Below are 288,358 nucleotides of genomic sequence, written 5' to 3'. Positions count from 1 at the left end.
TTAAAATGTGATACCATTGCGTTTAAGAATGTTGTGTGTTTTTCTTCTAATATCTAAAATCAAGTATAACTTTTCCATGTTGGAGAAAGAATTCACCTCGGAATACAGATTTCCGTATGTATTGAAGCATTTTAGTTTCTTTAATTTGTGTCATTTTTTATAGTATAGCCTTGTTTTTGGTTGAGGTTGTGGAGATTAAATAATTAGCCAATTCAAGTAAGTTCTTATTTCAACATTAATTTTTTTTTAAAATTTTATGCACATAGTGTGAAATAATTGAAAGATTATAAAACTCAAATTCAGATTTAGGTTCAAGTTCTGCCTCTTAATAATTGTACCTTTGGCAAAGATTTAAATATTCTGGGCTTCTTTTCCTCATGTCTTTATAATAGTAATGCTTGCTTTGCCTGACTCACATATTTGCTATGAAAATCAAATCAGATAGCATATAAGAAAGGAGCATTTAAGTACTAAAGTGAAAATTGGTCTAACCAAATATTGCTATATGCCTCCATCATAAGTGAGGTTCAAGTGGTAGTGATCACCTTCAGCTAGCACAGCAGGGAAGCAAGACTAAATGCAAAGGAAAAGCCCTGATTGAAGAATGCTCTACTTGTTTTTGAAAAAAGGTGACTAGACTCCATGAACAGTAAGTTGTGCTATATGAGCAATAAAAAAAAAAAAGCACAACAAGTAAACACATATAAAACTGAGTATAAATTTAAAATGTTAGAGCTAGAAAGCTTCTGGGATTTTCTAGCCAAGGCCTCTTATTTTATAGATGAGGAAACCGGATAGGGTTATCCAGTAAGTTTTATAGTAGCAAACTAAGATGCATTTCTCAGGGTGGTTAAGGAGATTCAGGTTTTGAAATTAATTATATAAGGCATAAAATCACAATTTTATCACTGACTTAGAATGTAACTTCAGGCATAACTTCTCTAAGCCTGTTTATCTGTAAACTAGAGGCCCAGTGCACTAAATTTGTGCGGGGGGGGGGGGGGCGGGGAGAGGTGGGATTCCTCAGCCCAGCCTGCACCCTCTTGCAGTCCAGGACCCCTCGGGGGATGTCCGCCTGCCGGAGGGTGGGGGGGATCGGGCCTAAGCTGGTAGTCAAACATCCCTCTCGCAGTCCAGGACCCCTCCTTACCGCCTTCCTGCAGCAAAGGCGGGAGAGGTCCCCGCCACCGTATTGAAAAGAGAAGACTATTCTTAAACAGTTTTTTAAAAAGTTTAAAAGTAAAAATGTCACCTGTTTATTGTCTAAATTGTCATGATTTAATAAAGAACTAAAATGGTTTAAGTGCTTAAGAATTATGACTGATGGTGCTTATGGGATATGAAAATCATCTCCCAGAACTCTTTCTTTTTTCTTTTGTTACTCCTTACCGGGGAGTAACATAGATTTTCAGAGAGTGGAAGGGACGGGGAGAGACAGAGAGAGAAAAACATGGATGTGAGAAAGACACATCAATTGGTTGGATCAGGGCTGGGGATTGAGCCTGCAACCAGGTTTTTGCCCTTGACCGGAATAGAATCCAGGACCCTTCAGTTCATGGGCCGACGTTCTATCCACTGAGCCAAATTGGGTAGGGAGTCCTAGAACTTTTCTTGAATAAAATGACAGACTTTCGTTTCATTCAACCCATTAAGTGTGTGTAACCCCCTTGTACCCCTATTGTTAAGTATCACTGTCTATTTGAGTCTGTGCTGTATATGTTTAACAGAGCTAGGACTGCCTCATTCATCTGTATTGCCTGGTACTTGTGGTACCTTAAACATGATAGGCACATTGTGTTACTTTTTTTAAACCAAGGTTTTGTGAGGAAAAGTTGTATACAGAATTATATACTATCAATGAAGTTATGGCATTTCAAAAGTTATAGATTTTAACATTTTAAATTTCAGATTTCCTTTTTTTCTGGGGAGCCGTATTTTTGGTAACAACAACTTTAGTTGCCATTCTGAAAAAAGAAAACAAAGAGGTGTCAGTAGGAAAAGAAGAAACCCAAGGTATCACAGATACTTACAAGCTGCTTTTTGCAATTATAAAAATGCCAGCAGTTCTGACATTTTGCCTTCTGATTCTAACTGCAAAGGTAAGAGGTTTATAAAGCTAATTTACCATTCTGCTATAATTAACAATATGGTAAAATACTTCTGTTGCCTTTTCATATCATAGGTCCTTTTCCACTACTATTAGAATTTAACAATAAAAAGCAATTTTCAGTTTATTAAATGTGTTTTAAAAGGTGTGATGATATCAAATATAATTTCAAAGTAAGCTAAATGTTTGGGATTTTGAAAAGAATTATACCAATTTGAAGTAAGTCTAATAAAAGTGAAATCTTATTTAATGAATGATATTAATGCTTGGTATACAAGTGACTGCCTTGAAAAAAATAATAACTATTATAATGAGTATACATTTAACGTCAGAGACAGTACAATTATTTACTTAAGATGTGATTTACAATGATATAGAAATATATGACTATTACAAGTTTATTTAAACCATAAAAGAAATGGGGATTTTGGTGATGTTGATTTTATTCTTTATGTTTTCTGTATTAAGATGTCCTAATCTTATAGCTCTAAAACATTTTAAAGACATATGCTAGAAGAAAGATGAGTATACTTTGTTAAAATGAGCTATTGCTATTGTTGGAATTAATACTCCTCTAAAAATCTAAAATCAGTTATAGGAATTTCATATTAATATTTAAACTTATCTACATAAACACTTTACAACTATCTTTGACAACTCTGAGGTAAAAATTGTAGCTTCAATGTTTTGAAGTAGTGTTTCCTCCTCTCTAATGATAAGGTGGGTTAAATTTTAAGGAAACCTAGAAGGAGGCTTAAACTTTAGGAACTTAAGGTTCAAGTGTAGGAAATGCTAAAAGGTTCAAGGAAGACTATATTAACTAATTACATAACGTAGAAATCACCTTTGGTAACATTTTTGGTATATTTCCCCCTGTGTGTGTATACATATACTTTATATACAGAAATATAACTTTTATAATCAATTTGATATTAATGCTATATATATTTATACATAAACACTTTAAAAGTATAATAGGATCATACTGTATATAAATTTTTATCATATTTTTGTCTTATGATTCCATAATCATCAGGATTTTGTCTTAAATTTGTAGTATCAGAAATTAGTTTCCCCTTCTCTTGAGTTTTATATAGATGAAATATCCATGTGCCTGTATCATTAAATCATATTTGAAAACTTTTTAGTAACTATATAATTGTCACATTGTATAAATTTACCATAATTTATTCAGTCATTTTTCTGTTGCATATTTAATTTGCTTAGAGTTTTTAATTATAAAAATGTTATAGTGAATACTTTTTGCATAAGTATTTCTTTGATGTTGTTTCCTAACAATAGATTCTTCAATGGGCAATTAGTGGGTCAGTGAATATAATTGCTAAATTACTTTTTAAAAGATTGTAATAGTTTTTACTGTCCCCAGTAATGTGTAAAGAGGTGCTTCCGTTACAGAGTCTAGAATCCCATGTTCTCCTTTTAAAGTAAATCTCACCAAAAGTGACATCTCTCTTAAGTTTTAGTATCAGAAATTAATTTTCCCTTCTCTTGAGTTCTATATAGATGAAATATCCAGTATGTGTTCTTATGTCTAGCTCTTGTATTGTTTTACTCAACATTATACAGTGTTCCAAAACACACTTTAACAGCTGATGGCACAATTGATGTTTCTTTCTTTTCAGATATAAGCCATTGGAATTAATAATAGTATTCAAAATATTTATAGTTTTGGGGACACCCTGTATTTGTATAATTTATCTGTATTGTTATTTTAGCAGTAGTTTGTTCATCTCATTGCTTATAGCATTCCATTGTATGAATTTGCCACAATTTATTTTATCAACAAATATTTAGGTTATTTCTACTTTTGGACTATTATGAATAGTGTTTCTACGAATATTTTTTATATTACTTTTGTGAACCTAGGTGAACCTTTAGATGGGTAAATACCTAAGTGTAGAATTGTTGGGTCATAAATATTCACGTTAGTATATACTGCCAAACAAGTTTCCAAAGAGGTTGTTGTTTCAATTCTCCTCCCATCAGCAGTATTTGAGTTCCAGTTCCTTCACAGCCTTGAGAACAGATTGTCTTTTCAATTTTAGCCTTTTTGGTGGGTATGTAGAGGCATCTCATTATGGTTATAATTTTCATTTCCCTGGTGACTAAAGAAGTTGAGCATTTTTTATATGGTTATGGCTATATGAATATTCAGAGTTGCCTTTTTCTTTAAATTTGTAGAATTTTGATTTTTTATATATCCTAGATTTGAGGTTTTTGTTAGTTGTGTCTATAACAAATATCTATACCAGTTTTAAGACAGAGTAAATGTTGAAGTGAGTTTGTATATCTGATTTTTACAAACAAAGAGAATGGGTGAAATTATTTTCTAGACTGAAGTGAAATATCTTTGACCTTTAATGTTTTCATGGTGAAATTTGCTTTTTGGCTCCATTCCAGTAAGTTAAAGTATATTTCTTTAAACAATTATTTTATTTGATAGAGTTTCATACATATTAAAATTTTACTGTTTAATTTAAAGAATTCCCATATATCCTATCCAAGTTCTCTAATTATTAACATTTAGTTCCCCTTTATTTTGTAAATTTGCATTCTATTACCTATTTCTTTTGAAATGTTTGAGAGCAATTTGTACATACCATGACCCTTTATCCATAAATACCATAAGTATATATTTCCTAAGAATGGCAAAGCCACAACTTAATAAAATAATCAGGGTTTTGTTTTTTTATCCTTAGCCGAGGATATGTTTCCATTGATTTGTAGAGAGAGGATGGAAGAGAGAGAGACAGACAGACAGACAGACAGACAGAGAAACATCAATGTGAGAGAGAAACATAGATCAGTTGCCTCCCCTACCCACCCTGTTACAGGATGGAACCTGTAATCTAGGTATGTGCCCTGACTGGGAATCCAAACTGCCAACCTTTTGTTGTATGGGACAGTGCTCCAATCAACTGAGACACCCAGGATATTTTAAATTGATAGAATATTAATACCTAATCGTAGTCCATATCTAAATTTCTCCCCTTGTCCCAATAATAGCCTTTATAACATATTTTTTTCTTGTTAGGAATCCAATCCAGGACCATACATTACATTTAGTTGACATGAGCCTTTCTTTGACCTTTATGACCTAGACATTTTTAAAGAATATTGGCCTTTCGTTTATGTTTGTCTGATGTTTATTTCTAGGCTCAGTTATACAAATATGTCAGAAATATCACAGAAGTAAGAGTTACACCAGAAGGCATTTCATGTTCCTTTATTCCAATAACTGTTGTTAACTTTGATTACTTTGTTAACCCATTATAATGTTACTTTCCTTTTGTAATTATAAAGTAATATATGGGGAAATACTTTGAGATTATCTAAATATCTTAATTCACCTCAACCTTTACTTACTACTCTTACCATCCTTTTTGTTGTTGTTTTTAAGAATTAATCTAACTATACTTTTTTCTTCTCCCTCATTTTATTCAACTTCTCAGATATAATGTTTTCTCAGAATTACTTTTGAAATGTGAGGAGACCTGAAATTTTTATTATGGTCAGTCAGAAATAATAAAAAATGTGTATATGTGGCAGTGATTCTCCATTTTAACCAGATTTACTTGGAGTCAATTAATGACTTTTTAAAAAAACAAACAAATCAGTAAGTTTGGATTTGGACACTTTATTATAAGAGATTGAACTTTTGAAGTGGAAATTTTGTTGTAATTAGAGCCAGCTACAGTTCCTAAGAGTGCTGAATTTTGAGTTGTTTTCACTGAATATTGTCAGTAGACCATAGGGCAAAGTGCACCTTCTCTAACTTGATTGTTGTACCAGATATAATAACATACTTGTAACTGTCATGGGTTAATCGTGAAATTGAGTTTATTGAGAACTTACATATGCTTGGAAGAAAATACTTCCTAAGTCACAAATTAAAATATTTTTCTGTTTTTATATTGCAGATTGGTTTTTCAGCAGCAGATGCGGTAACAGGACTGAAATTGGTAGAAGAGGGAGTACCTAAAGAACATTTAGCCTTATTGGCAGTTCCAATGGTTCCTTTACAGATAATATTGCCTCTGATTATCAGCAAATACACTTCAGGTCCCCGGCCACTAGATGTATTTTACAAAGCCATGCCCTACAGGTAAAAAAGTAGAATCTTTTTAAATAAGAAAGGTTAAATGAGGAACATTCATTAGTGTCACTAATATCTGTGTGTAGAGTTTATATGGAAAAGGCTTGAAAAGCATCTTTAACTTTAACCCTTTGCACTCGCTTGCTTTTTTCTCGATTCCTGCTACCGATGCTGAACGTGTCGAGTCACACTCAACATCCGAGTGCAAAAGGTTAATATCATTGCCGAAACCGGTTTGGCTCAGTGGATAGAGTGTCGGCCTGCGGACTCAAGGGTCCCAGGTTCGATTCCGGCAAGGGCATGTACCTTGGTTGCGGGCATATCCCCAGTAGGGGGTGTGCAAGAGGCAGCTGATCGATGTCGATGTTTCTAACTCTATCCCTCTCTCTTCCTCTCTGTAAAAAATCAATAAAATATATTTTTTTAAAAAAAGGTTAATATCATTTATATACACTTTTCTCTTTTTTAGCCTAATAGATTTTAGATTCAAGCTTTTTTCCTGTGGTAGACACACAGATTTCTGTTTTAGTTGTTTTTTAACCTAAAATGGAAGTCAGCTCCATTTTTTTCCCCCCTATAGATTATTGCTTGGATTAGAGTTTGCTCTGCTGGTTTGGTGGACTCCTAAAGTAGAACATCAAGGGGGATTCCCGATATATTATTATATCATACTGCTGCTGAGTTATGCGTTACACCAGGTAAGCTTGTTGTAGTTTTCTGAGGAAGTAAACTGTTCTTGGTAAAATAAAGAAGACATATTTCTACAGTGGCTTTAAAATAATGATAATAAATTTTAAGATTTAAGCACAGATCTGACAATGAAATTATTTGACAGTGTACTTTAACCCTTACTACTTTTGATTTAATGAGTTCTCTTCATGGAAAGAGAGTTTCTTCTTTATTCACTTCATTTTTTTGTTCATTTGACAAATATTTTTTACATTTCAGAATTTATTTCAAACTAGTAATTCTATCCTTGCTAAGTATTTCTCAGTCCATCCCTAGACTTGGGTTCTTTCTTTCTTCTAGTCCAAATATTTGTTTCTTTCTGAAAGTATTAAAAAATAAGGATAGCTACTAGGTTAAAGGTTACAGGTTTTTGGTTTAGAATCGTTTTGAAAGTTATAACTTACTCTTTGTGATTTTGGAAGCTGTGTGTCAATCTGCTTTTTCTTTCTTTATTAAATATATTTGTAATCCCTAAAAATAGTGATACCCACTTTGCTATAGCCTCACCTAAGCTACTGTTGCACAATGGGGTTTTGTTTGGGGGCAAGTGATTCAAGTAAATGGCAGATGCCCAGCAGTATCCTTGGGACTCAACTGTAGTTATCGCTAATGTGTATTTTAGAGTTGCTTTGGATTTTTCAATGAAACCTAGCTTAAACATTTGAAAGTTATAGTTACATCTTGAAAGTTATAATTATCAACTCCTCACTTTGTTTTTAACTGAAACTAAAAATATGGCTACCAAATAATCTCAGTAATTTTTTTTGCATGCAATTGTCTCATTTAAAAGATCTCCATAGTGGATCATGTCTGACTATGTAAATCATCGAGGCCAGGATGTCAAATGTAATTTTCTTTTGTTTTGCACATACTTAGTTAAATAAAAGTTAAAAGAAGTGCGTTAGCTTAGCAAATGCTTTACTACCTGTCTAAGTAAAAGAAAACTATGATGTAGTAGTCCAAAAATCATTCGTTTGGCTTTAGATTTCATTAGAGACTTTTGTAAAGTGTAGTCACTGAAACCCAGACAATTAGATGCTTGGTGGGAGAAAAGGTATAAGGCCAAGTAAATTTGAGAAATGACACATGACACAACCCCTCTTAATGTAGCATCTTAATCATTCCTTCAACAAATATTAAGAGGACACTGATTCCATGATAGAAAACATCCTAAGTACTAAAGTTTAAGTGAATAAACCATGCCGAAATCCCTACCCTAAGGAGTTTATATCCTAAAGGCTTTCAAAGGGCCTACAGTGAAAGGGACCTGTTTAATTTTATGTAACTTAGTGTTTCTCAGTCTTACTTGATATTGTAACATCCCATGGGACAATAATCACAGGAATGCTGTTTGGAAGCATGGTTTATTTCCATATTCCTAAATGGAGAGTTAATTCTTGCCTCTTAAGCACTTTTGCCTTTAAGATTTATTTTCTTCAATTTGTCACATACATTTTGAAATGCTTTTTTCTATGTATATAGACAAAAATTATATTTGAGTGCTTACATGTATAATACATATATACATAAAATAAATATACACACATATATGATACTAGAGGCCCAGTGCATGAAATTCCTGCACGGGTAGGGTCTCTAGGTCTGGTCGGCAATCAGGGCTGATTGGGGCCTTCGGGCTGCCAGCCGGGGCCTTCCTTTGTTCCACACCGCCCCCTGGTGGTCAGCACACATCATAGCGAGCAATTGAACTCCCGGTGTCCTGGTCAAACTCCCGAGGGGACACTTTGCATATTAGCCTTTTATATATAGATATTTAGGTACAGTACAAATATGGGGTTTTGCATATTGCTTCAAGGCCACCTCATCTGTCATTTTCTCATTTGATCCTTCCTTGACTACTTACAGGAAATTAAGCTCTCATTTATCTAGACCCCAGTAGTACAATTTGTATACTTATGTTTAGAATACTTACTGCATTTCATCATATTTATTTATTCCCTATTTTCCCAGCCTAGAATAAATTCTTGAATGGCACAGAGAGACTGTCTTAGTCATCTTTATATTGTTATGATCTGGCCTAGAGCCTAGTCAATAAGAAATGTTCAATAAATGTTTTTTGACTTGAGTTTAATAAGGGTCATGAAAATTAATTTTAAGGTTTATAATTTTGATTTTCTTAATTCAGACTATAGTTTATAAAGCCTAATTGTATTAAAGATGTTTTACATTTTCCTTGTAGGTTACATTGTACAGTATGTATGTTTCCATAATGGCTTTTAATGCAAAGGTTAGTGATCCACTTATTGGAGGAACATATATGACCCTTTTAAACACCGTGTCCAATCTGGGAGGAAACTGGCCTTCTACAGTAGCCCTTTGGCTAGTGGATCCCCTCACTGTGAAAGAGTGTGTAGGAGCATCAAACCAGAGTTGTCGAACACCTGATACTATTGAGGTATGTTGTAATTTTAAATAACATTAAACTAATATTAAGGTATTAATTACCTCGTTTTGCCTCTAGAAGTACTATATCTATTTTAAAATCATGTCTGCCCATAGTTTCTCATACAGAAATCTACGTCTTTCCCATCATAACTAAGGGTTTAAATGCAACTGAAATCAATAAGAGTAGTTTACTTGAGGATGCTTCTAAGCAAGGGAGGAGCAGTCACTCTTCCCACCTGAGGATCGCTGTCATACACAATAGGTACTTAATAAATGCATTATTAATAGTTAAGTTTTTTAATGATAGCAAAAGGGAAATTTCATTGGCTATTCATTTAACAATTGTAGGTAAAACCAAGTGGTTAGTAGTTTGTTGATTATTTCAAAGTAACCATTAGCTGACTTTTGGAGTATTGTTTATAGCACGAGCTGAAAATTGCTCTACCCTTGTCAGTAGCATTAGAGAGATTAAGATATATTAACATGTAACAAAAATAAATTATGATCAATCTTTTAAATTACAAAGTAGAAACATGTAAGTTTGTAAATACTTCCATTTTGAAATTATGGAATATTTATTATAGTTTTATTTTTACAGCTTTGCAAAAAACTCGGTGGCTCATGTGTTACAGCGCTGGATGGCTATTATGTGGAGTCCATTATTTGTGTGCTTATTGGATTTGGGTGGTGGTTCTGTTTTGGTCCAAAATTTAAAAAGTTACAGGATGAAGGACTGTCTTCATGGAAGTGCAAAAGGAACAATTAATGCATTTATTACTGGACATTCTAAGAAAGGTAACTATAGTTTAGTTTTAATTCAGAGAGCTATGATAATCAGTGAACAAGAGTATAAAATGTTATTTTAAACAAGGAAATTATTGCTATAAAATGCCAAATGGTTAAAAAATAGAGACCTCTCTGCATACATGATTATATTTTTCCTTGACTTGTTAGTGTATTTACAGTTCACTTAAGGTCAGGAAATTGGTTCTAAAACAACTTTTTAGGCCTTGTTTGATTTATATCTTTTTAATTTACTGACCAAAGTGTTTTTTAGGCAGTAAAGCAGTAGCCATGAGTGGTAACCACACAGTCAAGTATTGTTATCAGTTCCTATCCTCAAGCTGTATTTAAAATTTTGGTAAAATATATTCAATGGAAAAAGAGTGTGATAATCAGATACTAATTATAATAGTCCTGACCTGTTGAAAGTTAAACCTCATTTTGAATTGCAAGTTGTTAAATTCTATGTGGAATTTCCTGAAAAGAGAATTTAGACTGCTGACTGAAATGCCATTTTAGTTGTTATTTTTCTGACCACAACCACATTGTACTAATGAATCTGTGTTTAAAAAACTATTTGAAATGTAGTTCCTGCTTTTGTAGGTATTAAAGATTTATAAGAAGATTACTCAAACTATTTTTTTATAAAATGAAAGCTATGATATTTAATTTATTGATTCCCCTGTCCATGCTTTTTTGGAATTTTTATTCCTTGTAACTTTTACCCTAAAGTTTGCATGTTTTTGTCATAAGAGCTACATGGCACACAGAAATCTCGTGAGGGGATCAAATTTAGTGTTGAATACATGTTTGTGGCAAAGTTTTGAAAATAAAAATTAAATGTTTTTTCTTCAAGTAGTTCTTTTGTTTGCTTTTTACCAGAAAAAAAAAAAGAACAGTAAAGTTTTCAGATTAAGTAAAATTTAAGTGAAAAAAAAATGTTTTAAGCAGTGAGACAGAGATATTTTGTGCCTTTGACAAATTAAATCATGTGGTGGAAGAATGTTTCTTAATTAAGCACTTTACTGGTGAGAAAAGATCTCACAATTACTTTCTACCAAATCAGGTACTGTATTTCCACTTATTAAAGCACAGTCTTCTGTTTGTAAACTATAGCTGCCAGTAGAGAATTGCTATTCCAGGAGAATTAAGCTTTTTAGTACTTTAGAAATTTCTAACATATTATGTACATTCAGTAATAAGGTTCTTTGCATATTTTATGTTGTGTATTACTCTGACTTTTTAAAGATTATATAAATCCTTCAAAATTGAAGTTAGAGAAAAAAAGAGATTATAAGTAGAGTCTTAGTAATATTATTTTTTGTTGTTGGAAAATATACACTAACTCCTGGTTTTTTTTTAACTTTATAACATAGGTTGAATTTTAGAGTGGGGTTTTTATAAGTAATGGAGGATAAACTGGGTGGGAGAAAATGGCATTTGGCATCCGAAGAAAGATAGATGAAGGCAGCGGCCTCTAAACGTGTGCATGGCCATTGGGAAGCCAGTGTTGGGCATTGATGACAGATCCTGCAGAATCACCTAGAAAGTCATCCTACAGACAAGGAGACTACACCAAACAATAGACTCCAGTACTGTGTCACATGTGAATTTTCATGTATTATAATCAAAATGTTTACTTGAATAAATAAAAAGTCCACTTAACTACCATATGTGAAATGTATTTTGATTTTTAGTTTTGGAGTAGGGAGCTCACATGGCCAGAATTACCTTTTATTTATTTCTTATTCATGTTATTACAAATTATACATACTTTCCAACATATTTTCAAGTACAAATATTTAATGACTGAAGTTTTAAAATATTTTTTAAGCCTTTAACTATGAGGTGGAAGCCAGTAATTGCATTTGCTCTAGAAATTAACAATTATTTTAAATGAGAGGCCCAGTGCACGAATTCATGCATGGGTGGGGTCCCTTGGCCTGGCCAGTGATCGGGGATCGGGTTGGCTAGCCAGAGGGAGGGACCGCGGGAGATTGGCCAGCCATGGGAGGTTGGCTGTGGGTGCGCTCTGACCACCAGGGGCCAGCTCCTGCATTGAGCATCTGCCACTGGTGGTCATTGCGTCGTCATAGCGCCAGATCGTAATGGTCACTTAGGCTTTTATATATACTAGGGGCCTGGTGTCCCACTAGGGGGGGTGTCTCTCAGCCCAGCCTCCACCCTCTTCAATCTGAGACCCCTCAGGGGATGTCCGACTGCCGGTTTAGGTCCGATCCTGGGATCGGACCTAAGCCGGCAGTCAGACATCCCTCTCACAATCCAGGACTGCTGGCTCCCAACCGCTTGCCTGCCTGCCTGCCTGCCTGCCTGTTTCTAACCGCTTCTGCCTGCCAGCCTGATCACCCCCTAAACACTCCTCTGCCGGCCTGATCCATGCCTAACTGCTCCCCTGCCAGTCCAATTGCCCCCAGCTGCTTTCCTCTGCTGGCCTGATAACCCCCAACTGCCCTCCCCTGCTGGCCCGGTCGCCCCAACTGCCCTCCCCTACCAGCCCGGTTGCCCCCAACTGCCCTCCCCTGCTGGCCATCTTGTGGTGGCCATCTTTAACCACATGGGGGTGGCCATCTTGTGCAAGGGTGTGAGGGTCAATTTGCATATTACCTCTTTATTATATAGGATAGACTAGAGGCCAGGTGCACAAAATGTGTGTATGGGAAGGGGGGTCCCTCAGCCTGGCCTGTACCTTCTTGCAATCCGGGACCACTGGCTCCTAACCGCTGGCTCCACTGGCCTGCCTGCTTGCCTGCCTGATCACCCCTGCCGGCCTGCCTAATCACCCCTAACCACTCTGCCTGCCTGCCTAATCACTCCTAATCCCTCTGCCTGCCTGCCTGATCGCCCCTAACCACTGCCTGTGTGATGACCCCTAATCATTCCCTTGCCTGCCTGGTCACCCCTAACTGCCTCTGCCTTGGACCCCGCCACCGCGGCTTATTCTGGAAGGACGTCCGGAATGATGTCTGGAAGGTCATGGCTGTCTGGTCTAGGTAGCATATCATGCTTTTATTAGTATAGATTGTAGTCATTTGGTTATTTGGATACATGCTTGTAGTGCATCCAGAATGACTTATTAATAGCTATGTTTAACTATATGGCAATCATGTCAAACTCAAAAGCTAACACAGGCCAAATAAAACAGGTTTAAGTTTATGTGGGCCATAAAAAAACCAAAAGCTTCAATTTTCATAGAAACAGGTTTATTTCGATAGAGACATGCTGAATAAAATGGGCTGAAATAAATGAGTAATCATTAACATAAAATAATAGAACATTTTTTAAAAATATATTTTATTGATATTTTACAGAGAGGAAGGGGGAAGGATAGAGAGTTAGAAACATCGATGACAGAGAAACATTGATCAGCTGCCTCCTGCACACTCCCTACTGGGGATGTGCCCACAACCAAGGTACATGCCCTTGACCAGAATCAAACCTGGGTCCCTTGAGTCCACAGGCCGATGCTTTATCCACTGAGCCAAACCAGTTAGGGCTAATGGAACATTTTAATAAAAATTAATATTTTTTCTTGAACATTAACTTACCAGGCACTGAGTAACTACACAAATTAATAAGCATAATGCAAGTAAACCTATTTTTCTTGTTCTCCAAAAGCGAAATATTTCCTGTTGCACACACCAAACAGTCAGTACAAGACTAATGACATGGCCCTAACCGGTTTGGCTCAGTGGATAGAGCGTTGGCCTGTGGACTGAAGGGTCCCAGGTTCAATTCTGGTCAAGGGCATGTACCTTGGTTGCGGGCACATCCCCAGTAGGGGGTGTGCAGGAGGCAGCTGATTGATGTTTCTCTCCCATCAGTGTTTCTAATTCTCTATCCCTCTCCCTTCCTCTCTGTAAAAAATCAATAAAATACATTTTAAAAAAAGACTAATGACATGGCAATCAGCTGCTAAAATATTCCCCTGCTAGTATTAGTGGAGAGAAATCGTGTGCCTGCGCGTAAGGCATGTAAGGGAAATGAATGCAACACAATTATAGTAATCAGTCACTAGCAAACATTGTAGTTCATTATATTGTAAAAATTAAGTTACAAAATTTTTATTAAAACGTTTCTTACACACCATTATATTGGCTGGGCCGCAAAAATATTTGTTGTGGGCTGCATGCAGCCCCTAGGCTGCGAGTTTGACATGCTTGCTATATAGCATACATTGATAACTGATGGTGTTTTAACAAATAATCTACCTAAATATGAGGGTCTGTTTATTGTAAATCAAGAGTACTAGAGCCCTGACCAGTTTGGCTCGGTGGATAGAGCGTCAGCCTGCAGACTCGAGGGTCCCAGGTTCAATTCTGGTCAAGGGCATGTACCTTGGTTGTGGGCACATCCCCAGTAGAGGGTGTGCAGGAGGCAGCTGATTGATGTTTCTCTCTCTTCCTCTCCCTCTCTGTAAAAAATCAATAAAATATATATATATATATTTAAAAAGTACTAGAAAGTACTGCCTATTTTTGTTTTTTATTATTTTGCTGATTAATTTTGATAAATTCTTGCTTTAAGGATGAACATTAACTCCTCTGGTTCATGTATATATTTACTGGCTAATATCGGTTATGAACATGTCTCTTTATAGAAATATCTCCATTTACACATTTGTTGCAGCCTGTATACATCTAATAAGAGTTTGAAAAGTTCTTGTAAGCCAAGACTAAAACTAAAAACTCCTTCCTTTGTAAATATCTTAACTTTGCTTGACCAATCATAAAAAATTTGTTCAACACCTAAAATAAACTTTGCTTTTTTTAAAAAAAAATATATTAAACCTTTGAAATCTAAACCTTCAATCTAAACCTATTATTTTATTTCATTCCTTTATTACTAGGACTTTCAGCTAAACAGATATCATTGGAGACTTGGAACCCCTGAATTCTTGTAAAACTGGATGTAATTTTTTGTTTCTCTGGAAGGAGCTCTTGTTAAAATCTTAAATGGACTGTGATCCAAAAAAGTGTGAAGTCCTAACCTTACTGTATGTGGACTGTACGATGAATTGTAAACATAAATTTGAAATAATAGTTGTAAAGCTAATGTTTAAAGCATCCTGAAAACAATTTTAAAAGAAAAAATCTACAATGAAAACTGGAAAATTTCTTTGTTTGTGCTACTGAACTTGAACCTTGAAGGGATTAAGGGCAGATAAGATAGTACTGCTGGAAGAGGGACATAAAGGTGAATTTTATCCCACAAAAGATATATCTTAGCTATTTAATCCTTTTATTCTTATGAAAACATCTATTTTGCCTTAACAGAACCCCCCCCCCCCAAATACATTTGATATTAAATGGTGGAGATCAATATTTAATATAATACAAGACCAGATTTGTTTTTGTATTTGGGGGGATCATATTTTTTCATGTATTTGAGAGGATTAAATCTATGTAACACCAAACCTGCTAAAAATAAAGAACCAACTTGTTGGGAACATTCCATGCATATTTCCACAGTGTATTTTACCTTAGTATTAGAGAAAGTAAAAAATAAAGTAAATAAATGTTATAACTAGGTTACATTTAATAGCCATTTAAGTTACAGAAGGGAAGGTGATACAGTGCATTGTAACTACTGACACTTATATATATTTTTATTGATTTCAGAGAGGAAGGGAGAGGAGGGAAAGATAGAAACATCAATGATGACAGTCATTGATCATCTGCTTCCTGTACGCCCTACACGGGATTGAGCCCACAACCCAGGCATGTGCCCTGACCAGGAATCAAACTGTGACCTCCTGGTTCATAAGTCGACGCTCATGAGCCATGCTGGCCGAGTGAGACTTTTTTTTTCTTTTTAAACCAGTGTCTTTGGTAGATAGCAAGGCATAATTATTTGATTCTCTGTTAAAAGGTTTAAAATACCTATTATACACCATGTTCTTTTCCACTTAGGCTTAAACCCTGCCTGATTTGGCATGTGCCATACTGTTAATGCAATCATTATTTAGTTTGAGGTTTAGAGCCTTCCCATTTCCTTACCTGTTAAGAACTTTTATTAGATTCTTCATTTTACCTCTCTAAATTTTTAGCAAGGAAGAATTGGCATGAAGAGCTAATATTCCTTCCTGGGATTCTATTTTGGTAGAGGCAAGTTCTGTATCAGGGCAGAATAATTAATGTACAGGACTCATGCCCTCCCCTTAAGTGAATAGAAACTTCATTAACTGTTGGATTATAAAGATTGATTTTAAGGAGTGTGTTTTGTTTTAACTTTAGGGAGTGGGGCAGAGTGGACATTTTGTAGGAGAAAAGTTCTTTGTTAGCAAAATGAAAATTCTGTGATTAATCATAGTTCATCTTTAAAACAAATTTGCCAAGTATATAATTAAATATATATTAAAATGTCAGCAGTATTAATTTGCATAGTTTATATGAAGTCTTGAAGTACTGAGAAAAAGGTTGCTACTTTTCAATTGTTTTTTTTGTCAATATAGACATAACTTCTTATAAGCATTTTGTGTGAAGAATGTTTAAATAGCACTACAGAAATGAATAAGGTATTGGCATAATTCTTAGAGAATTATCATAAGTCTCTAAAATTGAGTACCCTAGCCATTACAGTTAATCAGTCACTATTGTAAAATATAAATATTAAAGCCTATTCATTTCATCAAAACGAAAAGTAAACTGTTCATGTTAAGTTTACTAAATGCTAAGATTTTAATGATAACCTCAGGAGGCAAGTATTTCAGAGTCTTACTATTCAGCTTTCTAAATTGGGCTTATTACATGATAGAGTGAATGGCAGAGCAATGGACTACAAATAGGACAATCCTGTAAGAATATTTAATTCTGAACTTGATAGAAAGATTACAAGCTATTTTACAGGCATATATCTATACATTTTCTTTCTTTTTTAAAAAATATATTGATATTTTACAGAGAGGAAGGGAGAGGGATAGAGAGTTAGAAACATCGATGAGAGAAACATCGATCAGCTGCCTCCTGCACACTTCCTACTGGGTATGCCCACAACCAAGGTACATGCCCTTGACCGGAATCGAACTCGGAACCCTTGAGTCTGCAGGCCCACACTCTATCCACTGAGCCAAACCGGTTAGGGCTCTATACATTTTCTTAATATGTTGGTGAGTCTCTTATAGTCTTGGATTCTTACTTTGATTCAACAAATTTATCTTTTTTTGCAATAAAAATTTCTTGGCATCTTTCTCCTTTGAAGGTTCATGATTTACTCAGCAAAGAAAGGACTGTGGAAGAAAGGAGGTAAAGAGTTACTTTTTGTAGGAGAATACTCTGGAGAGGCGGTTTCCTTTTACATGCTTACCCCATCCCCTTCTGAGGGCAAATGTCATGCTTAGAGTCCCAGGCTTAGCAAAGCAATTCTAGCTTTATGGTTAAGCTGACATGGCCATTTTTGAGCGCTTAACCTTGTCATACTGACTCCAGCTGATTATCTCTGACTGAAGCATAGCCAATTTATAGAACAGCTATTAGTTCATTAGTTGTCTTGGCATAAAAACCTTGCTTGATATGAATGATAATGCCTAGACCAATCATAGTTTTATAGGAAGTCATACAAACAGTGTGAGATAAAAGTGTGTGTTAGTAGTGAAAGGAGAATAAAAAATACACAGTGTGGCCGACATTGAATTGTTGGAGATAGGTTAATATTTGCAACAATAGGTTAATAATATTTGTAGGGATCAATGAACTTCTGAGGAAGGGGCAATGTTGGTGCCTAAACTCAATAGAGTTGTATTGGATCCTGAATGTAGCCCAAACTATATTCTAGACATGAGACCTAGCTATGTTGCAATTCCTGATCATTGCCAGATAACTAGCTTGAGGTCCCAGGGTTCCTTGTTCCTATAAGTATCATTATACTATCCAAAAGTCTTCCTCCACCTACTTAAAAAAATAAAAAATAAAGGTATAATTTACATAAAGCTCACAAATCAGTTAGAATGGTATACAAAAACTGCTCCAAAATAGTTCTGTTCCCTCTACCCTCCTTTGTTCTATTGTCATACAAATTATATCTTTATATATTATAAGCCCATCAGCACGGTTTTGTAAATATTGTTTTATCTAGTCTTTGAAATCATACAGGAGAAGCAAAGATTTATAAACAAAAATACATTTATGCGGCATTTCACACTTCATGTGAATTCTAATTACTAGTTCCCTAAAGGCTGTAGGACTGAATTTGTTTGGAAGGGAGAGGAAGGGAAGAAGAGGAGGACAAAACAGCAGAGCAGGAAGGATAGGTAGAGATTTTGCCGTATAGAGAACTGAAGAGGATATCTCTCATTCAGCTAATCTATATATATAAAAGCCTAAGTGACCATTAAGACCAGACGACTAGACAACTGGACGACTGGCTGGTAGCTATGATGCACACTGACCACCAGGGGGCAGACAATGCAGGAGCTGCCCCCTGGTGGTCAGTGCACTCCCACAGCCAACCTCCTGTGGCCTGCCAACCTCCTTCGATCCCTCCCCCTGGCTGGCCAACCTCCCATGGTCCCACCCACCCACCCCCACTGGCCTGCCCTGATTGGCTTCAATCGCTGGCCAGGCTGAGGGGACTCCACCCGTGCACAAGTTCGTGCAGTGGGCCTCTAGTATTTAATAAGATTCTCCTATGTATCAGGAACTGTCCTTCACACTGGCTACTTGGGCATAGACACAGACATAGTTAAGAGACACAGTCCTGACCTACAGACTAGTGGAGAAGGAAAGGAATAAAAATAAAGCCTGTCAGTCAGTCTATAAAATTACAAATTTGCCCTAACCTGTTTGGCTCAGTGAATAGAGCGTCAGCCTGGGGACTGAAGAGTCCCAGGTTAGATTCCAGTCAAGGGCATGTACCTTGGTTGTGGGCACATGCCCATTAGGGGGTGTGCAGTAGGCAGATGATTAATGTTTCTCTCTCATCAATGTTTCTAACTCTCTATCCCTCTCCCTTCCTCTCTGTAAAAAAAAAAAAAAAAAATCAATAAAATATATATTTTTTTAAATTACAAATTTAATTTTATGTTGTATATGGTAAGGACCTACTTGAGAGGAAAAAGCCCTCTTTGTGAATATGATACTTAAACTGAGAGGATAAGGAGCCTGGCTCGAGGGTGGTGGTGGGGTAGAGAGCCAAAGGGAGGAGGGATCAGGGCATTCTAGGCAGAGGGAACAGTTAAGTGCAAAGGCTTTAAGGCAGGGATGAACTTGGCATGTGTGAAGAGCAGAGAGAAGCTCAGTGTGCTTGAGGCCTAATGAATGAAGGAGGGAGTAGGAAAGAAGAGTTTAGCTAGTCAGAACCTACATGAGCCTACGGAGTTTTGACATTACTTGAAGTATCATGCAAAGCCATTAAAGCAGAGATAACACACAGAAAGTCAATAGCCTCTCCCTTAACACATATTTTATGCCCAGCACAGTGTTTTGCCAACATTTCATTTCAAACAGGGTGATTTCATATAAAAGTCTAGATTTGCAGCTTATCATGAAATAAAAAGCTGAAGATCTCTCCATACTAGACTCCCAACTGTTTGGTGAGGCTGGATGTAATCCAATGTTGGGGTTTTGCCAGACAAGTGCAAAGAAGGCGGGGGGATTGGAGTTGAAGCTATTTTCAAGGGAATGATTATAACGCTAAAGCACAGAGTCAAAGCCGGGTAAGATGGGAACTGAAGACTAGAGGGGGCAGATGAACAGGACACGGTTCAGCGGCTTGGTCATCTTAAGGAGCTCAAGGAATTGTTGCCATAAGTGGAGACATGAACTGCTTCAATTTCCTTCCTTCGTGGCAGTGCGGAACCCACACTGCAGCTGCGTGAATTGAAATCACAAAGTGACCAGCTTCCCTGGAGCGTAAGGGAGAATCCTTCAGCCCCCACCCCTGCCCCATAGGGAGCACTCAGGCTTGGGAAAAACACTGCAAAGTGCTGGGATGTCTCATAACGGGTGTGAGGGCCCCCCACAGCGACGGAGGGAGGGAATAGCCCGTCCTCCTCCCAGGCGTGGGTGAAGGGAACCCCCGCTATCAGCCCGCGCGCGGCGCCCCCGACAGCCAGGGGATCGCGGATCCCCACCTGCCGTCCGTGGGAGCGGCGCCCCCTGCCGCCCGGCGGGAGGAGCGCGACACCCCCAGCCACCCGCCCGTGCGAGCGACACCCCCAGCCACCCGCCCGTGGGAGCGGCGCCCCCAGCCACCCGCCCGTGCGAGCGACACCCCCAGCCGCCCGCCCGTGGGAGCGGCGCCCCCAGCCACCCGCCCGTGCGAGCGACACCCCCAGCCGCCCGCCCGTGGGAGCGGCGCCCCCTGCCGCCCGCCCGTGGGAGCGGCGCCCCCTGCCGCCCGCCCGTGGGAGCGGCGCCCCCAGCCACCCGCCCGTGCGAGCGACACCCCCAGCCGCCCGCCCGTGGGAGCGGCGCCCCCTGCCGCCCGCCCGTGGGAGCGGCGCCCCCTGCCGCCCGCCCGTGGGAGCGCGGCGCGGCGCGGGCTCGGGGAGACCGGGAACAACATGGCGGGGCGGCCCGAGGCCCGGGCTTCGCCAGCGGCCGACCGAGAAGGAGCGGTGCCCAATGTGGTGGCGCGGATGTCGCAGTGGGCGGACGACCACCTGCGCCTCGTCCGGGTACCGCAGCCCCGCCGGCCGGGGAGGCCGGCGCTGGGCCGGGTGGTGGGGCGCGGAGGGCGGGCCGCGGGTCCCTCGATGCCCTTGCGGAGGGCCGAGCACGCGGGCCCTGGGGAGGTGGTTTTGTTTTGTTTATTTCTCAGTGGAGTGAGAGGCCGCTGCAGTTCCTGCCTGGGAGGGAGAGCCCGGGGGACAGGCTGGGGAGGGCTGTGGCTAAGCGGGTACAGGTGCGGGGTGCAGTGTTTGGGTGTGGGGTCCAAAGAGAGCAATCGAGGGGGCTGCCCCCTGCTGGGCGCGGCAGGCGTTGCTGGGAGGGAGGAGTTGGGGTAAATGTTAGGAAAATCCAGAGACCTTCTGGGCTCGTGAACTTGAAGATGCCTGTTGGACTTGGAAAGGAGAGATGTGGGACTGGAACATGGTCATTAGACTTCTAGCTCCAGCTGAGGTTCTAGGCACCTGGGTGAGGCATCTCGTGTTGCAGGGATCAGGTCTGGACCTAAAGCTCGGAATGAGCTCTGTACCCCCGAAGGAGTATTTAAAGCCTGGGTGGCATCTTGAAGCGAGTCAGAGACACTGCTGAAGAAGTCCTAGTCTCCATCGAGGACACCCTAACATTTAGAAATTGGGGAGTTGAAAAGAAGGGTGTCAGCAAAGATTGGCAAAGGAACAGCGAAGGGGGAGGGGGAAGCCAGGTGTCCTAGGAGGCAGGTGAAGAGAATGTTTTCAGAAGGAATGATGAACTGGGTTGAATTCTGCTGAGAAGGTGGGTAGGATCAATGCCGTAAACCAGGCGTCCTCAAACTACGGCCCGCGGGCCACATGCGGGTGTTTTTGCCGTTTTGTTTTTTTACTTCAAAATAAGATATGTGCAGTGTGCATAGGAATTGGTTCATAGTTTTTTTTTTTTTTTTTTAAACTATAGTCCGGCCCTCCAATGGTCTGAGGGTCAGTGAACTGGCCCCCTGTTTAAAAAGTTTGAGGACCCCTGCCTTAAACCTATGTTCTCTGTGGCCAAGCAGCACAAAGGGCTAGGACCATGTCTCGTTTCACACAAGGGGTGCAGCTCCAGTCCTTAACCCTTTGCACTCGCTTGCTTTTTTCTCGATTCCTTTATTCTGATGCTAACTGTGTCGAGTCACACTCGACATCCAAGTGCAAAAGGTTAAAGTGCCGCGTGCCTCGTAGTAAGTGCTGGACGAACAGACGCGTTCATGAGAGGTGGATATGTAGGTGTGAATTGATCAGGCCTCCACTCTGCCAGGTAAGCAGGAGGAGATGCCTGGGCTTTTTCAAAGGGAAAAATGATCGTTAGCAGGATTGGGAGTGGAAGCAGTGTTTAAGTTAGTACAGGGATATATCATTCCAAGGAACCCATCTCAGAAGGTAACCTTGAGTATGCTTTCAACGTCATTTCTTATATACCCACTTGTATGTATTGAAGAAAATCCTGTGAGAGTCTCGCTTCTGTGTAGGGAGCTGCAGGGTTCTTACTTTTTAATTAAACACCCGTTTCAGCTTATAGAAAACACTATAAAAACATCGCTAAGTTTTTCTCAACTACTTGCCCACATGTATTTCCCCAAGGTGCGGTATTTTAAGGTTTCGGTGGTCAAGTTTTCTACCCAAATACTTAAATCCCCACTGTAGACTCAGGGTTGCGTGAGTTACTGTTGGCATTACACAAAGAAGTTTTAAACTGATTCTTGCTTTCAAGGAACTCATGGGTAAAGTAATACAATAATAGAGAACAATACATTATTATGTGAACAATTAACTGTGCATGCCAGATTAGTTGGGAGAAAAAGGAGATTAATAGGTGGGCAGTTAAAGTTTTTTTGGAATAGGTAGGCCTTTAGTTGAAGCATGTACCTTATTTGGACAGGAGGACTGTCCTTTTCCCCCCTTTCTAATTAGTACTTTCACTGTTGTGAGAATTAATCATTGAATCTCTTTCTGAAGAACATCAGCACCATAATGGCCATAGCTGGAATATCGTTACTTCTAAGAAGTGTTCGGCTGGTAAGTTAAACAATGAGCAAGACATTATGAGAAGCAATAGACAGTTACTTTTTTCTCACTTCAGTTTTTATCTCAAGCAGTGTAGCATTTTGTTATTCATATTAGAAACTTCAAATAGTATTTTAGGACAATGAACAATTAAGATCTTGTTTAACAGTAACATATCCACAGTATTTTTTATGGCAAGTAATTGCACAGCCTGTATTTCCATAATCACTTTCTTCATGGTTAAAAAGGAATCTGAAAAGGATTTAGTTTGCTAGAATGGTATAATCACTAAATTTGCATTTCCGACATTGTGGGATATCTCAAAACTGGTTTCTATAGCAGTTTTAGATTTAGATCATAGTTAAATTATGTCCCTCTGAACTGAAAAATTTAAGCTTCCTCTAATTTGCAACAGTCTTTAAGAGCAGTTGTGCAATGAATAAAGCAACATGCCCAGTATAAAAAATGATTTATGCTTTCAGTTAGCATATTTTTTTGCACTTTCAATACTGTTTATAATAAACACTGTGTGGAAATTCATTTGATATTTCAAGACTTACAAGTGTTTTTTTTTTAATAACTATACTTGCTATAGGATGTAATTTTAATGTCATGTTGCAATTGGGCATGGATTTATTGTTTCTGTATATATTTATTTCCTACATTTATTATTTATATATTGTTTTATATTATCATTGACTACATAGCATTACTATACTACATCTTTTCCAAGTGTTGCCTTTCCCCCCTAATTCCATGTCAGCACTTTTATCTTAAGTGCCTTGAACTTACTATCAATTCTTTTTAGAGAGAGAGAAAGAGAAAAAAAAAACATCAGTGTGAGGGAGAAACATTGATCAGTTGCCTCCCGTTTGTGCCCTGACCTGGGATCAAACAACCTAGGTATATGCTCTGACAGAGAATCAAACATGCAACCTTTCAGAGTAGAAGACAATGTTCTAACCGAGTCCAAGCCAATTGTTTTGTAGAATGTCCCACTGTCTGGGTGTGTGTGTTTCCTCATTAGATTTAGTGTGAACAAGAAGGTGGTGTATACTTCTTATTATATTGCATCAAGAAGCTCATTAATGCCTGTTTGTCCTATAATATTATGACACATAATTTAATTAATAATCCCTTAGTATTTCAGACTCAGTCCATATTAAAATTTCTTTGTCTCAGTAATGTCTTTTTTAAGTAGATGATTTATTCAAATCAGGATTCAGATGGTCCAGAAATTGTGCTTGTTTGTTACGTCTCATTTATTTTATAACAATTCACCATCCCTATTTTTCCCATCAAGCCATTGATTTGTTAGAAGACTCATTTGTCCCATTGAGTGTTCCACAAGCTGAATTTGTCTGCTACAATATTTTTCTTATGTGTAACCTTTTTTGGTAATGTTTAATTCAACTTTACTCTCTTAGAAAGTTGGGTACTAATTTATCCTACATATGTGAAGCTCTTAGTTAGCCATGATTATGAATGAAGCTCATCCCTGTGTCCCTATAGTATTGTTAATGTGGAAGATATAGGTATAAAATATTGACTAACTCTAGGGCTTTAGGTATTTAATTAAATTTCTAATGTTGACCTTTTTATGGTAATTTTTCTCCTATGAGATAAAAAATAAGTTTAAAAAAAGTCTTGTTGATTAAAAGTCCTATTTTAATTTGACTCAGCTTGGTTTAGGTTTTCCCAGCAGTACCTGTATGAGTAGATTGCATATCTGTGGAATAGGATAGTGACTATTTAACCAGACTTGTGTGGTGCAAGGTACAGATATATACTCATTATACTCACTTCTTTTTGATGAATTGTGTTACATCTTGAGGATGTAAGCTTTTAGAAGGTAGGAATCTGTTCAAATGTGCACTGTATAGTAGCTTGAAATAGTAAAATGGTGACAAAGATTTTTAAAGAATGTCTCTATAAACACTTTTGATTAAATCATATTAAATATTAATATAAAATTAAGAACCAAATAAAAATTTTTCAATGGCTGTCTTCTTGTTAAGTGTTTAAGTAATAATTTAACACAATTTTAAAGTGAAAATAATAACAAAATGTTGTATTTTTCTCCTTGTAAATCATCAGACATCAAAATTTACAAGTTCTTCAGACATTCCACTAGAATTTATAAGAAAGAATGTTAAACTACGTGGACGATTACGCCGAATAACTGAGAATGGTTTAGAAATTGAACATATTCCTATTACTTTACCTATTATATCTTCATGGAGAAGTAAGTAAGGTGCAAATATAATAAGACTAACTATTGTAGTGTTCCTTTATTAGAAGTTATTTATCAAATAGCAAAAAAAAATTGATTTTAATTTTTAATAACTAAACTGTTGGCCTTAACATACAAGAAACTGTTTAATTTAGCTCCAGATTTCCTTTCTTCCTTCCCTCCTTTTTATCAACTACTCATTATTTTATTCAGGCATTCAAGCATACATTCCACAAATATTAAGCACCTATTGTGTTCTAGGCCCTGTACTAGCTGTATAGTGCTGAGTGAAACAAGACCACTCTACCCCTTGGAGCTTACAGTCTAGGAGGAAAATGGACAACAAACAAATGAAAATTGTTCTTAGAGCTATAAGAGAAGGAGCTGGGTGCTAGGAAGTGGATTATTGGGGGCCATGTAAAGGAGGAACCTATACCTATAAAATGGTCATTGAGGAGTTGCTATTTAATCAGAGACCTGAAGAACGAGAGAATGTGTGTGGGAATGAGCTTGGCTTTTGTTAAGCCATATGAAGACTCAAGTGGCTAGGGCACAGGGAAGAAGGGGACAAGGGGCACTAAGGAGATTGGAGAGCTGGGCAGGGGCTGGTTCTTTCCGGCTGAAATTCCCACATCCTGTTGTGGAGACTGAAGTAGGTTTTTGAAATTATTCCATCTGTTATATATTTGTCTTGTTTTAAAAGAAAATTTGAGTACAGAAATAAATAGACTTACATCTAGAGAATCTGGGAATTTATAAATACACACTAGAGGCCTGGTGCACGAAATTCGTGCATGGGGGTGTGTGTCCCTCAGCCCAGCCTGCACCCTCTCCAATCTGGGTTCCTTGAGGGATGTCCGACTACCCGTTTAGGCCCGATCCTAAACGGGCAGTCGTACATCCCTCTCACAATCCAGGACTGCTGGCTCCCAACTGCTCGCCTGCCTGCCTTCCTGATTGCCCCTAACCGCTTCTGCCTGCCAGCCTGATCACCCCCTAACCACTCCCCTGCCAGCCTGATTGATGCCTAACTGCTCCCCTGCCAGCCTGTTTGCCCCTAACTGCCCTCCCCTGCAGGCCTGGTCACCCCTAACTGCTCTCCCCTGCAGGCCTGGGTCCCCCCCAACTGCCCTTCCCTGCAGGCCCGGTCACCCCCAACTTCCCTCCTCTGCCGGCCTAGTCACCCCTAAGTGCCCTCCCCTGGAGGCTTGATCACCCTCAACTGCCCTCCCTTGCAGGTCTGGTCCTTCCCAACTGCCTTCCCCTACTGGCCTGATCGCCCCCAACTGCCCTCCCTTGCAGGCCTGGTCCCTCCCAACTGCCCTCCCCCGCTGGCCAACTTGTGGCAGCCATCTTGTGTCCACCTGGGGCCAGCCATCTTTGACCGCATGGGGGCAGCCATCTTGTATGTTGGAGTGATGGTCAATTTGCATATTACTCTTTGATTAGATAGGATAGAGGCCTGGTGTACGGGTGGGGGCCAGCTGGTTTGCCCTGAAGGGTATCCCAGATCAGGGTGGGGGTCCCCTTGGGGCATGGAGCAGCCTGGGCTGTGGTGGTTTGCAGGCCAGCCACGCCCCCCAGTAACCCAAGTGGAGGCCCTGGTATCTGGGATTTATTTATCTTCTACAATTGAAACTTTGTAGCCTTGAGTGGAGGCCTAGGCCGGCCAGGGTGTGTGGAAAGCTTGGCTTCCTCTATTACTGGGGAAATGCAAGCCTCCTGCTCGCTCCATGGCCACAGCCATCTTGGTGTAGTGGAGTGATGGTTAATTTGCATATTACTCTTTTATTAGATAGGATAATACACTCAATTGGTTTTGCGGGGCGTGGAGGGGGAGTAAATGATTTTGAAATTTGCATTCACAACACGGTATTAAAGCTACACTCTTCTCTACCTAACCTTTTTAGAAGAGCCCTGTGGTGTTTTGCTGGTTAAGCTGGCTGGAGTAGAACTCACTACATCTGGGAAGGTGTGGTTACAAAAAGAACTAAAACCTTCCCAACTACTGTGGTTCCAGCTTCTTGGAAAGGAGAATTCAGTACTCTTTTGCTACCTTTTAGTGAATAAGGTAAGTAGTGTGAAGAAATAGTAAGCAATATTTTGTTCTTTTTATTTACACATTAATATGCCATTAATTAGAACATTGGCTATATAATGGGACTGAATATTTTTGTCTTTTAAAACTGCTACTCTTAGTGATTATGTTTAGAGAATCAGGTGTTTCATATGTAAGTTCTGTTATAAAATTTTAGTTATATATGTTTATTATAAAAAATAGAAAATTAAGATAAAGGAAAAATTTAAAATTATTGACTCTAAACATTGCTAATGTAAGGAGAAGCTTTTTTGAGTAGTTTTTCTTATTTTTAAAGTCCCTTATTGTATAATAAACAAGAGTAATTTGAAGAAACAATAACCTTACATTAAAGTGATTAGAACCCCCGCTGATGTGGCTCAGTGGTTGGGTGTTGACCCAGGAACCAGGAAGTCACAGTTCAATTCCAGGTCAGGACACATGCCCGGATTTTGGGCTTGATCCCCATTGGGGGCTTGCAGGAGGCAGCTGATGGATGGTTCTTCCTCATCATTGATTTTATAGCTCTCTCTCCCTCTCACTTCCTCTCTCTGAAATAAATAAAAATGTATTTTTAATAAGTGATTAGAATGGTAACTATTTGAATTCTTTAGTTTTTGAATTATTTCTAGAAAGTCTAATGGAATCCATTATTTTTTGCATGTCCAGATCATATTCATTTCTATCAAAATAAGAATTATCCAGAGCATCTTGCATTTAAAAGTAAATTGATGATACAAAATTATATAAGAGATGCCAAAGGCATTTCAAAAATATTATCTTCTCTTTTTAATTGAGGATTATATTTTATTTATCTTCAAAATCACCCTATAGAGTCACTGTTTTTATTCCCATTCACAGATGGTGATACCATTGTAATAACCTGGCTATTATTTAACAGAAAAGGAGGGAAGGAAAGGCTAAGTAACATAGGCATGCCATTTACACAGCTTTGCCAAAAAGTTGCATTTAACACTCCCAAGTCTGTCCCCTGCTGAACCATGGGGGAAGGGACAGTTGAGAAACATGTCCAGTAAAGTTCTGAGTGACATGGGAAGGTGCTTTCCCGCCAATCACATCTGGGAACAGGTAATTGGCCAGAATAGGCGTGGCCCCTACAAGGGCTCGCAACCTGAATATGTAAACTTCCAAACACAGGAAGTTCCTTACTTCTCTCTTTTCTTCTCTGGCCCGTTCAGGGCTCTTCCGTGGCAGGGATGTGCACCCTGCGCCCCTGTGGTTCACAGCCACGTGGCACTCCACAAGGAATTAATGGACTTGAGTGAACTTGGATGCTAAACGACACGGGGCTACACCAGGGAATGGAAACTCTAGACACTGGCCTTGCTTCTGGCTTTGCTGGAATCCCAGCTACACCTTTCCCAGGACTGGCTTAAGGGGCAGGGGGCCTTACAACGGGAGAAATGCAACTTGATGCAAATAAAGCCTCTTCCACATCCCATCCCCCCAGGGGGGCTTCTGAAAATGCTTATTTCAGCCGTATCCCAAGAACCTCATTCCCTCTTGTGTCTGGGAAATCTGGCCCATTAATTCTTCCTGCAACAATGGGAGTCAGGGTAACCGACCTGTATTCAAACCCAGCTCTTTCTGGCTCCTGAGCCCACACTTCACCTTGTGTATTTTACCTTATATTGCTTCCTAGCAGGTGACCAAACTGTGCTATATGTATATCGTGGTAATTTACACATCAGTTGAATTTTACTAATGTGTGAGGTTGAATTTTAATTATTCTGATTTTGGCTTACAGGAATGAGCTCTTAAAATTTAAATGATTGAGAAAAATATGGTAAACGTTTAAAAACTGTACTTATTAACTCCTATACCAAAAGTTACTGTATTTATTTTGTGGGATTTTTTGTTGTTGTTGTTAATCCTCACCTGAGGATATTTTTTCTATTGATTTTTAGAGAGTGTAGAAGGGAGAAGGAGAGATAGAGAGAGAGAGAGAGAAACATTGATGTGAGGGAGACACATCAATTGGTTGCCTCCCGTGTGCACTCTAACTGATCCAGCCTGCAATTAAGATACATGCCCTTGACCGCAATTGAACCTGCTTCTCTTCAGTCCAAGGGCCAATGCTCTGTGCACTGAGCCAAACCGGCTAGGGCAAACATTACTGTATTTAAAGGAGCAAAAGGTTACTTTTTCTTTAGATATTCCTAGAAAACCTCTCCTACTTTAAACTTGGAGTTTTCACATTTTTAGAATTTAACTGTAAATTACTTGTCTAACGAAGCTATGAAATTATTAATAATTTGTTAAAATCCCACAAGGACTATAGAAATAGCTAATCAGGATCTCCTTTACTTAGTGGAGTGTGGGGAGAGGAAATCCCATTTATCCAGTTTCACTAGGAAGTGAGGGATTCCATGAATGAAATTTTCTGAAGGATGAAGATTCCAGGCCTATTTTTATGTCAATTATTTTGTGGAAAGTCTTTAAAAATTTCATTTACATGCTAGCGCCTTCCAAAACGCTGGAATTCTGAACCTAATTTGATATTTTCATGATGATTCAGTTCATTTTGCATTTGCTTACTTTTTTAGTTTCTTTTACTGTGACCTTCTGTCATTTTGCCTATCTTGTATGATCCATTCCTCTACGAAACAACAAACAAAAAACCTGCTTTTTATACATTTTACTGCTTCTAAGCCTCTTTGGGTTAGAACAGCAAGGCTGTAGAGAGTGATATGTTATAAAACAGGCAATTGACTTTGAGCAGGTGTCTCTTCTAGTAATTAAATTCTTGGATAATAAATTAGCTGTTTTAAGCCCTTGGGGACCCTTTTGCTTTTTGGCTTTTCTCTGGAGAACTAAAGTTGCTGAATGACTCAATTTAAAATAAATAGATGGTATGGGCATACTAGCAATTTTCTTAAATAATTGGTTTGTGTTATTTTTCATTCCAGGGTAGATTTTTTAATGTGAATCTAAATGAAGATATTTTGAGAAGAGGCCTTGGCAAAACTGTTCTTGTTAAAGGACTAGATCATGATTCTAAAATGTATTGGAAAATTCACAGACGCTTACTTAAAGCTGAATTAACAGCCTTAAAAAAGGGAGAAGGAATATGGAAGGAAGAATATGAAAAAAAATCTTATTTGGAAAAATTCAAAGGCTCCTGGGGAGAATATTGGAAAAAAGATAGTTATTTTAAAAAAATTGGATCAGATTTCAACCTGAAAAAAGAAAGTTATTATGACAAATTTAGAAGTACTTATGAAGCATGGAAAGACAACTCCTTAATACTGAAATTCAGAGAACTTATGAGTCGAATACACTTTCGTAGAAAAGGGTGAAATATTCCAAGAGGTCAAGAGGTGACCTACTCTGAAGAGTAAAATATGTAACTATATGGACATATTTCATTGAGTTGAAATGGGAATTTCCCAAAATGATCAAAGTTGTATTTTCATGGTATTTAAATATTTAAGAGATGATTGTTATAAAGGTGACATCAGAATAATTTAAACAAAATGTGATTAATGTAATATGCTTTTAGGAAAAATGAAACACTCTATAAAAATGTACCAGGTCGGGGGATATATACATGTGCTGGTATTTGAAGAGAGAGTTTAATTATATGGGTCATTGTGTTCTTTTTAGTTATTTTGGGCAGCCATATTTAAGTTTTTTTTAAAAGAGTATTTCTTCCAGTTTTTCAACTTTGATTATTTATAATAAAGGAGCTGTTTATAACTCATGTCTGAGGCTACTCTTCTCTCTCATCCGCTTACTGTTTTTAATTTGGGGCAGTGCTGCTAGAGAAGTTCATTCCATTCCTAGTAAAAAAGAATGGCAAATTTCTAACTCTTTTTAGATGGGAGGACAAAATCTTGAGGATAATTATGAAGAAGAATCGTGAGGATAAAAAACAATATGCTTAGGATGGCAGCAGAAAATAGAAAGACTAGAAATGCCTTATGACATTGTTGAACTCCTAAAGAAGCCAACCCTTGAAAGATCTTACCTCCCAACTTCTCATTATGTGAAATAATAAATTTGTTTATTTTAATGCCAGTTTGTTGGTTTGAGGATTTGGCACATACCTGCTGCTAAAATCATCCTGACAGTACAAAGCTTCTTTTACAAAGCCAACAATAATCCCCAACATCCACAATGTCTACAGACCTCTTTCTTAATGATGTGTAATACTGACAAAAGTCAGAAGCATCCTCTGGTCCAAATAGTTGACTCCTTGAGAAGCAATAATACAGGGTGAGAAGTTTGCTGCTGCTGCCTGGTTAAAATATAACAAAATGGATTTCCCACCATTAATTTTTAAGTGAGGTCACACATTTTTCAAAGATTTTCTTCGTGTGTGTGATTTGATTTCATCACCTTTGGGGTAGAGTAAGATGTTATGTTACTGATTCAGGGTTCAGGTGCCTGATGGTTCAAAAGGCCAGTATTCAAAAGGTCAGTTTGGAGTAAAGAAAGGTTTATTAAATCGAGAAGGTGCCAGCTTGAGAAGCTGGGGCCTTGAAGCCTCTGCAAATCCACTTTCCAAGAGCCCAGAATTCAGGCTTCTTTTATGTGACAGGAGGGAGAATGAGCCAACCAAGAGGGAGGCCACCTAGGCCCCAACTGGGATCAAAGAAAGAGCATGAAATCTCTAAATCTTTTTGTTCCTGGTCTCTTTGATCCCTGCTAATCTGAGTCTGATCTTGAGGCTCCTGCAAATCTTTGCCAAAAGCTCAAGCCTCAAGCAGAATTCCCTTAATAATTATCATATCTATAATTATATGCAGGAACCATTCTCCTGAAGGCCATGGGAAAAGCGCAGGCTAGAATTAAGAGAGTCAGAGAGAGAGCACAAGCATTTCAGTCTGTTAGGGTTATATACTAGTTTTTATTATCTGGGTCTGAAGCCTCAATTGCTCTCGCTTTTGTTTTAAGGGGATGTTTTTATTTATGGAGAAGTTAACAGAGTACATTTAGACGAGCTTTGTGGCAAGCTCTTGAGCCGTTTGTATTTCCAGTTTGCTTCCAAGTGATGTCAGATCTCATCCTAGTTACCGCTGGAATTAGTTCTGATGTCCTTTACCAGCTCAGCCAGTGTACAATTGTCTTTCCAGTTAAAGACCTGAGGCGGTGCAGGTCTTTCTAGATGATACGGTCTAACCTTTTCCTTGATGTAGTAAGGAACTGATTTTATGGACAAAGTGGGCAAGAAGAAAAATAGGTCAATGGGACTCCTATCATGTGCAGTCACCATTTGCTGAATATTCTTGTTCTCCACTTAAACAGTGGCGGGATTAATATCTACTTGAAGGTTTTAAGTATTCCATTGGCCAGTAGCTTTTATCTGGGCCAACAACCTCTGCTTTTCTGTTTTTTGTCTCTTGGTGTCTATTGTAGATAAGCTTGTTTGATGGCTCAAGGGCAAGGTGAACTAGATACTTGCAGAGAGGCTAGATCTTTGTCACTGGAGATGTTTATGACAGGGCCATTTGAAAAAGTGGAAACTTTTCTTTTAGGCTGAATTTCTGACTAAAGCCCCAGTTCTTTGCCTTCCTCCAACAGAGGATTTACTATTTCTTGGTCTCCCTCCTGACTTCAAAACAGAATCCATGACCACCTTTCCCCCTTGGCCTTCTTTCCTTTGGCATTTGAGTATCTAGGCCCCTTTACTTTTTAAATATTTTTTATGAAATGAATTTAGTTCTTATTGTTTTTCTAAAGGATTGGATTTTTATGACCCTTATCAATCTGTTTTCTTCTAGATCCACATTTCCTTTTTCAGGTTTTATTTGTTTTTCATTTCCTAACCAGACTTCTTACACATGAGATGTTGACAGCAGCGACAGCTTTATCATAACTAATGATGAATAAAACTTAGGAGGAGAGTAAAAACTATGCCCATACACATGATCTAGCACTGTTATGATTGGGCAGCTGAAAGCATATTCTAGCAACCAGGGGAAAACAGACAACCAGGGTCTCCTTACACTTTGCCTTCTATTTGTTGTATTGATGTTTCTGTAGGTTCCATCCATGAAACAGGTGTGCAAACGCTGGCTTTTCTCTGGCACGTGTGGTAGTTATTGTTCCAAGAGGGCTTTCTGGTGGTTCCCTATCATAGTCCTCTCTCTTGGGAGAGAGTCTTACCGCTTTCTCTCCCCACCTACTTAACTCCCAGGGGAATCTAGTCTAGAGCCTTTTACTTCTGGATCCCTACCATCTGGGATGGCAAGGACACATGCATTTGCTTGTGGAAGGCGACTGGACCGTAATCACTCCACTCGCCGGTGTATATGTTGGGAGGAGGGATATATTAGCAATCGGCTTCAGTCCTGCCACTTCCCATGGAGTTAGTTCAACTTACAGGAAGTTCATGTATTTTTATAGTACTAAGTGGGAATATAGGCTCTCTATTCCTCTCTCTTGCTTCCCTCTTTTTGTCATGCTTCTTTCTCCTTGTCTCAGGAAAGTGAGGTGCTGGCAGGTCTAGTAGCATAAATGTCAAGAGATAATCACTATTTCCCAGCTTATTGAAAACAGGATATACGGTGCCCTCAGTCTTGTAGAAAGGGAGTGAAGTGCTAATGTCAAATCCTCCTCCCCCATGTGAAGGGGAGAGAGAAGGGATGGTTGCTGCCTCACAAACTCTTAGCTATCCAGGACCTCTTATGTCTCTTGGTTGTGAAACCTTCTAAATCAGCTTACCTTTCCCACCAGTTGGGGAATCTGCTGCCCGAAATGCCATCTTTAAAAAACTTGACTCAAAATATTAGAGTCATTGATCACAACAGTTAGGCTATCTCTCGCATATCCCTGCTCTCTGTGGTTACTCCGAGTGTGGTAAAGATGTGAGGTGGCCCTAGCCAGTTTGGCTCAGTGGATAGAGCGTCAGCCTGTGGACCAAAGGGTCCGGGTTCAATTCCAGTCAATGTGTTTCTCTCACATCGATGTTTCTTTCCGTCTTTCCCTATCTCATCCACTCTCCCTAAAAATCAATGGGAAAATATCCTCTGGCAAGGATTAACAACAAAAAAAAATTTTAAGATGTGAGGTGGTTAGTGCAGTGACCAGTACTTCAAACCAACCTGGTACACTTGCAAAATCTGGTTTAGGAGAATTAACTGCATCTGCAGCAGGCAGATAATGCTTGGCCCAGAGTTTTAGCCTCTTCTGGATTTCTCCAGCATCATCTGGTTCCTCATCAAGGCGAATTTGCATCTTTGACATATGAGTTTCTCCTGGGGTAACGTTACTCCGTGTGCTGTCAGCAGGCATTTTGTTGTCGGAGTCTGACCCAAATCCAGTGGTTGTTTATGGCATTGCTTTGAAGACAGTGGCTTTTCATAAAAGGACAACATGGTTCAAGAAGCCAAGAAACAGCAGCATTTCAGAAGTTCAAGGCACCAACGGAATCGCTCTTGCGTAAGCCACCATTCAAAGGAACGACAGATACACCGAGGAGCAGCAGCCGCTGCGGGGGTAGCTGGAATGGAGATGGGGTCCCTGCTCTTCTTTGTGGTGTGGGGAGGAGAAGTTTCCCTCAACCTTTCTAGGGTTCCTGGCTGGGTCTGAAAATTAAAAACTGACAAAGACAGATTAACAACAGAGAAACACACACATTTATTTAATGGGTTTTATGTGACATGAGAGGTTCATAAGGAAATGACCCAAAGAAACAGACCTGAGTATTTTGTGCTAGGTTTGATGGACAGCACAAGGTCACGGAGGACTATGGTAGGTAAGGAGTAGGAGGTAATTGCGGTAACCTAGGGAAAACTTAGCAAGACCTGTTTGTTAGGATTCCTCTTGGCGTCCTTTGCCATTGGAGATAAGGACGCTCCTTTCCTCCCAGGCACCTCTTACATGAGGGTTTTATGACCTGTTTTTGGGAAGAAGGACCGTGAAGGAGGAGGTCAAGTGACTTTTCTGCTCTGGCCATTTTCTCAGACTCCTTCAGCTTAAACTATTAACTATGTCAAGATGCCATATTTCGGGGTGGTGTGTCCTGAATCCCCATTAGTGGTTTGGAACTTTTCTAATGCTGTTTCCAAAGCAGCTATTTCAATGAAGGCAAATCACAGGGAGAAAATGATGCACATTAACAAAAAGGCGGAAGAAAAGAAAGAAGCCAAGATTAAAACTTAAAATGTTAATGAAAGGTTACAGTGGGTGGTGCCTGGGCAAAGCTAAATAGCCATCTCAGACAGTGATGAAAGAAAATGGAAATTATTTAAGGAAGGGGGCATGGGAGATGGGGATATCCAAAGGGAAGGGCTACACAGATAAAATGGGGCTTTGGAGACAGGTTCAGGGGGTGAGCCTGAGATGAACTATCGCTGCCCATTGCTCCCCTGGTTGAAAGTCTCATGGGGTCCCTTGGAGGTGAGGGGATACGTGCCTATGGGGTAGGAGAGAAGGAAGGGAATGGCATGGGTGTGCTCCTTGCAGGGAGAGCACACATTGGTTCCTTTGTCCTGAGTGTATTTACCTCTTTTTTTGCAGGTGGAAATCTTAGGGGACATCTCAGGGGAGGGTCTTAATAGACTATTCATCAGCTTTCCAGGTGTGCTTTTTCAGGGTCATGGTCTCCACTGATTGGTCGGTGTCATTAGTCAATCCAGCTGGTCTTGAGGCAGCCGTTGTGCCACTGGTCTGGTTTTGCTGCTTTTCTGGGCCTGGAGCTGAAATACAACGGAGGCCTAGATATTATCTCTAGGGAGGAAACCACCTGACCTGAGATGTGAAAGATCTGGTGTCCTAACCACATGACCACAGATATGCTAAAGGTTACCCTGGGGGTGAGGTTCTTGTTTTCTCAGTTTTGCTCCTTGCTTGGCATCTGGAGCTTTCTGCCCTGATGAATTTCTGTACCTAGCCCATCATCCTTGCTCTGAGGGTCTAACAGGAATGCAAATAGCAAAAAACTTTCTAAGGAATCAACTATACTTCTATTTCAAGATGGCCACTGAGCTTACTAGTATTCACCTAACTTCCATTCAAAATATCAAAATATCACATCAAAATATTAAACAAATATTAAAATACCCCAAAAAAGGTGTCAATGATGGAAAACAGGGAATGATGCCTTTCATTAGCTAGATATTTGGAGGTTTTGCAACCTATCATAAAATTGAATTAGATTGAGGGTTCAGTATTCTTTGAAGGAAGGTAGAGTTCATATAGGAAGTAAGTTCATGAGCTAGTTTGGGATCTTTGAGTGATAAGAATTCCTTCCGGTCATGCCCAGAGGTAGTTCCTCATGATCTGGAAGCCTAAGGCCAAATGTCGATGCACCCAATATATAATATGGAGGGAAACTAGGATGTCAGTAGTTCATAGCATATGTCTTACCCTGCTGGGCGGGGATAATGATGACTCCCAGTCCTGTGTGTGTGAATTTCTTGGTCAGTCAGTCTGGGTGCCCCTGCTCTGCTCTCTGACAATGAACTATCCTCATCTGAGCTATCCTCCATAGCCTCTTCAAAAGTAATCCTTGGGGGAAGATCTACCTTTAAGGGCTGGACAACTTTAGAAGCTCCTTTCTGTTGATATGGGTTCTTGGCCAAAGTGTTGAGCAATCACAGACCTTCCCCACCTCCCTCCCCCCCCCCCCCCCCGAGATTTAATCCTGTATGGCTTTGAGACCTATCAATTTCAATATCCTGGGGAAAAGGTGTGCAGTTGGGGTCCTGCTGACCACACTTGTTTGTGTTCTGATCTTTATACTCAGAATGTTTTGCTTCTTTTACATTTTTAAAGGACATATCTGAGCAGTGTTTTTCAACTGTAGGCCATGAACTATAAGTGAGATGTGGAATCAATTTAAAGGGTTGCCACCCAGCATTTAAAAAAGAAAAAAGAACAGATTAAAATATATCAGGGTGCATTGCACATAGAAACGATAGGCATTGTTTTGTTAATTTTTTGTTATAAATATATTTTAATGTATGCACTGTAAAAACATATGAGTCACTGGAAAGTCACTATAGAAGAACTCATTGTCTAGCACAGTCTTTTGAAGAAACCCAAAGAATAGATTTCTATAACTAAAGTGAGGACAACAAGTAATTCAGACAGTAATGGGGTTTTTTAAAAATGGAGGTATTAGGATAATTGTTTCTATTGTCTGTTTTACTTATCAAAACACAGCTTGTAGGTAATTTAGTAATGAAATTGAATAATAGCGCCCTCTTCTGTTCTTCCACAACACTGTGCACATACCTAGTTTAGCACTTGTCACAATTATTCATATGCCTGTCTTCCTTATTCTCCAAGGTATACCATACCTTGTTAAATTTTGGATCATTTCTGCTTCCTTCACAGCATTTAGCCCAGTTTCTTGCTCACTGGAAATTATATTTGCCTGTACATCTTAAGATCCTGACCTACACCATGAAGATTAATTGTCTTTAATGTTTTGAAAGAACATTTTTTAAAATTGTCAAACTTTAAAAATGATATTTATTTTGGGCAAATCAAGCCCCTAAAACATATTTAGTTTAAATACACACACAAAAAAAGTAACAAAAACTAACAGCTTTTTAAATGCAGTTTTCCCTTTTACTATGTTTGTGTGGAAAAACCTAACCATTTGTTTCCTGTTTTTTTTTTTTTTTTTGTTGTTGTTTTGTTTTTAAAAACACAGATGTTGGTAATAGAGAGTGCATACCCCATTAAGATTCCAAATAGTAAGGAAACAGAAGGATTTTCCTTGTGATCTAACCCCCATCAGCTTTCAAAGCTTTAGGATTTACATTCTGTCTTATTAGTTTCTTTCTTTTTTAAAAAATACATTTTTATTTATTTCAGAGAGGAAAGGAGAAGGAGAGAGACATAGGAACATCAGTGATGAGAGAGAATCATTGATCTGCTGCCTCCTGCATGCCCCCTGGACCAGAACTGAACCTGGGACCCTTCAGTCTGCAGGAGAGGATCTATCCACTAAGCCAAACTGGCTAGGGCTCTTTCTTCTTTTTGTTTCTGCAATATAACTTACTCATTTCTCCAAACTTTTGTTCAATGTCTACAAAAAAGATTGTTGTATTAGATAACTGGTCTGCAATTAGATTATGAAGATACTTTTTAAAAATTATATGGGATTCTGCAGGATTTTTTAAAATTGGTATTTCTTTTAGAGAGAGGAAGGGAGGGAAAGAGAGAGAGAGGGAAACATAAAGTGAGAGAGAAACATTGATCAGTTGCCTCCTGCACATACCCTGACCTCGGACTGATCCGGAATTGAGCCCACCACCTTCTGGTGTCCTGGATGACACTCCAACCAACGGAGCCACACCCGGTGAGGGCAGGAATTTTTAATGGTAGTATAGGAAGGGGAACCTAGTTTATAGCATAATGGAAATATGTCATTTCAGAGTTTCAATACTACTTCCTAAGCCGAAGTATGGACTTCAGTTATTTGTTGGTCCTGCCCAGCAGGCTGTGACCATCCTGAAAGCTGTAGATACTGGCTCTGTGGGAGGTCTTTCTCGAAAGGAACCTCACAGAGCTGAGTTGTGAAGCTCTAAGGAAGAAGTCAAAGGGGCTCTGTCCTGGGGCACTATTGTTTCCCCTAAAATACTTCATCCCCAACCCTCCAAGCCCCCAGCGGGAAAAACAATGAAGCAAGTTGGAGAAAAATAGAAAGAGGGAAAATTTCACTTTAATTAGCATATTTTCTGCCTTTTAAAAGGTATTCGTTCTATGCTGGAAACTGAAAATCTCTTGAGAAGCATAACGGGTGTAAGAAAACCGTAGTTGAATTGAAGAACTTAAACCTAGGTGGGCACAGTGCTGCTATTTTATCTCTGTCTAGCATTCACAGGATGAATTATTTTGCCAAAGTTTTAAAGTAGCGTTTAGAATTCTGATACCTAGCCCAAACTCATTCCTCATCCTGACAATTTAATCTATATTTTTTCCTTATTTGTAAGGTGAAAAAGTACATTTGCTGGTAACATTTGGCATTGCCATCTAAAAGGAGAAATTATGTAGGCTTGTTATAGAAAAAAGTATGAATAGCACCGTTAAAAATGAATCATGTAAAAATGTTATTGTATATTGGTATAGCCTTAAATTTTTTTCCTCCATAGGCAAAATACATTTCAGTGTGTAGAGTTTTTTTAACCTGTAAATCCTTTAAATAGATTGACAATAACTAAAAATAATTGACATTTGTAGAAGCTCAGTTTGCACTAGGCATTTTGTGAAGAGCTTCACATGTATTGGTCCTATTCAGTTCAGTTATTCTAGAGGCATGCATTTCTTCCATAACCAAGACCATAGCACTGCAACACTGTATGCATTTAAGTATTGCAGTGAATTCTCCACATTCCTGAATATATAAAAGATTGCCAAAATATTCATAATTTTTGAAACTTGTGACTAATACATAGTGCTTCATTATGATTCTACTTTTGTGTGCATATGAAAATTTCTGTGAAAAACAGAAAACACAAAACAAAACAACAAGGGCCCACCCCCAACTGCCACCCCCCAGTCCTTCCTGATGGACTCAGGAAGTTTCTCTTCTTCTTAAAGAAAAAGAAATCTCTGTCATATACATATGAATCTGTGCAAAGGTGTTTATGTCTTTCTCAGGTGGCCGATTCAGGAGGGGGTACTGTAGGGAACACCTGCTCTTTTTATCTGCCAGAATCCCTGCCTACCCTCCCATGGGGAACACATCCTTCCTGTGTCATCTACTAGGAGTTCTGGTGGGGCTGCTACTCATTATTACCCCACCTCCCTGACTCTAGGGCAGTGATGGGCAACCTTTTGAGCTTGGTGTGTCAAACTTCGCCAAAAAACTGAGCATAACTCGGGTAGTGTGTCACTTTGAGGAAAAAAATAACTCCAAGACTCTAGTCGCAAATGTTTCATCCTCGGCATGCGGCCACGTGTCATCAGAAATGGCTACGCGTGTCAGTGCTGACACGCGTGTCATAGGTTCGCCATCACTGCTCTAGGGGTAGGGGTGCAATCAGGGACTGGCCACACATACACTCTACTTGGGCTGACCATATTAATGGACCTATGGCTGGACACATGACCTGAACCAGGCCAGTAGAATCCTTCCTACAACCTTGTTTATAGACGGTAAAAGCAAGAAGGTGTCTCTTTCCTATGGGATCACTAGCTGAGAGCTGTCCCTGGTAATGTCTTCCCCACCCCCATCAATCAGCCTATAGAGGAAGCACACGTGTAAGAGGAGAGAATAAGATCAAAACATTGAGAAAAGCAGTGAGAGAAAGAATGGAAGCAAAAGTAAGAGTGAATGCAAGAGATGAATGATTCTGAATTCCTGGATCCAGTCATTCCTGAAGCCCTTATCCTTTCCCCTATCTTAAGGCGAGAGTGAGTAAATTGGCTTTCCCCCTCAAGCTAGTCTGAAATGGGGTTTTCTTATTTGTATCCAAAAGTCTTGAACAATCTGGGGAGTAAGGCTTTAAAGACAGCTACTGCTTTGTTCTTCAGTACTATCTATACTCCGGCTAAGACTTTAGATAATCTAGAGCAGTGCCTGGTACATGGCAAGTACTTAACAAAAATGTGTTGAAAGAGGGATGGCTCCTCCTTGATAATCGTTAAACTCTGATTATTCTCTTGACTGAAATAGGGATAATATTCATCTCCTTCACTCATGGATATGACTTAAAGATTACTGCTGGTTAAATTTGAGTATCTTAAATATGGCTATTTTTTTTTTTTGGCAACTGAAAGCACCCTTTTTTGTACAGCTAGAAAAATAGAAAAATCTGCTTCCAACACAGATTCCCAGTAGAGTTTTCTAACAAACCCCTTATGATATGCAGCACAGCGAGCCCAACCACAGGGTACATCCATCATCTTACCGTGTATCAGGCAGCTTTTACAGGGTTTTCTGTGATCCTGGTGTCAGCGCACACTCTGTGTCAAGGCAGAGGTGATAGGTAGAAATCTGGCAGCTCTTTAGCAAGGAGGCCAGGCAGGGCTGTGCCAGTATAATTAATGAGAGTCTTCGCTCTGGAAGCGAGAGGAGGGTGGGGGTGGGGAAGGATGTCTTTCACCACCCGTCAATGGGATGTAAGAAAAATCGGTGCTTTCACAGCCCCTTTACTGCCGGGAGGAGGTGAAGTCAAAGGACCGCGGTCAGGGGCTCTATGTAACTCGCTGCACGGATGTAGGTCCCCCGAATGGGAAAGCGAGGAGGCTTCAACTCCAGACTTTCCAGCAGGGCTGGTGCCAACCTTGAGCTACTAGTAGGAGCCCTTTACACTTGGAAAATCCTTACTAAAAGATTATGACTTACATGACCATTCAAAAAAGGTACTTTATTGCCATATAGGACATATAGCTCAAAGATGTGGTAACCTAAATTCCATTTTCTCCAATTCTTCCCATAACGAGAGAAGTAAAGGGGTATTGTGTGTTTTCTTTTTCTATTGACTTTTTGGTAACCATGGAAGGGCTTGGACAGAGGCTGTTTACTAACCACTGTCTAATCCCTTTGTTATTATTTCCTCTGATTGTCACAGCAGGGAAGCATAGTTCTGTCCTGCTTCCAAAAACTTATCAATGTAACAACATTTTCTTTAGTTTTAGTTAAATTTTCTCTGGTTAATGGTATGAAAAGAAGACTCAGAGGGAAAAGGTACATTAAAAGGTTGATGGAGAGGTGGGACGGGAGCGGACTGGAAGAGATTAATGGGGAAAATAGGAGGACCTATGTTATACCTTCAACAAGAAAGATTTTTAAAAAAAGGTTTATGGACATATACACAAAGGTGTATGTCCTAAACACGGAGGACCAAGCTTTAGTATGACTCACACTCTTTACGCTAACAACACCAACTTCAGATTGGTCGCTTTTGGGGGAGGAAGAGAGGGAGATGTGGTTTTAGCAGTAGTTGTGATATTTTATTTAAAAAAAGAGGTAGGGGAAGCAAGAGTATTACATGGATGTTTGCCTTTTTTTTTTATAGGTTTAAATATTGCATAATTAAACAATCTTAAAGTTCACACAATTATGGGCATTAACACTGTCAAAATACAGAATGCATTTCAAACAAATGCTCTTGCTATGAACTTTACTGTATGTCTTGAGTTTATTTCAACACATGCATCTGTGGTTGGTTTTTCAGATATGAGAAAGACACCTAGTTGTGTGAAGGGTTGTCTTGGTATCTTTCTGTCTTTCCTTTTTTGCCTTCCTGTTTACCATGGAGACTGTAAGCAAAACAAATCTCAAAAAACAAAACCAATAAACAAAAAACAAAGCAAGCCCTGACTGGTTTGGCTCAGTGGATAGAGCGTGGGCCTGCGGACTGAAGGGTCCCAGGTTTGATTTCGGCCAAGGGCACATACCTGGGTTGCGGGTTCCATCCCCAGTGTGGGGCATGCAGGAGGCAGCCAATCAATGATTCTCTCTCATCATTGATGTTTCTATCTCTCCCTCTCCCTTTCACTCTGAAATCAATAAAAAATATATTAAAAAGAAAAACAAACAAACAAAAAACAAAGCAAAAAACAATTTTGGGGAAGAAAGATTATCTGTTTAATTTCTGATAAATTGGGAATTTGTGTGGGTATTTTTTTTTTTAAAGTAAATTTGGGGAGGTTTCTTTCTATGGAGCCCAAAGACCCTTTATGTCTTTTTCCAAACTGATTTCTTCCTAGTACCCTACCCGTGCAGGAAGAAATTCAAGGGACTATTCTGATGGTTTTTCCTTTTTTCTGAGAATCCAGGATTGCTTTCAGGATAAAGTTTCTTCTTGCCCATGGTGCTTTGCTGTGACATTGTAATTGCCTCTGTTGAATTGAATAATACAAATGGGTTGTTTCTATGGTATCGGCTAAGTGGGATGAAAAGGTGAAACCCTAGATCTTTCGCTAAGAGGTCACGGTGCTACCCCCCAGCCCCCCCACTAAGTGTCCGTCAAAGTGGACGGGCAGCCAGGCCCGGCTCTTCGGGCTTTGGCACTCATTTGTAACTTCCTGAGCAAATTCACGCATGAAAACAGAAAATGACTTTAGTTTATGTTGTCACAAAGTCCAGAAAACCCCTGCCAACCCCAACGCGGCCAGCTTTTCTAGGACCTTCTTATTGGTGGAGAATTTTAAACTGAAGGTGAGTGCGGAGCCGCGTCTCCAAGTCCCTCCCAGGCAGGCTTTGAACTAACAATAGGGCAGGTTGAATGAAGGCTGATAAATGCAAATCCTGGAACGCCGACGCCGGATCACCCCGCGGGCCGCCCCGGCCAGCGGCTGTCAGCCGCGCGAACCTGCTCACATGCCACGCCGGTGCGCTCAGTGGATTCCAACGTCGCAGCACCCTTTGAGTGCCTACTGTATGCACGCTTCCCTCCGCCCGGGCCACGCTCTAACTCACCGCAGACTTGGCCGTTCGAGTCCGCAGCCTCTAAACTGATCTGGTCGAATCACTGTCCCGTTAACGCTGAAGGGAAGCATCCGGAAGCCGAGGGGGCAGGGGCAAATAAAATGTACCCTGTGCTCTCTTCCTCAGTCTCCGCTGCACTTCACTCAAGGCGGATCTCCTTGGTTGTAACGCCATAAAAGATGCTATTTATTATTTTTATTTTTTAGAATGGTAGAAAACAGGAGCGGCGATAAGACAGGCGGTTCGGAATTTTCTCTAAGATGTGGTCCCGACCTTGGTTTACTTTGGTGCCAACTGCCCTTTCCAGTCCCCGCACCCTCCCCTCCAATGTCCTTTCGCCACAACTCCTTTCCCCTCCCACCACCGAACACATCCCTAAACTGAATGTCAAGGGGGGTGTCCTGGATTTGGGAACCTTTGAAACTTTAGAGGAAAAGACGTCATTCCCAGTACTTCTGGCTCTTGCCTGCCGGGGAACCCCGCAAGGGGGTGCAGGCCCAGGGGTCAAGGTCCTGCCCTCGGCCCCTACACCCAGCAGGTTGGAGCCCTGGGAGGCGGCGGGAGCTCCAGTCCACTCCCCCGAGCTCCAGTTCCTGATTTTCCGCGGGAGCTGCGGGGCGGGGGGAGGGGGCTGCCGAGGGAGCGTGAGGATTTGAATGAGAAAGCAGGTTGTGTGGCCCCGCGCCCCGCTCTTCCCAGCCCGTCTGGTTGGGGGAGGAGGGGTTTGCTGACTGGAGCGGAAGAAGTGCCCTTTTGGGGGGGCTTTTCCAGACCCTTGACAGGGTTTTGCAGTTGGAGTCACAGGAGTAGGTAACTCATCACCCCAGCACTTTGGAGGTGGCTCCTGTGCCGAGGACCCCGAAGAACCTTTCCTCGGCCGAACACTCAAAGTTGAGCAGGTCAGTGCTTTGGGGGGGATAACGAGAAAGAAAAAGGGGGCACTGGTCCGCCAGCCCAGGTGTGCAAGTGAGCAGGTGGCCGAGCTCCTCTCTGCAGTCCGGGCCGGGACACGCTCTGTAGGACCGTGTGCGTGTTGTGCGTGGGGACCCCGCAAAGCCTCTGTGCGGAGACCTGGACCACGGCTGGTCTTGGGGTCCCATCCTTCAGAAGGACGTGGGTGTGTGAGCGCACGCCAAGAACTTAATTCTCGGGTCTCTTGTGGTGGTGGGTGGGGTGTCGTCGGGTGGAAGGTAAAGCATACTGGCTGGATGCTTCATCCCTCTCCCCCCCCCCCCCCCCGCCACCCCACGCGGGGTCCCGGGGACCGCGGAGAGGGCAGGTTCCCAGCAAGGGGAGTGCGGTGCCCTTTGCACGGAGGGAGCCTCACGGTCCTTCCTGAGCTCGGTGACCTCTCGCAGGACCCTGCCGGAGCAGCCCGGGTGCTCTCCGCGCGGGGAGGATTTACTCCGTTGCCTTTTCCCTGGAATCAACTCGGGGCACCCGAGCGGCTCGGGACCGCGGAGGAAGGTCGGACCGCGCGGCGGCCGCGCTCTGCGCCTGCGCGGGGTTCCCATGGCGACGGGGCCGCGAGTCCGAGACGCCACCCCGCGCGCCCCGAAGTCCCGTTCCCCGTGGAGCGTCTGTGCCCCGCCCCCGGCCCCCTCCCCTCAGGACTTTTTCTTTGTTGCTTGTAACGTGGGGTCAGTTTATAAGGCCTTAGGAATTCAGCATTAGGGCTATAACCAACTCAATTGAAAAATAAGACGCCCCCATACCCTCCCGCGTGCCGACGTTACCGCCGTGATCATAGACGGAAGAAAAGGGTGAGAAATGGCTAACTAGGGGCAGTCATTGAGATTTTTCCTCCCCTCCTTCTACTAGCCCAGGAAGGTGGAGACGAATACCATATCGTTACTTCCTGGTGAGGCATGTCCAAAGATACCAGGTGCTTGTCTGACGGGGGCCGCCCTGAGCCTCCGGTCCGCGCGGCGGAGAGCGGGGCGTGTGCCCCCGCGGCACCTGTGCCTCCCCCTGGCCCGTCGGTGAGAACGAGCTGCGCTCCTGCACGGACCGAAGAAAACGCCGGGGAAAACAGACAAAGACTGTCTCAGGAGAGGGGGTTGTTTTCCCAGTTGCTCTGGCGTTTTGGCCATTTCTGAGGTTCATCTTATAAAGGACCTGCAGGGAATGTTTCAGAAAGCCTTGGGCACGCCAGTCAGATGTCTCAAGACGTCTGTGAAGAGAGTCGTTTTTCTTTTCTTAAACTTGTGAGTCTTGACAGCTCCATCCCCCTTTTTAAAAAAACTCCCCTTTGTTTACACACAGGCTGGCATTTGGCAAGGGTACACACATCCTCAGGAGTGTGCAGAAGGAGCTGTAGCTTCTCAGTGCTCCTTTTTTTTCTCAGGTTGCCACAGTATTTGGCAGGATGATGGATATACCTAGGGGCTTATATTAAATAAACATTGGTTAGACTGAATGTAAAACCGAGTTCTCTTCCTTGGGTAAAGTGTGGCGTAGAAATACCTCAGATGAAGTAATATCGCTGTGTCCTGTTTTTTTTAAGTCATTTGCCTTCGAGGCTATTCATGGAGGAAGTTTTCAGACAATATCCTTCCACCATCAGCAAATGAAGTCAATATTACTTTTCAGATGATTAGCAAATAACATGTTATCTTTCCCATCCCGTTTATTATAAATGCCTGTACATTGTGCACTCTGTCCAGATCAAATGCTTAAAAATGTTTCATTAAGTTTCCCCCCTTTTCTCACAGTTAAAAAAAAGAAAAAAGAAAATCTCCTCATTTTCAGGTTCAGATACTGTGTGACCCTATTTGGTGGCTTGTAACGGGCTCCAATTCCCTAATTCTCAGTGACATGTGTTTCTGCTGGCTCCAGGAGGTACACTGCCGTTTAGCAGATCATGGATAATGAGATTGGGAGTGCTTGGGGGGGGAGGCTGGGCCGAGGCGGTGGGAATGAGACAAAGGGAGTGAAGGCTGATGGGTAGAGCCAGGATTTATAGCTGCACGGGATTCTTCATAAAAGCAGCTAAAGGTCCTGCTTCTGTTTGATACATCTTCCCACATCATCACCAGCAGTTACATTTATTGTCAGAATCCGTTTTCTAAAGAAGTATAAGGATGGAATTATAAAAATAGAATATGATAAAGGTGCTTCATGTGAAGGTGCCAAAATATGCTGTGAAAACTCTTAATTAAATGTTTTCTACTTATTCATTTCGTCAACACATGTTTATTGAAACCTAATTGCACATAAGGCAAGATAAACAAATCTGGGTTCCTGCCCTCAGTGAACTAAGTGAGAGCTGTGGATTCTGAAATAATCCTAATGCTTTTCAGGTTTTTCAGGGTAAAGGTGCTTCCTATGTATGGTTCTCTTAAGGAGAACAGTTAATTTAGTGCTGAGCAATCAGATGTCTAGATTCAGAAACAAGTGCTTAAACTTTGGTTAGAAAAAACAAAAAGCTGAACATTGTTTTTTGAGCATTTTAGATAAGAGTCTATATTTGTGGTAAAAAGTATTGTGGGCACCTATCTGCTTACAGTTTTGTAGTACAGACTCGGCCCTAAAACCTAGTCTTGGCAAGTGCAGCTCTTGAGTTGGAGAGGAACAGAGAAACCCTGTAATTCTCGGGTTTCTTAGATGAAGATAAGGTGAGTGATTCAGTAGTCCTTTGTTCTGGCCCCCTGTTTCATGGCATAATAAACCTCCTGCAGCTCCCTTCTAAGAATAGTGTTGGCCTGCATGCTTGAAGGATCATGACTATTATTTCTCTGAGCAAAAAAATAAGGCAAACAAAAAACCCCCACAATAATGGTGGCGGGGGTGAGGGGAGATAAAATTATGATAGATGGATAAAAGGAATACATTAGGGCACTGAAACATTTTAATTTTTGAGCTGGAGTAATTTCTAGGCATTTTTAGTGCGTTTAGACTATAAAAATCCATCCTAGCCATGACAAACCTGGCTTAACATTGACCAAAGTTGATAAACGTTTTCCTCTTATCATTCGTAGGACATGGAAGGGTAGGGAGACTACACCACCTCCTGAGTCAACAAAGATCAGCTCAGAGAAGCTTGCTGAAGAGCATCCCCATTTGGTTATTGCTCTTTGTCTAGGAAAATCAGACTCTGCTGTGATTGTGGACCAAGTGGTGCAGAACTCATTAGTTTCAACAATGCCTCCTCTGCCTGGGAAGCATGCTCCCTCTTCTCCCTCACAGGGGCTCATTCTAGGCTGGCTCTGCTCACAAGGAAAATCATTTAGACACAGTTCAGTGGACACTCACTCACATCTCTTTGACACCCGTGACCATTTTTGTTTAAGGAGAAATCCAGTACTGCTGTGGGAGGGTGTGCCAAATTAGAAGTGCATTTTAAGAACCCTGTGAAGAAGTTTACACAGCTTTAGGTTGTTATCATCCAGGTCGCAGTCTTCTGTGCTTCAAAGTAGGAGGGCAGGATGGATGCAGAAGGGACAACTGAGAAAACTTTTATAGCGAAATGAAAACCATTCTCACCAATGCTGCATTTTGGATGTACTAAACTACATAACCTGTGCCTCTTTATTGTCATAAAATTACAGAAAAAGATACCAAGGTAGATACCATGTTTGTTGTATAAATCAGGAAACCCCAGTCCAAAGTTGCTAAATGATTTTCTCACAAAGTCACACAGCCAATAAATGGCAGAACTGGGATGAAAATGCCAAGGTTTTGATTTGTAATAATCTCAGGAAGTCTGGGGTGGGCAGATAGGAAATCCTTGCTCTACAGTTGGTATTTGCAACTATATGAAATTGCTGTGGTTGTAGATATAAAATGGTCAAATATCAGCAATGTTATATGATTTAATCTAGTTTCATTGGGTGGAATTGGCAGTGGACACCTTTTGATTATACGTTTTGTTATAAGCATGTATGTATCATGAGAATGTATATGGTGCATGTGCATAAATACAAAAAGTCTTTTTCAGTAGCTATCTTGGCCTGAGGGATCCTGGCATGATTAGATTTAATACAGGGGGTAACAGTTTTTCTGGTAATGTATTGTCCAGTAAATATCGTAGACAAGGGGTTCTGGAAGAAAAGAAGGAAATGAGTATTAATGCATTCCAACCCTGTGCCTGGGCATTTACTTTATGTCATTTAAAAACTCATAATAATCAAGAGATGCAGAAATTATTATCCCATATTACTGATGAGGCTCAGAGAGGTTAGTTTCTTGCCCAAGATCTGAGTGAGTACGGATGGAATAGACTGGGAATTTGAACCCAGGTCTGCCTGCCTCTATGCTGTATCACATCACATTGCCACTCAGAAAAGCAAGACTATATTTGTGGAAAATATTGGGTGATTTTCTTTTCCAATTTACCATTCCATCCAAAATACAGACAGGTCGAAGTGTTTCTGACCAGCTTTCTGGTGAGCTGCGTTTCCTATTTGGAGGTTAGGAGGTTATAAACTCAGGCCCGGCTCCAGAAAAACATTCAAGACTTTGTTTATAAACTATGTTGGCTATTTGTTTAGAAGTGAGTGGTGTTTAGGTTCTCCTCTGCGGATGCTTTTCCACATCAAAGTAGCCCACCCTTCACTTCTAAATTGTCAAATTGTGGTGGGTCTAGGAGAACCCCTCATGGTTTTAATGTGTTTCCTGGCATCCCAAGACTTAAATATTGGTTTTCTCGTCTATAAACTTTGCTCACTTATTTTTCTTGGGATAGTATTGAGAGACTTAGTGCTGGATAGAAGCAGATGGTGTCTTCCTGTAATGTGTTTCAAATTGGAGATCAGAATCACCCTGGACAGTTGATGAAAATTTCTAAACTTATTGCCAGAAGCTGGAGTTTTGGAGACCTTAAAACTGCTCCGCTGGGGTGTTGGGAAATGGAAACTGGACTGAGATTTGCAGTATTTTCGAGCCGGTTTACCCAGGAAGAAACTGAGGCCCGGGAATGTCCACACTCACACAGCTGAGTTGGGACTTGAACCTTGACATTGCCGGTAGATGCCTGGCCTCGTGTTCTTGGTAGCACCCCACAACTTAAAAGCACACGGAACTCCACTTTGCAATTCAGCCAGGAATTCAGATACAGCACAGAACCCCGGAAGGCTCTCTGGGTTTCCCTCTTCATGGGTTTGTTTTCTGTAGCTTATCCCACCAGCAGCCTCTTTTCTCCGTGGCTGGTTCTGAATTTTAGCAAAGGACTTACAAAGCTGTCCGGCCATTCAGGTGCCCAAGCTTTACCTGCCATTCAGGTGCCTACGCTTTACCTGTTAAATTGCCCCTGGAAGGCAGAAGGATCTAGTTTAATGCCAGCATACGTGAGTTACTGATTAACTCATCTAAGGCAATCATGGTTTCTCTTTCATCTGCCTTCACTTCCTTGTTGCTAGTCACAAGAGCCAAACATTTGAATTCAGCTTCCCGCTTCCCTCTTCTCTCCCTCGTCAGTTTCATTGAAGGGGCCTCTGGACTTCAGAATAGGTCTCCATGGAGTCCTAATGGAACCCCTGCACAACCACCCCTGGTGGGAACTTGGAAGGGGTCAGAATTCTGGACCAGAAGCGAAGTGAGTTGACTTGCTGTGCCATCATATGAAATTTAGTTCTCTAGACCTCCTATTTCTTTTTGACAGACAACTCTTTCTTAACTTTGAGTGATGTGGGAGCTATTGAAAATAAATTGATTTTTTAGATAGAGATTTCTTTATAGAAGAGAGTAAGGTGCTCATCTAAGAAGTTAGGATTATGTAAAGACCCTTTTGATTTTCATTTTAACTTAAAGACTATTGATTCCATACTACCACTGTGTAAAAGAGAAAAGGCAGGGTTGAGGGGAAAAAAAAGGGAGGGTTTCTTTATACATATAAAATATCTCTGGAAGGACACACAAGAAACTAATAACGTTGGTTGCTGGGAGACAGGTATCTATTCGTTGTATATGCTATTCATTTATATGGTTTGTTGCTTTTGAATTTTGAAATTTCAACTTAATAAATAAAAGTAAAATTAAAAAAAAATACTTGGGTTTCAATAATAAATAAGGAACCACCTCCTGGCTCCTAAGTAGTAGAAATAGGAGACTGGGAAGCAATTTTAAAGAAAAGGAAAGCAATTATCTTTTTTATTTATGTCTCTAAGTCTCACCCAAGTTCACATTCAGAATTTTTTTTTTTCATGTTTAGTAACTTTTAAAAGCAGTGTTCTTTAAGCTTTTCTGGGTTTTGATAACAGGGCTGTGAAGGGCTTTTTTTTTTTTTCCCCATAGTTTTCTTTCCTCTCATAAAGCATCAGTTATTGGCTGCAGCCAGACTTAGTGGGCCAATGGGAATCAGACTTGTCCCACTCCTGAGCTACTAACCCTATCTTATGCTGGTAGTGTGTTTGTTTATAAAAGAATGAGGCTAGTCCTAACCTGTTTGGCTCAGTGGATAGAGTGTCAGCCTGTGGACTGAAGGGTCCCAGGTTCGATTCTGGTCAAGGGCATATACCTTGGTTGCGGGCACATCCCCAGTGGGGGGTGTGCAGGAGGCCGCTGATAAATGTTTCTCTCTCATCGATGTTTCTAACTCTCTATCCCTCTCCCTTCCTCTCTGTAAAAAATCAATAAAATATATATATATTTTAAAAAAGAATGAGGCTAGAAATTTCTTCTCCCCCTGTGCAGCCCTCCACCCTTCAGAGAAATCCCTGTAATGTGATTATTCTTTTATTTTCCTGAGCAGTGTTCTGAATGTGAATATCTTCTCAAATTGAAAAAGAAAAAAAAAATGAAACTTGTATACAAATGTTTTATTCTGAACCATAGCTTTTCTTGTTTTAAATAGGTTGTGAATTGAAAGTATTTTTCTGTTTACTGGGTACATGATTAAAATACGGTCTTAGAAAAGAGTAAACACAAACTGTGTACCAACTTCTTTTTCACTTGTCAAAAGAGAAAAGTGAAGTCTGTTATTTAATGTCCAAGTTTCAGTCAAAAGCAAAAACTCAAGTCAGGGCCAGTTCTCAGTACAGTCTTGAAAATTTCTTATCTAAAATTGGGTGAAATAAATAAAAAAGCATCTGTTTTCCTCCCAGAATTGTTCTTACTGCTGTTACTTTTTATTTGTTAGAAAAGAATAACTGAATAACTGCTTAAATGGGCTTTTAGTGAATATTCTCTCTCACACTTCTGTTTTTCAGCCAGTCAGTTCTTTCTCTATTAGACCAACAGTGTTATTCCTTATGTATTTTTTAAAAAAGATATTATATATGTATGCTTTTTTTCCTCCTTTTAAAAATCAAATGGTAGTACATCATCCACATGATTCTGTATTTTTTCTTATAATAATGTATCTTGTATATGATTTCATATCAGCATCGAGCTCCTTAATTTTTTTTTTAAAACTTTTTAAAGAAAGTAGTTTTAGGTTCGCAGCAAAATCGAGGGAAGGTGCAGAGATTTCCCATGTATCCCACCACGCATGCATTGCCTCTCCATTATCAACATCCTCCTCCAGAGTTAAAATTTTTTACAATTGATGAACCTACCTTGACACATAATCACCCATTGTCCACAGTTTATGCTAGGTTTCACTATTGGTATTGTACACTCTATGGGACTGGGCAAATGTATAATGAAATGTACCCATCATTATGGGATTGTACAGAGTTTTTCCAGTGCCTTAAAAGTTCCGTGCTCTGCCTATTCATCCCTCTCCACCCTTCAACCCCGGGCAACTACTGATCTTTTCTAAGTCTCCATAGTTTTGCCTTTTCCAGAATGTCATACAGTTGGAATCACACAGTATATCACTTTTTCAGATTGGCTTTTTGCACTTACTAATATGCATTTAAGATTCCTCCATGTCTTTTCATGGCTTGATAGCTCATTTCTTTCTTTTTTCTTTATAATTTGCTTAACCTTTCTCTGATTGTTAGATACTTAGATTTATATATATATATATTTTAATCTTTATTGCTGAGATTCTTACAGATGTCCCCTTTTTTCCCCCCATTGACCCCCTCCACCCGGTTCCCACCCCAGGCTTCTGCCACCCTATTGTCTGTGTCCATAGGTAATGCATATACGCATATAAGATCTTTGTTTAATCTCTTCCTGCCCCCCTCTTCACCCCCTCTTCCCTCTGAGAATTGTCAGTTTGTTCCATTTCCATGCCTCTGATTCTATTTTATTCACCAGCTTATTTTGTTCAGTAGATTTCTTATTCATTTATTTTGATTTTTAGATCCAATTGTTGATAGGTATGCATTTGTTGCCATTTTGTTGTTTATATTTTTGATCTTTTCCTTTTTCTTCTTCTTCCTCTTCTTAAAGAATACCCTTCAACATTTCATATAATACTGGTTTGGTGGTGATGAACTCCGTTAGCTTTTTCTTATCTGTGAAGCTCTTTATCTGACCTTCAATTCTAAATGATAGCTTTGCTGGGTAGAGTAATCTTGGTTGTAGGTCCTTGCTATTCATCACTTTGAATATTTCTTGCCACTCCCTTCTGGCCTGTATAGTTTCTGTTGAGAAATCAGCTGACAGTCCTATGGGCATTCCCTTTTAGGTAACTAACTGCTTTTCTCTCTCTGCTTTTAAAAGATTCTCTCTTTGTCTTTAGCCCTTGGCATTTTAATTATGATGTGTCTTGGTGTGGTCCTCTTTGGGTTCCTCTTCTTTGGGACTCTCTGTGCTTCCTGGACTTGTGAATCTATTTCTTTCACCAGGTAGGGGAAGTTTTCTGTCATTATTTCTTCAAATAGGTTTCCAATATCTTGCTCTCTCTCTTCTTCTGGCACCCTGAATGTTGGTACGCCTGAAGTTGTCCCAGAGGCTCCTTACACTCTCTTCATACTTTAGGCTTCTTTCTTTCTTTCTTTTTTGCTCTTCTGGTTGTGTGTTTTTTACTTCTTCATATTTCAAATTGTTGATTTGATTCTCAGAATCCTCACTCTACTGCTACTGTTGAATCCCTGTATATTATTCTTTATTTCAGTCAGTGTTTGCTTAATTTCTGACTGGTCTTTTTCCATTTATTTGGAGGTTTCTAGAAGATTCTTGAGTAACCTTATAACCATGGTTTTATATCCAATAGTTTGCTTACTTCCATTTCTTTCATTTGTGACATGTTTCTTTGTCTCCATATTTTGGCTGCTTCCCAGTGTTTGTTTCTATGAATTGGTTACAGCTGCTATGTCTTGTTGAGTTGGTAGAGTGGCCTTGTGTAGTAGGTGTTCTGTAGGGCCCAGTGTCTCAGCCTCCCCAGTCACCTGAGCTGGGAGGTCTAGGTTCACCCCTTTGTGGGCTGTGAGCACAGTCTTGTTGTAGTTGAGACTTGATTGCTGTTGGTGTCACTGGGAGGAATTGACCTCCAGGCCAATTGGCTGTGAGGACCAGCTTCAACTACAGTGGGAGAGCTGCTGTGCAGGAGACATCCTTCTGGAGCAGGACTTGCTTCAGTGGGGCTTTGGTGCTCACCGAGTCTGCCCCTTGAATGTGTCACTTATGGATGTGTAGAGTTGTAATCTGGTATGGTCTGACACTGACCCCTGGGCACACTGGCTCTTGGGTCTCCAGGGAGGTGCAAAGTCAGCCACTGCCTGGGGCCACCCAGTGGGAGCTACAGAGAGATCTGCAGGTTCCTCCTCTTTGTATCGGGTTCGGAAGTGCCCAGATGAGGCCCAGCTATGAAGCAAGGCAGGCTGGTGCTGGTTCCAGTCTTGGGCCTTTTTATTGATAGGTTTGGGGCTCCCTGACCCAGCTGCAGATTGTTTGAGACCTTTTAACCTGAGTAAGGGCAGGCCATTCATATACTTCAGGGGGTTGTAAATTGGATGAGGCTGGGTCTTAGGGAATCACCAGGGCAGAGCAAACAGAAACGGCTGCCATTCAGCCCTGCAATGGCAGGTCCCAGCATAGGAACAATGATCCCTACGAGCACCTCCATCTGGGAGAAAGCCACCCCGAGTTCCTGTCCCGATGCCAGACAATCCAGTTCCTCCTTGTATGTGTCTGTGTCCCCCAGAGCCTCACCTTGATGGAGTTCAGAGGAAGCAGGACCTTGTAAGTTCAGTTTGTGGTGCTGGCCTTTTAAGAGGAACAGCTGGGTCTTCAGCAGCCTCTGTGTCACTGGGCCCCAATCCACACTGGTTTTTACAGCCCGTAGTTCTTACTGCCCGTAGGGACTTCTTTTCCCAGCTCTGGGACCCTGAGCTGGGGGTCTGGTGTGGGGCTGGGACCCCTTGCTCCTCTGGGGGCCTCCACAGAGATGGTCTCCCTCCCGATTAAAAAAGCAGCCCACGTGCGTGTCGGACTAGCCCATTCCGTGCCTCTGCACCTCCTACCAGTCTCAGTGTGCTTTCTTCTTTACTTCTCTAGTTGTAGGACTTCCATTCAGACAGCTTTCTGGTGGTTCTGGATGATGGTTGTTCTGTATTTTAGGTGTAAATTTGATGTGGTTATGGGAGGCAGCAGGCACAGGCATTTACCTGTGTCGCCATCTTCCAATCAGATGTCAGCTTATTTCTTTTTAACATTGAATAATATTCTACTGTGTGGATGTACCACAGTTTGTTTACCCATTCACCTACTGAAGAACACTGTGATTGCTTCCAAGTTTTAGCAGTTACGAATACAGCTGCTATATATATCCATGAGTAGGTTTTTGGATGGACATGTTTTCAACTCCTCTGGTAAATATCAAGGAGCACAGCTGCTGGATTGTAAGGTAAGAATCTGTTTAGTTTTGTAAGAAACTGCCAAACTGCCAAATTGTCTTCTGAAGTGTTTCCATTTTACATTTCCACCAGCAATGAATGAGAGTTCACATTTTGTATTGTCAGTATTCTGAATTTTGGCCATTCTAAGAGATGTGTAGTGGTATCTCATTTTAATTTGCATTTTCTGATGACATATGATGTGAAGTACCTTAGTTCCTTTTTAAAAATATTCTCTTCTTATTCATTAAAAAATTATATATATATGTGTGTATATATATATATATATATATATTTTAATTTTTTTTTTTTTGAGAGAGAGAGAGAGAGAGAGAGAGAGAGAGAAAGAGAAAGAGAGAGAGAGAGAGAGAGAGAGAGAGAGAGAGAGAGAGAGAAATCGTGCCCTGATTGGGGATCAAACCTGCAACCTTGGTGTATCAGGATGATGCTTTAAGCAACTGAGCTACCCAACCAGGGCCATCTTAGTTGCTCAGTGTATATTTTGAATAACAGTCCTTTATTATATATTTTTTGCAAATATTTTCTCCCAGTCTGCAGTTTGTTCTCTCATTCTCTTGACATTGTCTTTCACAGAGTGGAAGTTAAAAAAAAATTTTTTTTCAGCAGAACAAAACAAATGTTCACAGCCCCTGCTTTATTTTCATTTCGTCTCACGTGCTTTAAAAAAACACACACACTTGCAAAATACCCAAACATCAGGAATTAGAGGGAGTAAAACAAGGGGCTTACAGGCTTGAAAGAATATCCTTGTCTTCAGAACAAAACAAAAGCAATCAAATATTTAAATTTTCTGTGTTCAAAACACAAAGCTATTTTGATTTTAATGGAATATAAAGTGTTTGGTGTGTTTTTTTTTTAAAGGAACCCTTTAGGGACAAAACAAGCTTCTTGTATTGCCTGAGGCAGGGCCTGGCTTCTGTTTCTTGAAGGCAAAATATAGATGCCACTATTCACTGGCCTTGATGTTCACCCTGGGCCACTCTGAGGACAATGGGCAGGGGCTACAGAGCATCTAAGATGTAGTCAATCTTGGTGACCAGCTCCTGTCACTTTCCTGACATGACCTTCTGGTTCTCCATGTAGATGTCTTTCTTGAGCTCGCCAACCACCAGCTGCTCAGCTTCCACCAACTGCAGCACCAGCTCCTTGACTTGTGCACCCAGCTTCTCCTTGCTCACGTGGCCGCACAGGGTGGAGCCTTCTGTATTCAGCCTGGACTGCAGCAGTGCAGTCTCACTGGCCAAGGCCTGGTGTTTCACCTCAGGCTCTTCTTGCCACTGTGAGGGTTGGGCACATCCTGCTTGTACCTATTGATGGTCTCATCAAACTGACGGTAGAGACTTACTTATTCTCTTGTTGACCAGGGTAGAGACCTGCTCTGTGATGCAGGCCATGACATATTTAAAATTTTTATGAAATCCAGTTTATCGATTCTTTCTTTCATGGATAGTGCCTTTGGTGTTGTATCTGGAAAGTCATCACCAATCATGCATGTCAAACTCAGTGGCCGAGTTTGACATGCTTGCTCCAGGTCATCGAGGTTTATGTTAATCTCTAGGAGTTTTATAGTTTTGCATTGTACATTAGGATCTTCATTCACTTGAAGTTTTTGTGAAGGGTATAAGGTCTGCTTCTAGATTCATCTTTCTGCATGTGGATGTCCAGTTGTTCCAGCGTCATTTGTCGAAAATATTGTTTTTGCTCCATGATATTGCCTTTGTTCCTTGGTCAGAGATTAGTTGATTTCTATTTATGTGGGTCTATTTTTGGGCTCTCTATTCTGTTCTATTGATCTATTTGTTTACTCTTTCTCGAATAACACACTCTCTTGATTACTGTAGTTTTAGAGTAAGTCTTGAAGTTGGGTAGTATTAGTCTTCCAACTTTGTTCTCCTTCAATATTGTGTTGGCTATTTGCAGAACACAAAAGATAATGAGAAGATCTTCACCAAGGTCAGAGAGAAGAGGCAGCTTATCTTCAAAGACATGACAGATCATCCTGGCAGTGCAACAGTAGAAACCAGAAGGCAGTAGAATATTATTTTTCATGCACTCACAAAAATTAAGTGTCAGTTCAGTGTTCTATTTTAAAAAATCTTTTAAAAACAAGGACAAAATAAAGACTTTTCAGACTTACAAAAACCTGGAGAGTTTGTTCTAGCAGATACTCACCAGAAGGATAGGCAGTTGACTCATGAATAATATGGGTTTGAACTATGCAGGCCCACTTACACCTGGATTTTTTCAGTAAGTGCAGTCAGTCCATCCTAACCTTGGATTTTGCATCTGAGGATTCAACCAGCTCTGGATGAAAAGTAGTATTTTTGCATTCCCAGTCATGGTTTTGAGCTGCAGTTTGTTGAATCCATGGATGCAAAGTTATAAGTGGATTTTCGACTACATGGGGGTCGGCATCTCTGATTCCCACCTTGCTCAAGAGTCAACTGTTCTTCAGGAAGAAGAAAATTATTCCCAGGTAGAAGGTCTCAGAAACAGGAAGTAATGAAGTGCAAAGAAAGGGAATATTAGTGAGTTAAAGTACATATTGACTATATAAAATAATAATGATGATGTTTTCAGTGGGAACTACATAAAATAAGTGACATAATTGGAGAAGCAGAAGGAGTTAGTTAATATCTTCTAAAGTTCTTGCATAGTTTAGGAGGAAGTTAGCGATATTGATTAAATTTAGACTTTTATAAGTGAAGCGTGCATGTTAAAATTTCTAAGGCAGTCACTAAACTTATTAAAAGAATGAATACCTTTCTAGCTAATGGGGAAAATTTGAAATGAGAAAAATAGTAAATCTTAAAGTCAAGGAAGCTGAGAAAAGAAGTATAAAATAGGTAAGATAGATAGCAAGAACAAAATAAGATGTAGAAACAAATCCATATGTATCAGTAATTATAATAAATCTAAAGATATCATACATTGTTAGAGTGTATGAAAAATGAAAATATAGATGTATGCTATTTAGAAAAAAACATGTCTAACTATAAGGATATAGAAAGGTTAAAAGTAAAATAATAGCTAGAGATAAATAGGTGATTAAAAAACAAAAGAAAACTGGCAATATTGACATTAGACAAAATAGACTTTAAATGCCCCCCAAAATGTTTTTAGAGACAATGAGGGTCATATTGGTTAGAAAGTTGCAACTGAGAAATATAAAAAACTTGTATGCATCTAATAACGTGGCCTCAATGTATAGTACACAAAAACTGACAGCACTACAATGAGAGGCGTATAGAACCCCAGTGAGATTGTAATATACTTCCTCCGTTCTTGATAAAGTGGGAAAAAGATCAGTTACCACATACAAGATTTGAACACCATGATCAATAAGTTTGAGCTGATAGACATGTGAAGAGCACTACGTCTCAAACTGCATTATTTTCAAACACACATAAAAATTTATAAAAAGTGACCTCAAACTATGTCATCAGGCAAGTCTTAACAATGACCAAATGATTGGTATGGTGCAGACTAGATCTGTGGCCACAATGTATTAAGCCAGAAAGTGACAACGAAAAGAAAACATACTAGGACCTTGGGGTTTAGTGGTATCTCTTGTGAACTTTAAAAAAAATGAACAAAGTACCCTTTTATTTCTTTCCCTTTGTGTACATAGCTGGGAGGGGGCTAGTGATGGAATTAGGCTGTTTGCAGAGCCTTTTAACAACCAGTTTGTCAGTGCTTAGAAACCTGTGGGAAGTGGGGGAGGGGACTTGTGAGGGTGGAAAGAGGCAAGACACTTCTGGGCCTGGGCCAGAGGAAGAGGAGCCTTGGCCCCTCCCACCCCTCCCTGCACTGTGTAATTCTCTTAATTTGCCTTAAAATTAGTGGAGAAACGAGAGGAGGGGCAGCTCTCTTTGAAATCTTACCTTCTTAACTGGATTCACAGATGCTCCTTGATTTACCATGGTGCTCTGTCCAGACGTACCCATTGTTAAGTTGAAAATATTTCAAGTCGAAAATGCATTTAATATACCTAACCTACTGAGCATCACAGCTTAGCCTAGCCTACCTTAAACATGCTCAAAACACTAACAGTTGGGGAAAGTCATCTAAAATAATGCCTATTTTAGAGCAAAATGCTGAATAAAGTAATTTCTTGAACACGGTACTGAAAGTGAAAAGCAGAATGGTTGTGTGGGCATCATTTTCATACTACTGTGAAATTGGAAAATCATAAATCAAACCATCATAAGTTGGGAACTGTCTGTAGTTTGAATTCTCAACGTTAGGGGAACCTGAATACTGAAATTCCCAAACGTATTGTGTCAGAGGCTATGAGGTTCAGGACTTAATTTTGGGACCTTTTCCCCTATGCCTTCCTGTTTCTAAGCACTTAATGTTTTACATATATTACTGTCAAAGCTTATTAATTATGTCTTTTGTCTCTCAGCAAGGCTTAAAGGGAAGGAAATCAGCACTTCTTCATATAAGTTAAGTGCTGTATTACTAATGGGAATTAACTCTGTGGTTTCTCAGGACTATTTTAATTCATAATTAAAGATGAATGGATTGGGATATTAGGAGGGGTTGCCCATAATACTTACTAATACAATGTGAAATATTAAGGTTGGAAGCTCTGAGAGACCATATCATTCACCACTACCTTTTTTGGTTACATAGATGAGGCAGCCGAAGCACAGGGAGTGAAGGGATTTACGTGACACAGTTTAGTTAGAGGGAGGACTGGTTTCTTGACTTCCAGTGGGGCGTTTTCCCATGGACCCTGGTACCTTACTACATCCCATGAGCTAGTTGTTCTTTTTTCCAACAGGGTGAATTTATGCATTATGTTTATGTATGGCTATAGCCTTCTTCCCTGTTGTGAGCAATTTGGAGAACACATGAGCCCTTGAGACAACTTTCATAGTGTTGTTTGGCTAGAAAACTTGGCCTTGGAATTTTTGAACTTGGTACAAATAGCTTACTGAAACTTCATTGCAAAGAAACCTTCCACTATTTAATACTAAAAATACAACCAACCAACCAACCAACCAACCAACCAACCAACACTTTGCTCTGATTCCCTCCAATCCGTATACTTCAACAGCTCCTGGCTGGAGGAACAAGTGGAGTGGGATTGAATGGTGGAGGTGGGAAGAATTAGTCTTATCTGTCATGAATGGCGAAACTAGGCTCTTTCCATAGGGAAGCAGACTGCGGGGGGAACACTGTAGGACAGAGAATAGCCCTGGACTGGGGACAGTGGGTTTGCAACCTACTGTTTCCTATTAGCCTCTTTGAACTCATGCTTAATAATACATTGGTCACAGCGTTATTATAAGGGTCATTAAAAAATATAAGATGTAAATATTGTATAAACCACAAATAGTATTATTAAAAAAGAACGTAAAGGGGTGGGGTAGTTGATTTAATGGAAGGCAGGGGCCAGAGGAGAATGAACTGTGGTAGTGGTACTCCCAGTAGATAAAGAGGTGCACATAGTAGTCAGCATGTAGAAGATTAATCCCTCTACTTAAAAAATATGTATACGCACACGCATATATACCCGTCCCCCAAGTTCTCTTTTAAAGGTTTTCCTATTTTTATCCCCTTTGTGTTAGAATTCTGATTCCCATATAGTTTGTCTTTTATGAAGCCATTTAAGTGACTCGAACAGATTTGTAGTCTTTCATGAAAGACAGTTACAGCAGTGATGCGGATTTGTCTCAGGTGTAAGACCAGCTAAGGGAATTCTGAAGATGAAGATAAGATTTCAGGTTTTATTCTGCTTAAATGCCTTCAGAGGGTGTCAGGGAATCCTTTGCTACCAGAACAAAACTTGAATGTAGCAGATCCCTAGGGAAAGCCCAAGTAAATACAGAGCCATATTTTGCAACTGTCAGAGGACCGGTTAGAACAACTTGCCCAAGGTCTGCCAGTGAACCAGTTGTTCGATTGAAACCGGAATAGAGAGCTCATGACTGCCAGGTGGGTTCTCTTTGCGCTTGGCTGTGCTGACACATTTCATCAGGCGGGACTCTCTGGTTGCAAGTGACAGAAAACCCAGCTCAATGGCGTTTAAACAAAACTAACCAAAAGAAAAAAGGAAAACGTATTGGTTTGTTTAACTAAAGGGTGCAGTGACAGCTCCAGCTTCAGTGTGACTTCAATGGTATCAACAGGACTTAGTCTCTCCATTCCTCTGGGTTGGGTCCAGTTTGCCCAGATTTTCCCTTGTAATGACAAGATGGCTGCCTGGAATCTAGGTTTTGTGACTTCACAACTATATAGCCTCACAATTTCAAGTCCAACAAACAGACAAGGAAGTTCCTACAACAGCTGAAACAGAAATCCGTATCTGACTCTCAGTGGTCTGAAACGGGCCATGTGCACCTCCCAGGTAATGGCCTGGACCATGGCAGTTCTCTGATTTGTCAGGGCCAAGCCACGTGCCCACCTGAGTCGGGATGAAGCTGACACCACCTAAATCTCATGGACAGTACATGGAAGAAAGCAACCAGTAGATGGCTGCCACCATGAGCTTATTCTTAAGGGGCTCTAGTTAAATGGGTGTTGGTGTGAAGGATTTATTTTTCCTTTGTAGAGTTTTAAAAGCATTGACACATGTTTTTTTTACTCAAAATACGTCCTGCTTTTCTTAGCTAACGGTGTCATCCTAGAATTTAATGTTTTCTTAATTGTTGGTGTCTCCTGCTACAGTGTTCTGACTGTCACAGAGTTTGACATTGGCAATTTTAATCATGTACCCGGTACAGGTAAATATGGCAAAAATTAGAAATGTAGAATGATTCTAGAAGTTACTAGTCAATTATAAAATGAGGTTAGGTGCATTTTAACTTAAAGTTAATTTTTCTTAGCTGATGCATGCTTACAAGGCTCCTTTTGTTTCTTGCTGCCTTAGAGTTTTTGGAGTGTGCAATCTTTGAGCAGAGCTGATTACAGTTTCTTTTTCAAGTTACATTTATTCTGTGGAAGTTATTTATTGATATGACTAGAGTGTCAACATACTAGTAAGTTGTAAGTGAAAAAAGTAGACCATAAAATAGTAGAATCTGATACCATACACCTCTTAGGAGGGGTAGTAAGCATTTGTGAGCCCCAAAGGAAAGTTTAAAAAAATCCGTTTTTAAACCTCTTTGCTTTTGCCTGGATAGTGATCAAATAATTTCAATTCAAGGTGCATTGGAAGTACATTTCTAATGCAGTTTAAATTGTTATTTTTTGAAGAATTAGTTAAATTCCCACACAGAAGAGTTTCTTCAAGGAGTAGAGGTAATGTACATGAAGAGTGGTATTCAGCTTTGGCTGTACTTTGGAATCATCAGTGGAGTTTTAAAATCTGCCAGTGCCTGAATCCCACGCCCTGAAGTTCTGATGTAATTGGTCTGGAGTATGGCCTGAGAGTAAGGGTTCGAAGGCTACCCAGAGTGAGTGATTCTAATGTGTAGTCAAAGTTGAGACCCACTGACGTGAAGCCTTACCACAGTGCCTGACACATAGTAGGTTCTCAAAATGGTGGATAGGATTATGATAGTTGAGTGCATAAGAGAGTTTTAGGTAAATCTGAGGGAGAGATTCCTGGGGGCATTTCAGGAAGGCAGTGACATTTTACCCAGCCCTTAAGAAAAGGGCAGTGATTGCAGTGTGAACAAAAAGATCTGGAAGTTGGAAAGCCTAGTCCATGAATCAGTGCTCAACTATCTCAATATAATAGGCATCTCTGTGGATTTGTGTCTCTGTCCTCAAAGAGTTGAAAGTCTTACCCTTATTGGATATATCTGATGGTGTTACCTATATTCATGATCTATTATTCTAAATCTTAGTGTCTTCAAACAACAATTATTTATTATCTTTCACTGTTTTTGTGCATCAGAAATACAGATGGGGCTACAGTGGGGATGGCTTGTCTCTGCTCTTCTGTCTGGGGCCTCATCTGGAAGTCTTGAAAGCTGGATTTAGAATCCTTTGCAGGTTTATTCACTCACATGTCTATGGTTGATGTTGATTGTTGGCTGAGGGCCTAGCTGGGCTGTCAGCTGGAACAATCCTACCTAGGCTTTCTTTCAACTTGGTGGCTAGGTTCCCAGGGCAAGCATCCTGAGAGAGACAGGGAGCCAGTCAGAAGCTGTATCCTTTTTATGACCTAGTCCTGAAAGACTCAATAGCATCAATTCCAACTGATTTTGTTAGAAATGAACCACTGAGTCCAGCCCATAGGCCAAGGAAGGCAAATTAGATTCTTCTAGAGTTGAAGGGGAGAAATGTACAAGACTTTGTAGGACATATTTAAAAACCACCACATTACAGAGCACTTTGGTTCCTCCTAGCCTGTCATGGCTAGAACCTTGGGTTTGCAATCTATCTAATAATAGAGTAGTATGCAAATCATCACTCCGCTACACTTACAAGCCACGCCCACCAACCACGCCCCAGCCACGCCCACCATTCAATCTGAATGAGTATGCAGTTAAACTGAAAACATGGCTGCAGCCTCGCCCCCCAGCCTCTCCAGGTCTCTGGGAGTTGGAGAAGTCAGGCGCCAGCGCCTGAGGCTGGCTGCAGCCACAGAGACCAAGAAGCCGCCTGCCCCATGATCCCAAGCTGCAGCCAGCCTCAGAAGCCTCAGGTCTGCCTGCCCAACGTCCTGGGGAGACGGAGAAACTGGGCTCCAGCGCCTGAGGCTGGCGGCAGCCACAGAGACCAAGAAGCTGCCCGTCCCATGATCCCAGGCCTCAGCCAGCCTCAGAAGCCTCAGGTCCGCCTGCCCAACGTCCTGGGGAGACGGAGAAACTGGGCTCCAGCGCCTGAGGCTGGCTGCAGCCACGGAGACCAAGCAGCCACCTGCCCCGTGATCCCAGGCCTCAGCCAGCCTCAGAAGCCTTAGGTCCGCCTGCCTCACATCCACCTGCCCCACGTCCTGGGAAGACGGAGAAACCGGGCCCTGCGCCTGAGGCTGGCTGCAGCCACAGAGACCAAGAAGCCGCCTGCCCCATGATCCCAGGCTGCAGCCAGCCTCAGAAGCCTCAGGTCCGCCTGCCCAACGTCCTGGGGAGACGGAGAAACTGGGCTCCAGCGCCTGAGGCTGGCGGCAGCCACAGAGACCAAGAAGCTGCCCGTCCCATGATCCCAGGCTGCAGCCAGCCTCAGAAGCCTCAGGTCCGCCTGCCCAACGTCCTGGGGAGACGGAGAAACTGGGCTCCAGCGCCTGAGGCTGGCTGCGATCTGGGAGATGAAGAAGCCGCCTGCCCCGTGATCCCAAGCCGCAGCCAGCTGGAGAAGCCGCCCTCCCCACGTCCTGGGGGAGACAAGAAACCGGGTGCCAGTACCTGAGGGTGGATGCGATCTGGGAGATGAAGAAGCCACTTGCCCTATGATCCCAGGCTACAGCCAGCTGGAGAAGCTGCCCACCCCATGTCCACCCGCCCCACGTCCTGGGAGAGATGGAGAAACCGGGCACCAGTACCTGAGGCTGGCTGCAGCCCGGGATATGGAGAAGCCGCCCACCCTGCGGTCCTGGGCACCAGTACCTGTGGCTGGCTGCAGCCCGGGAGATGGAGAAGCCGCCCACCCTGCGGTCCTGGGCACCAGTACCTGTGGCTGGCTGTGGCCTGGGAGACAGAGAAGCCACCCACCCTGCGGTCCTGGGCACCAGCACCTGCGGCTGGCTGTGGCCTGGGAGACAGAGAAGCCGCTCACCCTGTGGTCCAGGTGCCAGCACCTGCAGCTGGCTACAGCATCGTAGATGGAGAATCCGCCCACCCTGCAGTCCCAGGCACCAGCACCTGTGGCTGGCTGTGGCCTGGGAGACAAAGAAGCCGCCTACCCTGCAGTCCTGGGCGCCAGCACTTGCAGCTGCAGCACAGGCGAAGCCCCCTGTCCACCATCCCCTAAGGCTGCAGCCAGCCTGGGCGCCTATGGCTGACCAGAGGGAGAGAAGCCCAGATCCTGGGTGCCTGTGGTCAGCTGGAGGAGGGAATCCTGGGTACCAGGTGTGGGGCGAGGCAGAGGTAGTTAGGGGCAATCAAGCCAGCAGGGGAGCAGTTAGGGACAATCAGGCTGGTAGGCAGAAGCAGTTAGGGGCAATCAGGCAGGCAGGTGAGCGGTTAGGAGCCAGCAGTTCTGAATTGTGAGAGGGATGTCCAACTGCTGGTTATCCCATGAGGGGTCCCAGATTGGAGAGGGTGCAGGCCAGGCTGAGGGACACACTCCCTGCTGCCCCCCCCCCCCCCGTGCACGAATTTCGTGCACCGGGCCTCTAGTCTGAAATAAGATTCCAAGTTCCATTGCTAACTTTTCCTAGTAGCATGGGTGAATCACTTACTCTTACATAATCCTTCTTCTCTTCTTCTTTCATCCAGTTAAAAGGAAGCCTAATGGGAGTCAGGTATGTGCATGTGTTTTGATAACCTTATACAAATGCACAATATCCTTTCATCTTCCAATAACCTTCTTCCTTGGACTGAGAATGAAAAGAGAGTGCAAAATATAGACTGGCATGTGAAATCATAAGATCAAGTTAGTAGGAAAAAATGATCATGGATATAGACAGGGTCCTCTTTAATTCCATGTAACTTAAAATATTTTCAATGTAAATCATAAAGACACTCTCTGTAGGAAACAGTTACTTCTGATATTATGGAAAATTATTTCCAATTCTTGGAAAAAGTTCTTATTAAAAATATAGCCCTGGCTGGTGTGGCTTAGTTGGTTGGAGCTTTGCCCCATGCACCAAAAGCTTGCAGGTTCAATTCCCAATCAGGGCACATGCTTAGGTTGTGGGTTTGATCCCAGGTTGGGTACATACAGGAGGCAGCTGATTGATGTTTCGCTCTCACATCAATGTTTCTCTCTCTCTCTCTCTCTCTCTCCCTCCTTCTCTTTCTGTCTTTCTGGAATCAATGAACATATCCTCATGTGAGGATTACATATATACATGTATGTATGTATGTATGTATGTATACATACTAGAGGCCTGATGCATGAAATTCGTGCAAGAGTAGGCCTTCCTTCCCCCGGCTGCTGGCACCGGCTTCCCTCTGGTACCCGGGACCCAGGCTTCCCTCCAGCCGCCGGCTTCGTCCAGAAGGACGTCTGGTCCAATTAGCATATTACGCTTTTATTATTATAGATATGCATAGAAAAGGAATTGGAATGATATACACACACACTAAACAAAAGTGGTCATTCCAGGATAAGGACATTAAATGAGGGCAGAGGGGACTTTCAATTAAAAAGAATTTAGGCATTACTTGTATTCCTAAAATTCTTTTTTAAAGAAGAGATCTCTGTAGTATGCAGTATTGGGTGGAGAGAGGAGAGGGCAGGTGAGGGAGGTTGTCTTCATAATCTGCCGTTTTCTGTCATGTTTTGCAGTAGGATCCGTAGGAGATTTTTATCTTGGAGTGCTGGGGCTCATTCTCAGCCTGAGGGTGTAGGAGGCAGACAGACTTAGCCAGGAGGGGAGGAGGCTAGAAGAACCTGGAGCCAGAGAAAAGGTAGGATAGGTTGGAGTCAGTGAGATCAGATCACTGTTGGGGAGGGTTAAGAATGAGCCTTAGGGAGCCAGGGATAAAGCTCTGGTCAAAGCGTTAGGGACTTGCACCAGTTGTCCCGTGAATGAATAGACAAAGCTCTGATCATTTATTTACTTTTTTTCACCAAGGGGCTGACTTCATCCTGGAGTACCTTGACAAAACTGTAGATTGTTTTAATAGGACAGATGACAAATTGTTTCCCACCTGTGGGCTTTCCTTCATGCCAGCCTTGCTTGGGTTTATTCTGTGACCAGAAAAAAGAGTTGGAATTCTGAAAAGTTGCTTTAGCCAAATCCTGGGAACAAAGGGGGCCTTGTTCAGGGTTATGCACATCAGCGTGTGGAGGAGTTTAAGTCATCAGTTCGGATCTGCGCTTTTCAAGTCCTTGCTCCAGTTAGCATTGTGTTTCTCTGTCTGCGGAGGGGCAAGCCCTGCGGAGGAGTAGGCAGCGCTTCTTGGTCACTCCCCTTGAGGCCTGTGCCCGATTCTAGTTGCACCAGTGAGTTCAGCCTGAGCAGAGCCAGGCCCTCCTGGTCCTACAGGGACACCTGTGAAGAATCCAAAAGAGGGTGGCAGACACTGCTACTGCGTTTGGCTTCCCCAGGGCTACCCGGATGCTGCTATAATTTCTAAGATCTCCATGGGTCACGTAGTCCCCCAGAGGAAGGGACACAAAATTCAGCAACTGGGAGTGACAGTCAAACTTCCGTGAGTCACCTCCCCTCCTGCCACTGCAACGTCCTGAAAAGTTACCAGCATCGGCAGGTTAGGGTCCTGGCCGAATATGGCCGAGGCCTGGAGCACATGAACCCGTCCTGAAACTTGTTCCCGGTTAGTTTGTTTTCCCTGTAGACAGCAGCTATATGGTAAACGACATTCTACACCCCCGGGAGGACTCTGGGACATTTCGCAGGGCCTGGAGGGTTCCAGCTCCGTGTGAGGAGAAGTTGTATGCACGATGTGTTGCCCCCTAATGCCAGGTAACTGTTATGTTGCCAGTGTGAGCGTGTGGCTGTCATTTTCTTCATTTCTGTCTCATTCTCTTTCCCTTGACAGGGCAATCTGGTTTTGATGCTGTGCCAGAACTCCTCCGACGATGAGTTACTGGAACTCGGAGAGAAGGAACTGTGTGCAGTACCGCAGGCACTTTCTGGTGGACAACAGCGTGTTTCACGGTGAGCTGCCTCGGGTGTTTGTGTGGGTGGCTTTTTACTGTGTCTCTGACAGCACTTTTCTAACAGCCTCTGGGCGCAAGGGTGGCATAATTGTTGGGTTGAACCAAGAGCTTGAGTGAACTTGTTTATGGATAATTACCAAGGAGCCCCATTGGACCCCTTCCCCGCAGTTGTAAGCCGTGTGCCCCACCTCAGCAACCACATGTGCTACCACTCTCTGCCTTACAGGTTCGTTTATGTCAGTGCCTTTTCTTTCTTACTTTTTTTTTCTTCTTTTAAATATATTTTTATTTAGTTCAGAGAAGGAGGGAGAGGGAGAGAGAAATAGAAACATCAATGATGAGAGACAATCATGATTGGCTGCCTCCTGCACGCCCCCTACTGGGGATCGAGCCCGCAACCCGGGCATGTGCCCTTGACTGGAATCGAACCTGGGACCCTTCAGTCCACAGGCCAACACTCTACCCACTGAGCCAGACGAGCTAGGGCTGTCAGTGCCTTTTCTCTTCTGCTACATGGTCAGTTCCAGAAATACCCCTTCCAGATGTTTGAAACGTGTGGATCATCAATCAGGGCTTATTACCAGCACGGTGTGTGCCTTCGATCGGGCCACATGTAAAACCAGAACAGAGCAGTTCACAGCATTTAACCAGCGCTATTGGGGTGTATTACCACAGCCATAAATCACAGAGGAATCGGGATTAGTCATTTGCCTGGCGCACAAAGACCGATTGCCTTTACCCTGCTGACTTGTTTACATTGTAGTGTACAGTCAGGGATAAGCTCTGTCAATCCTGCTATCAGGATACCCTGGAGTGAAATTTATTTAAGAGGCAAGGATTTATGTGTTTTCCAGAGTTTTTGGCATAATCTCCACAAAAGCCGGTGGAATTGTAGCAGAAAAAGAGATTTCACAGGCAGTGGAGTACTTTGACAGAATCCTATAATCTCAGCTGCCTTCAGCTTTCTAAGTTTGGTTTTTCTTCCCCAATTTGGTGACAGACAGTGTTTTTATTACTTTAAAATGTTTAACATAACAAACTTTATTAAAGCACTTAAGAGTTTACAAGATGTTTTTCCACATTCCTTGTACCACCTCACTATAGGACTTTCCTAGGTAAGGAGATGATTTTATTTTATAGGTCAAGAAAGGGGAGCCGAGATGAGATGACCAGCCCACGTTGAGCTAATTATTAGCAAGGGCAGAACTGAACTGTCGGCCCCCACCTTTCCAGGCCGGCCCTTGGCCTCTTGGCCTTGCAGGGGTGAAGGCAGGGCCCTTAGCACAGGAGACATGGGAATCGTGACTTAACCTGGGGTGCTGAGTCCTGTTTTGTTTTTCTGTGACCCTCAAGGAAGGGTCTTGTTCATTGCTTCATCACTTACATACAGTGCTTGCTGTGTGGTGTTTTCTCTCAGAACTTTAAAAAAAAAACTTTATTGTTGAAAGTATTACATATGTCCCCTTTTTTTCTCCCATTGACCCCTTCTAGCCCGCCCCTACCCCCTGCCCCAGGCCTCCACCACTCTATTGTCTGTGTCCATGGGTTATGCATACATGCATACAAGTTCTTTAGTTGATCTCCCCTTCCCCCCTCGCCTTTCCTCTGAGATTCAACAGTCTGTTCCCATGCTTCTGTGTCTCTGGATCTATTTTGTTCAACAATTTATTTTGTTCATTAGATTCCCCATATGAGTGAGATCATGTGATACTCGTCTTTCTCCGACTGACTTGTTTCGCTTAGCATAATACTCTCCAGGTTAGAACTTTGTATTAAAAGCATTGTAAATATGGTAATAGAAGAAACACACGTGTTAGAAAAACTAGCTTTATATTGTGCCAGTTTTGAAGAAGTTCAGATTTTCATGCCTTCATACATTATTTTAGGACGCCTTTGTCCAGAGATCTCAAGTTTATAACGATTTAAAAACCATTTCCTATGTATGCTTACAGTTGTATAACCACTGAGTGTATTACTGTATTGCAGATACTTATGCTGAGGGCTTGATGATCATTGTTGTACTGAATTCTTTCAATATCTTTGCAATAATTATTACTCATCCCATTTTGTGGATGGGGAAAACAGAGGCTTGGGAGAGGTTATGAGGTGGTTTTCTAAAATTCAAACTGTGTTCTGCCTAACTTCAAAACCTTACTATTGTCTTCCTGGCTGTCATCTCCATTTCAGTAGAGAAATTCGTACCCTGAGAGGTTTAAGTTCTATTCAACTGTATTTTCTCCTCTATTAACTAGCCCTATGTGATCTTGAGCAGGTTTTATAATCCTTCAGGATCTTATTTCCCTCCTCTGTTAAATGTATATGCCGGTCTTGATGAGTTTTTGAGGTTCTTTTGAGTTCTAATATCTGAGATCCCATTGAAGTATTTCTGAGAATAAGAATTACTATATTTTGTGAGCTACATTTTCACTAAACATGACATACACAAGAGGGCAGTAGAATGCTTAAAATATGAACAGATTACTTTTTACATTCAAGAATTATGCCTTTTGAAAGGTTGCAGAGATTTTACATCTGCTCAAGATTAAAATGATTAAAGCCAATTAGAATTATAATTCTATTCATTTATAGTGAAGCAGTGCTTTAAGTATTTCTGGTAGCATAAAATATCATTTTGGATTTTTATGCCTAAGGCTATGTAATTCAGCAAAGAATGATGCCTCTGCTCTTCTTTACCTCTGCAGAAAATTAATGTTTTTAAGATAGAAACTTATTTAACTTAATGGAGTTTTGTCAGGATTCTTGGTATATTTTAAGCCCAGGGAGCTCTAGTGATAATATCTTTGAAGAGGATTTCAGAACATTTCTGAGAGAAGAAAGGGACAGGACATGGTTAGTCAGAAATGTCAGATTTCTTTTAGAGGGGCTTCGGGAACATAGGATGGGCATTTGGAAGCTTTTTGTGGATTAACTTGGCTTCTCCTTGTCTCCCAATAATTGTTTTAACATTTAAATCAATCAAAACAAAAAGAAAATTGTCCATTATAAACAGAAAACAACCATTTCCTCTGCAAGATAATTGACCTGTAGAATATACAGACTTGGATGTGCAAATTGTGCCGGTCAGACTCCTTTTACACAGATTTAAGTGGAATTCCCAGCAGAAAAAGACTACATTAAAGTGAGGGTTATGTGGGCTAAAATGGTCAATACAAGTAACAATAAGAATGTGACATAGGTATAGTGTTTCACAGTTCATGAAGCATATTTATAGTCTGTTTTTATGATTACAGAGGAGGTATGGTTTTCACTGGAAAAAATTTAGAAAATTACCCACAATCCAAAGAGAAACCCTGTTACTAGTCTTTTTCTGTCAGTCTTTTATCTATTTCATCTTCGCAATAATCCAGATATAGAAATGGACTATTTGGAAAATCTGGGAAATGGTGGATGCTAGTCAACAGAAATGAGCTGGTTGACTTAACTTAATTCTGTGTCCAGTAATGAGAGGTATCTTGTTAAGAGTTATGAAAAGTTGTTTTAGTATTTCCCACTAGTTTGTCCCTTGCTCGGATTTTTAGGGAATCTACTGAATTTAAGGGGATTATGTACTTGTCAAAGAAGCCATTTGCTGGAGTTTGTCTCTACTTGCTTTTATTCTCCTGATATGTTTGAAACAGAAAAAACTTGGGCAAAGGATGATTTGTGTAGTCTGAACCTTTAATGGCTTATACATTCATCAAAGTATTCTTATTTAAAAATTACCTGTATCCTCAGCTGTTTCTCTTGGTTGAAGTAAATTGCAGCATTTTTTGAACCTGGGACACAGGTTCTTCCCACCTCCTCCCCCCATTGATCTTTAGAGAGAGAGAGAGAGAGAGAGAGAATGGGAGGGAGGGGAAGAGAGAGAGAGAGAGAGAGAGAGAGAGAGAGAGAGAGAGAGAGAGAGAAGAGAAACATTGATGTGAGAGAGACACATTGAGTGGCTGCCTCCCGAATGTGCTCTGTCCGGGGCCAAGGATCAAACCTGTAACCAAGGTACATGTCCTTGACTGGGAATCGAACCTTTGACCCTTCTGTCTATGTGCTCATGCTCTAACCACTGAGAAAACAGACCAGGGTGGAACAGGTTCTTTAATCAACAATCACTGTATTTTTAATTAATATATACAATTTCTTATGCACATAAGCTTTTCAAACATTTGAATATATATATATATATATATATATATATATATATATATATATATATATATATTTCAGAGAGTAAGAGAGAGGGAGAGAGAGATAGAAACATCAATGATGAGAGATAATCATTGATCAACTGCCGTGGGATCGAGCCTGCAACCCGGGCATGTGCCCTTGACCAGAATCGAACCCAGAACCCTTCAGTCCGCAGGCTGACACTCTATACACTGAGCCAAACTGGCTAGGGCTGAATTTCTTAATAGAATATACTTCGAGGTGACTTAATTTTTGTTTTCATGCGTTGCTAGTTACTATTGTGATATTGGGAAAAATTATTAATTGCTTTCCTATAAGTTGTTGTGGTATCATCCCAACTTAATATATTGAAATTTATTTCTGTTGCTATCATTTTGTTATAAGTGTTAAATAAAAATGTAACCGAGTAAGTATCAAAGATCTAATTGGCTTTATTGACTAATTCATGTGTTGAGCAGCATCCCATCTAGCAAGTAGAAAGGAGCCCTGGAGGACTATACAAAGGGAAAGTTTTTTAAAGAAAGAGAGGGGGTGGGACAAGGAACTCATAAATGCAAAAATGATTGTTTTGGGGAAGGTCACCTATCTTTGGGGAACAAGAAAGTTTGTTAGGAGGATTACCTCATTGATGTTGACCAGGAAATTCCAGACAGGCTGAGTAAGATGACATTTCTGAGGGAAGTTGTAACTGTAGTTATGTTAGCTATTAAGTCTTGTTTGCTGACATGGGGCTTAGCACAAGTGACTCCATTTTGGGCTTGTTGTTTCTTAACATGTGAATATTTCTGAATAACCATCATAAATCTAGACTAGGAATATTTTGAATCGAATTATGAGTGTCTCTTACTATCTGGGGATAAGATTAAGGATCGTTCTCTTATTAAATATTTATGTAGTATGTCTTTTCAAAAAGTTCCTCATATCACCCTGGCCAGTTTGGCTTAGTGGTTAGAGTGTTGGCCCACAGACTCAAGGGTCTCAGTTTTGAGACCCAGTCAAGGGCACATTCTTTGGTTTCATGTTCAAGCCCTGGCCCTGGTTGGGGCATTCAGGAGATAACCAGTCAATATGTCTCTCACATCTATGTTTCTCTCTCCCTCTTTCTTTCTCTCCATCCTCCCTACTTTCCAGTCTCTCTCTAAAGATCAATGGGAAAAATATCTTTGGGTGAGGATTAAAAAAAAAAAAAAGCCTCATATGTATTTTTACTTTGCCTTACAACAACCTTCTGATGAAACCAATTACTTTGGTTTAAGTAAATAAATTTCTTTTTAATCCAGCATCCCTTCATGGCCAGAGGCCTAGTCAGTGAAGTGAGGGCAGAAACCAGATTGCTAGTTTGTAAAGGAAAGTAGGCTGGAATGGGATCCTGGAACTAGTTTTGTTTCCAGTTTTGCTATTAACTTGTGTAGCCTTTGTCACCTAGGACACCCTCAGTTTGCCTGTCTCTCTAAAAATGAGGGTTTGGCCAGATTGCAAAGTTCTCTTCTAGCAGCACCATGGGTGGGTGTGTGGTGAATGGGAGTGTCCTATAGGCCAGGATGTGGGAAGAAACGGCTGTCAAGATGGTGATGAAGAGGAGGTAAGGCTTCCTTTTAACTGTAAACTTTGTAGTTAGCTCTGCACTTACAAAAAGCTACTTTTAAAAAAAATTCTAGGTTGTCAATGTCTCTGTTTTTTTTTAATGTTTTTTATTGATTTCAGAGAAGAGGGGAGAGGGAGAGAGAGATAGAAACATCAGTGGTAACAGAGAATCATTGATTGGCTGCCTCCTGCATGTTCCCCACTGGGGATCCAGCCTACAACCCTGGCATGTACCCTTGACTAGATTCGAACCTGGGACCCTTCAGTCCTCAGGCTGACGCTCTACTGTATATCAACTGAGCCAAACTGGCTAGGGCTACATTTTTTTTTTAAAGAAGCGGGGCGTGTGTGTGTGTGTGTGTGTGTGTGTGTGTGTGTGTGTGTGTGTGTGTGATGGTTATGAGTTCCTCCTGACCATGAAGAGACCAGTAGCTAGGACTGACAAGTAATCTTTCTGGACAAGTGTCATTGTATTATTTATTTATTTTTTTTTTAAAGAAAAAGAGCCTGACTGGTGTGAATCAGTGGTTAAGCGTCGACCAATGAATCAGGAGGTCATGGTTCGATTCCCGGTCAGGGTACATACCCTGGTTGTGGGCTCAATCCCCAGTAGGGGTTGTGCAGGAGGCAGCTGATCAATGATTCTCACTCATAATTGATATTTCTATCCCTCTTTCCCTCTCCCTTCGTCTCTGAAGTCAATAAAAATATATTTTAAAAAATTAAGAAAATAAAATAAAAAAAGAAAAAGAATAGAGAATTTCCCCTTCACTGGAATTCCATCCTCACTGGACAAAGAAGAATGCCAGATCCTGCCTGGTAAATATGAAGGAGAGTGGAATTATGTCGAAGTGAATTATGGTTCTCATTAGCCACTTTATTCGCAAATTGTGACTTCTGAAGCCTGCCTGCTTTAGGGGTTTGGGAGTATTACTAGATTTTATATGGGAGTGCCACTCCTGCACTGAGCCAAAGCCTAGCTTTTCCAACCAATGACACACTCTTCCAGAAAATATCAGCACACGTTAATTCCTATGAACGCGGTGATAATTAAGATTTTGTGAGCATCAAGATCAGAAGTATTATCTCTTAGAGAGGAACATTGCATGGAAAAATTTCAGGGACAAATTGAGAAAAAGAATTAAAGTAAAAAGAAGAAAGGATTTAAAGGAGGACATATACTTGAGTCATTGAAATTTGATAGATTATAATAGAATGAATTCTGGAAAGAGCCTTACCCAGTAGATTTCTCTTTAGCCCCACCTTCCAATGATGGCCACAGGCAGAACGCTTTGAAAGCATGTAGATTTCCAGGTCTGTGATGTTCAGGGACATCTTGCAAGTGTGAAGGTTTAGCAGACTCAGTGAAGGTTTAGCAAGGCCTGACCCAGGAGTGGCACCTTGCAGGGGCTGCCCTCTAGTTGGGTTGCTTTGGGTGAGTTTTCCCTTTGGGACTAAGTTTCCATGTCAGTAAAATGCTGCACCTTAAGGACAAATGACCTCTAAACTCCCAAGTGCTAAAATTTCAAGAAATGCTGTCTCTCTTATCTTTCCTCATCACCCCACTGTTAAATAGAGACTAATAGAAGAATCTGCTGCGAATTAATTGACCCATTTGATTTGCACACTTTTCCTCTTCCCTTGTCTGAGATAAATCAGAGCCAACCTTTTAGGCCTTACAAAAGTGGGCACTTAGGTTTGGATAAAACACAAAGGAAATAACCTGTTTGTATGCCAATGGTGGTGAGGGGATCAAGGCTCCCTCTGGTTCCATCTTCTGAAGATGTTTCGTTTCACTTGGCTCTTCAGGGAGGACCCACCACTCCCTCTCTGCAGCCCCATTCACTGCCCATTTCTGATTCCCTCTGGCGGAGGCATGGCTTCCCTTGCCCCGAGGACACTTTGGTACCTGTCTGGCCCCTGCACTTGGTCTTACTCCATGTTTCTTCCCATGGAGTTGTGCAGACTGCTGCGGGCGGTGAAGGATGGGATGGCGTATGAAGTTGTCTTCTTTCTCGTCCCACATCTATCAACTGCAGTCTCTTCTCACACTGTTATGAGGGCTGCTCCTATACACATTCGCCGTAAGAAGTCTCTGAATCATTCTTTTGTAGCTGCCCCCATGCTTGTCTCTGGGGTGATGTCATCTCTGCCAATCCAGGCACCTCATTGTACACATAATAGGGCTCAGGTAATGGGATTTTGAGTGGATGGAATTCCAGCCCCTTAACCCTGTAGAGCCATTCCAGGCTGGTCCTTGTCCATTAACATTTTGGCTTGGGCGACTTCATTTCCCTAAATGTACTGGTGCTGGTGTTCTTGGTTGGGCTTGCTTCTTGAAAGATTGTGTAGCTGGATTGATCAGAACCAGGCAGCAAACTAGACGTATAAAAACCCATGTTGAGGTGTCTCGGCCTTTCCCCATGGGGAATCTAATATGATGGGGAGATTTTGCTGGGTATGTCATGCTTTCTATGTAGAGGTCATTCAGACTCTGAAATGCTGTATAGGAAAGTGGCAAGTTGAAGATCTGGATACCTGGGAAGCCCAGGTGTGTGAGAAGTAACAATGCTCTATCTTTGAAGCTTTGGCTTTAGTTGTCTGAAACAAGCCTTATTGCGTCAAGGGAGATTCGTGGCTGGCCTTTGCCATTGACTGTCACATTCTTTCTCTTAAACTTGGGGCCATTGGGAGTCCAGCCAACCAGAAAGGTCCTTAATGATTTTAATCCTTTAGGCTTGAAAACACCAATTTTCTAATTACTAAATTAGAAGGAAGAAACATGTCTAATAAACAGTCAACTTTTTTTTTCAGATTTGCAGACTTTTAAGTGGTTACTTATGGGAATTATTTCTCATTAAACCTGTTACAAATTTAGACCATTGTTCTTTAAGCTTCATTTCCATAATTACAATTAATTTTCCTCTGCTCTCTCATTTTCCCAAAGTCTTTTCCTACTCTATGGCTAAATTATGCACAGAGATTGATGGGCGGATAAAATGTCTTTCCACAAGCAGATTTAGGGTTCTTCCAGGACAACATAATTATTTAATTTAGTTTCCAAAGGTCCAGATTTCTTTCTTGGACAACAGTAATAATTGTTATTGATTCCATTTGTAATAAAAAACTCCACAAACTCCTGTCTCCCATCTATCATAACAAAGATCGAAAATTCTAGTTTATCCCTTTATGCTGTGTAAATGAAAATTCATCCCGATAGACCTGTAATAGTTTATATTTTTTTAGGGCTCATTCCTTTCAACAAGTATGTTGGGGGTTATTACAAGTGCCACCTGTTGGTTTCAAAGGGATATCTAGATTTTTAATTTAAAGCCCATAGCCTAGCGTGTGTTTTACCCATGTGCACAGATTCAACTCCCAACTAATATGCTGATAACTCTCAACAGTGGGTCTCTGGCTTAGACCAACCCTCTGTGCTCCATCCCCAGATTTCCATCTCTTACTTGATGGCTCCACTGATGCCTTCCAGCTCTTCAGGTTCAACATACTGGAGCAGAACTCCTACTTCCCCACTGGTACCCGCTGCCTCTCCAGCCCTATCTCACCCTTTCCCTCCCTCTTTGCACCCCAGCTACACCAGCCTTTATGTTCCTTGCCCACAAAACTTACCCCTTCTTCACTTAGCCAGCTTTTAGTTCATTCTTCAGATCTGAGTGAAGGTCCCTTCCCAGACCATGTCAAGCCCTGTCTTATGCTCTCCTATCTCCGTGCATTGCTGCTTTATTGCACTATCACAATTAATTTTGTGATAACGATGTAATTTTTGTCCCCCACTTCCTACCTTCTAAGTTCCAGGAGACAAAGACTATACTGACTTCTATCTACTGTCCATAGTAGAGTGCATTGCATACACTCAATAAGATATTTCTGAGTGACTTTACTCAGTTTATTTAGTAGGGGAGATGAGAACAACTTCCTGTTTATTATTTTGGCACTCTGTTAAGTTTGGCCTTTAATGTTTGTGCTGTGGAATGCCTCATTTCTCTGGCTGCAAACCCTTTTCTTTCATTCACTCATGCTTTTGCCTTGAACAAAGGAATACCCATAAACCACTCCTTTCTGACATTGAGAAGGAAAGGCCACTTCTGCTGAGAATCCTAGTGTGCTTTAGAAAAGCTTATTACAAAGGTATAATGCCTTGATATGGAAAAGGACAAACCCATTCCTTTAAAAGATTTTTTTAGAATTTTTGAGTTCATTTAATGCTTTCCAGAATTTCCATTGGTTATTTCTATGTGTTTATTTTTATTCAACTCTGAAAATGGAGGTTTTGCTCATTAAAATGACACTGTTAGTAAAAGCTGTTAATTGCAGTATTTTGCATGCTATTAAAATTCTCTGCTGCTTGTGTCTGAAAAATCTCATCACAGAAGTTTTGTCTATGGGTTAATTTTTACCCCAGAGAGCATAAAATAGACCTGCAAAAACAAAAGCACCAGTTTTCTCTGAAGAGAGGAGGCCTGGGGGTACATGAGGAGAATAATTAAACAGCACACAGCTTCTTTAAAAGTTAAGAACATGCACTTTTATTTCAGATTTACAAACAAGAAAATGGTCAGCATACAGGCCTTTCATCTTAGAATCTCAAGCAATGTGAGAGTACAAAGCTCACTTCCAGGTAGAAAAGTTACTCTGAGAAATAACACCTACCTGGTAGGATAAATGTGGACTCTGTGAAGACATTTTTAATTCAGCTTTCTTTTCCCATATTTGTCATTTCGTTGGAATACATGACTGACACATAACAGTGTTCTCAGAATTTCCTGTATTTAAATGTAGAAGATGGTGACTTTGCCCAATTAAAAGGAAGACCAGTGAATACATTTATTATTTAGTGTTTTATTTTTACTCCTTGCCAACTTGAAATCGAACGTTAATGCATAGCCGCAAATAACCAACCATTCTTTGAAATTACACCAGTGTCAGAGTTTCAAAGTATTGTGCTTTTCAGCTAGCAGAAGCTTATCTCCAGGTGTGGAGACTTGTAATTAACTCTTAAGCCAGTGGTTGCCAGCCTTGGCTGCACACTGGAATCAATATGCATATTTTTGTGTGGGGCCCAGCCCAGAGGTTTAGCCCTGATTTCATTGGTCTGAGGTGCATCCAGGGCCTGGGGGGATTTTTAGAAGTCCTCCAGTGATTCTGGTGGGTTGAAAATCCCAGACTTAAGGTGACAAAAGCATATTTTCTCAATTGAACTACAGAATTTATGAATTGGATAATGGTTATATCCTATGAGTATAGCCCATTTTATGCTAACCCTGTAGGTATGGGAAGACTGGGCATCTAGGAAGAAGGATATGGATACAAATAGTGTGTTAGAATATAGAATAAACAGGATATGGAGAAGGGCCATTTATGCTTGGGATTTTATGGATGGTGGTTTTCCTTGAGAAAATTTTTTCACTTTATTTTTTTCTGATGATAGCAACACAGGCTCACTGGAGAAAAGTTAGTACAGAAAAGACTAAAGAAACCAAAAAAAATCTATAATTTCAGCATGTGTTTTAAGACTACACTTAAAATGATTAAAAATGAAAGACTAGTGATTCTCAACTCTTGTTATACATTAGAATCTGCTGCAGTGTTTAGAAAATATGGATGGTTGGGTTCTTCCCAAGTCCAGTTAAATCACTCTGGAGGGTGGGCCCCAACTGTCTTTCCTTCCTTCCTTCCTTCCTTCCTTCCTTCCTTCCTTCCTTCCTTCCTTCCTTCCTTCCTTCCTTCCTTCCTTATCTCTACATCTTTACCTATATAATTTCATATCTTTATCCCAAGTGATTTTGATGCAGTGGGAAGTGTGAGACTCATTGGACTACAGTGGCTAATTGACTAAAATATTGATCTGATCAGAACTAAATTAGGAACTAAATTAGGTTATTAGTTTACTGATTTACCACAGTATGTATTTGGTAGTTTGTGCAAAACTGGTACATGAAAATCATGATTTTATGCAGAGGAGTGTTTACCTTCATGTAGTTATTTTTTTCTTTTCTAACATATTTATTTCATATTCCTTTTAATATCATTCTTTTATAGTGCTCTTAAAATGTGATTTGTCTTAACTTTACAGCCAATATATCTGTTACATGATATAAAGGTAGTAGTATATCTTTGAGCATTAACTGACTCCACAATGTTATCTATGGCCGCCTGCTGGGTAAACATAAATACTTTGGGAAGGTCTGTAACTACAGGCAACAAAGAATGTAACCTAACCCTAACTAATCGTGCTTTGTTTTGATTAATCCATATTGAGGACAACACAGTTCACAGCCGGATAATTTAAAGAATTGATACAGAAATAAATATGAAACACAGGAAATGGAAGGACAGTACTTGGAGTACATCAGATGTAACCTTGAGTATCATTAAATTGTTTGTTTATCCACCTTGGAAAATTAAGGGGTACCTAGAGACTTAAGAGACGCATAAACATTTTGTGGAAGGAAAGCTTTGTCAGCCCGTAGACATCTGTCTCCCTTCATCAACTCTACGTGTGAGAAAAATGATGCTCAGGGTCCCTGTGCTATTCCTAGAAGTTTCAGAGTTGTAAAGGAGAAGTCTTGACCTTTCAGGTCACTCTTGTTTTGCACGATACCTCCTTCTTTGCACATAGGTCCATGTGGGTGACACAAAGGAATTGGTCATACTTTTAAATCTAGGGTTTTCCCACTATTGTGAAACAATGATGTGCTACACAAACTTGTATCTTTTAAAGCAACTGAGGGAGTGGGTTTTAAGGTTTTAAAAGAGCTTCAATACGCTTTAAAGGTCATTAGAGGAGGCTATGGTGATACCATGATGAGTTAGTTGCCCTCAGGCTGAGAAGGCGGTGCTCAGAGAACTGGGCATGGGAGCAGAAAGTTGGTATCTGCTGAGGGCTTAGTCAGAAATGCAGACTCACAGCCCCGCCCAGGACTAACAGAATTGGAATCTGCATTTTAACAAGATTCCCAGGAGAGCTCTATACACTGTAAAGTGTGAGAGACCCACTGGGCTTGGGTGTGAGTCCTCTGAGTGAGGGACTAGTCCTTATTCTCCAGGGAACAGGCAGGTGGAAAAGGATGGGGTGTGGGGAAGAGAAGAACTCTTTTCCACCAACCAAAGCGTTTAGAGGGTGGAAACGTGTGTGAGGTGTACAGCTAATGACAAAGACCCCAAATGGTATCCCAATGTGCTGATTCCCAAATAAGAGACACAAGGGCTACAAATGCCCAGGTAGTTTTCTTTGTAAGAATCGGCTTAAAAATTTGAACCTCCTATGTCTGAAACATAGGAAGATATAGTTAAGGATATAAGCAACTCCCTGGTCTGCAAATGATGCTTGTCAGATTGGAACTAGAGAGGACTTGAGAAGCCATCTGAATGAGGGATTTGTATCAGTGAGGGGGAGGGGGAGGGGGGAGGGGGAGGGGAAGGGGGAGGGAGAGAGGGAGAGAGAGAAAGGTATCAATCAGTTGCCTCTCACCCCAACTGGGGCTGGAACCCACAACCTAGGTATGTGCCCTGACTGGAATCGAACCTGTGACCTTCCAGTGCACAGGACAACACCCCAACCAACTGAGCCACACTGGCCAGGGTGAGGATGGTTGCTTTTCAAGGAAAAATACTTTTAGTTTAATTATTTCAACTTGCAGCCTGTATTTGAGACCATTTTCATAGATGTATGCCTATTTTAGCTCCTGAGAACCCATCAGGGAAATAATATTCTCATATACCTCTTATTTTGTTCTCTAATTATATATTTTGATCCTCTATCCCTTGCCATTTCTCCTAAATTATAAAAATCAGTGCAGAGGTTTAATATCTGGTATATGTAAGTACCATGTTTTTGATACTACTGACATAAAAATTTTTCTTGGCTAGATAACAAGTTCAGTATAAATCATAGTACTAGATTATTTCTAGATTGGATTAATTTTTTATAAAGTGATAAAATGTTATTGGTTTCCTATTTTATCATCTTTAGTATTCATGAAAGATCAGTTCTTTCCTCTTTTCTCCAAGGTCTTTAACAAAATTAGCCTTTGTAACCATTTTTGTGCTAGTTGACTATGAATGAGGAGAACTAATGGAGCAGAAAATTAAAATGCTTTTGATGTTTTAAATTTTAATACTAATCATTAATCTACACTTCAAAGTTATTTCTCATTGATACATTTATTGCTTTAAAAAGAGTTCCTATCATTTATAGTATTTTTTTTCTAGGTATAGAGCTTTGTTAGAGCTTTAAAATACCTATTTGTATGACTAGTCAAGAAATAAGAATTTTGGCTGTGAAAACCAACTTGATTATTGACAGAAGGCTCAGTTATATATGCTCTCAAGCATTTCACTGTTCATGGGGATGGATTCTTTTTTAAGTTAAAAAACATTGGGCATCTCATATAGTTTTTCACCTTCAAGAGAATATGCCTTTGCTATGAGGATGTTAGAGGGTGGTTATGCTGTAATACTCATGCTTATCTTTGAAGCGAAAAGCTTCAGAGGTTTTTGTGTAGAATTTTCATGGCTGGAAAAGACCTTGAGAAATTATTTAATGCAGTCAGTTTGTAGATCCCTTCTAGAATGAAAGCTCTGGAGAACAGGAGACATGCCTGGCATGTGGGAGATGCCCAGTAAGTTTGTGGTGAGTTAATTAGCAACCTCCCACATTGTATCACTCAGGATCCTGAGGCTTAGGAAGGTTAAGTGATGGGCCTAAGGCAGGTCTAACTAAATTATTAGTAAGTGGTGAGAACCACGGCCCTGGGCAGTGGGGTGCAGTGCAGGGTGTGGTACTTACCACTCCACATGTGCCCCTGTGCCCACGATTCCTTGGTTTTATTCTAACAGAGACAGCTCCCTGATTCCCAAGCACTGGCATAACTATCAATCATTTGTCTGTGTTCCAGATTCTTATTCCCCAGTCCAGTTTGAACACAGGATATTGCTGCCTTTTCTCCTGCTTGCTTTAAATATTTGTTGATCTGGGTTCTGTACTGGAGTTCCAGAGTTAACAAAGTAGAAATAGCTTCTCTCTGTATAGAGTTTACAACCTTGTCTCTCTTTGCCGTTACCTCTTCCTCCTTCTGTGCTCAGATGGGACCTTTATGTTATGTTAGCTTTTTCTTTAAAGAAATAATTTTATCTTCACAGAAAAGTTGCAAGAATCTATAATAATAAAAGTGCAATATGCTAATTAGACTGGACGTCCTTCCAGACAACCTTACGGACAAAGTTGGGGCTGCGAGGGAAGCCCAGGTCCCGGGTGCCAGTGCTGGCAGCCGGGGGAAGGAAGGTCTACTCTTGCATGAATTTCATGCATCAGGCCTCTAGTATGAATATAACAAAGAACCTCCATATAGCCTTTACTCAGATTTGTTTACTGTTGGCTTTTACCCTATATGATTATTATTATCATTATCATTACACACACACACACATACACACACGCACACAGTTACTTTCCTGGAATAATTTGAAAATAAGTTGCATACCTCATGGTCCTTTGCCCATAAATACCTCAGTGTATTTCCCAAGAATAAGGATATTCCCTTATAGAACTATAGCACAGTTATCAACCTAAGGAAACAATATTGATGGAACCCTTTATTATTTTTTAAAGGTTTTTTGTTTTTAAAGGATTTTTTTTCCCAACTAATATCTATAGGGAAACAGACCTGGGAGAAAGAAACCGATGGAGAAAATGTTACGGCTTCATAAAACCTATCAAGTTTTAGGGTTAGGGGCAGCTTCATGGGTGTGTCTGTATGGGGCTTATAAGCATCCTGTGCTTGGTGTAATGCTCTGCTGTTGCTATCTTGAAATTCTTTATTTTTTGAAAACAAGCCCTATATTTTCATTTTTCACTGGACCTGGAGATTATGTAGCTGGCCTAGGTCCTGGGCTAGTAGCTTTCTAGTCTGTAGGTGGGGAAATTAACTTGACTTGGGATGCCAAGCTCTCTGGTAGAACCAAGATTTAAATTTTCATTACACAGTTGATGTCTGTCATGTTGCTTTTAATTACTCCATGCCCTCAATTCTCAGCCACTGTACTTGTCTCTGGATTTGTAATTGAACCGGCCTTTCTCTTTTCCTCCTAAGGAACTCTACCTTCTTTTGGTACCACAGGCTCTCTCTCTCTCATCCTAAATTCCTAGGGTAAAGTGTTAACTAGAATGCCATTTGAAAAACTTTAATGAATTGCTAATTCCCATCACAAGGGAAATGCCCAGGAGTAGTTTCCGGCTTAATCTTCTCCCTGGTTATACAGAAAAGGCTGCCTGTGGTCATTCCCTCATTGACCGGTACCATGGCTCACAGGCCCAGCAACTGGTTTTCTTCGTGCTCCCATCTCTTGCAGTCTTCCTGGGAAGTGGAAAACTGTCCGCAATCTGAGTTTCTGTGTTGGGCGGGTCTTCCTGCTTTCAGACCTTCTTGGTGCTCACTACTGTCCTGATGTATTCCTGAGGGTACATCGGTGAACAAGACATTCACCCTTCCTGCTCCCCAGTTTACATTATGGTCCTCCTTGTTGCTATGTCCCATCTACCTGTTGAGGGGCCTTTTAGGCAGAACAAAAAATTTGGCACATCACGATTGTTGTCGAGGATAATAATATAAGGAGAAAGGTTAAAGTAGTGAAGTTATTTGACTTGTAGAAGAGACACTATAAAAGTTTTAATGTGTGTAAAAACATGCACTATTGAAGTTGTGGAGAACAGCCACTTTCTGTTTCATTAAGAAAGTGACAAAGGAGTCTATTTTATTTTATTTTATTTCTGTAGGGTATTTGGGTTAGGAATTTAGACTGTTGTGAGAGTACTGTGTGCTGTGACATATTGAAACTTGACACCAGAGTTGTCGGTACAATCTCTTTCCTTGGTTTTCTTCTAGAAAGAGGGGTGATGTGTCTCTGTCTAGGCCCTTTGAGGTCATCATTTCCCGGAAGGTCATGTTTTGTTACAAAAATGTCTCTCCCAGACATTTCAGGGTTAGATTTTCAGAGGAGCACATCTCCTTTCCTGTCCTTCCGGGGGTTTATGGCCACTCAGCTCTCCCAGAGATACACCAGTCAGCCATGCCAAGGCAACAGCCCCGATGTTGGCAGAGGCTGGGGTCCCCTCTCGCTGCTGAAGGAGATTTGCAGTTTGGATCCTCCTTGGCCAGGCCCTGGCTTGGGCTGGCCTGGCCTGTAAGAGACTGTCTCTTTGATCTGAGCTTTGGTGGCTATTGACTTTGGATTCAGGGGATCAGAGTTGTTCTCAACTCTTTTTATACTCAGAAGAGCTTTGTTTAGCGGGGAGGTTGTTTAATAATTTAGAATCTCTTCTCCCCTTTCCCTAACTCCTCCTTCCTTAGGGTTAACTTTGTGTTTGCATTATGGGGTCAATCTGTGTGAGTCGTGTTCTGGGGTTCAGTGTTGCCAGATAAGGGGTTTGGGTTATGATATCCACATGTGCCTCCCATTTGAGCGCTCACATTGCGACCCCTGGGTGGATATCATCTGCCTTCTATTTGACCCAGAGATGTCAGATTTAGGCATGGGGAAATGTCCTCTCTTAACATATCTACTCCAGCTGCTCAGTTCAGAGGAAAGGGGAAGTCTCTGTTCAAGGGTACACATGCCTTCTGAGTGCTGTGGGGAGGGGACTTGAAAATGTCACTACTGGAGTTTTGAGAATGTAATTAAAGCTTCAGCTCTCAGAGTAGATGTTTGTTTTTATATGTGTCACTGTCAACAACCATTAGAGACTCCCCTGTGCCTACCTGTCTCTGGTTAATTCTCTCTGTTAATGTTATAATTAACACTGATCAGAACTGATGCTAGAGATGCAGTCAGACGCTGATTTATGAACCTGGGTACCTTTATTTATAGCTGGCCGTGAGTTCACAAAACCCAACTGTCAGTTGAATTTCACATTTAACTGAGTCTCTACCAAAAGCAGTTGAAATGCTCTTCATATGTGTTCGCTGGCTGCAAGCTCCGAGGTCTCTGACAGGGTCTGTGAATAAAATCTTGCCTGAGAGGTCTCGGTGGCTTGTGGGTAGCTCAAGCTGAAATCAGGCTCCCAAGGACTTTCCTTTGATTCATATTGACATCTTCATCAACTGACAGTGATGGGCCCGTAAATTTTCATGCTAACCTATAAAGTCTCAAGTGACGTGACTGATAAATAGTCAAGTCTTTCCAAGAAATAATGAGAAATTTTATTTTTAAAGCCAAGATCTCAAAGGGGAGATGAATAAATGATCAAGGAGGCCCCATTTCAAAAAGGCAGTTGGGCTTAAGGGGACTCCTCTCTGTCCTATGGAACATAGCACAATTAAATGTGGTTAATATTCAGCTTGTTTTTGGATTCAGATGCATAAAAATGTGTGGCAATTGCTGTCCACTGATGCATGTCAGATTTTTATTGTAGGGGAGCTCCAAACTGATTTATTTGACAACAGTGTGTGACCGATAGGACACGTTCTGTATCATTACGATGTATAGTTAGGTCTCTCCCATAAAGAAAAAAGCGTTATGGTCAGCCAGCTGGGCACCACCAAGAGGCTCTTTCACTGCAAAGCCACTGCTGCTCTTCACTTGCTTTGCACTACCTGCTGTCCATCTTGTGAGGAAAGCTGAATCTGCTTCAAAAATTGTATGGATAAATAAGGATCATGGCTTTATAGACTATTTTTCTTCCTCAGCATTTCTGTGTGTCTATGCCAGAGGCACCCACAGCTTCTACAATTGTGTGGGAATAGTTTCTAATTGGAAAAAAATGAGGAATTTTAAAGGTAGGCCTGAGATCTCACAGATAGTTCCCATGACCTGAAGCATGGCGCCCATGGGAAGGGCCTGGACCGGGAGTGGGCTTGGTTTTGCTCCTGGTTCTAGCACAGCTGTGTGATCTTGGACAATGTGTCCAACTTTAGTCTGTTTTCTTCGCTTTAAAATATGGGTCCTATTATGTTTTCCTGCAGAATTATTGTGAAGATTAGAGAAGGTAATGTTTGATAAATGGTAGCTTTTATAACAATTGTCTCATGAAGTGAGGTGGCTCCCATGTTTGTGTCAATAGGTTTTCTGATTGGATTTGGGAGTCTCAGAGGGCAGATAAGTGCCATACTTTTGCCCTGAGTTTGTCTTGGTTCAGAATTATGCAACTGGTGAGGTTGAGGTATAGGGAGGCAGTACAGTAGAACCTCTTCAGTGTGATACTTTATTAAATTAAGTTATATCAAACCAGTGATTGGAGTGGCCATTCACTTAACTTCTAGCTATTGAATACTTACTTGTCCTGGCACTGGAGTTGGCCTATCTGAGCTCATTCACCCTTTAGATATATCCTATGAGGTGAGTACTACACTCCCCAGATGCAAATAGTTAGGCTTAGAGAGCTCTTCTCAGTTGGGTAGTCAGGTTTAACAAATAAAAATGCAGAAAATATTGCCTGGGACATATTCATGCTAAAATGTTATTTGTTGTTTATCTGAGGCTCAGATTTAACTGGGCATCCTCTTTTATCTGACCACCCTACCCATAACTCCCCAAGATCATGCAGTGAGTAGAGGAGAAAGCTAGGACTTAGAACTTTGCTTCACTGGACTCTGAAGCCCATCCTTTGACTTTTTCACTTTATGACATTTCTTTAAGACAACAGACGTTAGAACTCAGATGTGAAAAATGAGGAAAACTATGTCAGATTGGGTTTCAATTCCTTTACTCTTAAATTCAGGAGCTGAACTCAGATACATTTTTTCTCTGCCTTTCACCTGAATAGTGAAAGGTATTTCCATATTAGGTCTAATGGTTAAAAATGGAGACAGCTAAGATAGTTACTATATGCCCAGCACTGGGTTAGAATTAATCTGGAAAAAGCCCAACCTTTTCAAATGAGGGTTTCAGGTAAGAAAAAGATTTTAAAGCCATGTGGTTCTTGAGGTGACCTGTTAGTGGACGCACCACTGCTCCCCAAAGCTGATTAACCTAGACTTGACATTGTACATGACCTTCAGTTGGGAGAGCACTGAGGAGTAATCAGGGTTATGTGCTATTCATCCAGTACCCCTGCAGACTTTAGAATAGGTGTTTAAGTTTTCTGATTCTTTCCCATGGGCTGCATAGGTTATTCGCTGATGCTGAAGAATTGCATGTATAGTAAGGGATAGATATTTCTAGGCTCTCAAAAATCCATGAGTGTTCGTTGGTGGTCAAATGCATATGCATGGGTCATGCCTGCTCTTTAAAAGCTCACCCACTTTCCCCCACAGAGCCTCAGAGTGTTCACCTTGGGAGCATGAGTTGGCCCTCAAAGTGCCCCAGAGTCACTAAAGATAATCCTGAGGCACTGCTCATTGCTGTGGTGTTAGGCTCCATATCTGACCTATCTGCCGGCCTTTCCAGGGTGGAGCCTGGAGTGCTCTGAGGGCGAGAGGATTAGAGGGATGAAGAACTTGTTGGGAGAAGATTCCCTGTGGAGGAGGAGCAGTTGACTCCCTTCTCCTCTCCTGACCTCCCTTGTATTGGTATTACAAGATTGCTCTTTGGGAGGAAAAGGGAAAGGAGGTGTTCCAAGCCTTCCTTGGGAGAACTTTGACCTCCATCTCCTTTTTTTTTTAAAAAAAAAAGAGAGGAAGAGAGAGGGATAGAGAGTTAGAAACATCGATGAGAGAGAAACATCGATCAGCTGACTCCTGCACACCTCCTACTGGGGATGTGCCCGAAACCAAGGTACATGCCCTTGACCGGAAATGAACCTGGGACCTTTCAGTCCACAGGCCAATGCTCTATCCACTGAACCAAACTGGTTAGGGCTATCTCTCTCTCTCTCTTTTTTTTTTTTTTTTTGATTGAGTGGGAAATCAGCCCAAAGATGCCCTTTGCTTTTTGGGTAGCTTTGGTTCTGGGAAGCCAAAGGAAGTAGGAATCCATCATTTGGCACTTTCATGTTATGGAAACAATTTTGTGTTATAAGATTACCTGGGAGCATCAATCATTTGAATTATTTAACAGGAGTGGGTATTTCTGAGATCTCAAGTTTTAGGATGCCACGCTGTGTTCAAAGTCCTGGTTAGTTCAGATTAAACAATGAAGTCCACTACTTTTCCAGAATTTCAAGACTAATAACAATAGTAAAATAATAATATAAAATAATTGTGATTCTAAGCATTTTGTGCATTGAGTGGATACTTTCAATATCACTTTAGGGTGGGAGCTATTATGCCTATTGTACAAATAAGGAAACCAAAGAGCAAAGAATGTAAGTAACTTGCCTAAGGTTACACAGATGAGTGTGACTGGCCTATAAGAGACTGTCTCTTTGATCTGAGCTTTGGTGGCTATTAACTTTGGATTCAGGGGATCAGAGTTCTTCTCAACTCTTTTTATACTCAGAAGAGCTTTGTTTAGTGGGGAGGTTGTTTAATAATTTAGAATCTCTTCTCCTCTTTCCCTAACTCCTCCTTCCTTAGGGTTAACTTTGTGTTTGCATTATGGGGTCAATCTGTGTGAGTCGTGTTCTGGGGTTCAGTGCTGCCAGATAAGGGGTTTGGGTTATGATATCCACATGTGCCTCCCATTTGAGCGCTCACATTGCGACCCCTGGGTGGATATCATCTGCCTTCTATTTGACCCAGAGATGTCAGATTTAGGCATGGGGAAATGTCCTCTCTTAACATATCTACTCCAGCTGCTCAGTTCAGAGGAAAGGGGGAGTCTCTGTTCACACTTGCAAGATGTCCTCTTACTACATTTGAAACCTCTTGTCCAACAGATGGTTGGTGGCAGAGGCAGGATTTGAACCCAGGCAGATGAGCTCCAAAACTCTTAACTGCTATTTTGAGTAGTTGTGTCTATATCAATGTCGGATATATCTTGCAAAAAGAATATTCTAATTATGCGTACTTGCATACACATACACACACCTTTGAAATTCAAATTTCTCAAGAATATTTAAGAAATTGGAAAAGAGGTGAATGGGAATCGAGGTAGAATATGATACCTCCGAAGAGTGGGGTGGGGTAGTCTTGAAGGCAATGGAGTAAGGGGGTTGACACTGGCATGTCCAGAATGGGAGGTGCCGGGAGCCTCAGGGGCACAGCTGAAGCTGGGGAGAAGAAAAGAGCAAGTGAGCTTAATATTACAAAGAGAATTCTGGGAGTAAGGGAGTTAATTCTCAGATGCAAAGACTTGGTTACAACTCTTAATGCAAGACTACAGTAAATTTGCTTGTGAAATATCTGTCTGTCTACCTACTTCGATAAAGAAATTGATTAAAACATGCAAATAATTCTTATATATTCTTCAGGGAAAATTGTATTCTAATAATATGCTGGTTCATTCACTAAAAACTGGTTTTTTTAGAGCCATTCATGCTACTGCCTTTGCTCACAGGCACGTGATTTATTTTTACCTGAGAAGGAACTCTCACTGTCCAAGTGTTTTGAAACTGTCACCTCATTCATGCTAAGTTGGAAACATTCCAGTCTTTCTGTGACCATTGTGTGTGGAGTAAGAATAAAAATCAAGGGAGAGATTTTTCAAAAACAGGGCAATATTAATCAATAAATATGTGTTTAACCCTACCAGCACCAAAGTAGTGTGCAGTGTAGAGGACCACACGTGCCTCATTTTTAATGGATTGCTTTAGCCTCCAATGCAGTGATGCTTGCTTCTGAGAGTGTGTGTGTCTGTGTGTGTGCTTCTGTGTGTCTCTGTGCGTGTGTGTGCATGTTCTTTTCTGCATTCAGCCTGCGTCACTACCACGGCAATCAGTGTTTTCTCAATGCCCTCTGTAGGTGAGGAGGCTTTCTTTGATGGTTAAAGTCCTACACTTCCCAGACATTAAATGTGCATAATGCTCGTGGGCTTTAAGCGCTGCACTAAGCACGCACGTCTCATACCCAAAGTAGCCACAGCGCCTGCATTCCCACAATAGCGGCAGCCCTGAGCAGATGCTTCCACTGTTCTTATCTGGCTGTGCTTTTCACTTTGGGACAAAGTTCTATACCCACATCTCCTGGATTTCTTTTCTCCACACAATAAAGCCTGCATGGGGAAGATCTCATCATGCTATGCAGGGCAGCGTGAGCCAAGTTCTTGGGACTGCTAAGGATTTCTTTGCCTTTTTTTTTTCTTCCCTTGTCCTTTTTTGGAGATGTGTATCAGGAAAAGGCTTTGCCTTTAGAGAGAAATTTTACTGCTCTTGCCAATAATGTGTAACAATATTAAACTTAATGGCAGACCTCGAAGTGTATAAAAACTTAAGTCCAGAAAAAGGTAAGAGTCATACTACTAATTTTATGGTAAGTATAATAGTCCTAATAAGAGATGGTATACATTTCTTATTTTGTTTCATGTTTAGTTAAATTAAAGCTTTATCTGACTCTTGACAGCATATTTGAGATGAAAAGGTAACAAAGTATTTTTTATTAGGCAAAAGAGCTTGTTTTCTTGCAAATGTGTACTTTTATAATGGTAGAATTTGCATGCTGATAAATTGGAAGTGCATTATTGTAATACAGTGGTCAGTGACAAAACCTTCTGCATTCTTAGGTTGAAGCACAGATGTGTTTAAGATTTTGTCTAATGCTTACAAACTGTAGGTTTTAATTTAAACATTGTCAGGTCTTATTTTCAATTTGAATAATGATGAATTAAGCTGTATTTTCACTTTTTCTGATAACCTGGACAGAATGATTTCCAATTATATCAAAGATAGCCATGTTTCATAATTACAATTATTTTATAATGATACATAATATGTTTACAATTAGCTTTCTAAAACGAAATGGCCTAAGTATTTGGCATAGATAAAATGGAGGCAGAATCCATGTATCATGTTCTTAGAGCCTATCTGTTAGCTCCAGTAGCGTGAGGGGAACATTGTAAAGTTAGGAGAGCAGAAATTTAAAATACATGGAGACTGTTCTTGAATGATCAGAAATGTTTCTGCCTGGTCAGACAGAATAAATGGAATGTCAAGAAATGTCTTCTAAACTTATCTTCAAACTGAAATTGGTCTGGCATTTCAGATTATTCATGTGCATCTACTCAAATGGAACTTTATCATGCCGGTGCTGGATCGGAGAGCCTGCCTTGAGATTGTTGCTAGTTGTGGTATCACCTTCAATGTGTCGTGTTCACAGTTGCAGCATCGATGCTTGCTTCTTATTCAAAAGAGAAATGGGACCCTGGTTGAGAGATCTGGAGTATAACTGAGTTTTCTAAGCCTTGGAAGGAACTTTTATACAAAAACAGGGTAGAATTTGGTTTACTCGGCATGCAGTTAGAGGATTTTCCATTTAGAGTTTTGACTTTTAATGTGTTTAGAAACTCTTGTGAGTAGGAGTTGAATGTAGGAGTAAATTGAATTGCACAGAATACTATCAGGATTGTCTTGTTTTATACATCATGGAAGTAATGACAAGAATGACCTCTATTACTTTCACCACATAATCTTTAAGATGAAATTAAAGTGAAAATTAAGCTTTAATTCTTAAACATTATGGAAATTGGAATGAGTTTTTCTAGTTGTATAAGCTTTTAAAGTTGACAAATGTAAGGTGTCTGACTAGAGATTTTTAAAAATGAGTATATATTTCACATTTTACTTTATAGATGTTCAATTATTTATTTTAATGGTTTGTTTTGCAGAGTGAAAAATGTCCTTTATTGACTGTACATCTTGGTATTAAATCAGCTTAGTAGGTTCAAGACTATTTTAAAATAATTTCTTTTGAATTCCAGATCAGTTTCAAGTGGAACATCTTAAAATATACCGATCAACTTCAGAGTATATAAAATTAATGGAGTCTGAATTCTCATGAAACCTGAATTGTCTTATTAATAGTAATATTAGTGGAAATGGTTTCAATGGATGGGGATACAAAGTTGAAAAATGTTCACGGAGAGCCAGGAAGACCAGAGGGAAGAAACCTCAATTTAGATGGCACCTCCTTAGTTTTAAAACTGTATACTAAGTGCAAAACTCAGGTCTGCTCCTACATTTTGTATTTATGCATATACTTAGGAAATTATTATTATTAGCTTCCCAGTTAGAATTCATCTTAGTGATTCTTAAAGCAATCAATACTGAATGTGTAAGGGACTTGAACTGCAACATAAAAACAGATGTCAGATCAAGCTTTAGGCATCTAAGGCAAGTGTTTTTATAATCTTGTTATGTCTGCCAACCCCAATTTCCTTTTTAGTAACAAGATATAATACTACTCTCTTGCTTTCTTCACAAGGTTTTTGTAAGAATTACTGGTATAATGTCTCTGAAAGCATTTGGAATATGGAAAAGGGCCACAGAAATGTAAACTGATATAATCATAGAAATAAGAATAATGCACATCTCATCTACTTTAATTGAAAAGAAATTATATTTGTTTTAGAGTGCAAATAAAAACACACACACTTTGACCTAGAACTTTGGTAGCATCTGCTACTAATTTTCCCCTTGACTCTGTGTAACCTACATGCTGGCAGTGTGCGTGCTGTGTGTGGATGCTTTATAGAGTCTGATATCAGTGTATGAGTGAGTCCTAGATTTCTAGAGCAGGGAGAAACCACAGCAATCTCATTCTTTTTTTTTTAAGGAGAAGAAACATAGACTGCACAATTTTCTCCAAGACATGAAGCAGATCTGTGGCCAAAATCAAGTTTGATCATGATGGCTGGACCTATTCTTTTCAATCACAAAGATTTTTGCTCTTAGGAGATGCTAAACATTAGGATACTTTTGATTTCCCTCATTATGTCATTTGAATTCTTTGTACAAGACCATTTTTAGGGAGGGGGAAATTGAGTTTCTTATGGAATTTTTAACTGCTAATAATTGGCACAATCACGGATATATTGAATGCTTTATATACATGCTTTATGCTCATTGAGGATATAAAGGATAAATAAATGTATTAACCTCCTTTTTAGTAACTCATAGGATAGTGCAAAGACATGCTTGTATCACTGTAATTACGGTAGCACTGGGATAGAGGAGCATTCCAGTGGTACCTTGAGCATGGAGAAGTCAGCAAAGGACTTCTGGAGGTGACATTTGAACTGACACTTGAAGAATACAAATAATTATATCAGGTAGATAAGCAAAGATCATAGATGAAGAAGCAGGCAAGGGCCAGGTGTTATAATAAAGACCTCATATCCAGGTTAATATATTTGAACTTTTTACATATATATATATATATATATATATATATATATATATATATATATATATATATATAAATAACAAAGCAGCAGAACATTTTAAGTTGGGGAGAGACTAATCTGATTTGATTTTCAGAAAGATCTCTCTTCAGGAAGATCTCTCTTCTAAAGATCAATCAATAGTTTAGAAGCTGAGGGGAGGGATGAGGCTGGAGCAAGGGAGACCAGAAGGCTGTGGCAGTAAATGGGTGAGAATACAATGATTTCAACTCAAGGTTCTTAGCTTAGATAGATCTTTCCTGAGAAAACATTGTACTCGCAAGTTCACACTGGTAGCCTTTGCCCTGATCAAAGCTGCCCTAGAATTCACACTGCTTCTTCCTCTGCACATGCCTTTTTTTCCAGTTACTGTCTTGTTGTTGGGATAATTCAGCTATAAATTAGAAATTGCCTGATATGAAACTTAACATTTCTGCTCTTACTACATTTGAAACCTCTTGTGCATTAGATAGGAATGTGCCAGTTATGAGTATTTCTCCTCTTTTTTTTTTTCAGAGATAAAAAAATATATTTACCTAAGAAGCTCAGAGAACTCCAACTCAACCTGTTTTAGGTTACAGGACATTGCTTTGAATGTTGTCATGTTGCTTGCATCACCAGTCCAAATATCACGTTAGAGTAGGGAGGTCAGTGGCCATGTCTTGGTATTTAACTTTGTTAAAAATGGCGATTTTCTTATTTAATGAAAATGATACTTATGATACTGTGTACTTTATTCTGTTCCACAGATCTATTAGTCTAATTCTGAACTATCTGTTAGGGCAAGTTCTCCATCATTGTTCTTATTAAAAAAAATTGTTTTAGCTCTGTTCTATTCCAGATAATTTAAAAAAAATATATATTTTTATTGATTTTAGAGAAAAAGGGAGAGAGAGAGAGTGAAAGAAACATCAGTGATGAGAGAGAATCACTGATCAGCTGCCTCCTGCATATCCCCCACTGGGGATCAAGCCCGCAATGTGCACTTGACCGGAATGGAACCTGGGACCCTTCAGTCCGCAGGCCGATGCTCAATCCACTGAGGCAAACCAGCCAAGGGCCCAGATAAATTTTATAAACAGTCTGTTTAGTCTCCAAAACAATCTTTTAGGATTTTTTATATTGGAATTGCATTGCATTTATGGAATAACTGAGCAGAACCACCACTCTAAGACGTTGACTCCTCCCTTTCAGGAACATGGTAGGACCCACCATATTTTAGGTTTTCTTTTATGTTAGTAAAGATTTTGGGTTTTCTTCATGTAGGTTTATTCTTGTGGTTTTAGTTGGTATTGTGATTTTTTTCAGTTACATTTTCTTATTTTTAAAAACAGTTGAAAATTTCAATCTAATATAAAACATTTTCACTAGTAAAAAAACTAGTACAGAAAGTATGATTCCCTCTCTTAGTCCTCTTCATCTCTTTCTTAAATAAACTACTATTAACTATTTTACTTTACTTTTTGTTGGGTTTTAGTGTTACTTTCATATTTCTGAATGATGTACTTATATTATTATCTATTGATTTTTCTATTTTGATATTATCTCCAGTGATAGATGAAGAATTAGTTCACCTATTCCATCACCCCCAAATGTCTTTCAGTTACTCTATTGATTACCTTTAAACTTTAACAATTCACTTACACTTTTGTTTTCTGCTCTGCCAAATAGAAATATAGTGACCATAGCACTCCTTTTACCAATCCTTTCTCTCACTAGCCCTCCGAACTTCTATCACATATAATGATCTTTCCATTCTTTTTCTGTACTTATAATTACTCCTTCCATGTTTCAATCATAGGTTGATTTAAAAAATTATTAATAAGAAAAGTTTACATACTATAACTACATAATATTACATTGTTGTGAATATGTAAATTCTCATAAGAGCAAAATCATCACCTAAGTTCATTCTAGTTAAGGATACTGCTTCAGAAAAAGATGTCCGAGGAAAAGGACAGATTTTGGAGATCTCTACCAGATAATCGCATCAAACTCATTAGAAAAAATGAGTGCCTAATAATATTTTTTATTTATTGATTAAGGTGTTACATATGTGTCCTTACCCCCCCATGAATGCCCTCACCCCCCTGGTGCTAATAATAATTTTGACAGTTATAGTTTTCATCCTAACTCAACAAGGCACATATAGTTGCTACCTCCATTTTAGGATGAGGATTCTGAGGTGCAGGGAGAGGAAAATAATTTGTTCCAGGTCTTACTGTAATTGGGTGAGCTGAGGTGCTGTTGGCCAAATTTGGAACCTGGACTTGCAATCATGCTTCTTTCTTCTTGATATTATTTTCATAGGAAGGAAACAATCGATTGCTTTCTCTGTAAAAATTCTCTACCTTCTCTATAAAGACAACTCAGTTTAACTTCTCCTGCATTCTGCATCTGCCTTTCCATAGCCCACAGGTTGGCCTGTTTTTCCCTTGAGTAAATAGACCTGTAAATGACTGCTTCCTGAGTGAGAGACAGAAAGAAGAGTGGTGTGGTGTAAGGAAGCAGTTGGGTGAGAATGGTTATGGTGGGTCCACATCGCACAAGGTTTTTGATATCCCCCTGAGAAGTTTGGGTTGGATCTAATGAAGAAAGGGAGAAATGGTAAGATTTGTAGTGGATGGATGATGTAAAATTGCTGTTTTAGGGGAAAAAAGAGTGGTATTTTAGGAAAAAACATGGTATTATAGAAAAGGAGTACTGTGAAGAATTGATTCAAACAGCCAAAGATTAAGTGTCCTGCAATCTACTTGAGAAATTAGTTCAGGCATATAAGGCCATGAACCCTTGTCACTGAGTTTTTGACAAATGATCCTGTACTATCTCTAATTACTTGTCAACAAAACAGAAGCTACCATGAGTGAGCTAGAGTTACTTCACCTATCTCTTTGAAGAAAGGTGAATGATTGTTTCTATTGATCTGTTTAAAAAATTAGTCATGGTTGTAGATGTGTATAACATAAGGTTTTTGTCTAATCCAGTGACCTGTTGCTTCTTGTTTTCTTTAAAAATGGTATCAGTATGTCTGTGTTTCTAGGGAGGATGAGAAAAGATAAAACTTGAGAGAATATGCAAACAGGAATCTGAGGCAACCCCTGCCCAATGTAGATACAAAATCAGGAGAAGAGAAGATGAAATAAAAGCTATAAAGGATAATTTTTTAAATTTCTTTTATAATTTCTCTTTGCACATCCACCCCTCATGTCTAAGTGTATTCATTATCATTTGCCCTTTTCTTTTTCTTTGTTTCATTTTGAATGTCCAAAGTTATATCTGATGATTTAAAAAAAAATAAATCAAGCACTATTGATTTATATTAGGTACTAAATGAAATTTCTCCTGGCCTTTCCCACCCCTCATATAGTACCATGGTTGATATTTTGGCTTGTAGATTTGCATTCTTCCAGTAGTGTACGTATGTGTATGTATATGTGTGTGCACACTTATACAGAGAGGAGTCACATTAGTAATGAAGATCACATAGGGCATTACATTTTTATATGATCAACAAGAAGAATGAAAAATTTTAATTGTGTGGGCCATTCCATAACCCCACCTTCCTATTTCTACTTGTTGAATCCCAGAATGAACGTGAGATAGGACTTCAGCTATTATTTATTTGGCTATTATCATTAAGTTACTAACCTAGACTTAGTAACTAAAATGTCCTCATACAGTGAGCATTCTCTTGATACTGAGATTAGAAGGTTAATTTCAATTATTTTATACTTTCCTTATTCTCATTTTTTATTTTTTTACATTTGCTCATTCTTTTTCCTCAGGTTCTCATTGATGAAAAATGAAAAGTCCAGGAAATTAACTAGGAACATGAGTGAAGGCAGGCATGGGGGCATAATGAATAGGAATATATAAATTTTGATGGTGGAGGGGGAGAGGAAGAGAGATCATGTCTCGAGTTTCTCATCTACCACTTACTTTTCATTTTATTTAAAGAATTTGGCTGGCCAGTCCTCTTCATATTTGATCATGGTACCTGGTCATTCTGAACTTCATTCCATATTCTCTCACTACTTTTTCCTGTCTCAAATTTATACTCCTTTTTCCTAAAGGAGTGGCGAATGGAAGCAATATACAGCATATACACGAGGGCAAATGAAAAATAGAACAAACGAAGAATGCTGTTCTTCTCCTCTTACCCTGGTGTTTCTTACTTTCCCCACTCTGGGGCACTCATTCTTCTGTTGGTTGTGATCTTTCTTCCACAAAGTCTTCCTTTTTGTGTTTAAACTTCTTTGCCCTAGTTTTCTCATTTCATTGGTTTCTTTTCATTGAAATAAAATTTAGGTTATTTTTTTTTTATTTATAAAATCAGATACAAGATAAGAATCAATGGTTGGTATTACTCTGGCTCTGACATGTAGTAGCTGGATGATCTTGGAGCAGATGCCCACCCTTTGTGTTGGGCTAGGGAATTTTTCTAAGATGCTTTCCTTGGCTTTTCTTATTCTAAGCTCAGACATGTCAATAAGAACAAAAACAACACCACACAAATATTGGCAGGCCTGGTAGAAGCCCTGAGGATGGGGAGAGTAAGAAGCTGATGAAACTGTCAGCTGTTAGTGCAAACGGTGTGATCAGGCCCTGGCTAACATTGTAAACCAAGCATATCAAATTCAAAGGCTAACATGGGCCAAATAAACAAGGTTTAACTTTATGTGGGCCTCAAAAACCCCCCAAAAGCTTAAATTTTAATAGAAACGTGGGTTTATTTCGATAAAGACATGCTGAATACAAAGGGCTGAAATATTAGTAAATGAGTAATCGTTAACATAAAATAATAGAACATTTTAATAAAAATTAATATTTTTTCTTGAATATTAACTTACCAGACACATAATAACTGCACAAAGTAATAAGCGTAACACAAATAAACCCATTTTTCTTCTCCAAAAGGGAAATATTTCCTGTTGCTCACACCAAACAAGTCAGTCCGAGACTAATGATGTGGTAATCGGCTGTTAAAATATTCTTTGCTAGTATTAGTGGACAGAAATGGTGTGCTTGTGTGTAAGGTGCGTAAGGGAAACGAATGCAACACGATTATAGTAATCAGTCATTAGCAAACATTGTAGTTCGTTATTAATAACTAGAGGCCCGGTGCATGGATTCATGCACTGGTGGGGGTGTGTGACCTGCGGGGATTGCCTGCTGCAGGAGCTCCGCTCATCCTGGTCAGCCAAGTGGCGCTCCCACTGTGGGAGCACACTGACCACCAGGGGGCAGCACCTGCATTGAGTGTCTGCTCTCTGGTGGTCAGTGCGTGTCATAGCGACTGGTTGACCGGTTGTTCTGGTGGTTCTGCCATTCAGTCACTGGGCTTTTATATATTACTAGAGGCCCAGTGCACAAAATTTGTGCACTCGGGGGGGGTCCCTCGGCCCAGCCTGCACCCTCTCGTAGTCCAGGAGCCCTCGGGGGATGTCCGACTGATGGCTTAGGCCCGCTCCCTGTGGAGAGCGGGCCTAAACCATCAGTCAGACATCCTTAGTGCTGCTGTGGAGGTGGGAGAGGCTCCCGCCACTATGGCTGCTCTTGCCAGCCATGAGCCAGGCTTCTGGATGAGCGGTGCTCCCCCTGTGGGAGTGCACTGACCACCAGGGGGCCGCTCCTGCATTGAGTATCTGCCCCCTGGTGGTCAGTGCGCATCATAGCGACCAGTCATTCTGCCATTCGGTCGATTTGCATATTAGCCTTTTATTATATAGGATAGATTATGTACAATAGGATATTGTAAAAATTAAGTTATGAAATTTTTATTAAAACGTTTCTTACATACCATTATATTGGCTAGGCCACAAAAATATTTGTTGTGGGCCACATGCTGTCTGCGGGCCCCGAGTTTGACATGCTTGTTGTAAAATAAACACTGGGTGTATATGGCACTTATTTGAAGAGAGGCTACAGTTTTGGTCACTGCATGTGGTAACAAATATTAAGAGAATGGAAAATGGGTTCCTTTGGGGACAATTCAAAATTAAGGGGCTGGCCATATTGTTTCTTGGTTGAACCATCCAGCTTTATAATTCTGTGGTGTTTGGTATTATCTGTCTTTTACTTCTTTTTAAATTTCTTCATTTTACTAATGTGTGTTTTTTTCCATACCACTGTTTTATTGTGCGACTACTTTATTCTATACTCATTTATTCTTGTCTTCTGGGCACAATTCTAAGTTTACATTCCTTTCTTTAATTTCTCATTTACTCAATACAGTTTATTTCCTTGTTCTTTTATTCATGTTTCTGGGAACTTTCTCATTCTCACATGCAATCTGTTCTCTCTTAAAAAAAAATTATTGATTTCAGAGAGAAAGGGAGAGGGAGGGAGAGTTGGAAACATCAATGATGAGAGAGAATCACCACTGAGGATCGAGCCCACAACCTGGGCATGTGCCCTGACTGGGAGTGACCTTCTGGTTGATAGGTCGATGCTCAACTACTGAGCCACACTGGCTGGGCCTGTTCTCTTTTTTAAAATATTATCATTTCTTTTGTACCCCAAAATGAGAGAAGAGGAACACTGGTGGCAGGGAGACCCAGAAGTTCTAATCCAGGATCTCTCCAGCGCTTTGGTACCATGGTGGGTGAATATAGGATGTGGAAAAAAAAACTAGGAGCAAAAGACAAACAAAGTTTCTAATAGCAGCTTAGGTTTTTCAGTAATCACTTAGGCCAATTTCACTGGTACTCATTTTCCTCATTAAAAAACACAGATTCTATGCATTTCGAAAAGTTGTGAGAATTAAATGAGATGATAGTGTAACGAGTCTTACTGAGTGCTCGGTACATAGGCCTTCAATAAGTTGTACATCTTTCCCCTAATAATACATGCTTGCTCATTTTAGGACCTTCCACACGCACCTTGTCTGTGTTCCATTCCTTCCTTTCTCTTACGGTTGACAACCTATGGCAGTGCTCTATTTGTGTGTTTTTTCTCACCCTCGTCATGTACCTATCATTTTACCTAGCTCCTATATAACCAAACCAAAAATAAGTTAAGCATATGATAAAGGTGGGAAAAGAAAAAACGAAGGATGCAATAAGTTAAACCCTCAGCTGGCTTTAATTAACAAAAACAGCTTATTTAGTCTTATATAAATGCAAAAACAGCTTACCCACTCAATTTTGATAATCACAGCTCTCCCACAATATCCAGTTTTCCCTGAGAAGAATTAATATTTGATCATTTGCTCTGACTTCTTTCATGCTAAGTCTTTCAAATCCCTAAGTCCCTCTGCATCTAGTCATTTAGACCGATTGAGTAAAGGAAGCACACAGACCAAACAGAGAGGATGTTTTTAAAACTTCCAAGGAAGAGGACTAAAAATTATTGAGTTTTCAAAAATTAAAAGAGCTACAGGGTGTTTTTCTTACCTGATTGCCAAAGGATTAAAAAAATATCTAGTGTCAGCAGAGGTGTGGGAAAATGGGCACTTTTTGCATGGTTAGTGGGGATCTGAATTCGTGTTTCTGAAGGGCAGTTTGACAATGGACAAAACCCTTTAGCTCAGCAGCTTTACTTCCAGAAACTAGTAAAGGTACTTGCACAAAGATATAGCAATAGGAATGTTGATTGCAGTATTTTTTTTTTGTAAAAAGCAATATATGGGAAACTACCTAAATGTACCTTAAATAACTTTTAAAAAATCACCCCTCACTATGGAATGACTTAAAGTTCTTTAAGTTGCTTGAGCCTCAGTTTTCTCACTTATAAAATGAGGTAACAGACCTACCCACTACAACGGTTTGGTGTGCAGATTAAATTTTGAGTCAGCGGACATGAAATAGCTTCTTTGTTTCTAAAATGTTGTGCAAATACAAGGAGAAACTTTCATTAACACAGATCTTACTGTTTTGCATTTTAAAAAAATATGTACTTGACTCATGGATTAGACCGTGAATTGGCAATCTCTGTTGGCCCCAAACCTGGCCAGCTGCCTGTTTTTGGAAATACAGCTTTAGTGACACACTCATACTCAATAGTTCACCTACTTTTCTAAGGTCGTTTTTGCGCTACACTCGAAGTGGAGTGATTGTCATAGAGGCTTTATGGCCCCTAAAGCGAAAACATTTACTATCTGGCTCTTTACAGAAGACGTTTGCTGACCTTTGGATGAGACTGAATGTCTGAGGTCTTATTCATTTGCTATTTTAGGTCAGTGTCTGGGACATAGCAGATGCTCAGAGAATCTTGACTAAGGGGCTGAAATCTTTCTTGGAGGCCCGTAGTTCAGAAATTATGCAGTGGGAAAGCAATTTCAGTAGGAAAGGTGCCTCTGCACCCTAGGCTCCTTTGTGCTCTTTGAGTAGCCAAATAGCCAAGATTATCAGGGACCCTGAGTTCAGTCCCAGCAGAATCCCCCTTTCTGTGCTGCCTTTGCCAGGTTTCTCTCTGAACATAAGCAAATGCCCCTTCTCATCATTATAATTGGTATAGTCATCACACTGTTTATGACACATCACTGTTCAATCTATTATGGTTGGCAACTATGAAGGGAGTGATAATTGCAGAGAGTAAAGGAGAGAGTAAAGGACAGTTGACTGAAGCATGCTTTGATATTACAAGTGCAACCGTCTCATTAATGTTAGTTTCTGCTTGTTATGTAGCCTGACTTTGCTACTTTGAAGACCTACCAGCCTGAACAAGGGTGGTGCAATCTTGCTAGTAAGTCTTTTCCTCTAATGATTGGCAAGTTAAGAGATTATAATCAGCCGGTACAAATTCAGTATTGAGCTCGTAGAGATATTAAGATAGATGATGGAGGGGAAGTTCGTGGAGCGACATTTATTGATCGCCTAGTAGCTGTTACACTAGTTGCCAAGCATGGTAAGTAAGATAAATAAGCCAGAGTCCTTCCTTGAGGCACACACAGCTTAGTGGGAGAAGATACAAAAAGGCATGGGAAGATCCCTTCTTATGCATGAGAGACAGGGAGAAGTTTGCTAAGAGATATTATTTTTATAGACGCTAATATCTGGAGCAGCAGTCTCTTCAAATGAAATAATCAGAAGTTTGAACACTTGGACTGGCTTATGGAAAGCGGGGAGAGGGGCCCTAGAGGAAAGGAGGGAAAAAAGAGCAAAAGATTTCAGCAGTTAATTAATGATAGAACTGGGTCAAGATTGACTTCTTTGTGCATATTCTGAGTTACTCAAATCTAACCAAAGGCACTTGTCTAACTCAATTAAATCACATATTACAAAGGAGCTATGTTTAGCACATATTTTTGTAGCTTTCTCTTTTTTGTTTTTGTTTTGAGCAGTTAGATTTTAAAAGGGTGCAAAACCACAAGGTATGCCCATAGAATTTGTAGAATTTAGCCATTGAAAATAGCAGGTTGTGTTGCTGTAAAAAAAAATTGTAGAACCAGGAACAGAATCTCGTTCCACTTGGCATCGCTAGAAGCTACAACAATGTCCTACATGGAGTTGGTCCTCAACTATTGTTTATTGATAAATTATTGGGAGTTTTGCAATTGAAACTAAAGATTTAATATCCCTTTTAATTATTGCAAAAAAAGAGAGAAAGAAATACATAAACATAGGAAGCAAATATCAATGAATGATTCAGAGTTCTCATGGGGACTGGGGCTATTTGCTTGCAATGCATTCACTGTTCTCTCTGGCTTCTTATTTTGCTAGTCTCAAGCTTATGACAAAGAAAATGATTGATTTAAGATTATGGGCTTAGTTCCTCTAATTCTAGTGAATTAGAAGCTTGTCCAAACAGTACCTTCAAGGTCTTTTACTGAACTGTACAGCTAGAATATGGATGGGTCAATTGTTGGCCTTTCTCTGTAGATTCTGCTGATTCACTAAGGGGACAAAACTTCTCTATTCTTCCATATGCCAATTCTCCATGTGGCATTATGTTTGAAATCTGCAGGCAGGTAGGGATTTGAGCTATATGGGATGTTCTGCAGAGCATATTAGACCTTTGCTATTTGGTAAATTTCATATCAAATTCAATTACCTATGAAGTTACCCTAAGGGAGCCACTCACCCTAAGGTACATAGGAAAAGGAAAATTGTCAATCTATTTTTCAACAAGAGACTTTTATTTTTTTAAAGAGAAGCATGTTGATTTTCTTTCAGTGATATAAAACCCAAATGCACAAAAGATGCGGCAGAACTCAAGAGACTGATATGGATAAGTGGGTGGAAGAATTATTTTAGACACCTTCCCCCCTACCCCCCCTCCGCAGTCTTTGAAACTATTTAGCTAAAGTTCAGGTGCACCTGTAGCTAAATAATTCTAATATTAGGATATTAGGTTGGAATATATGTTTCTCAGGCACAGAAACAGTGCTGTTTTCCCCTGTATAGTGCTGAGCACACGGTGGGATTCCAAGGACCTTTAACTATAGAACAGTCCTTGTTGTGTAACACCTACTGTCGCTGGCTGCAAATAGCCTTGGAGTTTGAGATGTGCTGCTGCCATCTCAATTTCAAATGCCTTGAGTTTCTGTAGCATTCTTAAGAATTTTAGATCCTTAGAACTTATTCATCTTATAACTGGAAGTTTGTCCCCTTTGCCCAACATCACCTCATTTCCTCACCCTCTAGCCCCTGGCAACAACTTTTCATTCTCTGTTTCTATGAGTTAGGCTTTTTCAGATTCCACATACAAGGGATACCATATAGTATTTGTCTTTGCCTGTCTGACTTACTTTGCTTAGCATGATGCTAAGTTTCTTTCATGATGTGGTAAATAGGATTTTTTTTTCATGGCTAAATAATACCCTGTGGGGGGTTTGTGTGTATATCACATCACATAGATTGTTTCCATGTCTTCACTACTGTGAATAAACATGGGAGTGCAGGTAGCTCTTAGAGACTGTTTTCATTTCTTTTGGATATATTCCCAGATATAGAATTGTTGGATCATATGGTAGTTCTATTTTTAGAGGAACATCCACACTGTTTTCCTTAGCAGTTGTACCAATTTACATTCCTGCCAGCAGTGCACAAGGGTTCCTTTTTCCATATCCTTGCCAACACTTGTCTCTTGACTTTTTGATGATAGCCATTTGAACAGGTATGAAGTGATATCTCATTGTGATTTTAAAAAATATTTATCTTTATGGTTGAAAGTATTACAGATGTCTCCTTTATTTTATTTTATTTTTTTCCCATTGACCCCTCCACCCCGCACCCACCCCTCCCAGGCCTTCACAACTGTATTGTCTATGTCCACAGGCTATGTATATATGCATATAAATTCCCCAATTAATCACTGCCCACCCATCTCCCCCAATACCCGCCATCCCTCTGAAATTCGTCAATCTGTCCCATGCTTCTATGTCTCTGGATCTATTTTGTTCATCAGTTTATTTTGTTCATTAGATTCCACATATGATTTGAGATCATGTGATACTTATCTTTCTCTGACTGCCTTATTTTGCTTAGCATAATACTCTCCAGATCCATCCATGCTGTTGCAAATGGTAAGAGTTCTTTTTTTTATATAGCTGTGTAGTATTCCATTGTGTAAATGTACTACAGCTTTTTTATCCACTCATCTGCTGATGGGCACCTGGGCTGTTTCCAAATTTTAGCTATTGTAAATTATGCTGCTATGAACATAGGGGTGCATATATTCTTTCTGATTGGTGTTTCTGGTTTCTTAGGATGTATTCCTAGTTGTGATTTTGACTTGCATTTTCCTTATGATTAGAGATTTTGAGCAAATTTCATGTACTTGTTGGTCATTTGTATATCTTAGTGGAAAAATGTCTATTCAGTTCCTCTCCTCATTTTTTTACAGAGAGGAAGGGAGAGGGATAGAGAGCTAGAAACATCGGTGAGAGAGAAACATCGACCAGCTGCCTCCTGCACACCCCCTAACGGGGGATGTGCCCGCAACCAATGTACATGCCCTTGACCGGAATCGAACCTGGGACCTTTCAGTCCGCAGACCGACGCTCTATCCACTGAGCCAAACCAGTTTCGGCATCCTTTCCTCATTTTTTAAACAGATTGTTTGTATTTGCTATTGAGTTATATGTGTTCTTTATATGTTTTTGATATTAAATGTATGATTTTCAAACATTATCCCATTCTATAGGTTGCTTTTTCATTTTGTTGATTGTTTCTCTTGTTCTCTTGCTGTGCAGAAGCTTTTAGTTTGATGTAGTCCCACTTTTTTTCTTTTGTTACTTGTGTTTTTGGTTTCATATCCAAAAAATTATTACCAAGACCCATGTCAAGGAACTTCCCCACCTCCCATCCCCCCTATGTTTTATTCTAGGAGTTTTATGGATTCAGTTCTTATGTGTAAGTCTATTTTGAGTTAATTTTATGAATGGTGTAAGATATAGACTCAATTTTATTTTTCTTCATATTGTTATCCAGTTTTCCCAATACAATTGATCGAAGAGACTATCATTTACTCATTGAGTATTTACACCTCCCTTGTTAAATATTATGTTTATTTATTTCTAGGCTCTTGATTCTGTTCCATTGGTCTATGTATCTATATTTATGCCAATACCATACTGTTTTGATTACTATAGTTTTGTAATATAATTTGAAATAAGAAAGTATGATGCCTCCAGCTTTGTTCTTGTTGCTTAGGATTGCTTTGGCTAATTGTGATCTTTTGCGGTTCCATACAAATTTTAGGTTTGTTTTTCTATTTCTACAAAAATATCATTGGGATTTTGATAGGGGTTGCATTGAATATATAAATGGCTTTAGGTAGTGTGGTCATTTTAATAATATTAACCTTTCCCATCCATGAAATTGAGATGTCTTTCCATTTGTTTTTGTTTTCAATTTATTTCATCAATGTCTTATACTTTTTAGTGTACAGATCTTTCACCTCTTTGGTTAAATTTACTCCTAAGTATTTTTTTTTTATGCTATTGTGAATGAGATTTTAAAAAAATTTCATTTTCAAAATTTTGTTAGTTTGTAGAAGTATAATTGATTTCTGTATATTGATTTTGTATCCTGAAACTTTAATGAATTCATTGATTTTTTTATTTCTAATAGTTTTTTGGTGGAAATATAAATATTTTCAAATGCTCTATATAAATATTACATCATCTTCAAATTCCTTTGTGATTTAGATGCTTTCTATTTTAAATAAGAAATGGCAATGAAGTCTATAGTAGGCCCTTTTAGTATCTCTCAAAATAATCATATGATTTTTCTTCTTATATTTGTTAAAATGGTGAATTACATTATGGATTGCCTACAAATGAAATTTCCCTTGCATTCCTGGAAAAATCCCACTTGTTGAAGCATTATTATATTTTTTACATGTTATTCATTTTATATCTGATTTTTATATCTATATTTATAAGTGAAGTTGTTTTGTAGCTCTCTTTGTACAATCTTTATGAAGTCAAGTTTAGGTATTAGTATTATATCTGCTTGATAAAATGCATTTGGTAGTTTATGCTTTCTTTTCTATATTCTGGAACAGTTTAAGTAGCATAAGGGTGATCAATTCTTTGAAGGTTTGTTAGAATTCCTCCCTTAAAACCACATGGAGCTGGTGCTTCCTTATGGGGTTGTGTTTTTTTTTTTGTTTGTTTTGTTTTTAAACATATTTTTATTGATTTCAGAGAGAAAGGAAGAGGGAGAGAGAGATAAAAACATTAATGATGAGCGAGAATCATTGATTGGCTGTCTCCTGCACGTCCCCCATTGGGGATAGAGTCTGCAATCCAGGCATGTGCCCTCGACTGGAATTGAACCCAGGACCCTTCAGTTCACAGGCCAACACTCTATCCACCGAGCCAAACCAGCTAGGGTGCAAAGGGTTAAGTCACTGTCACTAGGAATGATGGCAGGAGTAGTAGTGAGCTTGGTGCAGAAATGGTCAACGAATGAGAGAGTTCCTGAGGGTGTGGTACACAACTCAGTGAGGCCAGGTAGCAGGTGCTGGAGCACAAGCAAATAAGCTAAAGCCCTTAATGATCTTCCTGCATATACTAAGCACTCTACAAATGGTAGATTATATCTAGTATTAAATGTTTGGTGAATAAATGATCTTGAAAATGTAATGCTATGTTCAAAGCAGGCTCAAAAAATTTGAATGTATTCAATAGGGTCTCAAACATAAAACAAAACAGAACTCTTTCCCTTTACTCACCTGAGGAGAATTCTGGCCTCCTGTAACCGAATGTGGCTTTGTCCTACTGACTCCATGGGACTCTGGTGGATAATAGTCTTTGCCTGGCCATCTACGCCATGCTGGCTTCTTTGCAAGCATTAGATACATGATGTGGTGCCAATGGAGATTATTAGCAAGCTATAAATTAATCAGATCTAAGGAGTATGATGTAGAGATTTTTAGTGTGAATATTATACTATTTGAGGGATCTAGCAACATGAGTGATGAAAATTAACTGGCTCCTCATTGCCAAAACTCTCCTGGAATGCTTGGAGAAATGAGAGGTAGGGATAGATGTAAAGCCAAGTAAATGCATCACAGCCATTGGCGATTCAGCTCAAAGCAGGCTGCGTGGGACGACAAGACTTTGCTCTGTCCTCCTGCTCGTTTAGAATAATTTGATCATTATGTTCGCTGTGAAAGTCAAATTAATAAGCTTGTTCTGCATGGTTACCTGCATGAGTCCAAAGGCGGTGAGGCATAACTTACATATTTGTAGAGGTTCCTGGAGGGAGGAAAGCTGAGGAAGTTAGGACTTGAAAGTGGAAGCTGATAGAGATTCAGCTTTCCTTTTAGTTTATCTGAGGTGAGAATTGGTCATTTCTGAGAACGGATTTCGAATTTGCCCTTTAATGAAGGTAATTGGAACAGCAAATCTGCCTATTAATAAAAGTGGAAGAAGAAAGTTGAGATTTCATATACTAATGTTTCATGTGAGATCAGCTGGAAAGTAATTTCATATTAAAACATAAAGCAGTCCACAAGTAAAGTGAGTAAGAGTGGAGTATGCTTACGCAACATTTTATTTTACTTTTTGCTGAAGGATATTATGCTCCCAGGTTTTCTAAATACTAAAATATTCTTACTAATTAAAAAAAATTATAATATATGCTTGTCATTGGAATATCCTATATAATACAGGAATATCCTATATAATAAAGAGGTAATATGCAAATTGACCATCACTCCAACACACAAGATGGCCACCCCCATGTGGACACAGATGGCTGCCACAAGATGGCCGGCTGGGTTGGGCAGTTGTGGGCGATCAGGCCAGCAGGGGAGGGCAGTTGGGAGGGACCAGGCCTGTAAGGGAGGACAGTTGGGGGTGATCAGGCCAGCAGGGGAGGGCAGTTAGGAGTGACCAGGCCGGCAGAGGAGGGCTGTTGGGGGCGAGCAGGCCTACAGGGGAGGACAGTGTGGGGGGGACCCAGGCCTGCAGGGGAGGGCAGTTGGGGGTGACCAGGCTGGCAAGGGAGGGCAGTTAAGGGTGACTGGGCCAGCAGGGGAGGGCAGTTGGGGGCAACTAGGCCTGCAGGGGAGGACAGTTAGGGGCGGCCAGGCCGGCAGGGGAGGGCAGTTAGGGGCAATCGGGCCAGGACGGGAGGCAGTTAGGGGTGATCAGGCTGGCACGCAGAGGCAGTGAGGGGCAATCAGGCCAGTGGGGGGTGGGCAGTTAGGGGCGACCAGGCAGGCAGGCAGGTGAGCGATTAGGAGCCAGTGGTCCAGGATTGTGAGAGGGATGTCTGACTGCCGGTTTAGGCCCTATCCCCGGGATCGGGCCTAAACCGGCAGTCAGACATACCCCAAGGGGTCCCAGATTGGAGAAAGTGCAGGCTGGGCTGAGGTGGACCCCCCCCCCCCCCCGCCCGCCCCATGCACGGATTTCGTGCACTGCGCCTCTAGTTCATTTATATATGCCTTGTATCCTTGTGCAGCCTCTAAGCTCCAAGAATTGAAATTGAAGGCTTGAAGAATAGGAACATTTTGATAGGTGGTGCTAAATTTCCCCAATCTGTGAGAATGCATGTTTACCCATTACAGTTCTCCCAATTCTGATATGTGGGTCTCTCCCTATCCCCCCAATGCCAAGCAGTTCTCCGATACCAACTGGATGTCCTATAATGCAACTCAATTCAGACACTAGCTACCTGGAGATAGCATCAGATTCCACAGGTTAAGGTCTCAGTCCCCCAAGAATGCTCCCAGGTTAAGATGCCAATTGCAAATCCCAATCGACTTTAAGTCGGAGGTTTCCATGATCCCTTCGTTGGGTTTGATTAATTTGCTAGAGTGGCTCCCAGAACTCAGGAAAACATTTACTTACTAGATTACCTGTTTATTATAAAAGATTTTAACTCAGGAATAGCCAGATGGAAGAGACGCATAGGGCATGATATGGGGAAAAGAGTGAGGAGCTTCTATGTTCTCTCTGAGTGCACCAGTCTCCCCAAATCTCCCAGTGTTCACCAATCGAGACGCTCTCAACCCAGAAGACCTGTGGGTTTTTATGGAGGTTTCATTACTTAGGCATGGTTGATTAAATCACAGCCATTGGCGATTCAGCTCAATTTCCAGCCCCTCTCCCTTCCATGGAGGTCAAGGGAGCTCTACTGGCAACCAGCCCCCACGCTTAGTTTACCCAGGGGCTGTCAAGAAGTCACCTTATTAATATTACAAAAGACACCTTGATCATACTCAACACTTAGTAAATTCCAAGGATTTTAGGAGCTATGTGCCAAGGAGGAAGACCAAATATAGATTTCTTATTATAAATCACAGTATCAGACTCCACTGTAGCCAGCAATGGGTTATTATTGGTTTAATCTGCATTTCTTGAATTGTTAGCATTGTTGAGCATCTTTTCATGTATCCTGATAATATCCTCTTCTATAACTATTTTTCTTTTTTTGATATATATTTTTATTGTTGATAGTATTACAGATATCTCCCATTTCCTTATCCTCTCTATCTCCCTCCTGCCACCCCCCCCCCCCGCCATGTAACCATTTTTCTTATTGACTTGTAATAGCACATCGAATATGAGGCATATACAATGTTTGCCACATATATTGCAAATATCTTCAACCATTTCCTTTTAATTTCTGACTTTGTTCATAGTGTGCTTTGCCTTTCCTTCTTTAGTTTAAGATAAATGTTCCAGTTTGGTGACGTAGGCTCATTCCAGGCTCCCAAATAACATGTGGCTTGAGTGGTTATCTCCCCTGGCAGGCTCTCCAGGATAATGGGAGCCCACTGAGTGCTTGTTTGTGGCACTATTAGATTATTCTGTCACATAGGGCAATGTGTTTTATAGCAAGAGCATGGATTTGCATTCAGAATTCTTGATTTGGGTTTTGTTTTTCTGCTGTACACTTAATTGTGTGATCTTTGGTGAGTTCCACTTTTGAAACAAGAATTATATCTGTCATGTCTCATGGAACTGTTATGATAGTCACATAACGTAATGGAAGTGAAATGGTACAAGCTATAAAGGGCTCTGTATGTATTTTTATTATTTATATGACAGGGTGTTTTTTGTTGTTGTTGTTATTTGTTTTTTTTCTGACTAGTTTGAGGAAGACCACAGGAAATTGCAAAAGTATCACATTTTCTTCTCCCATGCCTCCGTATGTCTTTTGTCACAGACTACCTGAGTCTGATTAATTCTACTTCATTCACTTTGGAATTGTTCTCTTTCCTGCTATTCCCACTGCAGTCATCCTACTCTGAATCAGAGCTGGAAATATGAAATGGAGAAAACAGGTTGGGTAGAGAAGTGAGACCTCTGTTCTCCCATCCCCCATAGCAGGGATTCTCTGTACTGTAGTATAGGGTGTGTACTGTGCTGCTTGTGGGCTACACAACCAGCACACCATATGTGGGGGCTCTGCCTGAGGGGTATGTGCTTGTCAGATGATCTCTGGGCCTCCTTGTAGGGAGGACAAAGTCTACTGAGTGGCCTGGTTTTTCTGTTGACCAGGATATTTGGGAGCCCAAACAGAATTACCTAGGGCAATGGAGGAGAGGCTCTTTTGCCCCACATTCGTCATTTTCAGACACGTCTCTAAATCAGTGTTGAACAAATATGTGAAGACTTCTAGTTGAAGAGGACCCCAAGTTATTAGCCCACGTATGTCAGTTCTGCTCTTGTCTAAGTCACTTAGTGTACTTGGTAGACAGCCCCAGTCTTGTCCTCCTAAAGTATCATCCGAACCACAGCCAGACTGACCTTTACAAAAGGCCAAGTTCATCACTTCACCTCCCTGTTTAGTAAAAGCCTATGACAGATTTCTATTGCTCTAAGGATGAAAACCAAGATCTTTGGCCTGGCCTGAGAGGTCCTGTGAGGTTGGCCCTGCTTCCTCTCCCACCATACTGCCCCAGTGCTCCTGCACGTGTCCTTGCAATGGACTGCTCCCCTTGCCTTCTCCCTGGCTGACTGCTGATTTCATCTCAGCCTGAGCTCAGATGAAAAGCCACCTCCTCAGAGAAGCCTTCCCTGATAGCTCAAGCTTTGGCAGGTCCTATGTCATTTGTTTTCTCTCTATATACCTCTCTTTCTGTAGCACTTCTGACAAATATTATGAAATACTTTTTGTAATTTGTTGTTAATTGTGGATCACTCCTGCTTACTGAGCATAGGCATTCTGTCTGTCATTCTCATTACTGTGTCCTTAGTCCCTAGAAATACACTTTGTTATACTGCAGACACTCGCTATATAAAAGATAGAACAGATGACTATATAAATAACTGCAGCACTTTGGGTAATTTATATGTGACCAGGCCTTTCTCCTGGCTGGAAGCTGGCCATTAGCCAGGGAAACGGGGACTTTGTCCAGGAGGAGCCTCCTTTGCAGGGAGGACAGGTAGACCAGAGGCCTATGCAAACGTACCTGGGCTACAAGTGGTCCCACTCACCCTAAAGTTGCTTTTTTATGACTTCTTTTTCCTTTGCAGACCACCAGCATCTTATGGTGCTGGTTCTTCTGCCTGTTCTTGTTCGTTTTTAATCTGATTTGATGAATGTAAGACTGTTGAACCTGAGCATCAGGAAATCTCCGGTACCACCACCTTTGTCCCTTGGGATTGGGGAAGAATTTAAATTCCCGAGCTATCTTGCTACTTACTCCCAGGGCCGGAGTATTTTAAGATGACAACATTGTTGATTAAATTATGCTTTTTATCTCATTTGACCCAAGAGTCAAATTTTTAACTCTTCAGAGCTTTCAATTCTCCTTTTACTGACTTCCGGTAAACACAGCAGGATGAAAGCACAAATTGCTCCTTCTCAGAACCCTGCTAAAATCCCTATACTACATATGATGGGGACAGCGATACCAAGGAAAGAAAGGAGAACTGGTCAAGTACACAGGATTTAAAAATCTAGCTTTGCCGTAGGATCAGAAATTCTTAGTAGCGGATTAGATATTCCATAGGTGCTTAACACTTGTTCAGTATAAAAATAATTAGTGTTTATTCTGTTTTAGGATGGATGATTCTCCTTTTAATATTTTAAAATTTATTTCTTTTTTAGAAAGATTTTAGAAGTTCTCATTAATTTTTAGAGTGAGGGGATGAGATAGATTTAAGTGTTTGCTAATTATCACTTAAACCCTTTTCCATATCCAAGACCATCTGGATATTTGGACTCCGCATTTTTTCCTAGAGTTCTATGTACATCTTTCCCCACCCCTCTCTGATCTTCTAAATTGTCTGCTTTGTTGATCTACAAAGAAAACACAAATTGTTAATTGTGTCTTTTGATTTATCTTAAAGATTCTGTAAGTTTGGGGGAAAGGTTTAGGATATGTGCCTTGGCTTGCTGGTACCATCCCCAGGAACATTATTTAAAAAATTTCTTTATTGATTAAGGTGTTACATATGTGTCCTTATTCCCCCATTACCCCCCCATACCCCTACTCATGCCCTCACCCCCCTGTTGTCTGTGTCCATTGGTTAGGCCCATATGCATGCATACAAGTCCTTTGGTTGATCTCTCCCCTTTACCCCCACCCTCCCCTACCTTCCCTCCGAGGTTTGATGGTCTGATTGTTGTTTCTATGTCTCTGGAACTGTTTTTGTTCATCAGTTTATGTTTTTCATTCTATTCCACAAATGAGTGAGATCATGTGATACTTATCTTTCTCTGACTGGCTTATTTCACTTAGGAACATTCTTATTAAAGTACTTTTGAATGAAGCAGTCAAACATCTTTCATCCTGGAACTGTGAAAGTGTATGTAGGGAGTTATTTGCATTGTTAGGAACACAAATGCTTGTTGTTATGCTGGATGGGAGAGCACATTCATTTTCCTTATTGACTCTGAGGTGAAGAATACATGCATTTTTTATTAGCTAAGCTTTTACATTCTCAGCCTGCTGACTAGGAAGAGCAAATGGAGCTGGCCCTGCATGATACTGCATTTGTATAAAATTGCTTCACTCTCTGGGAGGGAAGTTGGAAATCAAGAATGAAGGTGACGGTGAATTTTGCGCAGCTGTGAACAGGTTGACTCTATACTGTCAGATTTTGTTCCGGGGATGAATTCTGCTCGTTACATATGAGTCACTGAGGCCAGCCTACATCCAAGAGGTGGGAGAACTGGACTTGATCTTTCAATGACAGGAGTGTCCAAGAATTTGTGGATGTACTAGTATTTTAAACCCCAACAGCTATATATTGTAATGTCTTCTGTACTCCATTGCTTCATTGAGCTGTTTCATGAAAAGGCAGCCCAGCAAAATCATGTCAAAGACATTATCAGAAGCACAGTGTGTTCATGGGTTTGCAGTTTCAGAATTAGTGGATTGTCAAGGGCGTGAGCTTGGGGCAGGAAGCTGGTTAGGAGCGCTGCTCCAGGAGGGACTTGGGGTAGGCTCCCTACTTGTACCTGTGTTTTCCAAATTGTGGTGATTTTACCGTCTAGGTCAGTTGAAGGAGCGTCAGGTTAAAATGGGAACTATTCTTAGAAGGCCAGTTTTACTAAGGATTTTAGGGGACTCTTACTAGGAAGTTGAGATACCATTTCACTTTTTAAAGATAAAGGTCTTCAAAGGATTTAAGCATGGGAGTTAAGAGGTTAGAGTTGCACATTAAGAAGGTTACTATTGCTGTCAGTGTTGAAAAGAGGAGAGGGTGAGGTAGGATCATGACACTAGTTAGCCTCCAAAATGTCATATACTAAAAGGTTATGGTGTGACAGCCAAGTTTAGAGATGAAGGATTGAGCAGTAAGGGGACAGGGGAGATACCCAAGAGGGAGAAGCTAGGGTGTGGTGTAGGAGAATGGAGAAGAGAGCAGTGACAAGGTGTCTGGCTTGGGTGATGCCACCTATTCCTGAGACTAAACTAGGAGGGAGGGATAATGTGTAGGCAGCTATATTAACCATTTCTTTTTATTTTCTGTATTCTGATGCTTTCATATCTGGGGCCTTACCCTGGGGGACTACCCCTCCCAGGGTTAGCTAATCCTAGAGATGATAAACAACTCACCCGTGAGCACACCTTTCATATAAAAAACTAACCAATCCAGCCCAACCTGCGTGGCTCAGTGGTTGAGCGTTGACCCAGGAACCAAGAGGTCCCCAGTTGGATTCCTGGTCAGGGCATATGCCCAGGTTGCAGGCTTGATCCCCAGTATGGGGTGTGCAGGAGGCAGCTGATCAATGATTCGCTCTCATCATTGAAGTTTCTATCTCCCTTTCCCTCTCCCTTCTTCTCTGAAATCAATTAAAAAAATATAAAAAACTAATCAATCCAGATTCCTCATGCTCAGCTGCCTCCTTTATCATTCTCTCATATGCGGGTCACTATTCACCTTCCCTAATCACCCAATGCCCAGGTACCAAACAACTAGGGACAGCCCCTAAGCACCAGAGCCACTGACATTATTTAAACTAGCCAATCCTAAGCATGCTTTCCATGCCTGGCCTGATCCTTCCTGCCAAAACCATAATAAAGGCTCTTGCTCACCTCCTATTCCCACCCCTACTGGATCCCTCTGCTTCCTGACCCACCCTGGTGCTTCCCTGTGTGGCCACTCGCAAGACACGGGGCTTCCTGTTTCTAGAGACTGAGGGTATACCAAACCTCTCCTTCCTGTTAGCTATATCCATGTCTGTGTCCCTTACTATACATACTGGGATTTTAAAACAAATCCAAGGTACCTTTAAAACCATGGGGCCAATGGAGGGTGTGGTTTTACATTTGCTGGGTTTGAAGTGTCTGGGGTACACCTGGATGGCGATGTCTAGGAGCAATCAGACACGAGGACCTTGAGCTTTAGGAAAGAGGTCTCAATATTTCCTCCCCATTTTGTCCCGAGGGTTTCTGTGGGAAATAGGTGAGATCATGTAGGAGAAGGGGCTTGAAAATTATGAAATGTTGTGTCAATAAACAGCATTCTAATTTTATCACTTTCCTTTAGAGTCTAGGGCTAATACTGTCAAAATAGCAGTACCTCGTTGAAAATAAGTGAAAAAGGAATTTTGCCTGAAAAAGGAAGTTTGCCAATCTTTATTCAGACAGGAACGTGTACAGGAGTTCACCTGGCTTAGTGTTACTGCCACCACACTGGCTTGGGTTTGATTTTAAAAAGAGCAGCTATCCTAGTGACAGAAAAGGGGAATATTAAGAAGTGAATATTTTTCTTTGTTTTGATCTAGTAATTGGAGATGTAAAATAAGAACAGTCTAAACATGATTCAGCAAAAAAAAAAAAAAAATAAATCAAGATTTGAATCTGATTTCTTAGGAATTCCTTTCCTTCAAAAGTTGTTTCTTTTATTGTATACTTTTTGGAATTAATAGTGTTTACACCTGTTAAATGCACATTAAGTGTGTTTCAAATTGGGGGTTAAAGAGCTCTCTGCCCCAGAGATCACAGAGATGGATTAGGGCTGTGACTCTGGGGAGTAGGGCTGTGTAACCCCCCCTGTCATGCCCCTTATCTTTCTGTAGCTTTTTTCTTTGTCCCCTTCTGGGTTCCAGGGTGCTATGCCGTTCTACTAACATCATTGATTCTTCATTCCAGTGACTCTGGTTTTTCTTTGGAATTTAAAGCAAGAAGCTTATATTCCAGCAATGGAAACCAATTCAGGATGTCACCTCAGGTCAATTTTCTTTTCTGGGCCCAATAACAATCAGGGACTAGGCAGGCTCTTGGATGTACAGCATGCGGTGGTCCTATGGGACTAGCCAACAAAGAGAGAAGAAAAGAAAAACTACTAACCTAAATACACCTTAGTTCCTGACTGCCACTTACTTATTCCTTTATTCTTCAGTCATACATTTATTGGTTCACTTATTCAACAAATACATACTGAGCATGTCCTCCATGCCTAGTTCTGTTGTATATATTGGGGAAATACAGTGATGAGCAAAACCAGACATGGTCTCCTTTTGTGGTGCTTACATGCTACCAGCAGCATGTTGCCAGGTCAGATCAAATGATAATGCAGAATATAACTAATGGAATAATTTTGAGCAGTTCAATATTAACACGTTAAGCGCCCAGTCCGTCACCCGTGACTAACACTATACTTTCCGTCCAGAAGACAAAACAGGCTGGGCGTTTAACATGTTAATTTAACTAGAGGCCCAGTACATGAATTCGTGCATGGGTGGGGTCTGGTCGGCCCGGCCCCAATCGGGGCAGATCAGGGCCGGGTCTGTTGGGAAGAGGAGATGGTGGGAGGTTGGCCGGCCCTCATTTGGCTGGTGGAGTGGCCGCGGGCTGATTGGGGGGGGCTTGATGGGGGGAGGGGCTGCAGGAGGTTGGCCAGTTGGCCCCGCCCCCTATTGGGATATGGGGGGGACGACCAGGGGCGGGGCCGGCCAGTAGGAGAGGCTGAGGGCTGATCAGGGTAGTGGGGGCCCATTGGGGGTGGAGTTGGCCTGAGGAAGGGGCTGCAGGAGGTTGGCAGGCTGGCCCTGCCCCGTATTGAGGTGGGGGTGGGGATCAGGGGCGGGGCTGGCTGGGGAGAGGGGCTGGCTGGGGGGAGGGACCACGGGAGGTTGGCCAGCCAGCCCCACCCCCAGATTGGGCCGGTTCGCTGGCCGCAGTGGGTGTCATAGCAACTGGTCTGGTTGTTACAGCATTCAGGTTGCTGGCTTTTCATATATATAGATGGTCGCTACACTACAATACCTGGAGTATTAATAGAAACAGGCACACATTTTATTATCTATTGCTGATAACAAATTATCTGCAAATGAACAACCTTTACTACCTTTCACAGTTTCTCTGAGTCAGGAATTCAGAAATGTCTTGGCTGGGTGGTTCTGGCTTAGGATGTCTCATGGGAATGCAGTCGGGTATTAGCTGAGATTATAGTCATCTGAAGGTTTGACAGGTTGGAGGATCCACTTTCAAGGTGGCTCACTCGTGATTCTGAAGTTATTGCTGGTGGAGACCTCAGTTCCTCTTCATGGCATCTCCACGGGGCTGGTTGAGTCTCCTATGATACCGTGACTGGCTAACCCCAGAGTGGAATAATTTGAAATGATATGGTCACTTATGCCATTCTCCAGACTGCTTGCTTCAATGTGGGACAAGACTAAACAAAGACATGAATATCAAGAGTCAAGGCTGTCTGGCTATTTGGCAGGGTGGGCTCTCTTGGAGGTTGGCTCCCACTATTATGGTGCAAGTTCAGGTAAATATAACATGAAATCTAAAAATCAGTATCTTAAACAAGATAAGACTTTATTTTTCTACATATAAAAATCCTAAGGGTAGGTGTGGCAACTCTGTGCCCTTCTAGGTTTCAGGTTTATTTGGTCTTTCTGCTCTACCGTTATTCATTAGGACTTTTGTAAATATTAAGCTGTTTGAGATGAGGGAGAAGTTTGGGGGCTAAGGGAAAGAGCTAGGTTTCCTATGCAAGGAAGCCTTGTGATGATAAGATGGCTGCTGTGGTTCCAGCCATCAAATCTACAGTCAAGTAGCAGGAAGGATCGAGAATGAAAGGCAACTGCTAACTGAATCAGCCCCCCTTTAAAAATACCTTTCACAAAAATGCACTCATGAAGTTGCACTTGGATCACACTGGCCAGAGTTTAGTCACATGACCACCTATATGTGCAAAGGAGGCTGGGAAATATTTTTAGCTAGGCACATGGCCACAGTGCTTGTATAAGCAATGAACAGTGCCTGCCAGAGGTTTTTTTTTTTGTTTTTTTTTTAAAACAACAACAACATCATGCTGTTTTGATTCTGGTTTAGACTGTTGTGGATTCCTAAACCTACCTTGCTTTCAATAACAAACAGAACATGCAACTGTGTGTATCCAATCACATGGGCCATTATTTTTAGGAAAACAAATAACAAAATTAAGCCAAATCTATGTTTCTCTGGATAATACTTAAAAATATTATCCAGGGAAATATAGGCTCCAATGTTTGAGAATTTGTTTTCCATATATGCCCATGGAAATTTAAATACTTCAGGTAAAGTTCCTATATGAGCAGCTATCTATGTGAATTTTCTGCCATTTGTCCAACCCAGTGCCTGACATCATTCAAAATGGACAGAGAATAGGTGTGCATTCTGTTCTGTATTTTGTGATTGGACTAGCTAATCATCATAGCTTTTTTTTTTTTTTTTTTTTTTTTTTTTTGCTTGTTTGCCTAAAGCCTTATCTCTCAGAACCAGAAAATAGGGATGTTTGGTCTTAGTTCTACATTGAGTTCTAATTGCTGCTTATTTAAAAATCCCAATCATAAGCTTAATGTCTGGGAGAGATGAGGGAAAAGGCAAAATTCTCTACTAGTTAGCGTGGAAGACAGGCAGCTATTTAGAATAAAGTGTTAGATTAATCACAAGGGCTTTTATTTTAGGTCAGCGATTCTTAACCTATATCTCCATAAAACAACTAAGATCAGTTAGTTACAATTTGGTTAACGGCAGCTAAGGAAGGACATCCCGCGGGGAAAAAATTGTAACAGTTTTCACTTGAACGCAGACCCTTGGCAACAGAGCACTTGTTCTGAAAGGAGCAACAGTATTAATGGGCACAGTCCAAATTGCTGAATATACTTGGGTGACTTCTTTGTTGACATTCTAGCCAGTTGTCGGCGGTGTCATTGTCCCTGGTGTGTGTGACGGAGCTAAGTGTGTGAGTCCTTCTTGAGGAGCCTGGGCTGTGTTCCACGGAGAACTCTGTGACCTGCGGGTGCTCTGCGCCCTAATGCACTGATAGTCCCCCCGCCTGTGCGGGGGTTCCTGTGACCCTTAACTGGGAAATGCATTTCACCTCTGGGTGCCACAGGACTGTTCCACTGAATGTCATTTTAAAACGGAAGTCTTGAGGATGCCATTTATTTGTAGATCTGTCTTTTTAAAATGAGAAACGACTGCAAAATGGAGTCCCTTAGATTTTCTTTTCGATGAAAGTGCTGGTGGAGGCAGCGTGGAAGAGCCTGCAGTGTACCCTGAGTAAATTTTTTTTTCTTTCTTTTCTTTCTGCTTTCATTGTGCCAAAGAATGTAGTGATTTCTAGAAAATCCAAAGTCACATCTGGGCCTTGGGAAGTAGTTCAGCGTGGATGCTGGAGTCGTATTCCACCACTTCTTGGTTCAGTGACCTTGGGCGAAGCTACTTAGCTTATTTATGCCTCTGCTGTAATATAGGGATGATAATAGTACTGCTCACAGGGTTATTAAGCGACTCCAAGCATGCCAAGCACCGTGAATACTAGTGTGAGGACATATTACGTGCTCGATAAATTTTAGCTGTTCTTTTTATTATCGTATTAATGGTTTTGCTCTTCTTGTTGGGCAAGTTGCCCTTGACCTATTTTCTAGTATGCCACCCTTCAGCAGCTGGTGAGTTTTTGAATTAACGGTTTTATTAAGATTTTTGGCTGATCTAAACAGAATTAACTTCTGGCGTAATGTTTCATAACTTTCCTGCCACAAAAGTTTTTTGTTTTTTGTTTTGGGGGGGTGGTGTTTAGTATGAATTTTCAATTGCAGGATTCAGGTACTCTAAAGTAGCTTTGATGAAAATCCCCTCCCACAATTTTGACCAGAAAATGGATCAAGCATAGTTAGGGGATTTGGGGGCTTATTATACAGGTAGACATACAAGGCAGTATAATGTTTATGACCATTTAAGTCTAGGAAAAGATATATAAAGGCAGATTATAGGAAACACTGAGTTGAATTCTCAAGATTAGAAAAATTAATTTAAATTTTAAATTACAGTTTAGATTCAATATTATTTATATTACTTGTACAGCATAGTGGTTGGACAATCAAATACTTTAAAAATTGTCCCCTTGGTATTTCCAGTACCCAACTGGCACTATACATAGTTATTACAACATTATTGACTACCCTATGCTGTACTTTACATCCTCATGACTATTTTGTAATCACCAATTTGTACTTGTCAATCCCTTCACCTATTTCACTCAGTCCCCCAACCTCCCTTCCGTCTGGCAACTGTCACTCTGTTCTTTATGAATCTGTTTCTGTTTTGTTTTGTTTGTTTGTATTGTTCTTTAGATTCCACTTATCAGTGAAATCATATGGTTGTCTTTATCTGACTGACTTATTTCACTTAGCATAATACCTTCTAGGTCTATATTCTCAAGATTTTTAAGTTAAGGAAATAATAAATGTCAGGGTCAATGAAATAATCTAAAAGGCATTTATTTTTGTGGTTTATTTTTAGATTGAAAATCAGTTTGAAAAATGTATTTCAGTAGCTGCACCTGTTGTAGAGACAGAATAGTTATACAAAGCTAAGTTCATTCTAAATGCACAGCCACTATGGTCTGCATTTCAAAATCTAACTTGCATTCTACTTCTCTCCTGAGTCAGTTTAATATTCAGTTATATTTAGAGGAAGCACAGAGAGTCCCAAATCTTAAGGGATTTAGAAAGATTTTGTGAAATTAGCAAAAGTATCTGCTACCAAGAGTTACCTTACGAATTCATTTGTTGACATTTTCTTTGAGAGGGTTAGGAAAGAGTTACAACAGTCAGGAAGGAATGTTAAAGACAGTGCTAGAAGAGCAGTGGAGTGATATTCTCCCTAGGCGATCCTGAAATACTGCTCTGTTAAATAATGGGAGCTCCCTGGTGACTTAATCTCCAGTCCTAATGATTTAATTACATAATCATGGAGATTTTAGACCAACAGTCTAATAATTTATTGTGCTGGGGTGCCAAAGAATGAGTCTTCATGTACTGTTTAGAAATCTTACATAAAACATGCCCTTTGGAAGACAAAGAGCCCATCTGTTTAAATTATGCCAGCAGGCAGCAGCGCACATAAGCAACAGATACTGCCCTGGGACATGGGCTGTTGAATTACCACAAAAGCCTCCTCATTGCGCTCTTGCTCTATTCCAACTCATTCTCTACTCTGAGCCAGGGTGGTGTTTGTAAAGATGATTTCTGATCATGGGTCACTCTCTGCTTAAAACCCTTCAGTGGCTCCCAGAGCCCTCAAAGGAAGTCAAACTGTATTGCACCCTTTCTCCTCAGTCCTTATTTTTATCCCACTCCACCATTTTATTCCCCACATAACTTGGATATTGTCATGTCAAGGAACCAAGGATGGCCAGGCTTCACAAGAGCCTGGAGCTAGGAGCATAGGCTCTTTGGTGCCTACCCGTGATCTCCATGGCTCTCCCAGCCATCTGCCCTCTCTTTGTCTGCACACTGCCTTTCTCTGCCTTGCTGTGCTCAGAAAGGACCACTTCACAGCTCCCTGGTTTAGCTCACTTGCTTGCAAGTGATCATCAGAGATGGAGACTAGTTCCTCAGGCTCCGTTACAAGTTCCTGGGAATGTGAATCTGATAGATGCCCCAGCACTCCCTCCCTTGAGCCTGGGGATGATCACATGGGTAGTACTGGCTATGAATGCAGGCTGCCATTTTTAAGAGTGGGAGTGTTTAAAATGCTCCCTGATAAAGACCCAGGGAGTGCTTTTAGATTTTCAACCTGTGATCTGTGCATACCCCTCCTCTCAAATGTCTTCAAATGGACTTTGGTTTTTTCTTTGGTACTAAGGACTGATTGCCATCTACATGGTTTATTTGTGAGAAGCTAATGCAATGAAGAATTTACCTTTCCAAACAGGTGATATCTTGTTGTTGTTTTATTTTTTATTTTTATTCATTCATTTGTTTAACAAATATTTATTAACTAGAGGCCCGATGCATGAAGATGCGTGCAAGAATGGGCCTTCCTTCCTCTGGCTGCCAGCACTGCCTTCGCTGCAGCCGGAGCCGCCTTTTCGCTCCGGCCCAGAGCCGCCTTTCCGCCTTCCCATGCTGCCCAGAGGCCTGGAGTGGCTGGGGCGGGGCGGAACACCTGTGTCCCATCCCACCCCTGGTTGCTCGTGCCTGTGTATGCAAATTAACCTGCCATCTTTGTTGGGTTAATGTGCATACTCACTCCCGATTGGCTGGTGGGTGTCGCGAAGGTACGGTCAATTTGCATCTTACTCTTTTATTAGTGTAGATTATCTAGATTGTTTAAGGTGCTATAATATAATTTATGGAATGTAATCATATGTAGTTTAAACTCAATTTTTTGAAGGAAATAATGTTATATATTTAAGCTGCATTTACTTGCTTGTCCAGGGTTATAACCTTTTATTCATTAGTATTCGTCCCCAGATCTTGTTCCAATATTATGGCAGGCAGTCAAACCCTTTAATCATTGCTTGTACATGTGCCTATGATTTAGTCAGAAGTTTTACCCATTCTAGTTATGTGTAGGAGAATAGACATGTTGGAAAAATAGAAATTTTCCAACAGCAACGTTGTACCACGTTATGCTTTTGACATTAATTAAATAGCAAGAGATAGATTTGGCATAATCTGGGAAGCTGAAGCTTTAAGATGATAAAACTTGCCCACGTTATTTTTAGAGTTGGAGGTAGCTCAAAGTCAAGACTTTACAAATAAACATTCATGTGCATAGAAAAACATCATAGCCTAAGTCTGAAATGAAGTTACAGCTGGCTGCTTCAGGAAGAGGAGGGTGAGCTTTGATGGCCAAGTCAGCTGTTCTGCGTGTCCATAGTCGAGGGAGGAGAGCCTCGCAGAAATGCAGCGTTGTCTCTCTCTCCTGTCGGGTTCAGTTTAGCTCTTTGTGGGAACTGGTAGTGGTGAGGGACTTGCGCTGGTGGGAAGTACAGCATTGTACTTTTAAAAAATATATTTTTATTGATTTCAGAGAGGAAGGGAGAGGAGAGAGAAAGAATCATCAATGATGAGAATCATTGATCGGCTGCCTCCTTTATGCCCCACATTGGGGATCGAGCCCGCAACCTGGGCATGTGCCCTGACAGGGAATCGACCTGTGACCTTCTGGTTCATACATAGGTCGACGCTCAACCGCTGTGCCACAGTGGCCGGGCTGCATTATATTTTTTAAGTTCAGTAAAGGGAACTGTTGAATAATTCTATCTCTTGAGTGTTTCTTAGGGTGATAGTGAACGGACAGTAGGAGACTCCCACAAAGAGACCTGTAGGTGAGCCTATTTGTTAAATATATGAAACCAAATTATCCTGTAGTGATGGAGGGAGCTTAATTGAACTTTTGTTCTTAAAATTGAATACCTAAAATAAAGAGAGCCATGTCACAATAACCAATGGGAAATAAATAAGGAGAAGAAAGCGTAACACTAACAAATGCCATCAGAGATGTGCTAACGCTCAGAATGAGCTTTACTGTCAAGCTTCCATTCAAGAATCAGTTTAAAATTCTTAACTGCTGAGCCTCTTGGCTCCTTTGTGAGTACCTTGTCTGTGGCTCTCAGGGATGTCAGGGGAGCTTTTCATGAGAAGATGGTATGTTAATCTATAACCAGAGGCCAGGTGAACGAAATTTGTACATCTGCAGGGGGGAGGAGTGGGATTCCTCAGCCCAGCCTGCGCCTTCTCACAGTCTGAGAGCCCTCGGGGGATGTCCGACTGATACGGAGGTGGGAGAGGCTCTCCCACCACCACTGCTGTACTCGCCAGCCAGTGAGAGTGCACTGACCACTTGGGGGAAGCTCCTGTGTTGAGCGTCTATCCCCTGGTGGTCAGTGTGTGTCATAGCGACTGGTCGTTCTGCTGTTTGGTTGATTTACATATTAGCCTTCAACCGAATGACCGAACAGCAGAACGACCGAACAGCAGAACGACTGAACAGCAGAACGAACGACCACACTATGACACGCACTGGCACCAGGTCAGCCAAGGCGGGTACGATGTGATTGGTTGGGGGGCCACAATTGCCCCGCAGAGGGAGGCCCAGGCCACCCTATGTGGGGTGATTGATGAGGGGGCTCTGCGATTGATCATCCCACAGAGAGAGGCCCAGGCCACTGGCTGGCGGGGCTATTGATGGGGAGAGGGGGGAAGCTCCACGATAGCCCCAAAGAGGGAGGTCCAGGCCACCCTCTGTACAGTGACCGATCACAGAGCCCTGGCCAGGTGGGCAGGGCCTCCCTCTTTGGGGCAATCAATTGCAGGGCTCCAGGCTCCCCGGCCGGCGGTGCTCTGGTGGGTGGGCGGGGCCGGCCAGCGATCGCCCCACAGAAGGAGGCCCAGGCCAGGTAAGTGATTGCACCCCACGGCTGTTGCCTGCAGAGAGAGGTGACTGGTGGCGGGGGTGGGGGACTGCGCTGCACAGATGGCAAGCAGTGGCAGTGACAAGGGTGGGGCCAGCTGCCGGCAGCTGGGGGAAGGAAAGCCCCGATAGGCCCTGATCACCAGCCAGGCTTAGGGACCCTACCCGAGGGGTCCCGGATTGTGAGAGAGTGCAGGCTGGGCTGAGGGATACCCACCCCGTGCACTAATTTTGTGCACCTCTAGTAATTTTATAAAAACCCTGTTAAAGACCCAATTTGAATACATTTTGAGATGAATGTTATCTCAGCAATTGGTGATTTGAAAGGTTACTTTAAATCGACTGAAAAAAACAAAACATACTCAGGTAGGTGAGAGGTTCTTTGTTTGGTTATGAATATGTGCTATAGATGTATGCTAATTATGAAACATCGTAATTAGAAAAGATAACCTCCTAATGTTCAATATTAACTACAGGTCTGTCCCGTTCTTTATGGAGAGGTTCAAGAATTAATTAATACAATTTCTGTCTGAGAAACTACATATGATAAGATGTGAGACTAATTACAAAACATTTTCTTTAAAAAAATATATTTTATTGATTTTTTACAGAGAGGAAGGGAGAGGAATAGAGAGTTAGAAACATTGATGGGAGAGAAACATGGGTCAGCTGCCTCCTGCACACCTCCTACTGGGGATGTGCCCACAACCAAGGTATATATATATACCCTTGACCGGAATTGAACCTGGGACCTTTCAGTCCGCAGGCCGATGCTCTATCCTTTGAGCCAAACCGGTTAGGGCACAAAACACATTTTCTATAGCAGAAGACCTAAAGTGCTAATTGAATGTAGGTGCTATTCTCGTTTGAAGGAAAAAGTGATATTAACTTTAAACCAGTTCTTTTTTTATTGTATTTTTTTAATTGATTTCAGAGAGGAAGGGAGAGGGAGAGAGAGATAGAAACATCAATGATGAGAGAGAACCATGGATCGGCTACCTCCTGCACGCCCCCCTACTGGGGATGGAGCCAGCAACCCGGACGTGTGCCCTTGACAGGAATTGAACCTGGGACCCTTCAGTCTTCAGGCTGATGCTCTATCCACTGAGCCAAACTGGTCAGTTAAATCCAATTCTTAATGTCAGTAACATTTTGTTCATCCTAAGGACTTTTCTCAAGTTGTGTTACAACAGGACCTAACAAGTTTTTCCCAATAATGCTGGCCTGGTCAAATTCATGCACAACTTTCTCTTACTTGCTTTTTACATGATGTGTCCAGGGGCTGGCTGAAGTTAAAGGTTGATTCTCTTCTGGAATGGACTAGTTCCACTGGTGAATGGAACTTGGGACTTAAGGCTCATTAGTCCTAGATAGTTTTATTTAGTAATGTAATTTTTATATCCAATTATATTTTACAATGTTCAGACCACACATTTAGCTCTAAAAGTCCTAGACCTTAGTCAAGTTGGGAGGAAAAAGCTGGATGTATTACAACAATTAAAGGTGGAATTTAATGTTTTATGTATAACATATAAACTAAAGTTAGACAAATTGCATAGGGCAGTCTATCACTGGTGAATGACTGGGGCCCTATTCCAATTTTGAGGCACCAGGGACTGATCACTTTTGTAGACTACAATGAAAATCAATTACTGCTATTAAAAACCAAGATTCAAAAAAAAGACAAGCTCCAAATTTTTCATTAGATTTAGCTATAAAATTATCTGTCTATTGTGATAAAAGTCTCTTAAGTTTTTTTAGTTTCTATACTTATTTCATTTTGCACATGCCACAACCAGTTTGCAGACTGGCATGGGCCTTGACATTATACTCTAAGACACCAAATCTAATTATTTAGTTGAAGTTGAAAAAGTTAAATCATACCTAGAAGCTTCCATTTAAAAACTTTCCCAGAAAGTTATCTTGATTTAAACTTGTTATAATAATAACAACAGCTTCCTTTTTTTTTTTTTTTTTTTTTTCCTAACAGAGCCTCAATCAGGTTAATCCTATTCAAGGGAGGTCTGAGCATCTGCTGTCTGGGGGAGTCTTGATCAGATTGGTTATTTTAGTTTCCTCTGAATGCTTTGTGTAGGCAGGGACACATGACCAATTCTGGCCAATGAGATGTGAAGAAAATCAGGGCACTTCTGAGAAAGTTTTCTTTTGAAAAAAGCTGCATGAAATGACCCAGGGACATGATGCCTGAAGCTGCTGCAGCCATCTGGCAGCCTATCAGTTTAGGAAGAAACTTGGACTTTTGGTGAATTCTTGAACATAAATTATCCATGTTACTGCCTTTCAAACTTCTTATGGGAATTTAAAAGAACCCTCTTCATTAGTTAAGCAGTTTGTAGTTGGTATTTATTTATTTATTTATTTATTTATTTTTATTTTTATTTTTTTACTTGCAGTCCAAAGCATTTAACAGTTAGCAATTCAGGAGTAGTTCAATGCATATATCTTAATGAGTTCAATTTTTAAGGAAAGGCAACAATTTATTAGATGTTTAAAAATCAATTTTCTATGCGGGGTTTTGCCCCAAGGCATGGCTTTTCATCAGGTGGTACCGCTAGACTGGCAGGCAAGAAACACATGGATCTCTGTAGAATTTGCTTTGCAAGCCAAACATTTAAGCACATGTCAGAAAAACAGGGTGTACTGCAACCATAAAGACTGTTTTTGTTTGGGATAAAGGGCCTGTCTAACCTTTGGGGTGGAATAGGTGAAAATCAAGTCTGAATCTTGTTTTGAGTGTTGCAGGAAAGTACATAGTATACTTAATACTCTCAGAGCAGGCTGTGGGATTTAGATTATCAACAACTGCTGGAAGCTCTGACTGAAGGGTTGAACATTCTTCTTTTCCAACTGGGCACCCTGCTCCCAGACTTTCAAGTTGACTGAAATACCAGATGGAGGCGATAGAAGCTGCAGAAATGCCTGGTGGTGTAAAAGGAATTATTACTAAGCATTCTGGGACTTGGAGTGTTGGAGAAGTGGATGGGAAGGAAAAAGGAGATGGAGGCCAAATGGTCCATGTAACTGTAGCTGGTAATAGGGCAGGGAAATCTTAATTTTAAAATATTAAATAAATGGCATTTTAGGAGTCTGGTGTTATTATGTATCAGGCATTGTTGATAGCACTTTGCTTATGTTGATTCATTTAGTCTTGAACGAAGCAGATACTTTATCATACCATGTTACAAATGAAGGAAGTGAGTCTAGAGAAGTGACTAACTCGCTCGAGGTGCCCAGCCAGAGTCCAGACTCTTACCATTGAACTCTACTCTCTCCATAGGGGATATCTCAGCTGTACAGACAAGTGCAGAGAATAGTGTAAGACTCAGCCAGGTGGTCGACACTCCACTCTGTCTTAAAAGAGATACATTAGGGACATACACTGAGTGGCTAGATTATTATGACCACTTGACGTTTGTAGGCAAATTAGCCGTACACTGCATCGAATGGGATATGGAAGCCTCAGGCCTGTTCGAACACCTTTGCTGTCTGCAGTTACCAAGATAAAACATCTCCAATTCGCACAGGAACACAAGGATTGGACAGCCGAGCACTGGAAAAAAGTCATGTGGTCCGATGAATCACGTTTCCAGTTGCATCATGCAGATGGCAGAGTGAGAATTTCGCAGAAACGGCATGAAAGCATGCACCCCACATGAATGAGTACAACCCTTCAAGCTGGTGGGGGCAGTGTTATGGTTTGGGGCATGTTTTCCTGGCATGATTTGGGCCCTTTAATTCGTGTGGAACACCGTCTGAATAGCACAACATACCTAAGTATCGTTGCTGATCAAGTCCATCCTATTATGTTGATGGCGTATCCCAATGGAGATGGCTTCTTCCAACAAGACAATGCGCCATGCCACGGTGCTCGTATTGTGCAGGAGTGGTTTCAAGAAATGAGGGGGACTTTACCTTGCTTAGGTGGCCCACACAATCACCAGATATCAAACCAATTGAGCATTTGTGGGACGAAGTTAAAAGAGCCATCAGGCAGCTGGTTCCACAACCATCAAATCTCACAGAACTGGACAGTGCTATTCATCAGGCATGGTGTCAGATTCCTCGCATCACCTTTCAATATCTCGTGGAGTCAATGCCAAGAAGAATCGCCACAGTATTGAAGGCAAAAGGTGGCCCAACGAAGTACTGATAGGGTGGTCATAAGAATCTGGCCACTCAGTGTAGTTGGTCCCTGAGCAACTCTCTCTGCTCCCACCCCTCTTTAATTCTGTGATCGTTCTCTCTCTGGCATGAGATATGGTTCTGTTTTTGGTAGAGAAGCTCAGTCTGCTTTCTCATACCTCCTGGGCTCTGCTTACTGAAGCAGCAGTTCTGAAAGCCATTGGGAGCAGTTCTCTTCAGCTTTGGTTCTGGAGACCAGAATCACACCTTTGCTCTGCATATTAGTGAGCCTACCTCTGGCCCCCAATTATAGGGCGCACCCTTTTAGTCTTCATTTAGTCCTCATTTCCCTGCAAGTGCCCTACTGCCCACTGTTGGTCTTGGTGACCTGCTGCCCCACAGGTTCAGCCCTTCTTACCACTGTGAGCCTTATGGGAAAGAGAAGGGTCATGCAACTTTCCTGATCTTGTGATTCAAGAAAAGGAGGCTTATTTTGTTCAGTGCTACCCTGGGCAGTGTTTATTTCTTATTTGCCGATCATCAGTAGGAGGCGCAATTGAGCATTGTTGTTTTTTCCTCTTACAGTGCAGGCAAACCATACTTGCACAACACACTGTGTTTCTTCGTTGGATAATGGCCAATCTCTTTGACTTACAATACATCCCTCTCTTGGTCATGATTCCAAGAAATTAGATTGATCCTTTCAGAAGGATACATGAACATTTTTTTAAAAATATATTTTTATTAATTTCAGAGAGGAAGGGAGAGGGAGAGAGAGATAGAAACATCAATGATGAGAGAGAATCATTGGTTGGCTGCCTCCTGCACACTCCCCACTGGAGGTTGAGCACAACCTGGGCATGTGCCCTGACCCAGAATCGAACTGTAACCTCTTGGTTTATAGGTCAAAGCTCAATCACTGAGCCATGCTGGCTGGGTTGAACATTTTTAAGTTAAATTAATTTGATATTGAAATGCAAGTTTTCCTGTCACCCTATAATCAGTAGAGTTATAGGTCTGTTAGGCTTAGTTATTGAAACTCTTAGAAAAATTTAAAGGAATTTGGAGAAGACATGGATTTTAGCCCACAATCCCCTAAATGTATGTTTACCTTAAGTTTTAAAAAAAAGTGGAGTCAGGAATGCATCAGCATGAAGTCCTCTATTAAGATTTATCCTTTGATTTATTCATCAACTGTGTTTTCATTGTTCCTCGCAAAAATGAGGAGTATAGCAATAATAAAAACATAAAATTTTTTAACATCATGGATACATATTCTACTGGGAGAGACAGACAATAAGTAGAATAAGATTATGAGATGTAAAATATGTAGCCTTAGGGCATTTACATTTTTGAACTATGATATATTTGAGAAGTTGGGCCTCTGAATAGTAGGCAACCTTTGGTTCTTCACCACTCTCTCTTGTCCAGGGTGACACTCTTCATTTTCTTCAGTATCTCCTACCCCTTCTCCCCTCTTCCTATGTCAATAGAACTAACTATTGTACAAATGAGATACTTATGAGCTCTTCATACTCAAGGAGAAGAAAATGCTGGGTCTGGAAATAGTTTATGGTAGCCCATTGCCATCATTGACCAAGTTTAGCAATAGAAGTGAAAGTAATTTTTCTTTTCCAGAAAAGAATTTTACTGTATGTGTGTCTAAGTGGAATAGGACAAAGGTTAGCCTAGGAATCTGTCATAGTGGAAATGAGCTTTTTATTAATATCAAAAATTCACGTGGCAATCACTTCCCTAATGTGATTGCCACGAGTATTCATAGCATTAATATTAGAGATCATGTGAAGACTTCCTCTTTAGTTTACTAATAAAGGACTCCCATAAATGAGATAAATTTTTAAGAAAGCCTCTCTTTTCTGTTCTTTTTTTCCTCTTCTTTCCTGTCCATTTTTAAAATTTTTTCTTGCAATTTTAAATAAACTGCACCAGTATTTTTTGTTTATGAGATCTTCCTTTAAGTCAGGGTTAGGGAACGTATGGCCCGAAATCATTTGGCCTTGCCCTGACAAGGCATTAGGGGTGAGTTAATTAAATGTTTGACCAAATATAGCAGACTAATTTTTAAGTTGATAATTTTGTATGGCCTGTGAATGATATAAATATCCAAATGGCCCTTGACAGAAAAAAGGTTCCCCCACCCCTGCTTTAAACAGTGCCCTTAAAAATCTTTTGTGATTCAGAATTTTATATATATATTTTTTTCAGGGGTGATTGAGCATTTTAAAGTGCCTACATGGGCATGGCTTTACAGAGACACAGTTAATTGACTTGGGCCTAGTCATCTCAGAATACAGAAGAGAAAGGCAGAAATTGTATTTTAAAAACTGCATTTTGGATTGGGAAGTATTTAATCCCCACCAATAAACTGCTTTACAGCTGATTTGTTCATGATTATGGTGATGTCTCTAGAAGGCAGTAGATACTTGATTGAGTTGCCCTGAATAGTTTCAAATTCTGGATTAAAGCATGGCAGGTAATTTAAAGAAGATGTGGCTTTTTGTTGCAATAGAAGTATAGGCAGTAGTGTGTGCTAAGGTGGGTTGGAATAGGGCATTTTGTGACTGCACACCAACTGGTTTAGTGGGGGTTCCGCTTGGAGCTTTCGGTAGTTGGAATATTTCTGCCACCGAGAGCAGCTCTTTTCCAACACAGTAGTTATCATTTGCTGAGATGGCCTGCCCTCTCAAGCTACAGCCACCATCTGGCCGAGCTGATGGTCACTGTGAAACGGAAAGCTGCTTTAGATGAGTCAAGCTGGCCAGAGTGGCGTAACCTTGGGTCCCCACATGTCAAGAACAGAAGGAATGGTACATTGGTCGGAAATGGGATTTTAGTTAAATGAACCTTGTTTGTTTTTCTGTTGCTGAAATAAGTGCTTAACAACAAGACAGTCCTTCTGGTCACTGTTCACCTAGGATGGGCTCATTGAAATGGCCAGTAGGGGTAATTGTTTCCTAAATGCTGACAGATGCTTTTGTATCATTCAACCAAAAGTTTCTTCTGTCATCGGCATCACACTGCTTTCACAGTGCTGCAAGTGTTTTTCTGAGATTGCAGGAAGATGCAGGACTAGTTGGTGCTTTCTTGTCTTTCAGATCAGGATTGTGGGGATAAACGCTGATGATGGCATTGCCCTTGCTCTGCGAGAGGAAAAGAATTTCTGATTACAGTACTTATCAGCAATTACAGTGCTGAATCAGTTGCAAAAATTCAAAATAGCATGTGAGACTGCGACATAATTGTCCTGGAATAGATCTTCAGGAAAGCAGCCTTATGAGATGAGGGTCTCTGTGTATTATGAGCCTTTGAGTCAGCTCCGACTCCTGGTCACCCTTGGATGAGTGATGTCTCCTCTATGTCCTGTCCTCAACAGCCCCGCTCAGCTTCTATAGACTCATGCCTCTGGCTTCTGCTATGGAATCAATCCATCTAGTATGTGGCCTTCCTCTTTTCTTGCTGCCTTCTGTTTTTCCCAGCATTAATGTCTTTTCTTTAGAACCCTGCCATCTCATGACATGCCTGAAGTAGGATAGCTTTAGTTTTGTCATTGTCATGGCCAGCGATGCTTCAGGCTTGATTTGCTCTAGGACCTACTTGTTCCTCTTTCTGGCAGTCCAGGGTATCTGTGGAGCTCTCCTTCCCGCATCATATTTCTTTCTTTCTTTTTATTTAATTCTTTATTGTTGAAAGTATGACATATGTCCCCCTTTTCCCAGCACCATATTTCAAGTGCATCATTCCCTGCCTCCACCCCCCCATTTGACTTCTTCACTGTTCAACTTTCACATTTGCACATAGTAATCGAGAAATGAGGGTGTGGATGATCTTAGCCTTGGTCTCTCATGACACAGCTTTGCTCTTGGTGATCTTTCCTAATTCTTCATGGCTGCCCTTCTGAGTCTCAGCCTTCTCCTGAGTTCTTGGCTGCAGTGTTCATCTAAAACGATGACTGAACAGAGGTAAGCAACATCTCTAATCATTTCACTGTCTTTATTGTCTACTAGAGGCCCAATGCACGAAGATTCGTGCAAGAATGGGCCTTCCTTCCCTGGTTGCCTGCACCGTCTTTGCTCTGGCCCGGAGCCGCCTTTCCGCCTTCCCACGCTGCCCAGAGGCCCTGAGCGGCTGGGGCGGTGCCGAACGCCTGGGTCCCGCCCCCGGCTGCTCGGTGCCTGTGTATGCAAATTAACCCGCCAGCTTTGTTGGGTTAATTTGCATACTCGCTCCTGATTGGCTGGTGGGTGTTGTGAAGGTATGGCCAATTTGCATCTTTCTCTTTTATTAGTGTAGATGTTAAAGTTGTGTGTTTCTTCTGTAGTCATGATTCTTGTCTTCTTGATGTTCAAATGCAGTCCTGCTTCAGCACCTCTTTTTTCACTTTTATCCAGAAGTTGTTTAAATCATGGCCACTTTCTGCCAGTAAGATGGTGTCATCTGCATCTCTTGTTATTGATGTTTCTTCCACCATGTGGAAGGATGTTTCAATCCTCCTTCCTCTGCATCTAGCCCAGTTTTTTTGCATGATATGTTCTACGTACAGAATACACAAAGTGGGAGACAAAATGATGAGGGCCTAAATGTTGTTCACTCCTGTACTGAATGTTGTGGCCCAGGGCAGGGAGAGCAGTCATCCTGGGAAGGCTGCACACCTGTGGAGTGTTGACTTACACTGTTGCCTCAGTGCTTTCTTTGGGATGATATGCCCTGCATTTCACTGACCTCTCAGTGTCATATGTGACTCTCCCAGTGTCCTGTGTTTCTGATATTAACATGGCTGTCAGGTGTTTGTCACCTTCCCTACCTACCTCCTACTTTTCTTCCTGGAACCACAACTCTTTTTTATATTTTGTGTCTTTCTTGCTGATTCTCTTCTTCACCATCTAAACGTTTACTTCCAGTTGCTCCTTCTTGTCCCTGGCACTGTTGTGTTTAATATTTTCCATTCTCTTTTGCTTGATCCCTAACACTCTCCTGTCCTCCAAGACATTTTTTTTCCCTATCCTTCATCAATTCTTGTATGTTTCCAATGACTTACTTGAAATACCCCACCAACCACAGGGTAATCATATACACAGCTCAGCCTTGTTTATTCTTGCTCAGTGGTCAGCCCAGTTCTGCTGAAGAAGTGTGTGAATGTCTGTATTCATGTGCATGTGCGTGGTTAGTATAATTATTTCTGAATTCAGAGAGACTCAAGAAATCTTATATTCAGGCAATTATGGTTTAATGCAAGCCTTTTCTCTGGGATTGACTGTTTAGAAAACTTTATAGCACATCTGTTCTGATTATATATGCAAACGTGGCTTAAAAGGAAATTTCAGTTTTTTATCTTTCTCCCATTTTTAGATTTTTTTTTTTTACGTAAAAATAATTTTAAGACCTATAATGTAGTGATTTGGCATAGTAACTCCAATCAAAATGCCACACATTAGCTGTGATGGATGCTTGGTTACTTAGTGATGTTTATGTGATACCACATTTTTTAAAAGGGAAACTTGTAATATTAGGACCAGGGTTTGGTGAAGACAAATGATTTTTGAAAAATAAACCTGAGGGGATTCTCCCAGGCATTTTCCTTACCAAATGGAAATATTTTTTCTTGTTTAGCATGGATTCTTTTTTCCCCACAAAAACACCTGCCACAGAAATAAAGTGCCTGCTTTTAAAATGCCATACAACTGGATTTCCAACTGGCTGTTGCTGGCAGGTCCCAGGCCTGCTCACGCAGCAGGTGGGCTCTGCAGTCTTCAGCCCTGGGAGACCAGTGGCCGAGAGCATCGCAGGCTTGTGGGTGGAGAGGCACTTGTTTTCTAGAGAAAATGTGATCACTTCTTCCATTTTCTGTTGTTTGACTCTTAGATGGAGAGCCTTAAAGACACACAAGAGAGAAACCAAAGAATATATATACTTATATGCATAGCCCATGGACATGGGCAATAGGGGGTGAAGACCTGGGGGTGGGTGGGTACAGGCTGGGAAGAGGGGAGTAAAGGGGGGAGGAATGGGAGACATCTGTAATATTATCAACGATAAAAAATATATATTAAAAAAAAAAGACACAGAAGTGAAACCTGAGTGGATAAAATTAGGTCAGTTTACATGAAATCAATTAAGCTTTCTTGACTTTCCCCTCCCCTCTCTATTTTTAAAAATTTTTTTTAAAATTTATTTTTATTTTTTTAAAACAAACATGATTACATTTAATGCACAAGTTTGATACAACCAAAAAGTAAAACACCAGAGTAAAATAGTAACAAAAAACATGGTATTTCATTTTCAATGTATGAGAAATGGTTAACGTCTTTAGTCATAAACAAGCTCTTAAAACCAGTATCAGAGACACTATAATAATGCAAGGAAACTAAAAAGCAATAATTGGTGGAGGAAATAAGAGTTTGAGTGTAAGAACTGGGAACTGCTGGGAGCATATGAATTTTTGGAATACAGAACAGGCATTCTGCATATGAATTTTTGGAATACAGAATAGGTATTCTTCTTTAAAATGCAATTAAACCCAGGTAGAAAGTGTGCACAGTGACTTGAAGAAATGAATGAGATAATAACTACCTCAACACATACTTATTTTATGTCAGTGTATGTAGCACACTGTATAGGTATTCTATAGAGCAGTGATTTTCAACCCTTTTCATCTCATGACACACATAAACTAATTACTGAAATTTTGTGGTACACACACAAATATATTTTTTGCTGATATTATAAAACTTGGTTATAATTTTGACCCATTCACACCGGATGGCTATTGTTGTGTTGGCTGTCATCATTTTTTAAAAATTTGACAGTCTAAGGGAAAAGAGGTCAGTGCCCCTGACTAAATAATCAGGTATTGTAACACACCAGTTGAAAATCGCTGCTATAGAGGTATCTTGCTTTTCAAAGACAAGAGTCTAAATGGGGTGTGGGTAAAGTCAGATAAAATGCTATTGGTCATTAAGGCTCAAAACTAAGAAGCATCTATGTACAAGTTAGGACACATCTAAAATTGTGAGGTATTGAGCAGCCCCCAACAGAAAAAGAGATTATAGAGAAACAAGCAGTAATGATTATTTGACCATCAGCATTTCATCTTTTAATCCTCACTTTAACTGGGATATTTCATATTTTATAAGTATGGGGTGAGACCTTGAGCTAATGTCCTAACATGCAACGGAGCAATAAGCCTTTGCTTCTGTCATTCAAGTGACCCTGAATTAAGGTCCAATGAAGGAAACTGGCTGTCTCCCAGTGACCACATACTAAGTAGGTAGGGTGTAATGGTGTCTGGAGATGTGGTCTGCAAACTTAAATATGCCTCAGAATTACCAGGGAGAACTTTTAAATGCAGATTCTTTAGCGACAAGGATATCTGGAGATGTGGTCTAGGAGTCTATACTCTAAAGAAAGCCAAGATTGGGATCCAGTTGCTGCCTTAGGAGAAATTAGATTTGTCCAAGGATTGCATTCAACTTCTGCCTCCTAACAATAATGTACACTCCTCAACCAGTAATCAAATAATAAGCTAGTACTTTAAAATTAACATGTGGTATGGTAAATTTTAAAAATATTTGCCTACTAAAGATACTTTTTGTATCTTATAGAACTAAGAGAAAAGGTTTTACTGGTTTCAGGGAAGGTTAAACCTTATTCATATAGCCAAATAAATTGCCCTTGCCCAATGTCACCCAAGAAACAGAAAGATTAGGAGTAAGCAATAAATGAAACATAGCCATTAAAATGGTAATTACTAAGACTGTGTAGAAAATTATACCTTAACTAGAGGCATGGTGCATGAAATTTGTGCACTTGTGGAGGGGGAGGTTCCCTCAGTCCGGCCTGCATCCTCTTGCAGTCCGGGAGCCCTCAGGGGATGTCTGACTGACAACTTAGGCCCGCTCCCCCTAAGCTGTCAGTCCGACATCCTTAGTGCTGTTGTGGAGGCGGGAGCCTCTGCGCTTGCCAGCTGTGAGCCTGGCTCAGGGCTTCTGGCTGAGTGGCGCTCCCTCTGTGGGAGTGCACTGACCACCAGGGAGCAGCTCCTGCATTGAGCATCTTCCCCCTGGTGGTCAGTGCACATCATAGCGACTGGTCGTTATGCTGTTCGGTTGATTTGCATATTAGCCTTTTATTATATAGGATAAGAATAAACATTAAGGTATAATTTTTAATGTGATGAACAGAGTATTTTTAATTCATTTTATTTTATTTTTCTATCTATTTTTAAAATGATCATACAGATTTCAGGTGTGGTTTCTGTTACAAGATCTGTATATTGCACTGTGTGCCTACCACCCAAAGTCAAATCTTCTCCAATCACGATATATTAAGACCCCCTTTACCCCCTACTCCCTTCCTTCTGGCAGCCACCAATCTGTTGTTTGTGTTCACGAGTTTTAGTTTTATATCCCACATATGAGTGAAATCATATGGTTCTTAGCTTTTTCTAACTGACTTATTTCACCTAGCATAATATTCTCAAGATCCATCCATGTTGTTACAAATGGCAGTATTTCATCCTTTCTTATGGCTGAGTAGTATTCCATTGTGTATATATATGTACCACATCTTCTTTATCAAATCCTCTATTGTGGAACACTTTGGTTGTTTCCATGTCTTGGCCACTGCGAATAATGCTGCAATGAACATAGGGGTGCATATATCCTTGCGAATATGTTTTCAAGTTTTTCAGGTATATACCTAGGAGAGGGATTGCTGGGTCATATGGTAGATCTATTCTTAATTTTTAAAAATATATTTTTATTAATTTCAGAGGGGAAGGGAGAGGGAGAGAGAGCAATAAACATCAATGATGAGAGAGAATCATTGATTGGCTGCCTCCTGCATGGCCTACACTAGGAATCGAGCCCACTACCTGGGCATGTGCCCTGACTGAGAATTGAACCATGACCTCTTGGTTCATAGGTCGACACTCAATCACTGAGCCATGCCGGCTGGTCTCTATTCTTAATTTTTTGAGGAATTGCGTCACTGCTTTCCATTGTGGTTGTACTAGTCTCCATTCCCACCAGCAGTGAATGAGGGTTCCCTTTTATCCACAACCTCTCCAACACTTGTTACTGCTTGTCTTGTTGATAATGGCCACTCTAACAGGTGTGAAGTTATAATTCATTTTAAATAATCATAGCTACCATTTATACACTCTGAGGATAAAAAAATGTACACAACCCTAGAATAAGAACAATTTTTAAAAAATCTACCAAGTATTCTTATTATGATCTTCAAGGGTCAGGCTCAAATTCTGTCTCCTCTGGAGTTCACCTAATCTTTGTGCACCGTCCCCCCGTTCCCCCGCCTAAGTCCTTATTGTTCATATGTTTTGTATCCCACCCCTATTATCACTATGATACATAAACATTTCCAAAAGCTAGACCTGGTATATTATAGATTCCCAGTGCTTGGCAAGAAAGATCTTAGGAACCAGCAAAGGTATTCTTTATTTTCAGAAAATTAGAGTCAAGGCTGTTTAAAGGACTTATCAGTCATCAGCCAGTTACTGGCCCAGACAGGACCTGCAGGTAGACAATCCACATGGTGAAATGGAGAGAATTGCCCTGGGATTCAGGCCACCTAGTTTTAAATCTGACTCTGCCACTTACTAGCTTTATGACCTCAGCCAAGTTCTTTGCTCATCTGCTCTACAGAGACAATTAATTGTTTTACTAACTTCAGAGATCTTAAGAGAATAAGCCATATAATATATATGTCAATAATGTTAACTCTGGATATACAGTAGACTCCCTGGGAAGCATCTATACTAATAAAAGGGTAATATGCTAATTAGACTGGACGTCTTCCGGATGTCCTTCCGGACAAAGCCATGGTGGCAGGGGCCAAAGCAGAGGTAGTTAGGGCCGAGGCAGAGGTAGGGGAGAGCAGTTAGGGGGTGGGCAATCAGGCCGGCAGGAGAGAGCACTTAGGGGGTGATCAGGCCGGCAGGGAAGAGAGTTGGGTGGGTGATCAGGCCGGCAGGAGAGAGCAGTTAGGGGTGGGTGATCAGGCCAGCAGGAGAGAGCAGTTAGGGGGTGATCAGGCCGCCAGGGGAGAGCAGTTAGGGGGGCGAGTGATCAGGCCAGCAGGAGAGAGCAGTTAGGAGGTGGGCGATCAGGCTGGCAGGGGAGCGATCAGGCTGGCAGGGGAGAGTAGTTAGGGGGCGATCAGGCCAGCAGGCAGAGGCAGTTAGGGGAGATCAGGCAGGCAGGGGGGCGAGCGGTTAGGAGCCAGTGGTCCCGGATTGCGAGAGGTATGTCCTACTGCTGGCAGTCAGACATTCCCTAAGGGGTCCTGGATTGGAAGGGGTGCAGGCTGGGCTGAGGGACCCCCCCTCCCATGCACGCATTTCATGCACCGGGCCTCTAGTAATAAAATAAAACAGATGCCAGCCCAGCCCCACCCCAACAGATGCTGATTTAATTTTTCTGTAGTGGGGCTGTGTGATCAATACTTTTGGAAGGTCCCCAGTTGATTTTGATATACTGCCAGTGTGGCAAACTATGAAATAGACTTGTTAGATGACAATGTACTCTATAAATAAAGGCCATTATTTAATGTGGCTTGGGAATTTTGCCCCAAATATCTAGTCCAATGTCATATTACTGAAAAAATGATGAAACAGGGTCTGTGGTCTTAATATATATATTTATATATATTTCACACATGTATGAATTTTATTTTTTTAATTTAATTTTAATTTTTTTTATTAAAGTATAGTTGACATATAATGCTATGTTAGTTTCAGGCATATAACATGATGATTCAATATTTATATACCTTATGATGTAATCACTGCAAGTCTAGCAACCATCTGCCACTGTGTAAAGTTATTATAGCATATTGACTATATTCCCTGTGCTGTACACTACATCTCCATGATTTATAGCTGGAAGTTTGTACCTCTTATTTCCCTTTTTCACTCATCTCTCACTCCACTTTGCTCTGCCAACCATCAGTTATTCCTCTGCTTCTGAGTCTGTTCTTGCTTTGTTTATTTTAAAGGATTTTTAAAAAATAACAAACCATATTGCAGAATGTTGATGACACTGTCATTTCTGATCCTATGTTGAAGTAGAAAACTCTTTACATATTAGATGAAACTAAATTTAAAATTAATTCATGCCCCCTTCCCCAATAGGACAACATTAAATAAATCCAACAAAACTGTATTGTTATGAATTCTTATTTGTATTTCTTTTGTTTTCCAGAGCCAACAATTATGGAACAGAAACAATTATTGAATATAATACAGATTTCATTAAAAAACAAAAGTGTTATGTAAGACTTTAGTAAAATAGAAAAAAGGGTTCTGACATTTTAAAAATTACTGATTAATTTCTTTCACTCTGGCTTAAATTCCCCCAAATGTACCTATAGTGACTGTGTGCCTATAGGTTTGCAAACAAGTTCCAAAATGTTACTGCTAACCAATTAGTTTCTAAAACCTTTCAAATAATCTCATCTTTGCCATAGGAGTGGTTTAAGCAATGGCATAAAAAAACAGCAATCTCCACATTGTTTGCTCTTCACTGGGAAGAATCATGACTTAATAAGAGTGGAGTTTTCCCTGGTTGTTTGGAAACACATTTATTCATAAGCTGATATTACTTGACTTTAAAGCCCGACTATTGGTGAGGGAGGGCTTTTCAGGTGAAGCCATTTTCTGTGAAGAGCAGTTATTTATACTAATAAAAGGGTAATATGCTAATTAGACTGGGTCGACCGGCCATCCTCCGAACATTTGACTTCCTTCCGGACAAAGCCATGGTGGTGGGGGTTGAGGCAGAGGCAGTTAGGGGCGATCAGGTCGGCAGGGGAGGGCAGTTGGGGCAAGATCAGGCCAGCAGGAGAGGGCGGTTGGGGGTGACCAGGCCAGCAGGGGAGGGCAATTGGGGGCAACCAGGATGGCAGGGGAGGGCGGTTGGGGGCAATCTCTGTGGGATCAGGCCTAAACCGGCAGTCAGACATCCCCCGAGGGGTCCCAGATTGGAGAGGGTGCAGGCCAGGCTGAGGGATAGCCCCCCCTGTGCACGAATTTTGTGCACCAGGCCTCTAATATTTTATATAAATATCATCGAAAACATTCATGTCCATAGTAAAATGTCCAGATGCGAATCAGTTTATTTTTCCTTTCAAGTTATTCTTTAAAGGCTTTTGGATGAACAGGAATTTTGTCTTCCTGAAAGATAAAATATTTATGGAAGGCAGGTCAGTTGTTTCATGGACTCAGAACTCCGAGGAAAATGTAATTTTAGGTTGAGGGAATAACCAGAACTGTCTTTTGCTCCCGGCTCTCTGGCCCTGAGCCTGTGGGCTGACCTCTCCAGCTGCACTGCCCTCAGCAAGGTGTCTTACCCTCACTGTGTACCAGGCCCCGAATCTGATTTTGGTCTGTGCTGAGAATTACACATACCCTTTACTTCTCCGGTGATTTTAGGAACTCTCCCTTTTCTTCCTCTGAGAGAAACATTACCTGTATCATTTGACACCTTTTCCACTGGAAATGAAATTGTTTTCAGAAGCTAATTCCCTTTCAATCACTCAGATTTACTCTGATCGGTGGAGGCTGGCAAGAAATCAATTCACATTTTTTTCATGAACCTTTTTGCTGAAAAGACTCTCTTGCAGACGATGTGGACTTTTGTTTTGCCTGCGAATGCGCAGTCTGGTGATAGGCGTGTTCACAAAAAAGTGCAAGTGATATTCTTGCATGGCCTAACGCAGGCATGGCTGTAACCCTATATTGCGATGCAGTCTCCAGGTGACGTTTACAGCAGAGGAGCAGGGTACCAGCTGTGCTTATTACTATTGGAGATGACTTTGCATCTTGGCTTTTTAAAGAATAGAGCTAGGGTGATGGAACTGTCCTAAAATTAGATCATCACACAACTGTCAATACACTAAAGCTATTGAACTGTACATTTAAGACAGGTGAATGTTAATGTATATAACTTATACCTTAAAGCTGTTATAAAAGTCAGCATTGGATGGCATGTTTGGCATTCCTAACAGACTGTGACTACCTCTGCTTCAAACATGGCTGAAAGAATTGAACCTCTTAATATCATATATACGTAGTGGAAATGTTGGGAATCTCCCCCCAAAGGATACATATGTTGTATTAGGATACTTCATATCACAAGTATATATATTTACAATATTTTCTGCTTGAAGGATTTATTGAACTGATAGCCCCTAAGGAAATGTACTTATTTAAACTGATTGTAGCAAAATGATTGATTTAATCCTGATAGAGAGTTGAATTCTAAAGGACTTTGTAGGCAATTTTGTTAGCCCTTTCATTTTACAGATGAGACTCTGTTAGGCTTTAAACTCTAATTATGTAATAAAGTTAGAATATAGTTCTCTACTCATCTCTTCTGCTCTTTAAATATTTATGCTATACTATAAGGCAGCCATTAAAATGATAATTATTAAAACTGTGTAGAAACATGGAAAAATGTTTATAATACAAATAAAATAAAGCAGAGGGCCAAGTGGCTTAAGTATCATGATTGCAACCAGTGTGTCAAATTATGTACACATTAAGATCTGGACCATAATAGACCAAAACAATATGTGTATTATGTGATGGGTTGATGGGCATTTCTTCCTTAATATTCTTGAAAGTTGCTGCATTGTATTCACATAACTTGTTTTTGTTTTGTTTTTCTAAAAATATTAAGGCTATCATAGGGAGAATGACGTAGGCTCAAAGGGATTATGCACGTGTTGGTAGCTGCCTGAATTTATAGCCCACATGTGCAGACTTTCCAGCACTGGGAATGTGTGTGATGAGGGTATACCATTCTAAGCCACTGGGACTCTGTCCTTGTTGACCTGCTTCTGGAACTCCTTCTTTGTTCCCTTGTTTCTCATCCCATTTAATGGAATTGACCGACCCAGAATGGTTGGAGAATGACTTTTACTGTTAATTCCTTTACTGAGGGCAGAGCATGAAGAAATTGGCTTATGCTGACACAAGTGACTTAGAGGACTCTGGAAGAATATTTTGTGATCATTACCTCCTGCGATGAATTACAAGGAATGATTTGAGGGTTTTCTTTCTCTGGTTAACTGGACAACTCAATGGCCTGTTTGAGGAAGGGAGAAGTGGGTTAGAATGACTCTCAAGACTGCGTTGAACTTGATTTTTCCATTTCACTCTAACCAAATGGCTTTTCATTGTGACAGGGAAGGATCACGGAGAAAGTGGAAAGCAGCTCCATAAACAATTTAGGCAGCGTATTGTTTCAAAGCCAGCTGTGCAAGGACATTTGGATCATGTATGCTTGCCCACTCTACTAGATGGTGCTGGAGTCCTAACCCACAGCTGAGTTGGTGGGATAAATGTGAAGCTAGTGAATATTTAATATATTGTGTAAACATACTCCCTCTCTAAGGGATTGGATCCCATTTTCTAAAATGTTTTTGTTTCTCTGGATCAGGCGTCCTTAAACGACGGCCCGCGGGCCACATGTGGGTGTTTTTGCCGTTTTGTTTTTTTACTTCAAAATAAGATGTGTGCAGTGTGCATAGGAATTTGTTCATAGTTTTTTTTTAAACTATAGTCCGGTCCTCCAACGGTCTGAGGGACAGTGAACTGGCCCCCTGTTTAAAAAGTTTGAGGACCCCTGCTCTGAATGGTATTTGCTTAGTGGCAGGTGGTATTTATTAGCTCAAGTAGCTGATTATCCTTTTATATCGCTATGCTTTTCCTGATAAATTGTCGAGATATTGTAGCCATAGCAATTCCATTTCAGGGGAAAGAAATGGGACTGTGAAAAGGAAGGGGAATGAAAGGCAGTGTGAGCAAAGCAGAGGGCACTGTCAGGTATGAGACAGTCTATGGATTTATAGTCCTTGCTTTATAGATCTGTGATGGTTCAGTTATTTCAACTTCTTTACTCTGGCTTAAACAATTTATTTTATTCTCTCTCCCCAGAGACATACATTCCTAAATTATGTCTTTTATTCTGTCACTCCTTCGCTCAGAAATATCTAGTGAATCTCTTATTGCCAATGTTATACCAGCACCTCTAACCCTCTATAGCCCAGTCTTATCCGGCCCATGGATTCTGTCAATGCCCTTTGAGTCACTCTTCCAGAGATGGAGGCCAGTCTTTCCCTACCCTCTGATCACACTTCTCCTCTTTCCTGACCCCAAGTCTTCACTGATTCTGTTTTATTACCATACTTCTCCCCATTCTAGCTCACTGTAGACTTCTTTTTCTATAGACCCCAAAGTATTTATGTCTTTACTTCTGACTTGGCATTTATTTTTAAAATATTTCAATAATAAAACCATAATAATAATAACTACCATTTACAGTGGTTATGATATGCCAGGTACCATTTTCAGTACTCCACTGGAATAAACTCATTCAATTAACAGCAATTCAAGAGGTAGGTAATATTATCCCCCATTTAATAGATAAGCTAATGGAGACACAGAGGGATTAAATACTATATTGCCCAATGTCATACAAGCTACTAAGTTGTAGACCTGGAGTTCTACCCCAGGCTGTCTAGATCCAAACTTGGTGTTCTTAACCACAGCTCTGAACTACCATAATAATCTCTTTAGATGCTTCATTCTCTTAAAATTCAACCTCTTTAAGGTAAAGAGAAGTCTTTTTGCTTTTTGCTTTCCCTCATTACATAGCCCTGTGCCTAGAACTAGGAGTTGCTCTGTGAACATCTGTTTATTGAAGTTCTAATAGAGTTTTTTGGGTGTTTTGGCTTGGTTAGTTTTATTTGATTTTATCTTGATACAATGACATTCTCTCTTCTGTTCTCCCTTTAATTACTGGTATGAGATGGTCAATGTGACTGTCAAGAATTGAAATTCATGGCTCTCATTACTTAAATGAATGGTGCTCAGTGGTGGTAAATTTACTAGTGTGAAGCTAAATCTCAAATTTTGTTCTGTGCTTCAAAGTAAACATTTTAAGAAGCATTGCGTTTATTACTTGGGTATTTGATATGTCAGGTAAGGTGAGTAAGAGCAAGCTACACTTCCCTTCCCTTGTAATATCAGGTCTTAAAATCGTACTTAACTTTATGTTGTTCTCCCTTAATTTTGGGGGTGAAAAAAGGCTCTTCGTGGAGGATATAGTGAATGTTGGTTATAGGCACCTGTAAAGAGTACCTTGCACATGCAATGTTAAGCTTTGGGGTCAAATGATCTTTCTTAGTAAAGATAAGATACTCAGCCAGCAAAGTTGAAGTCTAACGTTGTTAAAGTTTATTTACTACGTTTCCTTGATCTGTTTCTAACACCGTACTGTTTGTGGGTACTCAGCCAGATGCTGCCAGTGCTCTAAGGGTTATATATGTGCCTGTGTATTTGTTGATGAAGTAAAAGCTGTTTCTGAATGATATGATAAAAGAACATTTGGAGGAAGATTGCATAAGTTGCAGAATCAAGGGGAAAATGGAATAATTTGTCACCCTCAGGAAGAATAACTCTGACGACTGTGGCATCTTGGAGTGGCCAACCAGGAGCGTCTCTTAAGTCTTGGCCATTGCAACGGCTCAGTGCTGTGTTTATGTAGTGCTCTGCTGCTGTGGAGGGAGACAGATTTGCTGGAAGCTTAAGTCAGGTGCCCACGTCTTAGTTGGTGATTGACAGGCCACCAAAGGCACATGAAATGGGAAAAGAGTATTTCCATTTACCTGTGATGGGGAACCAGGCAACACCAATGGTCTCTTCCAACAAGGTTCATCTCAAAGCAGAGAGAATTAAATGATAGCTTTCACTTGTACAAGAGGCTATTTGGATAGTACCATAATTCAATCACCAAGTTATTCTCTAGTTGGAAAATCCTTGCAGTTTAATTCATCAACATATCTTTTATGTCTAGATCCTTATTTCCCTCTATTATACACCAGGCCCCTTCTTTTAGGATAAGCCTTCCTTTTAGTTCAACAAGGGTTTTCTTTAGAGGAGCTGTCACTAGATTGTATCTCTGGAAGTTAGCAACTTTCAGTTTAGCCTCATAAAATCCTAAAGGTAGAATCAGAACTTGACAGGTTAATTACCCTGCTCAAGCTGAGATAGAAGTATTATTGAGTGTATTGGTTAAAACTCTCTGTGTTGCAAGTGCCAGAAAACTCAAATTGAAGCTATTTGAGCAGAAACTACATAGTTCAGGAATATGTCTCTAGTTTCATGAGGGGCTTGATACAGGGCTCAAATAGCAGGACCAGGACATTTTTCTCCCTTTCTATTTATCAGCTCAGCTTTGGGTTCTGTTTCAAGCGGACTTGCTTTTCATGGATCCCAGATGGAAGCTGGAAGCCCTGGGCTGCAAAATTTAGCTATAGAGGGATTAAGATCCATTTTTTCCAGAAGTCCCAGTTGTCTTAGATTCAATCACATGCCCATTTCTGAACCAATTACTGTAACCACAGTGATGAGATACCCTGGAGCTGAAGGGTAGATCAATTTTAAACAGTCCACATGACTGAAAATGGAGGGAAAAATTAATGACTCAAAGAATAACCAGAAAGTTTTTGGCAGGAAAGGAAGAGGATTATGATGCTGGGAAGTAAAAAACAATTATGTTGAATTGTGAAAACTTGAATTTTTAAATTATATTTAAAAATGATATTTAGTCATTTTCAAACATACATCTATATATATAAAACCCTAAGTGACTGGAACGATGGGTTACTATGACGCGTACTGCAGGGGGGCAGTGGGGCTGGCCGGCCAACCTCCCGCGGCCCCTCCGCCTGGCTGGCCCTGGTCCCGATTGGCCCCCCCCACCCTGATCAGGGGTGAGACCAGCCGGACCCCCACTGTGCACGAATTTGTGTACCGGGCCTCTAGTAAATATAATAATACTAGTGCCCTGGTGCACGGATTCATGCACATTGAAAGGAAATTAATTAGAAGGTGGCCAGTAGGGCAGGACTGGGTGAGACAGGCGGGACATGCCCTGGAGCCAACCTCCTTCAGTCCCTCCCCGACTGGCCACACCTGGACGGCGCAGCTTGAGGTTGTCTGCGGAGTGAGTGGGGTCCCTCCAGCATGTGGGGTTCCTTAGCCTGGCCTGCGGGGCTTGGGCTGAAACCAGCTCTTCAACATCCCCCGAGGGGTCCTGAATTGAGAGAGGGCGGTTCTCGGGTGTTGCACCCCAGAATTGGGCTCCCTCCTCTCTGGTTCTAGGTGCATTACCCGAGAACCGCAGCTGCCAAGTCACTGCAGATCAGCAGCTCCTGCGTTGAGCATCTGTCCCCTGGTGGTCACTGTGCATCATAGCTACCAGCCAGTCGGCCGGTCATTTAGGCTTTTATATATATACTAGAAGCCCAGTGCACGAATTCATGCACAGGTGGGGTCCCTTGGCCTGGCCGGTGAAGGGGACTGATCGGGGGCAGCTGGGGGGAGGGACTGTGGGAGGTTGGCCAGCCGTGGGAGGTTGGCTGTGGGAATGCACTGACCATCAGGGGGCAGTTCCTGCATTGAGCGTCTGCCCCCTGGTGGTCAGTGTGTCGTCATAGCGACCGGTCAACCAGTCATTCAGTCAACCGGTCGTAATGGTTGCTTAGGCTTTTATATATATAGATATACACTGAGTGGCCAGATTATTATGATCTCTGAACGCATAATAATCTGGCCACTCAGTGTATATCCTATATAATAAAAGGCTAATATGCAAATTGTCCCCTCGACCAGGAGTTCGACTAGCAGGCAGGCCAGCCAACTGCCCATGTCCCCTCCCCTGGCCAGGCTGGCCAGACCTCACCCATGCACGAATTCATGCACCGGGCCTCTAATATATACACCCATGCATGAATTCATGCACCGGGCCTCACCCATGCACGAATTCATGCACCAGGCCTCACCCATGCACGAATTCATGCACCGGGCCTCTAATAATCTGGCCACTCAGTGTGTGTGTGTGTGTGTGTGTGTGTGTGTGTGTGTGTCACCTACACACACACACACACACACACACACACACACACACACACACTGAGTGGCCAGATTATTATGCGTTCAGAGATCATAATAATCTGGCCACTCAGTATAGATGAACACATATGTAGCCATCATATAATTCAGCAGTTGTTGAAACATTTTTGCCAATTATGTTTCTGTTGATTGCCTTTGAAAGCATTATCATAAGATGCTTTTACAACTGGCTATGTAAGAACTTAGAAGATCTAACATGAAATCTGAGACCTTGCTTTATGAATATAGATCCAAGTATCAAATGGTCATCAGACTCACACCAAAAAACAATGTGTTGCCCCCTTGAACAAAAGATGACTTTGTGCAGCAGTAATGCATTGTGTACCTGGAAGTACAATTTTATTTCAGTAAGTATGGTTTTTTTCCTGGCTTAAGCCTGATGAATCAATTGCTTAACAACTCTTTCCAGAGTATCTGTAGCAAATTTGCCTTCTGGTCCTGGGTGTCTTCAGGGGTGAATCAGAGGTTTTATTTGACAGTGAAGTTTCTGAACACCAGTACCCATGTGCATTGTCTGAGAGCTGAATGTGCTCTGATCTCTTGCAGTTGAAAGATGCATGAGTGTAATGCAGTCCGGGACACAGATGATCAAACTAAAGCGTGGGACCAAAGGGCTCGTCCGGCTCTTTTACCTGGATGAGCACCGGACCCGCCTCCGATGGAGACCCTCCAGGAAGAGTGAGAAGGCAAAAAGTAAGATCCATCTCTGAATTTTGTGTGTGGCCTGACACAGTAACACGGGTTATATTGGGTGGGTTCTGTGGAAGCTTCAGACCTCTGGAACATCCATATTTTTGCAAGTTTTGGGGTCAGCTGTTAAAGGATGTGGAGAGGCAGAATAAGTTATAACCATTTTTGCTTTTTAAATTATTTGGGGAATTTAAATCCATAAAAGTTTTCTTGTTCATGAATGCTGTAAATGTTAATATTTCCCCTGTGTTGGAGACATTACACACTTACACACTTACACACACACACACACACACACACACACACACACACACACATATATATATATATATATATATATATATATATATATATATATATATATATATATATATTTTACTTGGCATATGAGATTTTATAGCCTGAGGTCTTTCATTTTCCTATGAAAGTTTATGGGTATCATAAATCCAATGGATGTTATGAATATAGACCTGTTAAAGTGTTTTGATTAGTTGACTGATTAATAAGTTAAGGAAATTGTTTTAATGAAATCAAGTAAAATAGCTTTGATCTGTCTCCTCGTTAAGGCCTGTCTCTCACACCTTCTACTCAGCACCAAGTCCGGTGGTCTCCTGTAAGGCCTCTCTCATCTGCTCCTTCCATCCTGTTGTCACAGGAACCTTGTCCAGGGTCTCATCACCTTTCCGGTGGCCTATTGCGAAGTCTCCTAACCAATTTCCATTTTGCTAGTTTTTTTTTCTGCTTTGATCAGTTCTGATGCTTTCCCCTTCAAGTAGCAGAAGAACCGGACCAAGTTAGGCTTACACGACACACAAATTTATTACCTCACATGGCAAGAAACCCAGAGATTGGCAGGCCCCAGGCATGGGGTACTGAGTCTCTAGTTCTGTTTTGCTGTGTGCTCTTGGCTCTGTCCCTCACAACCTGACATAACAGTGAAGAGGCAGCAAGGGACCTTCTCTTCATTTACTTCCTTTTTAGAAGAGAAGAACCTCTTTCTAGACCTTTCACTCGTGGCACATTGCCCCAGGTCTCCTTGGTTAGAGCTGGGACGCATTCCCACACCTAAATCAATCGTAAGAAATATGAATGGGGACACCCCAGTGCCTGAGCCCCACCAGAATTTGCCCTGGGGCTGGGCACATGCTCATTTTCCTGAATCATGAAGGGACCATGAGTTGATACCAGAAGAAAGTCTGCTATTAAGGCAGCGGGGGAGAAGAGGATGATGTATGTGGGCAATGAACAGGATATGCAACTCTTCTGATTTATGCTTATCAATAAAGAGGCAAATAAGACATATTGTTTCAGTTTAAAGTACATAATATTCCCTGTAGTGCTTCTCTGATACAAATGTTCCGTGCTGCCCCACTGCATAAATAGTGCTAATCTCTCATCTACTGTTCTAGGCTCTGCACAATCTACCCTCTAACTACCCCTCCAGCTTTTACTCCTGGATTCCCCTCTTGAGCTTTGCAGTCCAGCATGAATGGCCTGCTCTGTGTCCCTGGAGTGGGCCCTATGCTTCTGTATCTTTATGCCTCTTTCCCTGGGATGCAACCTTGTTCCTTTCGACCTCTCTAACCCCTGCTCTACCTTTTCCTAATGGAATCCTTACTCTAAATGCCAATCACTTTTAACTATGCTATTTGGTTACCATTAATTTTTTTTTCCTTTCAATTTTCTATCTTCTCATGCATTATTTAAAACACCAAAGTTGGCTCTAGGTCTTTGTATGTTTTCCCTGCATAAATAGGTGAACTATAAATTTGACATATTTATTAGCTCCCTTTTCTACCAGTCTTCTTGCTCTGCTGGGCATACCTATCATTTTATTATAAATTTCAACCCATCCCGACTCAATGCCTGGGAGGGCATTGTCCAGTCTTCCCAGGAAGGTCAAGTCTCATGTAGAGAAGGTTCCTAGCAGTAAGTGACAGGGCTTGTATTCCACATTTAGACTTAAAAACCACAGCTCACAGGCAATGAATTTGTTCATGCTTATTTTTAAAAATTTAAAATGATTTTGCTTTTCCTTTTTCTTAGTCCGTATCCATATCTTCACCTGTCATGTATTTCACTTGCCTCACAGTACTTATTGACTCCATTTACAAAGTCACCGAGGGTCGGCAGTCTGAAATATTCCACAGACAAGCTGAGGGGAACTTTGACCCCAGCTGCTGCTTTACCATCTACCATGGTAACCACATGGAGTCCCTGGACCTCATCACCTCCAACCCCGAGGAGGCCCGCACCTGGATCACAGGCCTCAAGTACCTGATGGCCGGCATCAGTGATGAAGATTCCCTTGCCAAAAGGCAAAGGACTCATGACCAATATCCTTCCTAAATCGTTATTTTTGAGTTCTGTGTGGAATCATGTGTGTGTGTAAGTGATGATCAGTCTATGCTTATTGTCCCCCCAATTTTTTTCTTTCTTTACCCCTAGCCCTCACTATTCCCTCCTCACTCTCACAGAAAGTAAACGAATGTGTGAAACACATAAAAACAATCGTATATAAAGTCAGAAGCAGACTTCTGTGGAAGAGACTGAATTTAGCTCCAAGAAATATCCAAAATGAAGTTTCCCCAGAGAGAGGAGGCAACCAGGAAAGCATTTATTTGTATTAGAGAAAAACCCTGCTTTGTTAGAGCCAGTTTAGTTTAACAAATAATTTTTTGAGTTCCAATTATGTACCCAGGACTTAGCTCCTTTATACTTTCCCTCGCCCTTTTCTAACATACAGTTTGGAAACGGAACTGATTGACACTCCAGGGGAACTTTCTTTTTGCTTAATAACATTTATCCTATGTAAATTGCTTGAGAGACTGGAGGCTGAGTTTCATTATTGGTTAAACCCATTCTTGTGGTTCTGCAGTGCTGACAAGTTAAATGATTGAGGCACTTGGTCTGAAAGGCACCTCTCCTGCTGGGATCGAGCTGGTGGTTCTGGCCTCGGTTTTCTTAGCCGTGAAGTGTGGGTCTGAGACTGCTTTTTTGTCTCTTCTGCACATTTTGAATGGCCTTAGAGTACAGATGCCTCCTGTCCATGTGTAGGGAGTAGTACCACTTCCTTGCTGTCATTGGAATGTGCGCCTTCATTTTTTTGCCAAGAGTGTTGATAAATTTACATTACTCTAGCTATAATCCCTCACCTGGGGTATTGTTGGAGCAGAGTGGAAATACTCAGCCCAGGAAAGGGTTTTGACAGTGTGAACTCCTGAGCTGATGAGCCATGATGCTTTCATCAATATTCTCAGCGTGAAGATAAATGCAACTGGGATTCATAAGAGAACAAAGCACAAACATAGGAAGAAAACACAAACATAGGAACAGCTTTTGGTGCTCTATTCTGTTAGTTTGCTTCTTAACTTCCTAACCTTTGGTAAAAACAAACAAAAATACTGACCCAGTAAGAATGCTTTTTGGTGCAAGCCACGCAACCATACTAATATTGTTTAAGGCAATGTTTATTAAATAATAAGGAGTATTTATTTTTCATGAACAACAGATCTGAAATGGGGCCGTTCCAGGGTTGGTTAATCATTGGCCCAGAGATGTCACAGAGACCTAGGTTCTGCCATCTTCAGTGTGTTGGCTTCCCTTTGTTAATTATATTTTTAAGTTTTTGAGGACCTGCCATACTGTTTTCCACAGCAGCTGTATTATTTTACATTCCCGCCAACAGTGCACAAGGGTTCCAATTTCTCCACATCCTCACCACACTTGTTTTCTGTTCTTTTGATAGTAGTCATTTTAATGAGTGTGAGGTGGTAGTTTTTAAAAATATATATTTTTATTGATTTCAGAGAGGAAGGGAGAGGGAGAGAGAGAGACAGAACATGAACGATGAGAGAGAATCATTGATTGGCTGCCTCATGCACACCCCCTTCTGGGGATTGAGCCCCGCAACCAGGCATGTGCCCTTGATCGGAATCGAACCCAGGACCCTTCAGTCCACAGGCTGACTGACGCTCTAGTCACTGAGCCAAACAAGCCAGGGCTTTTGATTGCATTTTCCTAATGTTGATGATGTTGAGCATCTTTTCATGTGCTTGTTGGCCATTCATATAACTTCTTTGGAGAAATGGCTACTTAAGTCCTGTGCCCAGTTTTGAAGCAGGTTGGCATTTTTTGTTTGTTTGGTCATTAACTTTTAGGAGTTCTCTACATAGTCTGGATATGAATCCCTTATCAGATATATAATTCTAAAATATTTGCTTTCACTCTGTGAGTTGTCTTTTTACTCTGTTGACAGTGTCATTTGATGCATAACATTTTTAAATTTTCATGAAGTTCCATTTGTTACCTGTGCCTTTGCTATCCTATATAAGAAATCATCATCACATCCATTGTTATGAAGCTTTTGTTCTATGTTTTTCCAAGAGTTTTATTGTTTTAGCTCTTACATTTAGGTCCTTCATTCATTTTGAGTTAATTTTTGTAAATGGTGTTAGGTAAAGGGACCAGCTTCATTCTTTTGAATGAAGTCCAATTTCTTTTTGGTACCATTTGTTGAAAAGACTGTTATTTTCTAATCAAATTGTCTTGCCACCCTTGTCAATGATCATTCAATCATATATGTGAGAGTTTCTTTCTGGGCTGTGTATTTTATTTCAATAGTCTATATATTTGTTTTTATGCCAGTATCACACTGTTTTGACTGCTGTTGCTTTGTAGTAAGTTTTGAAATCAGGAACTTTTAGTTCTCCAGTTTTATTCTTTTTAAAGTTTTTTTTAAAGAATATTTTTAAGAGAAAGAATAGAAGAATCGAGAGAGAGAGAGAGAGAGAGAGAGAGAGAGAGAGAGAGAGAGAGAAGAAAGAAAGAAAGAAACATCTATGTGAGAGAGACACATGGGTTGATTGCCTCCTGCACACACCCTGACTGGGGCCAGGGATTGAGCCTGCAACTGAGGTATGTACCCTTGACAGGAATCGAACCGGGGATCCTTTAGTCCAGTGGTCAGCAAACTGCAGCTCTTTGGCCCCTTGAGTGTGGCTCTTCCACAAAATACCACGTGCGGGCGCGCACATACAGTGCGATTGAAACTTCGTGGCCCATGCGCAGAAGTCGGTTTTCGGCTCTCAAAAGAAATTTCAATCGTTGTACTGTTGATATTTGGCTCTGTTGACTAATGAGTTTGCCAACCACTGCTTTAGTCCACGGGCTGACACTCTATCCACTGAGCCAAATCGGCTAGGGCTGCTGAGTATTTTTTAAAAATCAATGACCATAAGAGAAATTGGTCTGTAGTTTTCTTGTGTTCTTGTCTGGCTTTGATATCAGAGTAATACTGACCTCACAGAATGAGTGAGGAAATGTTTCCTCTTATTTAATTTTTTTTGGAAAAATTTAAGAAGTGTTGGTATTAGTTTTTTAGATGTTTGGTAGAATTCACTAGTGAAGCGATCAAAACCAGGGCTTTACTTTGTTGAGAGATTTTTTTATTACTGATTCAATCTCTATATTAGTTATAGATATATTCAGATTTTTATTCCTTTCTGATTAGATTTGGTAGGTTTTGTGTTTTTAGAAATTTGTCCATTTCATCTGTTATCCAATTTGTTGGTGTATGGTTGTACATACTATCATTATCTTTTTATTTCTGTAGAATCAGTAGTAATGATCCCATTTTCATTTCTGATATTTGTAATTTGAGTCTTCTCTATTTTTTTTCTTAGTCCATCTAGCTTAAGGTTTGTCAATTTTGTTGATCTTTTTGAATAACTAACTTTTGGTTTCATTGATTTTTTTTTCTATTGTTTTTCTATTCTCTATTTCACTTATCTTTGTACTAGCTTTTCTTATTTCCTTCCTTTTGCTAGTTTTGGGTTAAGTTATTTCCGCCCCCCCCCCCCTAGTTTTTTAGGTTGTAAAGTTAGGTTGTTGACTTGAGTTCTTTTTTTTTTTTAATGTAAGAATTTATAGCTTTATATCTCCCCCTTAACAATGCTTTCACTGCATCCCATAAGGTTTTATATGTTGTGCTTTCATTTTCATTCATTTGAAAGTATTTCCTAATTTCTCTTGTGATTTATTCTTCAATCTATTGGTTGTTTAAGAATGTATTGTTTAAATTCCACAGTTTTGTGAATTTTTCAGATTTTCTTTTGTAACTGACTTCTAACTTTATCCCATTGTGATCAGAAAAGTCACTTTGTATGTCTATCTTTTTAAATCTGAAGACTTAATTTGTGGCCTAAAATATCGTCTATTCTAGAAAGTGTCCTATGTGCACTTGAGTAGAATTTGTATGTTATTGTTGTATAGATTGTTGTGTGTGTGTGTCTGTGAGATCTAGGTGGTTTATTGTGCTGAGTCCTCTATTTCTTTACTTATCTTCTATCTGGTTGTTCCATTCTTATGAGTAGGGTATTGAGGCCTCCAACCATTATTATAGAACTATTCCCTTTTTCATTTTTTTCAGTTATTGCTTTATATATTTTGATGGTCTGTCATTAGATGCATAAATGCTTATAATATTGATATCTTCTTGCTGTATCAAACCTTTTATAAATATGCAATGTCATTCTTTGTCTCTTATAACCTTTTTTCATTAGTATAGTCACCCCTAATTTACATAGAAAGTCTTTTTTCCCCCATCTTTTCATTTTCAGCCTGTTTGTGCCCCTGATCTCAAGTGCATCTCTTAAGGCAACATATAGTTGGGCTATGTGTTTTTACCAATGCCAGTCTCTGACTTTTGACCAAAAAGTTTAGTCCATTTATATTTGAAGTAATTACTGATAAGAAGGGAGTTCTGTAATTGTGCTATTTCTTATCTGTATGCCTTATGGCTTTTTTGTCCCTCATTTTCTGCATTCCTGTCTTCTTTTGTGTTTAGTTGATTTTTTTTTTTGGAGTGTAATATTTAAGTCATTTCTCATTTTCTTTTGCATATATTCTATGGCTATTATTTTTTGTGTGGTTACCATGGGGATTACTTTTATCATCTTAAAGTTATAATATTCTAAATAGAATTTATACAAGCTTAGGCAATAGTTCTTCAACCTGATTTGTTTGTCCATGTTTACTGGCAGTAGAAAGTTTCCATATTTGAATTAACCAGTTGATAACTGAGTGATTTCATATTCTGAAAATATGCTACCTGGAAAGCACATGTACCCAAGAACTGCACAGAACAGTTTAAAAAAATCAGAAGCAGTTGATATTTGTGTAAATGAGGAGAGAAAAGGAAAGAGGAAATGAATGAATGATAAAAAGGAAGCTGATGTCAAAAATAGGGAACATTATTTGAGTTAGGGAACCATTCTCATATGGTTTTGTCATAATTTGATAGGGTTTTAGATAATGTCTTAATAATAGTATGACATCCTTAATTGGACTCACATTTAATTACGTTAATTGAGGGAACAGATTTGGAATGTTCATGATTATTACACTTCAATTAGGCCTGAAAACTTCAACTGTGAATGAATAATGAGAATAATGAATCTTAATTGGCTGTAGGAAAAAAAAATTCATCCAGTGTAAAGTGTAATTCAAGCTATTTCTGCAGTATGAGCATGTTGAATTGGAGGCAGATGCAGGACTCATATCTATTAGAAGCAATATGGTGTTGTGGTTGAAGACTCAGACTGGTGCTGGGTTCCAGCCCCAACTCCACAGGGGTGAGTTACTTAAACTCTTTTGCCTCAGAGTTGTTATCTGTAAAAGGCGATGATGTTAATGCTAGCACCTACCCTATATACCTGGTCCCCTTGCTAATCCTTACTAAATCTCTCCTTTTCCTTTAGTTTATATCCTCGTGTGAATAAGGAGATTGAACTAGATGGTCTAAATTTCTAAATGTAGGAGTGGAACTCAGAAAAGGGAATTGAAAAGATTGTGTACCATGGAGTATTGTGAAGGTAAAAAAGATACAAAATGCAAGGTCATAGACGGAGAAGGCCTAAGCTTGGAATAGTTGGGGTTTCATCACATCATAGAGATGATACTTTAACATTTTGGATATCAATGTTGGAGTTGAAGAAGCTCTCACAATAGCATGGCTCGACTCGTTTCAGAGAAGGGAATCACCTGTTTGTGTTCTCCTTCCCCCATTTCTTCTGTTGTCACTATTCGTAGCTCACTAAGAGCCTCCTCAAAAGAATTTCTTCTGAGTGTTCTGTTAGAGAGCAGCTTTTATTTTGTGAAAACACAAGTGTTTTTCTTGACGTTTCTGCATGTGGGTGAAGCAGACCTTCGAGGAAGCTGATAAGAATGGTGATGGCTTATTGAATATTGAAGAGATACACCAATTGATGCATAAACTAAATGTCAACCTACCCCGAAGAAAAGTCAGACAAATGTTTCAGGTATGTTTTTTTTACAATCAAGTTGGCCTTAGGTAAAATCCACATGAGTGGTTATTGGTATATTCAGATATTTTAAAGGGCTATTTTTTGGGAAGCTAATATTACCTGCCGTGTATTGCTTTGTTTTTCTTTGATGAAGAGAGACATTTTGTTCCATCAAGGGAAAAACACACTTTCATTCATAATTTCACTTCCTAAACTGCCTTGTTGCTGTTTTCAGAGAGTGATCATAAGCATCTTACCTGATAAATAATGGAGTAAATGTGATCAAGTCTCCTAGAGAGGGTGGCAATATCTCATCTGTCCACCTCATAGACTGTTGTGAGAATCAGAATAAAGACATGAAAAAAAAATTGCACTTGTTGAAATCTCCAAGAGTCCTCTGTTTTGTTTCAGATGAGTTTAAAATTCAGAATCCATAGGACTTAGAAGTGCTGTATCCCTGTTACTGTTTAGGGAGCTCTCCCGAAGTTCCTTCAACTGTTGGTATTAGATGAGATGCTCTTTCCCTGTTGGTAATTCCTTGAGAAAAAAATCCTTGGGCCCAAACTTGGTCTTCCATATAAGGTGTAGAAGTCAGCTCTGCTAAGTTTGAGTTAGTGTGACGACAGTGTTAGATTATTAGTAATTACTGGGATATGAATTTAAGAAAGGCTCTTCTTGGGAGGCAAGTCACATGCATAATCCATGATTTGCAATGATTTTCTCATTGATTACATAGGTGGTGTTTTGTACCTCTAAAAAGAAGTATAGGGGGTAAATATTTTATGATGTTTTGTGCTTTGTTTTCTAACCACTTGCTCTTAGAGGGGGTAAGGGCAGAAACAACATGAGGGGTGAGTTGCAACAATGAATGGAAGGTGGTGGCTGGTTTCCATGTGTGACCTCTTATAGTGGTCCTGTCTTTTGAAACTCTAGGCTGGATATGGTCTGTACTGTGGGGAACTTGGTCCCAGTGCACCAGAGAACAACCTGAGAGGAAGGAATGAGATATGCTGTAGAATAAATCCCAGAGATGGAGTGAGGGACTTTGGAATGGGTTGTCACGTATTTTGTGAATTCTCTTTAAACTGTATAAAAAGATTTGCCATGTTCCTGGCTCTCTCTGTGACATCTCACTTTTGTCCTGTTGTGAACTCCACATCCCCATCTGATCCTTTCCGTAGGAGGTGTTCATAGTACTGAAGAGGTAGCTGCTGATTGAATCAAAGAGGCCAAGCTTAAAGAGGAGGGTAAAGTTTATGTCTACAAAAACAATGATTTTCTGGGTACTTTTTGGACGATAAGGAAGAAACATTAGATATTGATCTATTTTTACTTCTGTATTTTTCCACTTCAGACACCTTTTATGTTTAATGCATCAAGCAGTTTAGAGGGTGAGTCAGGAAATGTGTATGTCAAATGTCTCTGGGTTCACAGTAAATCCTTTAGAGAAGTTTTAAGAAAACATTAAAGGTCTCTTTTTATGACATTTGATTTAAAGAACTTATCAAGCCAGAAGTGAGTGGAGAAGCTGTTGGGCCTGCTGTATGTAGAACATTGCTACTGGGCCTTGCTTCTTGCAGGGTTCTTCTGTAAGTACTCGTGGTGGGAGAACCAAGGATCTTAGTATTATTTCAGGAACATTCTCTCTCTTTATTTTTTACTGAATTGATAATAAAGACATTAAAGCCTCCCTAGCATTTTCTTTGACTTTTTATGCCAATGCAAGATTCAAGTGATTTTTAATTTTTATTTATTTATTTATTTATTTTTAAAATATATTCTTATTGATTTCAGAGAGGAAGGAAGAGGGAGAGAGAGATAGAAACATCAATGATGAGAGAGAATCATTGATTGGCTGCCTCCTGCATGCCCTCTACTGGGGATTGGGCCTGCAACCAGAATCGAACCCAGGACTCTTCAGTCCACAGGCCAATGCTCTATCCACTGAGCAAAACCAGCTAGGGCTCAACTGACTTTCAAAAAAAAATCGTTTAATGTATGGATAACTTCTTTTGAAGTCTTTGATGCTATGGTTTAAACTTCAGAGTTTTACTATTCTTAATTTTTTAGGCATATAGAAGGAAGTCTTGAAAAATGTTTCATCTCTATATCCAGGGTTAGATATTTTGAAACAAAGTTATGGAAGAAACATGACCATTAGACCTAATTTCTTAGGATCCAAAAACTCTACAACCAGGAGCCTCAAACACCCAAATTGATATTCCATGGACCAATCTATCTCTACCTTTAAAGTGACAGAGGCAATGGCAATCAGCTTCACAAAGAAACTGTGTCTGATGAAATATTGGTCAAAGTTTTTGCTCATAAAAACTTTGACTTTCAAATCTATGTTTAAAATCATATAACAGCTGCCTGTGCTTCACAAAATCTAGTATTTCAAAATGCCATTGATTCCTTGTCAGTTTTTGTTCAGTTGCAATTGTGTACGTGTAGAATGAAGAAGAGCATGTAAATGGATTGGTTTTTCATGATATATTCCCAACAGTTTTATGGTTTTATGACAAATTCATTCAATCAGAAGGAAGATACATGGTGAAAGATTCTTGCTTAATAATTGCTAGAAACAAATAATTTGAACTACAAATCCGTGCAGATGGATTTTTCAGATTTCTGTGGAAGAAAGGCAGGGAGGTACCAATGGTGCTGATGGCTGTAAGAGCACTAAGCTAACTATGCAGAATCAGCAGAGCTTCCCTGTCATAGGTAAAATTTATACGTGATTGAAAAGCAGCTCAGAAAGTGATGAGAGACTGGCGTTTTTGTTATGTGTTAAGTGTATCTTCTCTCTTTTGTTTATGATAGCTTGGACATATGATAGCTTTTTCATTAGTTTCTTCAAAAGATCAGCTTTTGGTTTAATTGTTCACCTTTGTTCTATCCATTTGTTTTCTATGTCATTGCTTTCTGCTTTTGCTTATAATTTATTTCTATTTTCTTTAGCTTATTTTTTTCTAGATTTTTAAGTTGAATTATTAACTTCTCTATTTTTTATTTACTTTGCTTTCGAATAAATTGAAAACTTCAAGTTTCCTCTACTGCTTTAACTTCATCACACAAATTTTAATACGTGGCGCATATTTTAATATGTGGTTCACTTCTATATGTTTTAGTTTCTATTTAGAAGGTTATTATGTTGTTCCGAGACACAGTTTTTTTTAAAAAAAACTTTCTTTGTTGATTTATAAATTTATGATTCTGAGAGAAATTAGTTTTTAAAATAAGCTTGATTCTTTATAATTTGTGATGTTGCTTGTGGCCAAAAAGATAGCCAATTTTAAAACTGATCCATGTATGCTAGAAAAGAATGTTTATCATTTGTAAAATGTGCACTCTCTTTTTTATAGTAAATATTTACCAGCACTGAATTTCCTGTTTCAAACTTTCACCCTGACGTGATTTTAATGTGCCTCTTTCAGGAAGCTGATACAGATGAGAATCAGGGAACTTTGACATTTGAAGAGTTCTGTGTTTTTTACAAAATGATGTCATTGAGACGGGACCTTTATTTGTTGCTCTTGAGCTACAGTGACAAGAAAGATCACTTAACTGTGGAAGAACTGGCTCAGTTTTTGAAGGTGGAACAAAAGGTATTATTAGACTACTGAGTTGAATATTTACTTAAAAATATTTGTGAAAGATGCATGGTTTTTTTCTTGGGGTTGGATGTAGATATAGTTTAAATTTAGGGTAGAAGTAGAAACATCACAATTCCAAAAAAATCTTACTATGAGTTATTTAAAACGTGTTTCAGCAGCTTTTTAAAGAGGGAGTGATAAATTGAACACATATAATTTTTTACCTTAAAGATGTTGAGCATAGATATGTATATTTTTACACAAAGTAACCAATGGTAACTTACACATTTCATTTTAGATACAATAGTAATTTTCTTTATAATAACAATATAGCTAAGTATTTATTAACTATGACATAATTCCTAACTAGCAATGTAATAACTCATTGATAATTCTGATGGGAAATTGGCATTTGACCATATGAGAAGGCTAAGTAAATTAAGTCCTGATTAGCAAAGGGAATTCCTAAATATATTTAAATAAGATCTTTTAATATTGTGTCAGCTGAATTGTGGCCAAGTCTTGTTCTATTGCTTTTTATTTATATATATTACTTTAAACTCTGTTTCTCACTAAAGTAGAAAAATAAATTTTTTTTGTTTTTCCCAGCTTTATTGAGGTTTACTTGATGAATAAAAATATTAAAGGTGTACAATATGAGGTTTTGATATCCTATCTAATAAAAGAGTAATATGTAGATTGATCATCACTGCAACACACAATATAGCTGCCCCCATGTGGACACAAGATGGCCACCACAAGATGGCCAGCAGGAGAGGGCAGTTGGGAGGCACCCGGCCTGCAAGGGAGAGCAGTTGAGAAGGACCAGGCCTGCAAGGGAGGGCAGTTGGAGGTGATCAACCCTGCAGGAGAGGGCAGTTAGGGGTGACCAGGCTGGCAGAGGAGGGAAGTTGGGGGCAAACAGGCTGGCAGCAGAGTGGTTAGGGGGTGATCAGGCTGGCAGGCAGAAGCGGTTAGGGGCAATCAGGAAGGCAGGCAGGCAAGCAGTTGGGAGCCAGCAGTCCTGGATTGTGAGAGGGATGTCCGACTGCCCTCGAGGGGTCCCAGATTGGAGAGGGTACAGGCTGGGCTGAGGGACAACCCCCCTCCGTGCACGAATTTCGTGCACCGGGCCTCTAGTATGTATATATTGTGAAATGATGACCACAATGCTAATTAACATACTAGTATTCAACACCTCATATAGCTATGATTTTGTGTGTGTGTGTGTAGCAAAAATACTTAAGATCAGTTCTCTTAGCAAATTTTAAGTATATAATACAGTATTATTAGCTATAGTCACCATGTTGTCCATAAGGTCTCCAGAATTTATTCATTCCCCATAATTGAACCTTCATACCCTTTGATCAACATTGTCCTCCTACACTCCCAACCCCCCAGTCCTGGCAACCAACATTCTACTCTCTGCTTCTATAATTTTGACTTTTTTACATTTCATATAAAAATGAGATTAGTGCTTATCTTTCTGTGTCTCACATTTCACTTAGCATCATTCCTCTAGGTTTTAAACATGTCACAAATGGCAGGAATGGTTTAATCAATGGAACCTCTATAAAAAGAAACCCTAAACTAGTGGGGTCGGGGGAAGCAGATTGGAGAGTTTCCCACTTGGTGAACACATAGAAATGCTTAGCGGCAAGAGTCTCCAACATATCCCCGCTCTGTGCCCTATGCATTCTTCCATTTGGCTGCTCCTGAGTGATACACTTTATAATAAACCAGTAATAGTAAGTGAAGCACTTTTCTGAATTCTGTGAGTCATTCTAGCGAATTATGGAAACAAAGTCATGGGAAATGACAAAGACTTTCCCTTTGATTAAACTTTAGGCAGCTTCTTGTGAGCGCTTTTTTTTTTTTTTACACCAGGCCCCGTCCCTGCACCTTGTCCCCCAAAACTCAGCTGAAACAAGAATCCTGTTAAATCATTTTAACCAGAACCATCTGATCACTCTCCACATCTGAAAAATTCCTGATCCTCGCTCTCCCCAAGGTGTTATTTGGCCTGCCTCCAGCAAGAACTTGATTTGGTCAATTCAGCCAGGATCCCTCTTATCCCTGATGTTTCCTCCACCAAACCCCACCCTGCTCCTTGGTTACAAATGCCCACGGGTCCATCCTGTATTTGGAATTGAACCAGTTGTATACTGAGTTTTTCCTTATTGCAGTAAACGGTGATTAAAATCTGTTTTTACTGCTTTAACTACTGGTTTTTCTTTGACAGAACCCCCAAATGGTAGTAGGGTAGGTTTCTAGAAAAGGGGATAACCTGACACCTCATTTGTGGCTGGTGTCTGACATAGGAGCAGTCTATGGACTAAGCTCTTAATCTGTGGGGTCTAATGGTAACTCTCCATAGTTAGTGCCCCCAGTTAATGTCAGACAATCGGAGAGTTGGTTGGTGTAGGAAAAAAGACACTAGACCTGGTAATATTTTACTTTGCTCCATTACCACAATCTCATACATTTTAGGAATAACAGATTCAGATTTTGTAAATTTTGTTGTTGCTTTCTTAAGGATGAAACCAGATAGTATTAGCAAATCATTTTATCTAAATCAGTTATTTTAATTAGTTTGGTAATTTGGCAAAGGCAAAGATGCCCTATTAATGTTAGCTATAAGACAGGTAGAAAATTGGAACAGATTGCTAAATCTCAGAGGGAAGGTGCGGGCGGGAAGAGATTAACCAAAGAATTTATATGCATATATGCATAACCCATGGACACAGATAATAGTGTGGTAAAGGCCTGGGGTGGGGGGAGGGGTGGGCTAAAAGGGGCCAATGGGGGAAAATAGGGTACATTGTCTTACTTTCAATAATAAAGATTTAAAAAAAAAGAAATTGGGAAAGAGGGAAATTTTTTAAAAAAAACTAAGATAATATGGCCTTTCTACATTTCTACTCTGTTTCCTGCAATTATAACTATTCTCCATTCTCATCTGAAGAGCACCTCATAGCATAGCGGAATGATCATTAGACCAGGAGCCTACAAGGCCTACATTCTACGCCCTGTAAACTTTATTGGTGGGAAACTCTTAGGCAGACCAATCAATATGGTTTCTGAGCCTGGTTTCTTGATCTGCACAAAGGGGAGCTGACATCTACCTTCCCTATCTCACAATGTCAAATTGAAGACTGATTGGAAGGATGACTGTGAAAACCCTTTGACAGATATCCACAAGCACAGCAATGTGAGAAATTAAAATTGAAATGTTTAAAGCTACTGACTTTCATTTCAGTTGGGTTAGTGCAGTGGTCAGCAAACTGCGGCTCCCCAGCCACACGCGGCTCTTTGGCCCCTTGAGTGTGGCTCTTCCACAAAATACCACGGCCTGGGCGAGTCTATTTTGAAGAAGTGGCGTTAGAAGAAGTTTAAGTTTAAAAAATTTGGCTCTCAAAAGAGATTTCAATCGTTGTACTGTTGATATTTGGCTCTGTTGACTAATGAGTTTGCCGACCACTGGGTTAGTGGCATTAACTTAATCCATTCGAATAGCAGTAGTGGATGTCACTTGCTAATGGGCCTGTGTGTCTTCCCTCCGTTTGGTTATAGTGACATTCAACCAGTGAATTTTATTTGGGGAAAATAGAAGCCAGTGTTCTGTGACATCTGTCCCTGGCAGATGACTACCTGTATCCAGTTTAATTTTCTAAATTAGCTAGAAGCTGCATATGGGCATAACCTAAAAAAAAAAGATACATCAAGAGGCATAAACCATAAAGGAAAATATTAATGTCCTGAAACTTTAAATTTATATGTGGTCCAATATATCAAATATCATAAAATGAATATTAAGTACAAACTGGGAAAATATTTTTAATATATAAAAGAGATAAAAAGTGAATTTCTGTAATATGGATAGGGCTATCATAGGTTATTGAGGGAAAAAAATCCAATAGAAAAATGGACAAAATATTTGCAAGTTATAAAAATTTCATAAAAAGTCAATAAACCTATGACAAATGTTCACACTTCATAAGTTATTTAAAAATGCAAAATAAGACCAAGAGAACAGTTTTTACTCATCAAATTAGTAAAGGTTTGAAAAAATACTACCAAAAATAATGTCCATTTCTTATATTTTTGGTGAAGTTATAGAATCGTATAATCTTTTTTATAGGTCAGTTTACTTATCAAATTTTACATAATTTATTATACTTTGACCAATCCATTTTACTTTTATTAACTTATCCTAAGGAAATAATTGTGTATAGAAAAAAAGTTATAAAGTTGTGCATTTCAGCATTCTTTAAGATAGAGAAAAATTATATGTGATCTAAATCTGAAGCAAGAGAGACATTAATCCAGAATTTTGTGGGGTTTTGAGTTTTAAAACAGGATTTTCACAATGAAACAAATCTGAGCCAATTTGATCCATATGGCAGTATGTCATTCATTCGTTTCTGGTGGCGTAAGTGGTGTAGACACCACAGTATTAAATTTGTACAGGTTTACTCCGTTGGAAATGAAATCTACTGCTGGCCACATATGCCATCAAGGATTATGTGAAATCATTCGCCCATGGGTCAGATTTTTATTTTACTGAGGCTCCCTGAAAATTGCGTTTATGTCTTTGACAGGTGTAAGTGCTGTTTGATTAGGACTTTCATCCTTAAAATGTGCATGTATCAAGGGAAATTTTTACTCTTATATCCTTGAAGAAGCGCTAGTTAAGCAATAAGCTACCTGGCTGAGGTTTTTCTTTCATCTACAGGTAAAGATCATGGACATCTACCAGTCTGTGGTTTCAAAGTACTAGAGCTGTTTGAGTTTATTCATTTCATTCTCCGCCTCCCCTCCCCCGTGTTTGCCAAAACGTAACCAACCTGTCTCTCCAGAGTTCGGTTTCTTGGCACTGGGGGTGCATGTGTTTTGTGTTCAATCCTTTTGAGATTTTTGGTTCAGGAGTGATCATTTGATTGAATTCTCCCATCCTCCTTGACAATGTTTTTTAGCAAGCTGCTGCCCTCTTTTTATCTTTTTTCCTAAGGACTAAGAGGAGAGGAAGGGAAGGCAGAAATGCTGAAACACCCTTATAGTTTGCAAAACCTCCTAGCTAGTAATTAAGAGCAAAGGCTAACTGCATGGGTAAGACAAAAGCAGATTTCTTTTCCTGCAGTGCTTTCATCTGAAATATGCATGGGGATGGTTAATTCCAGGGGCATTTTCAGGGCTTTTCTGATCCCGTGCTAGAGGGTCCTCCTCTTCTGTAACTTTGTTTTTCTGACATAAACCTGTACATCATGTTTTTGTGGTTGTTCTACCTGTTGCTCCTTTTTCTTCCGTGTTCTGAGAGAGAATAAGTTTCTGTTGTTTTAAGCCACCAAGTTTGTGGCAGTTTGTTACAGCAGCCCTAGGAAACGAACACACCAATCCACGAAAGCAAAACCTAAAGATATTTACATCAAATGTCTTAATAAAATAGTCTGGCCAGAGAATGCCAGTGAAGCCCACGAGTCAGCAAGCTCTATTCATGAATATAGAGCGTCCAACCACTTTTTATTGCAGTAGCTTAAATATGTTTTTATTTTTTTAATATATGTTTATTGATTTCAGAGAGGAAGAGAGAGGGAGAGAGAGAGAAAAAAACATCAATGATGAGAGAGAATCACCGATCAGCTGCCTTAGCCCGCAACCTGGGCATGTGCCCTTCAGTCTGCTGGCCAGCGCTCTATCCACTGAGCCAAACTGGCCAGGGCTAAATATGTCTTTAAATAGCCAATTTAAAAAATGGGTTTTAAATAGCCAAGGCTTATGACATATTTGAGGAAATTCTCTACTATAAAGTGAAGAGATCAAGGCAAGCAAATAGAATCAAGAAACTTGGAGGACATTTTTAAAATGGACAAAAGATTCAGAGGAAGAAAAGAGCAATAAATGGTTTAGAACATAAAGTTGAGAACATTGCCTATAAAGAAATGGATAATAGAGAGGAAAGAGAAGGAAATTAGTAGATTTATCCAGTAGATATATCACTTTCTGAATAACAGGAATTACAAAAAAAAAAAAGATAAGAAATAAAAGGGAGGAAATTATCAAATAAATAGTACAAAAAACGATTAGCACCAAAAGATAGTAATCTCTAGATAGGCGGGGCTCGCTGAGTGCCAAATAATGAATATATAAAGATTTACGCAGAGGCAAATCATAGCAAAATTTTGCAGTGCCAAGGATAAAATAAACATTTGTAATAGGAGATGAATTGCAGCAATTAAATCAGAAAAAAGTATTCTATAAGAAAAGAAACAATCATATAACACACCCAGTGTTCAACATTTGCATAGACAAACCAGTTTACACAGTGAATAGAAATTTAATAAAAATTAAGATATAATCATATTGGGAAGATGGGCAGAGGGAGAAAGCCAGTTTTGCTGGTCAAAAGAGCTAAGTTTTTACCTAACACATAAAAGGTTAATAGATAATGTGTAAAGTATATAAAATAGAAAATAGCATCATTTACATAACTATTAAGAGTATATTAGGAATATGAAGACTCATTCCACAAGAAAAGCTAGGAATGTTGGCATTTTTAACTCTGCAATGTGCTTTGGGTATGGGTGTGTGTGTCTGCTTTTAGTCTAAGTATCTTTGTTTTGACTTTTTAAATTAAGGATGTTGTTATACTTTAAAATATCTATACATAGATATTGAATTCTTTGTTTAAAGTATTACATATAGTATTACATATGTCTCCTTTCTCTCTCATTGATCTTTCCCTGGCCACTCCCACCCCCCAGCACATGACCTTACCCCCCTAGTGTCTGTGCCATTGGTTATGCTTATACGCATGCATAGAAGTCCTTTGGTTGATCTCCCCTGCCTTTCCTCTGAGTTTTGATGGTCTGTTCGTTGCTTCTCTGTCGCTGAATCTATTTTTGTTCATCAGTTTATGTTGTTCATTAAAAAATATTTTTATTGATTTCAAAGAGGTCACTGGAAAAGCTTTGCTAGAAAACTTGCAAAGAGTCTGGGAATATGATATTTTTTGCTAGCACATTTTGCTTTGAGTCTTGAACTAGTAACATGTTCTTGCTCATCTGCAGTTAGCTCCATTCCAAATAATTGCAATATAAACTCAGTCTTTTTACTTTGTGAGAGGTTATTTATCTTTTGGACTGCATGTGATGAATCTACTTAGTGTGCAGCAGACAAATTAATGATGCTCAAAGCCTGCCTTAGTCAGTAGAGTTCCTTGCATATAGCATGGCTTCATTTATTTATGGTATTTTCAAATGGTGTCTGGTAATGTAGGCCTCTGAATAAAGTAAGAATTATAACTTTTATGCAAAAGATGAATTATGCATTATGCAGCTAGTTTGGGGGGAAAGAAGTATTCTGTGTCCTTCAAATAGGCAAAAAAAAAAAAAAAAGCCTCATACCAGAACTTTTTCCCCCATGAAAAAAAATTAAATGCTATTAAATAGACTGTTTAGAAAAATTAGATTTTGCTAAATCATAAGGATTGAACCTAAGAGATAATATAATTTCTGAGAAGTATCACTGAAATATGAAATACTGGCTCACAAGATTAGCTTCCTCTATCACTATTCATTTTAAATATCACTGTTAAACTATGGGCCTCAATGGATTTTTGATCAAATATCACATCCTTTGTTTGCTACTTAATTAAAGAAATTATTCCTGAAGAGTTTACTTTTCCCAGTGACACTAAGTATGTAATGTTCATGCAGCAACCTTGAGGCCAAATCAGTAATATATCATGTCCTGCCTTTTGGTGCCTCCCATTAATATTCTTACAAATATTAATTCATTTAATCCTCACAGCTACCTTATAAGGAAACCACAGAGAAAGTAAGTGACTCATTCAAGATCACACCGTCAATGACAAGCAGTCCAGCTCCAGAGCTTTCTGTTACACTAGCCTAGCCATCTCACCCAGCTTTTTGTTTATATTTTTTCTTGCTAACCTTTGTGTTCTTGAATCAACATGACAGGCTGCTCTCATGATTCAATGGAAGGATATATACAGATAATGCACAGGTCGATTTACCTACAACACTGTTTTGGTAAAGAATCATTTTCTTTCAACATAAATTTATGATTAGCGAACTTCAGTGTCTGCTTTTGCACATAGCTACTAGCTTACAGTGAGTGGATTTTTGGCAATGGATTTGCATTGATTATTAATTCTGTTTAATTAATTTTATTGCTTCATAGAGCACATTTTTCCAGTAGTGGAAGGGTTGTTTTCACTGATTAAATGTGAAAGATGGCAAGTGGCTGTACATTAGTAACTACAAACACTACGAACACTGTTCATTAACCCACTTTGCACTATGCTTTTTTAGTGTAGAGGAACACGTATCATGAAATTTCAGGTACTCGACTAATGTTCTGTTTTGTTTAGATGAATAATGTGACAACAGACTATTGCCTTGACATCATAAGAAAATTTGAAGTTTCAGAAGAAAATAAGGCGAAAAACGTTCTTGGCATAGAAGGTAAAATAACAAAAATTCTTAATTCTTATTTTTCAATTTAGTTCACTAAGTTAAATTCTTGCAAAAATTTTAGGAAAAGAAATCAGAGAGATCTCTGGAATTACTGATGATTCCAATACCTATTTTCCTACGAAGCAGATGCCATCATATTGCCATTTTTCTTACTTCTGCATTGACAATTTACATGTTTTACTCCTCTCAAGTCAATTTGAAGCCACTATGTATGAAGATACTAAGAAATATTTGGACTTTTTTCAAATAGCTAATTTTGGGGAATAGCCTCAACCTGGTAATTTTATGAAGGGAAATTAGGCCCTAAAATAAGTAATCTAGGAAACTAGGGACTTGAAAGTAAACATGTTTCTTAAAAAATGTTGACAATGAGCCAGTTTTACCCAGTTGGTAGCAGTGGAGAGGTTTGTTGGAACCACAAATCTCTTTAATACAACCATCTCATTTTATCATCGAGAAAAGTGAAGCTCAAAGAAGTTAAGTAATTTGCCAACAGATAGATACTCAGAATCTAGATCCAAGGATCTTATATATAAATAGTATGATATGAATGTAGCTACTTAGCTACATGCGTGTCTACGTTGTGTGTATGTAAAGTATGTAATGAAATCAATTTCAGGCTTCTACTAAAGAAGAGAATCTTGCAGACAGAACAGATATCTTAGTGAGAGACCACTGGGCCATTTGCTGCCCTGAAGAGCGTGCAAAGCCATGATTCATCTCACCATTTTTATTGTTGGCCTAGTCCCCTTGCTCCCAGGCTGTGTGGACAAGGGGGTTTTGGTGCCATGTACTTACTTCCTGAGGTTGAGGGTAATTAAAACGAAGAGGAATAATTTAAAATTTACATGATCAAAAACCATTTAAAGACAGCCTGAAAAAAATAAACTAATTTGGACATTTGCTAAGAAGTGAATCTTTTCCTTGGTGTGGCCCTAGAAGATGGATTAAACATGACTTCTAAGTTTTGGCCATAAAGAAAGGCATGAAGGAATTCTCCAGAGTCTCAGAGGATATTTACAGATAGAGTTTTACCATATGATTCTTGAAGCCTTGAAACAATTTACCCTAATAACCATTCCACTTAAGTACTTGTGAGTCATTCACATATTTATTCATATATTAATGAATGCCTCTTCTACTTAGACATTATGTTTTGAAAAACTGTAGAAAAACGGATAGGGTTTTCTACATAACCTTTAAGCATTATTTCAGAGTTATTAAATGTGCTGGCAATTAACAGCATCTTTGTAAGCCAATTTCATAGTCAAATAATCACACCCTAAATTTGGCCGTGCCTATTTTTCAAATTTACTTAATAACCTATCAAATTATTAGTACAGCATTCTACTGCTTAGTATAAATAATGCTTTAACATCGTGTCAGTCACCAATTAGGTCACAAAACATAATCCCAGCTTTAGCTCAGTAGTTACTGAATGGCTTTGTAGGAAACCTACTCAATCAAAATTTTTAAAAAGTCTGTTTTTCTGTAGGTTATATTTAAACTGCTACTCCCAAAGTCATATTTAAGTTTTTGGCATTACTTGACCCAACAAATCTTCTCATTGCTCCAGTGTTCCCTGCCAAGGCCGCCTTGAGGGTAATCATGAAGATAATCACTATGAATATACTTTGATCTCTCTTGTTCCTGTTACAATCAATCAAGTACTAGTACATATGCTTTAAAGCTATAGTACTCCACTCTCTCTTCCAAAGGCTTCACCAGCTTCATGAGAAGTCCTGCTTGTGACATATTTAACCCATTGCACCATGAAGTGTACCAGGACATGGATCAGCCCCTGTGTAACTACTACATCGCATCCTCTCACAACACGTACCTGACTGGGGACCAGCTCCTTTCTCAGTCCAAGGTGGACATGTACGCTCGGGTGCTACAAGAGGGCTGTCGCTGTGTGGAAGGTATGTTCTTTGCCTGAGCTCTGGTTTGTGTTGGTGAACACGTTGGTCCGTCAAGTCTACTATAAATAATGGAGACCTAAAAAATGTATGCACATTAATGAGAATCATTTTCCTGCTATTGTACTATAAAGTCTTTCTTAACTCATAATCTTCTCTGGCTTCTCCCTCCTGTCAGTCAGGAGGGAGAGAGATCAGTACTTGCAGTTGAGAAATAACACCTTTGGTTGCTGAAAAATTGTACTAACAATGAAAAATTTTCTAGAAAGGTATTTTTGATTTAATAGTGGGGAAAATAGTTCAAGATTACTATTTGTTTTCAGGATACTTCATGGTCTATCAATCAACCAACCAACATTTTTTCGATTTATAGTGGGTTCCTGGGGGTGAGTACACAGATGTAAGACATGGTTTCTATCTCCAAGGAGTGTAGTCTAGTAGAAGGGTGGAAGTTAAAAGCAATAGTACAGTATGAGAATTCTAGCAGTTGAATCATATACATAGTAGAAAAGTATGACAAATCATGTAGGCTGAGAAGATAGACTTGGGTTAGTCATAAAGGGTTATGAGTGCTATAGAGAGGAATTTCAACTTCAGCTTTTGGTATCTAGGGTCCAATAGAGAGTTTTAACACTTCTAGTAATATAATTAGGCTTGAAGTTTAGAAAGATTGCTTGGGCAACAGTGTAGGAGGAAACTTTTTTTAGGATGTGTGTTTGTGGGGGGGGGACATGAAGTTAGAGCAAATAGAATGATGGGAAGGCTATTGCAAAGATTCAAAGGAAGGGTTATAAAACCTTGGACTTGAGAAAGACTATTATATGGATATTAAAAAAATAAACTTAACAGGACCAGGTGAGAGAAGTAAAGGATATAAGGAATGAAAGGGAGAACTAGAATGAATGGATAGCACTAACCCATAGCTAAACTAGGTTAGTGTCAGCATTTTTCTGCATTAGAGAAGGACTTGATGATATAGGGCTGGGAAGATTTTGAGATATGAAAGAGGATAAAATGTGGATAGAGGTTTGTTTTTAGATGGAATAAAGGGACAAGAGATTTTTAAAAAGGGTTCATGTCTAAATTTCTCTCTTTCCTCAAGGAACTAGGAGAGAGAATCATCTACTAAGTATAAAATGGGTGGAGGTTGGCTTGGGGGCTTAGGAAGATCAGAAAACTTGCAAAAGTCATCAGGTAATGGGTAAGGAGTTGGCAAGATCTGTTGGGAAAGCCCCAACTAATTTCAAAAATAGTCTTTTAAAAAATTATTTTTTGTGATACAAAAATCAGCATGCTTGTACTCCTTCCACCCTCTCCCCAGCAGATTAAATACAGGAGCAGTGAGGACAGAATTATAGATTAAATCAAGCTTCTGGATTTCTAGGTCTGATGAAATGTCTTCAAGGTGTTGGTAAGAGCTCTTTTAAGTAATTGACAGTAAGTCCATGGGTCTAAGAAAGGAAGTGAAGTGAATAAAGGGCTACAAAATGAGGTTACGAGACTAAAAGACTCAAAGAGAAATATGGAGAAAGTTGTCATCACACAAAAAAAACAAGAACAGAGAGTTATGATCACCAGGTAGGATTTTGGATGCAGTTAAAAGTGAGGCCAACCATATCCAGGGCATGCCAGGGGCGAGCATGAATGGAGTAAAGCCAGAGATTGTTGACATTGAGGAGGTCAAAGCTAAGAAATTGAGTAGATTGCGCACATGGATGTTTAACTCACAAATGATGCTGACTGGAAGATTAAAAGTTAAAATATTAAAAGGTGAAAAGTTAGAGATTAAAAACTGTAAGCCAGATATCTATAATAATAAAAGCATAATATGCTAATTAGACTGAACAGCAGAATGACCATCTGGATGACCTTCCGGATGAAGCCGGGGCTGCAAGGGCAGAGCCCCTTGCACGAATTAGGTGCACCAGGCCTCTAGTAGAAGAATACTTGTTTAAATGTAGCAATAAAGTCCTAGAGAATGCATCCTGGTTCTTTGATTTATACAAAAACGAATCTGTGGAGAAAGGAAGTAGTGTCCTTCTAGGTAAGCTAGTTATTAACTGAGATAAGGAGATTGAAGGAAAATTCCAAAAAGAGCCTGATAATAATAGGGAGTTTGTTTTGATGGAATGGAGATCTCATGGATCAGAGGGAAACTGCTTTTTGATGGGGATACACTGGGAGTCAACATGGGCAGCAGGTTGTTCTTGGGGTGTTGGAGTAGCCTAGGGAAATGAATGAAGCAGAAAGGCGGTAAGGTAAGACTGTTAACTGGATGGGCCTTCCTTTGTCAGATAGTTTCTGGCTTGGAGATTTTTCTGCTATAAAAGTATAAGATATAATGTTATATATAAAATAGTAGTAAAGTTACAAAAGTAAATTAACATATTTTAAAAGTGGATAGTCATATAACTATCTGCATACGGAACCATTAAGATCACTACAAATTTAGCACTCTGGAAATAATGCTTTAAGTCCTGGCATTTTTGCTGTGGATACAGAGAACACCTCCAGACAACAGTGATTGACAAGTGAGTAACTTAAGCAACTAAATAATGAAGATGATCATAAAATATTAACATAAAGAAAAAGATTTCGAGCAACAAAAGGTCTTGAGGTGGCATTCTGCTCTTAGCCATTACTCTACCATTTGTTCCCTCAGTGCTCAACAAGTTATACATGTCTGACATGCATAGAGATACGGGGCAGGGGTGGGGGTGGAGGGGGATGGCAGGCACCATCAAAGTGTTCAGCTGCAGTAATGCCCTTGATCAGGATGTATATGGTGTCTTAGGGAAGAGTAATCAGTCAGTCTTTCTTGGTAAAGTGGGCTTGTCAGAAAATCAAATTGATAACATTTTTTTTACATGGCCTTTTATTCCCCTGATTTTCAGCCTGAATTGCTTAATAAATATGGATGTTCTGCCCAGGAGATTTTCACTCTCATTACGGAAGTGATGTTGCATTGCTGGTATAATCGGTTTACAACCTTCCCTGTTTTCACTGGGAGCTCTATCAGGTGGAACGTTTTTAAGTGACATTATGAAGAGATGTCGTGTTAGCTGCTGCTCGGCCTTTGGAACTGACCAACCCTGTCAGAGTGCTTTCAGGGGCCTCTATTCTATGGTCTGGTTGAAAAATGGGCCCTGGCTGTTTTGTGGCTAGGGGGATTGGTTAGAAGATTTTGACTTTGCCAGCATTCTCATGACAGCATGAGCTTTTACAGGAAATGTCACTGCCGTTTGAACATGGTTACTGATACCACCTGTTAGGATGCCAGCACCGTTGGGAGTGTTATCCTCATACTAGAGACCTGATGCACGAAATTTGTGCAAGAGTAGGCCTTCCTTCCCCCTGCTGCCAGCACAGCTTCTCTCTGGCACCTGGGACCGAGGCACCCAGGACCCAGGCTTCCCTCGCAGCCACGGCTTCGTCCAGAAGGTCGCCCATAAGGACGTCTGGTCTAATTAGCATATTACACTTTTATTATTATAGATTATTATAGATAACAGACAGTCAAGAAATCAGACCTAAAATCTGAACATTAGGAGAACAATCATTGACAATGGCTATTCTGCCTGTGTGGAACTATCAGCAAAGAGCACCTTCTTTTATGATCAGTGTAGTTTTAAGAGCCATTTGTATGTGTCCATGATAATCAGGTCAGGGGTGGCATTGCCTTGTCTATGTTGCATTTTTTTGGGAAAAGATTAGTTCATTTGTGAGGAACCCTGTTATGCCCTTTCTCATCCAAGGTGGGACTATAAATCAGAGTATAAATTGTTAAAATTGAAACACCTGCTTATTCTTTCAACACCTATATCCAGAGAGCAATGAAAGGATGCCAAGTGTATGTCAAAGGATGGATGGAACTTCTCTTCTGAGAAGATGCTTTTGATACATTATCACCTGCATAGTAGTGTCCTAAAACCTTTGGTCTTCTCAATAACATATTTATTCTTAAACTTTGTTTCCAGTATTTTTATGCTATTAACTTTTTTCTTTTTTCTTTTATTTTCTCTAAATGTTTCCTCCTAAAAATACTTTAACAACTAATGCTTAATTGATTAATATAGGTAACTGTATTAGGTAACAGAACCAATAGGAGATCTCTTTCTCTCCCTCTCTCTCCCTCTCCCTCCATCCCCCCCCGCCCCCCGTCTCTCTCTGTGTATCGTTTCTTTAGGAAACATCACTATTTGCTTTTAAGGTCTCCAATGGATTGGCTGAGACCCACCTCTTTCATTATGAAGAATTATCTGCTTTACCCAAAACTTATTGATGTAAATGTTAATTACATCTAAAAATATCTTTATAGCAACATCTAGACTGGTGTTTGACCAAAACGGGGCCCAGCCAAGTTGACATATAACATAAACCATCAAATCATATTATGGTTATGGTGAACATGTTTTAGAAGGAAACGGAGATACTATTTTGAGGTAATATACAAAAAACACATATAGGAAATGTGTTACTAAAATAAAGAATAGCTATGGTCCTGAACTGTGTGGCCTTAATTAAAAGGCAGTTTCAGTTGGCATGCCATTAAGCCAAATCCAGCCTGCAGAATTATGTTTGGTCCACATTGTATTTTTAAAAATAGATTAATTGTCAATAGCTAAAAAATGGAAAATTTCACACCAATAGCACCTAGGTTTTGGATTTTTCTCAGATGTGGTAACCAGAGTGAGAAGTAGTTGTCTCATTAGACATACATTTGCTGTTGGCCTACTAGTCTCATTTGTGTTACCTGCTAGGCTCTTGTTGGCATTTGAGCTTGTGACCCCCCCTACCATAAGGGAGGCCAATGTCATGAGAACTGTCAAGGTTCTACAGAGAATCCTGTTTAGCCTGGATTGGGATTTAGATAAACAGAGTGAAAGTGAAAGGAGGCAATTCAATGACCTTCAGTGAAAGAAGGGAAGGCATGAGGCAGGATTGTATGTGAGGAAACTTGGCTACCCGGAAGAACAAGTCTGTGAGTTTGGGTGTAGGAGAAATAAGGTTGACTTGTCAGGCAGGAGCTAAGATACTAATTAAGACAATACTAGTTCCTTTAACTATCAAACCTAAAATCTGTTTCCTTAAAACAACTGAAGTTCATTTCTTGCTTATATGAAATTCAAAACAGTTGCTCCTAATGGGTGAATCTTAGTGGCCAGGCTCTTTCTATCCTGTGGCTGTGCCACCTTCAACATTGGCTTCTAAGTCACAGAAGAGAGAGCAGGAATGATTGTGTAGGGCAAGCATGTCAAACTCAAAGGCTAACACGGGCCAAATAAACAAGGTTTAAGTTTATGTGGGCCGCAAAAAAACAAAAGCTTCAATTTTCATAGAAACCTAGGTTTATTTCAATAAGAGACATGCTGAATACAAAGGGCTGAAATAAATGAGTAATCGTTAACATAAAATAATATAACATTTTAATAAAAGTTAATATTTTTTGAACATTAACTTACCAGACACTGAATAACTGCACAAATTAATAAGTGTAATGCAAATAAAGCTATTTTTCTTGTTCTCCGAAAGCAAAATATTTCCTGTTGCACACACCAAACAAGTCAGTACAAGACTAATGACGTGGCAATTGGCTGCTAAAGTATTCGCTGCTAGTATTAGTGGAGAGAAATGATGTGCCTGCGTGTCAGGCGCGTAAGGGAAATGAATGCAACACGATTATAGTAATCAGTCATTAGCAAACATTGTAGTTTGTTATTAATAATTATGTATAACAGGATATTGTAAAAAATTAAGTTACGAAATTTTTATTAAAAACGTTTCTTACATACCGTTATATTGGCCACAAAAATATTCATTGTGGGCCACATGCCACATGGCCGCGAGTTTGACATGCTCGGTGTAGGGCAAGGTTTTGTAGACCAGACCTAGATGTGGTACACATCATTTCTGCCCACGTTTTGATGACCACATCCCACTTCAAGGGAAGGCTGGTTAGTTAGTCCAGCTGTGTGATAGGATGAAAGAGAAAGCAGGCTGTGTGAATGGCTAGCCAGTCTCTAGCACCAGATTTAGGGACCTTGGGGTTAAGCAGGCAGGGGCTGCTGTAGGATATTTATTAATATATTTAGCATATATCTACTGGGTATATAATATGTGTTGGATGCTGTGTTATGTAGCTGGTAGGCTTTTGAGCAAAGGAGCAGTGTTTTTGAGAAATGAGTCTCAAAATAAAACAAGAGAAGGCAAACTCTAAGTCTGGGAGGATGGTGAGGAAGCCAGTGTCTCTCCAGCTTGGAGCCAATGAAGTTATCTATACACATACCAATATCAGTTTATCAATAACCATATCAGTTACTATGTGCCATAGTCTAAGTAACTTTATATGTACTTAATCACCACTGAGACTTATGATCAAGTGCTATTGCTATTTTCCTTTTATAGATGGGAAAAGTAAGACTTTAAATGATTCAATCATTTGCCCATATTCTCATAAATCTTGGCAGGACCTGGGGATTTGAACTTAAGAAGTTGATGTTATTTTGTAACTACTGTAGAATTAATAAAATGGAAATAAATCTAATGGAAGAGTAATGATTTTAAATAAACAATAATGAAAAAACCTTGTTATTGAGGTGTTCACTGTGACTTTTAAAAAGATCTTAGTAAACTGAAGAAGTGAAATTAAAGAAACAACCTGTTAAGAAATATCACTATCCTTGGAACACTTGATTGGATTCAGATCAATTTCATTTTCTTTTTAAAAAATGTTTTTATTCATTTTAGAAAGAGAGGAAGGGAGAGTTAGAGAGGAAAACATTAATATGAGAGAGAAGCATCAATCAGCTGCCTCCTGCATACCCCCTACTGGGGATCAAGCCTGCAACCCTGTCATGTGCCCTGACCAGGAATCAACCAGAGACCTTTTGGAGAATGAGACACTGCTCAAACAACTGAGCCACACTGGCCAGGGTGATTTAGATCAATTTCTAATGAGAGTTCATAGTACATGCTAAGCTGATTGTGAATATGACATCTTTGTTAACTTATAAGCACTCACAAACAAATTATCTTTAATTCCTTATTCTAATAAACACCTATTTCTCTGTTTGACATCCTTCTCATGATCATAACATGGTATATGTATAATCTCAAAAAATAAAATAATATTCGTCTGATGTTTCCAGTAATATTAGTAAATGCCAGAAACTTTTGGTTGTTGTTGATCTGAAGTTCTGTTTTTGGCAGTTGACTGTTGGGATGGCCCAGATGGGGAGCCAGTCGTTCACCACGGTTATACTCTCACTTCAAAAATCCCCTTCAGAGATGTTGTGGAGACCATCAACAAGCACGCCTTTGTGAAGAATGAGTAAGTGTAGCAACACCTGGGAGGGAAGCTAAGGCGGTACATGGAGCATCGCCTGATGTAAAGTGACTACAAAAGCACACACTCATCCTTGGTGTAGTCATCTCTTTTTTTAAAAATTTTTTTGTATATTTGTTTATTGATTTCAGAGAGGAAGGGAGAGGGCGAAAGAGATAGAAACATCAATGATGAGAGAGAAGCATTGATTGGCTGCCTCTTGCAGGCCCCAACCCGCAATCCAGGCATGTGTCCTTGGCTGGAATTGAACCTTGGACCCTTCAGTCCGCAGGCCGATGCTCTATCCGAGTCAAATCGGCTAGGGCTAGTCATCTCTTTTCTGCTACCGTGGTTCTCTCCTTCCGACCCAACAAAACATAAAACAAATAATATGGACTCTATGTATACTTTCTCATGCTCCATTTATTCTGTACCCCATCCTGTCTCTAGACATTGCCTTTGCAAAGAGTGATCTCAAAATTTCTAAACCAGGGTGTTCAGAGTGTCTATAAAGTCTGGAAACATGGGTTACTATACATAGTAGTTTATTGATATTGTATTAAATTTCAGTAAAATAACATCTAGGTTCCAGACTTGCTGGATATCCAAATATGCAGTGTCTAGCTTACTTATGTTAGTAGACCCCTCCTTGGTATATGATACTGTTGACTATTTTCTCCCTAATACTTGCTTTTTTTGGTTTCTAGTATAACATTCTCTCCTCCATTGCTGTCATTATTTCTCACTCTCCTTTTTTGGCCTATGTGGTCTTCTATTTCATTTCCTCATTTCTTTAATAGTCATTATTTCCCAAGTTGTTGCCCTTGGCCCACTTTTTTGGTTACTTGCCTAATCATACATCCAGAACTCCCCCCCGCCCCCGAAGTTTCAGAACTATATAGAAAAATTCTTAGTAAAAATTCATCTGCATATCCATCCTATAGGTACCTCAAAATCAGTATATGCTATTATTTATTCAAGTATTTATTTAAATATTTAATGGTGCCTACTCTAAGAAAGGCATACTATAGTAGGTGCAGGGAGCCACAACACTGAAGAAAAGATAACACTTCTAACATCAGGTAGCTTATCCCCTAAACCAGTGGTCGGCAAACTGAGGCTCGAGAGCCACATGTTTGCCACTCTGTAGACTAACGAGTTTGCCGACCACTGGGATAGGGGCTTAATCATGAGGAACAACAACAGCCTGTAATTATTGGAATTGAGAGTCTAAGTCAGTTGTCGGCAAACTCATTAGTCAACAGAGCGGCAAACTGTGGCTCACGAGCCGCAGTTTGCCGACCACTGCTTAACTTACCATCTCATTCTGCCAAACCTACTCTGACTCTGTACTTTTTTTTTTTTTTTTTTTTTTTTAGGGGTAGCACTGTCTATCAGTGGCTTTAGCCAGAAACTGGGAGTCATTCTCAATTCAGCCAATTCTTTTCAATTCTACTTCCTAAATTATCCTTTGACTCTATTGCCTTCTCTTCATTTTCACTTCCCCTTTTGTTCATCTCCACACTGGTGGAATATTTCTCTCTCTGAAAATGCAAGCAAGTTGTCTTTCTTGTCTTAAAGTCCCACAAAAGCTCCCTCTAGTACACAGCTGTGTCTTCCATGCCCTTCAAAGCCTGGCTCCTTCCTTCTCTTTCAGTGTCTTCTTCCACGAGACTTAGGATTCTGCCTTCACTGACTGTCTTTAGGATTCCCCAGTGATCCCAGATCTTTCACAACTCCCTACCCTGGCATATGCTATTCTCTCCGTCTGCAACACCTTTCCCCCATTATTCCACCTGCCTAATTCTTACTCATCCTACAATACTGTTTAAGCAGTGTCCCTCTGGCAAACTTACTGCTTACTGATGCTTCCAGCTGAATTAAACTTACTGCTTACTGATGCCTCCAGCTGAATTAAATGCTCCCTTTTTCTCTTCTTAGTGTCTGAGCATATTTCTATTATGTCATATAGCACTTTCTTATAATTGTTGGTTACTTGCTTTTTTAAGTCTTTAAGATTAGGAACTCATTGAAAATATGAGGCTATGTCTTATTCATTCTTTATTGCCTAGCAGGTACCTGCAATATACCAGACACTCAAGAAACGATTTTTGAATTTAAGGAAGCAAATTCAAATTAGAATTGCATAAAATTAATCTTATGAAAGTTAGTAGCCTTTAAAATTTTTAATATTTGGTCTTGTCATTAATTAACCATGAGCTTAAAATGCTGTTCTAATAAGAGGCACTTGCTGCATAGCAGGTTTAGTTTACAGTGTGTTCTTCCTGGAAGAACCTCGAGTACTGATTTCTGATGTACTATTACTGCTAGTCTTAGCTGAGTTGAAGAAGGGACTTTACTACTCCATTCCCAATATGTGAAGTAGCCTGTTGAGAAGACCTGCTGCCTGTGTATCTCAAGGGAGTGTCTGGTGACCTGACAGTGCTTGCTTCAAGTTCTGGAATTCTTAAGAAGAGCACTTCAAATTAAAACAACTCACAAGTGTATTTAGAACACTTTAAAAGTTCATTCTTCTTTTCCTTCTTAAATTTTAGTTGCATGTTTAAACCAGGGTTTATCAGCCTTTGCACTATTGACATTTAGGGCTAGATAATTGCTGTTGTGGGATTGTCTGTTGCATGGGGGATGGTTAGCAGCATCCTTGACTTCTACCCAGTCAATGCGAGTAGCATCCCTCATATTGTGACCACCAAACTTGTCATCAGAGATTGATAGATGTCCCTTTGCCGAGGAAGGTGGGTGCAGACAGTTGCCCGCCTCCCCTTTTGATAAATACTGCTTTATATTAAGCATCTTTAGATACTAATAGGCTTTTTATAAATAGGTCGGTCATTTAAACACTCATTGTTAGAATTCCATGATGTGATTGCATAGACCACTAAGGGTTGCTAGTTTGTTTTTTATCTCGTTTTCTACTGCTCTATGTAAAGTCCATGTGAGGACACCAGAGCAAAGAGATTATAGTCAGATAACCAATCCAGCTTCAGCCACAGAGATTCAGCTCTTAAATTATATTCTATCCTCATGTTTTACTAATGAGGATAGAATATAATTCCAGGAGGTCACAACATATATGGTGGAGCTTATACTTGTTATACAAGCCCAGAAATTAAAAAACAACAACAACTTTCTCTACATAGATATATGAGACAATTTAAATATTGATTTGTAACTCTGGAAAAAATACAGTGTCTCAGAAAATGTATACATACTTTAACAGCCGATAGCTCAATTTTGAAAATGAAATGTATTTTAATAAACACTGCCTTTAAATTATTCAAAGTGTGTGTATACATTTTTTGTGACACCCTATATATTACCTATTACTTTGGAAGATAGTGATAGAAAACTGAAAAAAATAAATAAATCTGAATTTGAAATAATTTCTCGATCTGAGGGGAAAAAAACCAAGTCAGAAGAGGAGGAATATCACACAATCAGTTCTGCTCCCTTGCTGGCTTGGGCGCCACCTCTCAGGCTGCCTTTGCTGGTCACTTCACTCTGGTCTCAAGTTCTCTGCACAGAAACCAGAGTGCTGGTGGAGACGGGATGCTTGAGCTTTCTTTCTTTTTCTTTTATTCTGAAAGCAAAGACTAGTATATAATTATCTACAAATGACTGAAATGCCTGGCATGGGATCTGATAAATTCCATTATTTTATCTTCAAGAGTAGTATTCAAGCTGGGGGCTGATTATGTATTTTATTTGTATGTTTTATTTATAATATATATGATATATTAAATGTAGATATCTGCATTTTATGATATTCAGGGGTCTCTGAGATGTTTCTGGACTTTTGAATAAATAAGACAAAATTACATCATATGAGTTTAATTTCTTTAGGTTTCTTATCTCTCTTAAAATTTTCTCCTTCATTTAAATCAATCTCTCTATACATAGCTATATCTACATATATCTATATCTATATCTATATCTATATCTATATCTATATCTATATCTATATCTATCTATCTATCTATCTATCTATATATATATATATATATATAGAGAGAGAGAGAGAGAGAGAGAGAGATGGTTATTTTTTTCCATGATACAAAATATCAAACTAAACGTTCCCATAAGGATTGGTATTTCATCCATTATGTCTAGCAAAATATACTCAAGGGAGGTTTTTAATTTTTTTTAATGCATCTCTCATTTTCTTCATTTGAAGCACTTTGATCATCACATTCTCACAAGTTACCAGGATTGCAGGAACATAATGAACACGGAATGATTGCTGAAATCCCTGAGTTGCCGTGCTCTGCCTTTAGAATGTGTTGCTGTTCTCGCAGGTTCCCGGTCATACTGTCGATCGAGAACCACTGCAGTGTCCAGCAGCAAAGGAAGATTGCTCAGTACCTGAAAGGAATATTCCAGGACAAACTGGACCTGTCATCTATAGACCCAGGAGAAACCAAGCAGCTTCCAAGCCCTCAAAGCCTGAAAGGCAAAATCCTAGTGAAGGTAACTACCCAAAGGAACGCATTTAAAGGCATGAATGACCAACTCAGCCCTCCCTCCCTCCCTACAAACTGGTTTCTCAGGAGAATAATAATTACAGTTCGTACATGAAGGGTTGTCTTGATTTGTGTATGCATCTTGCTCCAAATTATTTATAGTCATACCTTAAGAAAAAGCTAGCTATTGAGTGATCACGGGTTCTGGAATTTATTTTTTATGAAGTGGGAACATCAATACTCTAAGCCAAAGGCTTAATACGTTAGTCTTGTATTGGTTCATACTGGAGAACTGTGTGGGGTACAGGGCGGAGAAGGTTCCTGTGTCCATATCTGAAAGCATTTCTTTCAGGTTCTTCTCTCCAATTTCAAGCTCCAATAACTGTTGGGGGGGGGGGTGGCGGGGAAGAGGGAGTCTTCACAGTTGCTTGGCCCTGGTTAAGGGAGAAGACCTCCCATCCCAGCGGAGCTCAGCTCGGACACAGCACCCACAGGACTCGCGTGTATGCGAAGGAGCAGTTGGTGACTAGACTGACATTTCCTAAGCAGATTTTTGTGAGAAGGGAAACTTAATACCTGCAATGAATATTATTAATGCAAGGAATAGCCAGAAAGACAGTTCCTTGAGATAGCAGATTGCTTTGTGACTTGACTTAATTCCAGTTCATTTTGTGTTTGGGTTAAAACCATCTCGGATAGTTGTATTGTTTTGAGACTAAAAACCTAAGGAAGAGCAGTAGGGTATGAATATTCAAACTGGATTATATGTTGCCTCAAAGGGGCGTGTACAGAAAAGCCAGGTATCACATAGGAGGTGCAGAAAAGTCAAAGAAACTGTGATGTCATAGCAAGACTTTAAGGGAGGGCAGCGGATGAGAAAGATGTAAAGTATTCATCTTTGGAATTGGTCAAACCTGTTTTTCTGTCGTTAAATGAAAATTACAGACTGACTCCATCAAAAAGGTGGTGTAAGGCAGCATTTAAATACAAGCTCCAAACAATGCCAGAAATAACACTGTCAATTTTCTTGAAATCTTTCTAAAGTAAACTCTTGTGATGAATACTGATGGCTGGGTTAGAAAGCTAACTGTTACCTTTATCAGCTTGTAAATGCTTCCATGTTTCTTGAATTATCTTTAGCCAGTAGCCAGAAGGTCCAATGCAGACTAAGGCCATTTGATTGAAATCTTTCCATTTTAGACAGTGAAACTTCAGGTAAATATTGATATGGACTGAATCCCTTCTGCATAACTGGACTTTGGTCATTTGACACAGGATGTCCCAGGGCTGATAGGTGTCAGGAGGAGTCAGAGCCAGCAATCTGAGGAACTCAATGGAAGGAGTGGTGGGAAATGTGGACTAAGAGTGAAGTATTGCAAGGCAGCCAAGGTCTATTTGCTAATAGGGTCATTCTTCAGACTTTAAGGAGATTTCCTAGATCTATAAACCATCACGCTCCTGTTTAAAGCAAAAACAAGGGAACTGATTTTCCTATGTTCCTTTAGCATCAGAGAGATTTTTGATCCAAAAGGTATTATTTGAATGGCTACGTACCACTTTGGAGATAGGCAAGTTATTTACTATTATAATAATAACTAAAACACATACACACTTTCCAACCATATATATATATATATATATATATATATATATATATATATATATTGCTTCTCTTAAGGATGTGGAATGGGGTTATGCTTGTTATAATGAGGCATATATTCTCAAAAATAAGCCTGATTTTTATTTGTAAATATAGCATCTTTAATTAATTTATATTTAGTTGAAAGTAATTAACCCACCTTTTCTTGAAAGTCTCTTCTTCCTTGTTTTGTCCATAACTCAAACTATCTGCTTGCTAGTCAGTATGAAGTAATGATTGGACAAGGGATTACACATTTTTATTTTTCACATTAAAATTTTTTTAAATTGTAGTAAAATGCAATATTAGTATTTACCTGCCATCTCCACACTTTCAAATGTACATTTCAATAGTGTTAAGTACATTCACACTGCCATGTAACTAATTCCCAGAACTCTTTTCCTCTTGCAAAACTGAAATGCCACACCCCTTAACTCCCCATCTTCCCCTCCCCACAGCCCTAGTAACCACTATTCTATTTTCTGTCTTTATGAATCTGACTTCTCTGACTGCCTCATGTAAGTGGAATCATATAGTTTGCTTTTTGTCATGGGTATTTTACTTAGCCTAATGTCCTCAAGGTTTATCCATGCTGTAGCAAGGGTCCTAATTTTCTTCCTTTTTTTTTTTTTGGCTGAATAATATGCCATTTTATACATATATCACATTTTGTTTACCGACTCACTTGAATTGCTTCCATCTTTTGGCTATTGTGAATTTATTTTCATTTTTATATTAAGTGTTTTGTTTCATTTCAGGGTAAGAAGCTGCCTTATCACCTTGGAGATGATGCAGAGGAAGGGGATGTTTCTGATGAAGACAGTGCAGATGAAATTGAAGATGAATGCAAGTTCAAGCTCCATTATGTAAGTGACAGACTTGGCCATAATTTTTACCTGCTATGTGCTGCAGTAAAATGCTGCAGTAAAAGTTGCAGCTGTGTTGGAATCCTCACCAAGATAAGGATATTTATTGGATAAAAAAGGATATTTGTTGAAAGTTACTTCGTGTGCTTACACACAGACACTCAAATGTTTATTGAGTGAATGTGTCAAGGAGTCTTGTGTCTTCAAGTTGGATGGAATGTTAGTGATTAACCCATCTGACCCTCTCTCCAGGGACAAATCCCCTGCTATTACAACTTGAGCAAAACTCAAATTGCGGTTCCAAATGTCACTGTCTTTGTTGAAATAGACTGGCTATTGTCTCTCTGCCTCCTGCTAGCAGCCCCGTATGCTGCAGGTCACGGCCGACTCACAGGACCCTGCTGCACAGGGGCTCTAGGATGCCCTAACCACCCTAAGAAAATGGACCATGGGCCAGAGGATTTCCCAGCTCCTTCAGACATGGGACTCTTGACTTGCTCTTTAAGTTGCCACATCTTAAATAAAATGGAATAGTTTGTTGCCTGCATGGTGCTTCAGACCCCTGTCCTACATCAAGGAGCTGCATTTCTAAAAAAGCACCATTCAGCCCTGACCAGTTTGGCTCAGTGGATAGAGCATCAGGCCTGTGGACTCAAGGGTCCTAGGTTCGATTCCGGTCAAGGGCGTGTGCCTTGGTTGCAGGCACATCCCCAGTGGGAGGTGTGCAGGAGGCAGCTGATTGATGTTTCTCTCTCATCGATGTTTCTGACTCTCTCTCCCTATCCCTTCCTCTCTGTAAAAAATCAATAAAATATATTAAAAAAAAAAAAGCACCATTCAGTCAGGTCATTGGAAGGAAATGCAAGCCATGGGGGAAATGTAAGGCTTAAAGGGACACCCCCTCCCACCTGGGGGACTAGAATTTCTCGACCTCGCCCCGCCATCCCCATCTTCTGCAACTCATGTGATTGTCAGGATCGCATGATCCCCTGAGAGTACCATTTGCTCATGTTAGTTTGGTATATAGGGCTTACAATTTCACCTATGTAGGAAAGTAGTATTTCTCTAGATATCAGGTCTATTGTATTACTCTGCTTGCAATAAAACAGAGAAGTTTTGTATAAATTCTTCTAATTTGCATCATTGCCCTGAGTTTATCTATTACATTGTTAAAAACAGGTCTGCTCCCTTCTAGACAGTAGTAACTGTGCTACCTCCCTATAGGTACCATAGGGAGCCGGCATCATTCTGAAAGGAGGCAAGAGCTGAATGACAGCTGAAGTCTCAGTAGACACTTCTTTCTTGGCTTTGATACACTTTAAAAGATTCAGCTTGAAGTGAAAAGGAAAAATCACCATCTGTATTAATCTCTCGCCTTTTGATAGTTTATCTTGGCTCAATTTATTACCACTCGCTAATGGGGCTCTGGTTTTAGAAAATTAATCTAAATCTATTTACATAAGTGAAAATACACTTAATATTTTAAATAGTTTCTTTTTTACTCTCCCAGATATTTACATATTGTGATTAATTACTTGTGATTACGGGTAATGTGGCTCAAATGTTTTAGCTTTGTTTTACAAACCAGACTTTTGTCTCTGATTTTCATTATCTTTGCATCCTGTTTCCAAGATCTCTTGGTTGCTAGCCTCAGAGGAGTCTATCATTTGAAACAGGGAATGGAGAGGTTTGACTGAGTTACAGGTTTAGGGAATGTTGTTTTTAGTAAAAATGATGATGAAAATTTAGCTATTATTACAATGTAGTAGTTTTTTGCTCTGAGTAAAACCCAAGTTGTCTGGTTTCTACATCCACCCACTTATATAATTTTTTCTTTAATGCCAGGGAGCCTTTTAACTTTCTAAATTAAATATCTGTAATTATAAAATTAGGTAGCTATAGTTTTTTCTTAATAGGGAAAGATCAGTAACTTCACCTGTAAAAATATCGAACTGAGTCCTAACCAGTTTGGCTCAGTGGATAGAGCGTTGGCCTGCAGACTGAAGGGTCCCAGGTTCCATTCCGGTCAAGGGCATGTACCTTGGTTGCGGGCACATCCCCAGTAGGGAGTGTGCAGGAGGCAGCTAATCGATGTTTCTAACTCTCTATAAAAAAATCAATAAAATATATTTTTAAAAAATCCAACTGAGTTTCTCTTATCTTCAAAGCTTCTTAGTTGCTTTCTAAAAACCCATACAGGATGATAGTTTCAAACATGATTCCATAAAGATAGTTATGATTTTTAATTTAGATTCTTTGATTTGGGCCTAAGTGAAGGCGGAAAACACCTTAATTGTGAAATTTTACAAGCATGTCTTTGTTATACTTTCAGAGAGAAAATACATAAAGAAATCAACATTCTAGCCTGGCCGGTGTTGCTCAGTGGTTGAGCATCAACCTATGAACTAGGTCACAGTGGTCGGCAAACTCATTAGTCAACAGAGCCAAATATCAACAATACAATGATTGAAATTTCTTTTGAGAGCCAAATTTTTTAAACTTAAACTTCTTCTAATGCCACTTCTTCAAAATAGACTCGCCCAGGCCGTGGTATTTTGTGGAAGAGCCACACTCAAGGGGCCAAAGAGCCGCATGTGGTTCGCGAGCCACAGTTTGCTGACCACGGAACTAGGAGGTCACGGTTTGATTTCTGGTCAGGGCATGTGTCCATGTTTCAGGCTTGATCCCCAGTGGAGGGTATGCGGGAGGCAGCAGATCAGTGATTCTCTTTCATCATCGATGTTTCTATCTCTTTCTTCCTCTCCGTTTTTCTCTGAAATCAATAAAAATACACTTAAAAAGAAAAAATAAATCAACATTCTAGTGGAAATTTGTAGTTTTTTACTCCACTTTTCCAAATCTTTTTTCTCTAATTTTGAACTCTTCTAAGAAATGGGGCTGTTGTCTTTTGGAAACCAAAGTGTTATCCTGTAATCAGTCAATTTATACTCCTATTGTCAGCAGAGGGCTCAAATGCATTATCTGAATGTCAAATGTAAATTGCCTGATCTTACCCTGAATGCCTGATCATATTCCTGCAAAAGAGGATGGACTGTGCATAACTATGTGAAACCTTAGAGAAAGTTCTTAACCTCAGTTGTAATGCAACAGGGTGTGGTTAGATTTATGTTATATCTGAATTATTGCAATAAACATTTTAACTTAGCATTCATGAACATTGCAATACTAACTCCTGAGGCTTAAACAGATACATTTGCACATTCAACCCATTTTTATTTAGCATCTCTGATTGGAGATGCCACCATCATGCTATAAGAGTTGGGGCATCTATCGGTAAACAAAACAGACAACAATCTTTGCCTTTATGGAGTTTATACATTATTGAGAGAAGGGGAGGATAGACAAGAATTAAAACAAGTTAACATCTATAGTGTACTAGGCAGTGATAAGTGCTAAAGGACGAAACGAGAGAAAAAGTGGAGAAAGTGTGTGTATGTGAAGGGGCTATTGAAGTTTTAAATTGGGCAGGAAAGGTCTCAGAGAGAAGGTCACGTGTGAACAAAGACCTGAAGGAAGTGAGGAGTTAGCCATGCTGGTATCTGGGGAAGAATGTTCCAGGCGGAGGGAACAGCGAATGCAAAGGTCAGAAGCAGGATTTGTGGCTCGCCCAGCATTACCCTCGTGTTAAGCAGAGCCCTCACATAGCTTCCTATTCCTGTTAGTCTACTGCTATTTCTAACTAAGGGATTCAAATCACACAGAAAATGTATTTCTCATGTCATAATTCCATTCTGTTGAATTAATTGAATCCTTCAAGTTTCTGCCTCCTACTGTTTTGTGGCTTCAGCCATAGAGAAACTCTGGCTCATGATGGTTTAGCCACGAGGTATCGCAGTGTGTTCAATGATCCAAGGATCACACAACTCAAAGGCACAGGGAGCAGTTTCCTTTCAACCACAGTAGTTACCAGATATGATTCAGTGAGCCAACTCACCATTATTCATCTTCATGGGGTCTTCTAATGTCAAGGTGCCTTATAGACTTTCCACCACCAAAGTTCAACTTCACTGATTTTTTTCCTCCTTCTAAAATCCTCTGTGAAGTTCATCTCGTAAACACCAAGTCTTCCAACCAGTTTTAAATGAGTCCTAGTATAGTAATATGTAACAACTTTTTATTATACCAATGTCCTAAAAACATTATTCAATCTGAGTGTCCATCTTACACTAAGCATAGCCACTGTTTTCCTCTCTTCCTACTCCTTTCGCCACAAATTCATCTTTTCTCCTAAGTGATTTGTTTTATAAATGAGCTATTATAAGGCCTATGGATCTTGTTGGGCTAAGAGTTGTCAGCACTCATAGAAGGGATGAGTGACCTCGTGAGGTGGTGAGGTCTTGCTGCTGAAAGTGTTCACACAGAGACTAAATGCCTACATGCTGGACATGCTGTTGTATCCTGGCAGCAAGGAGTGGGGAATGGGCAAGGTGGCCTGAAAGATCCCTGGAAGATTCCAATGGTTTCTACTACCTGCTACACTTCTGCAATCCTGCCGAAGAGTAAAGGTAGTGAACATTTAAGGTCTAACATAGTGTATATATTACAGTCATGCACTGCATAATGACATTTTGGTAAGCCACGGACTGCATATATGACAATGGTTCCTTCAGATTTATAATGGAGCTGAAATATTCTTATCGTATAGTGATGTCATAGCCATGGTAACATCATAACACAACACATAACTCACATGTTTGTAATGATGCCGGTGTAAACAAACCTACTGCCAGTCATATATAGTATAGCACATACAACTATGTACAGCACATAATCTTCAATGGTGATAATTAATGACTATATTATTGGTTTATGTATGTACCATACATTTTATCATTATTTTAGACTGTATTTTTCTAATTATGAAAAAAAGTTTACAGTATGCTGTGTTACACCAGCAGTAGCCTCATACATCTCGTGTTCACTGTGTCTCTTGATTTTATCATTTTCTCTTGTGCTTGATTTAATCTACTATTGTTTTGTACAGTAACATGCTGTACAGGCTTGTGGCCAAAGAGCAGTGGCTATACCATGGATCCTAGGTGTGTAGTAAGCTATGTCATCTAGGTTTGTGTGAGTGCACTCTATGATGTTCGCACAATGACAAAATCTCCTAACAACACATTTCTCAAAATGCATCCCCATTGTTAAGCAGTGCGTGACTGTATATATATGTATATGTTCCTTGTGTTTCAAAGGTATTGTCTTTTGGGAACTACAATTGCTGAGGAGAAGTCTCTTATTAGTCTAATTTTTCTTTTCTTGTTGGTAATCTGTCTTCCCTTTCCATCTCATTGTTCTGTATTTTCACTGTTAAATGACTAGGAGTGGATTTATTTAGCTATTTTCTTAGCACTCAGGATTCATTTCCTATTAGCTCATATTTTCTTTTCTGGAAATCAACCATTTTTTTTTCTTTGAATATTGTTTCTATGCCACTTTTCCAGTCCTTTTTCTCTGGAAGTCCTATTAGATTTATGTTGAGATCTCTCAGTCTATTCTCCAAATCCCTTATCCTATCTAATAAAAGAATAATATGCAAATTGACCGTCACCCCAACACACAAGATGGCTGCCCCATGTTGTCAAAGATGACTGCCCCCATGTGGACACAAGATGGCCGCCACAAGATGGCCAGCAGGGGAGGGCAGTTGGGAGGGACCAGGCCTGCAAGGGAGGGCAGTTGGGGGCAATCAAGCCTGCAGGGGAGGACAGTTAGGGGTGACCAGGCCAGCATAGGAGGGAAATTGGGGGCAACTGGGCCTGCAGGGAAGGGTATTTGCAGGGGGGGACCCAGGCCTGCAGGGGAGAGCTGTTGGAGGGGACCAGGCCTGCAGAGGAGGGCACTTAGGGGTGACCAGGCCTGCAGGGGAGGGCTGTTAAGGGTGACCAGGCCTGCAGGGGAGGGTAGTTTAGGGACAATCAGGCTGGCAGGGGAGTGGTTAGGGGGTGATTAGGCTGGCAGGCAGAAGCGGTTAGGGGCAATCAGGAAGGTAGGCAGGTGAGCAGTTGGGATCCAGCAGTCCTGGATTGTGAGAGGGATGTCCGACTGCCCATTTAGGCCTGATCCTACTGGAATCAGGCCTAAACGGGCAGTCGGACATCCCTCGAGGGGTCCCAGATTGGAGAGGGTGCAGGCTGGGCTGAGAGACACCCCCCCCCCCCCCCGTGTATGAATTTTGTGCACCGGGCCTCTAGTTTATTCATTATATATATATATATATATATATATATATATATATATATATATATATATATCTATCTTTGTGCTGACTTCTGGGTGCCATTTACAATATTATTTTTCAATTCATTAATTATCTCTTTGACTTTGATCTAGAGCATTGGTCGGCAAACTGAGGCTCGTGAGCCACATGCAGCTCTTTGGCCCCTTGAGTTTTTAGCAAAGGCCAGCTTAGGAGTACCCTAATTAAGTTAATAACAATGTACCTACCTATATAGTTTAAGTTTAAAAAATTTGGCTCTCAAAAGAAATTTCAATCGTTGTACTGTTGATATTTGGCTCTGTTGACTAATGAGTTTGCCGACCACTGGTCTAGAGTTTTTTAGCTATTGCTCTTTTCATTTCAGTACTATACTCTTTATTTACAAAATTTATTGGTTCTTTTTTATAGACACTTGCTCTTATTTAATTATTTGACTTCTTAGTTTCTTGTGTGTGTTTTTGTGGAGCTATTTCTTCATATCGTTGAGCATCTAAACACACTAATTTTAAAGTGAAAGAATTCCTGTCCCTTGCATTGATGTTTTTACCTCTCTGTCTTAGCATTACTTTTCCTCATTGGTTTTAGAATTTTGAGTTAAAGGCTTTATTTTGAGTGGGATTTTCCCCCTTTCACCCTCTTTCATTCGGTATTCACCCTTCTTATCTAGTGATTTGGGAACTGCCTCCTCCTGAGACCCCGCCTCATTTCATATTACATAAGTAGGATCACATGAAGCTTTTCTAGAAGATTCCTAGAACTACAAAATTATTCATTTCAATGTGATTAATTCAGATAAGGAGAAATACATGGGTTATCCTTGACCTTCAGAGTGACATTAATTGTGTATGACCCCTCAAAGTTGAGTCCATCTAACTGTAGAGGCACAATCACATTGTGAGCAAAAAATGAATTACAAACTTAAACTGTTAGGTCATTTGGTTTTTATTTAGTGGAAGTGGGTTCATAGGAAAGAGAGGTCAGAGAAGATTAGAGAGAGATTGTTGCAATTGCTAAACACACGGACTCTGGAGCCTGGCTACCTGAGTTCCAAGCTGGCTCTACCACTTGCTAACTGTATGACCTTGAGGAGCTCACCCACCTCTCTAAACCTGAGTTTCTTTATCTTCTTTTTCTAAATGGACATCATAACATTTCAAAATGTTATTGAGGCTCTCTCTCTCTCTCTCTCTCTCTCTCTCTCTCTGCGTGACTACCCGTTTTATAAGTTGCATTCACACTCCTGGAAAGCGACTGTCCCTCTTGGCTTTGAACTGTGGCAGTAGTATCCTCTCCTGGCCAAAATTGACATCTGAGCTGGAGCAGGAGCAGATCTACAATCCTAGGGGTCCATGACATCACACACGTACACTGGGTGACAAGCAATCAAATCTTGAGAGTCCTGCAGTCTGAAATTACCTCTGAATCCTCCTGAGAATCTGTGCTTTTGAAAGACCTGTTACTATTTGAAAGCAACTTGAGACAAACAGAAAAAATAAGGATTCTATATTCTGTCTGATTTGTACTGAGAGCAAATCAGATCAATGGGCTCTATTATTATAAGAATAAGTGATTTCTCCCTGTTGGAAATATAAGTCACTCTCATTCTCTGCCTGTTTGCAAAATTTGACTCTTTATGTAAGAGAATAAAATAATAATTTAACTTCAAAATGAGGGCTAAGTTCATTCCCTGCAAAGAACTCAGAAGAATGCCCGACACATGATTTGTGCTCAGTAAATGCTAGACATCATCAGGAACAAGAATGGCAGCAGCAGCATGATTGTTGCTCAAGGAAGTCCTCACCTGGTCCTTGAAACAGAAGAAGGTGTTTTAAGGGAGCTAAGGAGCAGACAGGAAACGGTGGAGGACGGGAGTACATGGCTGAGTAGCAGCTGCTCTTCAGCCCAAGACTTTCAGGTTATGGGTTTGCAAAGCTGTAGTGCACTCACTAAGCACAGCTACGATATTGTTCTTTCTGCTTCCAGACTCCAATCCAGAGAGCCAGAAGACATTTGGGGATGGTGAGATAGTCCAGTGTTTTGTTTGCTTGTTTGGTTTAAAGCAAAGATGCTCAACTTTGGCTGCACATTGGAATGACAGAGGAGCTTTCAAAAATCCCAGTGCCAGGTCCCTGCCCAGAGAGTCCCCTGTAAATGGTCTGGGTGTGGCCTGCGGTTTAGAAACACTCCTCATGTGATTCCAGTGTTCAGTGTAGAGCACCAGTTTGAGAAGGTCCGCCTTTAAAGGTCAGCCCCTCCACCCCAATCTCTCCCTTTTTCTGCTGCTTCCCAGCCTGGAGCAGTGGCCAAGATTCTTGGTAGCCCTTCAGTTTTTCAGCGATCCTTTTCTTTCACGTGGAGACAAAGCATGCATGTGTTTATATGTTTGATTTATTTATTTGTAGTAGGTATTCCTGATCATATGTACTTCTCAGGAAAGGAATTCGGAACGGTGATTACTTCCCTTGGGGAACCTACTCCTTGCCATACTAAAGGGCTGCCTTCCCCTCCCCCTCACCGCCATGCATCCTCCCTTTGCCACTGGCTCAGGGAACAAAAGAGCAAGAAGCATGTGGTGTTCAGCTGTGGTCCCTGGTGCAGCTGCACAATGGCTGGCAGGTTGTGAGGCCGTGTGTCTGTCTCAGCTTCCTTTAAGCAGTGCTATTGGGCTCCCAGACCCAGTGATAATATATTAATGAAAATATATTATTTATTTATATATTTTTATTTATCCTATTGCAAAATGTAAATCACAGAAAAAAAAAATCACAGACTATCATTCCTTCAGCAACAACGCCCCGTGTTTAGAGGCTGCGAAGTGAATACGTACAGCCTTTGCATTAATCATTCATGATTTCACCAGCACCAGTTGGCTTGGCTTTGTATGTTTAGCCTTGCTGTGCTGACATTGAGAGTGTCTGGACATAATGGCCACAGTTCATCTCCCCACTGTCTCTGACTCTGTGCGCCCTGATCCAGAGAAGGAAAGGGAGGGGAACTTGGGGCATTCTGTGTGACCTGGGTACCCAGGTGCTCTTGCAGGCTTTCTCTTTGTGTCTTCCGACCAAGCATGCCCCCCTGCCAGGCTCTGGGGCATTTGATCAAATGCATTGGGGATTTGCTTCCTGGAGTTCTTTTCTTGGATTCCCTTCCAACCTTAAGTGAAACCTAGTATTTTCCACAGAGGGATACTGGCCATACATTTTCCAGGTGTCAAAAGGGAATAATGCTTGTTTAAAATATGAGCCTGCTCATGATTGACTTGACTCAAGAATTTATCTTTATTTGGAACAGTATAAAAGGGATGGCTGCAGCACTGTATGGTGAAATAGGCACAATTTCCTGTTGGAAGTCTTAGGTTCAAGTCCCAGTTCAGCCACTTCATAGGCATGTGTGTTTGGACAAGCTTTTGAATCTTTCTGCCTCTGTATCATTATGAGTAAAGTTTGTCTAACCCTAGTGCTACCTTAAAGGGTGTCTGGCAGCTCAAAGGAAATATTGTTATACTAGAGGCCTGGTGCACGAAATTCGTGCACAGGTAGGGTCCCTAGGCCTGGCTGGCAATCAGGGCCAATCTGTGGGGTGACCAGCAGGGTGATCAGGGGGCCACCACTGGCACCTGCCTTGGCCAGCCTGCCACCACCCGCTCACCTGCCCCACCCCCCGCCGCTGCTGTTGCCTCCCTCTGCAGGGCAACCAGCAGGGTGATTGGGGGGGCCCCCCCGCTGGCACCCACCTTGGCTGGCCTGGGGCCTGCAGTCTGGGGGAAGCTCCTACGTTGAGCATCTGCCCCCTAGTGGTCAGTGCACATCATAGCAATTGGTTGTTCCACCAGTCATTCTGCCATTTGGTCGATTTGCATATTAGGCTTTTATTATATAGGCTGAGTGTGCTTTGTGAGTCTTAGCACAATATAGGTTTTTTTTTTTCTATATTTCCCTGTGCTCTTTTCTCCATGTTCAGATGGTTACTAGTTCTCTTTGATATTGTTTTCCTCATACTTTTGCTCATGTTGGATGCTCTCACCCTACTCTGCCAGATTATCAGCTCTTAGTTATTTTAGTAGATTGATTTATTGCCACCAAAGGATTTGTCCAAGTCCAAACCCCTGGTACTTGTGTATGTGACCTTATTTTGGAAAAGGATATTTGCAGGTGTAATTAAGGATCTTGGATTGACTGAGTGGGACTTAAAAATCTAATGTCAAGTGTCCTCATAAGAAAAGGGGAGGACACAGACAGGAGGGGAACACACAGGAGGAGGCCACGTGATGACCGGGACAGAGACAGGAGTTATTCTGCCACAAGTCAATAAGTGCTTGGTGCCACTGTAAACTGAAGGAAGCAAGAAAGCTAGCGTCTTTGGGAGGGAGTGCAACTCTGCCAACCTTGATTTTATTTACCCTGACCTTTGGAACTGTATGAGAATAAAGTTCTGTTGTTTTGAACAGCCAGGTTTGTCGTGGTTTGTTACAGCAGCCACAGAAAACGAATACATTCATTTTTTTACAGCTTGGCTCTGGCGTCCTCTGCTCCTGGAAGTCTCTCCTACATTCCCAAGTCTCTCCAACATTCCCTTCCTCTGTGTGCCTGTGATATCCCTTACATCTGTCACTCTACTTGCACCTGCTTCTATAATTATCTATTGATGAGGCTGTCTGTCTCCGTGACAGCAAGGATTCGGTGGGGTTGTGCCTTGTTAATGCTTCTCACCTGGCATATAGCAGTTTGATATGTATTTGTTTTGTGCAAAATGAATTTTGCTCTCAAACTCTCTCTTCTCTTTATTCCGTCGCCCACCAGTGCTTTGGCCTAGGCTCTCAGTGCTGTGGTGGGGCTCATGGTTCTGGCTTTTCATCTGCATTCACCTTTCCTCTCTTGGACACACTACCTGTTAGTAATATTTCTAAAATGCTATTCAGGCACTTGTCTACCCAGAGACTGTCAGTGACTCCACTCCTGCTTTCAAGTGCCTCTACTATCTTCCAGCTTTATCTGTCACTACCCTCCTTTATAAATGTCTGCTTTAGGAAAACTAATCTATTCTTGTGTTTATAGAACATGCTTTACTAATGTAGAACCTTTGCTAGAACTATGGATGGCAGGAAAGCTCTCCTCTTCATCACTGTTGAAATCTTAATTACCAGGCAGAGATTTCCATAACATTCTTTTCCCTTCAGTGAAGAAAGTGGTGTGTTTTAAATAGCATAATTTTGCTCAAATTTACCTATGTGGATATGGAAATCTTAGTCTCCAAAAATTCTTACTGGCTTTCCCTCATTTGAAAGCATAAAGTAGCATAGTGGGAAGGGTGTAGAGACCTGAGTTTGAATTCTATGTCAATTGCTTGCCAGCTCTGGAAACTTGAGCAGCTTATTTAATTTCTCCAAGCATCAGATTTTGCATCTCTGAAATGGAAATGACAATAAGACTTTGTAAGATTCTTGAGGGTTGACTGCAGTCATGATAATAAATTTTAAATGGGATTGGTGGGGGGAGAGGGAGGACCGAAATGCTACAATGAGGTTAACTTATTACAGTTAATTGAGAGAGAATCAAATTATAAAAGCAACGCTGGCTTGAATGAAGGGTGTAGTCTAATGGATTCTGTGTTTCTTAAGGAAAATCATTTCCATCGCTTAATTCTTTGCAGAATAACGGGACCACTGAGCACCAGGTGGAGTCTTTCATAAGGAAAAAACTGGAGTCACTGTTAAAAGAATCTCAAATTCGAGACAAAGAAGATCCTGATAGTTTCACAGTGAGGGCTCTACTGAAGGCCACGCATGAAGGCTTACATGCACACCTGAAGCAGGTATAAGATGCCCTCTGGTACTTGTCCTTTGTCAGGAAAAAGAAAGCATATCACATGTGTTGTTTCTGAACATTTGTCATTTGGGAAATGCTTCTCCAGTTTCATCCATTTCTATCTTCCTATTGCTTGAGAAATAAAAATCTCCTATTGCAAAATAATGTGAGAAATAGTTAAAAGTTGGATGGGTGGGGCTGAAAATGACAGGAGAAAGCCTAGCACCCCTGGACGCACCTTCCTCACGCATGTGCAGGTGAGCAGAGAAGCTTGAGCCCCCCACATACTGCAGCCTCCCACCTGTCTGTCTGGGTTTGGTCAGCCTCCATGCCCTGTTGATTGCACTTCCTGGCCATGTCTCCCATCTGTCCACTTTCTGTCTTCTTTGTGGCTGTGTCCCAATCTAGGCCAATGTCAACTCTCACCTAGACTTCTCTTGCCCTTCTTCAATAGAATCTCCACTCTGAAATCAGCATGGTTCTTTAAAAATGCAAATCTGATCATATTACTCTGCTGTTCAAAATTCTTTGGTGGCTTCCCATTATGCTGGGGATAACTAACAAATTCTATGGCTATGCTTTCCAAGGACCTGCATCATTGCATCCTTGCCTACCTTTCCAGTTTCAGATCTCCTCATTTTCCTTGTCATACCACCTCTCACTATTGTCATACCAGCCATAACTGTTTATGCCATTGTCTTCCTCACATTACGTCTCCTCTGCCTGGAACACTCCATTCCCACATTTGCTCGAAGTACTGCTTAGTCTTTAAATTCCAGCTTCAATGTGATGTTTTAAATGAGTCCTGACTTGAGTGCTAGATTGGGTTAGCTATCCCCTTTATATTGCCCACAGTAGCCTATTTTATCTTCTCTTTTCTGAAGTTTTAAAACAACATTTGCAACTACTTGTTCAGTGTCTGTCTACCTACCTAACTAGACTATAGATTCCATAAAGACCAGAACCATGTCATTCTTGATAACCATTATTGTGCTGGCTCTCTAGTGCTTGGGACTTAGCAAGACCTTCATAAATAGTTGTTGAATAAATGGAGGCATATATTTTATATTATACTTCTATATAAAGAGGGAGTGGGAGGGGGGTGAGCTTGGCAAGAAGAATCCTTGTTTGATCACTAGTGCTAGCTTTGTAACTTTGGATATATTCTTTAACTTCACTATATTTCAGATTTCTTTAATCTATAAAATTGAGATTTAATCATACTTATCTCAAACAATGGTTGTATATATTAAATGAGAATATATGTAATACACTTAGCATAATCCTTGGGGCATAGTAGGTGCCTACTAAATAGGAAGCCCATTTACCTTAACTTGCCTGGGACCGCCCTGTTTTATACCTATTGTCCTAGTGTAATTATTAAAAGTACCCCATTTCACTCTTAAATGGGTCCTGTTTGGGACAATAAATGACATGATCTCCCTATAGATGGGCTATTAGAAGTAGAAAGGAACTCAGAAGTTAATTGGGTCATTCCTCCTCCATTTCACAGATAAGAAAACAGGTCAGGAGAAGAGGCTTGCCAAAGGACAATGTAGCCACTTGGTGGCAGGACTGGGTCTCCTAACTTAGAGAGCAGTGTTGCCTCAATGACCACATCTGGCTACCTTCTTAATTTCAGGATTTTTGAACAGATAGTGGTCAGCTTTAATAGATCTTCAAAGGTAGACCACATATACAAACTGTCAACTAAAATTACCCTACAGCCCCCTACCCCACTAGTATTTTCTGAACTGCCTCTTTCTCCAACTAATAGTCTTCCCCACTCCCCACTCCAAATGGCATCTCTGATTAGTCTATATGGATGCCCTCCCTGGCTGTTTGGTTTTAAATAGTTTTACTTACCCACATGTATTCCATGTATGAGGTTATCTCTGTTTCTTCTTGGTTTAGCAGGAAGTTCTGGGAGGGCATGGCCTGCTGTGCTGGTCTCTCCTTAAACTATGTCATTAGTAGTGAACACATTTTTAGGTTTGATAACTTAAGAAAAGTCTAAACCCTTTTAGCGGAGTGGCCTTCCTGCATCCTAATGAGAGGCTTAAGCAAGGAGATCTCTAGCCTAGAAAATTAACCCACATGAGGAAAATTCAGAGACCACCATACATCTTTCCAGGGCTCTCCACAGAGGGAATTATTTCAATAAATAGCTAAGCTTTGCTCTGGTTTACTGAAATAAAAATAATCTTATTACCTCATATATATGCTTGGGTTTTATTTATATTTCATGTTTTTAAAATTCCAAAATAAGTGTTTGATCAATGTGATTTTTTGTATTTTTGGTAGAATTGGCTCTTAATGATTTTTTGCCATTTTTCAAAATTAAATCCATTTTAACTGAAGGTGATTTTATCCCCACTCATGGCATTCAAAAAACTATATCCTATGCTGTGGAGAGCCTTGTGATCAGGTACTGGATGGGCCACTGAGAGGCCTTTGACCTCAGCTTTGGGCAGCTGCTGGCCGTTCCTGTCTCCTGGCTGGTACCTGGGCCTCTCCATGTCAGTGTCCCCCTGGCAGACTCTGCCACCTTGTACTGGAGGGGGCGTAGCAGGAGGAAGTGACCTCATACTTCTCACCTAGAGGCAGACAGAAAGGTTTGACTGCCATTTCGTCAGAACTAAGGAAAAAATAAAAGTAAAGAAAAATAGTTATATTATGCTTTATTTTCTCAGCATCCAGATGTGAAGGAGAGTGGAAAGAAATCACATGGACGAACCCTCATGACCAACTTTGGAAAACATAAGGTACTAATTGAGATTGAGAAATGAGTGAAATTCACTTAAGTTAAATTAAATCAGGAAGGTAACTGGAGAATATCATCATGACCTTGGAATAACTGAAGATTGCTTAAATAGGACCCCAGAAAAGGAAAATATTAATAATTAAACTACTTGGAAATTTAGGAATTGCTGTTCATCAAAAGTATCAAAAAGCAAGTAATAATGGGAAAGAATATTTTCAATACATACATCCACTAGAGGTCTTGTATCCTGACAAGATAAAGAATTCCTACAAATCAATAAAAATGACAGGTACCCTAAATAATAATAATAATAATAAAAAAACTGGACAAAAGATTTAAATGGCACTTCACAAAAGACTTGAAATGGCTGATCTGGAAAAGGTGCTCACCCTTATCTGGGAAATGTAAATTAAAATGCCATTGAGATTCCATACACACCCACCACAATAGCAAACATAAAAAGATTGACAACACCCAGTGAGGAAGTTAAACTCTCATACAATGCTAATGAGAATATGCATTTGTAATAGTACAAATAGGAAATAGTTTAAATGTCCATCAATAATAGAATGAATAAATATTATGGTATCTTCACACAAGGTAGTATTTATCAGCAAAAATGACAAAATTGCAACTATAAACAATAATATGATTTTTATAAACATGACATTGAGCAAAAGAAGCCAGACCCAAGAGAGTATAGGCAATTTGATTCCATTTATTTGAAGTTTAAACACAGGCCAAACCAAATCTATAGGGTAAAAGTCAGATTAGTAGTCACCTTTGGGGAGAAGGCAATGCTGAGTGGAAGAATCAAAAAGCCTTGGAGTGTAGATAATATTCCATTTCCTCATTTGGTGGTTTCATTTTGTGCATGTCATCATGCTGGGTGCTTATAATTCTTGTACTTTCCTCAGTGAAAAGGTTATATAATTAATCAATTATTGGATGGTGAACTTTGTGCATGAGGTTTATTAAGGATAGTTCTTGTGTTAAGGAATATTGTATCTGGAATTTCCTGCCCCATCAGTAGGATAATTTCTTAAAAGGTCCCCAAAAATAGTCATTATAACAAAAAACTGAAAACAACCAAAATGTTCACCCATAAGGACTTCGTAAGTGAATCATGATTCATTCACACAATGGACAATTATGCAGCCACTAAAAGATGATCACTCTAAAGAGCTCATCATGCAAAACATTAAGTAAAAATGTAAAATGAAAAATGGATTACATGGTACATTAAGCATGATAAAAAGTGTTCAAACTGTATTTAAAGAAAATATATCGTCATTTTCCCAAATATTATCTGCCATTGGTGATTCATTTCTTAATTCTTTTTGCCTTTTATGTTAAAAATGAACTTCAAAAAGACACTTATTTTAACACCTCAAGGTATTAATTATATGTAGAATTAGAGAATATTTCATTTCTTGATTACAGCTACTGATTTAAATTTAAGTTCTTTTTCCAAAGTAAACGTTTTAGGCTGTATTTGTGCTACCATAGAAATAGAATTTATTATGTCTCAAGCCATAAAAATGAATGCCCACAAGACTATTTATAGATTATTTTAATAAATATTAATAGTACTTAAAATTGAAAGTTAATATTATGTAGTTTAGAGGATGACTTCCCATGCCATCTTTTTAAATCACCACCACAATAATAATTCTTTAAAATAGATGATGTTGTCCTGCCCTTTTAAGAAACACAATAGGGCCATAACCGGTTTGGCTCAGTGGATAGAGCGTCAGCCTGTGGACTGAAGGGTCCCAGGTTCGATTCCGGTCAAGAGCATGTACCTTGGTTGCAGGCACATCCCCAGGGGTGTGTGTGCAGGAGGCAGCTGATCGATGTTTCTCTCTCATCGATGTTTCTAACTCTTTATCTCTCTCCATTCCTCTCTGTAAAAATCAATAAAAAAAATAATAATAAAAAAAGAAACACAATAGGAAGCTAGATAGGTTTGCCAGCTTGCACATGAGATCCTCAGAGGCTAGGGCTCCCACACCATGTGCACCAAGGTTTGTGAGTCATAACTAACACCTGAGAAGGTTCCAGACCAAATTGATGGCTTGCTGTGAGTGCAACAGAGTTAAGTGTGTATATGCCAACAGTGTAGCTGTTTTTTTATTTGTTAAGTAAGAAACGATCTGGAAGGTGACGTGGTCTAATAGCAATGTGAGTATGGAGTCCCTTTCCTTTTTTAAAGCTACATTCCTCAGATGTCCAGAGTACTCTGTGTGAAGGTCTCACCTTTGTTTGTTTGTGGAAACTGTTTTGATGGCAAGGTTTTCTGCAATTTCCTCCCCATCATTTGTATTGTGAAGGTATGTGTTGCCACATATTGGGGTTCTCTCCAATGTGATGGGAGCGAAACCTCATCATTTCAAAAAGGATTTATGTCTAACAGACAACACCAGATTAATCCTGAAGCCTTTCAGCCTGAATCCTATGGGTAACAATTTCATTCTGCTGCTAGAAATTAAAAGGGGTCAAAACCTCAACAGAGCAGTTTGATATAGATGGTTATTTGAATGCATACTGATCAAAAGCAGGCATGGTAGTTAATCATCCTATATAATAAAGAGGTAATATGCAAATTGACCATCACTCCAACACACAAGATGGCCACCCCCATGTGGACACAAGATGGCTGCCACAAGATGGCCAGCAGGGGAGGGCAGTTGGGGGTGACCAGGCCTGCAGGGGAGGACAGTTAGGGGTGACCAGGCTGGCAGGGGAGGGCAGTTAGGGGTGACCAGGCCAGCAGGGGAGGGCAGTTGGGGGCAATCGGTCCAGCAGGGGTGGGCAGTTAGGGGCAACCAGGCTGACAGGGGAGTGGTTAGGGAGTGATCAGGCTGTCAGGCAGAAGTGGTTAGGGGCAATAAGGCAGACAGGCAGGCAAGCGGTTGGGAGCCAACAGTCCTGGATTGTGAGAGGGATGTCCCAGAATGGAGAGGGTGCAGGCTGGGCTGAGGGACACCCCCAGCCCCCATGCACGAATTTCATGCATCAGGCCTCTAGTTAAAAATAATACTGCTGGATTTTTAAAAAATCAAATCTGCTTTTTATAAGTCAACATGAATAGTGAGCTTCCTATAAAGATGATACGTTATTCCTTAATAGTATTTAAATAGATGTTACTTCTTTGACTGTCATTCCTTATTGAGACTGTCAATGCATGACTAATAAGGTCTTTCTAAGACTTACATTTTATGTAGCTTGGAAGTCAATTTTAGAGCATGAAATCCTCAGTTTTGCCTTAGTATTATAATTATGGCCATGGCCATGCTTGTTATTAATGGTCAGGCAATCTGCAATATCTGGGCATTTATTCTCCCTCCAAGTTATTGTCCGTGTGTGTGTGTGTGTGTGTGTGTGTGTGTGTGTGTGTGTGTGTTAAAGCCCAGTTCATTCTCTGAATGTTGTAGATCTACCTGATGCAGTGAGTTTGTTGTTAAGTTTACTGATTGTTTTTCCAGCAGAAAACCACAAAATCACAGTCTAAATCTTACAGTACTGATGATGAGGAGGACGCACAGCAGAATCCTGGCAAGGAGATAGGCCAGCTGTACAGGTAAGGTGTCTCCATGTTTCTTGCTCAGTCTCTCTGGGCCTCTCCATCCCCATAACCTTGGCTGTTTTAGTTGTTTGTATCTTGAGAATTGGATCACAAGGTAAAGTGCTCAGTGTGGTGGGGCCTGTAAAGATAACTGGATATGAGACTGATTCTGAATGAGCTGTGAATTCACCACATAAGTAGGGTTTTGTAATGGAAAGAGTGTTGAACTAGGAAACACACTGGGTTCTAATCCTGGCTCCATGAGGAGCAGGTAAGAAAGATAGAGTCAACAAAGGCCCACACTTCTTCCAGGTCTAAAGTATCATGAGTCCCTTGTGTACTTCACAGGTTGGGTCGACGGAGGAAAACCATGAAGCTCTGCCGAGAGCTCTCTGATTTGGTGGTGTACACAAACTCTGTGGCAGCCCAAGACATCGTGGACGATGGTAAGGATTGAATGTTTTTTTCTTCTGGATAAATATCCTTGACCTTTCTTTGTCAACAGTTAATTAATCTTTTGTTAATCAGATCATCAGCATACATTTCTGGAACTGGGTACAACCCAACTTGAGTTGTCAGGAAACTGACTGCCAGTATCAAGCTTTTAGCTCACAGGGAGACCTCTATTGATTACTAGGGTTGCCTGATTGTCTAGAGCAGTGGTCAGCAAACTCATTAGTCAACAGAGCCAAATATCAACAGTACAATGATTGAAATTTCTTTTGAGAGCCAAATTTTTTAAACTTAAACTTCTTCTAATGCCACTTCTTCAAAATAGACTCGCCCAGGCCATGGTATTTTGTGGAAGAGCCACACTCAAGGGGCCAAAGAGCCGCATGTGGCTCGCGAGCCGCAGTTTGCCGACCACGGGTCTAGAGGCCAGAGGAACTTCCTTCATGGCAGAGGAGGACTTTATTATAAAAAAGACAAATGTGTCAGAGTAGGGCTTCCCCCACACTTGAACTATAGAGACCTGCCCTGGTTTGATGGCCATTCCCAATGTGAACAGTCAGAAAAAAAGAAGAAATTAATTGGCCTAAAAAACACCTTGAAAAGCCTCCTATTTTCTCATTGGAAAATTTGACTTTGATGAAAACAATTTAATCCAAAGACTGAGGATTCAACAACAAAACAAAACAAAAGAAAGAAAGGAAGAAAAATTTCAGAAGTGCTGACTCTTCACTGAATTTTTACCTATTAATTTCCACAAATTGGGTTGAGAAATTCTAGTCACAACTGTTCTTATCCTGGGCTTTCCTGCTAGTTGCTCTTTCCCCCTTTATTCTCAGCCCTTCTCATTTCTATTTTATCCCATTAATGAATGTTTATAGACATAAACTATGGTCATGTGGCTTTTCAATCTACTTTCAATTGAGTGGAAGTTAAATGTAAATCAGAATCTCCCATTTTCTCAGTAAGTCTTAGAGAAGGGAAATGACATTGTGGTGACTTATGTCCTCACAAACCTCCAGGATTTTTCCTCATATCTCTTTCCCCCCCTCTAACTCACAAGTGTATCTTTTTCCTATCTGTAGATTTTCTTTCCTTTTATATTGATTTCTTCTTCAAATAGTGACATAAAAATTTTAAATTAATTTCAGGTGAGAGCATGATAACCTGTAGGATTCTCAGCATGTGAACAACAAACACATTCTTGTAATAACTGCCCATAGCTAGAAAATAAATCTGGAGTGGTTCAATGGAGTTGAAGGTGTTTTGGTTTAGAGGAATATAATTTCTAACAAATGCCGTAGGAAATCATAATTCTATTAGCTTAAGAGAAAAATAGTATTGAATACTGTTTAGCTCTTGAACTTCATTTATTTTTGTCTTTTGTGGGTTTTCTTTTCAGCCTTAAAATGAACAATAGACAATGAGTGAATGGCTTATTCTAATGCAAAGCAACTCAACTGCATTAATATATTAATTGACATATGCCTATCAGGGTCATCTTGATGATAATGTAGTATGCATATTTATGTGGAGAAACAGCAAACAGTGACACTGATTACAGTACTATATTATCTGCATTAACTTGTCAAAAAGACTATATTCTCTCCTATCATGTTCAAAGTATTCATCAAAATCCTCAAATAACATCATTTTTAGAATACTTGTGCTGTGAACTATGTTAATAAGTTAATGTCAATAAACTATATATGATAAGGAAAGAGTTGATTTGAAGCACATCATCAGATGAAAAATGAATTCTCTAATTGCTTTGCCTCCTACCTGTATTTATGACTATTCCAAGCTCCAGCTCTGGCCAGCATTTCCTATCTAAGGCTGTACAACCTGCAAGGACAATGGGGCCCTGGGAGACTGTGCTCTAATAAACATGCACAATCAGGATATAATTCGGGTCAGTGGCCCGGCTGGACTATAGCTCTACTCCTTGGTTTCATGGGCCATGTCACTCAGTCTGGGTTCAGACACACTCAGCTGTCACAGAACACATTGGAATGAAAATGAGGCTCCGGGCAAGTTTGGCTCTTTATCCAGACTGACCTTTTCCAGCAGGTCCAGGAAACAAATGGTGGTCATTTTGGGGGTGAGGTGTGGATATTTGGGGAAGGGGTGGTAGTAGTGGGGATATTGTAGACAAGGTGCAAAAGATGGGATTGGGGAAAGGGTAGGATATTAAATGTTTGGAGGTTTACTCCATCATGACCCCAAACCTGAGTGTCCTTGGCCCTGGATTAACCCATCCTGATGTCCAAGCAGGCATTTTAATATAAACTTCCTGCTTGTTTACCTCCCATTATTTTTCCATTCCTTATAAACTTGGGGAGGTGGATGATTATTCTTATTTCTGAAACATTATTTCTTTATAATGCTTTTTGAACTCTTTCCCCATTATAACTTTTATCTCCCAAATAGGTTTTGACTAGTTCTATAATTCTATTCAAATTAACTTTAAAACTCAAATTTTGTTTTTTGGAATTGTGTTTTTTTTTCTTCTTTATTTCTGAATGCTATTAGTTAATACATGATTCCTACGTGTGCTTTTTAGATGAATGCCTTCAATGAATGTCTCCCTGTTGTCAGGACTAAGTTACACAGATAGTTTTATTTATCCACGGCTGTCTATATCTTTAAGACATTCTGTTTGAATTATGCACCTAAATTTTTTTCTCCTGCCCACCCTGTTCATACTAGCCAGATAGACATGAACTAGTGAGATGGTATAACTCTTGGGAGAACATGGGACCTCACAACAGGCAGTTATCTCAGCACAGTTCGTTTTTGGCCTCAAAATGTCAAAAGAGTCCCAGAATGGAATTATATGGGTCTTTCTTGGTCAGGAGCTGCCTCCCCCTTTTTACTGTGGGTATATACTGATATGTTATTAGGTCTATTGTAAGTGGTTGGTTTTTTGTTTGTTGTTGTTTGTTTGTTTTGCTGTAGTTCTCACTTTTCTTTTTTTCTTTATTAAAAACTGCCAGGAACCACAGGAAATGTGTTGTCATTCAGTGAAACAAGAGCACACCAGGTGGTTCAGCAGAAATCAGAGCAGTTCATGATTTATAACCAAAAGCAACTCACAAGGATTTACCCCTCTGCCTACCGCATTGACTCCAGTAACTTCAACCCACTACCCTACTGGAACGCAGGCTGCCAGCTAGGTGTGTACCCCTCGGGAAGGCGTGGTCCTCTGCATGTCTTGAGTCTATGCTGGCATTTTGCCTAATTCTCTCAAACTTTGAACTTGCGCAGTGGCACTGAACTACCAGTCTGAAGGGCGAATCATGCAGTTAAACCGAGCCAAATTCAAGACAAATGGAAACTGTGGCTATGTCCTCAAACCCCAGCAAATGTGCAAAGGTATGTGTTAATTTCCTAGTCGTGTATCTGAAGGCAGGTGACCTCTATTGAAGGAGCTCTCTAGAAAGTGTGATGCCCCAATGTTTAGCAACATGATTTCAAAAAAGAGGTAGGTTCAGGTTAGAGTGTAAATTAAAACTCTTGTCACGCTATGATGTGTAGTATGTTCCCTCCTGAGGTTTTGCATATGAAGAAGGGCAGGGGTAGCAATGGATTGTCATCTGAAATCCAGTGCCCAGCATGACATTCATTGGGCATTACTTCTAAATTGGACTGTCTACCATTACTAAGGTCTGAGCCATCTCAGAAGCTTTTTTAGGGTGTATGAGTTGGAAATCTGGTGGCAAAATTAAAATACCACCTGAAACAATTTTATCAAGCCCTTTATTTTTTTAGTTTTTTAAAAATATTTTTATTGATTTCAGAGAGGAAGGGAGAGGGAGTGAGAGAGAGAGAGAAACATCAATGATGAGAAGGAATCATTGATCAGCTGCCTCCTGCATGCCCCACACTGGGGATCAAGCCCACAACCCGGGCATATACCCTGACCAGGAATCGAACCGTGACCTCCTGCTTTATAGGTTGACGCTCAACCACTGAGCCACACCGGCTGGCTTATCAAGCTCTTTAGTCAGTATGGTCCAATTACAAAACAGTGCTAACAAAAGAGGAAAGATAATGTAGTATTAGATTTAAAAAATGTCGTTTTAGGTGGGAAAAAAAACAACTTGTTTTTTGGTTCTGCTTATTAAAATTCTCCAAATTGGATTTTTAACAATTCAGGTTAAAATGTGTTGACAGGTGTATCTTCAGGATTCTTTACTTTGTATGTGTATGTTTTTCTCTGCTATTTACTTAATTTCAGATCGTCTTTCTGTTTGTTATATTCACTCTATAGCCAAGATAGTTTAGGTTAGGAAATTATTTAAATCTGACATAACTGCTCCCCTTCCCTATACTATTGGCATTCGAGTGAAATGCTGCTCTTGCCCCCATGCCACGGTTGATAATTGCATCGCAGACAGATGCTTTAAATTGGCCCATTCCTTTGCATTTGGGAGCATGGATGCTACCAAAAGCCACAGCTATGGAAATGCCAGCTGCTATTGCCTTCACGCAGAGGCCACACTGATAGTTATCTGATAATTTCTTGGCTCTAAGACACACTCTAGTAACTCAGCACTTGTCATTTCTTTTTTTCTACAAGCTTTAGCTGTGTGTATGTTAGTAGTGTGTGTTTCCATGCTACTAACATTATATTTTAACATCTGCTTACTTGGCTTAGGTACTTTCAACCCTTTCTCTGGTGACCCACTTCCTGCCAACCCCAAAAAGCAGCTCATCCTGAAAGTGATCAGTGGACAACAACTTCCCAAACCTCCAGACTCCATGTTTGGAGACCGAGGAGAGGTAAGCCACGTGTGACCCAGTGGTTAATTTTGTGACTATCTTACTATCTTACTGGGTTCACACTTCATCCAAAATGTCAGGTGTGTGTGTGTGTGTGTGTGTGTGTGTGTGTGTGTGTGTGTGTGTGTTTATAAATGAGCCACTGATCCCAGCTCACCAGATATTAACCAGCTCTTATGGGCAAAGCACACACAGTCCTTGGAGGCATGAGTTCATATGATTCAATTCATTATTCAAGACTGACATGGGCAATGCTAACATTGGGGTACAAAGAACAACTTTATTATCAATAGAAGCATTGCATAAGAGTATGTCTTAATTTTTCATCCACATTCCTCATCCTCTCCTTTCTGCTGCACATCAGCCACCTGCTCTTGGCCACATGCTGAATCTTGTCATTACTTGCTACACGTCTGTAGCATGGTTTTAAAATGTCTCCTCTAGCCCTAACCGGTTTGGCTCAGTGGATAGAGCATCGGCCTGCGGAGTGAAGGGTCCCAGGTTCGATTCTGGTCAAGGGCATGTACCTTGGTTGTGGGCACATCCTCAGTGGGGGGTGTGCAGGAGGCAACTGATTGATGTTTCTCTCTCATCGATGTTTCTAACTCTCTATACCTCTCCCTTCTTCTCTGTAAAAAAATCAATAAAATATCTTTAAAAAAATGTCTCCTCTATGACCACAGCATCCTGTCTTTCCAGAGCTTTTATTCCATTGTTCCCATTACACCTGGTCTGGACCTTCTTGGCCACAATTTTCTCCCGACCTGTCAGCCCCTCTTCTGTTCATGCCCTTCCTCTCAGGAGTGGCCCATCAGGCTCTTTGCCACTCCTACCTGTTAAACCATCATTTCTGGATTGTGAATGTATGGGAAGCCATGCAGCTCTGCAGTTTAGTATTACCATAAACTCTTTCTCTTCATTAAATAGATATCTCTTTACCTTTGTAATTAATACATAGACTGTGGAGCTAGAGTAATCTTTTAAATGTATAGGGACTGTCTTTCTTTGTAATTAAAACAAAATCCAACCTCCTTCTCTTGGCTTATAAGGTTCTTTATCAGGCTATTATGACTTTTTTGAGCCATGGAACCCTTTGGTATCTGATGAGGCCCTTCTCAGAATAATGTTTTTAAATGCATAAAATAAAATAGGGCCACACGGAAACAAGTTATATTAAAATTCACTTATCAAAATATTATAAACAAATTGTGACATGCAAATATACATGTTCATTAATGCAGTAAGTAAATAGCAGGATTAGAGGTGATCTAATAACTATTAGAATTTTAAGTTGTGATGAGTATAGCTGATTCATGAAGATTTCTGCAACAACCATAATGTGGTGAGAACATCTGTGATTTCTATGAGAGACAAAACTGCAGTACTAATACTACTATGTTGTTCTTTAGTCAGAGGGTAATGAAAATAAAAATAGAGATTTTTCTTCCCACCCTAGCTTCCATTATCCTCTCATATTATTCATATTTCTGAGAATGAAATGACAATTTTTCTTGCTCCCAATCAGAAATTGTCATCTTTAATTTTCACCTTTTTTTTTTTTCTTTCCACATCTAGTAAATTACCATCTGCTAGGTGCCCTACCTCGCAAATCTCTCCTCGGACTTGCTGCCATTATCTGATTCCATTCTTCTCGTGTCTCATCTGGGTTACGGTGGGGTGAAGCAGACACAGTTATCTCCGGCTCACAGATGAGGGATCTATATTCTCTTTACTCTCCAAGCTCCTAAAAATGTATTTTCTTGGACTTCAAACATTCTCTCTGCTCTCTTGGGTCCCTTGGGGTTTGAGTCCTTCATTGCTCATTATCTGGAACCTGCACCAGGTAATGAGCTTCCAGATGGTCAACAAAGCACGATGCCTTCCCCTAGAGGAGGGGTGATGTGGAGGGGGTGGGAGGAAGACTAAACACTCATATTTTTCTTTTGATTATTTTTAAATCTTTTAAAATTTCTATTATAGTATCACTGGTTTAACTACATTAAAATTCACAGATCAAGTGAGGATAAGCTCTATTAATTATTATGTAACCCAGTTCAAAGACAGAACCCCCAGAAAGCTTCTGTCCATCCTAGTCACTACTGCTCCCTCATCAAACACCAATCCCTATCATAATAGAGTAATTTTGTCTGTGCTCAAACTTTCTTAAAAAATATATTTTTATTGATTTTTTTACAGAGAGGAAGGGAGAGGGATAGAGAGTTAGAAACATCGATGAGAGAGAAACATCGATCAGCTGCCTCCTGCACACCCCCCACTGGGGATGTGCCCGCAACCAAGGTACATGCCCTTGACCGGAATCGAACCTGGAACCCTTCAGTCCCCAGGCCGACGCTCTATCCAGTGAGCCAAACCGGCTAGGGCTGTGCTCAAACTTTTTGTAAATTACTTTTACAGTATTCGCTCTTTGTGTCTGGCTTGCTCAACATTATGTCTATATAGTGGAAATTTGTTCTTTTTCATTGTTGTATAGTATTCATTACATGGATATTTCATAGTTTATCCATCCCACTCATAATAGACATTTAGGTTGTTTCCAGTGTCACTATTATGAATACAGCTGCTCTGAGCATTTGTACAGAGACAAAAGCTCACAAATCTGTTGGGTGTATACCCTGAACGGAAGTTGTAGATCATTGGGTAAAATTTGTATAGCGTTAATAGATATTGGCAAACAAAAATTTAATCCATTTTTTTATTTCTGTCCCATGTAGCTGTATCTATTGCACCTAGTACAGTTTCTTTTTCTTGTTAAGCACCTAATAAAATGGGTTACTGCTGAAATGTAGACATTTTGGTCAGTATTCTCATATTAATTAACACATGCATAGAAATGTATGAGTCATTATAATACACTCTCTTTATAGATCATCGATCCTTTTGTTGAAGTTGAAATTATTGGATTGCCAGTAGATTGTTGTAAAGATCAAACCCGTGTGGTGGATGACAATGGTAAGATGATAGTCTGTGTTCACTTTAATCAGGGTGCTCTAGAAATAGAATTTGCACTGAAAAAGAAAAATGTGTCTACGTAGAACAGGAATTCCTAAAGTCCATAACTGCCATCTGAATTTATGTTAAGGGCTATTCAACACATAAAACTAAGTAAACATGGGATTAATGAATGAGATGTTTTGATGGACATTGTAATGTAGGCTCTCAAGATTTTTGCTTTCAAAGCAAAAATTTTTTTCTCATGAAAAGAACAAATTATATTTTAAAGGGCTGAGTTAAAACTCCACTTAGGAAAATGCCTCTGTCCTGTTTTTATATTGTGTTTTTATTATGCACATCTATGTCCTGATGATTTCTCCTGTTTTCTGGAGCATGTAAGACTCTCAGGCGCAGGCAGCATGCTCTGGCAAGTCTTCTTGAATATGCACATGTGGTGAATGGGCAGCATTCTTTTTTTTTTAATATATTTTATTGATTTTTTACAGAGAAAGAGAGGGATAGAGAGTTAGAAACATCGATGAGAGAGAAACATCGATCAGCTGCCTCCTGCACACCTCCCACTGGGGATGTGCCCGAAACCAAGGTCCGTGCCCTTGACCGGAATCGAACCTGGGACCCTTCAGTCCGCAGGCCGACGCTCTATCCACTGAGCCAAACCGGTTTCGGCATGGGCAGCATTCTTGTATTTTTGGCTATAATGTAAAGACCGCTTTCTTTACCCAACCTTTGTGTCTTTTTCTTCGCAATCATCTAAAATTGTGTTTGTTCATACGTTTGATAAACATTATTGCATACTTGTTCTTCTCAATTCTCAAAACATTGGAGACATTAGAAATTCAAAGAGAGACCTGACGGGGAATATTTCTAAGCACTACTTTAAGGAGAGGAATTTGGGGGTAAAAGAGTAGCACGAACTTATTACTTAAATACCATGCTTAAGAACTTCCTATATTGCATTTTCCTATCAGTGTTCAAAGGTTTTTTTTCACCCAGAAGTAACTGAGAGGTCATCACTAAGTCAAGACAAAGAAAATCTCTTCTTTTGTTCAGGAGGGACTGCATTTCAATGCTTTTCAGTCCATAATTATGCCATATGCTAAGGTGTTTAACATGGTTAAATGCTGATGCCCCTGAGTGCATACATTATAATAAAATTTATATTTTTTTTTAGAAAGGGAAAACGTATAGAGTACTTAAATTTTTATTAATTTAAATAATTATTTTATCTGAGAGAATCTTACCAAGAAATAAATGGAGTTTTGCATTTAGAATTTGAATTGAATTATAGACCTTTCTGTTTATTTTTAGTAGCTGTAAAAATACTTCATCTTTATGTATTAAGGTCTTGCTTCACCAGAAGCCACTGGAAATCATTAATGAACAGTCTAATTAGGCAATGTTCCTAATTGTGTGCCCCTAGGCACATTATTTTCTCTGAACATCAATTTTTCAACTATAAAATTATTTATAAATACTTATTTTCCTACTTAAAAAAAAGGAGTATGTGTTACCTGTGTAATTTTTGAATGTTGGTAATACACATTTTTTTTCTTAAGTAGAAGAAAACAAAAACAAACCCTGACCTACCACCCTTAGAAGATTGCCTTAAGAATTAAATAGCATGATATCTAAGCATTGAAATCTGCAAGAAACCTTCCTATGAAACACTTGCTAGCGATTATTGCAGCAGCAGAATTTTTGATGAGTGAGACGCATAATTCTCTTGTGGGGGTGGGGGTGGGAATCATCCTTTATGATTTTATGCTAAAACATTCTTAGATCCCTACTATAGCTACTTTGACCTCATTGAAGCATCCTGAATATTGTGTGAAAGAGCTTTCTCTGCAGTGCAATTTGGCATCAAAGATTATTAGAATTGATGTAATCATTTACAGGCAATTTTCTTACCAATTATTTTCTAGCAATGGGGTAAATTCCGAGGCTTTATTTCAATAAGGCATCACGGGGCGGCTTGGTCTTCTGTATGAGTTTAATAACCATTGCAAGCAATTTTCACTGCCTGCTTTGCAGATGTTGTGGCCAATTCATTTTTAGCCAACCCCTTTGCTTTTCTGATTTTCCTTTTCCTGTTTCTCTGAGGGTTTAACCCTGTGTGGGAAGAAACGCTGACATTTACAGTACACATGCCAGAAATAGCTTTGGTCCGGTTCCTTGTGTGGGATCACGATCCTATTGGACGAGACTTCGTTGGACAACGAACTGTGACCTTCAGCAGCTTAGTGCCTGGTAAGTATGGCCTGGCCTTGCCTCTCTAGACTGGCCATTCCATTTTCTTCGGAAGATTTAATATATGGTGTTGATAGACACAATGTATGACATGTTAAACGCGTGAAATGGTAATATGTGTGTTGACATGCTTTGTGAAATGTGAAGTCAAAATCCTAATTTGACTGTACCGGTGGGGAAGCCAAATGCAAGTTCAATGAAAGAAAACTGCTTTTCTCTTCTCTTATCAGGCTACCGGCATGTCTATTTGGAAGGGCTGACAGAAGCATCCATATTTGTTCACATAACAATCAATGAAATCTATGGAAAGGTGAGAAAGATTATAGGGGTTAAAGCCACATGCAACAATCCTATGGTCCTTAACAAAGTTACTTATTGACTAACTACATCAAAGGACTGTACCTCTTGAGCAGAAAATTGTAGGGAAGCCCAGGGAGCCCTATGCTGTCCTGCGCTCAGGTCCCCATCCACATGTGCTCCTTCTGCTCCTAGGGGTGTGTACCCACTCCTCCTCCCCAGCGGGCCCCTCTGGGCTTGACAGAAAACTATTCTCTCAGGTGATCATTAGTTAACACAGTGGAGATAGAGTTCAATGTTGATTTTTATTTTCATTCTTAAAAAGTCCCGGCTGGCTGCAATGGGAAATGTAGTGTCTCGGATGTTTGATGAATTACTAACCAAGCTGTGATTCCAGCCAGTTCTAGGCAGGCTGCCTTCCTTGGATGCCATTGTATTTAATAGAAAACCTAAAACTCAAGAATGAAATTTAAAGCCACCCACAGGACTTAAGAAAAAGACCACAAAACTGTATCCTAGTTCTCTCCTGACACCGCTCACTTCATTGTACGACTCCCTCGAGGTTTATAAATCAATAGGCTGTCCTCTGGTCATGCCAAGTAATTGGAGACTTGGCCACTGGAATGCGTTTGCAGAACCAGCTGGGATTTGGAGGGACTCTGAGAGCATTGAGTAAGGCCCAGAAAGACTGTGTTCTTTCCCAGAAAGAATGCGTAGCGTGGAGCTTCGCTGCAGAGGCATATACATCCTCTGTGCCTCAGCTTTCTCACCTGTAAGTGTGGAGTAAAAAAAGTACCCACCTCATAAATAAATAAATGTTATCCTTAGAAATCTGCCTGGCACATAAATAAATGCTCAAAAATGTTGGCTGATATTAATAGTAACCACGACGACAAGGCAATTGCTAGGGAATGGATGAATTCAGCCCCAATTAGGGGTGTATGTTTCTCACATCAGTTTTAGATGATGGGATGTCTGAGAATCCAATCTCTAAGAGTGATGCAGTTTTATTCCTCGACTTTCTACGTTTAGCCCTGGGTTTCTGTTTGTGCTGCTTGTTGATATTTTTCCTCTGGCCTAAATACACACAAACATAAATGATCGAAAAATGACTCTTGAATTTCTAGGAATCCCAGGGTAACTAAGTAGTTTTTCTAGTATTTATCATACTTGACGGAAATCATAAAATTCAGAAGCTGTTTAAAAACTTGATCCAGAAATAAATTAAAACATGAAAAAGAAAGTGTTCCACAGGACTTCTCTCTCCTAAACAAGTGTTCACTTAGAAGCCATATAATTTATTACTTTCAAGGTCTGTTTGGGTTGGGATGCACAAACCGCCATGCGGTGGTGGTGAGTGGAGCCATGAATGAACCCGTGGCTAAAATCACTGAAACCCCAAGTCAGGGTTTAGAGAAGCATATATGCATTTTTTCTTTCGTTTTCACTTGTGCCCCCTTGAACTGAGCCCAGATTGTGTTTTGTCTGTTTGTCTCTTCCCTTACAGTGGAGCCCTTTAATACTCAACCCCAGTTACACTATATTGCACTTTCTAGGAGCTACAAAGGTAGTTGCCCAGCATGGTGCTTTGTTCTTGCTGACATGTGTCTTTTTTAAACAGTTATGGCCTCATGCTCTCTCATGTCACTCCATTTTCCTGCTTCCCAGTTTGAAACACACATCCGTTGCTTTCAGGCAGCTGAAGTTTTTAACAGTCTTGTTAACTGTGAAAACTTCTCCTGCCCCCTCGTCACCTCCGGGGAGGAGACTTCTGGAAGGCTGCCTTCCTCACGAAGTAAGGTGGATAAGACGTGCATGACGTTGTGCAAACATGCTGTGAGCTGCTGTTCCCTTGGTCTGAATATCTTGCAATGGCTGAAAATTTCCATTTTGTATTCCATTTTTCATGGAGCTGTCATCTTAAAAGGGCAAGTTGTTGACACCACTCCCCTTGCTGACTTTGTGGTTGGTCCTTTTGTATCTCCAGAACAGACAGCTCCAAGGTCTGAAGGGACTGTTCAATAAGAATCCCAGGCACAGCTCTTCAGAAAGCAATTCCCATCACGTGCGGAAGCGATCGATTGGAGAGAGGATTCTGCGCCGCACGGCCAGCGCGCCGGCCAAAGGCAGGAAGAAGAGCAAAATGGGCTTCCAGGAGGTGGTGGAGGTAAAGGACTCGGTGTCTGAGGCTGCCAGGGCTCAGGATGGTGTTGTGAGGAGGACCACGAGGAGCCTGCAGGTGCGCCCGGTCTCCATGCCTGTTGACAAGTGCTTTCTGGGGGCTCTGTCGCTGCCTGTATCCGAAACAGCAAAAGACACCGACGGAAAAGAAAACTCTCTGGGTAAGATGCTTTAAGTTTCTCTAAAAAGAAACCCCTGTAAGCGGCATTTTGATCTCTAGTTATGTGGTTGACATTTGTAGTCAAAGTAAAACACACTGAAAAATAAGTAGTTGTTAAAGTTATTTTTTAAAAAATATATATTTGTATTGATTTCAGAGAGGAAGGGAGAGGGAGAGAGAGAAACACCAATGATGAGACTCATTGATCGGCTGCCTCCTGCACGCCCCCTACTGGGGATTGAGCCTACAACCCCGGGCATGTGCCCGACCAGGAATGGAAGGATAACTTCCATGTTCATAGGTCAACACTGAGCCACACCGGCCAGACTAACCACTGAGCCGCACCGGCTGGACTAAAGTTATTTTTTTTAGACCAGATTTTAAACTTTGGGGAGAGGGTGGTAGAAGAGCTTAAGCCTAAACTCACATTGACATCAGAAAGTGACAGTGAGGGATGAGACACCAGCAGGGTGATTGCAGGGATCTGTTGGGTCTGGTAGAGAAAGGTGAAACCTGCAGAATACGAGCAGAGACCTTGGTTTTCTCGGTGGGTACCTTATATACTGATGGTTCTCAGGTTGAATAGGAATGTATTGATTTTTCTGAAGTTGAACATAGTTGTATTTCTCTCCCCAACATATAATACATTTCTGTGACTGGGAATGTTTATGGAGAAAGAGGAAAAACCAGATGTTAAAGCAAGTTACTATCTTCACTTAAACATCTCTGATTCCTCAAGAGGTAGCTCAGGCGCTGTTTTCCTGTGGCCTTGTTTCCCTGATCCTGGATGCTGCTGGGAAGGCAGCCTGGCTGCAGCTCCTTCCGGGTTATAGGCTACTCAAGCATGTTACCCAGCTCTTCCCCTAATTTGAGCAGAATACTTCACTCATATCAAGAACTTGATACACAGTGAGGCTTGCCTTGCAATGTACCAAAGACTTCTTGGCTTGTGTCAGTGACTCCTTCTCCTGCCTTATTCTAGATAATTTAGCACCAAAACTGTGTTCATTTGATGTCTCTGAAACAAGTATGTTTTAATTAAATCAGAATAATTTCAGACAAGTCGAATGTGATACCTATTTCTTTTAGGAAATTCTCCTTTTATCATACAATCTAATTTCAATAATCGATTTTCTCACAAGCACCATTTTGCTTATATTAATTTTTTTATTTTAAAGATATTCTAGGGAGATACACCAATTTTTGAATGGCTTATTTGAATAAGAAAAGGGAGTTTAAAAGTCTGAAAATTTTGCTAAGAGGAATATCAGAGGAGAGATGAAATACATGCTTCAAAATTTATATTAGAATTCCATTTGGGAGAAAATGAAACTACATTTAACAAAAATTGGTAGTTATTCTGTCAATGCCAAAATTAAGATTTTAATAGCATTAAGGTGAGTTAGAAAGCAATATTGAGGTGATGTTTCTTTCTTCCATTTAAAAAACAATTATATAAGTTAGTCTTTCATATATGTATATGTATATGTATATGTATATGTATATGTATATGTATATGTATAGATAAAATTTGTGGCAAATATGGAGCAATACATAGCCATGGAATTATTCAAGTTATAATGTAGAGAAAATATTAATTGGTGAAAATGCTGAATATAAAATTCTATACATAGTTCTATTCCTCTACAAAAACATACAGTGCCTGACTCTGAGTGGTAACATCATTGGAAATTTAATTATTTTCCTTATAATTTTAGGGTTTATCAAAGATTTATGATGAATATTTTTAGTTAGGAAAATATTTAATAATTAAACAAATTATTTTTTATAGATCATGACTGAAAGCATTGAAATACTATTAAAAGAATCTGATCAAGAATACTTAAATGCCCAATATTGTCTTAGCACTATAATAAGCATGATGGGGTACCCCAAATTGCTGTGATTTGTGTGTTTTTACAGTTTTCCTTACTGTGCTTGATATTTTGCTTCCTCTTTTAGGGGAGATTGCAATATAAAATGTGTTTACTAGAAACAAAAATATGATAACAGAAAATTAGGCATTCACAATGGCATAAAATTAGTGACCGATTCTTCAATTTTTCATTTTAAAGACAATATATTGACATTTTAATATATTTATTTCACCTTCCATTTTGTTTTAGAAATTAATTATATCTTTTGCCAGAACAATTTTTAAAAATAATATGATTTGTACTTTTAATACACGCTTAACTCTGAAAACTTATAGTATCTTGCTTACAGGTACCACAATACTTTGTTTAACAGAGCTGTTTTGTTCTGTTTTTATTGCCATGCTTCTGTGTAGTACAAATCTGAATAGGAAACAACTTAAGGTAATCCTCACTGTAAAAGTATGGTAACTCATTGACATTTTTATTTTTATTTGGATAATGAATATTACATCCTTAACTGATGTAATCGATTTTCAAAGGGAAACTTCAGTGAAATTCCTATACATATATTTTACCATTTCATCACACAGATACTTTGTTGAAAATCTATGCAATCCATAATTATATCCTTTCACGATGTAACAGATTTACATTCTCCATTTGTCTGTCTGAAGACAAACATGAGTGTGTGCAGCTTCTACATAAAGTGCTACATGTCACCTAAAATGTTGTTTGTTTCATTCAGCAGAAGAGGAGGATGGCAGCAGAAATGGGAAGGCAAGTATAAAAGATCAGCGTTTTCCACATTTCAGCAAAAAGTTATCCTCTTCCTCCAGCGCTCTCCTCCACAAAGACATCAGCCAAGGGGACTCTGCTGTTTCTACTACCAAGATGTCAATCACAGAACAGGAGGGAGTGCCAGGTCCCAAGGGTGGGAGAACCAAACCAACAGTGTCAGGTGATGGCCAGGAACACCGCTGCCCCAACAAATCCCTCTCCCCAAAGAAGCATGTGGCTCTTACTCTGGCAGTTAACCTAACGCGAGATCCGTATGGTGTGAAAACTAAGGAGAATGGGAATGCTGGGGGCTTCGTGGAAGGGAAAAGCACACTGTCAGGAAGCATCCTTTCTCAGAGCGATCTGGAGATTAAAAGCGTGGATGGTAATTGCGGTAAGGGTAGAGCTACAACATCCTTTTCTTTGTCAGACGTCTCTACGCTCTGTCCTGACACACCTGACTTACATTCTACCGACATCCTGCAGGAGAGTGACATTTCCCATCTTATCGACAATGTCACTTTAACGAATGAGAATGAGCCGGGCAGCTCCATCTCAGCACTGATTGGCCAGTTGGATGAGACCAGGGATCAGGCTAACCTCACAGTTGTTTCTCATCTTCATGGCACCCGTATGAGGTCAGACCATCCTCCCTTGCCCACCATGGACCTAAAAACGCCCTTCAAGCATGACTTGCCCCAGGGAAAACCCAAGGCATCCTTACTCTGCTCAACTCCGGAGCGGATCGCGTTCTTACGTCCTGAGACCTCCGAACGCTCAACACACACAGTGGTTTGTGAAACTACCTGCACTCCTAACGTCTCCAAAACCAAACTAGATGATGACCCTTCTGCTAAGGCCAAGACAGGGGCCACGGACAGCAACCTGCCTTGTTCCTCTAACACTTCTCACTGCTGGTTACCAAAAAGTCCCACCCATGGGAAAGACTGGGAAATCCTGGAGAACAGCCTTGCCTCTTCCACCCACTTGACCCTGGGAGACGCAATAGCTGACCCCACGCTCTGTTTAATTTCTGGGGAGAGCAGTCTTGTGGAAATCGATGGAGACTCGGAAAATCTGTCTATAGCCCCCTATGATTATAGGCGAGAAGGCACAAGTCCCCTTGCTTCTCCTTTCAAACTGAAGTACAGTCGGGACGTGGTGGACCATTTTCAAAGAGGCTTGAGAAACGGCTACTGCAACACGACGCTCCACCCTCCTGTCTCTGAAATATTCAACAGGAGTCAAGAGGTCAAAAATCAGAGTCGTCCTTGTCTAGCCTATCAGGGTGCTGGTTTTATGCACAAGCACTTCTCCAATTCAGATGCAAAAATGAACCAGACCTGCGTGCCCCCGTCTGGTGCCCAAGACTTGCATGCCCCTGCGCCCAAGCAGCCCCAGCAGCCTCCCCTGCCTGTTCTGAAGCTGCCCAGTCCTTGCAAATCCAAAAGCCTGGGGGACTTAACATCGGAGGACATCGCCTGCAATTTCGAAAGCAAGTACCAGTGTATTAGTAAGAGTTTCGTTACAACGGGCATCCGAGACAGGAAGGGTGTGACTGTGAAGACACAGTCGTTAGAGCCTATGGATGCCCTGACCGAGCAGCTGCGGAAACTCGTGTCCTTTGACCAGGAAGACAGCTGCCAGGTGCTGTACGCAAAGCAGGATGCCAATCAGTTCCCCAGGGCGCTGGTCAGAAAGCTGTCATCCAGAAGTCAGAGCAGAGTGCGCAATATTGCCAGCCGTGCCAAGGAGAAGCAGGAAGCCAGCAAGCAAAAGGGTGGGAACCCCACCCACGTGGGTGGAGTGGTTCTTCGAAACAAGCCCACGGCGCCCGCGCCCGCGGGGAACCGGCACTCCACGGGCTCCTACATAGCCGGCTACCTGAGCAACGCCAAGGGCAGCGGCCTGGAGGGCCGGGGCATCCCCGAGGGCGCATGCGCAGCCCTGCACGCGGGCCACGCCGACCAGCTCTGTGCGGATAATTCTGTTTTGCAGACAGAGCCAAGCAGCGATGATAAGCCAGAAATTTATTTTCTTTTGAGACTGTGAATTACATAACGCTGCATTTTCAATGTTTACAAGGTATTCTGTAGAACTGTCGAGCGTTTCCAGTAAACAGGGTCCTTGGCTTTGAAATGATTTGAACATGCATTTTTAAACTTGTATTTTGGTCTCCCTTTGACTCCATGAGTTCTTCCTGTTTATGCGATTATGTATAGATTTGGGTGGCATTCCCCACGTACCTATATGATCTTTTCCCCCTGTGGTGTAAACTCTATCGGTATGAAATATGTGCATGCCCTCCATGCGAGCCTTCTCAGCAGCTTGGGTGACAGTGTACGTATGTTTCACCTGAAATCACAGTCACCAACGTAGTCATTTTCACTCTCTAACTTGAGTTAGCCCAGAGACTTTGCAAAGGACGAAGGGATGCATTCTTTATTTTAAAGCCATTATCATCGTTCCTGTTTTTCCTCCTTTGTTGAGAAGCCCAGATGCATTTTTACAACTCGGTTAAAAGGTGATTAAAATAGTTACCTTACCTTTTAAGATTTCTCTCCCCCAACCAGAATAAGAGTTCTGGTAGCTACTCCCCCCAGACCCTCTCATTTTACAGCAGGCGGTGAGGGTGTGGAATAAAGCAAACTTCTGTATACTAGTATAAGGACAAACTTGTTGGTTTTACCTAAAGTTTGTTACATATTTTTGCTGATGGCTTTGTATGTAACAAGAACACAGTTACTGAGCTGGTGGTTGTATTTTTGAATTTTCTGATTAAATAATAGGCTGCAAACAATGGCTTTCAGAATGAGGGACTTCCAGACACTAACAATAGTAGCAGAAATTGAAAACTTCCCCCAAAGCTTTTGAGAAAACCCCCCCACAAAACTTTATCCTAACAAAACCCAAGTGAATAGATAATTAGAAGAAACCTTTTCCTTCAGGGAGCCAAGTAACTATATTTTAGTACCAACATACATTATTTTCACTGTGAATCCATTTTTTATTGCATGTTCAGATGTCTCTCTTTGCTTTTTTGTAACATTCACTGCAATGATGTTCTTCGGGAATTCATGAAAATATAATTAAAGCAGATTTTTAAACACTTGGTGACCCCCCTTTTTATTTTCAATTGAAGTTCATATGATGACTGTTAAGTACAGAACTCAGAACACTTGGAAATATTTCCTTTTCATCTTTTGGCAGCAGAAGGGATAAGTTCTACAGGGGACGGTTTTAAGCAGCATTTTATGTCTCTGGGTGTTTTCATTATGCTTCAAAGACCATATTTGTAAGGTGACTTGAAAAGAAATCAAATATAATGAGTTCCTTGCATTTGGTGTTGACATTGCTAGTTTAAAAATATTCCTTCCTGCAGGGGAGGGTGGTTAGGAAGAGATCAACCAATGAACTTGTATGCATATATGCATAACCCGTGGACAATGGGGTGGTGAGGGCCTGGGTCGGGGAATGTGGGGAGGACGGGAGTGGGCTGGAAGAGGTTAATGGGGGAAAAGGAGGACCTATGTAATACTTTAAACAATAAAGTTTTTTTAAAAAATTCCTTCCCAAATCCTGGGGCGGGGGCGGGGGGGGGTGAGGGGAGAGGGAAGCACAGGCAGGGGTTGGGAAAAGCAGGCAAGATGCTTTGTTTGGCAGATCAGACTACGTGAAGCTTTGTTGTGTGAGGGAGGAGTGGGAAGGAAAGCAATCAGACCCTGGTTACCCTCAGTCCACAGTTCTGATCTTCCCCAATGCTGAGGGGCCTCCTCTCTTTGGACAAGCACTGGGATGCTGGTTGGGATGGAAATGTAATGGTGGGAGGGAGAGTTACTCCTCTTCATTCCCTTAGTGAACTTGAGATGTTTTTGTCTTCTTGGGAGTTCTGAACCCACAAAGTTTCGTCCTTAGACTTTGGCTTGTTTTTAAAGTGTCCTTGTCTTAAAAGAGATTGGCATGATGTAAATGTGTTGAAATTCATTTGCAAAGGGATAGAATGTAGCTGCCTGTCTGTTGTAATTTGACAGCATTTGTGTTCTTACAGAAATCCAGGAGTTTACATTTGGATGTCAACTCTGTCACAAAGTGATCTAGTAGTAAAATATGTGTGGTGCCAAGTGATGGGCTATCAGGTCAACCCCTTGGTGTCCATGTGTGTTCGTTGCCCATACATGCAATCTTCTTCTACTAATAGAACTTACGAAGAGAAGAGAAAGGAACTTCATAATTACTGTTTGGGGATGGCCTAATAAGGCAGAGGAGGTAATACATCTTCAATTTTACCACAAACTTTCAGTACTCAGATTAGATTCCAAACCATGGTTTCTTTCACTTTTTAGTAGAATGGATCAGGAACTCACACAGTCACAAGGAAATCACACAGCAGGTGAGATCTCAAGCAAGATAGTAACAGGCTTGCAATTTTTTTCTTCCTTTTGCGAGCTAGCAAGTCCAGGAAGCCCTCAGTCTTTGCCAGGTCTGACTAGAACAAACCCTATGTAGTTTCAAAGTTTCCTCATTTGACTTCTTTCTTGCAAGCTAGATGGAATATTCCAAGGCTGAGCAGTGACAGGTGGCTGGGAGAGTTGTCTACAGCAGTGGCAATATCCACAGAAGACTAAGTTTCTTTACATAAATCTGATCAAGCCATCTTTCCTGCTTAAAAGCCTTTAGTGGATCCCCATATTTATAAAATAAGGTTCCATATTATTGCACACAAGGTCTTCTTTGATTTGGTGCCCTTGTCTGTTTCTACAGCCTGGTTTCTTCTGCCTGAGAATGCCCTTTCCTTCTTTGCACACTGCATTTTCCAAGGTGTATCCTGGAAGATCCTGTTCTCTAGAGAGTCTTCTCTGATTGTCGTCTTCTCTTCCCTTTGTACCCAACCCATCTAGAATTACTTGATTCCATTTGGGGATCCCTCATTCCCCTCCATTGTATCAATCTGTTCACATGTCTGCCTCCTCCACTGGACTTAGACTTCTCTGAGGGCAGTAATTAGACCTGTGCCCTTTCCCTAGCTCAAGGCCTGGAACAAGATTCTGTGCTTTTTTTCTCCTTCCACACACACAGCAAACTGAGACATTGGACAAATGTTGTCTCTCACATTTGCCTACCTTCTCTTACTTATCAATTTATCAAATGTTTACTGGATGCAAATAGGTACCAGGCTTGTTAAGAACAGAATCCTCTGGCATATTTCAACATGGTTCTTTATGTCCTGCTGCTGCTGGAAACTTGAGGGGAATTTTCTCCATATTCACTGTGAGGACCTAGTGGAGCTCCTGGAGGTAAAACTCACAAAGGTGTGGGGGCCCCGTGACTGGTTCACCCTGGAGTTTTTAATTCTCAGATTGTCCACACTGAGCCTCCAGTAATTCATCCATTACAGCTTTTCCTACTCTGGCATTGGTTCCCATGGAGGTGACTGTTCCTGGGTTTCTGCTCTGGTAAGTTGTGATTTTCTGTATTCAAATATAAAAATTCTCTCCAATTTTGGGAGCAGCAGTTTGCCCTGTGACCTTATATATCTGTGACAGATCTTTTAAAAAAGCTGTTAATTTTTCATTTTCTTCTGCTTTATAACTGCTGTTAGAATGGAGGGGTGACTTCTAAGCTCCTTAATGTCAGATTGGAAACAGAGTCCTGAATCACCCACTCTTTAAAAGAAACTAAAATAGTTGACTTCTTGCTCAATATTACAGAAAAAGTACCTACAGCAAAATCTAACATGCTAACATTGTGTTGGGGGTGGTGAGGTGGGTGCATTCCTAGGGAAGCAAGAATGAGGATAAAGGCAATTGAGGCAAAAAAAAAAAAAAAAAAGAAAGAAAGAAAAGAAAGAAAGAAAGAAAGAAAGAAAGAAAGAAAGAAAGAAAGAAAGAAAGAAAGAAAAAATTCAAGAGGATGAACTAATAAGATCCCCACATCTTCCTGACACAATCAGCCAGATGCTGAGATTTGCAGGATGTCTCCTGAGAAGCCATATGGAAACACCACACCTCAGAGCGGTCTATCGGAGAGAAGGGAGGGTGAGAAATGTACCTCCTGGTGTCCTTCCCATCTACTATCTTTCAGTAGTAAAGTTCACCTTACAAGGCATTAACTTCCTATATGTCCAGGTTGTATTCTGTAGCCCTTCCAGGCAGCCCCTGGGGCAGTCAGAGCCTCTGGCCTGCCGTGTAGCAGTCACTCCCTGTCATTTGGAGCTAAACGTGGGGGCCTTCAGTGTTCAGTGGCAGTGGCTGGGACTTAAACACTGGGTATATTTCAAATAGCTAGAAGCATTGCAAATGGTTGCTGTCTGGGTGGAATGGGGTAGACGGAGTGGTGGATCTAGGGTGATACATAGACTGAGTTTCCTATACTACATCCCTGCACCAAGCAGATTCACTTGCGTCCTGTTAAAACATCCTAGATCTTGTATGAGAACAGGATGCTTTCTCTACTTCTTAAAGAAGGAGGTACAAGGCCAATCCTTCCAAGTAGTGGTAAGTTTCGATCACCTAAGATTTAAAGAGGATTAGAAACAAGTGATAGTTTTCACTGCTGCAGTGGGACCCGGGGTCAAAGCTGATATTTATCAACTCCCTTGTCTGTCACCCATTCTAGTATCTCTCACCTTTAGTCAGTATATCAGCCACTCTAGGTTGCTTGCTTGGTATGTTGCACAGTCCCTCACCCCTGGTATACATGAACTCTTGGTTGTTTTCCTTAGTTAAGCAATAGTTGCTGTGAGTGTCCATTTACAACTATCATTGGGCACAGAATCTCCAAGAGGTGCCTCAGTGAATCCTGCAATGTAGGTATACTTGTATTTGTCCCCATTGTGTAGCAACCACTGAAATGACAGTCAAACCATTCCGTATAGAAATTCTTTTCTTGTCCATTGGCATGCTGAGTTAAAAATAGTTCAATTCCAGTTCAGTAAAATACTTAATGTGTTTTCTGGGAAGCAATGCTCCCCTGGGAATCAAGATCTCCAAATCCAGTAGATACAAGGTTGTAGGGACAGAAAGTACAAATTCTGCAACTGGGTCATTGAGAGTGATGGTGAGAGAGGCTAAGCCGAGTTCTACCTCTTGGTTTCTGGAGCACCTGCTTTTGGATCCTTGTATAGGTTCTGAGCTTCCCACCAGGGCCACTTGGTTCATTCGCCTATTGTGCAAGCAGTGGGTTGGCCAAAGAGAAGCTGGTTGACACTCTTGAACCTCCTGTGGCTATTCCTATATTTTCAGAGTCACTCCTGAGAGGGACTGTATTGTGACAGTGATTCATTTCTATAGAACTCCAATTAGCATTGCAACTGTCTTTGATCAAGACTTAGGTTCAAGACTTTTCCTTCTCCATCAGTTGGTTATAGGTAATTTCCCATGAGGCCATAGGTGTGAGCTTAGGAAGTGGCACCTGTGCAACAGGGGCAGGTGATACGGAGTTCCAGGCCAACAAGTCATAGTTTTTGCATCTTCTGAGCTACTTGAGTCTTTTTTTTAAATACTAGAGCCTGGTGCACGAAATTTGTGCATTGGGGGGGAGGGGTCCCTCAGCCCGGATTGCGAGAGGGTGCAGGCCAGGCCGAGGGACCCCATTGGTGCATGATTGGGGCTGGGGAGGGAATGTGGGAGGGCTCCAGGGTGTGTCCGGCTCATCTCGCTCAGTCCCGATCTCAGTCGGACTCCAGCAGCAAGCTAACCTACTGGTCAGAGCGTCTGCCCCCTGGTGGTCAGTGCATGTCATAGCGAGCAGTTGAGCGGCCTTAGCATATCATTAGCATACTAGAGGCCCATTGCAGGAAGATTCCTGCATGAATAGGCCCTTCTTCTCTGCTGCCTCGCTCCCTCCTGTCTCCACTACCTCGCTCCCTTCTCGCTGCCTCGCTCCTTCCCATATCCGCTGCCTCACTCCCATCTCCACTGCCTTGCTCCCTCCCATCTCTACTGCCTTGCTCCCTCCCGTCTCCGCTGCCTCGCACCCTCCCATCTCCGCTGCCTCGCTCCCTCCCTTCTTCACCGCTTCGCTCCCTTCTGCAGCGCTTGGCTTCCTTCTACACGGTCGCTCTCTTTGTTGGGTTAATTTGCATGCTTGCTCCTGATTGGCTGGTGGGCGTAGCACAGGGACAGTCAATTTGCATGTTTCTCTTTTATTAGTGTACATTATGCTTTGATTGGTTGAATGGCTGACCGATGACTGGACACTTAGCATATTAGGCTTTTATTATATAGGATACCATTTCCTTAACACAGTAGTTTGTTTCTATGCCTTTCAATCTTTTTTCTGGGAGTTTGTGTTAACACCAAGCTCATGTCAGGCAACTCCAATTGCACAGTTACTTGTGCCATGGTCAGGCTTTACTTCAGAGGGTGTGTCCCTTCATGTTCCAGACCACTGGATCCCTAAAAAGTTCAGTGATGTGTCAGGCTCCTTAATCATCAAGGACTTACCACCTACCCTCTGACATATATGTGTTTTAGTAGGGCATTCAAAGTTCTTGACCCATTTTCCTTACTAGGTCCAATTAGTAAAATGTCAATTAGTATAGAAGGCTAGCTTGACGGACTGCGGAATATCAAGATGATTGTACCACTCCAGAATAGACCATGACAGACAGCAGAAAAATTAACACAGACCTTGGGCAAGAGAGTGAAGATGTACTGCCCTCCTTGCAATATAAAGGTTAACTGCTTTTGGTCCTCTCTGATGATAAGAATCAGGAATAAAGCATTCAGTAGAGCAAAAGCCTCAAATGATGTGCCAGAGGTTTACTTGACTTACTCTAATAAAATTCATATCTAAGCACAGAAACTGTCCTTTGGGATATTGCTTTGTTTATAATAATCCACTGCAACCCACCACGAGCCATATGCCTTTTTTTGCAGAGGCCAGATGGATGGAACGACTAGGTATATTATGGGAACCTCCATCCCTGAATCTTTTAAATCTTTGTTAGAACAAGTTTCTGCAATTTTTTCGGGGAGGTGATACTGCTTCTGATTTAATGTCTTGGCCTGGAGGGAAGATGCATTGCACCTTTTTAATCATAAGCTTCCTTAATTCACAGGTCAGGAAACCAGATGCCAACTTCTAAGCATGTCTGTCCCATTAGGCATTCAGAGACTAGAGAAATAGCAACAGAGTGAGTCCTTGGATCTATTAGATCCACTGTAAGATGGACTTGAGCCCGAACACCATTTGTAGTCTGGTATCTATAAGGTTCTGTTTTATAGTAACTGGAGGACCATGTTTTGATGTCAGTGTCAGGTGTTACCTCATTCTTACCATTCTCAAGAAGTCTGGATATTCCCTTTCTTTCTTTAAAAAAAAAATGTGTTCTTATTGCTCCTAGAGAAAGAGAGAGAGAGAAACACTGAGGTGAGAGAAAAACATGGATCAGCTACCTCGCGCACGCACCCCGATCGGGGTTCAAGCCAGCAACTTGGGTGTGTGCCCTGACTGGGAGTCAAACTGGTGACCTTTCAGTGCATGCGATGATGTCCAACCAACTGAGCCACACCAGCCAGGGCTATTCCCTTTTTTCGGTGCACAATTATTCTGGCAAATTTGAGGAAGGGTTAGAGAATTATTTGCTATCCTTTTGGTGTCATTGTGGGGACACAGATTTCCCTTCCAACAATAGGCTCTGTATCTGTGAAGTGACTTATATTTAGTAACTAGAAATTGCAATTTTCCATTATAATGTCTAACATCAGCCTATGCTCATCAGTGGCCAATTCTTTTTGGCTTTAAAAATCAAACAAAACCTTAGTTTAATGGTTCTCAAGCATTCACATGTATCCAATCAAGCAGAGGGCTAGTTAAAACAGATTGCTGGGCCATGTCACCAAAATGGAGTGGGGCTTGAGAATTTTTATTTCAGACAAGTTCCAAGGTGATGCTAAAGTTGCTGCTCTTAGGATCAAGCTCTGACAACCACTGTTCTAGAGGATTGTTTGTCTGTGTTACCTTTGGGAAAAACAGCATTGATTAGCTGTAATAGTAGATCATTTGGCATTTGGGGAAAACAGCATCGATTAGCTGTAATAGTAGATCATTCCAAATTATGGATGAGTTGTCCATTTGAATGAATTCTCCTGTCAGTCTTAAATTCCAGATTCTTGATCTAACACCCTCAAGACCTGCCCCCATTGATGTTTCTCTGGTTCTTTCTTGATATATTTATAATCTGGTCTTACCACTTGCCTTAGAGCTATCTATACCTTTCGCAGAATGTCTTAAAAGGACAATCAGCTGCCCTGAGCCTGTCAAGGAATTCAATACCATCATAATTGGGAGTCAAACTGGTGACCTTTCAGTGCATGCGATGATGCCCAACCAACTGAGCCACACCAGCCAGGGCTATTCCCTTTTTTCGGTGCACAATTATTCTGGCAAATTTGGCAGTAGTCCCAATAATTATCAGTGGCAACTTGATATCCCTAAGGCTTACCCTAAACCTCCACCTTATCCCAATCAACCACAGGGCAGAGCATTAGTAATTCTGATGCCACAGCGTGCCAGCCATCATCACTACCCCACTTCTGTTACCAGTTGCCTCAGGCTGGCTTTTTATAGAAGACAATCTGAGGGACAGCTTTCATGCTAATGTTTTACGGAGGTACAGTCCCAGGGAAGCAAGAGTAAGGGGGAAGGAACCAGGCAAGGAATGAGCGGGGGGAAGGAACCAGGCAAGGAATGAGGGAGGGAAATGACAAGAAGAATTACCAAGCTGGTCATGGCTTCAGAGCTAACATAGCTGGTTGCTCAGTCTTGTAAGACATTTCCAGAGAGGCCAAATGAAATTACTGCATTTCAGCTCAGTCTATTAGGGTAAGGAATGACGGACAAATACCTGCTGACTCCCGTCTGTCTCCTGCCTTTCATTGTTGACATCTGCTTTCTTAGGGTGTGATCTTCTCCACCTTGCCAGCTGTGTTACCTAGCCTTTCCCAGCTACCTGAGGAAGCCAGAGCCTCCGTGGGTGTAGTCTGGCAGGTGTCAGACATGGTGATCTCTCTTTGTCAGTTAGAGCTATACGTGGTGGTGGCAGTGGGCGTAGTAGTTGGGATGTAAAACTGTAGGTCAGGTGTGATCCATTGCTGGGGATGTTCTGGGAGGTGAGCAGACAGCTGTCGTGGTGCAAGTGGTGGTGGCAGGGCCAAGCAACAACAGCGCATACACTTGGTTCAGCGCAGCCGGTTAGTGTATTTGTCTGGTCATTTTAACGTCTTCTCTAAGGCCCATTAGAAGCAGTTTCAATACCAAGATCTAGAAATTAATTTAAAAAAATTTAGCCGAATTTCCTAACCTTATGAATTTTACAAAATATTTTGTGAAAAATACATATAAATAGATAGTGTTAACATATTCATTCATAATATTAACAAAGGCAAACACGGGGTGAGCAGGGAGCACAGCAAGGGGCAGCTAGCTCAGTTTGGGGGGTTGGGGCTGGTCAGGGACAATCTCTTTGAGGCATTACTGGCTTACAACCAGTAGCTTGGGGCCCATGCTCAGAAGTGCCCATGCTGTGTTTTGTGTTTTTTTTTTTTAATATATTTTATTGATTTTTTTTACAGAGAGGAAGGGAGATGGATAGAGAGTTAGAAACATCGATCAGCTGCCTCCTGCACACCCCCGACTGGGGATGTGCCTGCAACCAAGGTACATGCCCTTGACCAGAATCGAACCTGGGACCTTTCAATCTGCAGGCCGACGCTCTATCCACTGAGCCAAACCGGTTAGGGCCATGCTGGGGGTTTAATGCTTTGTGGTCCCTTCTTTGAAACTCTTACTAGTTTTATCTTTGAATGTATGTTTTGTAAATAAAGTCCAACGGGACATGGAGCATATGCCAGGGGCTTAGTTCAGATTTACCTTCTGCTGCTTCCCTATCATCCCAGGAGGGGCTCTCAGCAGCCCTGGGGCAGAGGCAGGCAGTAGGGAGGGTAGGGGTTGGAGGTGGGGGACAGTGGCTACTTGCTGTCATCGCCCTCCATCCCAAGCATAGACCAGCAGCAGGAAGAGTTTAGGCTTGGACCCTGCAGTGTTTGGGGTAGGCAAGGTGTCAGATGTCCCCACCTGGGCTGGCAGCACCACAGGCATGTTTGGCAGGCAACTGGGTGGAGACCTCTCTTGCACCCTCAGTTCAGGTACCAGGTGTGCCCTGTGTAGAGGCGCTATCCTTGGGTTGGGTGGCAGTCAATCTTGACTTCTCCACGCACATTTTCATCGTGCCTTAGGTCCATAAAATTATGTGCTTAGCTCTGCCTGGAGCTGATGATGCTGGAACTGATTTTTGAAGGATAAATAGAAAATTTCCAGGAGGAAAGGATGGGGAAGGATTTGGAAGGCTCTCCTAAGAAGAGGAAATTACATGAACAAATGTGTGAAGCATAAAAATCTCACCACACATGCAGAAGGGGCTTCTTTTTCTCCTGTCACGGACATGTTGGTGGATGGTGGTTCCATTTACTGAGATGAGGAAAAGGTATGGGTGGGTCAGGGGAAAGGCCCCTCTTGATCAGGATAATTTGAGATTCCCATTAGGCACCCATTTGGAGAGGTCAAGTTGACAGCCTGGAGTGTCAGGTAGAGATCAGGGCTGGATATGGAATGTCCGGCACAGGTGGATCAGGTGGGGTTGCCCAGGTAGAGGATGTAGAGAGAGCAGAGAAGGTTTTTAGATGGTGAGCAGAAGAGGAAGGCCAAGGAAAGGAGATGAGAAACATGCAGTAACGAAGGAAGAAATTGGGAGAGTGTCATGGAAGGAAAAGATGACAGCATTTGAAGAAGGAGGTCTGCACATAGTTTAAAAAGTTTTAGGTAAATATTGCAAGGTCAAGCTATTTCACAGAAAAAAATGTAGATCTTCGGCTTTTCAGGAACCATTGGCAGGTCTGACAGCAGAATGGGGCTCACATTCTGCAGGGTAAACTCCTGCATTCTCCAGCTTCCCCCATCCCTTCTCCCTCTCGTCTCACTGATTGCTAGGGCTTGTCAGTCCTCGTTTACCATCATGCTCCCATCATCAAATGTCCACAGGAGAGAACTGTTTCTCTGTGCATGCCTCTCTCCACCATAGCCTGGAAAACAGGAGATGGCCCCAAAGAGCCGTGGGTTTAAAAGCAAACTTGGAGCCCTAGCCAGTTTGGCTCAGTGGATACAGCGTCAGCCCATGGGCTGAAGGGTCCCAGGTTTGATTCTGGTCAGGGCCGTGTACCTCAGTTGCAGGCTCTATCCCTGGCACTGTTTGGGGTGTGTGCGGAGGCAACTAATGGATGTGTCTCTCTCACATCGATGTTTCTCTTTCTCTGTCTTTTCCCCTCCCTTCCACTCTCTCTAAAAACCAATGGAAAAATATCCTCGGGTGAGGATTAACAAAAAAATAAAAAATAAAAGCAAACTCAGAGAGAGTGCGTTTCTTTCTGGAAGGGAAGAATAGTGTGTGTGTTTTAATAAGGAAACACAGCCTCTTCAAAGAAGCAGCCCTGCCTGTCTTATTCGATTGTAATTCATTATCTCCTTGGCTTTTGAGTTGATCCTACTTGAAATTCATTTGCAAATTCAGTTCCCAGGACAGATCTTTCTCAAATGGTTTCATCATGTTATTTTTCCTACTCAATTAACCTCCGTGAGTCCAGAGTGTTGGTGTCCATGTTTTCGAAACACAGAATATATGAACTGACTGAGGATGTTTCTCAAGTAGAAATTCACACTTAGAAGCATCTGTCTCCTGCCCTCTGCTGATTTCTCCCAGCTGCCAATTTGGAGCAAAATGGTACTTGTGATAAGGCCTGACATTGCCAGTTCAAATCAAATTCTACCCGAAAGTCCATTTTCTTTTCTTCTTCTTTTTAAAAAATATTTTTATTGATTTCAGAGAGGAAGGGAGAGTGAAAGAGAGACACAAACTTCAATTATGAAGAATCATTAATCGGCTGCCTCCTGCACATCCCCTCACTGGGGATCGAGCCCACAACCCAAGCATGTGCCCCAAACAGGAATCGAACCATGTCCTCCAGGTTTATAGGTCGATGCTCAACCACTGAGCTATCTCAGCCAGGCACGTGTTTATATTTTATTATCAAAGATTATAGAAGAAAGAAATCACTCATATGTCAAAATTCATCACTTGTTTGCAGTCACATTTTTTCTTAAGACTTCCAAGCTCTTCAATTTGTTTTTACTCTGCATTCCTTTGACATTTATGCATTGAATAAGTCATCATTTGGCATTATTCTTCAGGCTGTGGTGTGATTTATTTTTAAAGCTAGTTCCTTATTTCCATTTTGCTTTTCTCAGTGAGACCACAGCTTGCTCTGAACACAGTACAGTGTCAGAGGGCATAATCAATGCGCTGGGTTTCTCACACTCCCTCAGTGTATCCTCCACCTCCAGTTGCTATTTCAGTGCTTGTTTGTGTAATATACTTTAAATAATGTTTTGAACTTTTTTTTTTCATTTTTGAGGTCATTTAAGACTGATAAAACCATTGTAAAAATAGCACAAAGAATTCCTGCACAGCCTTCACCCAGCTTCCCCAAGTGTTCACATCTTATAATAACCATAGTACAATGGTCAGAAACAGGAAGTCAATACTGATACAATACTATTAACTAATCTACATTCTGTATTCAAATTTTACCAATTATCCCACTAATAATCTTTTTCTTTTTTTTTCTGAACCAGATTCCATGCTAGAATTCCACATTGCATTTAGTTGCATACCTTCTTGGTCTCCTTTAATCTGTGAAAGTTCCTCAACCTGTTTTTTTTTTTTTTTTTTTTTTTGTCTTTCATGGCCGTGGCACTTTTGAAGAGTACTGGCCGGTTATTTTGTAAACTGTCCCTCCATTTTGGTCTGTCTCATATTTTGTCATAATTAAATTTAGGTTATGCATTGTTGATAAAAATCTCACATACCTGGTGCAATGCTGCTTCCACTCGGGGTGGGGTGGTCTCTTCCACTGGCAAAGAAGATTCATCAGAATTTGGGAGCTCAGTGTCCACAGCTTTGTCAGGGTCTCCCCACATGTCCCCATGCTAGCTTTCAGGATTCAACGCCCTCACTTTACCCGTAGACATTCTGTGAGGCTGGGAGTTCAACTTGTATTGTCATTCAGCCCAATAACGTGATGAGATTCTGCTTTTGCTTTTCAGCAATCTCAGCCCTGTAGCTACAGGAGATTAGGGTCCTTTCAGACACAAATAGAAGTTTTCAGGTCCTTAATGTAGTAGCTGAGCTGGAAATTTATATCCATGAACTCATCATTTTCTTTTCACTACTTTGTCTAACAACATTAAGAGCAACCAGCCAACCTCATTATATTTGTTAGATTCCCAAAAATGTTTGTAAGTACCATGTACACACTCAGCTCCTTGCTTCTTATAAGTGGTTGATTATGAGTATCCAATGCAGACATTTTGTGTATCTCTATTGCCAGATCAAGCCATGGACTATCAGTGCTCTCTCTACCACTGGAAATAGAGCCATTAGCATCTTTAAATCTAATTAGATTAGGGAGCCAAAAAAGCCCAGAATCACCAGAATCAATTCAGAAAACTCATTCTTAAAATTATTTTCCTCTACAACTACTCACAGTACCAAAATATCTGTATTAGCCAGGGTTCTCCAGAGAAACAGGAGGGAGGGAGGGAGAGAGGGAGGGAGGGAGGGAGGGAGGGAGGGAGGGAGGGAGGGAGGGAGGGAGGGAGGGAGAGAGGGAGAGAGGAAGAGAGGGAGAGAGGGAGAGAGAGAGAGAGAATTGGCTCATGCAATTATGGAGCCTGAGGAGTCCAGATCCAAGAGAGCAAATGGTATAGTTTCAGTGGAAGTTTGAGCTCAAAGGCAGGAGAAGAGTGATGTCCCAGCTTGAAGGCAGTAAGGCAGAGAGAAAGAGTCCTTACTCAGCCTGTTTATCCTACACTGGCCTTCAACTGATTGGATGAAGCCCACCCATGTTGGGGAGGACAGTCTGCTTTACTCAGTCCACCAATTCAGATGTTAACCTCATCCAGAAACACCCTCACAATCACACCCAGAATAATGTTTAACCAAATATCTTGGTACCCCATGGGCCAGGCAAGTGGACACGGAAAATTAGTCATCACCTTTTCAGCAGATCAAGTCAGGAGGCTAGGATGTCATTTTATCTCATTACTGGCAATGTTCACTTGGACAAAGCAGAGTCTTCCAAGTCTCTCCACTGTAACATTACTATTTTCCACTTTGTATATGGTAGGTATCTTAGGGGAAGGTATTTGAGACTGTGTAAATACTCTGTCTCATCACACTTTCACCTACGAATTTTAGCATCTATTGATGATTCTTGGCTGGAATAGTTATGACTGTAATGTTACCAAATGATGATTTTACATTGTCATTGTTCCTTCTACATTTACTAATTGGAATTCTACTCTCCAATTTATTTTCTTAGTCAGTTAGTTATATCACTATGGACTCATGAATACATGCATTTTATATTCTGGGTTGTAATCCATTACTCCCAGTATTTGTTTTGTTTCTCAACTTTTCCTAGATTTGGGTATTAGGAGCCTCTCTTTAAATCATATTTAAATAGCTTTTCTCTATGAATTATCCTGCTCAATTATATAAAATTAGCATAAATAGGTTTCTCTATGATTATAGCATTATGGATTATTTGTATAGAAAAAGAGTAAGAATGTTTTACTCTTAGAAACATTTAATTAAAGATCTACACTAGGAAATGGGAATTTAATAGCCACCCCAGATAAAAACAAAACATTAACCATAATGACCGCCCCCCCCCCCAAGTTATTTTACTCTTCCAGATCAATCACCGTTCATGGGAATTGAGTGGAAATGTTAGAGAGACATTCTCACCAGCTGAAGATGCTATTTCAAGTAAAATGTGAAAAAAACACACATAAAAACAATGACATTTTAATGTGACTTCTATTGATTTGATTTCATAAATAATAAATATATAGCATTTAGTGCTCTGATACTTTTAATAATTCATTTATTTTTATCACAAAACCTTTATAGCTGTAAAAGGCTTACCATATCACCCCATCTATATTCATTGGTTTTTTTGACTGCAAGTCATGAAAAGCAATGGTAGTTATTTTATACCAAAATGAATTTATTGAAATTATATAGGGTAACTCATAGAATTGGGTAGAACAACTAAGGAATCTGGCTCAAAAATGACCCGTGTCAGGGGGGGCTGCAGCAATCCATAAAGAACTAGTGAGCATACCCTTTGAACAGCCTTGGCCTCCCTGAAATAGTCTCTGTGTGATTCCACTCAAGGTCCAACTATCAGAGACAGAGCATGTAACGTACCATGATTGCCGGTCCCCAAAAGAGGGGGATAGTGTTTTGGTTTGGGTTCCCCCCAGAGTCTGACTCTGAGACAAGGGTTCAAGAGCAAGTGGTTCATTTGGGAGCTAATCCCAGGGAGGTTTATTTGGGAGTGGGAAAGAGAGGCAGCAAAGGGAAGGAAGCCAATAAAGGATGTGTTATCCAAGCAGTTCCCACTCGAGGCAACTGGAATTTAATCTCACAGGGAAACAGCTTAGAACACACACTGGAGTTAACTCAACTGAAAGATGAGAAAGCTAAGCTATTTTCCCACTGTATCCCTTTTACATGATTTGTGGAGGGCTTCTGGGACATTAACTCTTGGGTACTTCTGGCTTGTCCTGTGTATGAATTGATCATGTTATTGTAACTAGACAAAACTTCTTGGGCAAGGAGTCATGGGGTTTTTGCTGTGAGCTGTCTTCTGGGAGTAGAAGTGAGTACTGAGAAGACATGGTCAGGGAATGGACATGTCTGCTTCAGTGGTTACCTTAAGCCAAATGGGATGTTACTAGAAGATGGAGACTGGAGACTGAGCAAGTAAAAATGGTAGTTACTCATTTCACCTTGAATGCAACCCTTTCATTTTATAGAAACAGTTATTTATAGGTCAAATTGTTATATCTCTATCAATTAAAATTCATCTTTCAAGCCAGAAGCCCCAAATCACAGCAAATAGGTGAGATTTGGTTGGAGAAATAAATTAATAAAGATGGACACTCATGCTGGGGAAAGTACTGCTACCAGTAGACCAGGCTACTGGCCATGTCTGTCTTATCCTTCCTACCTAATAAAACAGCAATATGCAAATTGACCGCACCTTTGCTACGCCCAAGCCACGCCCACCAGCCAATCAGGGTGAGTATGCAAATTACCCAACAAAGATGGCAGTTAATTTGCATACGCTGAGGGAGGGAGGAGTGAAGACTGAAGACAACTTAGAAGGAAGACGGAGGAAAAGCGGAAAGCAAGGTGGCTGCCAGAGGGAAAGCTCAGGTGGGGCGGGGCGGGGCAGGGCGAAGTGGGGCGGAGCGGGGCGAAGCGGGGTGGGTGGCAGCGGCGCGTGGGTGCAGGCGCGGTGGCCGCAACAGGCGGCGGCAGCACATGCGGCCGCAGCAGCGGCTTGCAGGATTTTTCCTGCAAATGGGCTACTAGTCAGACTATATTTAGTTAATGGCATTACCATCTTAAACAAACTACCTCAAGAAGAAATAGCTTTCATGGACTGCTTCTAACTCAGAATTCTATAAGGGGCATGCTTATTTGCCAAGAAATGTAGGAAAACTTCTGTCTTGTCCTATTGCCAGGACCCAAGGATAGATGGTAGAACTTCTCCCACCTCTCTTTTCTCCGTTCAGTTCATTGGGTGGGAAAAAGACAAACATCCTTTCAATTGTGCCTACCTTTGTGTTTGATTTCAGATTTTAAGTGACTGTTGATAGTAACAATGATCAAAAAATGTAAACTCATATGTATTTTAAAACTCTGGAAGGATAGACATGGGTTATATAAAATTTCCAAATCTATTTAAAAAATGGAGCAAAGAAAATGCTTCAGGTTGATAAAGTAGGTTCTTATTTTGAAGATCATATCCATATGTGGAAAGAAGATTTTCACTTACTGCTGATAAATATAAATTTTTAAAAAAATGTCCTGGGTTATTAATGATAAGAAAAATATTCACATTACCTAGCTAAATAAAGAAAAAGTTATTTGTAAAATGATTTGCATTAAAATATTATAGATGAATTTTATATGAAAATTATATGTAATTGAACATATAACATTTTATAATGAACACAAGTTACTCTTTAATGAGAAAAGAAAACCATTTAATAGGTTGTAGTTCTTTCACTAATTTTAAACTGCTATATTTACTGTTGTCTTCTTCCCATAAAAATTTTAAATACCACTCAGATTACATTAGAGTGTTACTGATTTAAACATGGTGCTTAAATTTCTTTTATTTGCAGACCATTAGGTAAGATATCTAAGGGGAGAATGATTTACTGCAATCTTACAAATAGTATTTATCCTCATACCACTAAGCTTTTACCAAGAGGAAAAAAAGCTGGGGTAAAGGGAGATGTATTCCACAGTGTATATAGCATAGTTTTTATAAAAATATATTGCTTAGGTAATTTCATAGTTGGTAAACTAATTGAAAAATATCTCCAATATGATATGCATTATCATGTGGTATGTTATATGCAATTGTGGAAGGGCAATTTTGCAGCTTGAGAGTAGGACCCACCATTTTGTCTGTTTCATTCATTTTCTTTATGTTGATGTTCCTCCTCGTGCCTTCCTCAAGAATATAATGCTAGGCCAAGTTAACCTGAATGTATTGGGGATTCTCCATGTTCTGTTACAAGATAAGGGAGACAATATTAAATTAGTTTACATACAGCACATACCAGTTAAAGACAGTAGATTGAATCTGTATAAAGCAGTAACTACTGGCTGAAAATATGTGCTGGTCCCCAGTGTTGTTCATTTTTGGCTTACTAAGAAGCACATAAGCTGGTGTGTCAATCTTACCTAATAATAGACAAACATGTAAATTGACCATACCTTCTCTATGCCCATAGCCAATCAGAGTGATTATGCAAATTAACCCAAACAAGATGGCGGTTAATTTGCATACATAGGCGCCCAGCGCCTGTGTCCCAGGAACATCCTGGCACCCAGGTCATTGTGAGGTAAGGCCTGGGCAGGAGCGGCCCCCCTGCGATCGATCTGGGCTCCGCTCCTGCTCAAGGCCTGGTGCAGGAGCAGACCCCCAGTGATCCATCACCTGGGCAGGAGCGGACCCCCTGCAATCAATCACAGGGAGCTGGGGCTCTGCTCCTGCCCAAGAGGCTTTAGGCCTGGGCAGGGCCCAGCTCGCGATTGGTGTGAACTATAGAGGAAACACCTTTTCTGACTGCACATTGGCTAAGCTTCCTGTATGCCACTGGTAATGTTCTTAGTAATTTGGGTAATAAGAATCCAAAAAGGTGATCTAGGGTTTTTCCACCACACTTCTGGAGAAAAAAACGAAGGCCCGCTGCTGGAAGGCTAAGAAATGTCATATCCTGCCCTAGCTGGTTTGACTCAGTGGATAATGCCTCAGCCTGCAGACAGCAGGGTCTGGGTTCAATTCTGATCAAGGGCATGTACCTAGGTTGCAGGCTCCTTCCTGGCCGGTGCCCAGATCAGGGCTCATGCAGGAGGCAACCAATCAAAGTGTTCCTCTCACTTTGATGTTGCTCTCTGTCTTTCCCTTTCTCTTCCACATTCTCTAAAAGTCAATGGAAACATATCCTCAGGTGAGGATTAAAAAAAAAAATAAGAAAGAAAGAAATGTATATCCTATGAAAGACACATCTTAAAAATGCCTAAAGAAAGTTGTCATTTTTTCTTGGTGAAGGGACTGGAGTCTGTGTTGATGAAAACACCTTGGTGGCTGTGGTGATTGGCAGTGGCTGCAGCAGTGGGGTGATGGGGCTGGTGCCTTCCCCTGATCAGCCAGGTTGCCTCCCACAAAGGGAGGCCAGACTGTGGCTTAGGCCCGCTCCCCTGAGGGCTCCCAGTATGTGAGAGGGGGCAGGTTGGGCTGAGGGACCCCACCCCCCACCCCCAGTGCACGAATTTTGTGCACCGGGCCCATAGTGAGAAATAAAACCCAATTTTCATCACTTAGAAGGAAGTGAGTCCGTGTGGCAATCCTAGGCGGCATGGCCTTTGATAGTTAATTTTATGTCAACTTGACTAAGGCAAGGAACCTTATTTCTAGGTGTGTCTATAAGGGTGTTTATGGAATAGGGTCAAATGTGAATTGGTGGGCTGAGTAAAGCTGATGGCCCTCTGCAGTGTGGGTGGGCTTCATCCAATCCACTGAGGGCCTGAATAGAATGAAAAGGCAGAGGAAGATTGAAGCTGCTTATCTTGCCATCAGGATTCCTACTTCTCAGGCTTTCAGACTTGGACTGGAATCTACACCATCAGCTCCCCAGCTCTCAGGACCCCAAACTACACCACTGGCTTTCCTGGAGCTCCAGCTTATAGATGGCGGATCATGGGACTTCTCACGTGTGCCAATACCTTATAAGAAATCTCTTTCTATATGTATATCTCCTAGTGGTTCTGTTTCTCTGGAGAACTCTGGCTAATGTGTGCACCAATAAAAACAACTCTCAATTTTCAAAAACTGACTTGAGGAAAAATACTAGAGGAGGATAGAACCTGATCACAGAACTGAGAGTAACCTGCTCCTTTAGTAAGTGCTTCAAGATCTGATTTCACTTCCCAGCTTTCACTAAATCAGAAACTGAAGTGGGAACCCAGAATCATTTGAGCCATGGTTCAAAAGGAAGTATCTTCTTATTGCCAACCATTCTATTTGAAAATGTCCTCCTAGACTTGTTCCACCCACCAAGTCACAAACCTGGGTAACTAAATTGCTTATATAAATGCTAAATATTGATATGTCATTCATAATTTTCCAGATGGAGAAAGTAAGATGTAAATTAGTTCACAAATTTCAAATTATGAAAATGTTAATGATTGTGTCTATTGGGTTTACCCAGGCAAAGTAGGAGATGCTGGAATTGGAGAACTCAGAGGTAAAGATGTAGAAATAGAAATGGGGGTTACTCCTTAAGAACCTGGTGAGCTGGACTGTCAGTTTCTCAGACTGATACCTGACATTCCAGGCATAGCTGTGTCTGCCATGAGTTCGATGGACTCAACCTCCTTGAATATTCAGACTGAATAGTAATGAGAGTGGATGAATAGGCTGGGATATCACATAGGACATAATTCTAAAATAGATGCTAAGTCCAATAAAGTTAATATAGAAGGATATTAACTACCCAAACCCCAAGGTGATATTGGACATTAACAAGCTGCCTCAGTTATTAAGTATGACATATTCTCTCACGTATTCCCCACCCCCATCCCCACCATCACCAGTTTCACCATCTAGAATTGGTCTGATTCAAGTAACTGAGGCTCAGATGACCTCTCTCTTCTGGAAAACTTTGGGTCACTAAATGCTTGAGGGTCTTCACCTAAATATTAAAGGAATGATGAGAGAAAAAGGCTCATGTTGCTTCCCAGCATTGATTTTTCTTATTGGATTTCTATTTGAGAGAAACTCAAGAATTATTTTGGGGTTTGTATGAGAAAATAAAAGAGTATTTAGACCTTTATGAAAAGACTAGAGGCCCGGTGCATGAAATTTGTGCACAGGGCCGGGAGAGGGGGAGCAGGGGAGGGGCAGATCCCTCAGCCTAGCCTGCACCCTCTTGCAATCCAGGACTGCTGGCTCCTAACTGCTCACTTGCCTGATCGCCCCTAATGACTCTGCCTGCCTGCCTCATCACCCCTAACCACTCTGCCTGCCTGTGTGATCTCCCCTAACTACTTGCCTGCCTGACTGATCGCCCCTAACCCCTCTGCCTGCCTGCCTAATTGCCCCTAACCATTTGCCTGCCTGCCTGATCACCCCTAACCACTCTGCCTGCCTGCCTGATCACCCCTAACCACCTCTGCGTTGGCCCCTGCCTCCACGGGTTCGTCCGGAAGAACATCTGGAATGATGTCAGGAAGGTCATTCAGCTGTCCAGTCTAATTAGCATATTATGCTTTTATTATTATAGTTAGTACTGTTTTAAGTTAGAAGATTTGGGAGGAAATAAGATGTAGGCTTTATAAAAACTTTATCAAAGCTGAAAGCAAAAATTGATTTTAGTTTCTGAAATAGACTCTGGGACTGAGGAGCAGGTGTACTTTTGAAATTTGAAATCTGTATAAAACCAATACCCCTTTCTAAAAGCCTTATTGTCTTTCTGGTTTAATATACCTTATAATGCCATTTGTTCAAAGGACAATGGAAGAAAGTATATTTTGTCGAAGAAAACTTCTAAAGTAAGTGAAAATTTTCAAATTTTACAAACATATTTTTAAAAATTTCAAATTTTACAAACATATCTTTAAAAATGACTACTAACTTTCAAAGAACTCTTCTAAGCCCTGAGCTAAAATGGGTAAATATATGAATGGTAATTTCTTGGTCTTGCTTGAGTACGAAAGCATGTTGGTAACTGCCTGGCAATGCAAAACAGAAAATTGGCAAGCAGACAACTTATTTTCTATGCAACTTTATTTACTCTGGCAACTTGTTCAGCACATTTTGTTAATTCATTTGAGTTAATAAATGAAAAAATTCCATAATTATGCACAATATTATGACCAAAATTATTGAAAAACACCAAGAGCATTTTTGAAATTACCCACTTGGAAGCTGAGCTTTAAGATGCCAGAAAAAGTTCACATTAAGTATAAAATCTTGGAATAAAAAATGTTTATGGACTCTGTGTAATTTAAGAGATCGATAAATTAGTGCAGGGTCCTCAAACTTTTTAAACAGGGGGCCAGTTCACTGTCCCTCAGACCGTTGGAGGGCCGGACTATAGTTTAAAAAAAACTATGAACAAATTCCTATGCACACTGCACATATCTTATTTTGAAGTAAAAAAACAAAACGGCAAAAACACCCGCATGTGGCCCGAAGGCCGTAGTTAGAGGACGCCTGATTAGTGGGTGGGAGGACTATGTTTTGGTTGTTGATTGGGCATCAACATAAGAACCAGACAGAGTTCTTTTCTAATTGCCACTAGAGACTTCGTCTTGTACCAGAAAGATGCTTTATTCTGGGGGTTCTTTAAAAGAGTCTATAAATGAGCAGTGTTGTGGGTTGAAGTATGTGATCCCCTTTCCCCAAAATATCTAGGGTCTTTACAGAGGTAATCAAATTAAAACAAGGTCATTAGAGTGGATTCTAATCCAATATAAATGGTGTTCTTATAAAAGGGGGAAATATGGATCCAGAAATAGGCATGAATAGATGAGAAACAGTGTGAAGAGACACAGGGCAAATATGGCCATTTATAGGCCAAGGATAGAGACCTGGAACAGATCCTTCCTTACAGCCCTCAGAAGGAACCCACTCTACCGACATCTTGATCATAGATTTCTAGCTTCCAGAACTGTGACACAATGAACTTCTGTTGTTTACTGCCACCCAATTTGTGGCACTTTATGGCAGCCCTAGCAAACTAATATAGGCAGTTAGTGTGTATCTTAAAATTGTGTACATGACTTTGTGTGCTTGTGAGTGGAAGGACATATATTTTCTTTCTTTTCTCTTCCTCTTCCTAGAATTGGACAAACAAAGTGCCAGGATAATAGAAGGAAACAGATTCTTTAAGAAAGCGTAACAATATTAAACAGATGGATAAATATGAATTAACATATTTACTACAAATTCTGAATGGCTTATACTGTTGGGAAAGGAGTCACTGTTTTCAGTTGACTCCTGAGAAGACAAAATAAATCATAGAGAGATGCCCACATACTGTTGAGAAGTTGTTAGGCAACTTCTTTCCACTGGCCCAGTGGGATGGGGTAGACAAAATCCTTGCTGAGAATCCTCAGAGCTGTGGACAGTGGAGGAAGGAGAAAGGGAGCCCTGTAGCAGGGAAGAAACATGGCTTTTCCAGGACCAGGAGAAATAAAATGTTGAATAAAGTTGTTGAGCAAACCAGAGATGAACTATGGGAGCATTTGAAAATAGGCCTTTCTAGGATCCTGAGTGACGCATGATAACTTGAGCCACTTGGAGAGGAAAGAAGTCCTGGGGATTCTTAGGGCAGTTCTGCCTCTGATGGTGGAGAATGTGGTGACCAAAGGAGACTGCTGGGTCTGCTGCATCCACATTTCCCCCAAAAGGCTGCCTCTCTATCATTCAATCAGCAAATCCCTAGAATTATAATTCACGTTGGCTTTTCTTTTTGTTTGAGGGCCAGATATAGTGATATCTTGATGGCAATGAACTGTTCAGATACTTTTCCCTTCCAGGCACATATCACACACATTTAAAAAAAATCTTAACAATTTAAAGATTTCTCTCTTGGGTCAATCAGGCTCAAGGAAAAATTTTTGAGAGTTGTTTACCATCAAAAATTTTAATTGTTTAGGATTAAAAATTTTAGGACTAGTACATTGTCACCTGCAGAGGCATCAGCAATCCAGGCTTAATAGATGGATAGCAAACGGTATTTGAACCAAACATTCAGTCTAATAAAAGGCTAGCTAGGACACCTTCAAGTTTATAAAGTCTGTTTGAAGGTTGGATCAAACCAGGGCTCATAATGTTCTCCTTCATCTGGGAGTCAGAGAGGAGAAGAGGATCTACTATTTTTCAGAAGGTTGACCTTATCACCCACAAGGAGGTGATAAGGCTTGATTCCAAAGTCAAGAATCCCTCCCATTTTCTCTAGGGGAAGGGAGAGATGTACAATAGGAGGGTTACATTGAAGGTGAGAGTTTAGGAGCTCAGTGATTTCTCTCTGCAGGTTTGTGAGGGAGATTTCTACCACTCCTAAACAGGAAGGAAGAACTTAATCTGGAGCATCAGTGATCAATGGGACTGCAAATGGTATACTGGAAGCGGAGTGACATATGGTGTATGGCTATGACAGAGGGAGTGTTGGTGGTGGAGAGCAATCATCAGTGTGTGTAATCTGTTGTCCCTGAGAGACCAGCTACAATAAATCTAGAGACTCAGTGTTGTCAAAGTATGAATGGAGAAAACTCAGTACCTTTTCAACTACACAAGGGATTGAGGATACTGGTCTTTGTGAGAAATGAGAAGTTTCCATGGAGGGGGCCATAGCAGGATGGGTCTGTTTTCTCCTTTTCCTTTCTCGTTGGTGGATAAACACATAAGAACACTCTGGAGATGCCGACAGGATTTCTGGACAGTGTGAAAGTGCTCATCACTGGGAAGCTATCGCACCTTAAATGAGGACATCTATGAAGGACTTTTCCCCTCTCTTCTCTCTTCTACCTCCCAGAATTATCTGCCCAAGAACCATGTAGATGGCATTTGGTGGAATGAAGGGATGATTATCTGGATACACACACAAAAAAAATATTCTAAAGGCACAAAGTCAAAGAGAAGCCTCTTTAATGTCCAAGGAAACTCAGGGAAGATAAAACTGAAGTAGGCGAGGAGATTTCTCTGTTCTCTGTAAGGTGATGGCTGTGTGGGTGTGTTAACAGTTAAGAACTAAGGTCTTTCCCCAGTAATAAGTCAAATCTAAGGAATGTACTGTTTTATATATTTTTTGGACTCTATGTACCTTTTCACCTACACAAGGGATTGAGGATACTGGTCTTTGTGAGAAATGAGAAGCTTCCATAGAGGGGGCCATTATCTTACTGTTAGCTCACCATCTGATGAGCTAACAGTAAGATAATTTAAATCTAGACTTTACTACCTCACCCTTTCCAGGAGAAGCCAATAATACTAGGGTTTCAGAAACATAGGTGAGGTTTTTCTTCACTAGGCAGAGAGTTATGGTTCCTTTATTGTTTCTTGCCAGCCTGTTTCATCTGGGGAGTGGGGAACATGAAAGGTGTGATGACCACCATCAGATGTGCACCTACTATGTGTCAGGTTCATGTACACGTAATACCTTACAAATCCTCACAAAATCCAGAAAGTAGATTCAATTTCCTCCATTTTCCAAATGAAGGACTTGAAGCTCAACAAGATTAAATGATTTGACCAAGATCAAGAGTAGTTTGACCATGGTGAAAAGCTTGGATTCAAATTTAGTTCTGCCCTATTCCAAAATCTCTGTCCAGGATGGTCTGAGTGCAGTGGTGTCTTACAACCAAAATCTCTGTCCAGTTTGTTTATTTTACCAAACTCTCTCCTAGGATGTATATGAGTGTGTGTGTGTGTGTGTGTGTGTGTGTGTGTGTGTGTGCATGTGAAAGTTCTTTTTTTTTTTTTTTTTAGTAGTATGATGCTACTATTATGGCTAGAGGCTAGAGGCCTTTCTCCCTCAGGCCTTCACCTCAGCAACTTTAGGACAAAACTATATGACTGATTCCCACCTCTATCTTGAGGGCTTGAATGAGGCTTAAAGTTAGGTTTGTCTTGTTGAATTTTTTCTTTAGCCACCTTCATCAAGTAATGCACTTTCATTATGCATTATTCCTCTGAATGTATTCACATGTGGAACACTGAGTGTATTCAGTGGGAGACTAAAAAGATTTGGGGCCTTTCACCAGAAATGTTGATTTATATGCACATATTTTGCCAAGTGAGATTTGTAAATTATAATATATTATTAAATCCCTTTCTTCTCTGTCATGCAACATATTCTGGAAACAACTAATTTCAATGCATCAAAGAGCAAAGAAAGAGCTGAAGGTGACAGTTCCAGGTCTGTATCGTGGGAGTTGGGGGTGTGTGTGTGTGTGGGGGAGAGAATGGAATACCCTTTAGTGAAAATTAAAGTCCAAATGGCTACAGATGATGAAGTTGACAGGGTGCCATATAGCTTTTTTCGATGACTGCACTTTTCAAAATATCCGGTAGTCAACAGTGGTAAGAAAAAAAACCTTTGAAAATGTTATTTCTCAGAGGTCTTACCATCACAGGAAAAAAAAATCTAAGTGTAGACATGCTTGCCTCTGTTTGATGAGAAGATCAGATCTTCGTTTGCTTGTCCATTTTATGCTGTTCTTAAGAACATATTTATCAAGCTGGTTCTCAGTAATTTTTCTTTTTTCTTGATGTCAACACTGACCACTTATATAAGCGAAGACATTGACATTCTTTTGGATTTGTAAGGGTTACTGAATCTATTGATCTTACAATGCGGAGTTTAGTCCTAGCACTGTGTTGAGAACGCTTGAGGGAGCTTTTCTCATTTCTCAGTGAATGCTTCATATGCGTTATTTAGTGGCAAAAAGCAGAGAATGCAGTAGATGATGTCTGAAACACAGAAAAATTTCCCAAGAATTCAGAAACAAATTAGTTATTTTCTGTTAATATATCATCTGAGGAGATGATTAAATTAATATTCAAGGGGCTATGTAGCCCACTAACAAGAAATAACCAGAGGGAACATTATTTTTGGTTCTTGATGAGCTGATGGTGAGAGAATTATACTATATTTACTCATATTTTTCTCCATGTAGGCACTTCTGATCATTTCCCACCTCCCTGTCAATTCTACGTCTAGTTTTAAGGATAAAATCTAGTTCCTCCTCAGAATCTGCTATGTCTTGACAGGTTAGGTGCGGGTTGGTACCGCAGAAGTCCTTGTTAGAGCAGTTGAAGGGGCCATAAGTTCCTGATCCTGAATTATTTCTTAAGGGCTGCCAAGTTGAGTGAGTTCTTAACATATGGCGTCCTTCTCTGCAGTCCCCAGGCCATTGGTTGTACTTGAAAGGCATTTTGACTTGCTTGATTTCTCCTCACTGCCCCATTATGGTTGTAAAATATTTTCCTTAAGGGGGAATAATTACTTAAATAAATGCAGAACACTCGGTAGCTGCCTCCTCATGCTTATTCGCCTGGAATAAATCTATTTCTGCATTTCTATTCAGAATATGCATAACCTCAAAATGCTGGGTTTCTATTCTCTCATGTCTCGAATATGGTAAAAGTTCCTCTTCCAAAAGAATTTAATGATATTTGGATGCACCAATGCTACATTTTTAAAAACATAGAGGATTCTTGGTTTTTAGTTTCTTCTAATAAACACTGGGGAGTGTTTCAAGCTCAAGATGTCTGTTAATTCTCATGTAATGTCCCATTCTTTCTTCTCTTAGGCTACATTCGCTCTTTCTCACCATTCTCAGAAAGGAGAATAGCTGTTCTGTTTTGTTTGTTGGTTTGTTGTTGTCTGAGTGTCCTACTATAGCTCTAGAGCACACTAGAAAAGTTTCCAGCTTTCTGCCCATCTCCATCCAGGCTCTCCATTGGTTATAGAAGAATCCCTCATGCTGGTGGTGAACATCTATTCTTGGTTTTAGAAGCAGGTCCACAAAGGGATTATATTGCATGAAGAACATGGAAACCAAAATACTAGAGGAGAGAAAAAATGTTAATTAATGAAAAACTAGGGTTCAAATCTTGGCCTTTGGATATTTTAGGCACTAAGCATAGCTCTCTGTGGGAACAGAAACTGTCTTCCACATACAGTGAAACTGAGGCAGAAAGTTTCTCATCTAAATACTTGGTTTTATAAATGAGTCTCATTTTGACAAGCTGGGAAGAGATGTAAGCTGGAAGGAGGGAAAAGGCAAACTAGAAGGATGAAAAGGTTGAGTATTATGACTTTTCCCTGTGGTGTGCTTAGTTTTTACCTTTGAGCAATCACATTTTCTTTGAAACCTAACATGAATGCTAGTCTGAAATGATGAAATGGTATGTGGGTCACTTCACCTTGGAGAAATAAGATGAATCATTTCAACTTTGCCAAGCGCATGCCTTATCTTTTTTCTTTAAGGGAAAGATAATTTCTTACCAAAAGCAAGGAAAAATCATTAGAGTAGTTAACTTTTCTCTGACAATATCTGTCATTCATTAGTATTCTTTGAATGACTTGCCCTTCAGCTTTATTTTGAGTGAGCTGAGATAGTTCCTCTCTAAGAACTAAATTTGAAATAGGCATGAGAAGAGAGAGAGAGAGATGGAGGGTGAAGAAGAGAGAGATAGAGAGGAGAGAAGAAGGGGAGGGATTATTTTAAGGAATTGGCTTACACAATTATGAAGGCTGGCAAATCCAAAACCTATAAGATAGGCTGACAGGAGACCCAGGGAAGAAATGATGTTGCAGCTTGGGTTCAAAGCCTGGCAGAATTCTCTCAGAATTCCCTTTTCCTTCAGGGAGAGCAATCTTTTTTCTTAAGGCCTTCAACTGATTGGATAAGGCCCATCCACATTATCAATAATAATCCACTTTACTCAAACTCTACTGATTTAAATGTTAATCTCATCTGAAATGTACTTTCACAGCATCATCCCAGTCTACTTGATCAAATATCCGGTTACCATTGTCTAGTCAAGTTGACACATAAAATTAACCATCCCAACAATGTATATTATGATTTTTCCCCTTTCCCACCATGTCTTGTCTGTAGCAGCAGGTGGCTTTGCAGACTGATGCCTATTATTTCAGGATAATCATCAGATGTTACAGGAGCCAAAAGTCCACTTTACAATAGTATCCCTAAGTGTTAATTTAACAACCCCCAACATAGTTGTAGTCTTTCTGGTATATTATGACAATACTCATACTATCTAGGTTCTACATGCTTACAAAGCATCAAACACTCTCACATTGAGGGTCATTTATCTCACTAAAAACAGTAATACTAATAACATTTATAATTAGAGGAGCATTTGCCTGAAAACAGAAGTATGCCCTCCATTATATCAAACATTTGAAAAATCAACTTACACACAATCTTAAGTACTGAAAACACTGGAAACACTAAAACAACCATCCCCTGGAAAATCAAATTCCTCAAAATTAGCTTTAATCTCATTATAGCTAAGATTTTTCTTACAGATAAACTATGAGTAAAAATTGTTATACACATCTGTCAAAGTTATTTATTGGTTACAATTCCTTATATCATGATGGTATACCCATTCCAACTATAGTTTCAAAATGTAGCTTTTATTATTAAAAAAAAGCTACATTTCTGTGACTATGCACTTATAATTGCATTTCATTATGTGCAAAATTATCTTTCCTAAGCACAATAGATACTCATGAAGTAGAAACAGTTTGAACTATGTTACCTGCAATTATTTTAATTCTTTTTTTTAATCTTTATGAATTCTTTGCTGAATTCTGCACTTAGTGGATAAAATTAATAGCCTATTCATAACCACAAAAACAACAAACAGGACATCAATGATGTTGAAATTATACAGACTATGATTAACTTTGATTCATACATAACTTCAGCAACAGATTCAAAACCTGGGACATTTTGTCTCCCAGAACTTGATAAATAGTACCACCCATAGAACTTCTGATCAATATATTAATCTTACAAAAAGATGTGCTCTACTCATGAGCTATGCCAGCTGCAGGCAAAACAAACAAAGAAACAACGAAAAAGAGATGCTATTTTAGAAGTTTTAAATCAAAAAGTGGTAAGATTCACAAGACCTAGTATTTGTTAAGAGCAGTGCTTCGAAATTGTGACTCAACCGTAGCACTTGAAATGGCACCTGTAGAATATTTCAAAAGCTGACCTGCAGCTTTACTATAAACTAATTAAGGGACTTGTATCATTAAAATTTTGGTTAAACATTGAGAGTATAAGTTGTTCCTTGATGACATACCCCAATTAGATACAGCACCAGGAAACATTACTGTCTTATCAGAAAATCTAACATCACAGCAATTTTCAATTTAAAAATTCTAATTCAATTTTTTTACACAATTATGCTTGCTCAAAACACTTGAAATACCAAAACAGCCCCTTGAGAAATAAAATGAAGCAAAATATATTTGTCTTTTTTAGTATCCCACATTATTAGGATTACTTATTGTCATCTTGATGATATTTCCAACAATTCTGTTTCTCCCACCAAACCGTTTTATTAAGAACTGCATAATTCATTACATTTCAGTAATGGTTAGTCTAATTGCTTTAAAAACAACTAAAGTTAATTCACAGCCACTAAGAACAAACTTGATTTCTAATCTTTATGTGACTTATTTTATTTATTTATTCTATAAACCTGTTAGGGGTGCTATACCAGACATTTACCACAATCACTCAAATCTCAAAAACTCTACAAGTATCAGGGACAGTTATTATTGGTTTCCTTGATAACCAAAAGCTCATATATACATTTTCTACCCTATGGAACAACTGTTTCACTTATCCCTGAACCATATTAATAGTCAACCAATAGCCCTTGCCATACAGCTTACAGCAAATGTGACAGCTAGCCACGTAGTAATTCTCATTAGAGATGGAATGTTAGCCCTGTTGTCAACTAGCCCTTTAGTGCTCTCAATTGAATATATTATTTTAGTAATTCTTATAGTTTTAGAGGTAGTAGTTGCCTTAATTCCCATATATCTTCTCTCCTAAGAAATCTGTATATCAAGAACCACCAAATATATACTTACCATATAGGAAGCTCAAACCCTTGGCCAGTAACAGGAGCAGTATTGATCCTATTATCTATTAATCCCAGGATTGATGATATGATTCCATTTCAACTCATCAATTCTATTAAAACTAGGATCATTAACCATTGCATTAGCAATAGTTTGATAATGATGAGACATTTGATAATAATGAGACATTGTACAGGAGTATATTTCCCAAGATTGTTGCATATCTGTTGTATAAGATGACTTGGATATAAAAAATCCTCTTCATTCTGTCAGAAACATTTTTTTTTAAAATTCAGGATTATGTTGAGTTTTCTCAAATGTAACTGCGTTGACAGACATAGACCAACAACTGGTATTTACCTACCACATCTACTAGAAGTGCCTTTATTTAACACTTTATTTTCCCAACTTCTGGCATTCTTAATATGTGACCCTCCCACTGTCTAACAGAAGGAAATCACAACTATTATCACCAGTGTTTATTACCATTTCTCAAAGAGTTTACATCATTATAAGCTTCAGAATATTATGGAAAAGAATCACTGTTTCTGGCAGCATTTATCCTGCAACATTTTTTAAAGAAAGAGTATGGCATGGATTACATGGAATGATTGACAGGGGACTCCTAATCATATGCTTTCTGCATCAACTAAAATTTCACTTCGTATATCATCAGCACTGTAGGTTTAAAGCTGCCTTCTGATGCTGACTCCTTGTGGATGTCAACTGACTATTCTTTTATGTATTAATTTATTGACGAGGAGCCTACTTTTCATATATATAATTGATTTTAGAAAGGAAGGGAGAGAGAGACATTAAAACATCAAAGATGAGAGACAATCATTGATCAGCTGCCTTCTGCACTCCTCACACTGGGGATTGAGCCCACAACCTGGGTATGTGCACTGTCCGGGAACAGAATCATGACCTCCTGGTTCATAGGTCGATGCTCAATCACTGAGCCATACCAGCCAGGCCTGAGGAACCTACTTTTCAAGTAGCTTCACTGTCTTTGGAATTTTCATGCTTATGTGAATTCCCTGTGCATGTATTAAAATTTTATTTTCTCCTGTTAATCTGCAGTATGTCATGTAAATTATTTTGCCAGCAGAAGGACGAAAGGGGTAAGGGAAAAGTTTTCCTGGCCCTGACAGCAGTATACAGGGTCATCCGCAAGTTTGAGAACCATTTTCCCCAGGAATCACTGTTCTAGGCACACACATGCAAGGCAGGCCTGGTTGCTGCCACAGAGTGTATGGTACACAGTTATGTTGTGTGGATAATTGGCTGCAATCATGTGAGCAAAGCACTGGGCTATAACAGGGATTCATATTTGCAATTATAGGAGACCCTGGGATTAATTTTTGTGATGAACATTACTTTGTAATGGGGTTTTATGCAACTAAGAGAATAAGATTTGCTAATGGAATTAAGAGCACAAACAAGGAAAATGCTCATCTATCCATTAACCTGAATTTGCATTCACACAATGAATAGGCTAATTGCAACTCTGAGTCCTTCAAGGCTTTGTTATTCCCTTTTTAACCAGTGTTATCTTTTTGTCCTTGGAAGTAATGAAACCGTATTTCTTTTAAAATGCTCTCAGACCCACCAGAGCAACATTTGTCCTCGAATAGGGAAAACTTGCAGGATTTTATAAGTTTGAAAACCCCCAAATCTAGCATTAGAGAACAGAAGCCACCAATAACAACAGAGGAAGAGGAGAGAAAGAGAAACAGAGAAGCTGGCAGGATAAAAGGCATACCTAGGGAAGAGAAACTCACATGGAGGGGGGTGAAGGGTGGGAGAGAGAGAAGGAAGGATGGTAGAGAGGCTAAGTCATTGGCAGTGGAGAAAAATACAACATGTCTCAATTTCTAAAATTCTATATCAATGGACATTTACATGACTTTTCCCATGTTTTGAGGAGGCAAAAAGGACTACTTCCAATGTAGCCCTGATATTTGGGGCTAGTGATCTGAATCCAGGCCAGTAAGCTCAGTGTACATTCCTGATAGCCTATGATTAAGTCACTACCTCTTTCCCAGACACTGGTCTTGCAGAACTGGTTACAGAGGCCATTGGACTGTGGACAGTGCACTGCCCAGAGGGAAGGCTCCTAACTCTGAAGCCAGGCCAGACCACCAGGTATGGCCTGGAGACCCCCAACACCTGGGGGCCTTCTTGCAAGGCCTGAGAAAAGGACCGGAAGCATAATCCATGCTTGTGGGACAAAGATCACAGGGAGGGAGATATAAGGGAGGACCCCATGCGTGTTCCTTCACTCAGATTTGGAAGACTGTTCCCTGAGTCCGCTGGCGTATTAAACAGTGTCCCTCCTACTTCCTCAGAAGCGTCCTTGGTCTTCTTGGTCTTCTGCAACATTTTACATCGTAAAGTCAAAATGCTGAACTAAGTCCAAGAGTTGTGAAATGAGAGGAGGAAGGATAAGATCAGAGGAAAGTGGTGGACGGACAGTGTGGGCACCCAGATTAGGAGTGTGGCCAGTGGAAATAGGGCTCTCCCACAGTCATGAGAAAAACATGAGAGGATGAGGAGTGGTGGTAGGATGTATCGGAGTAGAAATACGGGGTCTCATCTGCGACAGGTGGTCAGCTCCGTCCTGCTGTGAAAGAAGTCCAGCCTTGTCTGCACAAGCCGAGGAGAAAGGCCGGGGTCCAGAGATTCTGAGCCATTGGCCCGGCATCTGCAGGGCACCGGACACTTTCGTAGTTCAGTTCAGGACATGCCAAAGCTTAATCCAGCTCAGTCTCTGTCCCCATTCGGTTAGCTTAGTCTCTATTCCTGACTGACTGCCCCGCAACCAGGTCTGTGCTTGGAGCCGAGCTTGGAGCCATGGGGCTGCTACAGAGAGCGGATGCTCCCCAAGGAAGGGGCGAAGGCTTGCTCCTGAGCAGGGCCTTGGTTAAGCTTTCATTGTATTCATTCTCTCATGTTTGGGAAGGGGTAAGCTTTCTTTCAAGCTAACCAATCTCTTTTCTGGCTTTTCGTGGGCTTGTGCTAAGCCCTCTCCCTATCCTGTACCTTTCTTGGACCTTCTGGGGTTCCATGCCGTCATCCAATCCAATCCTTTTCTCAGGCTAGACATCTCCCCTTTATGGTTGCCATTGATCCTGGCTTCTACTGTGTAGGCCTCAACACAGGAATTTCCCCTTTACTGTCCCCCCACCCCGCCCCCTCAGTAATCGGGGCAGACAGTGACTCCCTGTGGAGATTGGAAAGCCAGTCCTTTCTCCTCTTATGGGGACTAAGGGATGTTAACTCCCTTAGCAGAGATTCAGCTATTCCCTGGGGCATGTGAAGCTGTAACTTCTAGACCTAAACCTGATTAAGTATAATTTCCAGACTCAATCAGGCCCAGCCAGTCTAGCTACCCTCTCTTGTTAACTCCTAGCTGCCTCTGCTAACAGAAGAATTTAGTTGCTTCAGTGCTTTAGTTTACAAAGCATTTATTTCTTCCTCACAATACTATAACAGGGACAGGAGCAGTAATACTAACTCACTTGTACAGAGACGAAAACTGAGGTCCAGAGATGATGACCAGTGATGTATCAGGTACCCAGCAAGTGATGGAATCCTAGTGTGGAGAGAACTGGAGACTGACCAAATGAAAACAAGCAAAGGCTGTGTTGTCGACTTTGTTACAACAAGGGAGCCAGCTATTGTCATTTAGCTTCTGGCAGACGTGCTAAGGCTGGTGGAGCAGTGGGAAAGCATTACAGTGGGAAGAGGGAAGGCTTGAGGTATGCCTGCTTGGAGGCGGTTGGCATGGGGGAGCTTTAGTTGGGTTCCAATGTGATTGGTTCGGGGTGCATACCTGGTCCTCTCTAATTGGTCCTACATTGGAAGCAGGAAAGCTGTCAGTTATTAATCAAGTCCTGGCCTTTTGGGGATGATTGTTACACGGGTTTTTGTTTGATTTCCTGGGTTTTACTAGAGATAATGTCTGACTTCCTACAAGTCTGATTTAGGCAGTGGGTTGGCTTCCGGGCCTGGCTAAGGTAGATAATGGATTGCTTTCCTGGGTTCCTTGCCGCAGGTTGTGGGTCAGAGGTCTGTTTTATATACTGTCTGGCTGTTGTCTCTTTGCATAGTTAGCCTCTCATTACTGAGTCCTTTTAGACTTTAGTTAAAACAAAACAAAACAAAACAGAATTATGCCCTCCACTTTGCTATTTTGCCCAAGTCCGTTCTGGAGGGTGTTGGAGTAGGCTCTTTCTGGGGTGCACAGGTCTTAAGAGCTCCAGCTAGTTCCGCATTAGCATTTTAGTGGAAGTTAGTGTGGGAAGGTTTTTTAAAAAATTTTTGGCCAAGCCTGTGCCTGGATTAGAATGCAAGGAATGAACAACTTTTGCACTTATTTGCATGATGGAGGAAGACAACCTCAGTTGAGGGAGAAACTTGTCTTCTAATTAGCAGCTTGAGCCCCAGGATCTGAGTTTGCTATGCAAATGAGGGACTGCAGAAGGCTGTGGGGTGACAAGCTGCCCCTCAAACCATCCTGGATGGCAGGCAGCCTCCTTAAACTCATGGAGCTCTTCTCTCTCCTCCTGTCCACTGGGAGGGATTGCTGATACAACAGCTAACAGGTAACTGGAATAAATGAATCCTGAAACCTCATATTATAGAAATTCTTCCCTTTCCAAATGCTAGGAAATAAAGGGACCTTGAAGTCACTGGCCAGGCTGCCTGCCTGTCACTAATGTGCAGCAGAGGCGACAGGAAGGGGAGGGAGCTTTGTGCAGAGGAGCTGGTGCTTTGGCCTGAAGCCAGCTCCCCTACCTTGTGCGGTTGGCAGTTGCTAACGTGTGATTGAAGGGAGGTCCCAGTAACCTGACCCAGTACCCCAAATATCAGTGATTTGAATAGCCATTGGCCTCTTTCAGACCTGCTGCTTCCTCTACTAACACATCTGAATTGCTTTAGGGCACACATTTATGCTCTGCTGAAGGTTCAGCGCAGAGAACAGTGGCCTCAGAGCAAGGTGGCCTCCTGCACGGTGATTGACGAGCTGACCAGTGGGACTCTTGTTAGATGTGATCCAGAACTGAAGTTCAGGACCTCAAAGCGGTTTTCTCGAAAAGCCTCTGCTCCCTGTAGCCAATCTGATCTCTGAGCTTTGCAGTGCCCAGCGGGCTCACACTAGCCTCCTTTCTGTCCTCAAATGTGCCAAGTTCTTCTGTGCACAGGGCCTCCCAGCCTGCTGTTCCCTCTGCCTCCAGCACCCAGTGGCTTCTTCACTAGGCTGGACCCTACTCATCAGTCATGGGCTTAACCATCACTTCCCTGTGAAACAGAATTTTTGGACTGGAACCTGGATTCTTTGTCCGCCGGAGTCGAAGAATGAATCCACGGACAGAAGATGGTATAGCAAAGGTGGTAATTTATTAAAGAACAAGTACAACTCCTACAAGGGGAGAAGGAAAGAGTCCCACAGAATGGACTCCCATGTGGGGAGGGGGAAAGGGTCCCACTGAATTCCTTTTCTCTATGGCTTATAAAGGCTGCAGATCCTGGTGCCTTGATATTCCCTCTGATTGGTCACTATTCCCTTGGACTGGTTACTATAGTAACTTCTGAGCTCAAAGGTTGAACATCACATGGGACATGTGAGGTTCTCTCCCACTTCTTCCTTATTGTTTTCCTATTCCCTTTGGGCTTTCTTCTTCTCCTTCTGGATGAAGGGCTTCCTTCCCTTTATTTTGTAAATATAGACCTTTTGCTGTTCCCAGCTCCCTCATTCCATGGAAATGTACCTGTTGCAGCTTTTCAGCTTCCCTTTCTATGGAAATATACCTTCTGCTTCTCTGTATCCCTGTGCTTCCTCCATGGTCCTCTAAAACTTCTAAAATTTCCTAAACCTGTCATATTTTACTCCTAAAAATTCCTGTTCCACCTGTGCACACTCCGCCTCAGTCTGGGTATGTTCCTGCGTTTTTCACTCTTCAGCTGTGCTGTATTTTTCCTTTGAAATGCTTGTGGAGGGGAGAAAATAGTTTTACTAGATCCTCTTAGGATTCCTGGCTGGGTCTAAAAATTAAACTAACAAAGATAAAAACATACAAATTCATTTATGTTTTATGTGACATGGGAGCCTTCATAAGGACTTGAAGACCCAAAGAAATGGTTAATCCTGAGTGTTTTTATGTTACGTTTGATGAAGGGTAAAAAGTTATGGAAGAGGAGCTAGGTCAGCAGTGAGCTCAGTGTAGTAAACGGGGGTGGGGGGGGGGCGGGGGGAGTTGGGAGGGGTGGGGAGAGAACTGAGTGAGGCCTTGTTTCAGGTTTCTCTCTGCCCAAGGAGATAGACTGAAGTAGGTAGGACACTCCATCAGGGGTAGGGAGGGCACCTCTCGCATGAAGGTTTTGTGACCTGCTTCAGTGGCAAGTCAAAAGTTCTACCTGCATGCGCCGTTTTTTGTTTTTCAAATTTCTTCAGCTTGAAATATTCAACATGCCAAATTGCCACCTTTTGGGGTACTGTGTCCTGAACCCCATCACTTATCACAATTCAAATTGAATACTTACTAGTATGATAATTTTTTAATGTCTGCCTTGCCCACCAGACTGTAAGCTACCTGGGGGCAAGGACCGTGTTTGCCTCCACTGCTGAATCCCACCCTAGTGCCCGGCATAGCAGGGTGCCTGCACAATAGACACAAAATCTACTGTTGCTGAATGAATGAAAAGCACAATTAAAAACTCCGTGCCTGCTTTCTTTTACTAAATCTGATTCCCCTGGTTTAATCTATATTCTCTGTTCCAGCACACTTTACACAGGCTCTCCCAAATTGCATAGTTTCTGCCTGAAAAATAGTAGTCTTCATCTTTTTTTCAGAGACCTAATAGCTGTGTGCCCCCAGTTCTGCTCAGTCTCTGCCTGGCACTTACCTCTGACCTTCACCAAACCTTCGTTCCCTCATCCTGTCCTTTGTCTTCATTCCCTAAAGGGGTGGAGGATTTGGAGAACCACGGTGCCCTCTCTCTTGTCATTTAAAAGCCAGAGTTATGCATACTGGTATGAAGACTGAAAGACAACTGCGCAGCTCAGATTTCAATCAGCCTGGGCTCTGAGCAGAACAATTTTTATGCATAACCTTACAGGGAAAGTCCAAGCAGAAAAAAGTGTCTCATCGCTGTGAGCACAGATCTTGTGGGGACGGTCTCTCAGGCTAATAGGTGTGCTGTTTCCTGGGTTTTGTAGCAGCTACTGTTTGTTAGGCTGCTGCCGCCAAGCTCCAGGGAGGGCCCATTTACATGGAGTACAACGCTAATGACCCCTCCTGGAATCTGCGGTGCTTAGGTGCTTAGGGGTTGCTGCTGTGTGTTCTCATAGATGCACCATTCCAGCCCTTGTTTATGGAAACAAAAAATAAATTCAGATGTTCTCTGTGGCTTTTCGGATAAAATTTTCTTGAGTCTGGGGCTTTAAATCAACTAGTTAGTGATTTTACCAAGTGGCAAGCATAAAACATCCCATAGGAAAGTCTTAATTTTCCAAGTCAATAAATCTGAAAACCAGGACTGAGACCGCAAAGGTTGTGTTAAAAATAAAAAAACCTTGTAAATTTCCATACAATTTATAAATATGTAAGGATTTTAAGTCCCATTTTTGATTTTGGCATCTGAGTGTGTGTGCTTCTTTCTTCCTTCAGATATGGTACAACATTTCAAGTTCATCTGGGATTTCTATCATATGGAAAGTTGTGTGACTGACACTGGGACTAAGCAAGGTGACACTGCTTATGGGGGAAAGGAAAGACAGTGGGTTCTTCTGCTGTATTTTTGTTGTAAGTATTTTCCACATAAATATTTAGAAAACCTAAATAACTGTTCTCAAAATGCTTATGTATTAAATACATGGCTGGTTTGTTAGGTCCAGTGATGGAAAGGGTTGAAAAGTATAAATAAGACAACTCAAGATTCAGTCAAATTCTACCACTAAATGGATAGATTATGGACAGGGACTCTCAGTTAAGAGGCTCTTAGAATAATTCTAGAAAAAGATTATGAGCACTGAACCAAGGAAGTGTGCCATACAACAATGGTTCCCTAGAGGCCATGAGTAAATGGGCCAAACACTTTTGGTTGGCTACTTAATGGCCATCCCAATGCACTTTTATTAACTACCTCCTGTTGTAGCAGCAGTGAAAAGCCAAATGCTCACTTTTTCAGCCTCCCTTGCAGCTACCATTGTCCAAGGTTCTGTCCAGTGAGACAAGAGAAAGTCAACTGGGAGAAATCTAGGTAGAATTTTACTCCTTGATAAAAGGAAGGACCATCATGATGATTCTAATTCGTCTTCCTCCTCCTATTATGCAGCTGTCCACTTGTCCTGGCCTTGGACATGATCATGTAGACCTTATGCTTGCATTTGCAATGACTATGTTGTGATCATGTGAGGAAGGGCATGAAAGTTGCAGAGATGTTGCCTGAGTCCTGACCCTAGGTTGCCTTTGAGCCAGTTTTGTAACTACCCAGGTTCCAGATTTCATTTCTTTATAGTTTAAGACACTCAGTTTTCTGTTATTGTTGTTACTTGAAGCACAAATCATTCTTAATTGATAGAGGACATAATATAGTTGCCACTAGTTTTAGGGAAGCAATATAGACCAATGAGAAAAAGTATAGATCTTGTTTGGAATTAGATAGACCTGGCTCAATTATTTACCAGGGATATGAACTTGATTGAGCTAGGTAATAAACATCTTGGAACATGAATTTCCTCATGTGTTAAATGAAGAAATTGGACAAATGGATGCTAAAATCAAACCATGAAAATTAAAAAAAAAAAGTTCCCTAATGTGCTAAAGGTAAAAAAAAACAAAAGAGGGACAGAATTACAATGTATAGTATAGAGAAAACTAAAGGAGGTAGATACTCTCAATGTGCTATAGATTGGGTTTTGTTGCCCTACACATGACCCAGTATAGTGCATTTTAAAAGAGCAGACAAGGAATTTATCCATGGCAGCTCTGTTCTTGCCGAGAGCTTACCTTAGAACACGAGACCCTCTGCAGCCTGTCAGAGGGGTTTTCTTGTTGCTTTAAGATATACTTAGCAGCTGCTTCTTACTGTCACTGTCAGCTCTGAGGATCTGGTCTCTGTGGAGCCTCTGTAGCATTTGAAGCTTTAGCTGGGTGGGTGCCATGGCAACGGCTACACTCCTAGCACCAGGGATGTGCTTGTTTTTCTAAGAGCCAGGCATTGGCCTTCCAATTTGGGGGAAATAAGCTTTCTCTTTTCTGAATCCTGCCACACAGCTCTCTAGCCTCACTTTTAACCAGTGGGTTTTCCGGCAACTAGACTTCCTCAAATTGGCTGGCCACACAAGCTGTTTTTGAACTAGAAGTTTCTGGGTTGGGACTTCCTTAGGTAAACACTCATCAGGGTAAAAATGTGTTGAATCTAGCAAAGTGTCACTTCTGAAGGGAAAGAAAGAAATGTGATGATAATCATCCCCTTCTTTAAAAGGGGGGCTTCTTTGGAGCCCATTGGCCAAATTCTCATCTGTCTCTTGTAGGAGACCAAATCAGCTCTTCCAGGAAATAAAACACTCTCTGTAAAATGCTGGATTCAGGGGGATTTGTAGCTGTGTGAGAATGTTTGGAAACTACAAAGTATGTATGCAACTTTTTCCCCAGGAGAGGTTTAATCACTGTCTGACCACCATAGTGGCTCCTTGTGTTCAGCTCTGGCTTCAATCAGCCCCATATATTGTTCCTTTCCTAGCAAGGTAGGCTCCCAGGGCTAGAAGAAGCAAGAAAGCGAATGAACAAACACCAAGGCCAGGGCCCACCCCTGTGAAGAACACCTTGAGTTTTCTCTCTTACTGAAGATAGGGCTCTGGAAAGTGTGCATTTTTTTCTTTCTTTCCGTGAAGTATTCAGTTACAATAGTATCTTCAGTGCAGAGAAATGACAGCCATGCCCTATTTTATTTTTAATATTCAGTACCTCACATTATGAGTGAGAGAGTAGTGGGGATAATCAGTTTAAGCCTAAATTGAGTTTATTTCCGGGAGTGGAGCTTTCTGGGGAAAAATCTAGATCACTGAGGGGACAGAACTACTAGGAATCTATTTGCATGTGGCAATAAGGAGCCTCCAGGAGGAGAACTTCTCCTGGGAAATAGTCAGGACAAGCTAAGCTCAAATTTATGGTCTTCGTTATCAAACTAGCTTTGAGAATGGAATGGGGCCCATACCTCCTTTGTCCGAAGCTTTGGCAGAGTGTGGGAACTGTAAGTGAAACACAAAATAAAATAGAAGTAATTGTTTTCACACAAAAATCTCTGATGAAGCAATGCCGTTGGCCTACGTTGGCACCACGTGGATTCTGTCACACTTGAGGAAGGACCTGGAACGTGAAATGGGTGCAGCACACTCAGCAGCAGCCGTAGAGAGTAGAAGGGGAAGGAGTCCCGAAGGGGAAGAGACTGGAAATCGTCTCCAGACAGGTCTTCTGTGGCTGTGGAGGCACAGAGAATTAATCATGAGCAAATGTGAGACTTCACATGAGGACTCCCACAAACGTGGAAGGGCCATTTCAAGGGTGCACAAGGCCCAGGCAGCATGGGCTTGCACCAGGAAACCATAGCTCACTTAGTTAGTGGTCCTGGGCTGGCAAGCCCTGGGACAAAGCATTGTGTAAGTGTATAGTTCTAATACACCATGGTAAGTGCCGTGACAGAAGGAACAGCGAGACCGCAGAGACACACTCCAATCAGACAGCGCAGACTGAGAGATGCTTCTGAGAACAGGTGAATCTGCATGTTGGCCTGGAAAAACGAGTAGGAGCTGGTTAAGTAAAAACGGGCCAGGAAGAGCATTCTGAGCAGAAAGAAGAATGTGTGTCAGGGAAGAGAGGCAAGAGACATGATGTGAGCAGGGATTGTAAGTGGTAAAGGTAGAGCATATAGACTTCCTGGAGTGGAGTGGTGGGAGGTGACATGGAGAGCATTGACCATGTAGTCAGATGATAAGTTGGGAAGGACCTTGCATGGCATGTCAAGGAGTTTGGGCTTAATCTTGAAGGCTGAGGTTGAGAATTTTTAGTTGGGAGAGTGATGTGATTAAGTTTACTTTTTAGAGAACCATTTCTAGCCATGGTACATGGGCAAAACAGCTAGAGATTAAAAGATTCATTAGGAGGTTCTTCTAGCAAGTACAGCAAAAGTTATGAGAGCTGGATCGAAGCAGTTGCAATACTGCAGGTGTTTTTTCAAGTATGGTCAAACTGTAAGGTTGTCATGCATTTTCCACAGGCATTGTGATAGTCTGGGAATGTGGCGGCTTTCCTAGACATAGACAGCCTTGGGTTCAAATCCCAAGACTTCTAATGGCTGGCCAAGTTTCCTTCAGTAAGATACATATGCCTGCTGTCTGAGTCTACATTTTGCTCACTTATAAATGGAGATAATGCTACCAACCTCAAGGTGCTGTGATGGTTGAATAAAACATGAGGCATGTAAAGGGTGTCTCGCAAGTACATTAAGACATATGACTTCCTTTTTCTGTTCTTCTCCTGGGGCACATACGAAAACTTGCCATGCTGTGCTTACCTAAATCTAAGTATTAATTATTATTTTTTTACACCAAATTCCCTCTCTATTTAAATATTGCTATGGAGACATAACTCTTCCAAGAGTCTCAGGAAAGAGGTTGAAGCAATAAGCAGTTGTCATATACCCTTGTGACTTAAAAAATGTTTTTAAAATATGTTTTTATTGATTTTAGAGAGAGAGAAAGGAAGAGGGAAAGAGAGATAGAAACATTGATGAGAGGGAAACATTGATTGGCTGCCTCCTGCATGCCCCTCACTGGGGATTGAACCTGAAACCCAGGTATATGCCTTGACCAGGAATTGAACTGGTAACCTCTTGGTGCATGGGTCGATGCTCAACCACTGAGCAACACCGGCCAGGCTCTCCTTGTGATTTTAATGCTTACATACATATAAAGAGATATGTGTTTCCAAAATGTGCTCTCTAAGGCCTTACCACCAAGATTTTAAAGAAGATAAAATAAGTGGGGGGAAAAAACCCATCTTCTTTGAAACAAAAGGATGCATCTGAAAATTCTTGGAGACAGAGCATATTGGTTGATTTTGGGGGTATTTTTAACCAGGTACATCAATTTAACACACATTTTATCAGCAGTTGCATTTTGTATTCAAAAACTTGATGGGGAATCTGAGATCCTGCTGATAATGGAATAAGGAGCACTTTTAGCTCTAAAAAGTCTAAAGCTAAGTTCTCATAAAAAAATATTCTCTAAGTTGTTCTGGTGGAGGAACATAAAAGAATAAAAACTGTACCTTGAGCAGTAAAAGCAAGCATTAGAATCCCCTGGAGTGCTTGTTCAAATACAGACTGCTGGGCCCCAGACCTAGAGTTTCTGATTCAGTAGGTCTGGGGTGGAGCCCAGAGATTTGCATTTCTAACAGGTCTCCAGGTGTTGCCCAAATTAGTCCATTTGGGCTGCCATAACAAAATACCATAGACCAATGGTTCTCAACCTTTCTAATGTCGCGGCCCTTTAATATAGTTCCTCATGTTGTGGTGACCCCCAACCATAAAATTATTTTTGTTGCTACTTCATAACTGTAATTTTGCTACTGTTATGAATCGTAATGTAAATATCTGTGTTTTCCGATGGTTTTAGGCGACCCTGCTAGCGGTTCTCAACCTGTGGGATAGTCTATGGCATAGACTGAGTGACTTAAACATCAGAATTTATTTTCTCACAGTTCTTAAGGCTGGGAAGTTCAAGATCAAGGTGCTGACTGATTTAGTAAGGACTCTTATTTCTGGCTTGTAAGCAGCTGCCTTCTTGCAGTGTCCCCACAGGGAAGAGAGGGAGAGAATACACAGCAAGCACTCTCATGTGTCTTCTTATACAGGTACCAATTCCATCACGAGGACCCACCCGTATGACCTCATCTAACCTCTGTTACTTCCTGAAGGCCCTATCTTCAAGTACCATCAGATTAAGGGTTATGGCTTCTATGTATAGATTTTAGGAGGGACACACCTTTTGTCTATAACATGCTGTCCCTGGCTTCCCCAAATTCATGCCCTTCTTGCATGCAGAATACATTCATTCCATCCCAAAATTCTTCTCAACTGTGAATCTGGGATAGACCTTCTCATTCCAAAAGGGAGAAATTGGAAGGAAAAAGGGATGATGGGTCCCAATCAAGTCCAAACCTTCGCAAGATGGATCTTAAGGCTTTTATGATAATGTGGAAGATCAGGTTCAAAGGTAGACTTCTCAGGATCCTCAGAATTCCATACCTATTCTTATATAGACCTGCCCTTTTTTCCCTATCAACCCCATCCTGGGAAAATACTCAAGAAATGGGCTCAGGGCCTTCTGATTAGGGAATTCCAGTATCCCACGAATCCAGAGGAATGGGTCTGGAAGGGAGGCACAGGCTCCATAGTGGCATGCCACTTAGCTTCATGGACTCCTTGCCCATGGGGACAGGTGAGGCCAGAGAAGGAACAGAATGGGGCCCTTTAAAGTAAAGGACACAGAACAGGACTCAACATGATCAAGTCTAAGAGTAATACAGTACAAGAGGAGGTGATGTGACCTCAGAAAAGAAAAACCATGTAATGATGCATCCAGGCCAATGGGACCATTTCAGCTTCACAGAGATCCCAACCTGAAGGACTAATGTCGACAAAGGATGTCATAAGGCTCAAAGGCCAGAGAGGGCCCTCACCTCCTGTTCTCCATGCCTTGGCCCTTGGAGAACCTGGGTGGACTGACGTTAAGTTCTATACTACCTGAGTTGGAGATGGAGTTCAGATTCTGAAATTACATGTAAATTGATCTATAACAAAGTATTAATATTTTCTGAATACATAATTTTTTTTGGATTGAGATAGTTCCCATTATATATATGTATTAGTCTGCTAGGCCTGTCATAGCAAAATGTAACAGATGGAGTGGTTTAAACAGCAAGAATTTATTTCTCACAGTTCTGGAGGCTGGAAGTCCAAGATCAAGGTGTCACAGATTTGGATTTTCATGTGGTCCCTCTCCTTGGCTTGCAGATGGCTCCCTCCTCACTGTGTCCCTCACATGGTCTTCCTCTGTGTGCAAACATCCTTGGTGCCTCTTCCTTTTCCCATATGGACACCAGTCCTATTGGACTAGAAACTCACCCTCATCATTTAACTTAACCTTAATTAATACTTTAAAGAAGATTTAATCATCCCAGCACACAGCAGTTTCAATTAAGTATCTATTGATTAAGTGAAAGAATTCTGATAAAAAGAACTTTGCAAAAACACACTAAAGTATAGATACAAGGGACTTTAAAAGTATATTTGATAGAAAAATCTTACTTGAATTAAGAATAACCATTAAGCCTGGCTGGCGTGGCTCAGTGGTTGAGCATCGACCTATGAACCAGGAGGTCAGGGTTTGATTCCTGGTCAGGGCACATGTCCGGGTTGCGGGCTCAATCCCCAGTGTGGGGCGTGCAGGAGGCAGCCAATCGATGATTCTCTCTCATCACTGATGTTTCTATCTCTCTCTCCCTTTCTCTTTTTCTCTGAAGTAAAAAAATTTTTTTAAAAAAAGAATAACCATTAAAAACTAGAAAAATATTTTATAATGTCTCAAAAATACTACATATCTTAGTTCATTCTAATATAGAACCAAGTTAGCCCTTAATATCAGTTTGAGAGACAAATACAGAGGGAAAGAGATGCATGCTACTGTTTTAAATCGGGATTTATTTTAGTGGATTATTTATAGACAATAGTCTCAACCCAGTAACTCTTCTTCATAGGATGTTCTCTTTTTACTTTGATTTTGTTCAGTGCTTTTTGCAGTAAAACAATTTAACAACATTAATGCTTTCATTCTAATGCCACTTCAGACTATTGACTTATTGATATAGTATACAAATCACACTGTTTTCGTGGCACCAACCATTTGGATCAATGAAAAATGAGATGAGCCTATTGTTGTAATTCAATATTTTATTTTTTTGCAATGTGTACAAAATTTCTGAACCCATGCCTTGGGTCATAGTTATGTTCTTTGCCCTATAAATTAAGAGCGGTTTTTCTATATGAGGAGTTAATCCTTAGTAACTAACTTCTGAAAAAGACATGTGAATTGATGGTACTTAAGTGCCTTTCTATTTGGGAGAAAATACTTCTTATTTATGTAAATGTCCAAGCTAATGAAAGGAGCCAAGGAAATGTTAGGAGTAACCTGCCTATCTTGCCATCTGAGGTGAGAACAGCAATGCTTGTCACCATTCAGGATATGACCTTTCCTCTTTGCCCGTCAGCCACTGTCTTGCTTTATTACCAAAATGTATAGAAAATAATTTTGTGGAAAGTGACTCCATTTTATTTTATTTTTTTAAGAAGTCCTTTTATTTATTTATTTATTTTGAATATACTTTATTGATTTTTTACAGAGAGGAAGGGAGAGTGATAGAGAGTTAGAAACATCGATGAGAGAGAAACATCGATCAGCTGCCTCCTGCACACTCCCCACTGGGTATGTGCCCGCAACCAAAGTACATGCCCTTGACCAGAATCGAACCCAGGACTCTTGAGTCCACAGGCCGACGCTCTATCCACTGAGCCAAACCGGTTAGGGTGTGACTCCATTTAAGCTTACAAACAAACCAACCGAAAACTGAAACTTTTTGCCATAGAATAAACTATATTAACTACTGTGTGGGTGACAAAGCATTTTTTAATACGGATATAGCTGCTGTTCTCTATCAGTCAGCTGGGGTCAGGGCTGGGCAGACCAAAGGACACTTTTCAAAGGCATTGGACTCACATCAGAAACAGCCTACCTAATTAGGTTTTCCGTGGACATTCCATTTAGCGTATTGAATCCCTATTATGAACAAACGGCTGTGTTTGATATATGCCTGCCATAGTAGCAGCGGTCAATTGGGGTCAAGAAAAAAGTATGTTGGTTTAAAATGCTTTGATGTCATCTAGTCCCAGACTGTTGATGTGCTGCTGAGGTCCTCAGAGGTTAATTGACCTCCCCCAAGATCATCTTGCTACAAAGCTGGGGCTATCACACAACCTCCTGAATTTCAGTTCAACTCTACTTCCACTTCATCACTTGTCTCCCCTGATGTCTGCTTTTTGCTTACTTAGCACAGTAAACAGATGGTTCCTCCCACCTCCCGTTTAACTAAATGACCATAGCACTGTAGACCTTAGCCATGCTGTATTCTTTGCAAGACAACTTTCCTCTCTCCCATCTTCCCCCAAGTGGTAAGCATTTTGATACTCAGCTAGCTACCAAGAAGGGTTCGTGAGAGCACGATGGCTACACTTCACATTGCTCAGTTACCTCCCTCCTGGGCAGGGCACGGAGCTGGGGCATGGAACACAGCTGTTTTTCCAGGTGCGAAGATGAAATATGGAAATGGAGTGGGCATGGCTGAGGTCAGGAGGGTAGCAAGCAGGGAGCTAAGAGTGAAAGTGGGCTCCATAACCAAAACCATCTGGAGAAAGCAACAAATCCCACAGGGGCTGGGTAGGCTGGGCCCACCCCATGACTTTGCTGGCCCCAGAGGGCCTGACTGCATCCATGCCACAGAGTGGGATGGACTCCGCTCACACTACGTTTTGTGGTGGTTGGGCAGAGGGCTATCATTGAGTAGAGTTGGGCCCTGCTAGAGGAATTATATTTTTAGGATACATGTGGGGCCCTATAGAAAAAAGGCTTCCAAATTTGTCCTAAAAGCAAAATAAAACAAACAAAAAATAAATTTAAGAAACAGCTCTTACATACTATTTCCAGTATTTCCAGTGCCAAGGAAGACTTACCCAAGAAAAAAATGCCAATTCCACTGACTGTAAATCAAGTAGCAACTTACTGAACTCAGTATCACTTCTGACTGAACCTCCAACAAATCTAAATGTGTCCCAAACGACATCTTTTAGAAACAGTTGTTATACTTTGATTTGAATAAAAAATACCTCTTAATCCACCCAAATATTTCAAAGAGCAAGAAAACAATTCAAAAATTGAAGGAATATATAAGGAATATAACAATCATTAACTTCTCCATTGCTTTTTAAGATTTCTTTCAAAATTTGTACTTAAGAATTCCTTTAGCTACCCCCTCCACCCCGGCCCCTTTGTTTCAAATGCACAAAAGAAGCTTCATACCTCCATATGCTGGTATGAAGTTTAAGCAGTTGTTGAGTGGGCAAATCTATAGTATCTCCAGAGCAATTGAGTTCTTGTTCCCCGGCATATGATGTCAATTTGGCTCAAATAAACTCTTTTTTTAAAAAAAAACCTCTCTGAAAAAAGAGAGAGAGAGAGGGAGAGAGAGAATTCTTTCAAAAGCTCAGCTAAGTGGGGGAGAAACTATTTCCAATGTGGTGATTAAGAATGTTCTCCAGGTACACATTGTAGATTCCAGTTGAAAATGTACTAGTAGGATAGATTCCAATTGTGAAATATTTTTATTGTAGATTCACATCAATAAATGTTCAAATGAAACAGATGGCAAAGGTACTGCTAGACATGTGAAATTCAAGATCTAGTGTGTATGCAATGAATTGAAGAAGCATAAGCCATATCTGGCATTCTAGCTGCACAGAAATCTTAGAAATGCATTTTTCAGCTTTCTAGCCTCCATATGTTGGTATGAAGTTTAAGCAGTTGTTGAGTGGGCATATCTATAGTATCTCTCACCCTTGACTTGTTTCAGCGGAATATATAAATATGAATATTAAGAAATTGATAGGAAACAATAAAAAATGTAGATCTTAATAAGTTAGGGATGAACAGAAGAATAAAAATAGAATGTGTAACTGTCAAACTATCAGAAAAATATATTAATTTATCTAATAGAAGTTAGTAATGAAGGACCCGCCTCCCCACAAATATATGATAAATTGAAAACATGATGATAATTGAAAATATGAAATAAAATTACAAAAAATCTGATGTAATAGAATTGTAAATGGACTAAATCAATAAAAAAAAAGACTCAGATTGGAAGTTTCTAAAAGAGAAATATTTAAGAAAAAAACTGCAGAAAGGAAGCTGAAAATAAAAGCATTACATGTCAAGATGTGTTGAGTAGAGCTAAATCAATTTGTGAAGGAAGATTTATAGCTTTAACATATAATAGAAAGTAAAGTGTTTTGTCTAAGAAGATAGAAAAAGTTACACCATAAAAACCCAAGAAAAATAAAGAAAGGAAAGAATAACTCTTAGAGCAAAAATATAAAGAACAATAAAAATAGAGAATAACATATTGAAAACTTTCAAAATACTAGTTTTAAAAATAAGAAGATTAGACAAATCTTTGAGAAAACTAATAAAGGACAAAAGAGAACATGCAAATAAGACACTCAATGAAAAGGGGGAAATAATTACAACTAAAAAAGGTCTTAAAATAATAAAATTATAAGCAACCATCACTCTCAGATCTAAACACAGAAATTCCAATTGGACCAAAGGCTACTAAAGGAATTGAAAGGGAAATTATCCGACCTTCAAAAAGAAGTTTCAGTCTTGTTATTTTAATGGATGGATTCTAACAGAATTTCAAGGAGCAAATAATTGTCATCTAAGTAAATTGTTCCAGAAAATTGAAAAGACTAACAACAAACCTAGCTGTTTTTGAGGCTGGCATAATTTTGATTCCTAAAACAGTCAGTAAAACAAAAGAAAAAAATAAGTACATTGTATTTATGACAGAGAAAAAAATTCTAAATAAAATATTAGATAATGAAAGACAATCACATATTATAGAAATACTACAGGCCCAGTGCACAGATTCATGCACTGGTGGGGTCCCTCGGCCTGGCCTGTAGGGATGGGCTGAAACCAGCTCTCCAATATCCCCTGAAGATGCTCCAGGTTGTGAGAGGGCAGTTCTCGGGTGATGTACCCTGGAATCAGGCTCCCTCCTCTCTGGTTCCAGATGCATCACCTGAGAACCACAGCTGCCAAGTCACCGCAGCTCAGTAGCTCCTGCATTGAGCATCTGCCCTCTGGTGGTCATTGCATGTCATAGCTATTGGTCGGATGGTCACTTAGGCTTTTATATATCTGGATAATATGACCCAGAAATGCAAGACTAACATAAAATCAGAAAATCTATCATTAAAACCCATCACATTAATAGATAGAAAAAATTGATAAATTTTAACTTCTCTTAATGGACAAATAGTACCTCACAGTAAACTAAGACATGAAGGAAAATTTCTTAACCTGGTAAATATTATGTACAAAACTCTACATAAAACATCATGTTTAATGGAGAAACTTTAAATTTACTTCTTTTTAGATCAGGAACAAAAGAAGAATATGGCATATCAGTACTGCTTACTGTTCTACAAATAACTGAAGGTCCTGGCTCATGCAGAAAGATAAGAAATAGAAATGAGAGATAGAACAATTGGAATGAAGAGCAAGCTCATCATTTTTTTGCAGAGTACATATGAATTCACGTAGAAAAAGAGCTTAATAAACAAACTCTTAGTTTAATAAGAGTGTTTAGAAGTTTGCTAGTTAAATTTAGAAAAGTCTACCATAGCAATAATTTTCTAGAAAATGCTATAGAAAAAGACACTATTTCTAACAACAAATATAATAAAGTAGTTAGAATTAACCTACAAGGAATGAAGTGTTATAATAAAAAAATTAAAAATCCTTACAAGAGACATAAAATGGTCAAAAGAATAAGCAATCCACAGAAAGAGAAATCTAAATGGGTAACAAGTATGTGAAGAGATGCCCAATTTTAGTAGAAATCAGAGAAATGCAAATGAAAATAATAACAAGACTCAGACAGCCATCAGACAGCCAACCATCAGACAGCCAAAAGTTAGAAAGTTGGATGATATCATGTGGAGGAGCAGGAATTGTCAGGCCTCCCTGTTGACAATGTAAAGGAGCCATCTCTGAAGCACCACATGGCTGTACTTGGTAATAAACAGTGGGTGCAAATCATGGACTTCCACATAGCAGTCACAGGGAATATTATATCCAGGAAGGAGTCGTTTTCTCTTGGAAACTGAATGATATATATATATATAACTCAATATACTAGTATTTATATGAATTGAGATCATATTTACATGTCTTTCCAAGACACATTTAGACCCAACGATATATATTAAACACATTAGAATAAATGCCAAATGGGGCAGGGGGAAGGGAATTAAGCGTGTGGTTGGGTTAGGATAAAGAAAGTACAGAAATAAGAGAAGGGTTTAGCAAGGATTGACGATGACAGCCAGAAACAGAAGAATATTGTACTCAACTCTCTCCTTCCAAAGTCTCCAAGGAAAACAGCAATGAAGCAAAGTGAGGGGTGTGCAACACAAGTCCCTGAGGCTGAGTGAGGAGTTGAGTGAAGTAGAAGGTGCCATCTAGAGAGACTCCCTGGATCCCTTAGAGCTGGCACCCTGGGCCCTTTCCAGGCCTGTGGCAGGGTGGCAAGTGGAGAGGGTGCTCTGAGAGGCTGAGCCTATCCCACTAGACATCGATGTACCCCAAGCTCAAGCCTGATTTCCACGTTTCTGTGAGCCCTGGACCCTAGTGATATGCATATAATGGGAATAATTTGATATTATTGATAATATTATTAATTAATGGGAATAATTTGATATTGAACATATTGGAATTGCTATGTTAGTGCTCACTGCTATGGGGTGGTATGTTAGTTGAGGCTGTTTTAACAAACAACAAAGACTTGGTATCTTATAAACAACATAAAGCTATTAAAGTTTGGAGGCTGGAAATCCAAGGTCAGTGTGCCAGCATGGCCAGGTTCTGGTGAGAGCCCTCCGTGGGGTTACAGAGGCTGACTTCTTGAATCCTCACAGCTTAGAGAACAGAGAGAGGGAGGGAGAATTCCTGTCTGCCCACACTTGATCACCCTTGTGACTTGTAAGGGCACTAATCCCATTCACAAGGGCTCTACCTTCATGACCTCATCTAACTCTAATGACCTCCAAAAGCTCATCTCCTAATACCATCACGTTGAGTATGGTTTCAACATATGAATTTGGGGTGTCACAAATATTTGGTCCATAACACCTGGTATATAGACTCAGTGGCAATATGTCACAGGACAACTTGTAGAAAACATACCAAGCCTCTCTTTCCAGAAAAAGAGAGCTCCTTGAGGCCCGAAGGAACACCTCAGGCCAGCACCTTTGCAGTATTTTATATGGGCTGTGCTCTCCTTAGTCCCACCATTGAGAGTGGTTCCTCTCCGGTCAGGGCACATATCCAGAGACTCTGCATGCAGCGGTGAAGTGGGGAGCAGCCTTGGCCCATAGCTTTGCACCCGAAATGATATCCAAACGTAAATTAGTCCCTGAGCGGGTATGAGAACATCCCAGTAATTAGTTCTGACAAAAGCTGCATTAAACATTTCCAGGTCATTTGGTGCTCCGCGTGGCTCCATTAGGCACATGCGAACCCGCAGGCATCTGGCTTGTTGTATTTTTGGAGAGCACACCAGGATGAGAGAGAAAGTCACCAAGGCAACTCCGCGTGGCTGGGAGACAGGAAGTCATCAGCTCTGGGCTCTCCTGGACTGGCTTTGAGACAGAACCATTTATACCCCATTTGACTTGTTAGGTTCTCTTATGTGGGCAGCCGCATTCCAAGAGAACATGGATTTGCTTGGTGTCTTTCTAATATAGGCTCCCAAGTGCCATAATTAATATAAGCACTCCCATTAAACATGTCAGATCTCATTTTTGGAAATTTAAAATCTCAATTTGTGTTATCTCTGCTAGTTTATATTCAGTATTGTGTGATTCATCACACAGCCTGTGTTATAAGATTCCTTAGGATTTCATATATTCCAGCAACTTCTAATGGTTTGTGTAAACATACCTGGCTTGCATGAAATGAAATAGTTTCATCATTTAAAATGCGAAATAGTCCCTACTGCATTCCTTTTAAATTTTGTTTTGCTTTCAAGCTAGTAGTTTTGTTATTTTTCTTTTAAAATTCAACTTATTTAGTGTTTAGGACCATTTCCCCCTTGAACATTAGTTTCAAACTTGCTTTCAGTATTGTATTATTTTCCTGAAGAATTTTTGGTCATAAAGGGGATGGCTGAATAAAGCTAATGAGCTAAATACATTTCCCCCTATTTATTTCATTTGAACTGCTTAATACCCCATAGCATACACACAGCTGAAGTATTTTCCAAATTGTTTTTAGGTTTGTATTACCTAACCGAGTTCTAGACATAGTTTAAAAGAGGGATTAAAATCAACCACCATAGTGGCAGCCCTTATACATTAAATTAGGATTTATTTTTCCAGATAAACAACGATAAGCGTTTTTTTTGGGGGGGAAGGAGGATTGAAAAATTATTTTCAATTACAGTTGACATTCAATATTATATTACTTTTGGGTATACAGCATCGTAGTTGGAAATTTATATAACTTATGAAGTGATTTCCCCATAGGTCTAGTACCCACCTGGCACTGTATATAGTTATTATGTTCCCTATGCTGTACTTCACACCCCCCGTGACTTACCCTTTGTGAAAATGCTAAAGCTGTTCTCATTGCATTTCTTCTACTATTGTTTGAACATTTGCATGAGATTATTTCACTGGCTAATGTATACAGCTCACCACATAAGCACATGTGGAAATGTTCTGGAGTTGCAAGGAAACGTAGTAGTTATTAGTCAGTCAACCACTGAATTAAGGGTCATAGGCCTTTTCCTAAATTAGAGGATGCCTCTAAAGCCAGGGTTAGTAGTTATTGCTATTGTTTTCCTTGCAATTGGATGGCTATTTTAGGATGCTAAGTGAAAGGGTCTGTTTTCCCTTTTTTTACACTCAAACACAATGCTAAGAAATAGTCATATATTATCTGTTTTGCTTCCAGCTTCCTGCTAAATGTGAGATTTAAAGATCTGCATAGTCTGAATCCCAAGACAGAGCTTGCTCGGTAATGGGATGTAATAGAGAGGTTTTGCTCATAGGTCTTTGGTGGAAATGCAGTGGCTGATTCAGTAGAGGATAGTAGTAATGGGGAGGCAGACCTTTAGAGCAGAAATTTTGGGTCAGTTGTGTCTGTCAATAATAATTCTTTTAACTCGCCCTAACCGCTTTGGCTCAGTGGATAAAGCATCAGCCTGTGGACTGAAGGGTCCCGGGTTCAATTTCAGTCAAGGGCATGTTCCTTGGTTGCGGGCGCATCCCCAGTAGGGGGTGTGCAGGAGGCAGCTGATCGATGTTTCTCTCTCATCGATGTTTCTAACTCTCTATTCCTCTCCCTTCCTCTCTGTAAAAAAATCAATAACATATATTAAAAAAAATAATTCTTTTAACTCATTCAGGACCATGAGAGATGAGATTCTTTCTCTTCTCTATAAGAACGGTAGACAGCGAGTCAGCACAATCTAACAGAGCTTTGAGCAGCATCTTGGACAGGTGTTACATTTTCTTCTCTCTCGGTGTATTTACCTTCTGGAAAAGAGGCACAAACAATGGTTACGTTCTGTTAACTTCCTTTTGCTCCCTGAGGAAGAGAAAAATAATTACATGGTCACTTTAGATTGTCCTAGGATTTCCGGGGGTCTCTACTAACATTCTACTTCTTAATTTTATAAATCGGTAGCCAATGCCTGAGACATTCATTGGTGCATAAAACATCCTCTTATTTGATTTTTTAAGGCTAAATAAAGATGGATAGTTAATGATTGTCTGCCTTGATGATAATGTAAAGATAAAAGATAGTACTCCCCCAAGTCCAACAAATGTAGACTTTCTATGCAAGGGTATTCCCAGCAGTCTGGAGATGACCATTTACAGATTTCAGATTGGTGACAAATTTGTTCAATATATTTGGCTTGTTGTTGCTGTCATTCAGTTTTCAACTTTATGAACAGTTTATTTTATGCTATGTTTTCTTAGAACTAGTAGGTTTCATCTAGTTAGATCTAAATTGGAGTCTAATAACTGAGGCAAGTTCCAATTGACCTCAGCATTTTTTTATTTGAGTCTGACGTCATGGCCCTAAAAAGTCTTAAACTGAAACACCGTATAGGATTATTGAGCAGCACCAATTTCCTCCCATAAGTTAGGTTATACATTAATTATAGTCATTTGTATGTCATCGTATGTCTTGCCTTTTATAAGGCACTGGCTATAACATTATTCAGCTTATTTAAATTGGCACAATGGTTTCCTAATCCAGTGCTGCTGTTTTTCAGTATTTACCACTTTAATTATTTTGTGATTGTTTAGAGCCTAATTTAGAACCTTGGTCATTAAACAGGGAATGCTTATTGGAAGGTCAGGCCCCTGCAGCTACCAGACTCAAAGCATGTGAATCACGTTTGTAATATGTCCTTGAATTCTGTATCTCTCCACCTTCAGGGCAGCGTAACTCTCAGAAGGCCAGGGGAGCCCTGAGTCGTATCCCTGATAGACAATCATCCTTCTCCTTCTTGAGCACCTATAGAGACAAGAACTCACTACCTTCCAAGCAGGCACCAAGGGACTAGATGCTGCAAAAAATGTGGGGAAGTGGGTGTGGGATTGATGGAGTCGGTATATGATAAGAACAGGAAATTATGCTTACAGACTGGGGTTTCGAGTTTAAAATGTGACCAGCAGAATTATTCTGGATATTCACAGTACTTGGGCCACATATCCCTGGCTTCCCGACTATTGCCATTTAAGACATGATTTCACCTGTATTCATCCCAGCCTCCATGTTTCGAAGGTATTCCACATTCTGCACAGTTTGCCTTTCGACTCAAAGTTCATCTTGAATTAAACTTCTCAACTGAGCCACATAAATCATGATATTCTGTCCACTCCCTTTAAAGTTCCTTACCTTTGGCTTTGGTGATAATATCTGAATACATTTCTTTTACTTGCTAACATGATGCCATAGTTTGGCTCTTTTAAGCTTCTTGAAGCAAAGACACACTCACGCTCAGGATATAAGGACGTGCAGCCATGGGGAGATAAGAGGCCCCAGCAGCAGCCCTGGGGCACCTGGGACGTTTCAGTAGATGTCCCCTCAGAAGCAGGTGCCTGGGTTCCCTCTCTGCTGCCTGGTCACCAGGGGGCTCAGTGAGTCCTTGACTTTGCATCTGTTGCTCCTGCCCTCTGGCTGCTGCATTTTCTCTTCTCTCCGTCTCCTGGCTTCTATTGCTTCTTTCTGCCCCTTCTCTGTGTATTTTTTCAGGTTCACATTAAGATATTTGAACTAGAGCCCAGCCAGCATGGCTCAGTGGTTGAGCGTTGACCTATGAACCAGGAGGCCACGGTTCGATTCCCGGTCAGGGCACATGCCCGGTTTGTGGGTCGATCCCCAGTGTGGGGCATGCAGGAGGCAGCCGATCAGTGAGTCTCTCATCATTGATGTTTCTATCTCTCTTTCTCCTTCCCTTCCTCTCTAAAATCAATAAGGTATATTTTAAAAAAAGATATTTGAACTAGAAAATGTGTAGGCCACTCCCTCCTCCCTACCCCAGATTTCAAAGTAAATGCCATAGGAAGTTCTAAGGCAAATATAAATAAGACTAGATGAAGTTCTGATCCCACCCCCTGTGATGATTTACTTTAATGCTTTACACAATTTAAAAATGGCAATTCTTTCCAAAAATAACTTTTTTTGGCACTGGTGATTAGATAGGAACTTTGTCTGCCTATTCGGTAAGCAGGATATTTTTATTCCCTCTACCAACTAATTCTTTTTTTAAACGCGAGGCTCTCAAACGGTCTAAGCGGTGAGATCTGAATAGCTCAATTCAGTCACAATTGTGCCTGTTTGGCAGGTCCCTGAGCCCAGCAGCTCTTCAGCCAGGCAGGCCTCCTTGGTCCACCAGCTGTAAGCAGGGTTGCAGGGTTATGTGATACCAAACAGCTAGCTGGATGGCATCCCAGAGGGGGCAGCGGGCCTAGCAGACAGATTGCATTGCTGTTCACACATATTTCTATGCAAACCACTGGAGGACTTGCTTACCACCACATGCAACACCAGGATTAATTCCTTCACTTGGAAATGTGGTAACACTCAGCGCAGTGCAAACTAACTCATGTCACCAACCTTTCCAGGGGCACTTGATTCACAGACCAGGGCTCCAGTGAGCCATATGGCTCTGGCCAGACAATTCTAGGGTTTGCAGGTGGCAGGGAGCAGAGAAGCCACCTGGCTCTCCACCCACAGGAGGAGACTTATCTCCTTGAGTGTGGGGAACCCACCAGCTGGGAACATTTGCAAAGTGCTGGAATTTCTGCAGCTTTATGTTGATGAAGAATGTCAATGTGACAGGTTTAGGTGAGTCTATTTTTGCTCTAATTGTGTCACTGTTTTGCCAAGGAGGTGAGATGTGTGTGTATAAATTACCCATGAATTCTCCGTGTGGAAACAGACCTGGAAACATAGGCTGACCCTGGAGACCCATCTGCTGGACCTGCATCTACCCTGATGCTCTCATGCTTATCTGGAGGCTCCCTTTGGTGGCTGTCTTGAACTCTTGTGCTTGGCCCCGGAGCCTTCCCTCTGCTCGCACGATGCCTGTGACAGCTGATGCTTGTTGCCGGGCAGCCTGTCTCGTTGCCCAGTGGCAGAGAGTTTGTTTCCAGGGATGCGAAGAGGCTGGCAGACTGGAAGAAAAGTGTGTTGTTTTTATTTTCCTGTGCAGGCCTAACTACGTGGAAAGGCGATGCCCTGGGCATTCTCCCCACCAGCAGCAGATGTCACTGCTTGCAGAGGAGTCTGTCTCACCTACCCTCCCACTTACTTTTCCTGGCGAAGCCCGAGGCAATACAATTAAGTCAAGCATGACTCCTTTTTATATTGAAAATGCTCTTGAGCTTGAATTATGGATTCAAATGGCTCTCAAAGAGAGCACACGCGAGGGGCTCCAAGTGCTGCCAGATGGCGGGGAGCCAGGGAAGCAGAGGCTGCCTCTGAGAGACAGCACCTAGGAAGGCCCTTTCTCTTTTCTGTACAGCAGGAAACACACACCCCTCCAACCCCAGGTCTTCCTCACCTTCCTGGGATTGGGCTGATTGAGCGATCTCATTCTCATTCGGCCTTTTGAACTCCTGGGCCCCAATTATGGGACCATTAGCAGGATCTTGGTGTTCAGCTGGGTTCTTCAGGTCTGTGGCTTGTTTCCTGTGACCCCTCGGGCCATGGAGACACCTGATCTAATGCAAGGGGAAGACTGGAGCAGCGCCTGGTCTGTGAAAAGCCTTTGAAGAGGAGGGGGTGTGAGGAAGGAAAGCACAGAGGGAGAAGAGAGAGCCTATAGACAGCCTGCTCCTCAGAGTAGCCATGGCTCTTCCGAGCTGGGGATGGGTCTCAGCTCTGCGTCCATTCCCAGAGAATCTAAACTAAAGTGAGCCTCTCTTTCCGGCTCCTCTGATCTTGTCAGGATGTCTCACTTCCCCTGAGCATCTGCTGGACATCTGTCTGTCCACTCGCCCACATGCCCCCCAACCAACAAAAATGGGTCTTCTACTACCTGCTGATGCTGTACATCATGCTGATGAGAAACTGAATGAAACACAGGGGCCATGACCTAGGGCAGTGGTCGGCAAACCGCGGCTCGTGAGCCACATGCAGCTCTTTGGCCCCTTGAGTGTGGCTCTTCCACAAAATACCACGGCCTGGGCGAGTCTATTTTGAAGAAGTGGCGTTAGAAGAAGTTTAAGTTTAAAAAATTTGGCTCTCAAAAGAAATTTCAATCGTATTGTTGATATTTGGCTCTGTTGACTAATGAGTTTGCCAACCACTGAACTAGGGTGAAGCTCCCACGTGTGGCTGATCCCCAGGACCTCTCAGGAGCTTTTAGAAATTCCACATCCCAGATGTATTGAGTCTGAATCTTCAGGTATGAGGCAGGTTTTAAAATCTCTGCTTTAAAAGCTCCCCGGGTGATTTTGATATTCACTTGGTTTTGAGAACCACCTGTGGGGAGGCGGTCACAGTCAGGAGGCGACAGATAAGCTAATAGATAAGTTACAAGGGCTATTGAAACCCTTGAACAAAGCTCTTCGGAAGCTGAGTCCACTCTGGAGAAGTGGGGAAAGGCAGCCAGGGGAGGTGATGTGGAACAGGTTCTAAAAGCATGAGTAGTTTTCCAAGCAAGATGTTTGGTGCAATGAGATTCTAACCCCCACAAACAGCCCTCACCAAAGCTTGGAAGTGCTGCTGAGGGAGGATGGGGTACCTTTGAGATACATAAGCAGTGAGTCTGATATTGAGGCACACCAGGGTTAGCTTATGTCTTGGGGAAAGTCGATGGCTTGAGTTTAGGGTTCCTATAAGATGCCCCAAAGGATGTTCAAGAAAAAAAAAAGTGAAATGTGTTTGAAATTCAGGAAAGCTGTCTCACTGGAGACATGATTTTGGGAACCAAAGCACGTGGTTACCCAGGAAGCCTTTGGCATCTGTGCAGCAGCCCGTGGGGGCAGCTGGGAGAGCTGCGGGGTGGGCTCAGGCTCTGCACCCCAGAGGGTAGCCCTTGGAACTCCAGGCCTTTAAAATTCTAGAGGGATCCTGGGAAGCTTCTTGGGGAACAGCTTTTAGAGAACCCTCATGTCTAGAGTCCTCTTGAGGATGATCTGAAGTGGGTGCAGGTTGTAGGGAGAGATACATTTAAAAATATATATATTTTTATTGATTTCAGAGAGGAAAGGAGAGAGAGATAGAAACATCAATGATGAGAGAGAATCATTGATTGACTGCCTCCTGCATACCCTCCCCAGCCTCCCCACTGGAGAGATACATTTTAAATAACACCTTCTGCTATGTTCAGTGGGCCAGGGCCAGGAATGTGGCCAGGCTATTGGCTGAATGCCTCTCCCCAGCCACTCTTCCAAGAACGAGCTGGTGCCTGAGCACAGCGTCACTCACTCATTTATTTGCCAAACACTTCTGGGGCATCTGCTGTGTGCCAGGCATTGTGTTGGGCTGGTGGATGTGAGGTTGAGTAAGACACAACACCCAGATGTGTGTCTACTTCTACCACTGAAGTTTTTAAAGCTCCTTTATTTTTATTTCTCTCTGAGCAAAACGGGGTAAATCTCCTGCCATTTGTTGTTACCAAAAAATGTGCTATGGGTTGAATAAACTCAAATGAGCAAAAGAAAATCAGAAGAATCCAGTTTGTTGGTTTCTTTTGCTTACTCTATTCAACAAAGGGTTTTAATGTTGTATTTAGAATATAAATTATTCCCCAGGAGAGCTCTACTTGGAAACAGTTGATTGAAGAAAGTCCCTGGTTCTGATTTATTTTTTTGGATAGCAAAAGCTTTTGGTGAATAATGATAACAATAATGAAAGATGCACCGGAAGATGCCTTGTGTTAAAAGAAGGGGGGGAAAAAAATCTCAGACTTTTTCAATTCTATGTCCAGTCTCTGCACAAAACCCTGTTAGCTTCATGCTGTTTTTAGTCAATTTCACAGTGGGGAGGAGAGAAAGACTGATGGCTTAAGAGAAACAAGTTCCAAGTAGGTAGCACAATTGCTGAAAGCATTCCCTCAAAAGGAGAGCTTTTCAGTGGGAGCTAAATATGTGGAAATAAAAAGCTAACAGAAATATAGGTGCACAAATGGGGTGGAGATGGGAGTTGCCAGGTGATGGTTTTGGTAAGGACAACTCCAGGGAGGGTTGTGAGGCTGCTGTTTGAAAACAAAACAACAACAAAACAAAACAAAACAAAACAACAACAAAAAAGGGCACTTTGGGCAACCAAACTGACAGTAAGTGAGCACAGTGCAAGCGTTGCTATCGTATTCCTTGAGGAGGGCATTGCCCAGCATCAGCACTCACTCAGGACGCCTTGGGGTAAGGGCGCGATGCCTTGAGCAGGGGGACCCGCATCCTCGCCCCAGCTCTGTCACTACTCAGTACCCATGGCTTGTCTCCGTGAATATTTACTGAATGAACAATTTGCATGCATTTTATTAATATTAATACCAACAAATGCTCTGAGGCAATGATGATCCTGGCAGTATGACCATTGGTCCCAGAGAGTAGGCTATTATCATAAAATCCTGGAGGAACTTAATTGAATTATTCTTTCTCATTTCCAAAGGAGAGGGGGCTACTTAAGTTGGTAAGAACCAATTCTTGACCCCCATCGCCATTAGGTGTGCCTTGGACTTCGCCAGAGGAACTTCCCTCAAAGAAACGTATGAAGAGAACTTGCCATCACACATTTTAGCCTGAACACTGGGTCAGGGGCAGCCATTTGGATTTGACAAGGGACCACATTAAGATCTGAGGTGTGGCACGGTGGGTGACACAAGGTGGGAGTGGAAGAGGACAAGAAGTCTGTGGTGGAGTCATTTTCCCTGACACGGTGCCTCAGTAAGGGAAGGAGGCAGGGGATCGTAAAACTGCTGATCAGTGAAAACAGGATTCTTTCCCGGCCATTGAACATGCACAGTGGCCTTTCTGTTGTCCCATCCACCAATGCATGCCACTAGGTAAAAGCTGATGGAAATACGTGCTTGAATTATTGATTGCACGGTGATATCACTGAAAAGAACATTCTAAAGGGAAAAATTACTCCGTACTCTTTCTACACTAGCAGACCAATTGTTTTACTTCCATGTACATGTGTGCAGGGGCTGATTCTCATCGGTGTCTGGTCATTTGGATCATCTGTGGCACAGCTGGTATGCACTAACACCACGTCCCTTCCTTCACCATTTACTAGAACGTCGTACATCCCCAGTGTTTCTCGCAGAGGCCAAAATGTTTGTGGCTGCCATATGGTCCCCACCTTCCTTATTTTATGAGATCCTGGCAACCAACCGTCTCCAGCCCTTTCCCGGCCCCCCTTTAATCTGACAAGGCTGTTCATTCACATAGACTAGTAAAATGTGGTGTTTTTTTCTGGATGTGGTATGGGGTGCAGAAGCTCCTTTTTCCTAGCATGTGCATGGGAAATTCTATCAAATCTTCCGATACTGTGATTTATTCGAAGGCAATATCCATTCTATTTGATCTATATGGCTCCAGAAATCAGTCTGTTCACATCTAAGTGCAAACATCTTGCTTTGTTTAATCATTCTTCTATTTTTGAATAGTTATATCATTCTCCCAAATAATATTTAAAAAAAATTAGTAATTTATCCTTTCTTTTGGATTATTCTTAAGGTTAAATCCCATGAGTCGAATTCTGAATCAAAGAATGTAAGTTTATTTGGCTTTTACCAGGATAGATGGTAACTTGGACCTACCTAGAGCTTACTGGACTGGGACAGACCATTAGAATGAATCTCTTGAAATGTTTCCATTTTGTTTCCCATGATTATAGGCATGTGTGTCTGGGCAGAGAGGTGACTGCCCCTGACATGGCTCTTCTTTGTGGGGCTTTTCATTGAGGTTCTGTGAAAACAGAGGTGAGCGTGGAGAATTTCATGTGACTAAAATATAAGGCACCTTGTGATTTAGTTTAGCACATTTGGGTCTTGACGTGTGATATTTACTATAGTCTCTATGGATTGACTGGACTATCTTTCTGCCAGTGTTGTTGTTTTAAAGACATTTTTGGGAAAAAGATTACACTTTCCCTCCGGATATAGTACAGAGTGATGCCATTTGCTTGAATAGCATGTTAAATTAACTGGGCCAAGCCTTGGCAGTAAGATCTCCTTGTGGATTCCCTGGGTGGATACAGTGTGAGCTCACCTCCTGTGCTGTCAAGTGGGGCTCTGGGGCCGTGGAAGGTCATGGTAGCAGCAGCTGCTCCTTAGCTGAGAACAGCAGTGCAGAGCCGTGGCTTCCAGGAAAACCCGAGAGGAAGAGGTGTTTGTAAAGCTGGGAAGTCATTGCCCAGGAAGCTAGACACCTCTGTGAGAGAGCCACATCTAACGCTGGTGACAAAATGGCCTGGATTCAGTCACTCTCTTTTGTTCCGTGGGGAGGGAGGCTGGTCATCAGAAGGCCCGAGCAAAAGGCAGCTTCATTTTGCAGGCACTTAACACAAAGTGTTGCTGGTGGAAATAGGGTTCTTCCACGGAGTCGGGAGAAAAGTGTTTTGGGGACCCACGCGTAGGAGGACTTGAGGCTTATTGGAGTGAAAACAAGGCACTGTCCCCAGGTGCCTGGTGTCTCATCTGTGAGCAGGCATCTCAGCTGTATCCCACTGCGAAAGAAGTCCAGCCTCTCGGACCACAAGCCTGCACCCGTGCCTGTCAGGCCCAAGAGGGCCAGGACCCCGAGATGCAGAAATTCTGTGTCTCATTCCCCACCTGCATGTCCGCCACCCAGGCTGCAGGCCATGACCAGCGCTGTGGAGAGCATGCCAACAAGCAAAATGGCCTATGGGCTTTTACTAAGATTTGAATATATATCTCGGGCTTGGCAAAGAGCAGGCTTTTTTTCAAACCAATCTCTTTCCTGGCTCTTTGCAGGCTTGTGCTGTGCCCTGCCCCTGTGCCATCGTGGCTCCTACTGTGCATGCCTCAGCAAAGGAATTTCCCCCCTACTGGCGTTCCTATCTCACCCCCTACTCCCGCATAATCTGGGGCAGTGGTCGGCAAACTCATTAGTCAACAGAGCCAAATATCAACAGTACAACGATTGAAATTTCTTTTGAGAGCCAAATTTTTTAAACTTAAACTTCTTCTAACGCCACTTCTTCAAAATAGACTCTCCCAGGCCGTGGTGTTTTGTGGAAGAGCCAACTCAAGGGGCCAAAGAGCCACATGTGGCTCACGAGCCGCAGTTTGCCGACGACTGATCTGGGGGAACAGGCAGGTTGTCCCCTGGGGAGATCGAAAAGCTGGTCCTTCCTCCCTACTATGATTAGCAACTGTTGGGCAGAGGATGTGGCTGTTCCCTGGAGCATCTGGAAGCTCCAATTTCCTAGTTAATCCAGCTTTAATTAGATGTTTGGCTCCCTTCTCTTTCATTAATATCAACCGGCTGCCTATGCTATCAAAAGGAGTCACCTTCTGCCCAGCAGTGTGGCTCAGTGGTTGAGTGTCGACCTATGAACCAAGAGGTCAAGGTTCAATTCCCAGGTGTGCAGGAGGCAGACAATCAATGACCCTCTCTCATTATTGATGTTTCTAATTCTCTCTCCCTCTCCCTTCCTCTCTGAAATCAATAAATATATGTGTGTGTATATATATATATATATATATATATATACACACACACACACACACACACACACACATATATATATATATATATTTTTTTTTTAAAGAGTCACCTTCTTCCTACTTCTCTCTTCCTCTGAAAATCTTTTATTTAGCAAATATTTGTTGAGTGCCTGCTATGTGCTAGGCATTGTGCTAGGAGATATGGTTAGAAAGATAAAAAATGCATGACTCTATACTCAGAAAGGTCATATTTTGGTGGAAGAGATTCCCGTATATCTTCATGTTATACAATATCATTGGTATTGTAACAGAGATATACACAAGGTAATGTAGAACCCCAGAATAGAAAGTAACTCACCCTGAGGAGTTAGTTACAGACAGGTTAGTGCCCAGAATAGATAAGGCTTGAGCTGGGACTTGAAGGGTAAGTGGGAGTTTATCAGGCAGAGAACAGAGGGAAAGATGTGACAACATAATGACAGCAGAGATGCCTGAAGTGCATATGATCAGGACATTGTCATAGTGAAAAGTGGAAGCAAACTAAATGCTTGACACCACAGGTGGCACCTAAGTACATCATGAAATATTCATGTGATGACTGTTCTGTCACTATTTACTTATTTATTTTTAAATACGTTTTTGTTTATTTTAGAGAGAGAGGAAGGGAGAGATAGAAACATCTATCAACTGCCTCCTGCACGCCCCCTATTGGGGAGCAAGCCCACAACCTGGGCATGTGCCCTGACCAGGAATCAAACCGGGGACCTCCTGGTTCATGGGTCGATACTCACCCACTAAGCCACACCATACAGGCAACGTTCTGTACCCTTTAAATGATGTTTACAAAGAGATGTTAACATATGGGGAATTTCTCATGCTATATGGTGTTAAGAGAAAAATCAAGACATATAATTGTCTATATGAGACTGAGCTCATCTTTTCTGTACATAAAAATTTAGAAAAAAATGTGCATGTCATTGCTTTTGCTACTTTATAGTTTTTTAACTCAGCTTTCTATAGGTTTATATTGTTTTAATAGAAAAAATATGAAGTCAGAACATTAAAGGAAATATATGGCAGTTTCCAGAATAAAGACTGGAGTGTTTGGAGCGGAGGCCTGGGGGAGGGAGATGAAGCTGGTGGGCCCTAACTACTGTGCTCGCTTACTTAGCCGGAGGTAATAAGAAATGACAGGAACCCCAGTTTTGTATTGGACACTAAAGAACACTGTTAAAGTAGAAAAAAAACGACTCATAAGGGGTGAAATATTAAGCTTTTATCACATGTCAGTTCTTTGCCTTGCTTTATCATGGAATTGCATGGTGCTGGGTGGACCGGTTTTTTGTGGATACTGTTGCCTCTCGATGAGCCCCACACCGCAGTTTTTCCCTCCTGGAATAGGTTACGGCTCCTCCCATTGAACACTAGGAGAGGCACTGGGCTCGAGTTTCTGTAAATACATTTCTGTTTTGTTTTTCTACTTGTATATACTTCAATTGGCGCCAAGTTAAATATATCCATCTGTGCTATCGTGGCATTTTTTTTTTTTTTTTTTTTTTGGCCAAGAGCTGTGCACTCATGGATGGGGATGCAGGACTTCTAGGTTTCGAAGGGGACAAAAGGGCAAAGGCTTAAGATGTGTTTGTCATTGTGGAGTACTATCGTGGAGCAGGGATTGGTGGGGAGCATTCAGTGTTGGGGCTGGAAGTCCAAGGAGTAAATGTGGAGCAGCCCTAAGCTCACACACGCATTACCTACTTCTCAGGTTTTCTAAGGTTGGAATGCAAACTGTGACAGACCCTTATGGTTGTCTGACATCGGTGTGTCTAACCTGCTAGGTTTTATTCAAGCCAGTGCGGGGTGGGAATCAAGGATGACAAATTCCGACACAGGTAAGAGTGTGTCTTCTTTGTGCACACACAGATTTTTGTTCCCCGAGCCCGGCAGGATGGGGTCAGTCAGATGCTGCTGCAGCTCTTTCTCACGTCCACCCATGGAAGGCAGCAGCTGGAGAGCTGACCGGCCACCTGGCCTCACATCTGTCTGTCCTCAGTGTGAGGGCACAAGCTTCCCTGAGAGAAGGTCTCGTGGTGCAGCAGAGAGAGGTTTGAATTGGTGCTGGTGGTTTAAAGAGCACATTGGGGGCTTCAGATGTCCGGGCAGCAAGCTTTCGGGGGAGGAGTCTTAGCTGCACAGAGCATGCACTTGCCAGGGTCTGGTTAGAGGCAGATTCTGCAAGGAAAAAACGACCCACCTACTCTCACCCAATTAAAAACGGCAGAGTTTGAATCTGAAGAGAACTCCAGGTATCAGTGAATGCAAATACTGGACTGAGAAAGTTCAGGGGACTCAACCAAAGCCTCTGAAGTTAGTCAATGGCAGAGGTGGAGCTAAAACTCACTTCCCCGAGTCCCCCAAACTGTGCTTGAGAGCCACCATACCCTCCTTCACTGTTGCTTCATAATTTCTATTAGCAAAAAGATGTTAAGCTCACCCTTTCCTCTTTTAATAAAGCAGCATAAATACAGATTTAAATGTTTTTGCAAGTTCAGATTCCAAGAAAGCTGGTGATGCCCTTTCTTTTAGAGACTAAAACTGTTGCAAACTCACCTGGAAGCCAAAAGCTGAAATGTGAAAAGTGCATTCCCCAGACAGACTTAATATATTATGAAGACAGAATTTTCTAAGACCTGGATCCCCAGACCCAGAGGCCGGCAGGATGGGGTCAATCTCGGAGGGCAGATGCTGCTGCAGCTCTTCCGCCTGGCCTCACATCTGTCTGTCCTCAGTGTGCGAGGACATGTCTCCTCTCTCCTTGAAATATAAGCATGAACTAGCAAGATTCAAAAAATTGAACCCAAATAGATATTCATCATTTTCCTTTTTCCGTTCTGAGTAATGCATGCTGCTCTTTGCATTGGCTCTCACATAATGAGTATGTATATGTGTGTGTGAGCAC

General features: G+C 40.7%; 3 protein-coding genes across 6 annotated transcripts in view; all 3 read left to right on the top strand.

Moving 5' to 3' along the window:
- Positions 1–13,490, top strand: part of SLC33A1 (solute carrier family 33 member 1) — a 21,286-nt gene extending 7,796 nt beyond the window's left edge. The window contains exons 2-7 of one of the 3 annotated variants that reach the window (XM_079767173.1): positions 1,909–2,099; positions 6,049–6,233; positions 6,805–6,922; positions 9,154–9,369; positions 9,958–10,154; positions 11,519–13,476. In XM_079767173.1, coding sequence (XP_079623299.1) covers positions 1,909–2,099; positions 6,049–6,233; positions 6,805–6,922; positions 9,154–9,369; positions 9,958–10,125 — 878 coding nt within the window. In that variant the 3' untranslated portion in view covers positions 10,126–10,154; positions 11,519–13,476. Of the gene's footprint in view, positions 1–1,908; positions 2,100–6,048; positions 6,234–6,804; positions 6,923–9,153; positions 9,370–9,957 lie in introns of all 3 variants that reach the window. The other 2 variants (XM_079767174.1, XM_079767175.1) reach the window with 2 other exon arrangements.
- A 7,126-nt stretch (positions 13,491–20,616) lies between these two features.
- LOC307096828 (protein C3orf33) lies at positions 20,617–30,810 on the top strand. 2 transcript variants are annotated; one of them, XM_079766460.1, is made up of 5 exons: positions 20,617–20,775; positions 22,735–22,794; positions 24,880–25,027; positions 26,926–27,086; positions 30,023–30,810. In XM_079766460.1, the coding sequence occupies exons 1-5, from the start codon at positions 20,662–20,664 to the stop codon at positions 30,410–30,412; spliced, it is 873 nt and encodes a 290-aa protein (XP_079622586.1). In that variant the 5' UTR covers positions 20,617–20,661; the 3' UTR covers positions 30,413–30,810. The 2 variants fall into 2 exon arrangements, with proteins under 2 accessions (XP_079622586.1, XP_079622587.1); XM_079766461.1 differs by having other exon boundaries at positions 20,656–20,775; positions 22,690–22,794.
- An 18,954-nt stretch (positions 30,811–49,764) lies between these two features.
- On the top strand, positions 49,765–223,024 carry PLCH1 (phospholipase C eta 1). Its single transcript, XM_079766462.1, has 23 exons — positions 49,765–49,987; positions 67,712–67,830; positions 149,020–149,166; positions 151,256–151,499; positions 157,355–157,484; positions 160,907–161,077; positions 169,458–169,551; positions 171,282–171,485; positions 178,692–178,812; positions 183,123–183,294; positions 185,685–185,792; positions 197,683–197,844; positions 200,531–200,602; positions 204,090–204,184; positions 204,518–204,615; positions 207,616–207,795; positions 207,887–207,994; positions 209,280–209,404; positions 212,290–212,374; positions 214,478–214,624; positions 214,855–214,934; positions 216,909–217,263; positions 219,885–223,024. Exons 2-23 carry the CDS (start codon positions 67,752–67,754, stop codon positions 221,966–221,968), a joined length of 5,061 nt encoding a protein of 1,686 aa, XP_079622588.1. The 5' UTR covers positions 49,765–49,987; positions 67,712–67,751; the 3' UTR covers positions 221,969–223,024.
- The last annotated feature ends 65,334 nt before the right edge of the window (positions 223,025–288,358 follow it).

This window comes from Cnephaeus nilssonii (genome assembly GCF_951640355.1).
Source record: "Cnephaeus nilssonii genome assembly, chromosome: 3".
Classification (NCBI taxonomy): Eukaryota; Metazoa; Chordata; class Mammalia; order Chiroptera; family Vespertilionidae; genus Cnephaeus; species Cnephaeus nilssonii.
The sequence above is the reverse complement of the archived record's forward strand: the minus strand, read 5'-3'. Positions and strand labels throughout refer to the sequence as shown.

What these genes read in the sequence shown, in the direction of transcription:
- LOC307096828 (XM_079766460.1), top strand. Translation starts at nt 20,662, where the DNA reads ATGGCGGGGCGGCCCGAGGCCCGGGCTTCGCCAGCGGCCGACCGAGAA. An exon ending in TTCTAAGAAGTGTTCGGCTG is followed by an intron (nt 22,795 to 24,879) that starts GTAAGTTAAACA and finishes GTAAATCATCAG; the next exon opens with ACATCAAAATTTACAAGTTC. An exon ending in GCTACCTTTTAGTGAATAAG is followed by an intron (nt 27,087 to 30,022) that starts GTAAGTAGTGTG and finishes TTTTCATTCCAG; the next exon opens with GGTAGATTTTTTAATGTGAA.
- PLCH1 (XM_079766462.1), top strand. Translation starts at nt 67,752, where the DNA reads ATGAGTTACTGGAACTCGGAGAGAAGGAACTGTGTGCAGTACCGCAGG. An exon ending in ACCCCAGCAAATGTGCAAAG is followed by an intron (nt 207,995 to 209,279) that starts GTATGTGTTAAT and finishes TACTTGGCTTAG; the next exon opens with GTACTTTCAACCCTTTCTCT. An exon ending in CTTCAGCAGCTTAGTGCCTG is followed by an intron (nt 214,625 to 214,854) that starts GTAAGTATGGCC and finishes TTCTCTTATCAG; the next exon opens with GCTACCGGCATGTCTATTTG.